The 221,262-nt window shown below is 40.9% G+C and overlaps 6 protein-coding genes across 12 annotated transcripts; 2 read left to right on the plus strand and 4 right to left on the minus strand.

Moving 5' to 3' along the window:
- Positions 1–8,453: 8,453 nt before the first annotated feature.
- On the minus strand, positions 8,454–36,291 carry LATS1 (large tumor suppressor kinase 1). The gene is made up of 7 exons (XM_079939687.1): positions 35,942–36,291; positions 31,502–31,649; positions 24,589–26,102; positions 21,290–21,872; positions 18,716–18,898; positions 18,404–18,510; positions 8,454–12,310 (listed from the first exon to the last, which is right to left on the minus strand). The coding sequence occupies exons 1-7, from the start codon at positions 36,281–36,283 to the stop codon at positions 11,801–11,803; spliced, it is 3,387 nt and encodes a 1,128-aa protein (XP_079795813.1). The 5' UTR covers positions 36,284–36,291; the 3' UTR covers positions 8,454–11,800.
- A 9,404-nt stretch (positions 36,292–45,695) lies between these two features.
- Positions 45,696–47,288, plus strand: LOC307195540 (uncharacterized protein). Its single transcript, XM_079939690.1, has 2 exons — positions 45,696–46,921; positions 47,181–47,288. Exons 1-2 carry the CDS (start codon positions 46,581–46,583, stop codon positions 47,182–47,184), a joined length of 345 nt encoding a protein of 114 aa, XP_079795816.1. The 5' UTR covers positions 45,696–46,580; the 3' UTR covers positions 47,185–47,288.
- A 6,281-nt stretch (positions 47,289–53,569) lies between these two features.
- On the minus strand, positions 53,570–64,359 carry NUP43 (nucleoporin 43). The gene is made up of 8 exons (XM_079939689.1): positions 64,192–64,359; positions 63,757–63,879; positions 63,028–63,105; positions 61,486–61,666; positions 60,058–60,193; positions 58,881–59,032; positions 56,743–56,865; positions 53,570–53,805 (listed from the first exon to the last, which is right to left on the minus strand). Exons 1-8 carry the CDS (start codon positions 64,309–64,311, stop codon positions 53,576–53,578), a joined length of 1,143 nt encoding a protein of 380 aa, XP_079795815.1. The 5' UTR covers positions 64,312–64,359; the 3' UTR covers positions 53,570–53,575.
- Positions 64,360–66,681: 2,322 nt separating this feature from the next.
- On the plus strand, positions 66,682–114,463 carry PCMT1 (protein-L-isoaspartate (D-aspartate) O-methyltransferase; the record flags this gene model as incomplete). Of its 4 annotated transcripts, XM_079939328.1 has the most annotated exons (9): positions 66,743–66,910; positions 82,712–82,764; positions 85,410–85,514; positions 86,734–86,765; positions 96,181–96,285; positions 98,359–98,479; positions 100,663–100,748; positions 104,357–104,526; positions 112,454–114,462. In XM_079939328.1, 7 exons carry the CDS (start codon positions 85,448–85,450, stop codon positions 112,464–112,466), a joined length of 594 nt encoding a protein of 197 aa, XP_079795454.1. In that variant the 3' UTR covers positions 112,467–114,462. The 4 variants fall into 4 exon arrangements, with proteins under 4 accessions (XP_079795452.1, XP_079795451.1, XP_079795454.1 ...); XM_079939326.1 differs by lacking the exon at positions 82,712–82,764 and having other exon boundaries at positions 66,682–66,910; positions 104,357–104,573; positions 112,454–114,461; XM_079939325.1 differs by lacking the exon at positions 82,712–82,764 and having other exon boundaries at positions 66,682–66,910; positions 112,454–114,459.
- Positions 106,520–162,116, minus strand: LRP11 (LDL receptor related protein 11). 4 transcript variants are annotated; one of them, XM_079939324.1, is made up of 8 exons: positions 161,342–162,116; positions 155,521–155,678; positions 141,369–141,510; positions 136,469–136,594; positions 135,409–135,615; positions 121,866–121,961; positions 108,324–108,418; positions 106,520–107,656 (listed from the first exon to the last, which is right to left on the minus strand). In XM_079939324.1, the coding sequence occupies exons 1-7, from the start codon at positions 161,970–161,972 to the stop codon at positions 108,360–108,362; spliced, it is 1,419 nt and encodes a 472-aa protein (XP_079795450.1). In that variant the 5' UTR covers positions 161,973–162,116; the 3' UTR covers positions 106,520–107,656; positions 108,324–108,359. The 4 variants fall into 4 exon arrangements, with proteins under 4 accessions (XP_079795450.1, XP_079795449.1, XP_079795448.1 ...); XM_079939323.1 differs by having other exon boundaries at positions 106,520–107,661; XM_079939322.1 differs by lacking the exon at positions 106,520–107,656 and having other exon boundaries at positions 107,678–108,418.
- Positions 162,117–168,235: 6,119 nt separating this feature from the next.
- Positions 168,236–173,745, minus strand: LOC307195423 (retinoic acid early transcript 1E-like). The gene is given in 6 exon segments (XM_079939499.1): positions 168,236–168,917; positions 171,578–171,708; positions 172,134–172,273; positions 172,933–173,211; positions 173,467–173,554; positions 173,558–173,745. Coding segments are annotated over 4 exon segments (594 nt in total). The 5' UTR covers positions 173,735–173,745; the 3' UTR covers positions 168,236–168,917; positions 171,578–171,708; positions 172,134–172,223.
- Positions 173,746–221,262: the final 47,517 nt, after the last annotated feature.

Raw genomic sequence — 221,262 nt, forward strand, 5'->3', positions numbered from 1 at the left:
AAAATTATGTTCCACGATGTACAGAAACATACCTACTCGACAGTACTAGTGGTCATGCTTCCTCCAGGATCTCCATCCTCTACTTCCACCTAAGGTGGCATAGAGGGACTTAAGACACGTTATCCTCTACGAATGCATGGTAATTAAAATTCTGATTTTAAAACATCCCATTAATTTAACACAGACTTATATAAAGGCAATTCAAGGGAAATACATCCATTCAGTCCACAGATGTTTACTGAGCAACTAATACATGCCAGACAGCATTGTAGGCATTGGGTAAACAGTGGTCAACAAAACAGAATGTTTCATGAAGCTTAAAGTCTTGTGAAATTCTCAACTAAGTAGAAAATAATAGTTTCGCTATGATGGATTTGAACTCTATTGTAATGTAAAGTATAATTCGTATAGGAAAGTATAATTAGTATAGCTTTTTGAAATGAAAAAACAATTCAGGGAGGTACAGGTTAATTACCCTAGTTAGACTGAATCAACCTTCATTTTTTATATGAGTGAAAAGGTATGTTGAATTATAAAGGCAATTTATAGTCTAAAAACTTCTCAAAGGGCATATAATGAATACATATTACATGACTCCATTTATATGAAACTCTAGAACAGGCAAAAATAGTCTGCAGTAACAGAAAGGTGGTCAGTGTTTGCCTGAGGCTGGATTGGGGGCTGGGAGAAGTGAGGTGAAGGACTAGACTGCAAGAAGGCATGAGGAAATGTTTTGAGGTGATGGAAATGTTCTATATCTCAATTAGAGTAGTGGTTAAGCAGATGTATATGTTTATTAAAACACTGAACAGTGCACATAAAATGGATGCATTTTATTGTACATAATTTATACCTCAATGAAGTTAATTTTTAAAATTAAAAAACAAAAAACCTCCGAACAGTGGCTTACATTTACTACTTCTGTTTCTTCACTAGTTGTACTAGTCTAGGAAGACTAGGGTACCCTGTAGTAACCTCTCTAAATTGAAGAGGTTTCAAACGCCAAGAATTTTTTTCTTCTTATTTACTCTATATGTTCATGATAGAGTGGATGCGCGCACTGGGACCCTGGAAACAGTGGAAACTGGGACAGTGGAAAAAAGAAAATGCGATAACTTGCATAACTTCTGCCTGGATATAAGACGTGCCACTTCTGTCCACATTTCATTGGCCAGAGCAAGTCATATGGCCAAGCCTGATTTCAAAGAGATGGGACACTGAGCTCTACAGTGTGCCCTGAAGGAAAAACAGAATATTTGTGTACCGCCCTCATGACTACTACACTAGTCATTTCTTCTTTTACAGTGTGGCTTCTACAACCACCATCCCTCTAAAATTATTGTGTCCAAACTGGGACTCAGAAAAATTGGAGATTATTTTTTCTGGTGAATGGTGACAGTAATTTGGCAGGATCATAGGACACATCCCGGGAAGTTAATGAAAAGTAGGTAAAAAGGTAGGTGCCAGGGCTTCCCTGGTGGCGCAATGGTTGAGAATCTGCCTGCCGATGCAGGGGACAAGGGTTCGAGCCCTGGCCTGGGAAGATCCCACAAGCCACGGAGCAACTGGGCCCGTGAGCCACAATTACTGAGCCTGCGCGTCCGGAGCCTGTGCTCCGTGACAAGAGAGGCCGCGATAGTGAATGGCCCCCGCTTGCCACAACTAGAGAAAGCCCTCACACAGAAACGAAGACCCAACACAGCCATAAATAAATAAATTAAATTAAAAAAAAAAAAAGGTAGGTGCCAGTAAAGAGTTTAAATTTTGTTCAATAGGCACAAAGGAGCCATTGAAGGTATTCAAATGAAGGCATAATTTAGATAGGAAATAGGAAGATTGATTTGGCAACTGTGAGTAGAAGGGTTTGGAGGGGAGAGAGAATAGATTGGGCGACTCTTGCAAGAAGTGTTGTGACTCCTGGAATTACACAGGAGGGAATGACATGCAGACCATTTCTCGACATTATGTATTTGCTGTCTCTCTTGCCCCAGTAGGTAAACTTTAATGAAGTTAGATACTTCCTCCATTTGACTAGGGCAATGTCTAGCATATTGCAGACATTAATTAGATATTTGTAGAATAAATACATTAAATCAGTAAAAAATAGAATTTGGAGACACTTTTTACATTTCATCAGAGAAATCTAAAAGGACTTTCAGGACTAGTTTCACTCACCTGGTTATTGCAACTGGCAGTCCTCCTCTACCTCCTTCAAAAATTTGAGCCATCTCTTGGGATACAGAGTATGTATAAGACTAGAAAATTCTAACCATGATTAAGAATCTGCTAAAAAAAAAAAAAAGAAGAGGGAGTTCTTTGGTGGCCTAGTGCTTAGGATTCCAGGCTTTCACTGCTGTGGCCCAGGTAAGTCCCCTGGTCGGGGAACTGAGATCCTGCAAGCCGCGGATCAGAATCTGCTGAATATTTAGATTATGTCACAGTTTTTGCAGCAACAAACTGAGACAGATCCTCAGTGCTGTTCATTAACCTTATGCACATTCTTCCTAAATAATAGCTTCCATCACAGACCTGCTACTCCCAGATTGCTGAATGCCATAGGGAAAAAAAAAATCACACCACCTTGAAGACTGATGCACCACAACTGCATGATGTCTAACCCACCTGAAACATATTTTTCTGCATGTTCCACTTCAGTTATCTCTCTTACTCTTCACATTAGTTATTTCAGACTTTCACCACTGTCCTCATGCCAGCCACATACCCCTTTCTGCCCTTTCAGCAAATCACTATGTCTCCACCTTCAGAGAAAATAGAAGCTGTCAGGTTGAAATTCCCTCAACTTGCTCAGTGAGGCAGAGACTGCCATCTGCCCACCAAATACACATTTTCCTTGGTAACAGAACCTAGCTTGATTAAATTGGGCTGCCTGGAATAAGGACTACATTTTCCAGACTCTCATGCAGCTAGGCGTGGCCGTGGATCTTCTGGCCAGTGGACGTGTTGTATAGAACTTTTAGGAAGGTACCTTACAGGGAGAGGCCCTGAAAATCCCCCTTCCAGTCACATCATCCCCTCTTTTCACCAGGTTAGAACAGGGAAAAAAATGGATAGAGTATAAGCAGCCCACTACTGACCATAAATGACCTTTAGGATATAAGCCATGTGATGAAGATAGCAGAACTGAACAAAGTCTGGAATGACCTTGTGGAGCTGTTATAGCAGGTGTGGACTGCCAACTCGATATTGTCTGTCTAAGCAGTCGTTGTTTTGGGTTTCACATGCAGCATAACCTAATCCCAATACTTTGACCCTCCAACTTAACAAATGTCTCTACCTCACTCTTGCCCTTTGGTTTTGCCTCCTGTCTCAAAGAAAGTGTATCTTCCTTTGTCTAAGCCCCATTCCTCCACTTGAACTTAAAGATTTTATTTTTTATTTCCATTTTATGAATTTATATTTGGATAGGCAATGCATTTACATGGTTCAAATTCAAATGATACAAAAGCTTATATAGTGGGAAGTCTTTCTACTATTCTTGCTACCTTAGAAATCCAGTTCCCATCCCCAGAGACAGTAACATCAAACTCGTTAACTACCTTCCAGAGATACTTTTATTATACATGCAATTAAATAATGCAATTTATTAGACCTCTCATGAGCTTTCTATAATTTGCTAGTTTATGTCTTCAATCAAGGAAAATTTCCTTTTGGTAATTTCTTATAGCTTCTATTTTCTTGTTGGGATTGCCTATTTGTACATTTATGAGAACGTTTTTCTTTACATTTTCATGCATAGTTATAAGAGCCATTGTAATATCTTTGCCAATTCCAGATGTTGGAAATAAGATCTTGGGGTCAGCCTCCAGTGATTGTGTTTTCTCTTGAGACTAGGTCATATTTTTATATTTCTTTGTATGCCAGGTAAGTTTGGATTGTATCATGGATGTTGGATATATTAAGTTACACTCTGGATTCTGGGATATGCCTCTGGAGGTGTTCTGCTTGGTTAAGCAATTAACTTGGTTTAATTTTCTTTCTGTTGGGCAGCATCTCAAATGTCAGTTTAGTTCTTTGATTCTTAGGATGCTTGGATTCCTCCCCACACGTATGTGGTTCGTGATTCAGCTAGAGATTTGGGCCATTCTCAGGCAAGATATCATAAAAATGAGACACTCATCTAATGCCATTCCTCTCTCCCAAGTGTTGACTTCCACCCAGAATCTGCCTGCTCTTGGTTCCACTTCTGTATCTTTAGTTCTTTTCCCCCTGAATTTATAGTTGTTACATATGATAAAGTCAATCCATCAGGAGCTTACTTGGTCATACTAGAAGCAGAATCTAGAATTATCTTTCAAGTATGTCATTTGGTTGACAGTTGGATAATAAACTTGAAGGACCAGAATGAAGTCAAAGACTCCAGTTAGGAAGTTATTACAATAATTCAGTCAAGGGTTGATGAAGACCTTCACCGGTCAGAATGGCCATCATCAAAAAATCTACAAACAATAAATGCTGGAGAGGGTGTGGAGAAAAGGGAACCCTCTTACACTGTTGGTGGGAATGTAAATTGATACAGTCACTATGGAGAACAGTATGGAGGTTCCTTAAAAAGCTAAAAATAGAACTACCATACCACCCAGCAATCCCACTACTGGGCATATACCCTGAGAAAACCATAATTCAAAAAGAGTCATGTACCACAATGTTCATTGCAGCTCTCTTTACAATAGCCAGGTCATGGAAGCAACCTAAGTGTCCACTGACAGATGAATGGATAAAGAAGATGTGGCACATATATACAATGGAATATTACTCAGCCATAAAAAGAAACGAAATTGAGTTATCTGCAGTGAGGTGGATGGACTTAGAGACTGTCATACAGAGTGAAGTAAGTCAGAAACAGAAAAATACCATATGCTAACACACATATATATGGAATCTAAAAAAAAAAATTGGCTCTGAAGAATCTAGGGGCAGGACAGGAATAAAGACGCAGACGTAGAGAATGGACTTGAGGACACGGGGAGGGGGAAGGGTAAGGTGGGACTAAGTGAGAGAGTGGCATGGACATATATACACTACCAAATGTAAAACAGATAGCTAGTGGGAAGCAGCTGCACAGCACAGGGAGATCAGCTTGGTGCTTTGTGTCCCCCTAGAGGGGTGGGATAGGGAGGGTGGGAGGGAGACACAAGAGGGAGGGGATATGGGGATATATGTATACATATAGCTGATTCACTCTGTTATACAGCAAAAACTAACACATCATTGTAAAGCAATTATACTCCAATAAAGATGTTTTTTTTTTTTAAAAAAAGTGTTGATGAGGGCCTTAACCAAATTAGTTTAACCAAACAATGGGGATGAAGATGATGAATTAGAGAAAAATGCACCAGGTAAATAACCGAATTTCATGAATCATTGCATGGGAGACAGACAAAGTATAAAATGACCTCAAATTGTTTTGCAAATCAGATTATACACGAACACAAAGTACACGTTAGTTGGGGTACAAGTTCAGCAACAGTAACAAATGGTATATATATATATATATATATATATATATATATGAATTTTTTTCCTTTTAATATTCTGCAGTTGGACAGACAGCCCTGCTTCATGCCATCTTTCAGGTAGCCAGGTTTTATTCATTTTGTTAATCCACCATCACTAGGGTATTTTCCTGGATTTTATGGGTCAATATAAAGTCATGATTCTATGTTCCATCCTGTGGGAAGAGGGAAGGAGCAAGTGAAGGGCAAACAATATCAACTTTAGGTGTATGAAGTAGTTTTTTGTTTTTTTTTTGTGGTACACGGGCCTCTCACTGTTGTGGTCTCTCCCGCTGTGGAGCACAAGCTCCGGACGCACAGGCCCAGCGGCCATGGCCCACGGGCCCAGCCGCTCTGTGGCATGTGGGATCCTCCCGGACCGAGGCACGAACCCGTGTCCCCTGCGTTGGCAGGCGGACTCCCCACCACTGCGCCACCAGGGAAGCCCTGAAGTAGAATTTGCATGTGTCACATCTGCTCATATCCCAGTGGCCAAAACCTAGTCATGTGGCCACAACTAATTACAAGGGAATATGAGAAACATGGGCTCTAGTGGGACAGTTGAAACATGAACAGGGATGGGGGCTCTATTAGTAAAAGGAAAACTGAGAGAATGGAAGCTGGAGAACAAGAGCAGCCTGTGTCATTAGTCAACCCCTCTGGGAGCTAGGAACTCTTGAGAATCCCCCTTTTCACTACAGAACAAATTTAACCCTCCTCCAGGGAAAACAAAGTCCCACCCAGACTGTGAATCCACCAAAATGTCCCGGATCTCTGTGTGACTTTATGTAAGGGAGAAGGAAAGACTGGATATTTGGGAGGACAACTGCCTATGTCTCAAACATAAATTTGATATCCTCCCTTTTGCCTTCACACAAAAGCAGATACATTTTCTGTGTATTTGCCTTTGGCATAACAAGGTATGGTCACAATTTTAAGCATGCCAAACATGGATCCAAAATGCAGTAAAATGAGAGAGCCTATGAGCTAGACGGAGGGTCCCACAATGGCACCCGTCAGCACCAGGGTCCACGCAGTAGAACAAGCTCCAAAGAATGGCTGCCACCAGTGTCTATGTTCCCAGGGTGAGCCGCAGCTGCCTCCCACCTCAACAGGAGACTCTCCAGGACCAGGAGTGTATGTCCACCATTCAGTCATCTGCTAGAAGATGGTGTGGAAGTCACGGAAAAGTAGCTTGGGCAAAGAAAGAAATTAAATTGTGATGCAGGTCTGCTGAAACCACAGCTAACCTGGCTGAGAGCTCCTGGACGACGATGATGACATATGAAGGCAAACACAATGTATTAGAGACATTTTCTCTGGAACATATCATCAGAATTAAAAAGGAAATTGGATTCCATGGAGTCCTTATCACTTCTCACCCACCAAAAATATGCTAACTAAAAGGACAAATAAATACATTAATTGGAAATCTTAAAAAAATGTAGTAAAATGAATCATAAGCATAATGCAGTTTGCATGAGCTATACAACAGCCTCATATAGACCAAATATAAATTTACAAGTGGGACTTCCCTATAGGTCCAGTGGTTAAGACTCTGCGCTCCCAACGCAGGGGGCCTGGGTTCGAGCCCCGGTCAGGGAACTAGATCCCGCATGCTGCAACTAAGAGCCAGCGCAGCCAAATAAATAAATATTAAAAAAATTTTTTTACAAGTGAGTGCAAACAAGAGGATAAAAGGAGACCTAAGAATGATGGTAGGGACTTCCCTGGGGGCACAGTGGTTAAGAATTTGCCTGCCAATGCAGGGGACATGGGTTTGAGCCCTGGTCCAGGAGGATCTCACATGCTCTGGAGCAACTAAGCCCGTGTGCCACAACTGCTGAGCCCACGCGCCACAACTACTGAAGTCCTTGCACCTAGAGCCTGTGCTCCGCAACAAGAGAAGCCACTACAATAAGAAGCATGTGCACTGCAATGAAGAGTAGCCCCCGCTCCCTGCAACTAGAGAAAGCCCAGGTGCAGCAATGAAGACCCAACGCAGCCAAAAATAAATAAATTAAAAAAAAAAATGATGGTAATGCTTGAAAAAGGGGGAGAAAAACCCTAAATATTTGTTCATCTTTGTAAAGTTGATTTAAGATGTAACATCAACATATATACTTTATTTGGTAGGCAGTTCATGTGATAAAGTAAAAAGATTATAAATAAAGGAAAAGAGATTAGCTAATAACTTCACATTTTAAAAATTACTAACTGGGCTCAAATGATACTAAATGCAGAGTTCAATAATTAAAAAAGGTTTAAATCTGTGATCTAAAGGGAGCCTTTAACATGAAATATTTATTGTACTTATACTGGGCAAAACGAAAACTTTACTGGGCTACACTAACTTTAGTTTGCCTTAATTTAAGTAGGGATTATCATTAGCTATATATGTTTTAATTTCAAAGCATCAAATTTTTTTTTTAAAGAACTTTAGTACTTTTTTTATTTTTTATCTTTGTCTGCGTTGGGTCTTCGTTGCTGTGCGCCGGCTTTCTTCTAGTTGTGGTGAGCGGGGGCTACTCTTCGTTGTGGTGCACAGGCCTCTCATTGCGGTGGCTTCTCTTGTTGCAGGGCACGGGCTCTAGGCACGCGGGCTTCAGTAGTTGCGGCACGCAGGCCCTAGTATGCGCAGGCTTCAGCAGTTGAGGCGCGCAGGCTCTAGGGCGTGTGGGCTTCAGTAGTTTTGGTGCATGGGCTTAGTTGCTCTGCAGCATGTGGGATCTTCCCGGACCAGGGATGGAACCTGTGTCCCATGCATTGGCAAGCAGATTCTTTACCAGTGTGCCACCAGGGAAGTCCTTAAATTTTTAATCATAAATTTTCTCTGAGAATAAAAAGATTAAATTTTTGAATTAAAAAATCAACTTACTTAACTAAGCAGCCTAAAAGTCAGCCTTCCACACATAATTTAAAGATTTGAATTTTGCTTTTTTTTTATTATGATCCCAGCAAATGTTACACTAGAGAAAATGATTGGGGAAATACAAATAGATTCATTAAGAACACAGGCTGATTATTCGTATCTACTACATTCAGAAGTATGCAAAACAATTTAGTTATATTGCAATGCTGTAACTCCTTTTCCTAACAAAGCATTATCTTATAAAACTGTAGTGTTGTATTGATTCAATTTTAATACAAAATACTTATATACATAATACAATATAAAAGTAAACTGTGGTATAGTGCCTTCACAAAGGGATCTATTAAGGCGCTTTACAAATACACCATTATGTTGATCCAAATTACTTTTTGTTTTAGATTAAAACAAACAGGCTAAATGTTTCACTTTAAATACCAAAGGGATTTTTGTTTATTAAAGAAAAATTTCTAAAGTACCTTAGGTAACAGCAGCAGCAATATCTAAAAATCCTCCCACTGTATTCTCTAATTTCAACATATTATTAAGTCAGAAGAAAACATTTCCACTCACAGTTTTGCACTTTGCAACAGCAGAAGGTAATAACTTTTTAAAAAAGTCAATCTCAAAGTGACTTCTCAGTCATACATTCTATAGTTTCTATTACAAATAAGGTAGAAAAGATACAGCAACAGGGCCTGCCTTAGGACGTCACTGGACAATACATAACTGTATCTACAATTACATAATTATAGAACACATTTCATAAATACCACTGATATGCATAAAAGGGGTGAGTATAAGAAAGACAGCAAGTTTTTTTTTTAATGAGTGGGAAAATTATTTTAAAAAGAAAACATGATCAATGTTTTCACTCCATTTCAATTGAGAGCATATAGATTTTTGACATCGTTCTCATCTTTTTGGTCAGGAAGCACCAGATTCTATACTGGAAGATCTGGATATAGTTTGGGAATAAGACAGCTAATAAGTATATCCAAACTGCTAAAAATGCAGATACGAAAGGCTTGTACACTGCTTCAGATAAACACAAAAAGCTTATACTGTCAGAGGAAATTTAAAAGAATACAAAATTTGTAGTGTCTGTTACATTTGAGGAATAAGGGCAACACAGATTTTGGGGGGAGGGAGGGGGAGAAGACAGCACCTTAGTTTTCCTACAATGTAAATGTAACAAAGTTGGTTTTATTCTGTATTGCACCATAGTCCAGAAATAAAACAACTAAATGGAAATTGCAATAAATCTGACTGAGAAAGCCTGAAGAACAAGGGGGATAACTTAAAAATTTGAGTACTGAGCTAGAAAGTTCTTGAACTAATTTGTTTTGCATAGAATTTTACAGGACTAATCAAACGTTCCATGAAGTGAAGACTGCCATCTTATATAGTGCATTTTCCTACAATCCTCTGAGTAGAAGTCCTTCAGAAATATTTATTAAGCTTGTAACAAGCCAAACATGTATTTCAGTGCCCTCAAAAGAGTGTGTTTAAAATGTCTTGGTGCTGTACCAGCAAGAGAGGCAGTCCTAAGGATATCTTATCACATGGTACAGACCTTTCACACCATAAATTATCAGTGTTTATACAAGATGTGCTAATCTGAGTACTAATTAGTAAACTTACAGCAAAGTTCCTAGTTTAATATATCAGTGTTCTTGCAGGACAGAGGTCCCTAACGAAGAGTTTGTGACAGGTTTCAACACATCCAAAATCGCTAAACTGCATGCAACATTTTGTGCGTATGTGTTGATGTGCATTTTTCTGGGAAGAGAAGCCACAGCTTTCATCAGATTCTTGGAAGGGCCAATGACTCCCAAAGACCTACCATTACATAGTGGCTAATGCACTGGTTTACAAGCTGAGAAGACCAACTATAGAAAGGCCACCTATAGAAAGGAGGGAAGTGTGAGCTAATAAATCTTTTTTGCTCTCCCCAATTCAACCAGAACAGCTTTGCCTTTAATTTTACTTGCATACATGATTCCATTAGCTTTTATTTGAAGAAAGCTGTAAGTTTGAAAAATCACTAAAATTATGCTTCTTCTCCACAAATATTGTTTTGATGAAACAATTCCCTATCAGTGGAGCTTCAGGAAATAAAATACAAATTTTACTAATGTGAGAACAGAGCCCTTTCCCCCTTCCTAAAAGTTAAGCTAAATGTATTTTGGTATGAAACCACAAGTTGTCCTTATACCTAAGTATTATATATAACAGTAATGCTGAAAAACATACTGTTTAACCTTAATAAGTTAGGAGGTTTTGAATTTTCTTAAGAACACTATGTATTTTTTCCTAATTACTAATGGCCACCTTAATTAGGAATTAAATAATGTTTTTTTCACCAATTAATCTCTGCCTACAGGTAAAATATTGCCAAATAGCCACATTTTCTTTTGCCAGTAACAATCTGTGTATGCATCTCTGTTCTGAAAGAGGAAAACTATATAACATTACTGATGACATAATCAAAACTGTCACTATATAGAAAAAGTACTTTTCTAGTAAGTACTCACAAATAATTTTTAATTAAAGTTTCATATGAAGCTGAAAATGATCTCTCTGCTTAGGATGTGGAACTTTTTTTTAATTTCAAAGTAAAAATATGAAAGATCTTATTAGCTTTTAGTATTGAAAATTTTAATTTATGGCAGCTTTGTTCCCTTTAAAAACTGAAAGCAGCATTAAAAATACCAATATGAAAAGAAAAATGGTAGTGCTTTGCTTCTTTCAAAGCCAGTAATTTGCTGAGATATGTTAGAAAATTAAGTATTCCGCAGATGGGATAAAAAGATAAACTGCACTAGTTTTCATCTGGATGAGCATACTGTTTCAACCTTGTATTTCTTAGTTACAAAATGTGAATTATACAGATTATCATTAGCCTAGGAACACTCACCACCATGATGGCTTCATTTCTATAGCTTATTTTTTTCCAAAAACAAATTATGGGGGAAGAAAAAAAAAACACCTCTGTAAATGTGGGGTATATTTCATATTTGGTTAAAGCAAGATAAAACTAAAACTGTCTTTCAAAAAATTTTCAAAAATTCTTGTTTTTTTAAAAATTATTTAGCATATGTACAAATAGATATCAGGCTTCTCCTTTTAAACAAAGCACTATTTTTTATTTTAAGTACTTTAAGTACCAAGAACTGACTATAATATTCAGCTCATAATTTACTTTATAACAATTTTTTTCTAAATTACTGATTAAAAAGGCTGGAATAAATTAACATTTCAAAAGGATTTCCCATAATTTAGGAACATAAAAAATTGTACACAGAGCACACATACATAGCTCTGTTACATTTGCATAATTTTACTCTCAGAGCTTCAAAAACCCCTGCGTTTCAGGCCTTATTGCAAAGCCTCATTACAATTATTTCCTAGTGTGTTAAACATACACTAGGTCACGACTTTTGATCTCTGAGCCTGTGTGCTGATCATCTTCATCTGACTGTTGCTCTGAGCCTTGTGAATTAATATATTCATATTCAATAGGCTTTGGATAATTATATGGGTAGCCATTGTCATCAAAAAACCTCCGAAAGGTAAATTCATAGAAAGCATGTTCAGGGTGCTTTCCATTTTTATACCATCCGTTCAGAGTGTCATTTACATTTTCTTCTTCATTATCATCACTCCGTAACTTATCAGGATCAACAGGATCAAAATTTGATGTATCTGTTGGGTGTGTGATTTTAGGAATGTATGAAGCAGACTGCTGTCTCAGGTCACTGGAAAAATCAATTGTTTTAAAAAACGGATGAGCTTTTATTTCATCAGCACCATTCTTGCCTAAGCGATCTTCTGGTCCTCTGCAGAGTTTAATAATAAGATCAGAGGCTTCAGGACTCAGTTTAGCTTGCGGTGGGATATGAAGAGATGTTTGCCAGTTGATAACCTTTAAAGAAGATTTTTAAAAATTAGAAGGAAAGAAATAAGAAAAACAAAAATTTCCTTCAAGTTTCAAATGAAAAAATCTTACTGGACTATCAGTGTTTTCTTAAAATAAATTGCATTGTAGTTCACCTTCCTTACCTTTTTATTTTACTTCATTTTTTTGGCCATGCCGCACAGTTCGTGGGATCTTAGATTCCCCCATCAGGGATCGAACCCAGGCCCTTGGCAGTGGAAGTGTGAGTCCTAACCACTGGACCGCCAGGGAATTCCCTCACTTTCCTCACCTTTAATAATGAATCGGTGGGAAATAACTTTTCTTTCCATTCCCTCCTCTCTAGACAACTTACACTCATATTACATGACTCACTGTTAGTTTTAGTTCCCCTGTTAAGACCTTCAACCTACGGTAGAAATGACTTTCTACTGTGCCTCCCCAGTTCTATATATTTCCTTGTAGCATAATATCTCTAATACTTTGTGGTATCTATTTATGTCTGTGTCCTACTACAGTATAAAATTTCATAAGGCTATAGACCATGTTTTGTCTTTGCATTTCCCAGTGTTTGGCAAATTGCCTGGCACATAATTAATAGATATTCAATAAACACTTATTGTTTTGAATAAACTGGAATGAGGGAGGGAGAAAGGAAGGGAGGGAGAGAAGGGGTAGGTCTCCATAAATATTTATTAAATAAATGAACTTCATTCTTCCTTATTCATATATGAGCTTATCAGTGCTGTGTAGGGAAGAAAATTAAACCCCCTCTTCAATAACCAAAGTAAAAACTCAACGGACCCTTTAGGCCTTGGCGCGTAACTCGGCTCAGTCCAGTTCAAGATGCTGATAAACAGGGCTAGTGCTTGAAAGCTTTATGAGGAGATAACATGTATTTGAACATGTTATGATTGATATATACAGAGTAGAGGTTTTTGCTTACTGTCCCTTTCATGGTGGTAGCAGGGGAGAACTTCTGAAAAGGTGCCAAATATCTGCAAGAACATGTATCTGCCCCATAGAGAATTTCTGTAGAATTCAATTCCATTTAAACTATTTAAAATCATTTTTCTGCCAACCAGCCCCAGCCTGAAGCCCAAAATAGTAACTAGACTAGCTATCCTAGCAATACAACTATCTTAAGACAACTTTGTCAGCTGCTTTAATTTACAAAGGTTAGTTCTAAATCCCATTCTTTTGACTATTCTAAACATTGTATATTTCAAAGTATCCTTTTAAAAACTTGGTTTTTTGTGCTTACATTTTTTTCTATAATAGATCATTTTGATGATTAAATTTGACCCCTTTGACAGAAAATGGATCAGTGGATTCCTAAGGATCAGGGAGGAGTTTGTGCATAGGGTTTCGGGGACGGGGGTGGTGGGGGGGGTGGGGGGCGGGTGTTGAAGAACTGTTCTACACTTTGATTATGGTGGTGATTGCATTTGTCAAATTTCAGAGTGAGTTTTACTGAATGTAAATTCAATGTGAATAAACATGACTTTAAAAACTTAAAAAAAACAAAAAACAAAAACTCAATGGATGGGCTCAACAGCAGAATGGAGATGTCAGAGGAAAGAATCAGTGAACTTAAAGAAAACTCGATAGAAATGATACAATCTGAACAACAGAGAGAAAAAAGTTTGAAAATATGAGAACCTCAGTAACCTGCGGGACTATACCAAAAGGTCTAATGTTGGCGTCAGAGTTCCAAAAGGAAAAAATATGTGGTACAGAAAAAATATTTGAAGAAATGATGGCTGAAAATTCTCCAAATCTGATAAAAGACAAACGTGTAAATTAAAGATGCTGTTTGGTGTCAAGAGACACCAAACAGGACAAGCCCTAAGAAATCCATGCCCAGACAAATCTTAATTACAACACTGAGAGCTAAAGAAAATTTCTTATAAGTATCCAGTGAAAAATGATGCATTACTTGAGGGAACAATGATTTGAATTACTGTAGATTTCTCATCAGAAAACTATGGAGGACAGAAGTGGATACGTTTTAAAGTGCTGCAAGAACTGAAACCCAGACTTCTATTACCAAGTGATAATATCCTAAGGAAGGTGAAATAAAGACATTCTTAGATGAAGGAAAACTAAAATGATCTGCTATAAGCAAACCTGCTCTAAAATATTTGCTAAAGGAAGTTCTTCAGACAGAAGGGATTGATAAAGAATCATAAAACATCAGGAATGCAGGAAAGCAAGGAAAATGCTAACTATCTGCGTAAATACAAATGACTATTCTCATCTTGAGTTCTTTAAAATAAGTTGATGGTTGAAAACAAAAACTGTAACATTGTTGGATGAGGCTTTTTTTTTTTTGATGTGGACCATTTTTAAAGTCTTTATTGAATTTGTTACAATATTGCTTCTGTTTCATGTTCTGGTTTTTTTTTTTTGGCCAGGAGGCATGTGGGATCTCAGCTGCCCATGCTTTGGAAGGTGACGTCTTAACCACTGGACCACCAGGGAACTCCTGGATGAGGTTTTAAATGTATGTAGACGTGATGTATAAAAAACTAAGACACGGGGCTTCCCTGGTGGCGCAGTGGTTGGGAGTCCACCTGTCAATGCAGGGGACTTGGGTTCGAGCCCTGGTCTGGGAGGATCCCATATGCCGTGGAGCAGCTAGGCCCATGCGCCACGGCTACTGGGCCTGTGCTCTGGAGCCCGTGAGCCACGACTACTGAAGCCCGCGTGCCTGGAGCCCATGCTCCGCAACAGGAGAGGCCACTGCAGTGAGAAGCCCACACACCGCAACAAAGAGTGGCCCCTGCTCTCTGCAACTGGAGAAAGCCCGCGCGCGACAGCGGGGTCCCAGTGCAGCCAAAAATAAATAAATAAAAAACAAACAAAAAAACCCTAAGACACAAAGGGTAGAGAATGAAGGGACCTATATGGTAGTAAGGTTCTACACTGAACTTTTAGTGGCAAGATACTGATTCTAAGTAGACAGTGAAAATTTAGTATGTATCTTGTAATCACTAGAGCAACCTCTAACAGAACTATATAAAGAGATAATAGTCAAAAACACAGTAGAAAAAAAAAAAAACACAGTAGAGTGAGATCTCATGGAAAATGGCAAATAGGAAGCCTCAGTGGTCAGTCCCTCCACAAAAACAATCATTAAACTGAGAAAAAAAAATTCAACTCTTATCATAATCAACCATTTTGGTACTGTGGAATCTGACTTGACCCTAAGAGCAACGAGGGGAGTGCTTCATGAAGGGAAAAGCTGCTAAAACTTGGTAAGATAGCAGTCTGCATGAACCAACTACCATTCACCATTGCTCAGCCCCACCGTGGTTATGGAGAGGGCAGCCCATTTTCCTGGTATGGTGCCAAGGTAGGCAGTAAGGACCCTGCCTTCCAAAAATTTGAGGCTGTGCATTTTGGTTGGTCTTGGTGATTCCCTGAGGGACCAGTCCAGAGGCCTGCCTTTCTTTTGACCCTCTCAGGAATACTTAAAGAGAGAGACATGCTTTCCTTTTCTGATACAGGCATTTAAGGAAACCTCTATCAAGTCACTGGATTAGGCTGTTTTTCTTTAACTTTTGATTCTTAAATAGTCTAGAGATAAGCCTGCTGTTGGGTATGTGACCTGCAAGTATTTTCTCCCAAACTGTAGCTTGTCTTTTCATTGTTTGACCATGTCTTTGGCAGACTGAAAGTTTTTAATTTTTGATGAAGTCCAAATTCTCAACCTTTTCTTTAATGAACCATGATTCTGATGTCATTTCTAAGAACTCTTCACCTAAGCCTAGGCCATAGAGATTTTCTCCTACATTTTCTTTTAAAAGTATAGCCTTTATGGGGCTTCCCTGGTGGCGCAGTGGTTGAGAGTCCACCTGCCAATGCAGGGGACACGGGTTCGTGCCCCGGTCTGGGAAGATCCCACATGCTGCGGAGCGGCTGGGCCCGTGAGCCATGGCCGCTGAGCCTGCGCGTCCGGAGCCTGTGCTCCGCAACGGGAGAGGGCACAACAGTGAGAGGCCCGCGTACCGCAAAAAAAAGAAGTATAGCCTTTATATTTTATCTAGATCTATGACTCATTTTGAGGTAATCTTTGTGTAAGGTGTGAGGTTTATGTTGAGTCAGTATTTTTTGTATATGGCTGACCAATCTTTCCATCACCATTTGTTGAAATACTATCCTTTCTCCATTTGTACCTTTGTCAAAGAACAAATGGCCATATTTGTGTGGTCCTATTTCCCTATTCACTATCCTGTTCCATTATCTGTGTGTGTATCCTCTTGCCAATATCACACTGTCTGGACTACTGTAACTTCATAGTAAGACTTAAAATCAAGTAGTTGATTCCTCAAACTTTGTCCTTCTTTTAAAAAACTGTTTTTGTGGGACTTCCCTGGTGGCGCAGTAGTTAAGAATCCGCCTGCCAACGCAGGGGACACGGGAAGATCCCAAATGCCGTGGAGCAACTAAGCCCTGTGCGCCACAACTACTGAGCCTGCGCTCTAGAACCCACGAGCCACAACTACTGAAGCCCACGCGCCTAGAGCCTGTGCTCCGCAACAAGAGAAGCCACCACAATGAGAAGCCCACGCACTGCAACAAAGACCCAACACGGCCAAAAATAAATAAATAAAAAATAAATTTAAAAAAAAACCCTGTTTTGTTATCAGTTTCTTTGTCTACCCATATCAATTTTAGAATTGGCGCACCTATACCTACAAAAATTCCTGCTGGGAATTTTTATTGGATTTGAGTGAAATCTGTAGATTAGTTTTGGGGGAACTGATAGCTTTACTATGTTGAGTCTTCCAATCCATCAACACAGTATGATTCTCCATTTATTAAGATCTTGTTTTTTTCCATCAGAGTCTGTAACTTTTAGCATTCAGATCTTGTTCATGTTCTATTAGATTTATACCTAATAGAATTATAGGTATAATATGACCCAATATTATACCTAAGTATTTCATTTTGGGGAAGCTACTGTAAATGGTATTGTTTTAAAATTTCATTTTCCATTTGTTCATTACTTGACTATAGAAATACAATTGATTTTTACGTAGTACCCTTATATTCTACAACCTGGCTAAACTCACTTATTAGTTTTTTGGAGTTTTGCACAGATTCCCTGGGATTTTCAGTATAGAAAATTATGTCATCTGTGAATAAAGCAAGTTTTTATTTTTTTCTAATCTTTATGCCTTTTATTTTTTTTGTTGCTGTATTACACTGGCTAAGACTCCCAGAACTTTGTTGAGTAAGACTCATTAGAATAGACATCCTTGCCTTGTTCTTGAAATTAGGGAGAAAGCATTCAATTTTTTACACGCACAGCACCCACACAAATATACATGTATTTATACATATGCATATACTTACATATATACATATATATTAAAATGAAGGGGAAATAAAGACACTTTCAAACAAACCTGACACAAACCTGAAAGAATGCATTACCAGTAGACCTGTAATAAAAGAAATTCTAAAAGAAGTTTTAAATATAATGTATTAAATGCAATGTCAGAAGTTGTAACTTGAGGAGAGCATCATAGAAAATATGATATCTTAAGACATTCTCAGAGAATGATTAAAATGACCAGGAGTGAACCAGAAAGGGGGAAGGTTGTGAAACATGGGAGAGAAAGAAGGACATTCCAGACAGAGGGAATGGTACGAACAAAGGAACTGAGGACAAATTTGGACTTTAACCCACAGACAAGGCCACTAAAGGGTTTTTTAATGGGACAATTTATGGTCAAAATTGTGAGCAACTTTTCATTTAAGTGCCAGGGAGATACAGACATTTGTTAGTAGTTTGAGGCTAGAATGTGCATGAAAGGAAACAAAGCCAGCAGCCAGTAGTAAGAGTAAACTGGAATACATCTTCAAAAGGTACTAAAAACTTCTATGAGAATGAAATATGAATGTAGTGTATGAATGAGGAACAGTGATATGATGGAGATAAGCGTTCACTCATGGAATTTTAGTGGGTTCCTGTATCCTTACAAGTTCTTTCTTTAATTCTAGATTAAGATGCTCAAAGTAAAGGACTGATAAAGGTGTATGGTATTGGGACTTCATAACAATTCTTTTGGTATAGATTCTACACCTTACCTTCACTTGTGTTTCAAATGGTGTTTGTGCCAAGAAAGGAGGTTGTCCCACCAACATTTCAAAAAGAATGACACCAACACTCCACCAGTCACATAACTGTGTATAGCCTAAAATAAGATACCAAAGTTATGGTTATTCATAAGCACTTTTTAAAAAGTGCTCAGAATTAATACAATCAAAATTAATATTAAATCAACAATTTATACTGTAAAATTAATACTTTTATTATAAGCCTGAAATGAGCCATATTCTAATGTAAGTTTCAGCTGGTCTAAAGGCATACTGAGATTATTTATGAAACAAACGTTTTACCTGTTCGTAACAACACTTCAGGCGCAATATAATTGGGAGTCCCAACCAAAGAATGTGCAAGACATCGCTGGTGCTGGCGTGCAGCTCTCCGCTCTAGTGGCTTCAGTCTATCTCCACATCGACAGTTAGAGGGGTCACCCCATTCATTACTGAAATCCATACTATCTTGCCGTGGATGGTCACCTGTATAGTAAAAAAATAAATAAAAGCAACAAGAGTAAACCTAGTCTGTTTAACCTTTTGACGTCATAGTTCAGAGTTAACAACGCTTCCCCTTGTTGACAAAGTGAGACACAACGTATGGCAAATCACTGATGGTGTTTATTAATAATTAGAGCCTGCACTCTTGAAATATCAATAGGATAAGTTTTACACTAAGAAAAATAAGCCTAAGATGCAGTAATTTACTCAATATTAAGTGATGACGGTAAAAATCATTTGAGTAGGTAGGATTGAGAATTTGGTACTCAGACTGCTCTGCAATACTACTCTGGACAAAGTTTCAAACAAATTAGATTTGTGTTTCATTCATTCAGCAAATGACAACGATAATAATAAAGACACTATTCTCTCAGGCAGCTTCTCGGTAGGGGAGAAATACAACAAACAAATACATATATAAGAAACATAGTGATGCATTGCATACAGAGAATCAACATGGGGTGGTGATATGGCAAATGTTCTAGGGTGTCTTGGGAAAAAATAAGAGGAACTCAACCATCTGAAAACCAGAGCAAGGCGCCCACACAATCCCAACAGCACCAGAGAGAAGAGCAGTGTGGTTCGTAAGGGGAGAACGGTAGGAAATAGAGCAGGAGCCAGTGCACAAGGGTGTGCGAGCGAAAGAAATGGTCTGCTTTTTCCTCGAAGTGCAGCAGGAAGATACTGGAGAGTGTGAAGCAAGAGAATGAAAAGGTCTGATAAATGTTTAAAAAAGAAAACTTTAACTGCTGTATAGAGAATAGATTATAGGGGGAACAAGGGTGAAAAAGAGATCAGGTAAGAGGCTATTACAGTGAAGTTTGGACTGTGATGGTAACAGTGAACATGGAGAAAAGTGAACAGATTGAAGATATATTTAGAGGTGGAGTAAGCAGGACTTACTGAGGGATCAGATGTGGAGGGTATGGAGAAAGAATCAAGGACGGGTGGTGGTAGTACAATTTACTAAAAGGGAGGGGGAACAAATATGGAGGGGGAGAAAGTAAGAGTTGTTGATTGGCAATGTTAAGTTTGAAAGATCTATTAGGAATCCTTGTGAAAGGGAGAGGCTGTTTCTGAAGAGAGATTTGGAAGTCATTGATGTAGAGCTAGTAATTAAAGCCATGACTGGATGAAACCATCTAGGAAAAAAAATATTTGAAATTAACCTAACTGTAATAATCATCTAGGATGTTTGATTAAAATACAATTTCTACCCTCAGTGGAGATTTTCAATCAGAAGACTGGAATAGAGCCTAAGAATCATATTTGTAAGATGAACCCCAAGTAATTCAGGTGAATCTGGGGAGACATTAAATTATGTTAAGCTGAATATTAAAGTAGGTTCAGGATCTACTCCTAGTAGTATCTCAGTTTTATCCATTTAATGTCAATCTACTTGTGTTCACAAGAAGCACTGGAGGCCACTTATACTTACCTCAGAGGATTGCTGTAAGCATTAAATCAGAAAATATGTAAAGCACCTAGTCATATTGAGTATCCAACAAATGTTAGGTTGACTTATACTTCCATTAGTGCTTGGAGGGATTTTGGTGAGGCAGTGTGGTATAGAAGAAATAACAGGGGCCCTGTAGGCAGACAAACCTCAGTTCAAAGCCTAGCCCTTACACTTATCTTCTGTCTGACCACGAGCAAGTTTCTTATTCTAACTTAGCCTCGGTTTCTTCACTCTGCCTCACAATGACGTTGTGAAGATTAAACAGAATCATGTACATAAAGTGTTTAAGGTTAAACAAGCTGTATAACAGTCATACAACAGAAGCCTAAACAGTCGTGAAAATAAATGTTATATGCAAGAACACAGATGAACCTCAAACAAATAAAGGAAGTCAACACCGAAGACTACATATAGAATGATTACATTTAAATAAAGGTTCAAGAGAAGGCAAAATGAAATAATAAATTATTTAGGGATATATACATATGTGGTAAGAGTGTAGAGAAAAGTAAAGAACTGATTATGGCGTTCTGAAATACTCCTATGGAAGAAAGAAAAGGAGGTGATTGTTTAGGGTCTTCAAAAGTACTAATAATCTAGTTCTTAAGCTGAATGGTGGGTATGGGGCTTCATTTAAAAATTATTTTCAAATTGTTATTTGTCTGACATATTTCAAATTAATAAAATGTAAAGAGATTAACTCAAAAATGTTAATGATATTTAGAAATAATTAATTCTAGCACACTCTTTCATTTTATAAATCTAAGTGTCTAAAGGATTCACCCACATTTATCCAGTGGAGTCAAGACCTGACCCAGGACTTCTGGCTCCCATCCAGGGATAATACCATCTTATATTTTATTGCATTATAAATCATATGCAAATGTCCAAACAAATTTTATGATTTTACTCACCACTCTGATAGTACTTAGAATCATGCGTCCATCTGAAGCCAGTGCAGAGGCCGAAGTCAGTCAATTTAATATGACCATCACGATCAATCAAAATGTTATCAGGTTTAATATCTCTATGAATAAAACCCATTTTATGAACACTTTCAACTGCACAGGTAAGTTCTGCTATGTAGAATCGTGCCAGATTTTCTGGAAAGATGCCCATTCTAATTAATAGGCTCATCATATCACCCCCAGGAATATAGTCCATTACAAAGTATAAATTGTCCTTGTCTTGGAATGAATAATAAAGACGAACTACCCATTCGTTGTCAGCTTCGGCCAGGATATCTCTCTCAGCTTTAACGTGAGCAACTTGATTTCGAAGTAGAACATCTTTCTTTCGAAGAGTTTTTGTTGCATATAAAGCCTTAGTATCTACTTTTCTTGCTAGACAGACTTCACCAAATGCTCCTATTCCTAATGTCTTTATCTTCACAAACATAGACTTGTCCATTTTAGCCCTCTTAAGACGGATGTAATTAGACTCTTTTTGGCAAAGCATCTTTCTCATTTGATCTTGGGCATCTTGAGATAATCCAACCTAGGCAAATAAACTAAATATTAAATGAGGAATTATCTTCTACACTGAATATTAAGAAATCGCTTGGAAAAAATTCAGGCATATATTTAAAGGTTAAATGCATAATAATTTTTAATAAAGCATGTTAGAAATCTAGAATATACTTCAGAGAAAATTAATTATCAAAAGTGCAGCATAAGAAATAGTTAACAGGATACACAAGGTGAGTGTATATGCAAAGTCTGCTGTAGAGAGCAAGGAGAAGATGATATCAATGTTCAGCTTTCTACTCTTCTCTAATGCACTCAAAAAACACGTTCCCAGTGTGCAATAGCCAAACATGTTAACATGCACCCTCATCTATCTCTCCATGCATATTCATCCCAAACTACGTAATTAGATTGCTTTCATTATATGCATCTCTTTGTGGAATGCCTATGCCTCTAATAGTCTTCTTTTCATTTTATCCTTCATGAAAAGAAATTCTTCCACTTCAGGTTCATTTATTCTAAAAAACTGATGTATTGAGAACAAAAGAATGTCTTTCCTAACCTAACCACTCATTAACAGTCAGTCTTTCCTTTTATCTTTCTCAGGACATTAGAGTAAGGGTAGGACTCACAGCCACCACTAATGCAAAATGCAAAGGGTATGTCCTACCTTATTTAAAAGGGACAACTTTTTTGATTACAAGGTATCTTTTAGATATTTTGGAATGTTTCAAAGAATAGTCAGTGTGACTTATGAAGATACCAAAAAAACAGATAAAACAAAAACCAACGTCTAAGTAGACATGGAATACCTGGATTCAGAAGGAATGAATAGCTCATTTTTGACTAGTTAATGAAGAATTAACTTAAGAATTTAAATAGAGGGCTTATCTGGTGGCGCAGTGGTTGAGAGTCCGCCTGCCAATGCAGGGGATCTGGGTTCGTGCCCTGGTCTGGGAGGGTCCCACGTGCCACAGGGTGGCTGGGCCCGTGAGCTATGGCCGCTGGGCCGGCGTGTCCGGACCCTGTGCTCCGCAACGGGAGAGGCCACAGCGGTGGGAGGCCCACGTACCGCAAAAAAAAAATAAAAAAGAATTTAAATAGAAAAGGAATTTGATTTGAAAAGTAGAGTATAATTCTAGAAATGCAAGACTAATTAAAATATAGCAACCTCATGCTTCTGTTAGGATGCGCGTTTGCATGCAAAATCTTTTAAGGGTGACATGCCAGACTTAGTACAGAACTATTTCTCTAAAAATCTTACTTGCCTACACAGTAATGGAGGCTACAGAAGTCAGCAAAGCTTCCAACACCATAAAAGTTTAAATCAGCTATTAGTGAAAGTGAAGAGGAAAAAGGAAAAATAAACTAAGAAAATACATACAGACAGACTTTAGTAAGAAATCCTAAGAGCTAAATATGGATAAGTCATACAGGTTATCATGGTATTTCTCACCTCACAAAATTCAATTTATAGCAGGAGTAACTATACTGTGAAATCAGATTTAGAAAAATCATTTTAAAAGAATGGCTCTCTCAAGTTTCATAAGGAAGTTTAACATAAATTTAAGCCTCTTGGCTTTTGAGCACTAGATGTAAGATTAGGAGCCAAACCTTTGAACTGTAAATACAGGATAAAAATAATAATGAGAGTACCACCGTAATATCTAGTGAAGAGATCTACATGGAATCAACAACAGATATTAATCTAAAGTGTTTAATTATTCTGATCTCCTTTTTAGTAGTCTGATTTAATGATTTCAACATATTTTTCTAGTACATTATAAAAATAAAATCAGAAGGGGAAATAACTGAAAGGAGATGTGTCTGACACTTTCTAATAAGACCAATCTGATGAATAAGCCCCCAAGCCCAAAAACTACTGTAAATAAAAATAAATGTTTCATAAGTTTATCAAGAGATGGGACCCAGATATTTCTAGTTTATTTTAAAATGTAAGATAATGTGTAAACTCTAGAAAAAAACCCTTGCTCCAATTTCCATTGAAGGGATTATGCATACCTAAACTACACACTGTAAACTATACTTTTCTTAATTTATTACAACTTTATTATAAAAAATTCTGAGTAAATCATGAAATGCTAAAATAAAATGGTATAATCAAAAATACTTAATGTTTACTGACTTTTAAATAATTGATAATATATTTAGGATAAAAAGAAAGAAAAATACTGGACCACAGTATTTTAAAATAAATAAGCAAATACATAATCAAGTATAAAAATGGACATTTTAAAAGGTTTTATACTCAGCCGTAAAAAAAGAATGAAATAATGCCATTTGCAGCAACATGGATGGACCTAGAGATTGTCACACTGAGTGAAGTCATAGAGAGAAAGACAAATATCATATGTTATCGCTTATATGTGGAATCTAAAAAAAAATGGTACAAATGGACTTATTTACAAAACAGAAATAGAGTCACAGATGTAGAAAACAAACTGATGGTTACCAGGGGGGTAAGGAGGGGGGAGGGATAAATTAGGAGATTGGGATTGACATATACACACTACTATATATTAAATAGATAACTAATAAGGACCTACTGTATAGCACAAAACTCTACTCAATATTCTGTAATGGCCTATATGGGAAAAGAATCTAAAAAAGAGTGGATATATGTATATGTATAACTGAATCACTTTGCTGTACACCTGAAACTAACACAACATTGTAAATCAACTATACTCCAATAAAAATAAAAAATTTTTAAAAAGAGGTTTTACCCGCATCATTTCGTTCTCTAATTGTTTTTTACGATGTAGACGCTGCTGATGAGATTTGAGTACATTTTCTACATGTTGCTCCATAAAGAATTTAAATGCCTGAGGAGAATAACTTTGGATACGAGATTCCCTTCGCTCTTCATCTTTCTTGTTTTTCCTAACGGTGATAGGTGAAGTGGTAATCTGTTTCTTTTCTTTATCTCCATTATCAACATTTTCATAACTTTTCTCACTCTCATCTTCCTTGGGCAAGCTCGGCTGTTCCTCTTTGCTAGATTTATTGACTGATTCATATGGAGGAACAGATGGGTTTTGGTGTAGCAGATGTTTGGGGTAAGGTGGTGGTGGACCTTGATAGTTTGGAGCTTCAGCAACAGGCGGCATAACGGTCATATTTGAAGTGGTACCCTCAGAAAAAGGACCAGGCTGAACAGTTTGAATTGGCTGTGGTATCCAAGAAGGGTGTGTAGGTGCTAAAGCAGTCTGCAGCTCTGGTTTCAATACACGTATACTTTTCACAGGCTGTTGAATGGGAGCTGGTGTAATAGCAGTGACTGTTGTAGCCGAAGGCTGAGAATTAGCAGAATGACTTGTTCTATTTCCTAATGGGTTATTAAAAGAATTTGACCTCACTGGTATGTTAGGTTGCCATGTAGGGATTTCATGTCCACTGCTCGGGGATGACTGGGCAGGAGCAGAAGATGACTGAGGCCAAGTTGTTTGCAGTCCAGGTACATTAATGTTATAAAGTTCCATGTTATGACTATTTCTGTTTGGCACCATCATAGACTGAGGAATATTCCCATTTGTGTATGATGAAGGAGCAGCAGATCCTCCTGTCTGTAAAGCAGAAGGGCTTTGTCCATTAGCTGGGGTCAGAGGGTATGGAGGCGGTGGCTGCCGATTCACAGCGCCAGCAGGGACAACATTTTGGTGTATCATAAAATCAGTCTGGCCACTACCATTCTGAATTCCAGGTCTCCCTGGTGGAAAGTTAAATTTGTTAGCACTCTGCATGATGATTGGTTGCCTGCCAACAGGAACAGAATTAATGCCTCTCTGTCCCTGATTAGGAGGATTCATTGGGGACGTGTTAAGAGGTGGTGGAGGATAGCCCTCCTGCCAGGCTCCAGGTGGAACAGGAGAGATGCGGGAGATTACATATTCCATGTTCCCAGAATAGCGCTTTGTTTGAGTGTTTGGTTCCCATGATGGGGGAGGTGGAGTTGTACCTCTTGGCGGGGGAGTCTGGCCTCTTGGAGGTGGTGGAGGAGTGACACTCCTGACTTGAGGAGGTGGGGGGGGGTTCACTCTCTGTCCGTTGCTAGGGTGAGCTTGAGTAAATGCTGTTATACCAGATCCTGACAAAGGTCTTCCTACATCTGTCTGTGAGTTGGGACTTTCAGAACGATAGGCCACACTTTCTCCTAGTGGTGGGCCATGTCTCTGAGGAACTAAGGATTCTTTAGAACCTTTCCAGCTTTGTTTGCGGTTAACTGATTGTTGCACACTCCCTATGGGAATAAAACAAAAACAAACAAAAAAAAAACATGTTTTTTTAACCTCTTACTTTCGAAAAATTTAGCTTGGAATTCTAACACTACTAAATGATAATTCTCTTTCAAGAATCACAAAAATCAAATTTGAGTATGTGCTTTTATTTTACCTTTTAAAATTTTATTTATTTTTGACTGGGTAACACATTCTCATAGCTCAAAATTCAAGCAGTACAAAAGGACACCCACCCCGTCCCTTGGGCAACCAATGTCACTGAAGGTAACTAATGTCATCAGTAAGATATTTTAGGAATACACAAGTAAACAGTACTAGAAAAGGGAAAGGGAACCCTCCTATGCTGTTGGTGGGAATGTAAATTGGTGCAGCCACTGTGGAGAACAGTATGGAGGTTCATCAAAAAAACTAAAAATAGAGTTGCCATATGATCCAGCAATCCCACTCCTGGGCATATATCTAGACAAAACTATAATTTGAAAAGATACATGCACCCCTATGTTCATAGCAGCACTATTTACAATAGCCAAGACATGGAAACAACCTAAATGTCCACTGATAGATGAATGGATAAAGAAGATGTGGTATATATATATTTTATATATATATATATATAAAAATATATAAAATACACACACACACACACACACACACACACACACAATGGAATATTACTCAGCCATAAAGAAGAATGAAATAATGCCATTTGTAGCTACATGGATGCAACCAGAGATTATCATACTAAGTGAAGTAAGTCAGAAAAAGAAAGATAAATACCATATGATATCACTTATATGTGGAACCTAAAATATGACACATATGAACTTACCTAAAAAACAGAAACAGACTCAGACATAAAGAACAGATTTGTGGTTGCCAAGGGTGGGTGGGTGGGTGGAGGCGGGGAAGGGTTGGATTGGGAGGTTGGGATGAGCAGATGCAAACTATTATATACAGAATGGATAAAAAACAAGGTCCTACTGTAGAGCACAGGGAACTTATATTCAATATCCTGTAATAAACCATGGAAAAGAATATGTATATGCATAACTGTATCACTTTGTTGTACATCAGAAACTAACACTGTAGATCAACTACACTTAAATTAAAAAAAAGTATACCTCCTATATATACTATTGTGCCTGGGTCTTTTCATTAAAAAAACTGAAGATTCTGTAGTAGTACATAAAGTGTTTCTTTACCTTTAAAAAATGTTATTACAGTTTTTCACTATATGGATGTACCCAAATTTACTTAATCAGTTTCCCTACTGATGGCTGTTAAGGTTGTTTCCAGTCTTTTGTTTTACCCCTCCCCCACAAAAAGCAATGAAGAATTTTGTACAGATACCATTTCATATATATGTTAAGTAGACAAATTATTAGAAATGGCATTATTGAGCCAAAGGATGTGTCCATTTGTAATTTTCATAGATATAACACTAATTTTAAATACATTTCAGTATGGCTTTTAAAACAAAAAAAGGCAGTAGGGGATAATTAGCTGAACACTAAATAAGGTAGAGATTTACAAAGTCTCTATTTAATGGAATTTCCAAATAAATTAAACAGGCAAGAAAACATACCAAAAAAACCCGAAGTATTTAAAATAATCTGGTCACTAAGAAAAGTATAATACATTTAAAAAATATATATAATACATTCGTATAAGATATGATACATATAAATAATACATTCCAGAAGGATTAAACATTTAAATGTTAAAGATGAAACCATACAAGTACTAGGAGAAAACCAGTGAACATTCGATAATATTGGGGTACCTCTTTGTACCTCCTGGGAAGGTCTTCCCAAGTATGACAAAGGTAGAGAACATACAGTAACAGACTGATAGATTTAAATACATAAAACACTTAGCACCATTCAGAACAAAACAAGAAACACCCACAAATCTGAAGGGTCAACATCATCCTGGGAGAAAATACATTTAATAACACATGAAAAAAACCTGGTAAATATTCAGAATGTACAGTTTAACATTCTATTTCATCTAGGCTGGGCAGCATCTTGGGTCTATGACTTCAGGGAAAGTCATCACTCTGGGCAAGCTAGACAAGTCCTCTGACCACAGGCTCGGTGTCACCTTCCTCGGATAGTCAGCTGAGGCCAAATGCACCAAGTCACTCTCCCAGCTTTTACCAGGTAAGACGAAATCTCTGCAACCCTCAAGTACACTGCCATCCCTACTGCTCTGCACCTCCCATAAAGTTCTCTGTGTTCTTCCACTTCCTAAACCCTCCCACTGTTGCCCTCTAGACACACTCTGTTCTATAACTAGCAAATGCCCCTCGATCACTAACCTCTGCTCCAAGCTTTCCCCCCACGTCCTTAAAGCTGGTTATCGTCTGCTGACATTACTTTCCTTTCAGTCCTTTGCAATCAAGGTTTTCTTCAAAAATAAACTGGGCTAAAAGGTGGAACTCCACTTCTTTGCTCTCCATTTATGCTTCTAGATCATTGTTATTTCTGCAAACTCTTTTTAAAAAGCCAGTTCTTTGGAAGCTCATGCTATCTGTGGGAGGCCACATTCATTCCTCTACTGGTCACCCAATAAACACCTACTTGCTTGCCCTCATTCACCCATAACTCTGGCAGTCTACCCTAAGCCCTGACAACATTCTATAACTTCAACATCCACATGGACGAACCATCCATCACCCTGGTTCCGGGTTCAATCCCTGGTCAGGGAACTAGGATCCCACAAGCCGCGCGGCGTGGCAAAAAAAAAAAGAAGCGAAAACTGGGAAAGAATTTTGAAGTACCAAGTTAGAATCCTGAACAAGTTCTGCAAAATAATGGGACATCCTCGCTTGGATAACTCAATGAACCTAACTAAACCTTATGTCTAAAACCAGACTTATGATCTTTCTCCACCAAATCCTGTCCTCCCTTAGCGTTCCCTTTCATAATGTGAGTTATCACCATCCATTTTTATACACCAAAAGCCTAAGAGTCATCCCACTCCATTATCACCCACCATATGCAATCTATCGCCATGTCCTTGTCAATTTTACTCCTCCTATCTCTTTATTTCATTCAATTTTCTCCACCACCATCTCCCTAGTCCAAATTACCTTCATTTCCTGTGAATTGTATTTCTTATCAAGTCTATCCAGACACCCTCCTTTGCTCTCTCTAATCCGTTCTCATCCATTGCAGCTATCTTTCTGAAACACAAAGTTAATCATGTCATTACCCTGCTTGAAATGTTTCCATAACTTCCTGCTGCTCTTAGGATAAAATCAATAGACAGTCCTGCATAGTCAGGCCCCTATGCACTTCTCCATTCATATCTTATACTCTTGTTTTCAGCGTTCTAGCCACTTTCATTTCTTCGAATGTGACATCAAAACCTGCCAAACAAGCCATGCATAGGAACACTCCTCCTCATGAAACCCATCCCCATTAACCCTTGTCTTTCTTCAGATATCAGCTCTAGTATCAGTTTCACAGGAAGGTTTTCTCTCATCTCCTTGATCAGGTCAAAAATCCCTCTATTATATAAGTCCATAGTACCACATAACTGTCCCCTCTTCATTCATACTTACATAGTTGTAATTCTACATGTATTTGTGTATTTGAGCTCCCTTACTAGAATCTCAACTCCACGAAAGGGCAAGAACTTTATATCCAATGCCAAGCAAAGGGCCTGAAATAGTGGTTGATCAAGAAAAATTTGCTGAAAGAATGAAAAAATTAGGCCTCTTATAAATCAATTAAAAAAGACAAATACAAGATTAGGAAAGAATTAAAATGTCAATTTAAAAATAATAAACAAATGTTTAAGCTCACCAGTGATCAAAGAAATGTGAATGTAAAATGATAGTATTTTCACAATCATTAAATATACAAAAAGGATAATACCTAGGATTTACAAATATAGGCATTCTCATATTAAACTGACTGGGACAAAACAAGTTGGCAACACCTTTCTGGTCAGCAATACAGGCATACCTCGGACGGAGATGGTTGCGGGTTTGGTGCAGTTAGGTGAATATTGCAATAAAGTAAGTCATGTGAACTTTTTGGTTTCTCAGTGCATATAAAAGTTATGTTTACACTTTATATATATAATATATGTATATATGCACATATATATACTACAGTCTAATAAGTGGGCAATAGCATTATATCTAAAAAACAATGTACATATCTTATTAATAAATACTTTATTGCTAAAAAAATGCTAACCATCATCTGAGCCTTCAGCAAGTCATAATCTTTACTGGTGGAAGGTTTGAAATATTTTGATATTTATCAAAATATGACACAGAGACATGAAGTGAGCAAATGCTGTTTGAAAAATGGCACCGACAGGGCTTCCCTGGTGGCGCAGTGGTTGAGAGTCCGCCTGCCGATGCAGGGGACACGGGTTTGTGCCCCGGTCCGGGAAGATCCCACATGCCGCAGAGCGGCTGGGACCGTGAGCCATGGCCGCTGAGCCTGCGCGTCCGGAGCCTGTGCTCCACAATGGGAGAGGCCACAGCAGTGAGAAGCCCGCATACCGCAAAAAAAAGAAAAAGAAAAATGGCACCGACAGACTTGCTTGATGCAGGATTGCCACAAACCTTCAATTTGTAAGAACTGAAATGTCTGCGAAGTGCAATAAAGTGAAGCACAATAATATGAGGTATGCCTATGAGAAAAACTTTTTGCAAGTCTTTGAAAATTTACTTTTACCAAATCATCAGGAATGTACAAAGATTTAGGTACAAGGGAATTTACTGCAGTGCTGTCTATAATGGCAAAAAAAAAAAAAAAAAAGGAAACAAGGCAAATGTCAAAAAATGAGACTGGTTAAATAACATATGTGATAAGTCTACCTTACTGTAGCTAAGTATTCTGTAGGCCATTTAATAACAAGGAAAGTTACACATGGTATACTAAGTGAATAAAGTAGGTTTTAGTATGACCCCATTTTTTGCTTAAACAATAAGAATCAAAATACACACATATAAACCCACTCCAGTTTTTGACTGAGAAACAAAACATACCAAAATCTTGTGGGTATTAATAGCGTTTTTTTCGCTTACTTACTTTCCAAATATCTATGATGAACATGTTTTACAATAAGATTATATACATAAAAAAGGAATAGTCTGAATTATATTTATGGTTAAAAAGGAAAATATTTCAGTTGCATTATAAGCAATCAAGCAGTTCTCAACCTAGACTGCTAGACTGCAACCAGAGTTACCTATGGAACTTTAGGGCCCCATCTGCAAATTCATTTTGGTGTAACACTATAATGTTATTTTTCTAGCTTGAGGCTTTCACTTACCGTGATGCTTCTAACAATTTCTAAGACAAAACACTTTATATACTTAAATATTTTTAAGTATTATAAAATAAGAGACTAGGAAAAAAATTTGATTAATCACCTGGCTTTAAGTTGGCATTAATAGGTCTGGCAGCTGCTGCAGCCATCTGTTCCCGTCGAGGATCTTGGTAACTCATTTTACTAATGAATTCAATTGCAGCTTCTATACTTCTGTTATTAGTTTTCTGAAGAGCTTGTATAACCATATCCTGGTATGAAGTTTTAAAAACAGAAATAAAATTTAAATCTTATAATTAATAAGAAGGAAACAACACTATAACTTCCACTGGAGAAATTCATAATTTTGAAGAACAAGGCCCCAAGCCAAAATTTAATGTCCTGTTTGTAAAACTACTTTGCGGGGAGGGGCAAGATAAGGGTAGGGGATTAAGAGGTACAAACTACTATGTATAAAATAAATAAGCTACAAGGATATACTATACAGCACAGTAAAACTATAAAAATCCATACAATCTCAAATTACTAAAGAAAACAAACCCTCAAACTCTTCAAATGTTTCTTTAATATTTTCACCTTTATGTAATGTATTACTGTTTTCTTCTAGGGTTTTTTCCCAGATACAATCGTAACAACATGCTTCTGAATTTCTCATTCTTAATTTGATTCTTATATAAACAAACAGACTATCAGATTGTTAAAAAGGTATCAATCAACATACTGGAAACCACTCTTTCGTACTGTTAAAGTATTTTATTAAGCATCTTTATCATTGTGTTTACTAGTAAAAGAGCTATGTAGTTCTGGTTCCTACCTTCTTAGAGTTTACATTTTCACAGAATTTTATTTATGAGGACACAAATATAGGACAAATGGTAGAGGAAAAACACTAAGACTTTATATGATTTGATGAAGACTTTAGGAGGCTACATGGTATGAAAGAAAAAACAGGGAGTTTGGAATCAAATGGAACCAAAGAGGTTGAGTTCCAGTAGCCCTGCATTACTATGCTTTGTCTGTCATGCTTAGAAGCAAAAATACACTCCAGTGATTGGAGATTTATGTGCCCCACTTTAGAACTGTGTGAACCCTGGTAACTTATTGAACATTTCAGAGCTCAGTTTCTTCATCTGTAGTACACTCAGAGTTGACGTGAGGATTAAACAAGAAAACATGTAAAAGCACGGCGCCTGGAGCTCAGATATGGGTTGTCCTCCTGCTCTGTTCCGTGTCCCTTATTTTATATGTAAACATAAATTATACACTAACATGCAAAAAGTATACTGATACACATTTTTCAAGGGGGAGGCAGCTACTTACTTGTCCTAGAGGATTTAGTATTTCAAACAATATTTTTAAATGAGAAATGGCTTAATAAGACTAACGGGTGACCAGGCTATTGATAGATGATCCTCTTACTCAAAATGACTGGAGATGATTGAGGCCAAGCAAAAAAAGGCTGCGGCAGAGACTTGTTGCCTACTCAAGACCTAGTCTCCATTTTTTAGAAAAAGTTACTAGGATTTTTTGAAAGAAGTTTTCCTTATAGCTACAGTGGCCACATGAAAATTCTGACCAATGAGACAAAAACCAAGGATTTCTGGAAGAATATTGCTATCCCTGATTTACGTGCTGGTCCCTCCTGTACCCTGTTTCCTAGACAATAGATGACACCTGTGCTACAGCATGTTGCCACCAAGAAGGAAAATTCAAGAGATTCGTTAAGAGTTGCAGTTTGATATTTTTAAGAGACTGAACCGATACTAGCTGTATAAACTGAGTCACTATTTTGTTTAAAGCATTATTATTTGGATTTTTATTAAAAGCAACCAAACTCAATCCTTAACTGATAAAAAGGTACAGTGTGGTCACATTTTATGCCAATCAGACTTTGCAAATTTGTAGTGAGATACAAAGGATTAGTAAGTCTCACTTTATGTGCAAATTTAATATAATACAAATCATCCAAATTAAAATTCACCAGGGAGTGCTTAACTTTAAAAGTGGTTAAACCAAGTTAACTGTAACTGTATTTATGCTAATATCACATGGCAGCGCTATCTCAGTTGGTAAGAAAACTGACACCCACCATTCTTTTTCAACATTGTAGGAACCATATCGTTAAATGCACTAGAATTTCAGCCTGTGATTTTGGTGGTGATTATGCTGGCTTTGATTTTTTAATTTTATTGCTATATGTTAAAATATTTTTTACACTGGTAGCAATATCAACCAAGTGTTCCTTAAGTGGAGGTCTTAGTGCCAGTGTGAAAAAGAGCACCCTTAAATCAGTAACTTTGGAATAGAAGTCTTATGTGCTAAGAAAACATTATGTCCCCATTACTATGTTTTTGTTCTTCAGGCTTAGAAACAAAAATACACTGCAGTGATTATAGCTTTATGTGCCCCAAGAATGCATCAATCCTTAATTTTTAACATTTATTCCTACGAGAAAATTAATCTTGAAATATTTAAGGTTTTAATTTTATAGAGCACCAGAAACATTCTCAAAAAATTTCAACTGCCTTGAACTTGGCATACTTAAAGAACAGATTAGAGTTTATGAAATGATAAAAATAATGAAGTGAAAGGAATTCCCTGGTGGTCCAGTGGTTAGGACTGTGTGCTTCCACTGCCGAGGGCCCGGGTTCAATCCCTGGTCAGGGAACTAAGATCCCATAAGCTGCGTGGTGCGGCAAAAAAAAGCGAAAACTAGATAAGAATTTTGAAGTATCAAGTTAGGATCTTGAACAAATTCTGCAACATAATGGGAAGCTACCAGAATGAGTGATTCAGGAGGTAGAAGAAGTAAAATTGCCATATTCTTTATATCACTGTGAGTATATATAATACCATTCCTTCGTTATTTGGATAAATGTCTAAATGCTTTTAGTAAAGCAACCTTGCTTAAGGGGCTATTAATGTCAAAAGGTAAACAATTTTGAAATGTGTGATTGCAGTAAAGCTAACATATCTTTGTAATGCAAAGCAATTATTGTTATTATTGCCAACAAATAAAGAACAGGGCACTGACCAATGCCTTACACTTCTTAAAACTGTCTACATTAGAAAAAATTTTTAAGTTCCTTAAAGGTACAGACCATCTTTGGTATGATTCCCTATCCTGATTGACAGGTTCACACACAGTAAGGGCTCCATAAATACATATTTACTGATGTGATTTATCTGACATACACATTACCACTTAAGGGCCTTTACAGCCATGTGATTTTCTAAACTCCCTTTCCCTAGCAATATGTAAGAGGAAAGAATAAGACCAATGATTCAGCCTTCTCTTTATTCTTTGCCTTTTGGCTAAAGGATTAGGAAGAAAGTACTTTAAGAGACTCTCCATTCAAGCCATTTCCTTAATCCTCCAACTACTAACCAGGAAAACATCCCAGGATCTCCTCTCCTCCCCCACCCCCATATATTTTCTGGTGCAAATCCAATATATTTAGAACACTTAAATATAAAATTAATAGGAAATAATAATAATCAAGTGAAGAGAATGGGCCAGAAAGAATAATCTTTTTTTCTTCCTAGTTTAGTAGTAAATCTCCCTTTTCAAATCCTTTACTATAATGCATACTTACGTTCTCATTTTTAAAATTAAATACAGAGATATCTGAAAACGTGGTCACTAAAATATTAACAAGGTGAAAGAATTTTAAGGGTAGTTATTTTTGTGTAGTGGAGCTAATTTTTAGTTTCTTCCTTATATGGTTTAATTTTTAACAGGGAATAGATATTATTTTTATAATCAGGAAAAAAGTTACTATCATTTTGAAAGAAAATGTAATCAATGCTTGATTATTCACATTTAGTTACAATTTCCATGGCCAATTTTTACCTAAAATGATTTCTGCTATCTAAAATATTCATCTAAACTATGTAATCATGGAAAATAAATTTTATTAGTAACCTAAACAAAATGGGTATGATTAAATAATAGACTATGAAAACTTTAAAAATGAGTTTTAAAAGTAAATATTAAAGACTTAGCATAATTGACATAAACTGAAATTTCACCAAAAAAACTTGAAATTCTTGGAAACTGATCAACAAGTAAATTTTTAGTTTCTCTGAAGTTAAGCTTTGAGTCTGAGAGGTCTGTGAGCGTTAAGTGCTGAATGATGTCTCTGGCCGCTCTTCCTTCTCTGTAGTATAAGCTTAAACTTCATCCCCTTAGGGCCCTCATTTCTAAAACAGCCACTCGGCTCACCCTCACCAGGGAAACTACCGCACACAGACAGATGTCCTTGCCCTGCCCTCACTTGTGGCTTTCCTCACCTGCACTTCCACTCTGACTTCATGACTTGACCTTTTAATCTCAGAACCACAGAGAAAACTAAAGAAATAATAATTATTTTGTTTTAATAATTAATGAAATTGTAAACAACATTCTTTGTTGATAGAATATACAAATTTCTATACATAGTTAAATTCTCTCAAAGGAAACATCTGGGCAGGAGGTCACCTAAAAAGTGTTATGTAGTGTAAGGTAAGGAAAACCCTTTCTTTTGTTTTTAAAAATTCTTACCTCATCAAATCCAGCAGCTTGCAAGTCTTGAAGCATTTGTGGATTAACGTCTGAAGTACTCCGACTTGTTTCATTTGCAAATGGTTGTAGAGAGTTTCGAATTTCCAGCAAGGCTTTATGATGCATCCCAAACTTGGGTGGATTTCTGACTTGTCGCGGATCCTCAGCTGACATTTTACTCATGTTATGCTCAGCCTTAGCAGCATCTGATGGTTTGGATAAATTCCTAAGGGATTCCCGAATTTCTTGCAGCATTTGTCGGCTGCTGCCAGTGTAGTTACTGGCAGGAAAGGTCTTAGGCCTCATTTGTCTATATCCTTCTGGCTTTTCACTCCTCTTCATGAAAACATCTATATATATAACTCACACAAAAGACTTCTTTAAGAGCTACTTGATAGATTCAGAGCTTTCCTTTGAGCAAAACTGAAAAAGATCCTTTGTAGAAGTCCCCAGGAATGTTAAAATTTTTACGACCTAAATAAAAAAACAAACAAAGCTATAAAGTGACTGATAAAGCAGTACCATGTATAGTAGTCAGGCACCCCCTTAATTCCGGGGTATACCTTCTGAGACCACCAGTGGATGCCTGAAACCTCGGATAGTACCCATCCCTATATATACAGTAGACCCCTGAACAACATGGGTTTGAACTGCATGGGTCTATTTATATGTGGACTTTTTTCAACAAATAGTTGAAAAGACGGTACGACGCGACCTGGAGGTTGGTTGAACCTGAAGATGCAGAACGGAAGGCTGACTGTAAAGTTATCTCTGCCCGTTTTCAACTGCACAGAGGGCTGGCACTCCAACCCCCAAGTTGTTCTAGGGTCAAGTGTACTATGTTTTTTCCTTTACATACATATTTATGATAAAGTTTAATTTATTAATTAGGCACAGTAAAAGATTCGCAACTAACTAATAATAAAATAGAACAATTATGGGAATTCGCTGGCACTGTTACGTCTGTCTACAACATGACCCAATCTACTGATAATTATTTCATAAATGAAATTCGGACTGATACATCTTGTGCTTTTATGAAGAAAGCTGGTCTCTAATGATAAGCATTTTTTCCCCTCAGCCTTCCCAGAATATTAATGCTTACTAATGAATTTTTCTAGGTTTAACACTTAGCTCACCAGTCTAAAGTTGCAGAATCAACTCTCTACCCTTTCTAAAAGGGAAGATATTTTCCACTTCCAGTATAGAACCTATCACTTCTCCATCATCAAGGATTAACAACAGTGGTTGTGCAATGTCACATGTCAGTTCTCTCAGTATCTGGTTTGCACTTAATTTATAGCATCTAGGCAATCCTTTAATATCTCACTTATTTTGGGTTTCAACTCCAAGTTAGCCATCATTTTTTTTTTTTTGGGCCGGGCGGTGTGGCATAAGGGATGTTAGTCCCCCGACCGAACCTGTGCCCCCTGCAGTGGAAGTGCGGAGTCTTAGCCACTGGACCACCAGGGAAGTCCCTAGCCATCATTTTATTTATTTTTTTTTAATTTTAAAATTTTTAAAAAATTTTATTTATTTATTTTTGGCTGCTCTGGGTCTTCGTTGCTGCGTGCGGGCTCTCTAGTTGCAGTGAACAGGGGCTACTCTTCGTTGTGGTACACGTGCTTCTCATTGTGGTGGCTTCTCTTGTTGCAGAGCACGGGCTCTAGGCACACGGGCTTCAGTAGTTGTGGCACGAGGGCTTCAGTAGTTGTGGCTCGCGGGCTCTAGAGTGCAGGCTCAGTAGTTGTGGTGCACAGGCTTAGTTGTTCTGTGGCACATGGGATCTTCCTGGACCAGGGCTTGAACCTGTGTCCCCTGCATTGGTAGGCAGATTCTTAACCACTGCGCCACCAGGGAAGCCCCCTAGCCATCATTTTATTATTATTTTACCACTTCCAAGATCATTCTCCTTGATAGAGAAGAAAAACCAAAATAAGCATAGTTTTGTTTCTCTCTGTCAAGATACTACATTTGCCTTCCATCCCCCTAAAACAGAAACTGGTAAACAGCAGGCAGTGCAAAAATATCTGTTAAACTAATAAACGCAGGTGATTTATTCCTTCTTTTTACTCTTAAGAAAATATAATCTTGGTTTTTTTCTAATTATAAAAAGATGGACCTTACTGAAAAATTCAAATATTATATAATTATGTAAAGTAGAAGTCCCTCATAAGTCCCTCCTTCAACAGAGAGACAATCACTGTAGTAGGCTGAATAATGCCATCCCAAAAGATAATCACTTCCAAATCCCTAGAATCTGAAAATGTTATCTTATTTGGAAAAAGGGACTTTGCAGATGTCATTAAGGAATTTGAAATGGGGAGATTATCAACAATTATCCAGTTGAGCAGTACATGCATGAGAGGCGGGGGAGATTTGATACACAGAATAGGAGGAGGCAATGTGACCATGGAGGCAGAGACTAGAGGGTGCAGCCAGAAGCCAAGGAATGCTGGCAGCCAAAAGAAAGATGGAAATGGCAAGGAACTGCTTTTCTCCTAGAACCTCCTAAGGGAGAGTGGCCTTGCTAACAACTTGATTTTGGGCCAGTGATACTGATTTTAGAATTCTAACCTCCAGAACTGTATGAGAAAACATTTATGTTGTTTTAAGCCTTCAATTTTGTAGTAATTTGTTACATAAGGCACAGAAAACTAATACAATCACTATTAATACTTCATACTCTAACATATATTACTCTTAATCAAAATGGGATCGTAACACACAAAATATGATGTCATTCTTTTACATTATCATGTGACTTTACAAGAAGAGAATGTCGTGTTGACCAAACTTTTCTGACCAAAGAACTTTTTCCCCCAGAGCATTTTATGGGATTCATGCTCTATGTAATATACTTTAGAGAACGCTGGACCAGTGAGTTTCACTCTAGTCCTATATTCTATAACTCTGTACTTTGACTAACATTCCTAACATCCAAGTGAGTGCACAGTGGTCACAGAAATGACTGAGTTCTGGGATACATGTGATAATGTGTTATAGGTTTAAATAAATGATTAGTTTACACTTAGCTCTTTCATATACATGTAGAAATACTTGTGAATAAGATATGATGCCTGGTATTTCAAAGTAATTTGGTTTTGTGATGAAGTGGATGGAGATTTGGATGAGACAAAAGTGATAAACTGATGATTGTTGTAGCCGGGTGATGGGTACATGAGAGTTCACTGTACTGTTCTCTTTACTTCTGTGTATACTTGAGTTTTCCAAAACCAAAAGCAAAAAAATAAAGAAAATGAAATGACTATAGCGCTCTGTATCTTGGAATGGTTCTGCTACAAATTATTTATTTATTTATTTTTACATCTTTACTGGAATATAATTGCTTTACAATGTTGTGTTAGTTTCTGCTGTATAACAAAGTGAATCAGCTGTATGTATACATATATCCCCATATCCCCTCCCTCTTGAGCCTCCCTCCCACCCTCCCTATCCCACCCCTCTAGGTGGTCACAAAGCACTGAGCTGATCTCCCTGTGCTATGCAGCTGCTTCCCAATAGCTGTCTATTTTACATTTGGTAGTGTATATATGTCAATGCTACTCTCTTACTTCATCCCAGTTTCCCCTCCCCGCCTTACAAATTATTCTTATTCAAATACAAAGTACACTAAAACACACAGGATTTCTTTAAAGAAACCATTAATTCTATGTAACAATATTGTTTCAACATTAGCTTTTCAAGGGAAATAACAGAAACATTATGTTTAAATGTTCATTTCAATTGTAATATGATCTGCATCACCTGATGTCAGAAATGGTGAAATGGAGGAAATGTGGCATGTCTTCATCCAATTGCTTTTGATTAATACCTGTGGCAGAGACTACACTAACATACTGCCCTCTATTTCCCAGTGTTCTTCTAAAGAACACTTCTTGCCAAAGCCCCGCTAGTAGGTATCTGTAATGTGTGTCCATTCTGGGCCAAGGCAGTTAAAAGCCACTGTGCTTCTCCATCTGTTGCTTTCCTGCTTCAATGACAATCCAGGTCACATTTTGAGATGGTAGCTTCACATGATAGGGGACTGTGGGTCCCTAAGCCACTGGATGGCTTACTAACGACCCCCATTGGACTGTGTGTGAGCAAGATAGGAAATCTCTGTTGTGTTAAGTCATTGATATTTTGGGATTTGTTACCACAAAACAGCCTAATATTATTGTGGCAATAAAGACCGTCAAAACAAGCAGAGTCTATTTATTCAGAGCTTGCTATTGGAAGGGAGTTGGCCACTGTCACTCGTGTTTAGCAGAGACTCAAAGGCAGGCAGGGAAGCGGAAAAAGACTTCAGGTATGCTCTAGTTGTAGGCTGCTGTCATGAGGAAGCTGGAGGCCAGCTAACTAAAAGTGGGACATCCTATGTGATTGTTTTGGGAAGTATATTTGGTTTTCTCTTGTTGGTCCTGAGAGAAGCTGGCATCTACTGACCAAGACTTGACTGTTTGGGACTATTGCTACTAAGACTGTGGGTCAGAGTTCTACTTTCATATATGATCTAGCCATTGTCTATCTGTATACGTAGTCTCTCATTACCCTAATACAGAAATTGGTACCTAGAAGTGAGGTGCCGCTATAATGTAGGCCAGTACGGCCAAGTGGTCAGGTTGAGGGCTTCAAGGGAACTGATACTGGAGGCTGGAAAAATGGAGAACCATGTTTCACAGTGGCAAAATACTTGATAAAGTGGTTTGCCTGTTATAACTCACAAGGTAACAAACAGCCTACTGAACTTGTAGTTCTATGACAAGAGTTTAGAAAAGAGAATCTTAGAAGCGTATGCTGGCTGCTACTGGCTATTTGGCAAAGCAATACAAATAAATGACAAGGTCATGAAAAAAAGCAGCTTATTTGCAAACAAAAATAGAAAGGGACAGAAAGGGTTCATTAATTTAAAGTCTTGCAGAACTGGAAAAGCAGCTCGCTTTTAGACCCCAACATGAAGAGGTAGGATGAAAAGATTCTGAGCGCAGGTGCCCACTGAAACTTCTTGGCTGATTAAAGTACCTCAGTGGTTTAAAACAACAACAAAAACCAACGTTAAGGGTATGGCCTTCCCTCAAATAACCAAGTGAGAAGTGAAATGGGAGTTCTCAAATCTTTGGATGAGGTTACTAACACATGTGAACTTTGGTTATGGTTACTGACACATGCAACTGACTGGAATTAAACACATCAGAAGCTTTCTAAATTGAGGAAACTGTTTTGTTAAAAAAATTTTTTTTTGAAAAACCACTCAAGCTCAAACTAAAAAACCCTTCAACTATTCAAAATTTAAAACCCTTGGGCTCTCAACTCCTACGAGCAGTAACTTAGTCAAGAAAGATTTGCACCTTCCAAAGACGGACTATTCCCCCAAAGCTCACACTTCATAGGTGACCAAGGATGATTAAGGAAAAAGGATTCCCAGGAGGTTCTTGGAGAGCAATGTTCAACAGTTACAAAAAACAATGGATGAGGGAGTTCCTCCCAGACAACTGAATCAAGGTCCAGTAAAGGAATCTCCCCTTCCTCCAGCGCTGGTTGCTTTCACAAGATCTGCCTATGGTGGTTTTAAAACTATTTTATCAGCAATTGCTATTTCTCATTCTTCTCCTTTTCTAACAGTAGTGCTTATTATGCCCTCCTGTCCCTGTTTTACTATTGTGTAATGTGGTGAGTGAATGGGAGACAGAGAGCGAAGATAACTTCAAAGGTCTCTGAGCCAAGAGGAGCTATATCCGGACCTGATGAAGAGAGTACTGGACATATGGACCATAGGACCTGTGAATCTAGCTACTGCTGATTAGGGCCCAACATGCTAGCAAAAGAATAACATAATACTATGAATGTCTTCCTAGGACATAAAGTATAGTGTTTTCTTGATTCTCAGATACATGCTTTTCCACATTTTAACATTTCTGAAACTGAGTATATCTTAAAATCAGTATTAAAAGGAATTTGCCAGCTCCAAAGTGGAGTTCTGGAATAGCAGACAACACACATAGCTAACCTGACCATAAATAAAAGGCCAAATTTCCTTGTCACTTCAATTGTATTATTTTCACTGGCAGCACCACATGGTTGAATCTAGACCCTTGATTAATGCTCAAATGTCTTCAAAAAGATTCCACTATAATGCAGCATTATGTACTCAGAAATTGTCATATAATAGACAATGCAGGACTTCCCTGGTGGCACAGTGGTTAGGAATCCACCTCCCAGCGCAGGGGACGCGGGTTTGATCCCTGGTCCAGGATCTCACATGCCACGGAGCAACTAAGCCCGCAAGCCACAACTCCTGAGGCCGCATGCCTAGAGCCTATGCTCCACAACAAGAGAAGCCACCGCAATGAGAAGCCTGCACACCACAACAAAGAGTAACTCTCACTCACCACAACTAGAGAAAGCTTGGGCTCAGCAACAAAGACCCAATGCAGCCAAAAAAAAAAAAAAAAAAGACAATGCAATTAAAGGCATAAACAACTGCCAAATTCAGGTGAGATCACTGAATTTTCAAAGGTAAATGTCTTTTATGAAGTACAAGCACTCAAATACCTGGCAAACCTTTTGAGTTACCTTCAGAAGAAGCTGTTTAATTTCTAACAATAACTCACTCAACTCAGGAGAAAAAACAAAACTAAGAGTTTAAGCAAAAGAAAAGGAAGACAAAACTCCAGTATTCTTCGACATGCCTCAAAATCATATACTCAATCATAAAGTCAATAAAGAGGTTCACGATAATTAACTGGGGTTATGAAAAGCAGCACGCCACCATGATGCTATCTGTTAACTAACCAAAGCCCAAAGTAAATCAGAAGAATTCTAGATTCTGAATGTGAATAAAGCTAAGACTCAAAAAAACTGAATGGTATACAATTGAATGGATAAATGTATTCTATTGAAGGTTAGTTAAAAACCATGCTTATTTTCTTTCCCCTGAAAAATTGTTACTAAACAGATTGCTTGTTTTAGACTTAATGGTGTCTTGGAACTGAGGAAATATGACAATTCAACCTCATCTTTTTAAAATAACTATACATTGAATTACATCATGTAGACGTATCATAACTTATCTATCCCCTACTGATGGTCCTTTAGGTTATTTCCAATTTTTGCTATTATAAATAATGTTTTAAACAGTGATAACTTCAATTGTATTGGTAATATTCTAGTTCTGAGGATGGGTGGTAAGTTCATGGATGTTCATTTTACTATGCTTCATAGCTTACATGTATACACATATTCCTTCTACATATAAAAATTAGTTAATAAAAACTGTGGCAATAAAAATTCTTGTGCTGGGATTTCCACTACAGGCGGCACGGGTTCAATCCCTGGTGAGGGAACTAAGATCCCGCATACTGCACGGTGGTATAGCCAAAAATAACTAACTGACTAAATAATAAAGTGTATAATTCAATGGTTTTTGGTATATTTACAGAGTTGTAACCATTTAAACAATCCATTAAAAAAAAATTCTTGTGCACCCATTATTGAGCATTTCCCTTAAGATAAATTCCGAGAAGTGGAATTGCTGGGTCAAAGAGAATGCATATTTAAAATTCTGATACTTATTGTCAGGTTGTCTTCCAGAAAGGTATACTAATTTACAATCCCTCCAACAAGGTATGGTTGACACTGGCATTAACAAACGTGAAACTGATATGTGAAAACTCTAATAAGTAAAGAGAATTTTTAGAAGAACACTTCAACACTAAACAGCTTACCTCTTTAACCCATGCTACACTGGTGCCAGATGAGTCTTCCTAATACATAGTTTTGATCATGCTACCTCCCTACTCCAGAACCCTCAATGATTCCTTTAACTTAGTTAATGTCAGAGATCTGGGTCAAAGAGCAGGGTACAAATCCCAGTTCTACCAGTAACTACAATAGCTTTGTGATCTCAGCTGTGCCTCAGTTCCTTCATCTTCAAATGTGCGCAATAATAGTCCTATTTAAATAGGGTTATTTTAAGCATTAAATAAGTTTAATGCATGTCAAATGTTTAGAATAAGTGCCCGACTCAATAAATGTTAGTTATTATCTTCTTACTCTTTCCACTATCTTACCCAGATTCTAACCAAGCCAAATTACTTGCTCTCAGCTAATGTACTTTGTGCTTCTCTACTTTCATGTTCTTACTCTTCCTGTTCACTACTCTTGGAAGAGCCCCTCTGCCATATTTCTTCTTGTAGAAATTATACCCAGCCTTGAAGGTCCCATTCAAATGCTTCCTTCCTGAAGTTTTCATTGAACTGGTAGCTGTCAACCTCCTCTGAACTCCAAATGCACTTTGCACAGTCAAATAAAACTTATTTTTCCTACTAGATCACAGATTGACAGAGCATAGGTGTCTTGGGGATATATAGATATAGACAGATAGATTGATAGGTATATCTCTCTCTATATATGTATATCTACCTATATATCTACATATATATATTTATAATTTCAGATGAGCAAATGGATCCAGAGAGGTAATGTGTCCTGCCTAAGACCATTTAGGCATCTCAACATCATGCTAGGAATGGACTTGACACATCCTGAACCAGCCCAGGGCTCTTTTTACCATACCTACATCTTGAGTTTTCCTAAGGGATTATAACTACTCACATTCTTTGAAGAGATACTTAAACTGGTTAGACTGAAAAGACAAAACCTCCATTTCTTAGAAAGTTCAGACCTTCATCAAATGTGAAAATGTGAGTCCAAACAAATATCACTGTCCAGCTTAGAAGAAGAATAGATCCCATTACAATAGAAGATTTCACAGTGTTACCTTAGGTTGAATTACGTTTTTTTTTTTTTTGGGGGCAGTACGCGGGCCTCTCACTGCTGTGGCCTCTCCCGTTGCGGAGCACAGGCTCTGGGCGCCCAGGCTTATCGGCCATGGCTCACGGGCCCAGCCACTCCACGGCATGTGGGATCTTCCCGGACCGGGGCACAAACCTGTGTCCCCTGCATCGGCAGGCGGACTCTCAACCACTACGCCACCAGGGAAGCCCTGAATTAGGTTTTTAAGAAAGATGGCCTGTCTCAAAATTTGACTAAATCAGTCATAAGAATAGCAACAGTAATATGTACTGTCTTAGCACCATAGTCTTAGTTGTTCATACAGCAATATTCAAGAATCTCTGCATACTGATGACATCTTCTCCAATTCAGTTTCTAAGAATTAACTTACCAAAAGTGAAAACAATCACCATATTTTATCTTCATGCTGAAAAATGACTGCCATTTCTACTTGATAAAAATGTTGATCAATGACTAAATAACTTTTGCGGTCTACAAAAATCCCCCACTAATGTAAATATAACATCTAGAACAAAAACTAAATAACCAGAACTGAAACTGTTCCTAGACTACATTTACGTAGAGTAACGAGGAGAAGCATTAAAAACAAAAACAAAAACTCAACCTACAGAAGGATATCCACACATGATACCAAAAATATGTAGCAGAAGTATTTTATTATTTGCTTTTGAAGAGTGGCAAGTCATATTCAATAAATATTCAGGCATAGAAAAAAATGCGCCTTCCCTGGCATGTACCATGATCTAGTTTCTTGCAGGAGCAGCCGATCAGAGGAACACAATGCTACTTCTTTTACTGTTAAATCAGTCAAATTCCTCCACTGCCTTAGGGAATCAACTAGCTCATTTTACCTGTCTGTCAACTTATCACAGAAATAACCTGAGTTAAATCACAAACGTAGACACCTTAGCAGAGAACATTCATTCCAACTATAATGTCCTACCGTTTCTTCCACATGGAGGAAATTTGATAAAAAATTCTTAATCCTCAATATATAATCCATAAAGGCCGGAAAAGCTTCACATGATTCAAATTCAAGCTTCACATGATTCAAATTCATTTCCCTAACCGGAATGAAACAATATTATTTGTGCGAGATTATACTTATTTCTCACTAGATTTATGAATAACTTCTACATGACGATATATTTTGAGTAATATTAACACATGGGTCAACAGACATTACATTTTCTTCCCTTAGAAAAGAACTTTCAATTGGAGAATGGGGTTAAATCAAGTCACCTGAGAGTCATTCTTTGTGATACAAATTCTTTTTGAAGTTATAATAAACAATGTTCCCTTAATTTCCTTTCCTTCCTTTTCTGTATTTACACACACACGCCTACTCCAGAGAGATCCCTCCATCTCTCCTACTCCTTCCAGCTATGAACAGTACCCTATTTACAGTGGACTGTAAGTAGAAATTCCGAGAATTTCTTCAAGGTATATCCAGCATCGGGTCCCTCTGGGATGAAAGAACTGCGTCTCTGTTACTGCGAATTTCCTTCAGAACTACCTTTCGCTTTTCCCACCCTTCGCTTTTCCCTCCTTCCTGAACACCGCTGACCCGTGCGTGTTGCGGATAAGGGTGGAGGTGCGAGGGAGTCCGCGCACGGCCTCCGGCGACACCGGCTCTTCCTAGCCCAACCTGAACCTCCAAGGCCGCAAAGCCCGGGGCTCTTCCTCCAGCCCCGGACGCGGCCAACCCTCGCTTCCCCAGGGCAGGGCTCCGCTCAGGTCCGTGCAACCAGCCAAGTCGGGCCCGCACCGGGCCGGCCCGGCCCGCCAGTCCGTAGCAGCCCCTGGACCCCCGCCAGCGGGGATGGGCGTGGGCCCCGGCGGCCACCGCCCCGCCAACTCCGGCGCGGGAGAAGAGAGTGCGCCCCACCCGCTACGCCAGCCTCGGACCTACCTGCAGGGGAGAGAGGGGCTCCTGGACAGCGGCCACGGGCCCGAGGGCGGGCGGCGAGGCGGCCGGAGGCCGTCCCGGGGACTCCGAGTATCCCCGGTGGGGCAGGGCGGGCAGAGACGCCGGGGGACTGCCGCGGGCCAGCGCGGCCCGTCGCGGGGGTCGCGGGGACCTGGCTCTCCCTTTAGCACCAGGCCGCCGCCGCCGCCATTTTGCCTTCCACTCGGTGTCGCCGCCGCCGCACTCCGCTGCAGGTTTCCCGGATGTGGGCATTTCCCGGCGTCGCTTGCGCGGGGGCCGAGGACTGGGGGCTTCGGCCCGCCCGGCGACGGGGAGTGAGCGCGTCGCCTGCGGCCTCCCGCTTTCCGTAGTCGCTCGTTTCTCTGCGTGTCTGCGAGCGTCGCTCCGCGTCGCCCCTGCCTTGCGCTGCTCAGGTGACTCGCCCCGGCTGGTGGCGTCAGGTTCCCCCCATCCCAAGCCCACTCATTTATTTCATTGTCTATCTCTTTTCAGTTGAACTCTTTCTATGGACGAATATAGGATAAAAGATGCGCATTTGGAGGAGTTTAATTCTCAGAACCTCGCTGTGGACATCGGGATTCGGGATTTCTAGACGCTTTGAAATAAATTGATTTTTGCTTAGCACTCTTTCCCCGAGTAAATCCGTAAGTAGTTTCTGAATCAGCCAGATTAGTATATTCTCGAACCAGGACAGATTAGGGAGTTTAGAGATTTTTAATGTCAGCCGACTCGGTAGAAGAGGAAGTCGTTATTGCCGTAATTGGGATAATGGTGACTGCGAGAAGAGGTTTTATTTCTTGTTAGATTGAATTAGAAGTTTGGGATGGGATCAATGGTTTTATGATGTTTAAAGGTACCGCCCACCCATTGTAAAGAGCGCCTTTGCCAATTCTGCCTCTAGAAAATATATACTTAGTATTTTCAAATATCTCATCCTTTTTTACTAGAGACCATTTTTTTAAGACTTTTTTCTGATGTTGAATTAGTTGCTGGCTACTGTATCCAGAAGTTCAAATGTGAAAACCTGTTAAAAGATTACATTCCACGAGCCCTTGGTTGAAAATTTGTATTCCACAATGACAGAGTCTGTAGAAGACATGGCCCAAAGTGGCTGACTTAATAGCTCTAGGTCTTACTTTCTTCAGCTGGAGAACTAAGTAACCTGCAGGGTATCTTTCAGCCTCAAAATTAATATGAATTATATGAATCTAATATGTTCACGGGCTTGCTTGTCCTTTGTACATGGATTATGTATCTGGAAGAGCAGACTGCCGCCTAAACCTTGTCACCTCTGTCACCAACCCTCAGAACTTCTTTATTTAAGCTCTTCATCTCTCTAAACCTAAAGATGGGCATCTCCAAAAACTACTGTCTTTGGGAGAATTCCTAGATAATTCAAGGACCTCAGTGAATTGCTCTATATATTAAGAGATTTACTCCTGTGAAGTAGGGGGAGAAAAGAGCAGGGAAAGGAGAGAAGGAATGTTCAGGATAGAAGAACCAACCAACAGGATGAAACGTGGCTGAGACTGGGAGTGGGTGGAGGTGAAAGACCAGGAAAATGCCTACTAAGGGTGCTGATGTCTGAGAATGGCAATACCTGCCATTGTGTTTGGAGGTCTTTGTGTTGCTGTGATGGAAAACCGTTGGTCCAGCTTCAGCCTGTTCAACTCTTCAGTGCTTCATGGAAGAGGGATATTTTGATTTTGTTGTACTTGTGTGGTTTTTGTTTTGTTAGTTGAGTTACAATACTGTGTTAGCTTCAGGTATACAGCAAAGTGAATCAGTTCTAAATATATGTATTTTTCATATTATTTTCCATTATAGGTTATTACAAGAGACTGAATGTAGTTCCATGTGCTGTACTGCAAATCCTTGTTGCTTATCTATTTTATGTATAGTAGGTTGTCTCTTTTTGTTTTTATCAACAGATGTAAGGGGCAAGTCTCATGCTTGGATGACTGTAGGAACAGAGGCAGCACACATGGAAAAAGTTTGGAGAGCACTGTGGTCCTGAGAACACAGGCTCTCCCAGGAATTCACACTGTCTTAGGGGAAGGCTCTCAACTATGAGCAGCCCACACTTAGGAGTGAATTGTGTTCCACCTCCTTGGGAGTGGAGAATCTACACAAATTATTTGGAATTCTGAGCAGATTTGTCTCTCATCCATTTTTTTCAAACACTTATTCTTATCAATGTGGACTCATGGATATTTATTTAATAGTTTGGGTATTGTTTTTGATCAGGTTGTTCCAGCTTTGGCTATTGGAGCTCTTCCAGTTAGCTTCTGTGTCCCTATAACATACTCCCATCATTGTGGTTTTTTTTTTTTTTTTCCTTAACTTTCTTCCTTTCTGGGACTACAAAATGTTCCAAACTATCTGGTTTATTTCCTGCCCCTCCAAGGAGCCTTGGTTCCTTTTACTGGAGAATGGTATTAGAAACCAAATCTGGGTTCTTGGTGTGCTCATTGCTACTGGGGAATCCTTGCTTGTAGGATCTCTCTGGCTAATAAGTTGATTCCATACTATGCAGGAGTAAGATCTGTGTTTTGATTTGTTGCAGCTAGTATTTTACAGTCTAGTATTAATTACAATTTAGCTTCTTATAACCATGGTCTGTACAAAAATTGTTTTGACAGTTGATGCATGTCTGATGGCTATGTTAGGCTGGTCTGTCAGCTACTGTTCCCCCAAAGTCCAGTAGTCATGACAGTTTGGAAATGACCATTAGTTTATTTTTAATTAATTAAAGTTTATTACCTGATCAGCTAGATTCTAGTCATTCTACTTCTCTCCTCTCACCCCCACCCCCTTTGTGGTTTTCTCCCTCTACTAATATAGTGAAATGTTGTAATTGTTTTGATGCTAAGATGTCTGTAGTCTAGGCTGTTATTTAATTATTCTGTGTTGCCACTTAACATTAATTGTGGTTCAGAATGATACCAATGAAATAGTTTAAATAGTTGCGTATCATAGTTTGGCTCCCCCCAGGTTACATTATCTGTAAAACAAGAGCACTGCTACTGCTTCAGACCATCTAATTAGTCTGAGCTAGATATCATATTGATACCATAAGTTTAAATGAAGGCTTGATATAAACTATACACTCATGAACTTAGTATGCTTCTTAGACAAGATTCTAAAATGGATTATTAAAAGGATGTTTCCACAGTACTGTGAAATAAAAGTGTTATTCACAAAGGACAAGGAATTTTTCAATTATGCCAAAATTTTGATAGGATGATAGCTGTAGCACAGGTGTTTTCTCACATAGCCTTATGAACAAGATAAATGTGGCAGAATGTCAATGAGTTAGGTTGGTTTATAAATATTTCAACAACTGTAGCCAAATACCAATGATTCATATGTCACTGATAATTGGGAGGTGGACCTAAGTCCATTTAACCTATCTCCTTACCAATGGGATGAGAGCACGCTGGGCAATTCTGAAAACGATCAGCTTCTGCAGAAAAGATTCAAAGGTGATTGTTAGCTCTTTCCTAAAGTGAAAGAAAATTTGTCTTCTTAAACAGGAAGGACCTATAGTAAGAATCACAATCATCGGCATTAACTCAAGAATAGGGAGGTATGGTTTAGGGAGTATCAGGTGTGAAAATTAAGGGTTTAAGTTAAACTAGTCAGCAGTCAATTGAACAAATATCAGAATAGGTAAAATAAGCTGAGACAGCATTACAAAGGAATATTGTACCCAGAACCAGGATGGCAGATTTCTGTCATACTCTCAGCAAGGCAGACACCACTGGAAAAGTATTCATTTTGGAAGTCACCCTTTAATGATGGCCTTTATTTTTTAAAGGGAAAACAAAATTGTGAGTTTAGTTCAATTCAGGCTAATTCAGGGCTTACTATGTATCAGATACTGTGTTAAACATTGTTCACACAACACTAAGACATGCCCTGTTCTTGAACTTGTGGTCCAGTAGAGGGAGACAGGCTGCTTAGCAAATGGCTGTAAGCACAATATAAGCTCTGCACAATGGGCTTTTGATGCCGAGTACAATTTAGCCCAGATTGTCAGAGGCCAGGGAGAACTTTCTTGAGAAAATGACACCTAAGAGGAGTCCGGAAAGGTATGCAGGATTTAGCCAAGAAGGGCAAGAAAGGTGGGGAAGGGAACCTTGCCCACAAGAAACCATTGAAGGGATTTTAAAAGTTTACCCCAAAGAAGCTACAATACGTAGTTCTGAACATTTGAATATATGATGAAAAGAATTAAATTTGTTTTTTGTGGCTCCTGAGAAAAGAAGACAAATGGAAGCAAATTTCAGTTCAGTATGTGAAAATTCATTTATTTAGTTGAACCTTATAGTAAAGTGCCCCAACAGAATGCAAATTCGATAAAATGGTGTTTGGTTCCATCTCATAGGTTCACATGATCATTTCATTAACCCAGAATAATGATTCTTTTTTTATACGATTGTTTTGGATCCCACTCACACACTAAAACCCTGCTATAATGCAATATCAATTACAGCTATCCAAACAAGGAGGCTACATTGGGAAATGGGAAACTTTATCATGGTATATTTTCAAGTAGAGGTTGGATGATAATTTGTTGGGGGTGCTGTGGAAGTGTTGATTAAATTTAGTATGGAGATGCCCTCCAAGATATCTTTCACCTCTGAGATCCTACAGCCCTCAAAAGAAATTTTATTTGATAGTTTCATGAATAAAAGCAGTGAGAATTAACAAATTCATAAATTAGGGTTTTATTTATCAATAAGGATAGAGAAGTTTCTTATGTTTCTTATTAAGCCTGGCAGAACTCTTCAATTGATAGAAAATGTAACACTATTCAAATGTACTTCCTTCTACTTATGGTTACAAATACCCTTAAATCAAATCAAAGCTTCAAACTTCAAACTTGTTTCCATTCCAAGCTAGTATGCTAAGCCTGTATGTCTGGTTCCCCCCCTCTACCAATTACTTACTGTAGTGATCAAGGGAAATTGTATACATTGCTGCTGGAAACTGAGAAGGGTGCTAACAACGTACATGTAACCTTCAAACTTTTCAGCAGCAGATAATGCGGATCGAAGCAGAGGCACAACAAGTTTGCCATTCACTGTACACGGAAAATGTGCCACCTGGGAGCTAGGGTCTTCCAGTGATGAGATCAACTCTGGGCCATTCAAAGCAAAGATGTTAGCCTGCCGAGTAGAATGGGAGGATGCCTGTACCGGATGAAGAGAGGGACACTGTAGCTTAGGCTGCAGCAAGACATTCATACAATGGGAAATATAAAGTCAGAGGAAAATTCTTAGCTATATTTTTATTATTGAATTCACGTGTTGACTGCTAGAGAATGTGCATCTACAAATATAACATGTATATTTCTTTTTTTTTTTTACAGAAAAACTATATACATTGATGGATAGAAGACAGTATGAAAAGAATTGTCCCTCTTTGAGATTAAGTACTTACAATTTTCTTTTGACTGTCTTTTCTACAATGAATGACTTCTGTAATAACAGAAAGTTTTAAAAATTAGCCCCAGCAATAAAACTATAAACAGATTAAGAATTCCTATCAGCAACGTTTTCTTTCCTTCTCTGATTCTTTGGAATTCAAAGTTACTAATTATCTTCAGTCGATTTTTTTTTTTAGGCTGTGCTGTGCAGCATGTGGGATCTTAGTTCCCCGACCAGGGATCGAACCTGTGCCCCCTGCATTAACCACTGGACCGTGAGGCAAGTCCATTCAGTCAAATATTTTTGAGCCAAATATATATAAAACAGCAGATGCATATATGTATTCCATTTTAAAATGTTAACAAAAAACAAAATCCAAAAAACCCTGAGGTAAGGTGGCATAAAAAACTGCAAATATTTATTGGGACGGAAAGACAAAACTTCATAGTAATTATTGTTGGAATTGTAAAGTAAATAAACATACACTTCAATTGTGTAATAGGAGTGATTTGTCATTAAGGTCTTAACAGTTCAATAATGCATTTAATCTAACAAACTTTAGAAAGACAATATCATAAAATTGTCTTAAAACACTGCATGTTAGGTCATCATTAACATTAAAGATAAAGATGGCAAAACTCTGTACTCCTACCACATCATCATACTAGTCTCTGCATGTTACCTATCAAATTCGTTTGTAAGTCAGCTCATTTATCAATGTCAAATCCTATCTTATTGCACAGTGTCCAATTCAGCAATTTTCAACTACGTTGTAAAACTAAATAAAAGCAAAAATCCTTAGGAAAAATGTACTTGTCTTTTTTTCTTTTCAAGAGAAATAAAGTTGGGTCTAAGGAGCTGACGGAGTTCTGTTCAAACCCATTCCAGTAAAGGAAACTGTCAAAACATTTTTACCTTTAAAAAAATTTGAATACTACAAAAATTTTGCCATTTTTGTTCTCAATTCTTTCTGAAAAAAGTTTACAAAAATTATTAAGTAAATAAAATGTGGAAGAACTGAAGAAAATACTTGTGGTAAAAAAGAATAAATACTAGCTAAGGCCACCAGGGAGGGGTATACCCCACACACCGTTGATAAAAAGGATAGGAACCCATTGGTGGTTTGACATTTTTGAGGCCTGCAACATCAACAATGAAGAGTTGGTTCCATGAGCTGTCCAGAATTGTGCTGAAGGCAGTGCATTTATCAGCACAAGGATCCCTCTGATGTTCTTCCACACGGTCCAATTCTTTTGCCATCAGTCATTAATCAGACTCTAGCTACTAACTATTAGAAGAATATTCAACTAACAAAGGCTGAAACTGGGCATCAAAATTAACAATAGTTTATGGATGCTTCCCCTGCAAATTTCCAATAATAAAAATTTGCATAGAGAAGCTGGAATTTGAAAGGCTATAACTGTATGTTTTACATGAACTCTTTTAGTATCTTCATGAAAAAAGTTGTCTAGTAACATAAATTGCTTCTGCATCGGTTCCACAAACAAGACAAGGACCTAAAACATCCAAACTGTTCACAGACAAAGTCCTGTTGGGAAGCAAGCTTGTGATTTCAATACGGTCTTTGGCAGGGTCAGTGATGAGCCAGGAGCTTATAAGAGATTGATGAACATTAGCTTGGTTACTAATGCTATGAGACAAAAAAGTACTATTTCTTCCTCCTGGGAAAAGAAAAGAAAAGGTGAAAACTTCTTTCAAGACTAATTTTATACTAGTAAACATCTGAAATTCTAATACTTAAAAAAGGCGATGAATATATATTGGTTTTAATTCTCAAGAATAACTGGCTGATAATTCCATTATAACACATCACCATTTTTGACTAAAGGCTTAGTCAGTGATATTAAATACTCAAATTTCCATGGGATAATATGGCTATGAAACTTGAAATCTTCAGCAAAGCACAAGATTCATTTTGACCCTGTCTTCCTGTTTATTCTTTAACGGAAAGTCTCAGAAATGTACCAAAATGCCTAGAAGACAAGTAGAATAAATGTAGATAATATATGGAAATCAAAGTTCTTAGATAATCAAAAAATGAAAATTTCTGGATGTATTTCTACATGAATATTTCTAAAAATATATTTACTTCTATATGTCTAAAAATATAATCAACTTGCTTTAGATCTCCTTTTATTCTTCGCCTTTATTTCAGGTAAATGTTCTTAAAAGTAGAATTTAAGAACACTACCAGATTATACACTTTTATGTCTGACAGTGCTCTTCATTTAATGCAGGATTAAGTGGGGGCAGAAGCAGTATATTTCAGTTTTAGCCTTCATTTGAAATTTTCTTTCCTTTCAACTTTCTGCCAGATCAAATAAAGACAGATTTCATTTACTCAATAAATGGCTGAGTACCTACTCTATGCCAGGCGGTGTGCTAAGTGCTGGGAATACAAGGCAAAGTCCCTCATATCTTGAAGCTTAAAGATTAGTGAGTTTAAATCTTGCTGATTCTTAAAGCCCAACTCAACTTCCTTCTCTAAGAAGCCTTTGAAGATGACTCTAGTTCATGCTTCTCTTCCTTCTGGAACCCTCAGCACTTATACGCACCACTAATAACTTACTACTTTATAACATTTCTTGTATGATTTAACTTTGCATGCCCCCTTCTCCATAACTAAATTAAGTATTTTTTAAGGGCAGGTTGTATAGATTATATTTATTTTACCTTTTCACAGTGTCTAATATTGTTCTTGCGATACTAGGCACAGAATATAGTAAATGGCTCTTTCCAGTCTAACCAAGGTTCTTCAAACAGTAAAATCTCAAAGGCAAGATAGTGGGGGTAGGGGAAGAAGAAATAAAAAACCAAGTGCTTAGCTAATCCTTATTATTTATTAGAAACTAATAATATTCTTAGTTTCTCCATACATGCAGTTATTAGCATAGACGTGCTGCATGCTCTACACATGCGACACTTCTCCAGAATTTTTCTAGAGATGTTTCAGATTTTTCCTTCTTAGTTTTTGTTTACCTTTTACTGCTCCTATATTTTATATTACTCTTGAATACTGTGAAAATTAACATTAGACCACTGTGCTAAGTCTCCTCCCTGGTCTCCCTGCTTCTGCTTTTTCCATCCCTCTCCCCAGTCTATTTTCTACACAGTCGCCTAAGTGATTCTTTGGAAACTTAAGACAGATCACCCCACTCCCCTGCTCAAAATTCTCCAGTGGCTTTCTGTCACATTCAGAACAGAACCTGAAGCCCTCATCCCTGTCTGCAGAGTCCTCCGCAGCTCCTGCCACCTCTGCACACTCCCGGCCTGCTGAACTGCAGCCACACTGGCCTCCTTGCTGTTCTGTCTCAGGCCCTTGGAATTGGCTGTTTCCTCCACCTGGCACGCATTCCTGTGACTCGTGCCTCCACTTCCTCAGGTCTCTGCTCAAATGTTCTCCCTGCCAAGCGGCCCCTCCTCCACTAATTCTTCATCCTCCTGTTCTCTTCACTCTTCTTCATAGGCATCAGGGTATTTGGTCCAGATCTTTTCCTTCTTGCTGTCTCCTTTCCTACTTTGCTGTGCTCTACTATGTCTTGCAGGGACAAACTCCTTTTTCCAGGCTCCCTTGCCATCTGCCTTCCAGGCAGACCCTGCCCATGGGAGGCACTACTGTGGGTGACTGGAAGGCAGACGGGGTCGGGTGGGGGAAGGAAAAGGCTCCAGGTTCCTGGCAACGACAACACAGCCTGTAATTCCAGCCCCGGCTGAGGTGGCACCTTTTCTGCTGATCCAGAACCAACTTGGACAGCACTTCCAACAGTACAGCAGAGGTATTAACAACTGTTGATTTCTGGCATTCCTCTTTTTTTGCTATTTGCTCTTCCAGCATCCCTCCCATTCCCTTTTGTTCTGCTAGCCCTTCTAACACACGTGAAACCAATTCCTTCTAAATCCAGGGTAGTTTCTGTTTTTCTGCTGGGACTTTTACTGAGACATTATCTATCTTACTTACTGTCTACTGGAATATTTGCTCTATGAGCCTCGAGGCTTTTCTGCTCACTGTCATGGGCTCTAACACCTAGAAGAGTGCCTAGCACGTGGTAGGGACTTGATAAACATTTGCTGAATGAATGAACAAATAAACTTTGGAACCACAGACAAACTCAAAAACAAGAAGGTTAGAAAATGCAAAAAAACAGAAACAAAAATACCTCTTGATTTTAAGTGTATAGTTTCTGGCTGACCTTTACTTACCTCTGTCTTTAATCAGGAGACAGGGCCTTTTAGTCTGAGGAGAAACCAGTACCTTAATACATAAAAGATCAACTTTGGTCTTGCCATACACCCTTGACAATGTAGTATAAGAGAGCTGTCAATGCCTATCCTATGGCATGAGGGCCCACAACAATGTACTCACAAACAAGACCCCTGGCTGTCCGAAGTTAGCCAGCTAACAGCATTTCTAGTCATCAGCAGTACAGTGGTCAGTAGCTGACAGTCAGATTTCAAGCCCTGTGATACTAGAATTTACCTTGAAGCCAGAGAATGGAAACATTTTGTCATTCCTTAATGTTAAAAATACGAGAATTTCTAATTTGGTATTTAAAAATATAATAAAATTACACACAAGAATCTTCATTAAAATTTTTTACCTTGGTGAAAGAGTGATGATTTCTCAGGTACATCTGTGGAGGCATCCCAATGCCAGAGAGATCCATCTTCAGAACAAGTAAATAGATGATCTGGGTTGGATGGGTGAAAGTGAACTTCCCACACTAAAAGATAAGAACCAAGAAGCTTATTCTTGTGTAGATTAGTTGAACAAACATCAAAACCCTGTCTCTAGGCATCACCTTCCATTAACCTCCATCACACACCTTCAAACTCCAAGCCTGTGATAAAAATCAAAGGCTTCAGGATCAAAGAAAAGACGTAACTCTCCAAATGGCTAAAACATGTAGATAAGATAAAGAAGTCAAGTAAATCTACTTGTGTATTGGGCCAGCAAATGAATGAAAATAAATGCTAGTCATTTGACCTATTACAATTTTTCTATGGAAAAGTATGACAATGGAATAATTCTGAAAAGATATTTTGAAAATTGTTAAGTTCTCTTATTTTCAATTCCTGTGTCATTAACACATGAAGGTTATATTATTGGAAAGAGAGAGAAGACCATAAAAGTAGAATACAAATGAATTTCTAAGAGACATAGTCCAATTTTGGCTCATGCCAAGACTCTGGATTCTTCTGGCCTGTATCACAGAAATAGCAACTAGCTCCCAGCAAACCAAAACCTGGAAATGCTCCAAAAATCTGGATCCGGTTTCAAATGAAAGACTTAAGAAGCCAGCTTGGGACTGGGGACTCCTCAAGCTCTAAACTTTAAGGGAACTTTGTGTGCCAAGAGGTATCTGGGAGCCAAGGACTGCCCAGGACGTCTTAGGAAGACAGCTGCAGCATGAAGGTGAAACAGTAGTCTGTGAACAAGGGTTTTCGTGATTCTGGGTTAGGTAACCTTAGAGAGGCAGCATAGAAAGTGCTCAGAGTGTAGCATAAAAAGTGCAAGGCACATGTTTGCAAGCTGGCATTTTCATTCTGACAGTTACCACAATTAAACACGCCAGAAAACAAAAAGGTCACCTTCCTCCGGAAAGGAATGTGTGCTGGTGAGTCCCTGTGTAAAGTACATTCATACTGTTTCATTAAAACAAAGTAAAATAAAACAGCCTATACAGCCATTAGCAGACTGCCCAAATCTGGATTCTTATGTATTTATATACTTTCAAATTAGAAAACAAACCTCTATAAAACATCTTATTTCTAGCCAAGAGTCAAGATGAATTCAAAATACACTACAAGCCACTATACTGTGTGTTTTGTTGAACAATACAGGCTGGCGTTTAAAAATGGGCTGGTGAGAAGAGATCTGAAAGTTTGTAATTCTAACTACCACTAGGTTAGCAACAACAGGCTCTAAGGGCACACCTATTTCTTTTTATTCTTTTTACCTGGACATAGCCATACCTGGAAGAGGGAAAAAGTTTCTATTTGCTTCTTAAATATAATCTTAAAAATCATTTATCTTTCCAAAGTATTAATAATGTGAAACAAACTTAGAAGTTGCAATACTGGTATAATGTTTGCTCTTCTATAGTTTTACTGAAGCATTAATACCAACTTCTCTTAAGTCAGAATTTAAAACTATAATCCACCCTGACGTGGTGATAAAATGAAAAATTTCCGTTCAGCCAAAAACTCTCCACCAAAATCAAATGACAAACATGAAAAACAAGGCAAGAGCCTATATCTTTTGTTCTTGTTAAAAGAAAAAAAGAAAAAAGTACAATAATAAATCGAAGAACACACAGATTAGCAAATATAAAAAATAACAGCCTGCATTTGCATGGGAAAAGTGCATTCTCACATACTGGTGTGGCAATATAAACTCGTATTATTTTTATGTAGAACAATTTGACAACATGAATCACAGCTTTAAAATTATGCAAACTTTTGGACTCATCAATTCTATTTCTAAAAAACTATCCTAAGAAAAGAAGCACATAAAGATGAATATGTAAGGATAATCACTACGGTCTTGTGTATAATAATCAAACATGTTAAAGAATGTAAATTTCAAATAAAAAGGGATTAGTTAATTATTATAAATTTATACAATTCAGTAAAAAACTCTGCTGTAGAATGATCCGTAGGTATCATTATGGAAAGCTGCTTATAATACATTGTATAGCTCACACACCAAAAACTTATGTATCACCACAATACTTACTTTCAGCTTCATGAGCCTTCAGTAGAGACACGGGCATTGTACCTTGTCTAACATCCCAAATACTTAACATTCCATCCTGACCACCGGTAGCTACAACATGCTGCTGGTTGGGATGTCTATCAACACAGTGGAGTGGCACTCGGTCACCAGTCCTTTAATGGGAGATACAATGACTTCACACAGTTGTAAAGTATAATTTATCTTTGAATAACCTATGAAACCTGTTTCTTTCCAGTAACGAAACGATAATTTTGTGGCTGGAGCTACTGGCTAAACTTAAATCATGTCAAAAAACTGACTACGTTAAATATATCTCTAAATATTAAAATTTTGAGGGGGAATTAAAAGCCAGAGTTATTCATTCTCTCTTCAATTTGGACACATAAGGAACAAGATAATTTGATGGTAAGATATGCAAAACATTTCCATTTCTTGGCTTTTGAAAGACATTATATATCAACTAAACAGCATATTCCTTACTTCTACTCTACCTTATTTAATGCTTAGTTTATATAACTTTTTTTCCAGCTTGACACATGCTATTTTCTAATTAGAGAAGAGAAGATTGCACACATAGAAAGGGGATTTCTGCTCAAAAAAATATCTTGGATTGTATTTTTCTCCCAATCACATCTAGAGTGTATTATTAGTAGAATAGAATATTCTATTAATATATTAATAGAATATTCCCACTATTAATAGAATCATTTGATGAGCAAAAAGAAGTTCCCCATTAAATAACATAAACTTCAAAGAGATTAATATAAACTTCTGAATCAATACAACAAATATGTACCAAACGCAGCATGGTACTATCAAGCCCATCCAACTATACAGCTGACCCTTGAACAACATGGATCCACTTACATATGAATACTTTTCCACAGCGCTACATGAGCTGAGGCTGGTTGAATCTGCGGATGTGGAACCTCTGATACAGAGGATTCCACGTATATTGAGGGCTGACTATAAGTTATACAGGGATTTTCGAGTGTATAGAGGGTCAGTGACTCTAACCCCCTACATTGTTCAAGGGTCAACTGTATTTGCTTTATCAAATTTAGTCAGAGATTATTCTCTTAGCATGCAATTAAAATACAATATGGTTTAAAGTCAGTTGCTATAAACAGTCAAACAAATTTGCGTCACACTACTGAAATTACAAATCAAAACTTACAGTGATAATATCTGAGAGGGCTCATTTCCTTGTTGTCTAAAATCCCATATTTTTAACTGTCCAATTGAATTTACTGTAAGAATCTCAGGAGTTCGAAGGAAGGTTACAGCATGGAGTGTACTGCTATCTGCATTGTCTACAAATGAAGAAAACAGCATTGTGTGTTAACAGGTCCCCCTTTTCCATGAAAATTTTAAACTGCATTCCCTCCACTGATTGAAATATTACAAATGAAATTTTAAATAAGTCACAGTTTAATTTCTATAGAAAAATGCAATAATATACATGTTAAAATGGACTCTCCTTTAATAGAAAAATTGTATCACTCACAGGACATCTGAACTGTTTTCCAAATGGAGGGCTAAGTTTTCACTTATTTCTCTATTTCCACTTTAGGTTGTTACCCTCCATTTCTGAGACAGCTGTTCAGGTTCCTTTATATCCAACTTTACTTCCCTCTACTGCTTAACACAGAACCTCCATTCTATTGAGCCAAACACCATTGCTTCCTACAGAGCTCATTCTGACCTATATTATTCTGCTGACTTATCTCAAATCTATACATCTTTATCCTCATCAGCTCTCTTCTCCTCCATGAAGTCCTTCCTGATTGCTTTAACTGTCCTTTTCCTTTTCATAGTGTGTTTAAACTTATACCACTTAATTTACTATACACTTAAATTGTTTTGTGACCCTCGTCCAAACTGCCACCAGGCAGTGGTCCCTAAAAGCTAAACAAATAGTGTTCCTCAGAACTAAAAATCATAACAACACAACACACTGATTCATGGGCTCAATCCAGACGTTCTGATTTAGGAAGTCTACAGTGATGGCCTGTTAAAAATCTCCTCAGGCAAGCCTGTGCAAAGTATGGTTGAGAACTACTACACTAGAATAATCCTTCTAAAGCATGACACGGGGTACATCACCCTTTGCTCAAAAACTTTCAATGGCTCCGCAGTTGCCCACCTAACAAAACGTAACCTCTACAGCTGTGCATTAGATTCTTCACAACCTGACCACAATTTACCTTTCTTGTTTCATTTCTTACTTCTCCTATACAAATATCTAAAGTCAGGTCAAACTACACTTTCTGTCATTCTCTGAATGGTCTTACCCTGCCTCCATGCTGTTCCCTTTATCTGGTGTGCCACCTTTTAGTATTATTTATGGTTTGGAACCTAGATTAAATGGATTGCCACCTGCCCCTCAATTCTTTATCTGTTAATCCCCTCTGGCTCTCCTCTCCACAAATTTCTTTTTCTTCTAGTCACTCCTTCATACAGGCCTTATCAACATACTGTCTTGATAAAGGGATCCTGCTTTGTATATATTTAAATCCCTCAAACACCTAGCATTGCATTTACTTAGCACATGGTAGCTGCTCAATTACTATGCAATAGACTAAAGAAATAGGATTTTTCTTACCTATAGTTCTTATAGCTTCCTTGTGATCAGCTCTGAAGAGATTTATTCGACCATCTTCTCCAACTGTGACAATTTCTGGGTTGCTGCACACAACACCTGTGCATGGTGCACTGCTACAGGAAGGACTGCCTGGACCCGTGTGGTAATGAGCTGTTGTCCACTGCTGGCTGACTGACAGAGTCTACAGGTCACAAATGAGGCTATGATTAATCAAAGCAAAGCTCCAAAAAACTAGAGCTTTCCCCAACTAAAACTGTCTCACACCTTTCTAGAAACATAGTAACTCTTTTCCCTTTGTATTTCCAAGCATTAAGGTCTAGAAACTACTTCCATTAAAGCTCTGTATATACCGGATTGGATTCAAAAGAAACGCTTTTTAATAACATCCCAAACTTATCTCAAACTAAAGAAATGGTTTTTAGGTATCAGGTAATTATGTGTTCAAAGGCAACTCTAAATTCTTAAGGGGGCTGGCCTACATTTAAGAGAAAATCTTGTAGTGCTTTCCAAATGACTCCATTAAGAAAAATAGTTAAGACTTCCCTGGTGGCACAGTGGTTAAGAATCCACCTGCCAATGCAGAGGACACGGGTTCGAGCCCTGGTCCGGGAAGATCCCACATGCCGTGGAGCTACTAAGCCCGTGCGCCACAACTACTGAGCCTGCACTCTAGAGCCCGAGAGCCACAACTACTGAACCCGTGTGCTGCAACTACTGAAGCCCATGCACCTAGAGCCCGTGCTCTGCAACAAGAGAAGCCACCGCAATGAGAAGCCTGCGCAACACAACGAAAGAGTAGCCCCCGCTCGCTGCAACTAGAGAAAGCACGCGCGCAGCAACAAAAGACCCAACGCAGCCAAAAAAAGAAATAAATAAAAAATAAAAGCATTGCTGAAATAAACAGTAAAAAAAAAAAGAAAAATATTTAACTAGACCTGGCTCTTGTATTTACTAGGCATGCCTATTAGTAAGATGACCTTGATTAATCCCCAAATCTAAGTAAGCATTCTCTTCTCGCAACTTAAAACTTTTACTTCAAGGGGGCCTATTTTAAAGGACTGCCCTTACCACTGTGCTCTGAAGATCAGCAGTCAGGCTTTGGCACACACAAGAAAGGCATTGTAAAAAATGTCAAGCCTTCATATAGTATATCCTCTCTTTCAATTGAAACCTAGGTTCTATCTGAAGCAAAGGAGCTGTTCCTGTTCTCTCTCATGATGCTTGAGCTAGAAAATGTTCTTTCTTTCTTCAAAAGACCAGACTAGGATCTTAAAAGAGAATTACAGGAAAAGTACTTGCCAGAATACCATATTGTTAAATCTAACCTAAGAGGATATAAGAGATCCCCAATTTGAATGAAGGATCACACAAACATGGTTCTAGAATTAATCTACTAAAAGATGGGTAATACAATGATTTTTCCCCTCCATGTTTTAAGACTATAAAACTTTATTATTTGTGTCATTATTAAGTACAGTCTTCTTTAAACCTTCCTAAAAAAAATTAAAATGCAAATTGAGATTTCAAACAAAAGTTCTTTACCTGGTTATTCGGATGGTGAAGGAAAACTGTTACACATCCTGTTGATGAAGCAGCTACAATTCTTTCCTGGTCAAAAAACTAAGAAAATTCTTGCTTGTTATAGATTCATAAATATTAGCAGGGAGGAAGCCATTTGTTTGACTCAATTAGTAGTACAACAATTTTAAAATGCAAAGAGCCTATAAATGCTAAGCAAATAAAATGTGAGAGTCAAAATTCCATTCCCACCACTTACTACCAGCTTTGAGACCCTGGCCAAGTTAAGTTCTCTAAGCCTTGGTAAACTTGCAAAACAGAGAACTAATCCCTGCTAGGCTGTTATGAGAACTCAAAAAGCAAAAACATATAAAGTGCCTTACACAGTATTTGTCACATAGTACATGCTCCAAAGATCTTAGTCTCAGTGTTCTCATTAAGACAGAGATAACAGTATTTGATTCAACAAGCATGCGATGAGAATGAAATTAACTTATGTAAACGGTGCTTGGCAGATAGTAGATGGTCAATTAGGCAAACAAACAAGCTAGGATTAATTCCACATCCCCTTCCCCAGTCCTGATTCTGCCATTAAGCAGCTATATGATGTTGGCAAATCATGACCTATAGGGAACTCAGTTTCTTGTAAACCTGGGGTGAGACTAGACAAACTTTAAGGTCCTTTACATCTCTAAGTGTAAAGATCACTCTCAGTTTTTTAAAAGTTAGCTCTTGGATATTACACAGACTTACTTGTAAATCCATTACATCACCATGGTGTCTGATATCACACAATAACTGATGGTCTCCTTCAAATCCTCCATCAGAGTCCAAGTTCCCAAAATCTCCAATAGACCACAGTGAAACATAATTTTCCTGTAAAGCAGAAAATTTTATCTTGAGATGAAATATATGTCAAACTGTCCGAAATTAAAATTTGCCCTGCCTTCAATCAACCTTGCTTTAAAAGCATCCCAGGCAAATGGAATGATAATCATTAAAAAAGAGGAGATACGGGGCCATCGATGGCTCTGAGGTACAAGGCAACCGAGCCTGAAACGTGCATTTGGGGGACAGAGAAGGGCGAGAGGAGCCAGAAGACGAGAGAGTTCGCGCGCCGGCGGCCGGGGGCTCGGTTCCAGGAGGGAAGGAGGAGGAAGGGGCTTCCCGGGCCGGGAGCGGGGGTACCTCATTGTCCCAAGAGCCCGTGGCGAAAGTCTCCACGGTCTGCAGGCTCCCCGGAGGTACCGGTCGCCAGCGGGTCTTGCTGATTTTCTGTGACACAAACTTAGCATAAATTTCCTCCATGCCGAAAGCAACCAGGCCAGGGACAGCAAGAGGCACAGAGCGCGCCACTCAATCCCGCCCCTTCCCGCTGAGCCCTGATTGGAACGGACCGTTCGAGGGACGGTGGCTGCAGAGAGCCAATTCTCCTCTGTAGGCAGTGCGGGAACGAACCACCAACCCTTAAGTGGGAGGTAGCTGGGACGCCCTGCCCCACCCAGGAGGCTCTGAACCCAGGCAAGGGCGTTTCCCGTTCTTGTGCTGTAGGACCTGCTCCTAATCTGCAAACGATATAGAAACACCGAGACAATACATTTGTGCAATAACTTTGCAATGTAAGACAAATTTAAGAGCAAAACCAAAACAAAATCAATGCAAGAGAAACGACCTAGTAGCCACACCTAAACATTGTCTTGCATTTCACCGCGCATAGAAAATATTCAAAATTCATAAATTCTCCTGGAAGTACGTCCGTCAACGTACCAATTTGTTATTCAAAACCTCTCCCTCCCCGTCCCCCAAACAAATCCTTTTCTTCAACGTTGTTAATACACACTGTCAGAAACTGGGGTTGCAATTCTGAGGACCCCAGTTCTAATTTGGACTCCCATTGCCTCTGTGACCATCCTCAATTCATTTATGTATATAATTAAGAATGATTTTTAATTGTGACGTCGACAGCTCAGGAATCAGAGCCTTAGGTTCCTTCGTGCTTTTGATTAGACCTATGATACACTCTCCCCTGCTTTTAAAAAAATTCCTCTTAGAATCCTGCCCATCTTTCAAGCACCCGTTCTTTCCTCTATCTTTTCCTGTTACTCCAGCCCATGATGATCTAAATAAACATGTCCCTTAATATCTAGACCACTAATAGCACTTATATTTTGCCCCCTGTTGCTAATTTTCTTTTGATGCAAATCTCCCCAATTTGAATGTAAATCTTATTACATACAAGAGGTATGACTTATTCATCTTAAAAAAAAACTCCTTTATACTATATTCATAACTGTGTTGCTTGTTTCTTTAAAAGGGGCCATGATTTCTTTTCTAACTGATACTGGCAGTCCTATTTCCTAGCCACAGCTTATGGAGGTACCTCATGGAAATGCAGTCCATCTAGGTCAGCTTTAGAGAGTTTTCAGGTTCTTATTAAAGCTGACTGGTGTCGTTTTGTTTTGTTTTTAACTGGAAGACTATTAGGGAACAGCAGAGAGATGAAATAGAAAATTATTAGTCCCAAACTGACAATTTTATTCCCAATATTGAAGTAAAGAATACTGTTTCATTTATTATCGCAGAACACAGGGAAATAATATATAAGTATATTTAGGATTGGAAGTAGACTAGATACCACATTTGCTAAGGTCTGGTTAGAATACGAAAATTGTTGCTGACGCATAGCATCGATGTCTTGACATAGCTTTGTTTCCTTCCTTAAAAGTGTATTGGACTAAATGTGACTGGATTCTTCCAGTCTCAGTTCTGATCAGGAGTCAGCAAGTTGGATGCTACAGGCAATGTTCCTTGTCAGCTTCTCACTCAATGTCTTGCACAGCTGATAGCAATAAACCTGGTGTCCAGTCTAACGGTGGAATTTGTGAGGCTTAAATAGCTGAAAACGCACACTTGTGTTGGGCGAATAACACATTCGCCATAGGATACTGTAGTATTTTTAACCAAGTGCGCTGTCCTAAGGAGCAAAGGATTCCCCACGCTCCACCCCCCCACCCCAGGTCTCGGTATTCTTCCACTCTCTGAATTTGTGCTTTAGAGTTGAGAGCAAATCAGGGTCCCAAAGTCTCTGCTAACGAAACACTAACGTACTTGTCACAAGCCAGAGGCTGGAGTACTCGGGTTAGAGAAGACCTTTGCCCTCCAGTTCTATTAAGATTATCGAGGTTCCACCATAGGGAGCTCTGTCTCCAACCAACCTAAATATTAAGTCATTCATTGGGTTGGGTGAGGCAGGACGAAGAAAGCCCACCGTCTAACAATCTGGACAGATATAGGAGCAGACCCGCCGCTCTCAACAGCTGATCTAGCTGCGACTGCGAAGCCACCGGCAGCAGCGGAATGAGGTCCGCCCTGCCATCCCGCCACCGCGCTCGGTGACCAGAGCCGCAGTGAGGCTCACCACCGACCGCGCCAGGGCCCACCCCGCCTGACCACAGGACAAACTCAGCAAGGAGGCGTTGCGCAGCCCGAGGCCTCAGAAAGGCCACTCAGAGGTGGCGGTGTTGGTGGCGCTGACTCAGCGGGACCAACCCGCCACTCCCGGGCGGCCGCAGCGGCCCCTCACGCGGGCGGCAGCGCGTGAGGCCACCCCCGCCTCCTGCCCCACCCGGCCGCACCCGAGTCCGCGCGGCGTCACAAAGCGCATGCGTGCCGCGGGGGATGCCGGGAGCGCGCAGTGGCGGCAGCGGCGGCGACGACAGTAGCAGCGGCGGCTACAGCGGGGACGCAAGCGGGGCGGTGACCGTGTGGGAGGTGGTCTCACTCTTGGGGAAGCTGCTGGGCACTGTCGCCGCGCTGAAGGTGGTTCTGTACCTGCTCCGGGTGTGCTTAGCGATGGCCTGGAAATCCGGCGGCGCCAGCCACTCGGAGCTAATCCACAACCTCCGCAGTAAGTGCCACCCCCGCCCGGTGTGGGGCAACTGGGGAAGGCCAGGCCTGAATCGGATCCCCTGGGCCGTCCGGAACGTTCCGTATACCCCTGTGCCTGCTGGAGGGCTTCGGCGCGCGGTTGCACCAGCGGTCCCGAACGGCAAGCGCTGGCGATTGCCTCCCCCGGGACCTGTCACTCATCGGCGACGTGCACGGGAACTAGAGAGAAAGAGCCAGGGGCCGCTGCTAGTGGGGCAGGGGCAGGCGTCTCCCCGCGGGCCTGGGGAAGGGGGCGCGGCACAGGTGATGGGGCTGTCACTCGAGTCCGCCACCTCCCTGTCCGGGTCCGGCGGGCGAGGGGCGTGCCTTGGGGAGTGGGCTGTTGGCCAGGGCTCGTAGAGACTGGGCTGGAACTAAGGGGACCCCGCCCTCGACCCCCGCGTCTTCTCACTTCCTCCTCTGTCATATCAGTCGACCTAGCTGCAAGCTTTCTCCCCGGTTCTGCCTCCCCCGCCCTTCGTTTTTTCCTCTGGCGGGAGATGCCACCGTCTGATACTGGCGAGGGGAGGGAGAGGGAGATGAAAGTAATGTCATTGCGGATGCTGGGAGAAATTTCTGGGGCGGCTGTCCAGTGGAAAGCTTCGTGGGGGGCGGAGGAAGAGATAACTAGGAGATGCTCTTCCTGAGGGACAGCGTATTTCAGGAGCCTTTAGAGGTCCTGGGATCCAGCAAACGATTGTGTATGTGGAATGTTCAAACTTTTTTCAGGGCTACCATATGCTTTAAAAGCCTTGTATGGAAGTTTCTTTACACCATTATCTTTAGTAATTGTATTCCTTCCTCTGATGATGATTTTAGGGTGGGACCAGTGCTGTGTCACTTTCTTATTTTAATCGAAATGTAGTGTCGCCGTCTGGTCGGGATACCAGAAGGACGGCAGTCCATCATACTCTCACTCTGGTCAGAATTTATAGCACTCTTCTTTGCACTGACTTTGCAAATAATCACAATCCTGCCACGTGGTATTTTTAATTGTTATGGATTATTTAGCTTTTCATGTGTTTGTCATGTTTCTTAATTCGATTTGTAACCTCCTTGATGGCTGGGGCTTTTTTTTTTTGTATCTTTGAATCCTCAAACAATTTAATTTAATAATCATTCCTTTTTTCATAAATGCCAATTAAATATATATTATATGCTTGGATCTATACTAGGAATACCAAGATTAGTGAGAGAAATAAGTAGTATTGGCTGGCACATGGTTAGTATTAATACTTAATATTAGTCATTTGACTTTTTTTTTAACCAGTATTTAAAACTTGTTTCCTTAGCGTTTAGTAATGAATGTTTAGATTTAAAAAATCCTGTCAAGCATTGCCAGTATTCACTTTATGGAAGGATATTTGATTGGAAGTGGAAATTTATGTGCTGAGACAATATTAAGTGTGATTTAGGTTCCCATGGATCGAACAGCAGCTCAATATGTTGTAAATATTTTAATAAAATTTCTTCAAATGATCTAGTGCCTGCTAGTACAGCATACACACCTGAAACATTCTGTACTTGAATTGTGATTAAGTAATTTTCCACCGGTAGGTTATCGCAGTAGACACTTGGCTGTGGCAGAAATTGTAATCAATCAGGCTCTTAAAGTCTCTCCTTTCTGGGCCAAATTTGTAGTCAGCCAAAACTAGATCTTTTCCCAGTGGTTTTGTAGTTACTTTAATGTATTGCATTACTATTCTTAGCTGAAATTTCTAAGGATGTTTTCCTATCAGAAAATTTAATGAGAAATATTTAACATACATGGATGTTGATATTGTGGATGTTTCATTTTATACTAGAGCTATGATTGGTAAGAGGAAATAAGAGTGCTCAAATTGTTTAGCTTCTTTTGTAACACTTGTGCAACTTTAGTTTCAACTTCTTGCTGAATTGGTTCTAGCCAATAGATTCCTTTTTTTTTTGGTACGCGGGCCTCTCACTGTTGTGGCCTCTCCCGTTGCTGAGCACAGGCTCCGGACGCGGAGGCTCAGCGGCCATAGCTCACGGGCCCAGCCGCTCCGCGGGCATGTGGGATCTTCCCAGACCAGGGCACGAACCGTGTCCCCTGCATCGGCAGGCGGACTCTCAACCACTGCGCCACCAGGGAAGCCCCAGATTTCATTTTTATTTATTAGTTTGTTACAACAGTAATATTTGTTCAAGGGAGAATTTCAGTTGGCACAAATTGAAAATTTCTCACTCTTTACAGGTTATTCCACCCTTGTGTATTCTTCCTAAGACTTCTAACTAAATCTTTAGAAAAAGATTAAAATGTGATTATGCTGATATTGAAGTGAAAAAGGGTCTGCAAATTGGAAGAGGAAGCAAATTAGTTTTAATTTTTTTAACGAAATAAAGTTCACGATTGGTTTCATTTTAATATTATTATAATTATTTTATTGAAAATACCTACTGAGGCTTTTCTTTTATAAAGCATAATAGAAATGATTGTTTATGATTTCATACTTGATATATCATTTACAGAGTACTTTAGACTCTAATGGTACATCTCATAATGTCTCATAGCTTATGTTGTGATGATAAATGCTCTTAAGTGACTGAGAACAGTGGTCTAAAACTTGAGCATGCTTCAAAATCTCCAGGATCATCTGGAGAGCTTGTTAAAACAAATTAAGACAGATTGCTGGGGCTCTTGGTAATTTGTATTTCTAACAAGTTCCTAAGTAATATGCTCCTGCTGGTCTGGGGACCACACTTGAGAATCACTGACATAGAGAACTGAAAATTACAAGATTAAACCCTGCCAGTGTTGTAGTTGAATCAGTTTTATGCTTTAAAATAAAATTTTAGGAAAAAAGTCTGTAGCAGTCCTGCCCAACAGAGCTGCTTGTAATGTCTGTATCTGTGCTGTTCAGTACCATAGCCGCCAGCTACATGAGGCATTGAGCATTTGAAATGTGGTTAGCACAACTGAGGAACTGGATTTTTGTATTATTTAAATTAAATTTAACTACTAGCCACATGTTGGACATTACAGGTCTTTAGAAATGAAAAGTTTTATAATTATAGGCTGATAAGGTACTCATGAAACAAATTAACTTAATTCAAAACAACTGTGAGCCTACTTATTCCAGGGAATGGGACAATTCAAGTAATGTTTATATTAGAGTTTATTTTCTACTTTTGTTGGGATAATTTCACGCCATGGTAAAAGGAAAAGAAGGGGGCAGGAGCGGATGAGCTTGACAGAGGTGGTCTCCTAGAGCAGGGATGTCCAAGCCAGAGTGTTTGTGGAAGGTGAACTCTTAACAGACTTCAAATGCTGTACTGGCCACTTAAAACAAAGCTAACAATTGTTCTTTTACCTATTTTATTTTTGTAAAAAAAATTCAGTCCACTACCCTAATCCATCAGTTATTTCTACTTATATTTCCTTTGCATCCTTGATTGTGTCATTTTGCATGTATAATGTATATAGAATTTGTCAAATCAGTCAACTGATATTTGACTATCTTCTATATGCAAGACGCTGGGGATACAGCAATGAGAAACAAACATCTATTCTCTCTTGTAGCTTACTTCTTGTGGGAGCAGACAAATAAAATATATGTTCACATGATAAGTGGCAAAGTAAGGAAGGAGGATAGGGCATATGGCGTAGTAGGTTTGCAGTTGTAGGCAAGAAGGCCTCACTAAGGTGTCATTTGAGTAAAGATTTGGTGACGGGGAAGAAATTCAAGCCGTGCAGGTAGAGCTGGGGAACAGGCATTCTAGACAGAGAAAATAGAACGTGCTAGATTTGGATTTGCGGTGTAGGAGAAAGACTGCAGTCGAGGATATGACACTAAGGTTTTAGACCTGGGCAATGGGAATGATTTGCCATTTTCTGAGTTGGAAACGAGTGAGCAGCAGGGATTTTGGGGGGGTGGGGGGATGCAAGGAAGTGTGGGAGAGCAGGGGTTTATTTGGGGAGATGTTTGGTTTGAGTTCCTTATAAGACATTAAAGTGGAGACCTTCTTCAGTAGGCACTTAAATTTGTAAGCATTATGATAATTTATAGTTTTTGTATCCTTATTTATCTCTGCAAATAAATTGAAATTATTCTTATTCTATTTAGAGTGTCAGTTCTTATCAACTAGTAGCATAAATACTGGAAAAGAGAATATTCTATTAGTTTTATCATGTGCATTCATGGGCCAAAGATAGCCAGGTAATAAGATCCTAAGTGACTTTTTTTCAGAAATTTGGGCTTCATTTAGAATGCAGAAAATACTTCCTCATTTTAACTTACATCAAGTCAGTCTTATGGGTGTATACTAGTAAGTAAACTTACAGTGCATTGAATAAGATTTAATAGGTAAGATTTTGAGGGAGAATTTTAATATCAATGTGTCTACTTAAATTTAACTAAAATTAAAAATTCAGTTCCTCAGTCATACCAACCACATTTCAAGAGCTCAGTAGGCACACGAGGCTAGTGGCTGACCTGCTGGACAGTGCAGATGTAGAACATTTCCATTATCATAAGAAGTTCTATTGGGCAGCACTAAATCCACATAATAGGTTGTATTACATTCTATTCAATGTGATCTTAGTTCCATTGTGCTGTTCCGCATATTTTTATTAGTGTTGCACTTAGTTCTGGCCAACATGCTTTAAGCATAACAGTGAAAAACCGAAGATTATCAGACAAGAGTGGTCAAGATGACAAGAGCATCAGCATTTTATATGATGATTTGATGAGATGGAGGTGGTTTGATTTAGCAATGAGAAAGTTACAGAGAGCAGTAGTGTTTAAATATTTGAGGGAAATCATGTAGTAGAGGGTAAAACCAGGACAAATGGGAGGCACATTTTGGCTCATTATAAGGAAGTATTCACAAAGCTATCCTAACAGTCAAAGATTTGGCTTTGAAAAGTAGTGTTTTCTGTCACTGGATATGTTGAAGCAAAGAATGGTTGACCATTTCACTGTAAGGGATATTGTGGAAGAGATTTGTCATCTGCTTTCACTGTATACTAGACCTCTCAGGACCCTTCCAAATCCAAGATTCTGTCAATTTAATCACATCATGGTTTGCATGAAATCACCTGTGGGATATGTATGTTGGGGGTGGGTGGGTGGGTGTGTTTTAGGAGAGAGCCACAGAAGTTAACTTTTGGTTACCTATATTTTAGAGTTTTGCATAACGTTTTAGTTTGTCAGAGATGTGAGGAGTGCAGGGAACATCCTCCTTTGAGAAATAGTGTCAAGATAGTTAATTACATGTATTTATTAAGAATGATAATGGTTTAGAGAAAGATGTATTTTTTTAATTAATTCTTATTGGTGTATAGTTGCTTTACCAATGTTGTGTTAGTTTCTACTGTACAGCAGAGTGAATTGGCTATACGTATACATGTATCCCCTCTTTTTTAGATTTCCTTCCTATTTAGGTCACCACAGAGCATTGAGTAGAGTTCCCTGATCTATACAGTAGGTTCTCATTAGTTACGTACTTTATTTTATTTATATATTAGTTTTGGCTGTGTTGGGTCTTCATTGCTGTGCGTGGGCTTTCTCTAGATGCGGCGAGCGGGGACTACTCTTCGTTGCGGTGCGCAGGCTTCTCATTGCAGTGGCTCCTCTTGTTGTGGAGCACGGGCTCTAGGTGTGCGGGCTTCAGTAGTTGTGGCTCACGGGCTTCAGTAGTTGTGGCTCGCAGGCTCTAGAGCACAGGCTCAGTAGTTGTGGCGCACAGGCTTAGTTGCTCTGCAACATGTGCTATCTTCCTGGACCAGGGCTCAAACCCGTGTCCCCTGCATTGGCAGGAGGATTCTTAACCACTGAGCCACCAGGGAAGCCCATAGTTATCTATTTTATACATAGTATCAATAGTGTATGTATGTCAATCCCAATCTCCCAATTCATCACCCTCCCCCCCCGAGAAAGATGTATTTTTGAATAATCTCTGGTCTTAGATGATATGCTTTATCATAACTTGACATCACTTAAAATTCTTCTTTGATTATAGTGTGAATTTAAAACTAATCCCTTTCAGATTTTCTGTATGGAGAGTGTCTCAGGCTCCACTTAACCTCTTATCACACCTAATCATTCTAGATGGGAAATAAAAGGGGACCATTTTGTTCATTTCTTATTGTTTCCCCTGGCATTTTGTTAGTGGAGAAGAAATAGAGAGTAGATGATTAACAATCACTCAAGTCATAAAACTAATATAATTATGTAATATTTCTTTTATTGAGATGTAACTTTGTAACAAGTTACTTACAGAAATTTAGAGAACGTTTTTACATGACTTGAAATCCATCTGCGGCTTATTTTCTTACCTGTGTTTTCAGTGCTTCATACCAGCACAGGATCTCTTCTTTCTCCATCTCTGCCAGGATTGCTTCTAGTCTTCTATTCTCCCAGATCAAAAGTCTTGGAATAGTTATTGATTCTTTCAGACTGTCCCCAAATTAACTCAACAGTCATTACAAATACCTTTCATAGTCATCCCTTTCACTGTATTTTCACTGATACTATCCTAGCCTGGGTTCTTAGTTGTCACTTGGAGTGATATGCCTTCAAGTGTCTGATTGGTCATCACACTTTCAATTTCTCTCCTCTCAGGTTCATTCTACACATTATACTGATTGTCCTAGTGTACTGCTCTCTGTTATGTCTCTTTTCTGCCTAGACTTCTATTGCTTACTGTATCAATTGTAAACACCTCTTGCTTAGCTTTCAGGCCTTTTAAGGGTCTTCTACAACCTGTTGCCACGCTCCAACCCAATCCTGTTCTTCAGACTGATCTCATTTTACAGATACCTTGTGTTTTAGGGTACCTGTTCGTCTGCTGTAATAAAGACCAAAATAACAATGGCTTAAACAAAATGAAAGTTTCTGTTTCCTGTAACAATCCAAGTATAAGCAGTTCAGAACTAATATGGTGGTTCCATGGTCTTGAGGACCTGGGCTCCTTCTTTCTTGTTGTGCTTCCTAAAGTCTTTCCCTCATCTACAAAGTTGAAGATAGTTTACCTCCATCCTTTCCATATTCCAGCTGGTGGGGAGAAAAATGGGGAAAGGAGAAAACGCACATTCTTTTTAAGGGCATTATCTGAAGTTGCATACATAATTTCTGCCTGTGTTCTCATTGACAAGAACTTAACCATAAGGCTACACGTAACTACAGAGAGGCTAGATAAGGCACCCAGTTCTACCACTGTGAAAGAAAAGGAGTACCTGGGGCTTCCCTGGTGGTGCAGTGGTTAAGAATCCGCCTGCGGATGCAGGGGACATGGGTTCGTGCCCCGGTCTGGGAAGATCCCACATGCCGCGGAGTGGCTGGGCCCGTGAGCCATGGCCGCTGAGCCTGCGCGTCCGGAGTCTGCGCTCCGCAACGGGAGAGGCCACAGCAGTGAGAGGCCCGCGTACCGCAAAAAAAAAAAAAAAAAAAAAAAAAAAAAGAATCCGCCTGCCAATGCAGGGGACACGGGTTCGAGCCCTAGTCTGGGAAGATGCCACACAGCAACTAAGCCTGTGCGCCACAACTACTGAGCCTACACTCTAGGGCCTGCAAGCCACTACTTCTGAAGTCCACGCGTCTAGAGCCCGTGCTCCGCAACAAGAGAAGCCACTGCAATGAGAAGCCGGTGCACCGCAACGAAGAGTAGTCCCTGCTCCCCGCAACTAGAGAAATCCTGCACGCAGCAACGAAGACCCAATGCAGCCAAAAATAAGTAAATGAAATAAATTAAAAGAAAAGAAAAGGAGTCCCTGCCACATCTTACATCTTGCTCACTAGAGCAAATACACATTGTGTATACATCTCTATAGGTACTATCCATCTGTGATAACAAGGTTAGGACAATTAAGATTAATTTTCAGTCGAGTGACCATGTGTACATGTTTAAAGATAAAATAATACAGAAGGGTTTATAATGAAAAATAACAATTGCTTGCCCTGCTCCTCCCCGCTCCCAGACTGCCGCGAGTGAACACTTTTAACTACATATTTGGGTCTTCTGGTGATTGTCTTCAGTCTCTAAAGCATATGCTTAAACTGCTATTTCTTTATCAACTTTAGACATCATCTACTGACTTCTTGCCAAGATGGAGGAGTATTTACACCCTCTAAACTTACTCCCTTCCCCACATACAATTATACCGTAATTTTTGCTTCCTCTATTGTGGTTACCTTTGTAACTTTGAGTAATATACTTTAACCTCAATTTTTTGTTCCATAATTTATAAACTGACACTATCCCTTAACCCTTCCACTTCGTAAGAAAGGGTACTCATTTTCCAACTTATTAGGGGCTTTTTTTTTTTGCGGTACACGGGCCGCTCACTGCTGTGGCCTCTCCCGTTGCAGAGCACAGGCTCTGGACGCGCAGGCTCAGTGGCCATGGCTCATGGGCCCAGCCGCTCCATAGCACATGAACCCGCGTCCCCTACATCGGCAGGCGGACTCTGAACCACTGCGCCACCAGGGAAGCCCCTAGGGGCTCTTTTATATTGTCAGAGTTGATAGCATTTCATTTTGTTCTGAGCAATAAATAAATCTTCATTTTGTTGATTTTTGTGTTGAAAATTAATAACCATCATCACAAACATTAATGACTGGGTCAATACTTTGCTGAGCTATGTAGCATGCAAGAGTTTATTCCCTGCTCTTTGTTTCTAATATCACAGACTCCTCTAGTATTGAGGAGGAATAGTCAAATGTTTTTCCTTTTTGTTTTTTGGCTGCATGGCTTGTGAATCTTGATTCCCTGACCAGGGATTGAAAGCAGTGAAAGCATCAAGTCCTAACTACTGGACCACCAGGGAATTCCTTGTTTTTCCTTTTTTTACACTTCATCAGTTGCTTGAAATCATGTCACAGTTTCTTCTTACCTAAATCATGACTCTTGTGTAGTATTTTTGTCTTTTTCCTGGAATTTATCTCCCTCTTCACCCTTCCCACTTCTCAGGTTGAGAAGAGGAACAGATACCTTCTTAACGTGGCTCTAATTTTTTCAAGTTTTTTTAATTATTTGGTTTATAGCTTGGATTCTATTGCATTCTCCTTTTTGAATTCTGCTAACTTCTCATTTGGATCCATTGCATATTTGGATCAACATTAGCCATTATTATAATTATTTAATTAGGATCTTTGGTCCTTAGGGTGCAGGAAAATTGGGCATGGGTAGTTTTAAAACTGTTCACTAATTTAGAAAGCCTAATGGTAATTGCATGTTTACTCATAATTAGGCTATACATGCAAAGTGAAATGTTAAATTACTTTGCTGTTTGCTAGAAATATTTCAGGGCACTGGCAATTGTATATGTCAGATTGTCAAAAACAGGAAAATGATTTAATAACTTAGTAAATATAGCTTGCTTTAGGCATCTTTCAAAATATGGAATCCTGGGAAAAAGCAAATAATAAGAACCTTGTAGTGAAAATTTTGGAAACCACCCAATAATGGTCTAAGGAAGCTTTATCCTGAGCCTTATGTGTTCAGCTTCTTAATAAATGACTGGTGACATGCTTTTAAAACTATTTAGGGTTTTTTAGTAAATTCTGTGTCCCTCTGTAGAGTAAGAAATCAGTTTGGTAGATGTATATTATCTAGCTTAAGGGAAGTAATCTCTTTAATTTACTTGATTTTTAGAATGTGCCTATAGCAATGTGTTTGATTTTAGATGTCACAAATATTCATCTAGAGAAGAATGAGTAAGTGAATATGATGGTAATTGGATGTATTGAGTGAGGCTGCTTAACCTGAAAAAGATAAGGCTTGAAATGGTCATGATATGTTCAGGTGTGTAAAAAGTGTTGGTTGGATAGAAAATTCAGCATATTCTTTGTGACTGCAGAGCGTAGCACTAAAGGTTTATATAAGTGAGTTATAAAGAGGGAGATTTCCTCTTAATACACGGAAGTGTTCTGATAATTAGTGTGATCTGAATGTGCAAAGAACTGTTCCACATCAGTGCAGCTCTTCAAGTAGAGATCGTGGTACCAATTTATGAAGAAGTTAGACTTGATGACCCTTCTGACCTTGAGAGTCTATGAATCACCCCTCTGGAATTTGAATTGAATTCAGGGCAAATGACCCACTCAAGAAGTATTTTGAGAAATGAATTAGTAGAAGTCACTAAGCTATTTGAATATGGTAGTAGCAGTACAGTGAACTGGTCAACAGGAATCTAACATCTCAATTTGAATGGCCCTACCCCTTATTTGCTCTGTGATCTGGAACAACTTAGTCTTTCTGAACTCAATTTTATCTGTAAGATGGAGTAATAATAGTGCTTACTTTATAGGATTGTTAGAGACAGCATAAGATTGTTTCATAATTTCTAAGTTCTTGCCTCAAAAGATAGTGTATGTAATGTGCTTAGGATTTTGTCTGGCACATGACAAATATTTAGTAAATGATATCTTTTTTTTTAAAATTTACTTCTTTATTTATTTATTTTTTGGCTGTGTTGGGTCTTCGTTGCTGCACACGGGCTTTCTCTAGTTGCAGCGAGTGGGGGCTGCTCTTCGTTGTGGGGCGCAGGCTTCTCATTGCGGTGGCTTCTCTTGTTGTGGAGCACGGGCTCTAGGCGGGCTTCAGTAGTTGTGGCACGCGGGCTCAGTAGTTGTGGCTCACCGGCTCTAGAGCACAAGCTCAGTAGTTGTGGTGCACGGGCTTAGTTGCTCCGTGGCATGTGGGATCCTCCTGGACCAGGGATCGAACCCGTGTCCCCTGCATTGGCAGGCAGATTCTTAACCACTGCGCCACCAGGGAAGTCCAATATCTCTCTTATTACGCTGCTTTTAAAACTTTTAAAAAAATGCTTTCACTGTTTTATTTTAATGACCTTTACAGGTAGCTTGCCTAAGCTTATTTGTGTAGAAACAGTACTTTCTATTTGGGTTAATTAATCCAAAGTTTATAATATTTTCAAATGGACGGATGATTTATTAATATAACCTAGTCTGTGAGTATTTAAGTGTTTCTCTAGTTGGTGTGCCTTGTTTGCTGATTTCTTAAAATATTCTTTTGTTATTTGGAGAGTCTGTATTTATACCTTTTATAGTGTCCTTAAACCACCTTTTCTTAACTATTTACTGTCTGGTCAGTCAGTATTAAGTGGTATCCTTTGATTCCTCCTGTCACCTATATGACTCAATGATCTAATTCTACTTTCCCCTTTTTTTCCTCTTCCCATTGTTTTTAGTTGCCTTCTTTCTATTTTGTCAGAACAAATAACGTTTAAGTATTATTATTCCATCACTGTCTTTACCCTTTTAGTTTTTTTAAAAAAATAGTTTAAAAAACTATTACCTATTTAAAAAATAGTATAAAATAATTTAAAAAGAGTTAAAAACATGTTATTCAGAAACTATTGCAATAGGGGAAAAGAGACCTCAGTATAAAACTGGGCTCAGTTCCCAATACAGCATGAGCAAGTGGGGATTTATAGCCTAGGAGCAGGGTGGGCATCAATGGGTGGAAAATTACTAAGAGGAAACATCAGAGGTAATGGGGGATTCTGGCTAAAATAACTTGACAGGATTCTTGCTGAAGGCAGACCAATCCACCCTTTTAATTTTAGTCTTTGCTCTAAAATTGGATATGTGTCCTTTTCTGATGTATCCCTAGTAATCCCTTGTTTAGATGAAGCACATCTTCTACAAGATTCCTTAGGAAGGGCTTGTGTGTACAGCATTCCCTGAGTTCTTGCACATTCAAGACTTTTTTTCCTATAACCTTGATATTTGAAGAACAGTTTTGGCTGCATATAAAATCCTTGGCTTATACTTTTAAAAAATCAGCTTTATTGAGATATAATTTATGTAAAAACGCACCAATTTTAAGAGTATGATTTGAAACTTTTGACAAATACAGGTGTGTAACCACCACCCTAATGAGGTAAAACAGGGGTGAGCAAACTACATCCCACAGGCCAAATCTGGCCTGCTGCCTGTTTTTAGAAATAAAGATTTATTTGAACATAGCCACACCCATTCATTTATGTCTTGTGTGTGGCTGTTCTTGGACTTCAATGGCAGAGTCGCATAGTTGCAACAGAGACTATACGGCCTGCAAAGCCTAAAATACTTACTGTTTGGATCTTAAGAGAAGTTTGCTGATCTCTGATATAGAACATTCCTTTCACCCACAAAGTTTTCTCGTGCCCTTTGCAATTAATCTCCTCCTTTAACCCCTGACTCCTAGCAACTGCAGATTGGCCCTCTGACACTATGGTTTTGACTTTTCGGGAATTTAATATTAGATGGACTCATATAGTGTAAAATCTCCTGGCTTCTTTCACTGAGATTAGTGCTCTTGAGATTTGTTCATGTTGTTGGGAATATCAATAGTTTGCTCCTTTTTTTTTTTTTTTTTTTTTTTTTTTTTTGCAGTACGCGGGCCTCTCACTGCTGTGGCCTCTCCCGTTGCGGAACACAGGCTCCGGACACGCAGGCTCAGCGGCCATGGCTCACGGGCCCAGCCGCTCCGCGGCATGTGGGATCTTCCCGGACCGGGGCACGAACCCGTGTCCCTTGCCTCAGCAGGCGGACTCTCAACCACTGCGCCACCAGGGAAGCCCAGTTTGCTCCTTTTTAATTGTTAGCTTGCCCTTTCTTTCTTTGAATTTCTTGAAAACGCTGCTGCTTCATTCTTGCTTTGCTTTGAACGTTACTCTTAAGAAAGCTAATGGTTGCCTTTTTTTTAAACTCTTATTAGATAATTTGATTTTTTTGGCCTTGAGACTTAGTCTGATAGTTTTCTATTTTTTTATTTTTGGCCATGCCTCACGGCTTGTGGGATCTTAGTTCCCCGATCAGGGATCGAACCCAGGCCCCCTGCAGTGAAAGCGCCAAGTCCTAACCACTGGACCCCCCCAGCTGAAATGTTTTGATTTGCATATTGGTTTCTTTTTTTTTTTTTTTAAGTTTATTCCCTTTCTCACAGTGTTTTTTTTTTGAATTAATTAACTAATTTATTTGTTTATTTTTGGTGGCGTTGGGTCTTCGTTGCTGTGCGCGGGCTCTCTCTAGTTGCAGGGAGCAGGGGCTACTCTTCGTTGTGGTGCGCGGGCTTCTCACTGTGGTGGCTTCTCGTTGCGGAGCACAGGCTCTAGGATGTGCGGACTTTGGTAGTTGTGGTGCGCGTAGGCTTCAGTAGCTGTGGCTTGTGGGCTTCAGTAGTTGTGGCTCGCAGGCTCTAAAGCGCAGGCTCAGTAGTTGTGGCGCACAGGTTTAGTTGCTCTGCGGCATGTGGGATCTTCCCAGACCAGGGCTGGAACCTGTGTCTCCTGCGTTGGCAGGTGGATTCTCTTTTTTTTTTTTTTTAAACGGTCATTTTGCTTTAATCTCTAGCCTCCAAAGGTAGTTCACTTTTTTTTTTTTTTCCGTTAACATCTTTATTGGAGTATAATTGGTTTACAATGTTCTGTTTGTTTCTGCTGTATAACGAAGTGAATCAGCTGTATGCATACGTATATCCCAATATTCCCTCCCTTTTGCGTCTCCCTCCCACCCTCTTTATCCCACCCCTCTAGGTGGTCTCAAAGCACCGAGCTGATCTCCCTGTGCTATGCAGCTGCTTCCCACTAGCTATCTATTTTACATTTGGTAGTGTATACCTGTCAGTGTTACTCTCTCACTTCGTCCCAGTTTACCCTTCCCACCCCTGATGTGTCCTGAAGTCCATTCTCTACATCTGTGTCTTTATTCCTGTCGGCAGGTGGATTTCTAACCACTGTGCCACCAGGAAGCCCTGCGTATTGTTTTCTTTTTACACTTTTTATAGTAGCTTTGACTGGAGTTTTTGTTTGTTTGTTTTTCCTATTTTTAGGCATTTTGTGGACACAGTTCAAGAGCACTTCTGTCAGTATAGTGACTTGCAGTTTCTTTAATGGATAATGATATTGATAATAGTGGTGAGAAAAGGGGGGGGAGTTGGCATATCTTGTTGCTCTTCTGATTCTGTAGGATCCTTAATTTTCTTCCTTCTTTCCCTACATTGCCATATCAAGAGGCACCATCCTTTCCCTGCCTGTATGATTCTCCCCCAGAAGCATTGCTTCTTGTGTTTGCCATCCCTGGTCCCACTAAATTTTTTTTTTAAATTTAAAGTACAGTTCCATACTATATAATTCACTAATTTAGATTGTAAAATTCGGTGGTTTTGGATATATTTACAGATATGTGCAACCGCTACCATGGTCATCTAATTTTTTCATCACCTCAGAAAGATACCCTGTTTTGCCCTCCTATTCCCCCAACCATAAGCAACCAATAATCTATTTTCTTTCTCTATAGATTTGCCTATTCTGGAAATTTCATTAAATAGAATCATACAATATGCGAGCTTTTGTGACTGAGTTTTTCAATTAGCATAACGTTTTCAAGGTTCATCTACATAATAGGATGAATGAATCAGTACTTCATTCTTTTTTATGACATAATAATATTCCATTGTATGGATATATACCACATTTTGTTTATCTGTTCATCAGTTGATGGACATTTGGGTTGTTTCCACTTTTTGGGTATTAATGAATAATGCTGCTGTGAACATTTGTGTACAAGTTTTCGTATAGACATACGTTTTCACTTCTCTTGGGTATACACATATGAGTAGAATTGCTAGGTCCTATGGTAATTCTCTGTTTAACCATTTGAGGAACTGCCAGGCTGTTTTTCAAAGTGGCTGCACCATTTCACATTCCTACTTGCAGTGCATAAGGGTCTGATTTCTTCACATTTTTGCAATACTTGTTATTATCTGACAGTTTGATTATAGCCATCCTAGTGGGTATGAAATGGTATCTCACTGTGGTTTTAATTTGCATTTCCCTGATGACTAATGATGTCCAGCATCTTTTTATGTGCTTATTGGCTATTTGTATATCTTCTTTGGAGAAATGTCTGTTCAGATCGTTTGCACATTTTAAAATTGAGTTATTTGTCCTTTTACATTGAAATATAAGAATTCTTTATATATTCTAGATAAAAGTTCTTTTTCAGTTGTATGATTTACAAATTATTTTTCTCTCGTTCTGTGAGTTACATTTTTCTTTTTTTTTTTTTTTTTTTTTTTTGCGGTACGCGGGCCTCTCACTGTTGTGGCCTCTCCCGTTGCGGAACACAGGCTCCGGACGCGCAGGCTCAGCGGCCATGGCTCACGGGCCCAGCCGCTCCGCGGCATGTGGAATCTTCCCAGATCGGGGCACGAACCCGTGTCCCATGCATTGGCAGGTGGACTCTCAACCACTGCGCCACCAGGGAAGCCCTACCTTTTTCTTGATAATGTCCTTTGAAGCACAAAAGTGTTTAATTTTGATGAAATCCAGTTTATCCATTTTTTTCCTCTTATTGCTCATGCTTTTGGTGTCATATCTAAGAATCCACTGCCAAATCCAAGGTCATGAAGACTCACCCCAGTATTTTCTTCTAAGATTTTTATTATTTTAGTTCTTTGTTTAGATCTTTGATCCATTTTGAGTTAATTTTTGTATTTGATATGAGGTAAAGATTGAACTTTATTCTTTTCATGTGGCTATCCAGTTGTCCCAGCACCATTTGTTGAAAAAGACTGTTTTTTCGCCATTGAATGGTATTGGGACCTTTGTTAGCCTACTGATGTTTAAGTTCCTTCCTTGTAGCCAGTACAGTGAACTTCTAAGTCCCAGACCTGTGTTCACTATTTTAGTACTTAGTGTTGTAGTTTCTCTTTCTGGGAATAGTTTTGTCTGTGCTTCATCTGCATTCCCTACTTCCTTCTACTTAGTCTTTTAAACTTCAGTCCCTACCTTTGCTTTCTATACCCACAGGCTTGCAGCAATAGCAGAAGCTTTGTTGGAATGTGTTGTTTATTTTTCTACTGGTAAGTAATATGAAGTCTGGATATTCTCTATGTCCTAGTAATGTGAAGGCATGGGTCATGTGTGGTTTTGTTTATGCCCCTTCTTGATCTTAGGTTTAGGTGGTTTTTGAATGGCTATGTGGAGAAATTCAGATTCTGGTGGGCACCATTACCCTCTAGAACCTGGAGGCTCCACAGTTGATGAATACATTAAATTCATTTGCATAAATATTTTAAACTTCTCATGATGCTTAAGTCTCATTTTAAAATAGCTGTGGCAACCTACTGAATGGGAGAAGATATTTGCAAATCATATATTTGATAAAGGGTTAATATCCCAAGTATATACAACTCAATAGCAAAAAAAATCAAACAATCCCCATTAAATAAATGGGAAGAGGATCTAAACAGACATTTTTCCAAAGAAGACATACAGAATGCCAACAGGTACATGAAAAGATGCTCGACATCATTAATCATCAGGGAAATGCAAATCATAAACCACAGTGAGGTACTGTCAGCTCATACCTGTTAAAATGGCTGTTCTCAAAAAGACAAGAAATAACAAGTGTTTACAAGATTATGAAGAAAAGGGAACCCTGGTGCACTACTGGTGGGAGTATAAATTGTTGCAGCCACTACAGAAAACTGTGTATGGAGGTTCCTCAAAAAATTAAAAATACAGCTACCATATGATCCAGCAATTCCATTTCTGCATATTTATCCAAAGAAAACAAAAACACTGATTTGAAAAGATATATGCACCCCCATGTTCATTGCAGTATCATTTACCATAGCTAAGATATGGAAACAACCTAAATGTCCATCCATGGATGAATAGATATGGATGCTGTGATGTATATATACAATGGAGTATTATTCATCCATAAGAAAGAATGACATCTTGTCATTTGTAACATGGATGGACCTTGAGGCTATTATGTGAAAGGAAATAAGTTAGAGAAAGACAAATCCTGTATGATCTGACTTATATGTGGAATCTAAAAAAATAAACAAAAAACCAAGCTCATAGATACAGAGAACAGATTAGTGGCTGCTAGAGGCAGGTGGGGTGCAAAATGGGTGAAGGTGGTCAAAAGATACAAACTTCTAGTTGTAAAATAAATGTCATGGGGATGTACAGTATGGTGACTGTAGTTAATGATACTCTGTTGCATATGTGAAGGTTACTGAGAGAGTACATCTTAAAAATTCTCAGCACAAGAAAAAATATTCTGTAACTGTATGGTAATAGATGTTAACTTATTGTGGAGATCATTTTCTAACATATACAAATATTGAATCATTATGTTGTATATCTGAAACTAATATAATGTTGTGTGTCAATTATACCTCAATTAAAAAAAAAGAAATCTGAAAAAAAAAGTTGTTCATAGTGTAGCCAAATAAAGCAAAGCATGTTTTGATTAAAAAATTTATTTCTGGATTGTTAAAGTCAAGTTGATACATTTAATCTTACAGATTTTAGAGCTGTAAGGACAAGAACTATGCTATTTTGTTTATTATCACCCTAAGTATGTAGCACTGTGTCTGGTATGTATTAGACAGTAAACTTACTGAGTGAGTTAATAACGCCTTTATTGAATAATTACTGTGTGCATGGTTAATAAGGGTTATTGAAGTTTAACATTATATTTAATCTTAAAGAATTGATAGTTGGGGGAGCAAATATATACAGTCAGCCTTCTATACCCATGGATTCTATCTCCATGGATTCAACCCACTGTGTATTGAAAATATTTGAAGAAGAAAAAAGTTCCATAACATTTCAAAAAGCAAAATTTGAATTTGCCACATGTTTGGCAACTATTTACATAGCATTTACCTTGTATTAGGTGTTACAAGTAGTCTAACCATGATTTAAAGTATATGGGAGGAGATGCGTAGGTTATATGCAAAAACTATGCAATTTTATATAAGATGCTTGAGCATCCACAAATTTTGGTATCTGCTGGGGTTCTGGAACCAGCTCCCTATGGACACTGAGGGAAGAGCATATTGACCTTGCTTTCCTTCTTGAAAAATTTGTTTCTCTTGGGCTCTGTAACAGTATATCTGCTTGATTTTCATCTACCTCTGTGTCTGCTCCTTGTCATAATCTTTGAAGGCTCTACTTCCTTTGCATTTCTCCTAAATGTACACTTTTGTGTATTCTTACCTGGCCACTTTAGTTCACTGCCATTGGTTTAGTTGCCATCTATACAACTAGTAATTTATATCTCTGTTGTAGGTTTTTCTCCTGCGCCCCAGATCCATTTATCCAACTGACCGCTATATATCTCTATGCGTATGGTCAGTAGCTCCTAACTGAATAAATAACTTGTCCTTTTTTTCCTTAGCTCTGATCCTTGTCTAGGATTTTGCAAATCAGTATATGACATCAACATTTCAACCATTACCCCCCTCCCACCTCCAAATCTAGTCAGTCAGGTATACATTACTTACTAAATATAACTCAAATCCTTCTACTTTTCTTCATCCTTACTTTCATTATTAAAGACCAGGTTGTGATTACCTGAGCCATTGCAACAACTTTCAATTTTGCTCTCTTCCAATCTAGTCTCTACAGTGTAGCCAGAATAATTATTCTAAAATATCTCTGATTATGCCACTTCCAGCTTAAAATATTGCTTCATTCATTTCAGAAAATGGAATCATCAAGACAGATAAAGTATTTGAAGTAATGCTGGCCACAGACCGCTCTCACTATGCAAAGTGTAACCCTTATATGGATTCTCCACAATCAATAGGTAAGCTTTGGATTTCTGAAAACGTCACAAATTTTACTCATTTACTCTGTAATCTATGTAAGTAAAAATAGGCTGGGACCCAGATGTGTAGCTAGTACCTTGCTAATTTGAGTTTTATGCCTTAGTAAGTTTCATAATCCCAAACTTACCCAGTTTAATAAAATGATGTAATATATGAAGTGTCTTTTCTATTTTTTAAACAATACATATAAGAATTCTATAAAAATATTCTTAAAACATACTTTAAATGAAAACTTACAGTTTAAGCTATGTGCTGAGTTTTCTTTAGGGTCTTCAGTGTTGACTAAGGTTGGTTTTGCATTAGCATCAATCTTAAAAATCAGTATTAAAGGGAATGGGTAACTAAGTTACTGCTGACTTCTCTGCTTCACTTGCCCTGAATTTTTTGGTTTGTGCTTGTTTTTAGAAAGTTCCATATTTAACTCCTTCTCCTGAAGCAGGTTTTGCTGAACTGCTGAGCCTTGGCAGTGGGCGCCTTTGAGGCTTAGAAGTGCCTCAGGATTTTGTGGGCCAGCTGCCGTGCTGCCTTCTTTTGAAGCACTCTAACAGTCAGCAGAGAAGATCCTGGGGAGCTTCTGAACCCCGAAGGCACCTGCTACCACCGCTCAGTGAAAATTGCTTCAGACGCAGAAGCAGGTAAATAAGTTTTGAGAAAGCAACACTGGAAGAAAAAACTAAAAGCTAAAAATGGAGAAAAGATTGTTTTAATTAACATTAGTTGATAGTGTAAAGAGTAAATTGAAGTAGCTTATTAGTCTCTTAAGCTACTCTGATTGCCAGTTCTAGTTTTTTTTAAGGTGCCAAAAATATGAAGCAATTTAATTTTGCAAGGGTGTTGCATACTCTGTGATATATGGAAGCTTATTTTCTTTTTATAAATCTAAAGAAAAAACATCATAAATTTATCAACTCAACTTAATGAAATTCTTCCTTAACTAACTATATGGGAGAAGAAATTTTTGGAAATAGTGGGACTGTTGCACTGAGCATGCTAGCCTTTGGCATGATTATATTTTCTAATTTTAACAGTGCATGACAGTACTGTAAAGTACAAAATAAAAGTTTTATTTCTTGAGACCATAAAAGTGAAAATAATTATTATGAAAAACAACTTACGGATGTTAGAAAAGGAATTACATGGAGTATTTCATGTGTTTTTACAGTTGAATGTATCAGTAGTTCTCTTCTTCTTTTGCAGGGTTCCAAGCAACAATCAGTGCTCCACACATGGTAAGTTAACTTTGGTCATTTGGGTACCAATGGATCACATTTTTCCTCTAAGAGTGCTTTCTTCAGTAAAAATGGTTTAAAGAACATTTTTAACTTTTAATTATATCAGTTTTGTCATCTATGAGTTATGTAAATTCGTAATTAATTAATAAGAATAATCTTATTCTTAATACAAGATGTGTAGAAGGAACTCTTTTTGGTAGAAACTCATTAAAGTTTTTGGTGGTTGTCATTAGTATCTAATCATGTAAAAATTGTATATAAAAGGTTATTTACTTAGAGGTGTGTTAATTAAGGGAGAGAATATTTTTAAAATATAATAGACATATTAAAGAAATCTCAAGTTGAATAATGTTTCATATGTTATTTGGATAATTCATTAGGGACTGGTCACGTATAGCAGTTATGAAGCTGTATAACTCTGAGAAGGACCTGTTTTAAGTTACTTAGCACTTTTAATCTGTTGCGAATTTTCTTGGGTTTTAAATGTCAGTTATTTGAATCAGTACTCTGTTGATTTTTGGTGAAAAGAACAATAGCTTTTCTGATTCTCTGCAAGTATTTGGGGTTGGAGAAACTCTTATTTAAACTTAAAGCCTTCTTTATACCAAAATAAATTCTACACGTATATTCATAGTGAACTAATAATTTTACTAGAAGAAAAAAATAGGCAATGTATTTATAAATATTTAATAAAAATGACTTTTTAAATATAACAGAAGACCTAGAAGCCATTAAAAATCCTGATATATTCAATATTTTGAAACATTAAAATCTTGGATTTCTGTAGATGGAAAATATAAACAAAATCAAAAGAGGAAAAACTGAGAGAAATATTTGAAATACATATGACAGTATAGGGCAAGTATCCATATATTTACATATATGGAATACATATATACACATGTGTATGTGTGTATCCTATATATTAAGAAGTAAAATACTACTAAGCCCAAAAGGAAGTGGGTAAAGTACAAGAACGTAGTTCATAGAAAAAGAAATACAAATGACATTGGCATTTAACCAAATGAAACGATGTCATCTTCACTTATATTTAATGAATTGCAAATTAGCACTACAATAAAGTACCAGTTTTCTCCTATCATCAGAAATCAAAAGTTTATTACTTTGTATTAGAAAAGGAAAACTGACAAATTTTTTTTTGGTTGGGAAAGTAAATTGGTAGTGTTTTTGGAAGGCAGTTTGGCAATAGCTAAAACATGTGAGATGAATATACCTTAGACTCTCCAGTTTTATTTCAAGATATTCCATAAAATATTTGCACAAGTACAAAATAACTGAGGATATTTATTAACACATTATTTATAATAACAAAAAAATAACAGTAATCACTAATAGTCCACTAATAGTGGATGGTTAATAAATTATAGTAGATCCATACAGTGAAATACTGTGAAGTGAAATGAATAAAGTTATGTAAATACGAATGTGGCAAGATCTTCAAGAAACATCACAAAAGTAGAGTGCAGAAGAGTATTTAGAGTTTTTCTTTTAGTTATGGAGTAGGAATGGTTTTTGTACGCATTACCTATTCAAAGAAATTAATGATTAACAAAAAAATTGTAGTCTTAAGATCCCTGAATACGCTTTGAAGTGCTACTTAAAAAGAAAAATTTATATAGAAGTATTCGTTTAATAATAAAAGTTATTTTAGAGAATTGGTACTCAACATGTTTGGGAAATTGCCTGGAGGGGTATTTTTCAGATAAATGGGAAATACTGCATGAAATTTTTCTTTTCTCTGAAGTGTGGTGCTGAGTGTCCAGTTCACTACCAAATGAGACGTGGCACTAACTCCACGGCAAATGGTGCATTTTTAAAGAAAAATAATAGCTTTATTAAGATATAATTTATCCCTTTTTAGTATACAGTTCTGTGGTTTTTAGTCTGTTTAGAGTTGTACAAACATTACTACTATCTCAATTCAGAACATTTTCATCACCTCAGAAAGGACCCCTATACCTGTTTAGCAGTCAGTTCCCATCCCTGATTCTTCAGGTCCTGGCAACTACTAACCTGCTTTTTGTTTCTATGTCATTCTGGACATTTCACATAAATGGAATAATACAATATGTGGCCTTTTATCACTGCTTTTTATATTCTGCACAATATTTTCAAGGTTTATCTATGTTGTAGCATGCTTCAGTATGTCATTTCTTTTTATTGCCAAATAATATTACCTTGTATGGATATACCACATTTTGTTTACTCATTCATCAGTTGATGGACATCTGGGTTCCTTCCACTTTCTAGCTACTGTGAATAATGCTACTATGAACATTAGTTTACAGGTTTTTGTGTGCAAATGTTTGCAGTTCTCTTGGGTATATACTTGGGAGTGGAATCTGCTGGGTCATATGGTAATTCTGTGTTTAACATTCTGAGGAACCGCCAAACTATTTTCCAAAGTGGCTGCACCATTGTACAACCCTGCCAGCAATGTATGAGGTTTCCAATTTCTCCACTTCCTTCTCAACACTTGTTATTGTATGTTTTATTTATTTTATCCATCCTGGTAGCTATGAAGGGATATCTCATTGTGGTTTTGATTTGCATTTCCCCAGTGATAATGATGTTGAGCATCTTTTCACGTGCTTATTGACCATTTCTGTATCTGCATTTAATGAACCTCAAAGTCACAGGTTTGGAAGCAACTACAACCCTGGAATATTTTCCGAAGTCTTACTTACAGAAAAACATGAAATGGCATCCTGGTAGCAGTGAACATATTTAGCATCCAGATATTGAACCCCAAATTCTATTTCTTGCTAAAAGAGACTAGAGCTTCATGGAAAAGTGACTAAATTCCAGAAAGTGAAGAAGTACTCAGAGGCTAATGGGGTAATGTCAGGAGGACATAGGAGTAGGTTTAAAGAGACTCCCAGAAGCCAAATTGGAGACAATTTGAGAATCAAAAAATGGTAGATAGTGAAGACAATGGATTATAGCACAGTGAATTCAGAAACAAAAATCTCTGAGTCCATAGGGATTTAAAAATAAAATAGCAAGATGGGGAAAAAAATGAAAAACAGAAGAATACCACTTATGTGTGGAAAGAATAATAGAATTTTAAAAATCAGTTCTTTGTAATTATCAGTGTAATAATTGAATTAGGCAAAGATCATCAGTTAATCTAAAACCATTAAGAGGAAAGTTGTTGGGGAACAGAAATATCCATATAGTCTCAGATTATTATTCAACGTATTACTTGTTAATTACAAAGAGAAAAATATGCCTTGAAAATAGAGTGATCTAGTGGTTACCACATTTACTGAGTGGTTGAGCTTGGCAAGTCCAGTAGTGAGATGGTCCAATGTTATGTGCATCCTGATGTGATGCAGTAGGAGGTACCCTGCAAGCCCTGTGTGCTGTTCTTGCTCGAGTTCTTTGATCTAAATCTAACCGTGAGGAAATTGACACATCTAGAATGTTTGTGGTATTATGTAGGACAACTGGACAGGTCTTTTAAAAGGAGTCAGTGTTCTGATAGACAAAGGAAAGTGGTGGATGGAACAGAGTTGGGGGAGAATATTCTAGATTGGCACATGCAGTGCATGAACTTTGAATGGATTGGTGGGGGGAACAGCTGTAAAGGAGATTTGGGAGACAACTGAGGAAATTTGAGCGTGGTGTTTATGTTGGATGATACTAAATTAATGAGTTTCTTGAGTGTGGTAATGGTGATGTGGTTGCAAAGGAAGATGTCCTAGTTTGGTTTTTTTGGCAGATACATGCTGAAGTATTTAGGAGTGTAGTATTATGTCCACAGCATATTTTCAGGTGGTTTGGTAAAATAGTATGGCACAATATAAATAGTTGGTGACTATATGAGGAGAAAAGGATGTTCATTGTATTTTCTGTGGGTTTGAAATTTTTCATAATTATAAAAATGAACTTTAAAAAAATTAATTTTTAGATTTAGAAATGAGCCTGGATTATCCAGAAGAATATTAGCTATAGTGATAAAAGCATGTAAAAAGCTAATAATTGTGATTGAAGGCCTTGACATTTTAAATCTGAATGGGACTTTAATAATAACTTAGCATACCCCTCTTTAAAAAAACAAATCTTATGCAAATGTAGTACTGAAAAAAAATTCCTGAGTTTCTTTTGGAATTAAGTTGGGACAGTACTGCCTATAGATTAGGGATTGGCACCTTAAAGAAGTCCCTTCTAGTCCTTTCAGTTTTGGACTCAGGAAAGCCCAGGTGTTAAAGGAGTTATTTTGTTTCTTTGATTACTTCATACAAATATGATACTTGTTATTGTATTAATGGAAATTATTAAACTTTCAGGGGATACTGATCATTTTGAAAAATCCGATAAAAGCTTCTTCCTGAAAAAAGTTCACGAACTCTCTCTTAGAGACTCCATTCTTCGGGCTAAGCCTCTTGTCTAAGAACAATAGCTTTGACTAAATAAAATGTCCCCAGTAGTTTCCTCAGTAAAAGTTAATCCAATGTGTCTCATAGAAACCTCATTAACTAACACTTTCTTGTTCCACTGGTTGATGGTCATAATGATGATTCAGAGATAGTATTCCATTGTATCATTTTGAAGCATCAAAGAAAGATAAGGTTAGTCAGATATTTTTTAAATTTTTGAAACAATCTCAAACTTATGGGAAAGTTGCGAGTACACTGTCAAGAACCTTTCTTTACTCCTTTTGAGAGTAAGTTGCTGAAATGATGCCCCATCACTCTTGAATACTTCAGGGTGTAGTTTATTTCCTACAAAGGACATTCTGCTATGCAACCACAACATAACCATCAAAACCAGGACATGAACATTGACACATTACTACCATCTAATCTTCAAACTCGTTTTCAGTTTTTCCAGTTGTCCCTATGATGTCCTTGATAGCAGAAGGATCCAGTGCTGAATCACTGCTCTTTTAGTCTCCTTCGATCTGAACCAGATCCTCAGCCTTTCTTTGACTTTCATGGCCTTGACTCTTTTGAAGAAGTCAGGCCAGTTATTTTGTTGATGTCCTTCAGTTTGGGCTGTCTAGCGTTTCCTCATGATTCCATTCAGGTTATGCCTCTTTGGTGGGAAGATCACAGAAGTGATGCTGGGTTTTCATTACATGGTATCACAATACAATTTTGATTTGTCCCATTACTGATGTTGTTCACTTGATTAAGGTGGTGTCTGCCAGCCTTCTCCGCTGTAGAGTTACTGTTTTTGGCTCTTGTAATTAATAATTATTTTGTGAGGGGGTCCTTTGAGATTATGTGTCTTTTCCCTATTTATTTATTTATTTATATCAGTATGCATGGTTTCCTGTCTTTTCCCTTTCCATATTTAACTTCTAACAGTGAAAAACATGGTTCCTTTTTCCCTGATATATTTATTTATTTGATCAATCCGACTGTATATAGCCCATTTCCCGCTGCTGTCACTTTCTCCCCCCACCCTTCTTATACCACCCCATCCTCCATCATTTATGTCTGACACCTGGCACTGGTCCACTGTGTTGTGCAGAAATCCTCCTTGTCTAGCTTGGATTCTGACTCCTGTTTGGATCTGCTTCCCTATGTGAACACAGATGCCCTCCTCATCCTGCTTGGGCTCTGACACTTCTAACTGGACACTGCAGCTACTCTCTCTGCCACCTGGGTATGGGCAACTACCTTACTCAGCCCAACTTCATGGCTTTAGGATCGACTTGTTCAGAAAGGGAATGGATGGGACAGGATACCAGGAGAAAAGGGAAAGGAGGGTAGTAACCAGATTTTTTTGATTAACCAAGTCATTTTGTTCTCTAACCAAGCAAAAGAGGGAAGCCACTGATTATTTGACAGTTATATACAAGATTCCTAAGAGAGAGTTTTTCCAAAAATACACTAAATGGAAGTAAAAGATCAATTAACTGTTAATTTTACCTTTACAAATGACTTCGAAGTACCTTAAAGAATAGCAGCATCAGGTCACTGAGCTGTAATGGTTGAATTTTCATTAATGTGAACATTATACCTTTTATTCGTAAATCCTTTAGAATTTATAAAGTACTTACATACTTCATCACTTTTGCTCACAGTGGTACTGCTATGGAGAAGGCAGAATAGGAACAACCTTTTTCTCTCCATTTTAATGATGTGGAAACTGAGGAACAATGAGCTAAAAATAAGTTCCAGAGTCAAGGGGTAATAAATGCAGAACCAGTAGAATCCAGTACTTTGAACACTTAATCCAGGATTCTTTTTCATAGTACTAGTGGTTTCCATTCATCAGGCAAGAAGCTCTTTGCAAAAGAATCTATATGAAAAATTGAAAATTTTAGTTATTTCTCTGTTACCCTTTTACCAAACACACCAACCACCGGTCTACATTTGTGTGTTACTCCTAAAGGGTTCTGTGGAACCTTTATGACTTTCTGGAACATGGTTTGAAAATCCTTGGATTATATGAGGCTACATCTATTAATGGCCGTCTCCCCTTTTTATGTTAATTGTGAGAAAAGATAGCCTTAACATCTTTTCTTTTTAACTTTTTAATATGGAAAATTTTCAGCAACACACGTGCAAATAGAATAATATAATGAACCCTCAAGTAGCCATCACCCAACTTCAGTAATTACCAAAAATTTGCTAATCTTGTCTTATATAATTTTCTCTTTTGCTGAAATATTTTAAAGCAATCCCAAACCTAATATTATTTTACCCCCAGATAGTATATATCTGAAAGACTTAAAAGCACAACTACAATACCATATCATGACTAACAATGTTCCTTAGTATTATCTTATATTTAGTCCATGTTCAAACTTGGCCAGGTGTTTCAAAAAATTCTTTTACAGTTGATTTGTTTAAATCAGGATCCAAACAAGAGCCTTACATTGTACCTTTTTAGTCTTTTTTAGTCTTTTTAGTCTCTTTTAATTTTAACAGTCCCCCTTTTTAAAATGCCATTTATTAATTGACAAAATTTGTTCATTTATCCTATAGAATTTCCCATATTCTGAACTTGGTTAAATGTTTCCTAGCAGTGTTTAACTTGTTCCTTTTTTTTTCTTTTCAAGAAAACTCCTTAATGGTTCTTCTGTTCATCACATCAGGAGGTACATAAATGTCTGATTCTCCACTTTTAGTGATTGGAATAAACAGTATTTTCAAAAAATTTTTATTAAATTATAATATACACACAATAAAGTGCACACATCTTAAGTGTACAGCTTGATGAACGTTTACGTGTGTACATATATGTAACCACTACCCAGATCAAGATACAGAATATTTCCTGCACCCTAAAAGGCTCCCTCTGTCAGAAAGGCCTCTTTTCCTAGTCAACCTCTATCCTCAAGGTAACCAGTATTCTAGCTTTTATCACCTAAGTTAGTTTTCCACAATAGGGAGTTTCCATTCTATCCTCCATTTTGAATGTTACCTGTTTCTGATGATTAAAAAATTTTTTTTTTTTAATTTTGGCATAATTTCAGACTTACAGAAATGTTCTAAGAATAGTACAAATGATTCCCATATACTTTTTACCCATACTTACCAAATGTTATCATTTTACTTCATTTGTTTTATCATTTGTTCTTTCTCTCTCCCCCCCTTTCCCTATATATATATATATATATATATATATATATATATATATATATATATATATAGAGTTCCTTTTTTATGAACTCTTTAGGAGTAATTTGTAGGCAGAATACTTTTTACCTTTAAAAATAGGACATTCACTTAAATAACCATAGTGCAGTTGTCCAAATCAGGAAATTAACATTGATTAAACACTTAGCCAATTTACAGACCTTATTTAGATTTCATCAGTTGTTCTAGTAATGTCCTTTATAGGAAAAGAAAGTTGCAGGTCAGGAGTTTCATTCAATTGCCTTGTCTTTTTAATCTGGAACAATCCCTCAGTCTTTTCTTTTATGGTCTTGAAAATGTTTATGAACGTTATAGGCCAGTTATTTTATAGAATGCCTCTCAATTTAGGTTTGTCTGATGTTTCTTCTTGATTAGATATGAGTCATGCATATTTGCCTGGAAAATCCCAGAAGTGATGTATTTTAGCAGATGTCATGTGATGTCAGAGTGTCCCATTATTGGTGATGTTAACTCTAATCATCTGACTGAGGTCGTGTCAATCAGGTTTCTCCACCAAGAAACTTCTGAACTCCATTGTAAAGTTACTACTTTAACGTTTTGTAATTAATAAGTGTCTGGGGCAAACACTTTGAGAGTATGTAAATATCTTGTTACTCATCAAATGATAATACACTAGTTTTAGCATCCATTTGTGATTTTTGCCTCAATCAGTTATTACTGAAATGGTTGCCAAATGGCAGTTTTCTAAGTTCATCTTTTCATCTATATTTAAAAACAGTTGAGAACATTTTCTCCTTGTTCTCCATTTATGTATGTATAGAAGGATGTATTTACTTACTGTCACTATGGATTCATGGATATGTATTTTTGTCAACCAAGATCTGAGAGTGAATGTGCTTATTGCTACTGGATCTGATGATTTTTAATAATGAATATACCAGGCATTTAAGGGCAGCTGTTGAGATAACATTTATTAATTCTAACCTCATATTTTGGAAGAGCACTAAAATGTAAGTTTATAAAGAGGATGGAGTAGAGAAGCCTTTATTTCTTGGTTTGGTCCAAAGCATAACCAACATGATTTTATTTGATTTGTCATTTATATATACTGTAAACATAAAAATATATATCGTTTGGCCCCCTTAATTCCACTTGTAGGAATTTGTCCTGTAGATATACTTTATAAGATTATTAAAAAGGTTACTACATTATCTTACAGGTACACATTTTAAGATTATTTTATCTCGTTATAGAAGATTGAAGCTAACTTAAATATCTCTCATCAGGTATATTTATTACTAAAATACATTCATACAAAAATATACTCTTCAGCCTTAAGAAAGAGTGAACACACTGTTTAAATAGTGATAAGGAACCTCCTTCAAGATATAATAAATTTATAAATGCATATGTATTTGCTTATATATGCATAAAGTGAATATGTTTGGAAGAAATCACTAGAAACTGGTAACACTGGTTGCTTTTAGGGAGTGAGACTGTTTGGGGACAGGGGTGAGATGCAGACTTTTCACTGTAAATCTTTTTGTAGCTTTTGACTTTGAATTAATTAAATTTAAAAAATTTGCACACTGGAGATCTAAAATTACTGAACACTTTATCTAAAACACAAGAATTTTAATCAAACAAGAATTTTCTTATACGTAATTCCTGTGTAGATATAAGTATATAATATGTTATGTTTTCATTGTTTTGGTAGATGACAATAGTAGAAAACTTGGTGACAAGTTAGCAACTTTATTTGTATGCCATGGTGTATATACTTTATAGAGTCTTGAAAAAAAATGAATACTTGCTTTGTTTTCTTTTGGCAGCATGCATATGCACTAGAACTTCTATTTGATCAATTGCATGAAGGAGCTAAAGCTCTTGATGTAGGATCGGGAAGTGGAATCCTTACTGCATGTTTTGCACGTATGGTAAGAGCTTTATTTACCATTCTGGCCCCAACAGAAGCATATTATATGATTTGGCTGTGTATTTTTTTCTCTAGCAGTTTTTGAAGGTTTTCTATATATGCATAAAGTGAATATGTTTGGAAGAAATGTTCCTTTTTAAATTCTATTAAGATAGCAGTTAGAATATGTATCACCTAGGATTTCTTTTTGTTGTTGTTGAAGTGACAGAACATTCAGTCAAAGTGGCAGAACTTGAAGGGAATTTAATGGAAGAGTCTAGAGGTATATCTGACTTCTTGTATGGCTGGATTCAGAAGAAGATCAAATGTTGTTATGGACAATGGGTTTCTCTCTGGTTCTTGGTTTGACTTTGCTTTCCTCCACATGTTGACTTCGTTTTCCGATATGCTCTTCTCTGTGATCACAAAGCAACCAGTAGCTCCCAAACTTCAATCTTCCAAGTACTCTCCTGGCAGAACAGAATACAGCCTGATTTCCAAACACTCCTACAGGTTTATTGGAATTGAAGGAGAGCTTTTTTTACATTAAGAAAAATGCTCTTATAAAAATGCGTTGTGGGCTTCCCTGGTGGCGCAGTGGTTGAGAGTCCGCCTGCCGATGCAGGGGACACGGGTTCGTGCCCCGGTCCGGGAAGATCCCACGTGCCGCGGAGCGGCTGGGCCCGTGAGCCATGGCCGCTGAGCCTGCGCGTCCGGAGCCTGTGCTCCGCAATGGGAGAGGCCACAACAGTGAGAGGCCCGTGTGCCGCAAAAAAAAAAAAAAAAAAAAAAGCGTTGTTTGTTATACTTCAGATTTTTATCATCAGAGGCTTATCTGGTAAATGACTATCCACAGTATAAGTCTGGAGGCCCACTCAGGCACCTTGAAGTAAAGGTTTATCTGTGTTCAGATAATCAAATCAGGTTGATTATGAAAAATCTTGTACCTGTAGGCCAGCTTGGAAGGGTATGGTTTAGTTAAGTTAGGATTTATGGATCCTTTAGGACTAGAATCCGTTTAATTTGCTGTGCATATATAATTGGCAGACTACTGGAATGTAAGCTCCAGAGAGGTGGGAATTTTGTCTGATTTTTTTTCATTGATGTATCCTAGGCATCCAGAGCAGTGCCAGGCACACAATAAGGATTCAGATACTTGTTTTCAGTTGTTTGACTTGTTTTGTACAAGTTAAACCCTCACTAATGGGATGTAACTAAATACTAGAAATGGTATTTAATTAATGACTTCTTCTCTATACTTGACATGTTTATGGTTTCAGAGGCATAATCATTTTTTAAAATATCATTAGATTTCTGAGTTATCTTTTTGGAACTGATACTAATCAGTGTTTTTCACACATTTACCATGTGTTAGTCTGTGTTCTCAGTGCTTTTCCTGTATTCTCTTATTTACTCCTCACATGATTTATGAGGTGTGTACCCCCTTCCTCCTCATTTTTCAGTTGAGGAACCTGATTGATGGAATAACTTTTCAAGGTTATAGAGTTGTAAGTAAGTGGTGAAACCTAGATGTGAACACAGGCGGTCTGACTTCAGAGTCTTTATTGTGTTAAATTTATTTTACAATTAATATTTATCCTTGGGGCCTTATGTATTTTTATATTTCCCACATGTGGCAGTAGAATCAGGTATAGAAATCCCTATACAAAAATTTTTTTATGTAACATTTTAATATTTAAAGTCACACTTTTAAATAGAATTTAAATAAAAAATGGTTGCACTAATAAGTACAATTTAATATTGGCAGCTGAGTCCCACTTCAAGATCCTGGATTTAAAAACTAGAAATTGAAGAAAGCTATCATTTTTCTGAGTATTACAAGTTTTTGTAATTTATTCTAGCTTCTTAATTACTGAAGTATCATTATTCATTTAAGGGTTATAGTTGAGAAAGTTGTATTTGCCAAATAATTTATAATAAACTGAGTGTTTAACAATCTAATTGGAGGCTTAAGCTGTTTATTTGTCCTGATTTCTCATTGCAGAATATGACTTTGGATAAAGAAATACTTTAATGACGCTTTAGAAAAATAAACTTAGACCAGTGAACTATTGAATTATTCTTTCACTTCCAGGTTGGACCTAGTGGAAAAGTCATAGGAATTGACCACATTAAAGAGCTAGTAGACGACTCAGTAAATAATGTCAGAAAGGATGATCCAATGCTTTTGTCTTCAGGGAGAGTGCAACTGGTTGGTAAGTATCAGAAAACTTCAAAAATTTCCTCTCTGGAGAATTTTTATTTTCAGAAAAATCCCATGCAAGCTAAATAATACTCAGAGCTAGTTATTGCATTTTTTTAAATTCACTTTTTTTTTTTTTTTTTTTTTGCGGTACGCGGGCCTCTCACCGTTGTGGCCTCTCCCATTGCGGAGCACAGGCTCCGGACACGCAGGCCCAGCGGCCACGGCCCACAGGCCCAGCCGCTCCGCGGCACGTGGGATCCTCGCGGACCGGGGCACAAACCCGTGTCCCCTGCATCGGCAGGCGGACTCTCAACCACTGCGCCACCAGGGAAGCCCCTTTACATTCACTTTTAAGTACTAAGCAAGAAAAAGCAATTACTCTAAAATGTTACACTGGTTCTACCTTGACCATGGGTGATATGACTTAACTATTTCAGAAAATGCCATGTTGAGTTCTTTCTTCATTGCTTTTTAAGAAGTAGTATCAAAGTAACAGTTGTCGAATATAAAAAATTTAAACAGTGCAGAGATGTGTAAGATAAAAAAGAAAGCCCCTCTTTTTCCTCCTGAAGTTTTTTAGACATATAAATGTACATATGAATAAACTGCACACACACATGGTTTTTAAATTGACTCATCCTCTACATATTGTCCTTTAGGTTGCTTTTTTCCATTCAGCAGTATGCATGGACACATTTCCATGTGAGTACATTTTATATTGTGAAAAATAACAGACATCAAAATATGCATAAAACATAAATGTGAAGCTTAACAAACACCTGTTTAATCACCAAGAAATGGAACATTGTTGGGGCTTCCCTGGTGGCGCAGTGGTTGGGAGTCCGCCTGCCGATGCGGGGGATGTGGGTTCGTGCCCCGGTCCGGGAAGATCCCACATGCCGCGGAGCGGCTGGGCCCGTGAGCCGTGGCCGCTGGGCCTGCGCATACGGAGCCTGTGCTCCGCAGCGGGAGGGGCTGCAGCGGTGGGAGGCCCGCGTACCGCAAACAAAACAAAACAAAACAAAGAAATGGAACATTATTAGTACCTGGAAAGTTCTCTGCTTGCTTTTTCCTCATCATGACTACCTCCCTTTTCCCTAGTGGTATTATTACCTTTATGCATTTACTACCTAATTGCATTTCCATAAATGATGTTTAATTTAATCTTGAACTTCAGCTAAATGGAACCATACAGTATATATTCTATGATGAATGACTTCTTTTATTCATTATTGTGTCTGTAAGATTCATCCTTCTTTTTGCATACAGTTCATTTTTATTGCTGTATAGCATTCTATTGTAGGAACATTACCAGAATTTGTTTATTAATGCTACTGTAGATGGATATTTTGGGCTGTTTCTGATTTGGAGATATATTCACAATGTACGTAAGTCCAGGTGCTTATATACACTCATCATACAAGCACTCATTTCTTTAGGCGTGTTGTTACAGTTCATAGGGTGACCAAAGATACTGCAAAAACTGTTTTTTGAAGTGACTGAAACAACTTACATTCCCAACAGTAATGTATCAGGGTTCCTATTGCTTCACATCTCTACCAGTACTTGGTATTATTAGATTTTTCTTTTTGCCCACTTAATGTATGGCAGTATCTCTGTGATTTTAATTTTGTATTTTCCTATTAATCAGTGAGGTTGAACACTATTCCATATGTTTGGCCATTTGGATTTCCTCTTTTGTGAAATGCCTATTCAGATATTGAGTTACTTATATTTTTCTTTGATTTGTAGGACTTCTATAGACTAGCCCTGTGTCTAGTTGTACATATTATCAATCTCTTCTCCCACTCTGTGAATTGCCTTTTCACTCTCATACTGTACTTTTTTGATAAATAGAAATTCTTAATTTTAATGTAGTCAGACTTACCAATTTTTTTCTAGTGCTTTTTGTATCCTGTTTAAGGCACTCTGAAATCATGAAGATATGTCCTTATATTACTCAGAAGCACTATCATTTTAACTTTTCACATTTAGACCTTTGATCTTTGTGACGTTCATTTTTGTGTATGTGTGAGGTAGGGGTCCAAGTATCTAATTTTTCTTTGAATATCCAGTTGTCACAGCATCTTTTATCTAAAAATCTATCCTTTCCCTGCTTTAAATCTCCTATAATTCTTCACACTGGGTAGTTCTATCTGAACAGATTTTTAAAGCTTTTTTTTTTTCTTTCAGTGGGGGATGGAAGAATGGGATATGCCGAAGAAGCCCCTTATGATGCTATTCATGTAGGAGCTGCAGCCCCAGTTGTGCCCCAGGCAGTGAGTTGGTTTTCTTCTGTGTTTGTTGCTTTATTCAAATAAAGCTCTTAAAAATTTATAGGAAATGACTTCTATTGATGTTCAAAATATCATCTATGTTACGTTGTACTTTTTCTTTTTGGTTGATAATTATGCTCAACTTTTTAAAAATAGAAACGCTGTGCATTTTAGTTGCAGTTAGTAGGCAGTTTTTTCATATGCAGACAGTTGTATAAATAACATGAAAATTGCTAAGCCCCAGCTCATGGCTGTCTTATTTAAAGCACTATTTGATTCGGCTAAGAACTAGTACACCAATAGAACTGGGACAGTCCCTCTGGAGTTGATGATCTGATAATCACTTGGTGTATTGTTAACTACCAGAATGTGCAAGACTGTGTTAGGTGCATGGGTAAGACCAGGAAGTATTTGTCATACATTTATCCTCACAAACCTTATGTTCTAGAAGAGCTGTGTCATACATGTATCAGCATATGATAGATACTGAAGGGAAAACAAAATATGTACTGTAGGAGTTCAAGGGAGGGAGAGTATGATGCATAGAATAGTCAAGGAGACTTCTTATAGGAATAGAATTTGAACTGAATCTTAAAGAATAGTAGGATTTGCATAGTTGCAGTGAGAGGGAAGGATATTCCAGTAGTATATGTTACATAGTCAAGGAAATATTTAAGTACAAAATTGAGTTTTCGTTTTAGTAAGCCTCTGATAAACTTACGTCAGCCCGAATACTCCTTGGCTTAGGTTTCTATTACCTGTGATTTTTTCATGGTTCTTGATTAGATGGCAAGGGGCTAAAAGTGACACTGTCTCTTCTGCCCAGTCTCATCTACTCCCCAACCTGCAAGTGGTTTTTTTTGTGTGTTTAGACAGTTATGAGAAGCTGAAAGTTAGGGGATTTGTTCTGGTCACTGACTTTTTATTCACTGGCTGAATGACCTTAGGAAAATCAGCTATTTTCTCTGGCCCTGTTATCTGTTTGAAAAAAAGACCAAACCAGTGGTTTTAACATATTTTAATTGAAGTATTAGCATGATGTAGAAAGGTGTACAAGTCATAAATGAATAACGGGGCTGCTACTTGGAAGTCTTTATGAGGAACAGTTAGCCCTAAGCCCTAAGAAAATTTCTGAGAACTGAAAGACATAATTCTATAGTTTGAAAAGATCTTTTGAGTGCCTAGTACCATGAATTTAAAAAAAAAAAAAGAGCCACAATATCACCATGAAATTTCAGAATGTTACAGATAAAGAGAATATTCCAGAAGTTTCCAGAAAAGCAAAATAGATAATCCGTTGAAGGGTCAGTAATCAGAAAGGCATCAGACTATAGAAAACCAACATCAGAATGAACAAGTCAGAGGCAAACCATCACAATTCTGAATTGAAAATGATTTCCAATCTTGAATTCTATACCCACACACGTCACTAAATACATAGAATAAAGATAATTTTAGATTTGCCGATCTCAATCTCTGTCTTTAAAAATATTCCACATACTGTTTCACAGAATACTTCTGGAGGAATTGCTTTAATTATATCATCAAAAAATGAGGGAGTAGAGAGAGAGTAGGAAAAACTGAAAAGAAGCAGCCATGGTATCTAGGAAGGTAGGAAATTTTGTTCAAGAGCGAGGTGGTAAGAGTTCCCAGGATTCCAGGATTATTGCAAAGGAAGTCCCAGTATGAACGCTATGCAGCAGGCCTGGAGAATAACCAGTCCAGATTTAGAGCAGAGGAGGAAGGTACTAGAAGCGAGCCTACCAAAAAAGAAAAAAGAGCAGTTAAAAAAAAATTTAAAAAAAGGAAGGCACTAATTAGATAGATTTGACTGCGTGAAAATTTCATTAAGAAGCTGGGAGGGTACCAAGATTTAGAAACAGTTACAAAGAAAATTAAGGGAATGAAAAAAGAAAAACCTTCAGTTTTTAACTGTAGGGAAAACAGCTATTACATAAGAAAGGAAACAATCATTGGGTACCTCTTGGCTCAGCTGCAAATTACATTTACACAGTCATAACTGAAAATGGTTTTAATAAAAAATTATGATATTGGTTGGATTGGGGGAAAGGAGAAGAATACAGTTGGCCCTCTGTATCTGAGGGTTCCACATTCAAGGATTCAACCAATCATGGATCGAAAATACTCAGAAAAAAAAATTCCACAAAGTTCCAAAAAGCAAAACTTGAATTTGTCACACCTGGTAACTATGTACATGGTATTCACATTGTATTAGGTATAATAAGTAATCTAGAGATGATTTAAAGTATATGGGATATATAGGTTATATGCAAATATACCATTTTATATAAGGAACTTGAGTATCTGCGGATTTGGGTATCAGAGGTAAGGTCCTGGAACCAATCCCCCTTGGATACCGAGGGACAGCTGTTTATGTATGAGAGCTTAGTCCTCATCTAGCACATAATTTGAAATAAAAGAGGAAATATTATACAGCATGGTAACTATAGTCACTAGTACTATACCATATAATTGAAAGTTGCTAAGAGAGTAGACCTTAAAAGTTCTCATCACAAGAAAAAAGAACTGTAACTATGTGTGGTAATGGATGTTAATTAAACTTACTGTGGTGATCATTTCACATTATATACATATATCAAATCTTTATATTGTACACCTAAAACTAATACACTATTTATATGCCAATTATATTTCAGTTAAAAAAAAAAGACATGCTTTAGAAGTAAGCACTACAAAAGAAGACAGCTGAAAGGATTTAAAATGAGTGGATTTAGGGAGCAAGACTGGAGTAGTGGGAAGAAGCCTGCTATTTTTTCATTAAAAACCTTGACATTTAGAAAATTAAAAGCGAAAAAATAAGGTAGACTTGCTGACAACAAAAATTTTATTTAAGGACACCCTTCCTTGGGATAATACTATCCAAAGTAAGGTTTCTTCCTTACTGTTTTTGATCAGTGGTCATCTGTCAGGCTACATTCAAATTGTGACATACGACTTAAAAATTTTCTGACCAGAGGGGCTTTCACTGAGTAGTTTTGGTTCTTCATTGACAGGGCGTCCTCGTTCTAATGCTGCAGAGACTCCAGCCCTACCTTCCTTCGTCATGTCATGGTGCCAGTAATCCTAAATTCAGTCATAAAACCAAGGTTCCCTTATTTTTGGTTCAGTGATGCCTTAAATTCTTAGATAGGATAGGGATTCCTTGCTGATTTTCTACACTTCCCCTCCTCCCCTGCAAACTATGAAGATTCAAAATAGGCATACAGGAATTGAAATTTCCTGTTCTGCCTTTGGCCTTCCCAAGAGGATAGTCCTACATTATGTGGTTCAACTCAAACATTTTGAGCATTGCAGTTGTACCAGGTACTGTGTTAGATGCTAAGGGCACAAAGATGAATAAGACACAGTCCCTGTCGTCAGAACATTTGTACTGTAGTAGGGAAGGTCGGTAGGTAAATGAGTGAGTGGGTAATTGAGTAACAAGTTTAACAGTGGAAGTATGTATGTACTAAATAAAGTACATTTCTGCTTTCTGCCCATGGACACTGAAAGTTGTGTATAGTGATGTAAAATGACTATTAACATAAAATCTATAGCTTGGTGTACATGTGCTCTTCTTTTTCTTTTAGCTAATAGACCAGTTAAAGCCTGGTGGAAGATTGATATTGCCAGTTGGTCCTGCAGGTGGAAACCAGATGCTGGAGCAGTATGACAAGCTCCAGGATGGCAGTGTCAAAATGAAGCCTCTGATGGGAGTGATATACGTGCCTTTAACAGATAAAGAAAAGCAGTGGTCCAGGTGGAAGTGATTTTATCTTCTGCTCTTTCTTCTTCCACACATGCAAGGTGAAAGGGTGTGGATTTTAAGAGATTAGACTACAAGAGCTGCTTTTTCGGTTGTCACCTTTGTGCTGCTCCATTTTAACATCAGAAATTCACTACATTAAAAATGTAGAAAAGTTTTGCATGGTCTGTCCTTTTGATTTAACTCATCTTTGGGAAAGGGGGGTGAGACTTGGTTGGCACAAAGGTGTTTTTCTTTTTAAAGAGGCTTTCAACCACACTTTCTAAGATTATTTTAGTATCAGCCACTCTGTTTCTATATTTGCAACTCATTTTTATAGCTGTTGTACGGTCATGGAAACAAAGGCTGTCATCTGAAGAGAAGGGGTCATCATTTCCTGCCCCAGTTCATCTCTATTATACCATTGTTGTAAAGAGAAAGAAGGGAAAAGATACTCTTGTCCCAGTTTTCGAAGGTGTCAGAATCCCAGAGAGGACATTCTCCCTCTCAGCTTGATTTCTCTCTTTCAATCAGGTTCATAGACGTCTGACAACCTGTGCCTGTTTTACATTCCACTCTTATTTCAGAACCACTATAAGGAAGAAACCCACCATTTTATAGAACAGGCTGGCCAATTTTTAAGCTACTCTAAGTTCCCGGGGAGGGGAGGGGATTCTGTAAGTGAGTGCCCAGGTCTCACACACCTTCCCAAAGGGCCAACAGCATGTAGCATAATCTTCAGTACAGCATGGCTCATCTTAACACCCACTTTTGTTTCTGTGTCTCAGCATAATCTGGATATTTCGTTTGAAGCCAAGATTTCTCTTTTTCCTCTCTTCCTTCTTTCCCTTCCCACTCTCTCCAGTGGGAGGGAGTGAGATCAGTAAGTAAGAGTGACATTAGCCAAGTCTACTTGAAATTAAATGCCAGAATAAGAAAGGCCTTACTGCTTCCTTGTTTTAGAATCTACTTTTATTTGACAGAGGTGCTTATTTTAAGATGATTTCTTAATAAGTAAACTGGTGATTATAGGTTTAATAGACCTCTCAGTTTTGTTTTCTGGAAAGAGGAAAGGCACCTTTTGAATGAATGGTAATGGCAAAAATGGTAATGAATCTAACTCAGTTTGTTCAAAAATGAGTTTTACTTTTGACTAATTTTGATTGGCCATTGCTGGGATACCTTACTAGGAATTGCATTTTAATTCTTCACCTAATGTAGTTATAGCTATTTTCTTTGAATTCTAACTGGAGCACAGCCACTTCTTTAAAAAAAGTTTTAAAAAGCTATCAGTCTTGTCAGTTAGAATCAGATATAGTTACGAAGTTCCTTTTGCTTCTAGTCTGGTTACATAACTACATAATTGTATGATTGCTGTATAAAAGGGGCAGACATATCATTGAAATTACTGAAATTTGGTATCAAGTAAGAGTTCAGATTTTCATTAATAAGTTTAAAATTTCTCCTTTTATACACATTATTAGTACCATAATTTAATGATGAAGGAATTATAAAAAGGATTTTAGTTTTTATAACCAGAGGCGGACTCAGCTTGAAGCTAATGAAACTTAAGCTTCAGGGCCCTCACTTGCTTTGGGTCCTTCATGGCCTTATACCAAATTTTATATGCACAGTCTTATTTTTAGCCTACCTTTTTGTTTTCCTTCATAAAGAGGTTCCCCCCTTACCCAATTATATAAGCTTCAGGCTTCCACACACCTGTATTTTACCCTTGATAAGACTAAACTATTTGTATTAAATTTAGAATAATTTTTAAATCTATGGACAATTGTTCAATCATTTACCAAATATTTAAATATATATATACACTTGGTTTTCTTTTGGGCCTTCAACTTTTTAAAACATTGAGCAATTTTACATGTATGCATCATTGGAAACTTTTCTTTAGTTGTACTAGGATGACTTTCTAATTTTTTCTATTGCAAATTTTCTGTTCAAACACATTTTCCTATATCCAAAGATGTAGTTCTAATTACAGAGATAATCAGTTACTTAGTTGTAAATCATGAAGTTTAAAGAACATAAAGGTAAAACAAAATCTGGAAATGAAATCGGAAAAAAACAACTGCCACATTAAAAAAAAATTTGTACTGAAAGAAATTACTAGAAAATAGGATGTTTGAAAGGGTAAAACATCAACGGTCAACTTAAAATATTAAGAGACCCTAAGTTGCTATTTCTGTTTGTGTTCATAAACTATCAGTCAAGGTCACAGGCAGGAAACAGTGTGCTCAGCTAGGATTTTGAAGTGACTTTAATGAAGGGACTATTCAAAGAAATATGGGAAAGGTTATGGGAACCAGTAAAGAATGTGACATACCCAGGGACCAGGGGTTCCCAGGGTGATAGTAGGAAGCTGTTACCACTCTAGACCTAAAGGTAAGGAAACAATTTTACTAGAACCCACTGAGAGCAGGGACAGCAGAAGCGGGGGTGGGGTGTGGTCCCTGACAGGAGCTGTAGTGATAGAGGGAAGCAGCTACTCCCACATCTATGAATCACCTCAGTTTTCTCTCCTCCCGCCCTCTTCTCTCTGCCAGGGCATCGTATGGGGCAGAATTAACTGGAAGTCAGAGAGGAAGAGGCCCTGTGCCAGATGTAGTCTGAAGTCAGCTCTCACCACCTCTTTCCTTCCCCTTTCCTCCCATACAGCAAATACCTCTGCTGCTTTTTATTTTAAAATAATTAATTAATTAATTTTTGGCTGCGTTGGGTCTTCGTTGCTGCATGCGGGCTTTCTCCAGTTGCGGTGAGCGGGGGCTACTCTTCATTGCGGTGCGTGAGCTTCTCATTGCGGCGGCTTCTCTTGTTGCAGTGCACTGGCTCTAGGCACAAGGGCTTCAGTAGTTGGGGCACGTGGGCTCAGTAGTTGTGGCTCGTGGGCTCTAGAGCGCAGGCTCAGTAGTTGTGGTGCACGGGCTTAGTTGTTCTGCGGCATGTGGGATCTTCCCGGACCAGGAATCAAACCTGTGTCCCCTGCATTGGCAGGCGGATTCTTAACCACTGCACCACCATGGAAGGCCCCGTCTGCTGCTTTTTAAATTTAGGTGTGGAATAGATTTGAGAGGACATCTAGTTTTTGTGTGCCCTATTTCTATCCCCGTCAGGCTAATCTATGCGTAAACTGTCCTAGACAGGAAAAAAAAGAAAAAAGCCTTTATTTTAAATTGCCTTTGGAAAAGCAACATCTAATACTTTTCTTTGGCAATTTGTTCTGTTGTTAAATTTGTTAAATATTTTTCAGTGTGAGGACCTTCTTAATACATCATTAATTCAACAAGTGTTTGCGTGCCCACTATGTAGGCACTGCTTTAGGGCCAGGAATACACAGCTGTGAATTTGAAACTGACCATTTTCGTGGAACTCATAGTCAAGTAGAGACAAGACAAACAGGCAATTAGAGTGTGGTGTGTTGGCTCTGCCTTGAGGGCGGTAGGGAGGGATTGTTTAAGCCAGGCAGTGAAGCAATCAGAATTCCATTTCAGAAAGATAATTCTGGCAGTGGGGTAGAGAGTAGATTGGAAAGGGACAAAACTAGGGTCAGAAATAGGAGGTACCTGTAGCAAGTCAGGGGTACAGTGATGGTGGCCTGAATTAAGGCAGTGGTGGTAAGGATAGAATGTGGTTAAAAAGGGTTGCCTACATTTTCTCATCTCACATGAGAATTATGTAAAAAGCTCCCTAGTCAGTTTCTTGCCAGGCTAGATGATTTCTGTTCTTTCAGAATTTCTTCAGGATTAATTCAAGAACTCATCCTAGTGCTTTCTTACGAACATTCTCTTGTTTCTCACCAGCTTTCCATCCTTCTCTGACTGAGGCATCCAGAGCTAGTTGGAGTGCTCTGTGAGAGTGAGATCCAGTCTTATCTCGGAAGGTGTGATAGAAACTAGATGGAAAAAAAGAGAGAGAACTTAGTGGGCCTGCTGAATTCTAGTGCCAAATAAAGCCCCAAACTTGAATGTAGACTTTTGTCCCCTTATACTTGGAAAAATGTTCCTTGCAATTTTGGTGGATTAATAAAAGGGGAGAGAATGTCAGAGAGATAGGCTATAGACTTAGAATCTGTGGTATGATGTTCAAGACTATAGATATTTAATAGTTGTATTAGTTGCTTGTAAACTTAATGATTTCTAAATTTGTATTTTATTTTATACAAGTATGTTTATTTTATATATCTAGAAATCAACATTTTGTTAATCTTCTGGTAAGTTTTATTTTATTTTTGTTTTTAATAGCCACAAGAGTCAAAGGAGTAAGTCCATTTCTGGTTTGTGAAACTGAGGAATGTTTCAGGGTTCTCATTCCATAAGTACTTCGTCTATCGATGTCTTCTTAAAAGTGCCATGTACACATGAAAAAAATGTTATGAATTGACTGGCATTTCTAGGATTGACAGTTTAGGTCCTAGGATATCCAGCTGATCCTGTGTTCCATATTGTTCTATACTGTCCTTTTTAAATTTCTTTACATATGTTACAGCATTATGACATATTTTACATCCTTAAAGGCAAGAATGTATTCTGTTGCTTTTGGAATTCTTTTTATGTCTCTCATAATGCTTTGTACAAAGTTAATTGTACAAAGCTTTTATTACCTCAGAAAGCCCATTGATTAGAAAATGTTCATGGATTTTGATTGTTATTTCCTGGTAGTACATATTTTCAGTTGTTCTTGATAAAGAATACATAATACTAAATGTCAGTAACTTAGAGTTATTAACCTAATAAATTATGTATAATTACTTATTATACAATAAAGTAACAAATATTTAGTTATTAATCTAATGAAATATTAACACATATATTTTAAAGAGCCTTTTTAGAAATTTAGGATGTACTCTTTTATTGTAAATGATCTATGCATGTAAGTCAGATAAAGAAAAATATGGTTATGTAGAATTTTAAATATTAGGAAAAATTAATAAGGTTAATGGATTTTGGAGTCTTAGGATGTGACAAGGTTATACTTGCCATGGCAGCAAATTTTTGGTTTTCTTTGGCACCCTAAATGTTACAAACTCAGGTCTGTAAACTTAATTTCTTTTCCTTTTTTTTTGGAGGGGGTGCTATAAATTGCCTTCTATTTGTTTTCAACAATACTGTTCCTGACTACCAAAGTAATGTATATGCATTGTAAAAATAGGAAAAAAATACAAAGAATAAAAGTCACCCATAATCCCAGAATCTAGAGGTAACCTCTTATTAACATTTTGTAGATTTTTTCTTCTTTTATCCATAGATCTATATAAATCTCTTTTGTAATCCTGAGATCATATGGTAGCATTATTTTGTAATCTCTTTTTATTTAATAAAATGTCATCAACATTGTCCCGTATCATTAAACACTTTTTAACAATATGATCTTTTCCAGTTTTATTGAGATATAATTGACATATAGCATTGCATTAGTTTTAGGTGTACAACATAGTGATTTGATAGATGTATATATTGCAAAATGATCACCACAATAAGTTTAGATCTTACATCCAAGTCTTTAATCCATTTTGACTTAATTTTTGTGTGTGTGGTGTAAGATAGGGGTCCAGTTTCATTCTTTTTCACGTGGCTCTCCAGTTTTCCCAACACCATTTATTGAAGAGACTGTTTCTCCGTTGTATATTCTTGGCTCCTTAATTAATGGACCATATATGCATGGGTTTATTTCTTTGTTCCATTGGTCTCTGTGTCTGTTTTATGCCAAATACCATACTGTTTTGATTACTATAGCTTTGTAATATAGTTGGAAATCAGGAAGTGTGATGCCTCCAGTCTTGTTGTCCTTTCTAAAGTTTGCTTTGGCTATTTGGAGTCTTTTGTGGTTCTATACATGTTTTAGGATTGTTCTATTTCTGTGAAAAATGACATTGGAATTTTGATAGGAATTATATTGAATCAGTAGATTGCTTTGGGTAGAATGGATATTTCAACAACATTAATTCTTCCAATCCATGAGTACGGAATATATTTACATTTATTTGTATCATCTTCAGTGTCTTTCATTAACTTTCTATAGTTTTCAGTGTACAACCCTTTCACCTCTTTGGTTAAATTTATTTCTAGATATTTTATTCTTTTTGATATAATTGTAAATAAGATGGTTTTCTTAATTTTTCTTTTGATAGTTTATTATTAGTATATAGAAACAACTAATTTTAGTTGTCGTCTGCAAAAAGAGACAGTTTTACCTCTTTCTTTCTGATTTTGATGCCTTTTATTTCTTTTTCTTGCCTAATTGCTCTGGCTAGGATTTCCAGTACTATGTTGAATAAAAGTGGCGAGAGTGGGCATCCTTGTCTTGTTCCTGATTTTAGAGGAAAAGCTTTCAGCTTTTCACCGTTGAATATGATGTTAGCTGTGAGCTTGTCATATGTGGCCTTTATTATGTTGAGGTACGTTCCCTCTATACCCAGTTTGTTGAGAGTTTTTATCCTTTTCCCTTTTCAAAAAAATTTTTAAATGGAGAGGATATATACTGTATTGCTGGGCAATAAGGATATTTATTGACAGAATCCTTAATGCTTTGCAACAGGTAAATAAAATGTAAAATTATTTAAAAAAACAACAATAGTATCTTTAATCTATATTTTAAAAAGCACAAGTGAATTTAATTTATGAATAGAGCACTCTGCAAGTGAACTCTTTGAAGATTAAGTACTTTAATGCTTGCATGAATTTAAGTAAAAGCTGTTTTATGAGAATTACAGTACTTAAATTATTTGGAAGAATATATTAAGAGGAACAAGAACTGATAACTTATCATTTAACAGATAATCCAGTGCTGTATGACAAAGACAGCTGATGGGAGAAGTCATTTTAAAAATATTTTCTTGCACAATTTATAAAATTCATATTTTGTAAAAAATACTGTACTGGCCAATAATCCCTTAATTCACCACTTACCTGGGAAATTTTAGCTCTTTATTTACCTTCCCTTCAAATTTATTTTAACAGCTTTTAAAAAAACTTTAAAATTTTTATTATAGACAAGTTGCAAGAATAGTACAAAGAGCTCCTGAATCTCTTCATCCAGAGTTATCGATTATTAACGTTTTTCCACATTCCTTTTCACTCCCTCTTTCTCTCTATATATACATATATGTAACATTTTTTCCTGAGTCATTTGAGATTTAGTTGCAAACATCATACTTATTTACTCCTAAAGTACTTGAGTCTTTAACAATGTTTTTTGTTACTCAGATTACCCTCAAATAAGAAGCTTTTAGGCTTTTCTGGTAGCTTTATTTTTTCACTTTTAAGAGCTTTATTGAGGTATAATTTATATACCATACAATTTATTTTAGACTGCATTTTTCTTCCTTCCTTCCTCTCACTGGCAGTTGCTGGTACAGTGCTGCACCTGGCTGAGCGAATGGTTTCTTTTGGAGCTGATAAAGCTGTCTTATGAAATCAGCTGACAGGTATATTATACCTACAGATGATGCGTTTTCTCACAAAGAGTTTGGGTTGAGATTGACGCACTCGACAATTGCTAACAGATACCCTAAACAAAAGACTAAATTTTTGTCCAATTTTGTGAATGTAGCTGTAAAGAATTATCTGAACTCTAACTACTCGTTATTATTTTACAATAAATAGTATTAGCAAGATCCTGGATCTAAAAGTTACCATTTCTCTGAATATTTGGTCTTGAAGGAAGAAAGTTACTTTTGAATTAAAAAATAAAGAATTCAGGTCCTTTAGTTTTCATTCTTCATTCTGGAGTAGCACAAAGGATGTCTGAAATGGCTGATTTCCATTTTTGCTTTGACTTGGATCATTTGCTCAGTTTTGTTTTTGTTTTTAATAATGCTTGGGGATCAGTGTATTTTTACTGATTTATTAGTTGTATCTAAACTATTAGAAAGCCAAGTTTTGTAATATGTAACTCCTACTTATATATTTCTCTCCTTTTCCCCCACCAGGGACGAACTGTAAAAGCAACATCAGCTTGACCAGTATATAATATTACAGTGGATTGCTCATCTCAGTCCTCAAAGCTTTTGAAAATCAACAGCATCACAGCTTGTGTTGGACTTTCTTACACTATTTTCAGCATGAAAATGTGTGGTTTTGTGGGGTTTCTAATTCTTCAAAGAGGCACAGAAGCCAAATTGGTAGAAGGATGCAAATATAAATTTGTGTATTATTACTTTAACATGCCCACGTTTTACTTTAAATGTTAAAAGGAAGGGTTCTGCAAAATGGAAAACATAGTTTGTGAATTGATTTTGAGGAGTGGCTTTTCTTTTCTTAGACACTTAATTCTGTTCAGATGTTAATTTATCAGATTGCTTTTGTGCATCAGGTAACACCACCATTCATAAGTTAAGATTCTTGGTTTTTGGGTGTATGTTAGATGCTACTAAGAAAATAGAGATGAGCTTCCTTTTTAAAGCTTTTGATGTGGTGTCATAGAATAGCATGTTGTAGATACAATCGGCTGCTTTGTTACCTTAAAGCTAAGCATTTGTAAATATTAAAACTTAAGAAGATGACAGGTGATGTCCCTTAAAACACTCAGCTGTTCAGATTGGACATAACTGACATAGTTCTTCCTTTCTCTCTTTAAAAATTCTAGGAGCTCAGTATTGTTTTTGTTTCTGATTTGCTGCTCATAATGTATATGGATTTAACATGCTGTGTAAGCTGCGTCCTAGTCACTGAACAGTTGATGCAGTGCTGCTTTGCCAAATAAAGTTAAAAGTGAAAGGCATTGGCGGTGTTTGAACATAGAAGAATCGCGTGTCCACCAGGTACACAATGCCAAGATCACAGAGAAAAAGGTGGTTTCTCTGATGCTCCATTTTGTGAAATCTGAGCAGGTTAAGAGCATTAATCTAACTGTACATTTGTGGAATGTGACTACGTTTCTCAAGGACAAGAACTACACCTCATTTACTGTTTTTCTTTGCTTAACACGGGGCCTCTTGTAGATGTACAATAAATGCTGAATGAATGAAAGGGTGAATGAATGCACTGACTTAATGTCAAGAAAGAACAGGGTTGAGGATAAATTTACCAAAACCCATCCATTACCTATAAATAGATTTATTAATATAACGACTGTAAAATGAGTTTCTAAGAAGGCAGTAACACGTTGGGATCTTGCTTAAATGTTGTAATTTTATACCTTTATATTAGGATCTTAGTTTTTCTAAGGGTTCTAGAACTTGAAGAGATATAAGCTCTAGAGCTAGCAGAACTAGCACTCCCAGCAAAGCCCTTCCCTCTGCTGTGTGCAAGTGTGTATGATTCTGGCAAATAGATCCTTCGTGAGGGGATGAGGCACCTCCCCCCACATCTTAAGTTAAAGTCTTAAACATTACTTCTTTGAAAATGGCTTTAAAAAAATTACGCATGCATGTTTTTACCAGTGTCTCTTCTTGGGCAGGGTCTTAGGCACAGGAAACTTGCATTAGTTGGTGGCCAAAACTTGTGAATTCATTGCTGGCTTCAGTTTGCTGTTGTTAGTGTTGCTTCTGGACTCAGGCCATGAACGCTTTTGATCCAGGACTCTGTCATTTGCGGGCGGTAGTTTCAAACATCAAGTATTCTTTAGGACTTTAATTCTTCAACTTATTCACTAGTCTGTATCCTTCCTAGCTATTATCAACATTTTACTCTATGTAAGTCCCTTTGTTAGGTCTTGGGGATAGAAAAAGGCCCTTACTCTCAAGAAGTTTGCAGTCTGGTTGAGGGGACAGTTTATAAATCTGGTAAGACAAACCAAGTGGGATCTGATTGGTACAGACAAATGCTATGCCAAGCATTGCTCTTGGACTTTAAACTTTTGAGTTAAAATTTTTAGGGACTTCCCTGGCGGTCTAGTGGTTGAGACTCCATGCTTCCACTGCAGGGGGCACGGGTTTGACCCCTGGTCAGGGAACTAAGATCCTGCATGCTGTGTGGCATGGCAAAAAAAAAAAAAAATTTAAATGTTGAATAAAGAGGAATGGATTTTAGGGGAGCATCAATAAATGTGTAAAGATGGAAATAATGAATCTTAATTCTATCTATGAACTTTTCTCTTGAAAAGAATTGAATTAATATATGTTTTGGTCAGAGAAGAAACGTCTCTTTAATCTTTAGTATTCATAATTTCTAAAATATTTTAGCATTTCATTTTTCCTTATTAGAAGGACTTCTTTACATAATATGAAGGACAACAATAAAAACATTTTTAAAAGTTCCAGTCTAGCGAGGTCCTGTTGAAACAAGGTGATTTTTACAGATTTGATTTTATTAAAGCCAAATCTAGCTCTCAATTAAGAATTAAATTAAGAATTCTATTTTCTAACGAGGGTTTCAACCCTTTCCCAAGTAGTATTTAAAAATGACATTTGGGTTAAAAGTATACATTAACATTGTACAAATACTTTAGATCCCATTGCCCTAATTTTTGAAATCTGCGTTGTTCAAAAAAAAAAGTTGATTACACTTTTTTTTTTTTGCGGTACGCGGGCCTCTCACCGTGTCCCCTACACCGGCAGGCGAATTCTCAGCCACTGTGCCACCACGGAAGCCCGAGGCTTTATCTTTTTAACTGACTTTGTGTTGCTGGGGCCAGGACTCTGAGAAGTGCTCCCTCACCTTAGTGCCTCCAGAGTGCTGTGCTGGGCCGGTGAAACCCTCCCCTCTTCCTCATTCTCTCTTTCCCCCTCTTCCTGTTCTTCTCTTCCTTTTCCCTTCTTGCCTTTCCTTTTTCTTTCCTAACGTTAGATGAAGTTCTATGGCTGCTGGGTCTCAAGAACTCTTTCTCACTTGGGTGGAGTGTCCCAGTAGGATGGGCATCACAGAATAACACTTTTGGTCAAAGGGCAGGTGATGGCAATACTGAGGGCACCTTAAGCATAAGAGGCAGCAGTCCAACGGCCTAGGGCAGCTGAGGACATTTGTATTTGAATTCCATGCCCTGAACACTTTTTACTGTGTGCCCTTTAAAGGACTGCCTCACACTGAGTAATCTGTTTTGCCAGCATTATTTGTTTATTTTAATTTTTAGGTGATTATCCTGTCAGGATTTTGCCTAGAAATTACCTTATGGATCAAAGAGCCTGCAGAATTTCCCTGTTAACACTACTGTATCAGTTTTAAATCAATAGTAAAAAGGATTATTTTCTAGGGAAAAAGACCTATGCTGCCACCGTTCAGCATCACGAGAGAGGATGTACAGTAAGTGTATCAGTTGCCCAGGAAGAAATCCAAATTCAAAATTCCAAGTGTGGTTTCTACTAAATGTGTCACTTTTGCACCATCATAAAGTAAAAAAAAAATGTAAGTCGAAGCAACGTAAGTCAGGGACCATCTGTACTAGCAGCTATGATTATATTAAAAGGTGTAAAAAAAGGCTTAGGAATATAATAAAATTTATTAAAGAATACTGTACATATAGATATGGGACATCTTTTATCAAGTGTTTCAACACCATGGCAGTACTAAATTGTGTTCAGTTTCTTCATGTATAAAAGATGTGCTGAAAGATGCATGCCTCATCAGTTTTTATTTTATTGGATGTGGCTATAGGTGACATCCTTCTATAGAAAAACAAACTGCACAGCATCACATACAGAGTACAGACACCTTAGGTTCATTCACACAGTCATTTCTCTAAACTCCTTAAGGAGAAATTTAAATCTTTGCTCAATTCTAAAATTCATGCTTGAGTTTCTTACGAAATAAAAATAACCAATTTCTTTGTTTTCCTGGAACTAAGTAACTATCCATTTGTTAATGTATATCTCTGACCCAAATTAAGTCTTTGCTAAAGGAATAACTTACATCAGGTTCAGTCTAAAAATAGTTTTCTAGAGGGTTTTCAAGTATCTTAAAAGATTTGCCACTTATGGTAAAAAAAAAAAAAACATGTGACTAGGAACATCACATTATACATTCCTCTCAGTAGAATAATTTCTAGAATGTGCATAGTCCCAGCATTAAGCAATGGTGGAAATAATATGCCTTTAAAATCCTACAGATTAAAAGGTAAAAGATGCTAAGCTAGATGCTGGTTTTCTGTAAAGATGAATTTGTGCAAAACTCCCTTATGCTCTGGGAGTACATAAGCCTGGCACTAGCTGTGTGCACATTGTAACATTTTAGAGCATTAAATAAATAACGGAAAAACGGCATCACTCCACTGAATGGAAGAACCGCTGATACTTAAACACGTGACATTTTTACAAAAGCTGTACCCAGAAATCCATTCAGTGTTCTGTTTTTCAATTTGAATGCAGTTTTTTTCTTCCATCAACACATACTAATGCTGAAAACCAGCGACTATATAAATGAGCAGTGTTGAGCAGATACAAGAACTAATCATCCTCCTTGCTCATTTTTCCCTCAGCTAGGTTTCTGTTAAAATTTTTGACCTGCCAGGTTCTCTGCTTCCATGACCATGTTAGAGCTATTTGTAATTCAAAGTCTGAGTCATTCTCCTTTGGGAGAATGAAGCAGCCACATACATGACACGATGTCAGGCATTGGGAAGAACTCATATTCACCTTCCCTAGGCCTTACTGACCTGTTCATTAGGTTTATAACTTAGATATTCCTGCCGTGGATAACATCTCATTGAAGGTGTACACTCACTTGAGCTCCATCCTCAGAAATAGGTTTTGAAGAGAAGAGAAAGGAGAACACTGGAAGCTTAAAGTGAGAAATGGGAGGGCCACAGGGCGAGGGAAGTGGGGTGGTATGAAGTGCCAATGGCTGGCTTCTAGAAAGAGTTAACACTGCCTTTCCCAGGAACCTCTAGAGACTCGGAATTTTCTGCCTTGGCTAACTGCAAATTTCTGTTTTTAGGGGCAGCTTATGTAAATCAGAGTTAGATTTGTAAAAGTCTGTAGTCATATGGACTCCTCTCTAAATTTCAAAATATTTCACATACTTCCCAAGGAAAATCAATAACTAAAAACAAAGGTTTAGTATTTGCAGAATCTTCAGGGTTTTCAGTAGTTTTCTTAGTTAAACAGAAGAGGTTAAAAACAAATCAAAACAAAAAAAAGAAGAGGTTATAAATATCAGAACCCAAAATATATACAAATTATAAGTGAAACATGTTCTTGCCCTCAGCTATTTAAATTACACTTATTATAGATACATCCCATTTATGAGGTAGTCAGACTCCTCAGATGTAATGGGACGAGCTTTTTTAAGTTTCTGTTTCACCAGCCGTAGTCGACAAGCAACCATGAGAAGCAGCAAAGCAGTGATAGCCAAACCCAGGGCCAGGGGTAGCACTGCACCTGTGCAAAGGTCGGAAATGAACAGGGTAGGTCAGTGGTTAATACCAATAACAGCCACAATCCATTATATGATAAGCACTGTGCATGCACTGTTGTATTTAATCTGAACAACTCAAGTAGGTACTTATAGTACCTCCATCTTGCAGATTAACTGAGGTGCAGAAAGATTGAGTAATTGGCCCAAGAGCACATAGCTTGTAAGCTGCAGGTCTAGGTCTCAAACCAAGAGTTCCTTAAAACCAAACTGTGTACCAGGTTCCTATAAAATTTATAGGCCATCAGTGGGTACAAACGTTGCAGTCAGATTACCCTTATATCCAACTGTAAAGACATTGTGACCACAGGAAATATCTTCATTGCAGTCATAGCTTACATCTATGGATTCATACATGATCATTCACCATTAAAATAAGTATGGACTAACTCCTGATTTCTTGCTCTGGTTAGGGCTTTAAGAAATTTTTGTTTCCTAAATCCAGAGAACCTACTCTCAGCCAGTAGAGCCATTATTGAAAACTTGAGGAAAAAAAATCTCTAGTTCTCCTTCATAGGTTTTCTTCCCTGTGGGATTGATCCTAGACACTGAGACTAGAAGCAGCTTTTAGAGCCTTTCAGGAGTCTGGAAGGAACAGTGTGTACCCCAGATCAGTCTTTCTTATCAAGCTCAGCAGGGTCTATTCTTAGTCTGATCTGCTCTGGAGTCAGGCCAGGCTTGGAGATGATATGGTGGAACTATTTTTAGCTACAAGGGTCTTGCCAACTGGTGGAACGAGAGGAGCAAAAACCTCCATTGCATAAGCTGATTTCATAACATTTTCTTTCATTTATTTATTCATTTTGCATAAATTAACAGTCATGTGCCTGACACTGGTAATCAAAGATAATAAAGAGCGCTTTATAGATTAAGTAATTTAATTCTCACAACCACCATATGAGTTCGTACTTTCATTATCCCCATTTCACAAATGAGGGAACTAAGGCATTGAGAATTAAGTGACTTGACTTCTCTCAGTATGGGAGAGTCAGGATATGGCCCCAGACAGTACTGTTCCAGAACTACTGTGGTATACCACTTCTCCAAAAGTTCAATGAGATTGTTTTTTAATGACTTCAATTCTGGGTAGATAGACATTTACATGCAGAGATACAATAAAGTATTACAGTTGCTATGACAGAATATACATGAAGTACAGCTATAAAGAGGAGTGGGCCGTGTACCTGGTCCCCAGGGTCTTTGCTCGAGTGACTTAGATGCGTGATGGAGCTTCCTTGGGGTGAGTGAGGGAGATGATTAGTTTTCCACAGTTTCAAATTGAGATGCCAACAGCCAACCCAGGTGGAATTTTCTCTAGGCTCTTCGATGATTTGGGCCTGAACATGTGGGGACCTTCAGCGTTAAGGTGATGGTTGCAGGGACGAAAGTGGGTGAGACCTCCAGAGAGGAAGGGAGAAGGGGGCCAGGGACAAGGCCCCAGGGAGCAGCAACATTTCGGAGGGCGGACAAAGAGGAGGACCAAGGAGCACAGGAAGAGACAGGTCAGAGAAATGGTCGGCGACCAACGGAGAAGGGAGTCCTGGAAGCAGAGGGACGAGGCTATTTCAAGACGCAAGTGGTCAGCGGAATCAAATCCTAAGGAGAGGTCAAGTGAGGTGAAGCCTGGAGAGGCCGCTGCACTTAGCAACTGGGAATTCATTTACAGGGAGATTGAAGGCTGAGGGATGCTGTTTTGTTTTTTATGTTTTTAGAGATCTGAATGCATCTAGGGGGATGAACCAGTAGAGATTATAAACACTGGGAGTTAATAAATGATGGAGAAACAGACTTGAGGAGATAAGGAGCTGCATCAAGGTCAGGGGGAGAGACTGACCTTGGAAAGAGGGGACACCTTTTCCTTCAGTGCTGGAGGAAAAGAAGAGAGGGTGGGTACCGACACGTGTTTACATTTGGGGGTAAGTAACTGAGGAAGTTCACTCCTGATAGCTTTGATTTTCTGAGCTTAAAACCAGTCCCAGGTATAGCTGGCCTCCTCTCCAAGACAAGAGGGCCTGGAGCTGAGTACATACTAATGGCATTTCAACCTCTGGTTTCTTTGTGGAATCCTAGGTGAAACTCCTGAAGAAGATTCTCAGGAACAGTCTGAGAGTTCAGTCTGGGTTCAGGAGGGTGGGATGAGGAAGTTGCATTAGCGACTCTTGCTACAAGACAGTCTTTTGGGCGAGGCCAGTATTCCCGTAGAGAATTATGAAAGATAAAAATCTGCGATAAACCAACAGTCTATAATTTGATTCTAGAGCTGGCACATACATTCCAGTTTCCTAATGGCGACTTTGAGGAAAGAAGTTTTGAAAGGGCTAAGTTTGGACCTGAGGGTGCCAGTTCCCCCTGCATCTTCCTGCACTAGCCACAGAAGAGGGATATGTTACAAAGGAATTGGACAAAAAAAGAGACTTTGGTCAACCCCCAAAGAAACCCTGGGAACCCCAAACCATTTCTTACCAACTGGAACCCAATACCCAGACCCAGTTCTGCTTGTTCAGGGTAGGAGAATGATTAGAGGCTGCCCTTCTAAGTGAGTTCAACTTGTTGAAAACACCAGCGTTTAGGCTGCAGGGGAAGGGAGCTGTTGTGGCTGAAGACCCCAATCCCAAGTCTGGGGCTCAGAGGCAGCTATGGCAACAATAAAACCGCATACAATCTAGGGGAATTTTCTGTTTGCCAAAGTCAGATATGAGGTTGCTGAACTGTCAAATCTGATTCCTGATTAATGCTTTGATGACAAAGAACATGAAGTCTCCCAAAAAATGCTTGCTAGGATACTGAAAATTATTCTTGACTTTTAAATACTCAGTTGGCATAGTTTCTTCAGTGTTCTTTAGTTTAGGTAATTTGAGATTTAAAATTTCCCAACCCCTTCTAAAACACATCACCATAGTTTTCTTAGAAACCAGCTAAGGGGATGAATTGGGTATTCTGTTCCTAAGACTGGGAGTGACACTCAAATATGTAATAATTAGGACAGGCACCGGGCAATCAGAACTGAGGCTCTCTGGATACATCTGGGCATGGGGGTAAGGGGCAGGCCCGGTTCTCTCTGTATGTCGAAAGGCGATGGGTGTTTTTATTCAAACATCCTGGGACAGGCTAAGTCCAGCAGGCCAGCAGCCTGGACAGCACCTAGGTACTTGATACCTGGGTTATTTTACCCATCTATTATTTAAAAATGATACTTGACTATTGTTCAGATATTACAAAGACTACTTCTAGTGTAAAAAGAAAGTTTTCTCAATGTTTAGGTCCATAGCTTAATAATCATATTTTGTTCTCCTAAATTTTCTTTTACTAATTAGTTTATGAGATTTAGGATTAAAACTTACCTTTCTACAGGACTATCTTGAAAGTATTTTCTTTCTAGTTAAAAATAACCCAAATTATGAAATTACAGTATTCTTCTTCCACTTACTAAATATCCCCTGTACCACCTACACCCTTTCACCATTCCTGTTGTCTTCCGTCTTTGTCACTGGAGCACTTGGAGAGAGAACTGGGTACTCTAAGACCTCTGCCCTTGTTGATCACAAATAACAATCACAATAGCCATCATTTATATGGCTTATTGCATGAGCCAAGCGATATGCTACATGCTCTATAATGACCGTTCCGTTTATTCTCCCTAACAGCTCTGTGAGGCAGGTATAGTTACTATGTTCATCGACCAATGAGGAAATTGAGATCCAGAGAGAGAAGATAACTTGCCCAAGGTCATCAAGTTAGTGATGGACGAAGGATTTGAACCTTAGCATCTGGTTCTTAACCACTATGTCCTGAGCATCACTCGTTCCACACAATGTTACACCTGGACGGGACTGTAGTGATTATCCAGGAAGCTGAGGTCCAAAGATGTGAAGATACTAGTTCAAGAGTCCCAAGATGAAGTATGATATAGGAGATGAGAATATACTAGTTCTTCTGACCCACAGATCCCTGTTCTTATCATGGACTCTTGCAGATTCATCTAATAACCTCAGCTACAGGATATGTGGCTCCGTAAATGTTTCTGCTCTGCAATGAATTTCCAAGGTAAATGTTTACCTGCTTCTGGGGCTGGGTGTTCCCCTCCTCGTCGATTGCTCTTTGACTCAAAAATATAATTTTCCTCTTTTCTGTGCTTCCCTGAGGAACCACTATCTGTGGAAAATAAATAAAACATATTGAAGGTACATCAGAAACTTCAGGGAACAGACATGAAAACAGATCCTTATTTATTTTTTAAGGATGGACTTAAAGAAAGGACTTACGGGCTTTATTTCTCCAATAAACACAGGCCTATGTTTGATACTAAAACTCGAGATAAGTAATATGACCAACTTAATAAAGCAGAGTGTGAGGCTAGTGAAAAACCACTGGACAGAGATGGGGGAAAAAGCACACTGTCCCAGCACTTCCTCCCCGACCCGGAGAAGGAGGGAAAGACTTCAGCTAGAGAAGTCAACGGTACTTGGACTTTATACCATGCAGTCCAGACATGTCTTCCTTTAGAAAATGAACAGTGAGCATACATAAGGCACTCAGACATGCTACTTCACTTTCTTACCTCAATGCTGCTTGGCAGGGATTAACAGCTGCATTTTTTTCTGGTCAGACTCAGAGAGGTTCAGCGCTTACCTGGGTTCATTCAAGTAGTCAGTGGGTCATAGGGCTGAGATTTAAACTCAGGTGTGTCTAACTGCTTGTTGGTGGAAACCAGCACTTCTGATTTAATGACAGGTTGTTAACTGTTTACCTGTTTTATTCAGTTATACTACTGAGAGCAAATATACAGAAAGATCAAATCTCAGGATTTTTATCTCAGGTTCTGATGAGCCATGGCTGTGTCATTCTACTATTTGCCATCTAGGAATTCATAGCATTTGTGGGCTTATTATATTGACAGTATGGTAATGAAGGAGTTACCCTCGGGCTGTAGTGTAATTTCAGGTGAGATTTTTGCAAAATATAGTGCTTAATGAAAGGAACTGGAAATGATCTGCTGACATGAGGAATTTTATGAAGAAACGAACAAAAAAAATTAAAGTTTCTTTACTCATATGGCATCAACAGAAATGTTCCTAACACCTGCAACTAAAATAAGACTATTCAAAAGTAGCACCTAGGGCTTCCCTGGTGGCGCAGTGGTTGACAGTCTGCCTGCCGATGCAGGGGACGCGAGTTCGTGCCCCGGTCCGGGAAGATCCCACATGCCGCGGAGCGGCTGGGCCCGTGAGCCATGGCCGCTGCACCTGAGCGTCCGGAGCCTGTGCCCCACAACGGGAGAGGCCACAACAGTGAGAGGTCTGCGTACCGCAAAAAACAAACAAAAAAAAACCCCACCAAAAGTAGCACCTAAAATGCCTTGGTAATTTGTAATAAGAAGTATACATGAATTCACTAAGGATCACAAAATCAACTGCAAAATGGAAAACTGCAGAGTTATTCCAGATACCTACTAGAGCCAGAAAAAGCAATGGTTTAAAATGACCATTGTAGTCACGTGTTAGTGCTGTTAATCAGAAGGGGCTGTCGATACAGTTATTTCCTTATGGCATCCTTAATGCTCCTTTTCACCCAGCCCTTCATCCCATCGGTCACCACGTCAGGCAGACCTCTTTTCTGCCTCTCGGCCACACGCAGCCTTAGGTCTCCATCACCTATGCCTCGGGAACTGCAAGAACGTCGTCCCTGGCCTTTCTGCTTTCAGACATTCCTACTGGAGTGTGTCTGCAGAGGCCGCTCATCCCACTCCCTCAGCATCAGTGCAGTTAGATCAGCCCATGTTCGCTTCTCGCGGCCAAGGCCACGGCAGGTTCACTGCATTCTACTGTGCCTCTACAAGACCACGCGTGCCAGCCTAAATACAGCCAATAATTTGGGCTTCCTTCGTAAACTCGAGCCCAACGAGGGGAGGGATGCGTAAGGCATAAGCAATTTCCTGCAGGCTAGAGAACCAGATGTATCTTTCAAATTGATTTCTACCCTTGTCTACTTTACTGTAGTGGTGGAAACCCCACTCCCTCCCAAATAGGGAGGGGAGGAAAAAGAAGAGGAACATCCGGGGTGAGACTGTAAAAGAAGACAGTGACCATGGAGGAGCCGAAGGGGAAAGAGCCAGCCAGGGAACTGCTATTACTGTGGCTGAGCTCCTCAGTCCATGGACGAAAGTGACTGTCCCCTGAGGCTGTGGACACCTGTGTCCCAGTAAGATGGGGACAGGGAATATTGAATCTAGATGATAGGGCTGGCGTAGCACTGGGGCCATAGTAAAGTTAGGCTCCTGTCCACATGGCGAGGTGATTTCAACACCTTCGGATTTTGTGGACCAATGAAAATTCAAAATAATTTTAGGGGCCAATTTAGGGTTGTCAATTTTTAATTTTGCCAAGTAAAGATATTAAAAGAAATGACCATTTACTAAGGCTATCACCTTCACTTCATTGTAAAGTAAGGATATGTCTAAAAGCCCAAATCATGAAGGATTTAATACATAAAAAGGATAGTTCTTTAAACCGAATAAATTTAGCCTTATAAAAAACTCACTACACTGTGCTTACTTTCCTCATTTTGTCACGGGTGGATGAAAGCTTTAGCATGGACGGTACTGTTCCTTCTCAACTAGCTTTGGGTATGGAAGTCGCTAAATTCTGTTATTATCCTTTTTGACTCAGCCCGTGCAAGATCCCTTGGTCAAATCTTCAAGGCTCTCCATGTTGCCTTCTCTCCCGGACAAGCACTCACCAGTGTGGGCAGCTGGGGTGCCCTGCTTAAGCCATTTTCATTCCCAGTTCCATTTGCTCACGCCATTAATTGAAATCTTGGCTTTCCATTTATTCAGATTCTTTCTACCCATACCTTGGAGCATGACTGAACGCCTACAGCCATCGCAAAGCCAGGGCTGACCTGTCCCCTAGGCACGACGGGCACAGAGCTCAGGGCCCACGGCACTTTTACTTTTAGGGGCCCACAAAAAGGTTTTAATTTCTTTTCCTTTTTTTTTTTTTTTTTTTTTTGGCCACAAGGAGAGGCTTGCAGGATCTTAGTTCCCTGACCAGGTATTGACCCCAGGCTACGGCAGTGAAAGCACTGAGTCCTAACCATTGGATCGCCAGGGAATTCCCTTTAATTTCTTTTAAAATCACAGAAACCAGGAAAGTTCCCTGGTAGTCCAGTGGTTAGGACTCTGCACTTTCACTGCCAAGGGCAGTGTGGCCAAAAAAAAAAAGAAAATCACAAAAAACAGGAATATAATAATAATAAATATATAATAGTGAATCCAGCCCATGTCATATTCATCTCCATACCAACACAGTAATTTTACACACACACACACACATATATGTGTGTGTGTATATATATATTTATTATTATTATTATTTTTTTAATGGAGGAAGGGGCCCATGAAGTGCCTAGGGCCCAGAAAGTCATAGTACAGCCCTACAAGTAGCCAATCCAACTACTCCAGTGCTCATGGATCTCCTCCTTCTTTGTTTCTAATGCCCTAACAGAAAGTACATACAAGCAGGGCTCAATGGAGCTGTAGCTGCTTCCTGGCTCTGTAGCTAAGACAGAAGGTCCTCGAGCACACAGCAAGGCTTGCTGCACAAGCTGTCCTCCCGCTGGGGCTGGTATAAGACTGTTAAGTTAAATCCTGGCTTCATCATTTACTAGCTGTGTGACCTTGTCTGAAGTCTTAAACCCTCTGTGCCTCATTGTCTGCATCTAAAACTGTGGGTAATGATCTGAACACATCATTAGGTTGCTGTAATGACCACAGGAGTGCACAATGACGGGCACTCAGTGAGTACTGTCACCAGTAATAAATTTGAAAGTGGAAAGATCACATGGCTGAGAACTCATGTCTAATTTTTTAAAAATAATGAGCCAGAAATAACAACACCAAAATTTACCAGTCTCCAATTCTTTTCAGAAGATTAACTGGCTTGTCTTTCATCCAGTGGAAAAATATAAAATACAATCATACCCCAAATATATTATGGGTTCAGTTCCAGACTACTGCAATAAACTGAGTCACATGAATTTTTTGGTTTCCTAGTGCATATAAAAGTTGTTTTTACACTATACTGTAGTCTATTAAGTGTACGCAAGCACATGTCTAAAAAAATCAATGTACCTACCTTAATAAAAAATAGTTTATTGCTAAAAAATGCTAATCATCACCTGAGCCTTCAGTGAGTCGAAATCTTTTTGCGATAGTAACATCAAGATCACTGGCCATACATACAGATGGCCGAGAGGCACATGAAAAGATGCTCAACATCGTTAATTATTAGAGAAATGCAAATCAAAACCACAATGAGGTACCAACTCACACCAGTCAGAATAGCCAACAAATAACAAATGCTGGAGAGAGTATGGAGAAAAGGGAACCCTCCTACACTGTTGGTGGGAATGTAAGTTGGTGCAGCCACTATGGAAAACACTATGGAGGATCCTCAGAAAACAAAAAATAGAATTATCATATGATCCAGCAATCCCCCTCCTGGGCATATATCCAGACAAAACTACAATTCAAAAAGATACACACACCCCTATGTTCAAAGCAGCACTATTCACAGTAGCCAAGACATGGAAGCAACCTATATGTCCATCGACAGATGAATGGATAAAGAAGATGTAGTACATATATACAATGGAATACTACTCAGCCATAAAAAAGAACAAAATAATGCCATTTGCAGCAACATGGATGCAACTAGAGATTATCACACTAAATGAAGTAATCAGAAAGAGAAAGACAAATACCACATGATATTAGTTATATATGGAATCTAAAATATGACACAAATGAACCTGTCTATGAAACAGAAACAGAATCACGGACATAGAGAACAGACTGGTGGTTGACGAGGGGGAGGGGTTGGGGGAGGGATAGAGTGGGAGGTTGGGGTGAGCACATGTAAGCTTTTATATATATTGATAGAATGGATAAACAACAAGGTCCTACTGTATAGCACAGAGAACAATATTCAATATCCTATGATAAACCATAATGGAAAAAAATATTAAAAAAAGAATGTATATATATATATATACATAACTGAGTCACTTTGCTATACAGCAGAAGTTAACACAACATTGTAAATCAATTGTACTTCAACTAAAAAAAAGGATCGGACTTCCCTGGTGGCGCAGTGGTGAAGAATCCGCCTGCCAATGCAGGGGACAAGGGTTCAAGCCCTGGTCCGGGAAGATCCCACATGCTGCAGAGCAACTAACCCCGTGCGCCACAACTACTGAGCCCATGTGCCACAGCTACTGAAGCCCGTGCGCCTACAGCACGTGCTCCACAACGAGAAGCCACTGCAATGAGAAGCCTGCCCACCACAATGAAGAGCAGCCCCCGCTCGCAGCAACTAGAAGAAAGCCCATGCTCGGCAGCAAAGACCCACTGCAGCCAAAAATAAATAAATTTATATTTTTAAAAAAAAACCCAATAAACTAAAAAAAAAAAAAAGGATCACTGGTTACAGATCACCATAAATATAATAATAATGACAAAAAAAGTTTGAAATATTGCAAGAGTTACCAGAACGTGACACAGAGACACGAAGTAAGCAAATGCTGTTGGAAAAATGGTACCAATAGACTTACTCAACGCAAAGTTGCCATGAACCATCAATCTGTACAAAATGCTGTATCTGCAAAGTCCAACAAAACGAGGTATGCCTATAACTGCATTCACAATTTCCCCCCTCTGTCTCTTTCCAATGAAGATGAGAGATTGTTCATCTTAATTCTGGAGAGGAACTCAGGACTGGGACCACCCCTACACTGTTTCCATTTTTGATTTGAATTAACGATCTTATAGGCTTGTAGCTCTCTTGCCACTGGACTTGAATGTTCTAGCAAAAATTCATATAGTGCTAGCAGTTACTGAGAGACATGAATTATATTTACACATAATATCTCATTGTAGTGACACTGTGAGAAGATATTATCCTCTTACAGGTAAGGAAATGAAGTTCAGTGATGTTTATTACCTGGTTGCTAGTAATCAGTGGTACTGGAATTAGAACCCAGGACTGATCCAAAGCAGGAGCTTTTCCACTGAACCATACTGCTCTCAAAGTCACAGCTCTGAGAACTTATAGTTGATACCATATTTATTTACTCATATTTTAGCAAATTAATACTCAAATCTAGGCAAAATCACAAATTTACATTTCCTTAGGAAGGTCTGGGACAAGGCTCTACTAGGGATGCAGTAGAGAAACAGGTTAATTTTTCTTGGAAAGGAGACCTTGCCTTGGAGATGGGTTCATTTAAAAAACTATACAATTCATTTTGAATCTTCAGTTGTCACATTTGAAAAGTATTTTCTTAAATGCCTTCATATCCTGGGGAGAGAAAGCCAGTGATACAGGATCTGGGAGAGATCAGGTATTAGGGAGAGGGCAGTGTACACAGGAGACTTCAGAAGACACAACTGTCATGGACTCTAGAATTTCCTAGGGGACTTGCCCTGCCATCTTGGTATTTGAAATGTGAATTTCTGTTTTCCATATTTTTGAAGGAACTGACCATAATTTTCCAGACTGCCTGATTCACTCTTCCTAGACATCAGCATATGGAATGGCACAGAAAAATGCCTCACCTCCATACATCCTATCATAGGCTCTAACCAACACAGCAGTCAGAACAAAACAAGAAAATGCCATCATTTACTTATGCAAATAATTCATTTTGGTAATGATCCTTTTAGAAGGGTTAGGAAATTATTTTTCCCCTCTTCTGAATGATCTATTGTGTTATGTTTATCACGCATAGCTATGCATTCACAGAGAGAGTTGGAAGCCGGATGGAAGCTATTTTAATTTCATTTTCAGTCACCATAGAACAGGCAGGCATGTTCCAAAGGGAAGTTGGAAAACCAGCAGGGAAAGTGGCTACTATATGGGTCTCCCTTCCAGAATGTTCTATAGCTTCCTGTGACCCCTGCCAACTAACACAGACCACAGAATTGTCCTTTCTCACTATTCACTGGTAGACCACACTGCATGTCTGCAAAACAGGTAAGAGGAAGCTCTCTTCAGGAAATGCTCTGCATTGTCCTAGGACGAGAGCACAGCTAACCAGTGACAGTTGGTCTGCTCATGCTGGAAATGTTATTTAGGCCTCATTACAGTCATAAAACTCATTGGCATTCTCTTTGCTTGTTTTCATATTGTTTGTACTAGGCAGCCTTGAAAAAGCCTCTACAGCTTGTCAAAAATTAGTTAAAAGGAGCTCCAAGTTCATTCTTGGAGGCAGGCTAAGAAAACTATCAGTGTTTACGAACATCTTTGTATTTGGCTGGAGGTTAATATTTTAATCCTAGCAGAATGCTGGAGGTATTCAACTAACTTCTAGATAAAATAAACCATGTCATTTTGTTTAAAACCAAGTGGTTCCTTGGGACTGACCCAAGTGGGTCAGATGTCACAAAACAGAATTTACTATATAAACCATCTATAGATTTCAAATAATAAAATTATGTAGTCCTCACTACAGTGACCAAAGCTTTTAGACTGATACCTCATAGAAGGTAGGAGGTGCCTCTTCCAAGACCAACGTTTCTCTCAGTGCCCCAGAATACTTGCGTATGCTTAAAGGCATCTGCTGATTATAGCTCATTAGATGACATTGTCCAAACAAGTGAGTAGGTCAACAAAAGAGGACGACTCCCTTCAAAATAAGTTTGTGGAAATAACCATCTGATTATCTTCATTTGTGATAAGTACATTTCCTTTAGCTGGATTTCCATTCATTTGAGAATCCAGTTGATTCCTGCCACCATGTTGGAACATAATAGACTATTCAGCTTAATAGACTTCAACACATTCAAACCACCTTCCCAGAGGTGTTGCTATATAGTTTCAAAATGGTTTCTCAGTTAGAATAAAGATAGTTCAACGGAATGAAAATATGAAATACGGGGCATGTGAAAAAATCCCTTTAAATATCCTTTGTGAGAATGTCCTCTCTGAATAAAATACTTTCCATAGTAAGGCAAAGGTAGGAGTTGCTTGCTCATTACCTCCAGAGATAAGGCGAACAGCGAGGCTTTGGCGTATTTGGCATGGGAATCCGGGAACGTGCAGGCAGAAACCCTCACCTCCACACAGAAGGTTGTGCGTTCTACTAACTCCATGCCTTAATCCGGATCCTTACAGAATCTGGCTAACCTGCTGGGCTGAACGTGAATTCTCATTTCGAAAACAAAACCAAACAAACAAAAAAGCAGATTCAGTGTGAAGGTGGATACACCGCCACTTTTCTAGCACTCTGCAGAGCTGGAAACCAGATTCTTTCCTTCGGCTGGGTCATACACAAGGGGACAGACAGCCTTGGGAATGGATGACTTGGGCCACGCACGCAACAGGCCCTGCAACTGCAACCATCTTCAACAGCGCAGCCACTGTGCTATTGCATCCCAAGGAAGCGCAAGCCCCGCTGCGACGCTGTGATCTGCTCCAACGGTTCTAAGAGGACGCAGTGTGGGTTCACTGGTGGAACTGCATATTCGCACACACCCTTAACTTCATCCTTAGTGACATGCTTGGCATAAATTCCCAAGGGCAGGATAACTGGGTCAAGGCATACACACAAAGCTTCAGAAACTGCCCTCTGGAAGACTGTACTAATTTGAATCCCACCAAAAGTATGTGAGACTTGTTTCTCTGTACTCTTTCTTTTAAAGATTTGTTTTTAAAGGTCAAGTCTTATTTATTTATTTATGGCCGCGTTGGGTCTTTGTTGCTGTGCGCGGGCCTTCTCTAGTTGCAGTGAGTGGGGTCCACTCTTCGCTGCAGTGGGTGGGCCTCTCATTGCGGTGGCTTCTCTTGTTGCACAGCATGGGATCTAGGCGTGCGGGCCTCAGCAGCTGTGGCGCACGGGCTCAGCAGTTGTGGCGCACGGGCCCAGTTGCTCTACAGTGTGTGGGATCCTCCCAGACCAGGGCTCGAACCCGTGTCCCCTGCATTGGCAGGAAGATTCTTAACCACTGCGCCACCAGGGAAGTCCCATACTCTCTCTCTTTTTTTTTCTTTTAATATTTATTGGCTGCATCCGGTCTTAGTTGCACACGTGGGATCTTTTATTGCAGCGCATGGGCTCTTCATTGCAGCACATGGGCTCTTCATTGCAGTGCACGGGCTTCTCTCTAGTTGTGGCTCACGGGCTCAGCAGCCCCGCGGCATGTGGGACCTTAGTTCTCTGACCAGGGATCGAACCGGCATCCCCTGCATTGCAAGATGGATTCTTAACCACTGGCCCACCAGTATCTCCCTCTCTGTACTCTTATAAGCATTATTATTATGTTTTCACCTTTGCCAATGTGATACATGAAAAACTGCATCTCATTACTTTCTGTACACATTATTAGTATTAATCTTAGTATCTCTTTAGCGTCTCTTCAATGAGTTAAGTGTTATTTATCCTCACAAGTCTGCGGGGGAAGGAAGCAGCAGAAAAATTAACTTGTTCATATTTACTGTACTAGCTGATAATCCTTGTAAAACTCAGGCACAGGTCACAAACAATAATGCATTTTTAAGTCTACTATGTTATGCTGAATACAACATAATTTCAAATCACATGAAATTGGAGGCTGGGGATTCCAGTCTGGTGGTCTCAGGGATAACAGAAGAGGAGGGAGAAGGGGGATGTTGTCCAAACAGAAACCATGTGTTGTGGGAGCCCTTTCTAACACTTTCAAGGTTCTATTCTTTCTTTCCCACTTTCTTTACCCTGGACTTTTTTTTTTTTGTAATATTTTAGCTGTGCCGCGCAGCATGCGGGATCTTAGTTCCCCAACCAGGGATCAAACCTGTGCCCCCTGCAGTGGAAGCACAGAGGCCTAATCACTGGACCGGCAGGGAATTCCCACCCTGGACTTTCAAAATTTGTGTTTTTGATGGACATTTCATAACGTATGAAAATACTCATAAGTGAGAAAAATAAAAGTTTTGTAAAAATATCCTAATTTTGTTAAAAGTGAATAAATGTGTGTGTGTATGTATATAAGTAAAAGTAACTGGAAGAAAATGCAACAAAATGTTAATGGTGAGTTTTGCTGGATGATTTAAATTTTCTTCCTTATAGTTTTCTATATTTTCCAAATTTTCTACAGTAAATACATATTACTTTAGTGATTAGGAAAAATAATACATAGAATAAATAATAACTGGATATTAATCTCTCTGCATCTGTGAAACTCCATTCTTTACATCTTCATAGCCCAAGTCAAAGGCTTATTATCAAAAAGAACAAAAATAGAGATGCAGGGACTTCCCTGGCGGTCCAGTGGTTAGGACTTTGCACTTCCACTGCAGGGGGCATGGGTTTGATCCCTGGTCGGGGAACTAAGATCCCACATGCTGCTGCACCATGCAGCAAGGCCAAAAATGAAAAAAAAAAATAGAGATGCAAAAATATTTCAGATTGGGTGTCAACTATCATTAACCGGTGGTGGCAGCCTGGAGCATTATTTGCAAAAGGGTTCTGAGGCTGAGTCCTCAACCCCCAGGAGATAAAGCTGGGATCACAGAGCAATATCTAGCACGGACAAGGGCTGATGGAATCCTGCGCGAGCGTCAGGCGTTTCATATTCCCCCAAACAGATACCAGGCTAGAAGGGCCTTAGGGGTCATCTGGTTGAAGCTCTTATTAACTGATGAGGAAACTGAGGTCCAGAGACATGAAGCGATTACTCAGGGTTCAAAAGGCAGAGCCATGACTAGAACCTAACGAAGGAGATTGGCCTTTGGTCTTCACTCTGCCTTCAGCTAATTCATTCAAGTTCATGTGTGCCTCTCGTCCACGGTGACGGAGCAAGAGTTCACCCGTTGTGGCCTCCGAGAACTCTGTTCTCTCTGTCAACTTCATCCCTGCTGCCCAAAACACCTGGTCTCCCCTTACTCTGTTTCTTAGGTGACTGTCTTCTCCATACAAACCTTCCATATGGAGAAAATGGAGTCAAACAAATCCCAAGGTTTGGAAGGAGTGGCAAAATTCTCCCATTAGGTGGCAGTATGAGCAAGGAATAAACAAAAGCAGGCATCCGTAGGGCGCTTAACCTAAACTGTCTGAAAGAAAAGCCTTTTGTAGGATATTTTGTAGACATATTTGTATTGAAGCACTTTAAAATCTACAAAGTCCGGGGTGGTGGTTGTGGTGGTGTGCTGAATTGGGCGATTGGGATTGACATGTATACACTGATGTGTATAAAATGGATGACTAATAAGAACCTGCTGTATAAAAAAAAAAAAAAAATTATTCAAGTCATCCAATGATGGAATGACCCAGTTGACTGTATGACTGATTTGACCAATAACAGAGTGATGTGAGTAACAAAGAGATCTGTAAGTCATTTTATTTATAGGAAATTTTAAATTCTAAGAACTATTCTGAAGACTGATCATGAAGTTATCTTGCATACTTGGTGAATTTAGATCTATTTTTAACAAATCACAAACCTGTATAGTGATAGTACACATTCTGAGGGCTTTAAAAAGATCTTTCTTATGTGATTATTTAGGTGATTTTTCCCTTTACTTATTGAATGTTTGTATGTGCATCTATATGTGAGCATGCACATGTGTTGGGAAATATAAGTAAGAATTTAATACATTTGTTTTACAGGAAGCTTTGAAGAGACAGAGCATCTCAAGTTTTCGATTTCTAACATAAATACATTTTATAGACAATATATTGTTTCAGGGGGTAGAACAGATATTCTTCTTTGGTGATTACTTATTGATTTTCTTTTGACTATAACAATTTAAAGTACTTTATTGCTTACATTTAAATAAATGCTAAATCAATAGTAAGTTATACAACCATACAGTGGATATATGTATAGAGACATTATCCAGAATACGTGCCCTGGTCAGAATGGAGACTTGTAGAAATACTCACTTTAGATGACTCTTATAAGAGCAGAAATGTGAAGAAATAAAATTATCTTACATTTCATCCTCAATGCTCAATTTTTACAAGTCATTTTTGTGATCTAACTTTTAAATAGGACAACCTAAGGCAATTGTATTTTTTTCAAATTTTATAATGGATAACATTCATGGTCAAATTTTGAGACAGAGAATTAATAAAATGTTAATTATGAGCCCTGACTCTGGTATTGACCTGTTTCTTTTTGAAAATTATTTGACCTTTCTAACTTTCAAAATTCAAAATAGAAATATGTCTGTTTTTGACCACATCATGATATTAATTTAAATCAAACAAGACAAAATGCCTTGAGAACATAATATATATAGGAACGAAAATGTCTACTACTTAAGTATTTTTATTTTATTTATTTATTTATTTTTTGCGGTACGCGGGCCTCTCACTGTTGTGGTCTCTCCCGTTGCGGAGCACAGGCTCCGGACGCGCAGGCTCAGCGGCCATGGCTCACGGGCGCAGCCGCTCCGCGGCATGTGGGATCTTCCCAGACCGGGGCACGAACCCGTGTCCCCTGCATGGGCAGGCAGACTCTCAACCGCTGCGCCACCAGGGAAGCCCTACTTAAGTGTTTTTAGAGTAGCTTTCCTGATTTGGACAGAAACAGAATAGTTCTTAAAGAACAGAAATATTAGACCATATTTGATGGCTTTTCTTCCTTTTTATGTTTATGTGCATTTCATCTCTTTGAAAATCCCAGTGACTCTGATCCTTATTTTTCTCAGTGACTTTTATGCACAATAAAGGATGCTTTTTGTAAAGTGTGAAAATAAAATAAAATAAAATCTACAAAGTAGATAAAAGATTGGAAGGAAATATACCAAAATATTAAAAGTTGTTATCAATAAAGGGGTGGTATTTTAAGTCATTTTGTTTTTTTATTATTTGCAACTTCTGTATCTTCTATAATGAACAAAAAAGTTTCATAAAGTAGTTATTGAAATAGTGACAGATTATTTCAGTAAAATGTATGCAGAGTTTGAGTACTGAAAGACACGCACAAAAGCATACAGAAATGTGATAACCTATATTCTGTCTCCTATGTCATACAATCATGCAAATATAAAAGTGTAAACAGTTGTCAAACAGCAGAATCCTGTAATGCTCTAGGAGTATGCATGAATTCTAAAATATTATTAACCATATTTTTAGAAAAGCAAAAGATGACAGATTTAGTTAAACCGGAGGCATAATGCTGAGATATTAGCACATGCAACCATTTCAACATAATACAATATTTTCTTCACATTCACTTGTTTGGTGTGAACAGGATTTACATAAATAGGTAGGGGTTATGCTGCTTCGCCTCAAAATAACCTAAAATTTAACACTTAGGGCATTAGTTTCCTTAACATAGGTGTTGAAACTTTTAAACTCTAACTTATTTACAGATAAATGTATTGATACCTCTGGAGTATGTATATACATACGTATGCATGAACGTATTTGGTAGGTGTTCCTTACTATAAATAATCAGAGAAAATGTCAAGTTTTTTTTCTTTTTGGCCCAATTCTTCATTTTAACTCCATCCTTTCTTTTAAGATATTTCCTTAACATTCTTCAAATAGAACCTTATTTTGAGCCAAGTGTCATTATAGAAAATGAGACTCTTTGTGAAAATCTGCCTCAAGCCCTTACCTGGCATCCCAGGATCAATGAGACTCTCTGGTCCCCAAAAGGCAGAATGATTCCTCTTTTCCATGGCTGATGACGCAGGTGGCTGTTTTGGGGCAGTGGCTTTCTGGGACTTTTCCCGCAAGGAGCCCCTGCCTGCATCTTTGCTTGGTCCGGTGGGTCTAGGCTGTGCCACAGCCGTGTGGGTCACCATCTTGCGGTCAAGGCTCACTGAGGGTGAAAGAGCTACTATCAGTTGTTGGGTTTCTTTTCTGAACTTCAGCTAAAACCACTAAATTTGCAGTAGATTTAAAGTCATGGACATTTGGGAATGATAACTTATTCATCTAAGATATATCAGAGCCCCATAAAAAACTATTTGTTCTTGTTTTCAAATGAGTAATCAGTTCTCTTCTAATAATTCGCTTTCTGAAAGTTCACATAAAGAAAGAGACAAAGACACAACTTAAACCTAAGGTTTTGAGATTCGTCATCCTTGCTCAAACCAGTACTTCATTAAACTTTCCACAGCTCTTCTTCCTTTATTGCGGTGAGCGTTTATACACGTGGCATTATAAGACTGATTTACAGCTTGGACTAACCACACCCTCATGTCATAAATTTTCTAAAAAATCTATCAACAGAAAACGTTAGCTCATTTCAGTTTTTTTTTTTTTTGGTTTTGTTTTGTTTTGTTTTGGCTGTGCAGCATGTGGGATCTTAGTTCCCTAACCAGGGTTTGAACCCACACCCCCTGCATGGGAAGCACGGCATCCTAACCACTGGACCACCAGGGGAGTCCCTCATTTCAGTTTTTAAAAAAGCATATGCTAAACAGCATTTTTAGGATGAGGAAGAATCTTGTAGAAAATTGAAAACAATCTCTTAAAAACGTAAGTGATATCAAAATTTGACATTTGTAACTCGCATTAAAGACATAGTAAATACTCATTTAATTTAAGGCATAGCTCATTCACATGAAGTTATACCTGAAACAAGGCAGAAAAAGAGCACTACTGAGTTTGCATTTATTGTGACAATACAGACATCCCTTCTACCCCAAAATGTGATGCAGTCAACTCACGATTTTGACAGAAACCTTCATCAGACCCATCAGGACACTGCTCCACTCCATCGCAAGCCAGCGTGATGTCAATGCAACAGCCATCATCACAAAAGAAGTGGTAGCGTGAGCAAACATTCGAGCATCCTGTTCATAAACAAGTCTCAAGTCACAGGAGTGCAGGAAAAAAAGACTTCTACTGTGTCAAGATTAACAGAGACTATACATATAGTGAAATGCATTTGGATAAAGAGATGCAGATAATGAGGGAACACCTAACAGTCTGTGCTCGAGCAATAGATTCTGGGAAGGTTAGGGGGTTTCTTCTTGACCTTCCTGACTTAATTCTTAGGAATCACCATGGGCTCTTCGTCTTTTTTTTCTTTTTCCAGCTTATTTATTATTATTTTTTTTAAACATCTTTATTGGAGTATAATTGCTTTACAATGGTGTGTTAGTTGCTGCTGTATCACAAAGTGAATCAGCTATACATATACATACACCCCCATATCTCTTCCCTCTTGCGTCTCCCTCTCACCCTCCCTATCCCACCCCTCTAGGTGGTCACAAAGCACCGAGCTGATGTCCCTGTGCTATGTGGCTGCTTCCCACTAGCTATCTGTTTTACATTTGGTAGTGTCTATATGTCCATGCCTCTCTCTCACTTTGTCCCAGCTCACCCTTCACCCTCCCCGGCTCTTCGTCTTAGGGCCCTTCTCTAAGGCAATGATACTTTAGAGGTGAGAACAAAGAAGCAGCAGCTCTGGTCTTCCCCATCCTGCCCTGGGTTTCCTCCCTCAGGTGACCCACTCTGCATTCATCCGTTCGTCCATCAGCTCCCCAGCAGGCCACTTCACACCGGTTCACCCCTTGCACAGTACTTGGCTGGCTGTGTTTTAGCAGAGACACCACTTGCTTTTTTTTTTTTTTTTTTTGTATCAGCTGGCCATTTATTTTTCTCATGGTGATTTAGGCTGAGCTCAGCTGGGCTCCTTCCTTCATGTGTCTGTGATCAGCTGTATAGACACCACTTTCTATGTGCTATTCTTGCATTCACATTTCCTAAGTAATAATTTTTACTGAGATCAACTTTCTACTATTGAACCCTGTTTGCTGGCCACCATAGATCCATGGTGCTGTAAAGAATAAACAGAATCTTTAGCTACTAGCTGGTGAGAATTTATTTTCTACAAATAATGAAATTCCCTTCATTTTGGAGCTCTTAAGAGTTTTTAACCCTCAGAGCTACATGTATTTTCTTGAAAGGCATTCCCTGCACCCCCCAACTCCAGATTAAGCCAACTTTACTTTATAGTTGTTAGTTACATAACAACTGCTGACACTAGTGATGCGGACTAAAGGTACCAGGCTAAAAGTAGGTCTTAAGGATTCTGTAATTCTCCAGGGACAGATGGACTAGACTATTATCTCAGTTCATGGGAGAGTGGTACATGATGGTATTTCTGAGACAAATGGCTGAGCACAGTATACACGCCCAGGAGAGTCTTGGAAACGTTCTACTGGAAAGAAGTTCAATTAAAATGCTGGGAGAGGAGTCCATCTGGGTGGAAGGCAATTCGAAGATACCTTGATTATGGAGGAAAAAGAGGTAAAGGAAAGAAATGGTGGCAGAAAGAAGAGGACGCAGGAAACCAGCAGTTATGGCTGAGAACTTGGGCCTAGAAAGGAGAATCTGCTTCGGACACAGGGAAGGGGTTGGGAGGAAAAGTAAAGGAAAACTCTGTGGACACCAAGCAGGATGCAGCGTCTGCTTACATTTCTTAAACTCATGACATGAAAATCCTATCTTGAGGCTTTCCTGACTCCTTGGTAGTTTGGGAGCTAGATCCATATTAGTAATTTACCCATCTATTTCTAGATTAGTGGTCTCCAAACCTGTTTGACTATACCTATCTCCAACCTACCCATCTATTTCTAGATTAGTGGTCTCCAAACCTGTTTGACTATACCTATCTCCAACCTACCCATCTATTTCTAGATTAGTGGTCTCCAAACCTGTTTGACTATACCTATCTCCAACCTACCCATCTATTTCTAGATTAGTGGTCCCCAAACCTGTTTGACTATACCTATCTCCAACCTATAAATCCTAAGCATGTGCCACCATATTACACATCGTACAAAATAAAAATTAATAAAAATGTAAGTTCTGGGGCTTCCCTGGTGGCGCAGCAGTTGAGAGTCCACCTGCCGATGCAGGGGACGCGGGTTCGTGCCCCGGTCCAGGAGGATCCCACATGCCGCAGAGCGGCTGGGCCCGTGAGCCATGGCCGCTGAGCCTGCGTGCCCGGAGCCTGTGCTCCGCAACGGGAGAGGCCACAACAGTGAGAGGCCCGCGTACCGCAAAAAAAATTATAAATTAAAAAAAAAAAGTTCTGGGGCTTCCCTGGTGGCGCAGTGGTTAAGAATCTGCCTGCCAATGCAGGGGACACAGGTTCGAGCCCTGGTCCGGGAAGATCGCACATGCCGCAGAGCAACTAGGCCTGTGAGCCACAACTATTGAGCCCACGTGCCGCAACTACTGAAGCCTGTGCACCTAGAGCCCGTGCTCCACAACAAGAGAAGCCACCTCAATGAGAAGCCTGCGCACCACAACGAGGAGTAGCCCCTGCTCGCCGCAACTAGAGAAAGCCCGCACACAGCAACAGAGACCCAATGTAGCCATAATTAATTAAATAATTAAAATAGATAAGTTCTGGTATTTTCTTTTCCGTCTTAAAAATGTCTTGACTGTCTGTTGGGGATTCTCTATGGAGACCACATATCTGGATCATCTTAGAGGTGTTTGTTGGCTTGCTCTGTGAATAGATTATTTTTTGCAGAGCTGGAAAACATGCAGCCTCTATATCCAAAACTGAACCAACTTATCACAGAAGCAGGGGTATGTGCTTGTCTGTTTACCCCAGAAAGTGTCACCCTTGGTTATCATGAAAGCTAGTCATTAACCATAAGATGCGTATATATAAAAGAGGGAACAGAAACTCTCTCAATCCCCACCTCTTGTTTTCAATGTGTCGATGTAGGATCTTATTAACTTTAATTCATAGTTTGTTATTTCAGTCTAACCAGTGAGTGATTCCAGACAGCAGTTAATACAATAGCATTCTTTTTATTTTCTGTATAAAGTTACATATGTAAGACCTATACCCAACTGGCCTTTCAGTAACCAAAGGTGAATCACATCACTCGCTCTCTGCAGCTTCAAATACACTTTATCGTCATCTTGAGAAAGGCCGGAAATGTACAACTGGCAACTGGCCTTGGGAGCCCCAGAAAACTGGCCTGAGTAAGTAAACCAGAGCAACAGGCAGCTGGTGAGGTGTCAGCCCTTTGCCTCCATGAGCTCAAGCCGTTTCTCCCTCCCATGCACCTCAGTTGTATAAAAACAACCCTTTTCTAATTTCTGCAGGGGATGACAGGAGCACTTTTCTCCCAGAACCAGCAGTTGACTTGGCTCCTTGCCCAGGGAGCCCTGTTCCCGGGAGAACAGCCCTCAGGGCCCAGGAGTTTTCCACTGCTGATGATTTCAGCTGTTTGCAGCGGCCCTGGCACATGGCCAGCTTTCCAAGGTGTGTTCTAGGTAACTGGCTCTTTGGTGCAGCTGCAATAAATCAACAAGGACTGCTTGAATGTGGGCCGGGCTGCAGGCCTGGCTCACTCCCCGTGGCTGACTCACGGTGCTGCGGTGAGTGCACTGGAGTTTGGGGTGTGGCCTGTCCATTGGCGGTCACCCCTCCTTCCTCATGGTCAGCTTAAACCTTGGCTGGACAGGAGTCAGCCAACCTAATTGTGAATGTTCCTAACACGCTGTATCCTTGTGGAAGGCAAATTATCAAGGTGGCGGAGTTCTTAGGATTCTAAAGTCTCCTTTCTCATGTCCAATATGCACACTGACCCATGTCTTTGATGGAAGATCAGTCAAAGTACAAGTAAATCCAGTCTTTTTATTCTTATTCTCCCAACTGCTGGCTCGATTACCATCTAAATACTGAGGAATCAAGGATGTAGGAGACAGGCTACAAGTTTGCTAGAGCCATGGCTAGTGAAGGGTCACCACACATGGGCAGAGATCAGGTCTGTGGAGCGCAGTAGCCACGCCCACTGCCTTGCACACAGTTCCCGTTCACCGCAGATGCTGGGAAGGCATCCGCTGACCGAGTGACAGGACCCTCACACATACACTATCTCAGCACTTCTCCAGAGTGAATTGGGGGGAGGGCTTCCCTCTGCCATACCCCCATATCTTTAGTGCTGCTGAGTTCCATATAAATTTTTTTTTTTAACTTGATGAGCTAATCTTAGAAATGTAGATGTTTGGGAAAGTAAGAAACAGGTAATGAGAGAAATGAGTTTACATTGGGCAACAGAACGTGAGAAGCATTATATATATGTCGAGCTATGTTATTAACGTATCTGTGCATCTGTGTAAAGTGTCCATGACAGTTTTTAAATAGTCCTTTTAAACTGACACATGCATGCATATATTTTAATTTGTTTTCAATGTACTCCTTGGCTGCATACTTTGAACATACATATCAAATAGACCACCCTCCTTTAAATCCTCTCCTGGAAAAGCCAGATGTCTTTCACGAAACTGAGTCACGGAAAGATGGAGCATCTTTCGGGTCCCGTGGCTCACACAGCCTACCTTCATCCCCTGGAGTGTGGAACGCTCCCCCGCCCCAATTCAGCAGTGTCACTTAGCCCAAAATACAATGCAGCCTATTTTTGCAATCATATTTTTAGTAAAGATTTTCCCATTCAACAACAGCAAAAATAAAATGAAAGGGCCCCTGTAATGCACAGTCAGAATATAAAATGCCAATTTAATACCATCCTTCCATTGATAACCTGGTTTCTGTTGGCCACTGTGAATGTGAGGGAAGGGCTTTCTTCTCACCTCCTGTGGAGAAGGCCACGGGAAGCACGGTCACCGAGACGCTGTCAGAGCTCCTCTGCCCAGCAGTGTCCATCACCGTCAGCTGAAAGGTGTATGTCCCTTCCTGTAGGTGGGACAGCTTCAGGGTTCCGGACTGAGGCACCTGATACCCAAACAGGAAACATCATATTTAGTTAAGAACCTGAGGCACAGAGTCCAGCATCATCCTGAGCTGGAAATCAATGTCATCCTTGAAGCAGTCCCATGACCCACTTCTCTACACTCCTGGTCCAAGGTTGCAGAATACTAATCACACACAATTCTGGCAGATTGGTCAGAAGACTTGAGCTCCGGTGGGACTGGGGCCTGACACCCCCTTTCTCCTGGAAACTTCCTCTCCCATGCCCATCCACATGGTTGCATTGGAAGGGTCAGTTATGACCTCTCCTATGGCCACAGGGGTGCCAGGCTGAGGGGAGCCTCTGGCTCAGAGTCAGGCAGGCTGTGCGAGGTGGCAGCTATGCGACAGGTGACACCACTGTTTATCGTTTCTTGGGACTTAGACAGGAATGCCTGGAAACATGGGAGCAGATGATGACCACACTGGAGCATGCTGACGTGAAGCCCTGCAGCCTTGAGCAGGGTGGTGTGAGAGAGAAGCTCTGTCTTCTGTCCCAGCTGGTCTGCCAGAACGTAGACCTAAGACTGCCGAAGGCCAGCAGCCTTGGGGTGTGCTGACCTGGGTGTATGAGAGGAGAGGGTAGATAGTAGGACTGAGTCAGAGTAGGGATTTAAGGTGGGTGCGACAGGGGGATGCTGAGTGTGGCCACAGGAGTGAGGCTGAGATGAAGTTAATGGAGATTTTAAGAGACCAGGGAAGCCTTGAGGCTGGAGGCTGTGGGGGCCATCCACGCAAGACATCGTCACCCAGGCCCCGGTCATATCTCTGGGAAGGCTCCTGGGTGTCAACACTCAGCATGCCCGTGTCAAACTAAACCTCTGCGGGCCGTGCCTTCCCTGGGAAGCCTCTTTCCAACGCTGGGGCTGGAAGGACAGAGCATCCCTCGTCTAAGGGGCCAGTCCCTCCACCTGGGCTGTGGAGGCCTCCCTCTAGCCTTCCTAGGTACCTCTTCTCTGATGCAGGAAACACCGTATCCAGATCCAGACCATGGTAATCACCTTCAACATCTTGGGTGCACTCAAATTTAGGTCTTTTCAAATTAAATATCCCCTCCCTGGCGCCTTTTTTTTTTGAAAAATCTGCTTATAGAGGAAGGACAGCTCTGTCAGGTTTTGCGGCTCGGCTATCCATGGGTGTAATGACGATCAACTGTCTCTGTGGGAAAGCTCTGAGAGCTGCTGGATTTGGACACCAACAGAAAAGGGAGATGCTGACAACTGCTGACAGAGAATGGATCTTGCCCGAAGGGCCTCCGAAGAGGGCTTTGCGTTCGGCACCAGTCCACATCTGCAGGCCTTGCCTCTATGAGCAGAAACTAAGTACGGTAACTTAATACCAAGGTCTTTGTTTGAGGCTTATTTTGATAACTGAGAAAGTCAATAAGGTCCTATTAATCTCCTGTGAAATTTCTTCTACAAAAGGCTCCCCTCCCCTTCTTCTGCAGTAATTTGTTTAAAGCTTTTGCTGTTTCACCTTAAGTCTCCCAGAGCCAGTGAGAAACGGAAGTAAACACTTTGATTTTTGGATTTCATCATTTCAAGATTTTTTTCCCTGTGTTTTTATTTCCTGGATGCAGAAAACTTTCAGGTTTTGAAGCCATAAGAGATAAAACATTAATCTGATTTGATTTTTTAATCCCTTTCATAACACAGCTTGGCATGTCTTTTTTTTTTTAAATTGAGGTATAGTTGATTTACAATTTCAGGTTAAGTTTCAGGTGTACAACACAGTGACTCAAACAATTTTTAAAGGTTATACTCCATTTATAGTTATTATAAAATGTTGGGTATATTCCCTGTGCTGTACCATATATCCTTGTAGCTTATTTATTTCAAACATAGTAATTTGTACTTTTAATTCCCTGACCCTTTTCAGTTTAGTTAGTTGGCTAACAAATGCTATCTTTCCTCAAAATCAGATATTAGAATATATAGAACTGTAAGATGGACGTTTTCCCTTCAAGCACCCAGGTCATCTTCTTGGACATCTCCTCACATTTATATGACACTGGAAAGGATTTAAAGTATTTTACAAACATTTCCCAAGTGTCAGGATAAAAAATACACACACACACACACACACACACATAAATGTATATGCAACATACCCAATTTGTAACTTGGAGAGAGATATTACCTTTAATAAAACAAAGAGCTTCTAATCTCTGCCCAAGATCTCCTGTTCAGCAGTAACAGAGCCTTTGATGGCTGGCCTCTGGCTAAATCAATGTATAACTCACTCTGCTATTCTGGCTCAACTGCACCTCCCTAAAATAGTAATTTAGTGGCGAGGAATACACGTTTGGGTTTATTTATATACCACACACACACATACATACATGATTATTATATATACTGAGTTACAAAATGAGTACTACCTGTCTATTCCCCTTATATAATTGCTTCTATATAAGGCATTGGGCATATGTCAGTTACAAAGCAGTGACAAGATAACATGGTACAAAATATTTCAGTAAGAAACTCCATTGAGCCAATGAACCCAAACGCATTCTAGCCTTCTGCCTTGTGTCAACTAATCCAACTTGCAAAACCGGATGAGAGCTCTATAGCGGTTTGAAGGCCTTTACGATCCTTGTTATAATCCAACGCCATTTCCCTGCACACATACAGAGAGTGAAGGAGACACACAGGGCAGCTGTCCTGATCAGGAGAGGCCAGAACATAAACTGGCACCACAGCTGTCGAGATACTTCAGGTGAACATGCTTAAGTTCTGTTCTTCAGTTACATGTTCCTTTTTCTATTTACTTTTCATCATGCATATGACACAAAGTTCTGTAAAAAAGAAGCAAAATGAATTCAACTGTCTGTACTTTCCTAGTTATATATGCTCAAATGAATGGAGTTAGATCATAGTCACAGAAAACTCTGATGTACCCATCTTTCCCAATTGTGCAGGAAGGTGATTTTAAGAGCGTTTCCTCAGGAGTTGGGGATTTCTCTTAACCTCACCAGAGGAGGATCATTCTCAAAAGAACAGAACCAAAAAGGCAGTAATTAAGACAGAATTACATTGCTTATCTTGAGGTTTCAGGAATCAAAGGGAGAAATATTTTTGGACTGGGGCTTTTCTCCTACTTTTCAAATTCTCTCAAAATGTGTTATGTAAATAGCGCTCCACTTATAAAACTAGCCATGATTAGAAGCCTCTAGAAGTACAGAGAGGAAAAAGGAACCTATTCTTCCTGTTACAACCCAACCATGTTTTACTTCTGTGTTATTCTTTTTTTTCTTATTATGCATTTCTTTTTTAAATAAATTTATTTTTTTATTATTTTTGGCTGAGTTGAGTCTTTGTTGCTGCGTACGGGCTTTCTCTAGTTGCAGCGAGCGGGGGCTATTCTTTGTTGCGGTGCATGGGCTTCTCATTGTGGTGGCTTCTCTTGTTGCGGAGCACGGGGTCTAGGCACGCGGGCTTCAGTAGTTGTGGCTCACGGTCTTCAGTAGTTGTGGCGCACGGGCTTCGTTGCTCCGCGGCATGTGGGATCTTCCCGGACCAGGGCTTGAACCCGTGTCCCCTGCACTGGCAGGTGGATTCTTAACCACTGCACCACCAGGGAAGCCCTATTCCTCTTCTTACCTCCAGCAGTCTTCGAACCTAAGTTCTAAGACTAGAAACTTAACGAATATTTGATGAATAAATGAACAAAAGAGTGAACAGAATGGCAAATGACATAAAAGAAGATGAGAGAGAGCTAGAACAAGAGCAGAGAAAGAGAGTAACACTAACGCTCCCATCCTTCCCACCAAGAGCAGGACATTCCCTGAGGGCGTGAGCCAATTTTCTTGCACCTGTGGCCATATGCAGTTTCTACAGACAGAAGATCAGCACTGCTGCCCTCTTGCTTCTTCTCCGACTGCCCTTCCCTTCTTTCCAAACCAAGGAAGTTTGTAAAAGTATGTTATTGCACAGACCACTGGGCAAATGGGCAACTGTCCTCCAGGGAAAGCCAAACCTGATTCTCATTTTAAAAGGATACTGATTTCCATGGTCCTAGGTTACTGTAATCAGAGGATATACATTGAACTTGAAAGCCCTCACACATGTTCAAAATTTTTGCACTACAGAATGTGGATCTTTTCAATCCGAAATTTTCACATCGATATGAGTCCTACTGTCAAAATATTAAGAGTACAGAGACATGTACCACAGGGCTCGCACCTGCAAAGTCTTCTCTGATGTCCCTCAGCTAGATTATAATCTCTCCCACCCCCTGAGTTCCAGGGGCACGTTATCTACATTCTCTTTTGGCCTTGCCGCCTTCTATTTGGTATTATCGTTATTTAGGGGCACATCTAATCTCCTCAATGGGAGGCAGCTCCCTGAGGGCAAAATACCCTACAAATTCTTCATAGGGCCTTACTCCCTTGCTCCTTGCCAGTAGAAGGCGCTCATAATTTTTGTTTGTTTGTGTATATACAAGTGAGCAAATTTATTCTTACTGTAGTTCAGTTAAACTATTGGTCAAAGAGACCCCACAAATAGTTTACATCCCAAGATGTTTAGAATTAGCTATAATAGTTACCTCTCCACGAGTGCTCTTTCTGTGCTGTGCAATGTGCTAAGCACTTTATTTGCATTTTCCCATTTTAACCCCCAGTGGAACACTCTCAGGTAGTATTATTTTCTTCACAATTGAGGAAGCTAAGGCTTAAAGAATGAAGTAATTTTCCCAAGTTCACCCCACAAGGGAATTAGCAAAACTGGGTCTGAACCCAGGCCATATGATTCCAAATTCCATGCTTGTAGCCACTGTAGAATTCTACCTCCAAGTTAGCAGAGCTCTAGGCCTTTCAGGTCCTTATTCCAAGAATCATTTCCTAGAAAGCACTGAGTCACAGCTTATACACAAACCAGCTAGCTGTTGTGGTCTGAAAAAGCAAGATACTTCCTCATACACGCAAAGTCCTTTAAAACCTCTAAAAGTGCTTCTCCCGCCCACATCCCCACCCTACTACCCACCGCCAAATAGAAGTGCCAGGACCTTTGAAGGGACAGTGACAGGAAGTCAGGTTTAAACCCAAGGGGACCTGAAAGCCCAGACTGACTGCAGATTCCTGTGATGCTGGAAGCCTATTGTGCTATAAATTTATTGTCTGGGAAGCTGAGTGTTTCTGAACAGGAAAAAGACTTCAAAGCTTCTGTTGCTATTGGAATAGAGCTTTCACAAATTCTCAATTTACCCAGATTTATTTTTCATGAGGTATGTACTTTTTTTCCCAGGGAGATTATTTTTCATCATTTCCTTATAAGTAGTTTTCTTAAAGAAAAAAATGCAGTTAAACATTCAAGGCCCTGAGCTATTGTGTGAAAGGAATTCATGCTTAAAGGGCAGTCTACATCAAGGCTCACGGTTAATTCTGAAACAACTGGTATGAATTATTCATCTATTATGCTCTCATGTGTCTTCTTGCTTAATTGGTGCAGTAAGTCCTAGGATTTGCTGGGGGTTTTTTTCCTGACGAATAACACCCTTCATTCTTTCTTCTTTACACTTATTTTAAAAAATTATTTTTATTTATTTATTTGGCTGCGTTGGGTCTTCGTTGTGGTGCGCGGGCTTCTCATTGTGGTGGCTTCTCTTGTTGAGGAGCACGTGCTCTAGGCGCGTGGGCTTCAGTAGTTGTGGCTCGCGGGCTCTAGAGCGCAGGCTCAGTAGTTGTGGCGCACGGGCTTAGCTGCTCTGCAGCATGTGGGATCTTACCAGACCACAGCTTGAACCCACGTCCCCTGCACTGGTAGGCGGATTCTTAACCACTGCACCACCAGGGAAGTCCACACCCTTAATTCTTGAAGCAAGACACAAAGAAATACTTAAGGCCACAACGGAATATTCAATCGTATGCAACAACTTTTTTTTTTTTCCCCAAAGTAAATTTATTTATTTTTGGCTGCACTGGGTCTTCGTTGCGGCGTGCGGGCTTCTCATTGTGGTGGCTTCTCTTGTTTCGGAGCATGGTCTCTAGGCGTGCTGGCTTCAGTAGTTGTGGTGCACGGGCTTAGTTGCTCCGTGGCATGTGGTATCTTCCCGGACCAGGGCTCGAACCCACATCCCCTGCATTGGCAGGCAGATTCTTAACCACTGCGCCACCAAGGAAGCCCCATATGCACCAACTTACCCCCAGATATTATTCAGGAAATTTGCAGCCTTGATAATCTTCTGTGTCTCAAAAATGTTCTGTGGGCTGCCATAACTTTTTGTCCTTTATTCAAAGCTTCAGGTGAATAAAATAACTGACGGGCAGTGACGTAGGTGAAAGTTTGCAGAGGTTCCGATCCGTTTTGGTGCCCTGGGGTGTGGTGCTGTTTTGCTTCTCCCTCTCTCCTTCTGCTCTCACCTCCAGCAAACAACTAGACCCTCTGGTTTTTCAGTGTCAAAAAAATACATTTTTTTAAAAAGTCCTTTTTTGACTCAGACCAGACTCTGAAGGGTTTCCTCTGTAGGCACTGGAGGAGTGAGGTTTTGTTCCCTAGTAAAGGCCTTCTGGGCACTGGTGAGCACATGGAATAAGTATTTGGAGTTTGGGGTTCCCTGGGAGAATCTTTAAGAGAACATTACCCAGGCACCAACACAGCCCGCCTGGGTGCAAGACAAGGCTACCAGGGACGTCATGGACACCATCAAAGGAAAGATGATCTCAGAATAAATTGAATGATAACGTACTTTTTTTACTGTTTACTATGTGCTGCTCACTGTTCCAGGGGTCTTATTTGCATTACCTCCTTTTATCCCAGTAATAACACCTTGAGAGGAGGGCTTTGGTTATTCCCATCTTGCACAGAGGAAGTGGTGAAGCGAGGATTCAAAAACCAAAGCAGGGCTTCCCTGGTGGCGCAGTGGTTCAGAATCTGCCTGCCAATGCAGGGGACGCGGGTTCAAGCCCTGGTCCGGGAAGATCCCACATGCCGCGGAGCAACTAAGCCCATGCACCACAACTACTGAGCCTGCGCTCTAGAGCCTGCAAGCCACAACTACCGAAGCCCGCGCGCCTAGAGCCTGTAGTCCACAACAAGAGAAGCCATCACAATGAGAAGCCCATGCACCGCAATGAAGAGTAGCTTCCACTAGCCACAACCAGGGAAAAGCCTGTGTGCAGCAACAAAGACCCAATGCAGCCAGAAACAATAACTAAATTAAATAAAATAATAAAATAAATAAATTAAAAAAAAAGCAAAGTAGAAGCTGTGCTAGAAGTATTACCTATTTGATCTCTTTCATTCACTGTTAAACTGACTCACTGAGGGAGGAAGGAAATAGTTGAAATGTGATACGAAGCTTTCTCAGTTACTTACTTATCATTTTTCTTTCTTTTTAAAATTTACAAACAGTCTACACACTCTCTCCTCCACCCCACCCCATGGCCTCAAATCTAGGATAAATTTTATTGAAGGGATTTACATTTTGTTTTCATGAAGACTAGATACTGTCCAATAGCCAAGAAAAAATAATAGGTGATATGTGTCTAGGATCTCCCTTGATGAGATGCAAAGTAATTGTTAGACAACACTTAGCAGCTCTTCCTAACATCAGTATGAGGCCAGAGTGCGGAAAGATGTTGTCCTGCCCACCTTGCTAGGAAGGATGATAAAAATTTGAGGCTTAAAAGGGCACTTTTTGAAAGGTTAGCAAAATAGTCAATCACTTTTAAAAAAGGAACCAATCAACTTAGCAAGTACTATTAGAAACCTAGTGAGTACAAAGTATAGTTCTAGACTTTAGGAGACAAAGGGAAAAAATATCAAGAAAGGAAGAAAGAAAGAAGAGAGGGAGGAGGAAGGAAAGAAGGAAGAGAGGAATGAGAGGAGGGAAAGAGGCGGGGGGAGAAATCCTGACAGCATACCAGACAATTGAAATCCCTTTTCCACCCATCACTCAGTCCCCTGCTGAAAATAATTCTAAAGAAATCCTTCATAATCCTTATAAATTCTGCTGTGACATTATAGATTTTACATATATCTTTGACCTGTTATCAACAATCATAGGTGAAAAACAGGAGACAGATACAGTTAGCCTTTAATCTTCAAAGATCACCGTAGGTTCTCTGGTACTTTGTGTATTGGTTAAACAACCAGGCTGCCTTGAAAATCCTGCTTACTAAATTTTTATAAAGTCTTTCAATACGTTTTTTAATCATCTCCTTAACGTATATGATTCTTTCATTTTGTGAGCATTTTCAGTATTGACCCAAATTATATCCAGGGAAACTGACTGAGGAGGAGTAAATGACAAAACATCTCCTACGTGAGACAGAAGGCAGTGTGAAATTCAACATTTATTTTGCGTTCTCTTTCCCTATGACGAAAAGCCAGTATTCTTCTATTTATATTCCGTGCCCAGAAAACCTTTTCTCTAAGGCTCAGTTTTAAAATACTACGTTAATGTGTTGAGGGTGGTCTAAAAAGGAGACTAATTGGGAGATGAAATATAGACCATCCAGTCTCATGGAACTTGGGTTTTATCAAGAAGGACCCACGTTTCTGTTTGCTCAAGACAGTCTCAGTTTATCTCTGTGGTCCTGGTGTAATTATTAACACCACCTCCTTTCATTCCCAAACATGTTTCAGTGTGGATGATAATACACCTATCTGTTTTTAAAAATTAAGTGTGTTCAGCACGCACACCGACGGGCAACTGGTTTTCAGTTAATAATGAAGTTACTGGTGTAAACAGTACCCATCCTTTAGTAAGCTCCCATGACACATGGTATTCTAAGACAGTTTAATTTTCCACATCTGGTGAATGGAAATCAATCTACAGGTTTATGAATTTCAAATCTCCCTGAACGTCCTCATACTCTGTTATCATGTTCCTAAATGTCATATTTTACATTCTGACTTCAGATCTACATGTATTATGTTATGAAACTCAGTGACATCTAATGGACTACCTGAAAAATGTGTCTTCTTACACTTAAGAATGTATTATAGATTAATAATACCCAGTTAAATAGATGTAGAATATCCTGTTAGAGGGCAGAAAAGATATGACTTTAAAATCAGAACCTCTTGGGAATTCCCTGGTGGTCCAGTAGTTAGGACTTGGCGCTTTCGCTGCAGAGGCCCGGGTTCAATCTCTGGTTGGGGAGCTAAAATAGAGCAAGCTGCTGGGTGTGGCCAAAAAGAAAAAAAAAAAATCAGAACCTCTTGGTTCTGACCAATCATCTCTCTTATTCATTTTCTTCATAAATGAGGAAACCAAGTCAGAACATGAGCTTTCCCATATGTTTAGTCGATTTAAAGTGCTTGGTACTGGGACTTCCCTGGCGGTCCAGTGGTTAAGGCTCTGCGCTGCCAATGCAGGGGGTGCAGGTTAGATCCCTGCTCTGGGAACTAAGATCCCACATGCCACGTGGCCAAAAAAATTTTTTTTAAAAAGTGCTTAGGGGCTTCCCTGGTGGCGCAGTGGTTGGGAGTCCGCCTGCCGATGCAGGGGACGCGGGTTCGTGCCCCGGTCCGGGAAGATCCCACATACCGCGGAGCGGCTGGGCCTGTGAGCTATGGTCGCTGAGCCTGCGCGTCCGGAGCCTGTGCTCCGCAATGGGAGAGACCGCAACAGTGAAAGGCCCGCATACCGCAAAAAAAAAAAAAAAAAAAAAAAAAGTGCTTAGTACAGTACTGGACACACACTAGATGCTAGAAAAGGTTAGCAATTAATTTGATCATCATTAAGCTGGCAGCATAATTCCTCTTAGGGTGAGAACCTCATTGATTTTTGTTTTCTGAATACCTGAATGGGTCATTTGGATGTGAAAGGATAGTCCTACAACCTGGTCTTAAAGTATCCCAAAACAAAGGGAGGGCTGACTGTTCTACCACCAAAGATGAGAGAAGGGGGTGAGGACCCTGCAGACAGTGGAGAAAAGGGGAGAGGAGAGGGGACGGCTCAAGAAAGGGTTGGGAGAGGCACTCCGCGGAAAGCCTGACCAATGAGAGTTGAGTTAACTTTGGGGGCATTCATGAATGTACACCATTATAAGACAGTTGCAGTTTGATAGCAAATGACTCCTCTATTGCAGACTTTGTCACTTAGATGTTGGCTTTATAGCTTTAGGTCTATCTGCCATCGCCGTTATACACTTGGCTGGGGAATTAGTCTACACTTTCCTCTATTTTTCTTTTTTTTCCCTCGGCCCTGCCGGTCGGCATGCAGGATCTTAGTTCCTCCGACCAAGGATCGAACTCGTGTCCCCTGAAGTGGAAGTGCAGAGTCTTAACCACTGGACCACCAGGGAAGTCCCACACATTTTCCTCTTGATGGCATCACAGTCAGCCCTAAAAGTCTATAAGAAATGCCTAATCTTGTTACTTCTTTATAAATATCTTCAATAAATTAAATACTGAATCATCAGCATTTTTATTCAGCATTTATATATATAATTCATTGTTTACAGAGTAGAGCCTTTACTAGCAACTATGAAAAGCTAGATGATAATAGAGAGATTTGCAGCTGCTTGAACAAATATATCCCACGAGTGCCAATTAATTAATTGTCGGCGTCCATCTCAAGAGAACTCTCATTGCAGGCTGATCCATGGCTTGCCCGGGCACCTTTCCTGATCAATCTTAGTTCTCAGAGATTTCAGTAAAGATACATTCATTTTGCAGCTGACACATGCACAGAAGAATAATAAATATGATGGATGACCCTCAAAGTTCAAAATTATTTCTGTTGTAGCTGAAAACCCAAACACTGAGATATAAAAAGGGTAACCATAAAGTCTTGCACTCAGGTTCAGTAAATCAATTATACAAACACAGGATGGGGGAGGCCATCAGGACAGCAGTTCATGTAGAAAGATGAAGCAGGTTTTAGGTGATCCTGCTAATGGAAAACTCAACATGAACCTATGGTGTGAAGCAGCTACTAAGGTAGTTTATGTAAATGAATCTTCATTAATAGAAGTGAGACAATGTCTGGATCACAGGATGTAATAGTCTGTGTCAGGAAGAACCACGGTTTATGTATGGGTTTCAATTAGGGGTGTCCGATTTTAAGAAGGGCACGGATGAATCTGAGATAATCCAAAAAAGGCTGGATGGTGGACAGTCTAAAACTCAATTCATGTGAGGAACATCTGAAAGAATTGAGAGTGTTTAGTTCTGAGAAGACCATCCCAAGTGGTGACACTCATTAAAAAAAAAAAAAACTTTAACAGCTGATACACAGAAAAAAAGATGTGTTCAGCGCTTTTCCAAAAAGAAGATTCAACACCAGTGCATAGAAGTAACACCCCACTGGCCCAACAAGTAGAGCTGATTGAAGATGTCATGCGACGTGATGTGAAACAATGAGCTTTCATCTCTGGAAATACCAGGCAGAGACTGGATGACCACTGGAAGGGATGTGAAGGCAGGTGCTCTTGTATGGATAGGAGGCTGGGTAAGATGCTGGTCGAGGGTCTGGTCCAGTTCTAAGACTGCCTAATCATTGGGTAAGGCAGTGTGTTTAAATTAGTCTTGAGGGACTAGCTGACTATTGTTCTTGTCTTTGTCCCAAGAAAACAGAAGTCAGTGCTTCCGCACAGAGGGAAGAGCCTGTGAAGACACAGGCAGGAGAAGACAGACAACTACAAGCCAAGGAGGGAGGCCTTAGAAGAAACCAACCCTGCAGCCACCTTGATCTTGGACTTCTAGCCTCCTGAACTGTGAGAAATTTCTGTTGTTTAAGCCACCCAGTCTGTGGTGCTTTGTTATGGCAGCCCTGGCAAACCAACACAGATTTTCCCCACCTCCTCTGACTGCAGTGATTTGGATGAAGTTTATCTGCCTAAGCCAGGAAATACTACAAAGGGTCCTGGCAGGGTTAATAAAAAGCCACTGTCCTCATGACTCAAGACTCCCTGTGTTGATACAGCAATTCCACTTCCGGGTATTTATCCAAAGGAAACAAAAACACTAATTCGAAAAGATATATGCACTCCCATGTTCAGTGCAGCCTTATTTACAATAGCCAAGATATGGCAACAACCTAAATGTCTATCAACGGATAAATGGATAAAGAAGATATGGTGTGTAAAGAAAGAGAAGGAAATCTTGCCATTTGCAACAGCATGGATGGACCATGACAGCATCAGGCTAAGTGAGATAAGCCAGACGGAGAAAGACAAATACTGTATGACCTTATGCTTATTACGGAATCTAAGAAAACAAAAATACCCCAAAAAACAAGCTCACAGGTACAGAGAACAGATTGGTGGTTGTCAGAGGCATGGGGTAAGGGACAGGTGAAAGAGGTCAAAAGTTACAAATTTCCAGTTATAAAATAAATAAGTCATGGGATATGATGTACAGCAAGCATGGTGATTACAGTTAATAACACTTTTGTATATTTAAAAGTTGCTAAGACAGTAGATCTTAACAGCTCTCATCACAAGAAAAAAAACTGTAACTATGTGTGGTGACAGATGTTGACTAGACTTACTGTGGTGATCATTTCACCAGATATACATATATCAAGTCACTGTGCTATGCACCTGAAACTCATACAATGTTACATGTCAACTGTATCTTAATGTGTACAGGCAGCCACTGGGTAAGTGGCACATTCCCATCGGCAGCAATTCCAGCCCAGATATGCCTGATGAAAATCAGTGAGGAGAGCTTGAATAGGAGCCCTTGACTCCAAACCCCACCTCACTTAATTAACTCAACTATCTCAGGCAGGCCTAACGCAAGGTAAGATGGTTGCTTTCTGGATCATGTGAAGAATAAGTTCATTCTACTGTTATTTTCCTCTTTATGCTCCTTTGTATTTTTCAAATTTTCTACTTGGATTTGAACTGAAAAAAGAAGACATAAAATTTTTTTAAAGTAATCTGAGTCAACAAAACAAAGCATGAGTCTTTTTCCTTGAAGCATTTTTGTGTTCTGGAGAAGTCAACAAAAAAGCAGCAAGAACTGTATTCCTACCCCCTCTTCTTTCCCCCTTCGTGCCCTCCCCAAAAATAGTCCATACACCTATACGTTTAATTTGTGGGGTGTCTGTGATTAAATGATTTGTGCAAAAATCCTGAAGAAGCTAAGAGCTCACCATCCCTTGTTCTCAATCTCCTGAGTCATGACCATTCCTTGATTTGATTCATGCCAAAAAACTGCTGTCTTTGGATGGATTAAAACCTACTTTAATCTCTAATCCTAGGGTAGAGAGGAGCAATGAGGGGGTCTTCCATGTAGAAAGTGGGGTTGGGAGACCACGAAAGGAAAGATGAATGTATAGCCAAGTCACTCAGGAACTTTTATGCAGGTGCAAGAAACTTATGTCAAAGTGGCCACAAAATTGTTTAACAGGAGACGAACGTAACTCCATGTTTACTGCTAGAAACCAAAGCTTTGTGTGAAATCTTGAATTTATGGGGAGGGAGGGAGGGTAGAAAAGCATGTACCTGTTCTTCATCCCTTCCCTTCATTACTGAACTGCAGGAGACTGAGCCCCCTTGGGCTTTGGCGACCCCATCTGGGCAGTGTTTATTCGTTGGTTGATTTTGCTGTGCCAGGTACTTCCTTTCCCATTTGCTATCATTTTGTAACACACATGCTGACCCTTTTCCCTTCCCCTTCTTTTCCTTGGGAAAATACAATGAATAAAGACTTATTGGTACCGGAAAAAAAAAAAAAAGCAGTAAGAACGAGGGGAAGCTTCAAACCACATGGTCAGGGAATTCCCTGGTGGTCCAGTGGTTAGGAATCCATGCACTCACTGCTGAGAGCCCAGGTTCGATCCCTGGTTGGGGAACTAAGACCCCACAAGCCACGAGGCTCAGCCAAAATATAAATAAATAAATAAAAACAAAACACATGGTCAGAATCACTGTTAACTCAGTAGAAAAGTAAATTCATATAACATTTTTTCAACAATCATTTTTATGCTTTCTCCATTTTGCACTTCTGCCAACTTACAGACATTTGGGGAACGTAAGTAGAAAGACCACTGCACTGAAACATTAGTTTTCATTACAATTACGACATGAATTACCTTCATGTCCACTGACGGGTCACCCTGCAGCAGTGTCCACTCATACTGGACGATGGCGTGGTCGTCTGTGCTCTCACGGCCATCCAGAATCACTCCATCTGTGGGCAGATGCAAAACAACATCTTGCCCGGCCTTGCTAAGTGGAGGCTCGTCCTTTTCTGTGAAAGAAAATAAATAATTCACAAGACATATGTTCCCTATTTTTTTCTAATTTATTGAGAGGTAACTTGTTTGCTAGAATAGATGTAGTCCAGCAAAGAACTGCCAAGAGGATGTATAGTAACTGAAAGTTATTTTCATTGTAATGTAATACATTAAATTTGGAAAGTTAAGGCAAGTTCTTGGATTCACATAAAACTCACATAGAAATTTTCTGGAATCCAATTTTTCATCTAGGAAACCACAAGAGGTTCACAGTTTCTAACTAGTTTTTATAAGAGAAGCCGACACAGAGTTTGAGATATCCTGAAATAGCGAACGAGTATGTATTTACCTTTTGTTCTTCATGGTACTAAATTTAAGGCTCACGGTGTTCACTAAATATTAATACGTGACTGACAGCTGCTCCAGTGGTGACTGATAGAAGCCACTAGATATAGAAAATATTTCTAAGAGCAGAATTGTGAATATTTTAACAGATTTAAGCATCTTATTAGTAAGCTTACGCAAATGCACATATATTTTAAAGAAACTTAGTAATTTAGCTGGGGAAAAAAACCCTACAGGTTTTTGTAATACATCTTTTTTGGCATCCGCTATTTCCTCCCTCCTCCAGCTCCAAAACTTGGTCCGAATTCTGGCCTGGACTTCCTTAGCTTATTCTGAATGATGTTGCTAAGACATTGGTCTCTTTCTGCGCAGCCGAAGTTGCCTGCCAAGTAAACTTCTAAGGGCCAATCTAGACGTCCAGTGCCTGAGGTTTGGGGCTAGCAGCAATCGTATTAGCTTCTTATTAGGCAACAAAGGGTGGTTACTGCAGCTGGAAGGACTCTTCCGGAATGCTAACCTGATTGGGTCATTTCCTTGCTTCAGGGGATGTTCAGAGACCTACCTGACCTACCTGTGCAGCTCTATCTTCTCATCTATCGCTCCTCTCAACGCCCAGCAACAGAGGACATGAGGGGCTTGCAGGTCTTAGAGCTGTGGCTCTTCTGAATGAGAATGCTGCTGTGAGCCTCCAAGAGAGATGACTTTCTTTTTTTCATGAGCTAGTTTACAAGGAATAAGCACACTTGCTATTGCCAAAGGGTACATGTGTCCACTGAGAAGGTGAGTCCCATTTTTACAGTCATTTAAAAGAATGAGGACTAGTAACTGAATTAAATCAGCCACATAAGCGACCCCTGCCTTAGAAGACATTTGATCTGCTTTTTTCCACCTGAGCAAAGATCCAGTGTCTGTTGACTTTATTCTGCTCCTCCCAGGTAAGGAGAGAGAGATGACAACTGCATTACTAATAGGCCCTTTTATAGTTTTATAGAGAATTTCCTTTGCTTCTGGAAGCTTCATCACTTTCCACATAATGTTTTACCACTTTATAATTCCGGAACCTTTTTTTTTTTGGCTGCGCTGTGTGGCTTGTAGATCTTAGTTCCCTGACCAGGGATTGAACCCATGGCCTCTGCAGCAAAAGCACAGAGTCTTAACCACTGGAGAGCCAGAGGAGTCCCATAATTCTCGAATCCTATAATTCAGCAGTAATACATTATAATTAGCAGCTATTTGCTTTAAAATTTATGTTAAAATACCTTTTTAAGTAAACAAAAATACACCTATATGATATAAACAGCAGTGATACTAATAATATATTTTTAGGCCCTCAAAGATTTTTTTTTAAATGTTGCTTTTAATTTTTCTTTTTTTTCTTGACCTTCCACTAAGGTTTCACACTCTCTTCTCTTTTCTTAATTTTTTAATCAAAAAAATTTTTTTGGCTGCGCCGCGCAGCATGCAGGATCTTAGTTCCCCGACCAGGGACTGAACCTGCACCCCTGCAGTGGGAGTGCGGAATCCTGACCACTGGACCGCCAGTGAAGTCCTAGGCCCTTAAAGATTTAACCAAGAAAGATTTAAGATGGAAAAATCAGGTAAGCCCTGAAATATCCCACATATTATAAAACTAATCCTGGCCCTCCTGGAAGAAAAAAATAATCGCGTTAGCCATTTATTGATACTTTTCTTTAGGTAAGCTTAAAGATATGATTTATGAACACAGTTGAAATCCTCATACCCTCTAAATTGGTCATTGTATTTGAAATAATAGAGCTATATTTCCTCCTCAGTTCAAGTCCAGGCAAAGCTGGCTTAAGCCAGAAACAGGTCTTAAAAATAAACAAATGAGGAGAGGAGGAAAGGAGTGTGCTATCATTCAAAAAATTTGACTTGCCGATGAAGAACAAGATTAAATGTAACTTGGAATTTTTGTTAGAAAAATGGAACAAGCCAATGTTAAGTACTATGGAAACACTGATTTCTTTTGAAGACTAAGCACACTTGGTAAGATCCACAGAGGCGAAATAAAACTCATACCAATTTTGATGGAGCATATCAAGGCGGCATTTTATACAGAGAAGCATACCGTTAGCTACGCTGATTTACAACACGCTGCTCTGACCAACGCCTTAACGGCAAGGAAGAGGTCTGGCATCTGGGTCTTGTTGCGTGGGTACAAATGATACAGGCGAGGCTGAGGATATGGAAGAAGGGCCAGACTAAGGGAAGACGCTTAGATACTACAGGTTAAAATCCATCTTGAGTTTTCTGTTGGCTTTTGTGGTCTTTTTACTTCCATTGTGTGTTTTTCTTAATTGCAACACGTTAGGAAAAAATGATTCACAACCCCAACATGATTATCATTTCTGGTGTGTACTCTTTGTCTTCTCCATCTGAGCTGCTGATAATAATAATTAATAGTTACCATTTGTTGGGTGATTTCTTTGTACCAGGCACCATGCTTAGTGTTTTGAGCCGTGAAGTCACTGAACTTTCACAAGTCTCTGAGGTAGTGTTGTCATCTGCATCACACTCATGAGGAAACTAGGGTCAGACTGGCCAACTTAGTTGCCTAAGACCACACAAGTGATAAATTTGTCAGTTCAGATGTCAGCCCAGATCTGTCAAACTGAAAGGCTCTGTCATTCCCACTACACTTCGGGGGCACTGGATGTGTATTCTGGTTACAGTAAATATAAAGTTACATCCTGAATTTAACCTACTAATTTATTTTCTATTTTTGATATTTATTCATATATCCTACCATTGCCTGTGTCACTACATAAACTTCACAGTTGTCATTTTGATTCCCTAACCTCTACTACTGGATATTTTGTTACCAATTTTTTTCACCATCATAAATAATGCTATAATAAACTTTTTTGCTCATACTTTTTCTTTAGCATGGATCATTTTCCTAAAAAAATGCCACCTTTATAATTCACAAAGCATGTCCAGCCTTGATCATCATGACAGCCCGGCTGGAAGGCAAGGCAAGCACTCAAGTCCTAAGAGGATGAACAGGGACCCTCATGTAGAAGAGCTGCCTCTCAAACCCAGGTTTCAGGACCTCAAGTCCCCAGCCCTGACCTTGGCATGCAACCGCAGGCAGATTCTGTCATTTCAACACACCTCTCTAAGCATCCTCCACTCCTTCGCACATTCTTCCATCATCCCCTGCAGCCACCTCGTCAGTGCCACCCTCGAAACCCAACCAAGGGCATCTCTGCTTCCAGGTGGCCCGATGCTGCTGGAGAAAAACATTCCAGCTGGCCCAGAACACAGCTCACAACGCACAGCTCCACAACTTAGGTGCCATGAGACCCTCGGGCAGGTTACTTTCTCTCACCAAGCCTTCCAGTATACTGAGGATTATGGAAGAGCCTAGATTTGGGGTGCTGTGAGGACAGAGTGAGTTCACTTGTCTAAGGAGCTTGTTAATAGTGCTTCCCATCAAACAATGAACATCAGCAACAAACAGGGCTGATGGGGTCCACTATAAATGTGTGCTGTCCCATCCCACCTGGCCCGCCACCATTTTCTCACGATCTTATTCACCTCAAATGCACCCCTAACAAATTCTCTGCAAGAGCTTCCCTAAACCATTTTCATGCTCCTTTGGCCTTAAACTACACATGCTCACAAGATTCAGAAAAATAAAAAACACTCAAGAAGGAAAAACTTCGTCTCAGAAGCACAGAGAACTTCAGGAGGTTAAAGAATCTGGGCGGGGAAAACACAGGACATTTGGGTAGGGTAACGTTTGCCCTACCTGCAGACCGTTTCTTGGCGCACTGGGCTAAGAAGCACCCTTCCATGTGTCCATACTACTGGAGATCCAAAGAACTGTGAGCAAGGCAGTTCTCTTCCAGAATAAGGACCAAGCCCAGTGGTCATCTGTGTGTACCTCTGAACATCTACAAAACTGAATTCCTAGATAAACTTGCCCCAGGGAAGGGAAGGCCAAAAAAACAATGTAGAACAAAAAATGATTCAGAAACTTCTATAGTAAACTAAAGTTTCTTTCTCCCATGGGCATATTCTTTCCTTGTTTAATTTCCTTTTGGTTTCCCCGGGCTTATAAGAAAGCTCTCCTTGGCAATGTTGGTCTCTTCCAGATGTGCAGTGAGAAAAAGGGAAAGGGATTTTGTTTCTTTGGTGCTGGGATCTTTGAGTCCCTGCTTGGGCAGAGGACGGATGTGCGTGTAACACCCATGGGCGGGCTGAGATGCTGGTGAGGGTCCAGGTGAAAGTACCTCCTGCCTCCACTTCAGGGAGAAAGCTTTGGGGTCCTTCCCAGCGTCTGCCTCAAGGCTGAGCAGTTGCAGGGTGACCTTTGATGTTTATTCCCCTGGAGGTGGGAAGGGAGGTGGGCCACTGTGGACACAGATTTCCAGACCCTTCTCTTTGGACCTAAAGGTCATGAAGACTCCAGAGGCTACGCCCCTCTAATCTTGCTATGGTTTCAGTCTTGTGTTATCATAAAGCAAACAGCAACAGAGTGCAGTCAAACACTCGGAGCCGACCACAGGTGGGCCCAGTCAAGGTTTTATTCCCTCAGGGACCTTAATCTCCAACTGCTACTTTTTTTTTTTCCCCCGTTTTGGTCTTCTCATTCTGAGCATCCCCATAAAGTAAAACCATCCAATGAAAAGCATCATTTTTAGCTCCTTTTCAAAAGAGAGGTGCCTTAAACTTTGTTTTCAACAAATCAAGTCCCTTCTTTTACCTCTTTAAAAAAGAGAACCATATAGTTCATGGGAATCAGCTGGACCCACTTCAAAATAACCTGACACATTTCTCTTCCTATTTTTATCTGATGAAAGCAACGTTAGCTGGAATCATGAATCCTGAGAGCCAAGCCAGGAAATAAGGGTGCGCTATGAGCAATCCGGCAGCTAATTAGATTTTGCTCTTGTAATTACCTGACACAAACCATGCCTTCCTCATAAGAACCTCTGAGATTCAAATAGACTTTTCCCCCCTGAACTTTTCTCCTCCATTAAATCGAATTTCTGCGAATCCTTTCAGATAAGCATACCTCCCTAAGCTTAGAAAAATTCCACAAGCAGCCCATCGTGCCCGCTTCTGCTCAATCTACTGGGCTTTCTCAGAAACCATCCCTAGGATGGGAAATCAAAGCCACTCTTCTGGATGCCCGCAACTAAGTTACGTTAACTTGGATCTAGGGTGTTTCATTTCTGACTTGACTGAGAAGGGCCCAGCGGCCCTGCCTGGGCGAGTCTCCCAGATGCAGCCACCAACAGGTGCAAGGGCAGCGACAGCAGGACCCAAGCGGCCCGGCCCCGGCCTCCAGGGGGGTGCTTACCCGGCCGCGGCGAGGCCCGGGCGGTGGCCGGGGCGCCAGCTTCCAGGCCTTCCTGCTCGCCCTCCGGGGCGCGGCTGAGGCTGTAGCTGCTGTAGCCGCGGTGCAGTGCGAACTTGCAGACGCTGCGGCCGCGCGCCGTGCAGTTGAAGAGGTAGCAGCCGAGCGCGGCGGCCCGGGGCGCGGGCCGGCGGGGCAGCTCCACCACGGCCACGGAGCAGCGCGGCTCGAGGCAGCAGGCCTCCAGGCACTGCCGCCAGTCCCGCACGGCAGCCGGCGCGCTCAGGAAGCTGGCGCCGGCCGCGATGGAGTCCTTGGTGCGGATGATGGCGTCCGGCATGGCACTGTAGCCGCCGCCGCCGCCTGGGCAGCCTTCCTGGGGGCCGCCGCCCGCGCGCAGTTCCAGCTCCAGCGCCTCCTGCGGCCGTTCCTGCTGCAGCTGCCGGCGGAACTCCTCCAGCAGCTGCTCCACTCCCGAGAGCTGCGCGTGCAGGTCGGACAGCGGCGCGGAGGGCGACCCCACCGCGCGGCCGCTGGGCAGCCACAAGCACAGCAGCAGCAGCCCGCGCAGCGCCGGGAGCCGTGGCGACCGCCTGAGCCCGGAGCCCGCGCTCTCCCGGGCGGCGGAGGCCATAGCGGTCGGCGGCGGAGGAAGCGAGCCGAGGCGGGGCCGCAGAGAGCGAGGGAAGCGGGGGAGCGCGGGCCCTGTGGCCCTTCTGAGCCGCCGCAGCGGGCACTAGGCCCCAGCGCCTCAAAGCCTGGCCTCCCCGGGGTCCAGCTGCGCCCCCGAGGCCGCGGGCGCTCGGTCACCGGCGGGCACCGCAGCAGCTGGAGGCATTGCCGGCCCGGCCCGGCCCCGCTCCTCGTCCTTTCCCGGGGCTTCTGGGCGCCCCGGCGACTCTCTGCCCCGAGCCGTCGCGAGCTCCGCGAGGATGAGGCAGCCTAGACAAGGATCACCAGCCGGTGATGAAAAGCGGCCGCGGGGGGCGGGGCGCGTCAAGCCCCGCCCAGGCCCCCCCGCCCGGCCCTCCCTTCGCTCGCAGGGACCCCGCCCACACCCGCCTGTTTTGCAGACCCGGAAAGTAGCCTGGTAGGCGGGTAGTGGCCCCTGAGCTGGGCTCTGCGCCCGGGGCCCTCCGCATCTGCGCGGGGCTCGTGTCTAAGCGCGCCAGGCTTTATTAACCAGCCAGACCGGCTCAGTTGTCAGCTCAAAGGGGTACGGACACCTGGGGAGAAGGGGAGGAGAGGTCTCCACAAATCCGTGTGACCTCAGGGCCGGCTCTAGCGAAGGGACATGCTCACCTGGGGAACTACCAGGCACCACGTGCAGTCCTTCACCTCCGGCGCCCCTGATCGTTTCCATCTTAGGTCCCCAAAATGCACTTGGGTAACAGAAGGCGGGCAGTGCTGTGGGAAAAGACACAACTAGGAGTCCCATTCACTCAGTTTTCCACAAACTTAACTAGAAATCTGAACACAGTCGCTTATGGGGACCTGATGAGTTCACTCTACAGCGTGAGCAGAGGCCTTCAGCTGAGGTCGTGTAAGATCTAGAGGACTCGTGTTTTACGTGACTTAATAAGGTATACGAAAACGTCCAATCCAGGGAAGGCTGCACCTGAGAGTTCTAGCTACCCGTGAGCTAGTTTCTGAGTCCGTTTCTATTGACTTATTTTTGTTTCTGAGTCCGTTTCTATTGACTTATTTTTCTCACGATTATGAATCACATTTCCTTCTTTTTAGCACATCCAGAATTTTTTTTTTAGAAACTTGAACATTGTGAATTTTACATTTAAAAATGTCTGTAATTTGTAGGACATTGTGTCTCTAAATGCTAATTCTTTCTCCTTTCAGTTTTTTGGAAATAGAATATCTTTGATTTGAAAGCCTAAACGTCAAAACCTTATGAATGGACAGAAGACTTTTTATGTGAGGATACAAATGTCAGGACTGTGATCTGAATAGGTGGAGATGTGTCTCTGTTTCATAAGATCATTAAGGGTACAAGTTCAGCAAATTGAGATTTGCACATTATATGTCAATTTACTGAAGGTTGGAACGAGATCATCATCCTAGTGACTGTCTTAAATGCTTTACAGGCAGTAAGTTAAACTAGTGCGTGTAAAATCCTTACAAGGTCATCTGACACGTGGAGATGCTCAATAAATGATAATTATTATTTCTCGTTCCACCTTTTAAATTTACAGAAAAAAACCAGGCCCCACAGAAATAAGGGAGTTTCCACAAGATTAGAAGATGTGCAACCAGCTGAAGCCTAAGTCTCCTACAACCTGCGAGTCCAGCAGTCATTACACTAAGATTCCTTCCCGTCCTCACCCCCTTCACGGCATCTGCTCTGCCCGCATCCCTGGAGGGGCAGCCCCAGCTTCCAGGTGACCCAGCCTGTCCACCGCTGATGGAACTGTAATAACACCTGGCCCAAGCCCAGCCATCGACCCTGTCTCCCAGGAACACAGAACATAGAATCGAGGAACAGTGGAATCAGTGAGGGAAGTGGAGCTGGGAAGCCAGGTGGGAGCCACACAGTCCTGTGAGGGGCAATGGAGCAGAGAAGCTGCTCAGCAGAGGGGGCACGGGGAGCAGGCAGGAGGGGCCCGTAGAGCACGGGTTACACGCGGTGCCAAGAGAGCGAGCAAGTGAAGGCAGGGGCTGCCTGACCTTCTAGGCCCAGCGGCTCCCCTGGGCGCCTCCCTGGCCTCTTCCTTGGATGCTCTGCACGGGCTTGAATTTTTTGCAGCTGAGTGATGGAGGGTTGTCCTGGTAAAATCTCTGTGCATTGCAAACAACAGAAACCCATTTCACTGTGGCATGAGGAATAAGGGCCACAGTGCTTTGGCATGTGAGACGTGTCACTCACGGGCAGGGCAGGAAGAGCAGCTGGGCCAGAAGGAGGGCCTGGACCCAAGGCTGGAGGCCCTCAGCCCAGAGCAGCTGGTCCCCAGGTGCTACTTCTTCCTTCAGAGCCAGGTGGTCTTGCATCTCCACCCCTCTGGTCACAGGATTCTCTCAGGGTCTGGCGTTTTCTGCCCTCCATGTGCAAAGCCTGAGATTACCTCACCTCAATTTCCGGCAACGCACAGAAACTGAGCCCATGGACTGTCAGGCTCGGGAGAGGTTCTGATGAGTCCAGCTGGGTCCTGTGTCCCCCAGGTGCTGTTACTAAGGTGCAGAGGTCATGAGATACAAGCATGGCTGTGAGCGCGGCCTCCCTTCCCTCCCCCATGGAGGGCAGAATGAGAGAAACGCAGTGATGGGGAGCTGGGGGGAGGCCCCAGAAGTTATCTTCTACTTGACTAAGGCAATGCCTAGCATTTGCCTAAACACTTCTATTCACTTTTATTGCAAATTTAAGAGACACTTTAAAAAGGGCTGTGCTTGGATGCCAGTAAATGTTCTGAGTTCTACACAAACACTGATCATTGAGTTACCACACCCTCACACACTGTGTACCAGTACAGTCCCCGTGTTATCCTGGCTGGGAATCCAAGACTTCACACATCCAAGCGATTCCATCTTTGGGCAACTCTTAACTCTTGACTAGAACTCTGTTCCTTACATTCAGTTACAATCTGTTTTGTAGCTTCCAAGCATTTTTTGTAGTTCATTTTCTTGAGGTCTCTTTGAGCATTCTATACTTTCTCTCAAGTGATGGTCCTTCATATATTTAAAAACTGCCTGCGAAATTCAACAGTGTTAAAAGCACTGTGACCCTGGGGCAAGCCACCTACTCTCTTCAAGCCCCAGATTACTCATCTATAATACAGAAACAATTGCATAACCTTACTTCCCATGGTTGTCATGAGGATTAAGTGAAAGCACCTGCCACAATGGCAAGCACGAGGTAGAGGGTCCACAACTGCTGGCTATTTGCCCTGCTCTCCGTCCACGGATCCATCCATCCTATCGTGAAGCCTTTAGATCTTGATCCTGAAACCTAACACTTTCTATTCCATCTGGCTTTGTATCATCTGTTAAGTGACGATCCTGTCTTACGTCTTTGTCCAAGAAACTGATTTAAATTATGGACTCTGGGAAGGCCAAGGAGGGAGTGTTGAAGCACCCCATTTTAAAGACTTACCCCAAGGTTAACATGGATTCATTAACTTGAACACTTTGACTATGATTATTAGGTTATCAATCCACCCAGGTGCTCTTTCTCAGCTGGATTTCTCCATCTTTTCTGCAAACATATCATGAGAGCTTGTCAAGTAGCTTGGAGCTGCTGTACATCGTATTCTCATACTTCCCAGTTTACAACACCAAGTTAAACAGATGGGTACTACTGCTTGGAAAATGTAGTAAGTGACTTACCTTACCATCCTGATGAGCACGGTTTTCCTGTCAGAGTTCTCCAAATAGGCCCTTAAAAGCTATTTGTAGAATCTTGTCCAGGATTGTTCTTAGGTACAAGTTTTGCAAAATCTACCTTTTGAAAGTTAGATTGGCTTTTGTCCATTTCTGTTGTCTGAGCACCTTTGATAATGTCTGCCTAGTTTTCTATTGCTGTTGTAACAAATTACCACAAATGTAGTGGCTCAAAATAACAGAAATTTATTAACTTACAGTCTGTAGGTTAGGGTTGGACATTTTTAAGGTTTTTCACATGCCTTGCCAAAATATCCTCCAGGACCAGTTTTTACTCCTGCTGACTAAAGCTCCTCCATACTCTGCCAAACTAAGGATTCACATTTTATAATATTTGGTCAATTTTGAAATTGTTAAAATTAAAAACACACTCATTTTCCCAGTAATTCTATCTCCAGGAATTTATTCTGCAAATATACTCACACAAATTTGGAAAGATGTATGTATAGATGGTTATTGCAGGATTTTTTTTGCAAAAGCAATAGCTGGAAGCACCCTGAATCTACACAAGTGAGAGCTGGTTAAATACATTTTGGTATAATCATGCTGTGGAATACTTTGCATTGCGTATCTCCCAGATACATCATTAAGTGACACACGGAAGAGGCAGCAATGTGTGCACAGTGGAATCCCATTTGTTAAAAATATACATACTCTCCTTCCTTTTTTAAAGGGAAAATTGCATTTCTATAACCTATATTAAGTTTGTTTCTCTGTTTATGGTGGGAAATAGATATGTTTGAAAACCGCAATGGAAGGAAAGACTGTTTTGCAGGTACCCCTATTTTTAGAAACTATTATACATATGCAAACAGGGATTGCTAAGGAAACAGTGAGAAGAGTTCTGGCAAAGATGGACAGTGTAGTAAGGTAATGGAGAATGTAAAATACAACCAATTGTGTTTAACAACTAAAGAAATTTTAAGTGTTATTTACTTGCTAATTTTTTTTTTTTTTTGCTGTACGTGGGCCTCTCACTGTTGTGGCCTCTCCCGTTGTGGAGCACAGGCTCCGGACGCACAGGCTCAGCGGCCATGGCTCACGGGCCCAGCCGCTCCGCGGCATGTGGGATCTTCCCGGCCTGGGGCACAAACCCGCGTCCCCTGCATTGGCAGGCGGACTCCCAACCACTGCGCCACCAGGGAAGCCCTACTTGCTAATTTTTAAAAGATATTAAAAATTTTTTCCTATCTAGCTTAGGGATGAGAGAAAAGGTGACCAGAAAAAACATTTCCAGGGGAGGGGTAAATTAGAAGTATGGGATTAACAGATATAAACTACTATATATAAAATAAATAAGCAACAGGAATTTACTCTGTAGCACAGGAACTATATTCAATATCTTGTAATAACCTATAACAGAAAGTAATCTGAAAAACCATATATATAAAAAACTAAATATAAATGCATTATATATTAACTATATATACATTATATATATCTATAATGTATATATAGCTTTTCAGATTTTCCATTATGTTATTGTATGTTATATAAATATATATATTTAACTGAATTACTTTGCTGTACATCTGAAACTAACACAATATTATAAATCAACTCTACTTCAATTTAAAAAAAAATTTCCTGAGTTCCCTGGTGGCCTAGTGGTTAGGATCCCGTGCTTTCACTGCCGTGGCCCGTGTCCAAACCCTGGTCATTAACTGAGATCCCACAAGCCATGTGGCACAACAAATAAAAAAAAAATTCCTATGTCTCTTTTATGTTGAGCTCAGAGTTTCCATTTAAAATGTAAGCTACTACATATACATGCTACTATATATAAAATAGATAAAACAAGGACCTACTGTACAGTACAGGGAACTCTACTCAATATTTTGTAATAATCTATATGGTATATAGATTGGTATATGGTATATATACATATAATCTATATGGTATATAGATCGGTATATGGTATATATACATATATATACAATACATAACTGAATCACTTACTCAGTGATTCACCTGAAACTAACAAAACATTGTAAATCAACTATACTTCAATAAAACTTTTTAATTAAAAAAATAAAAGCTACTATTAGCACAAAGAAACAGTGCATTGTGTTACCATGTGCATATTTAGTATTTTAAAATATGATATTTACAATAATGTATTTCAAGTCCAAGAAGAAAAAGCACCAAGGTGAATAAAGAAAAAATAGTGAAGGAAAGGAAATCAGAATTTCTGTAAAGGGAGCGCTTTGGGGTTCTCTAGTCAGAAGAGGAGTAGAGGGCTTCTCTCTGGGCGTTCATGGAGATTTTAAAAGTAACTGAAGCCTTCCCCAATCAATGAAGAGAACTGATATTTGTTGAGCATCTTCTGGGTACCAAGTGCTTTGCTAATGTGATCATTTTCCTCACTGCTTAGTGAGAGTGTCCTGCTTCTCTCCCTGAGCGACTGACGAGGAAACTGAGGTTAAGTGAGGCTGGCAACCTACCCAGGTCACAGTCAGAAAGGAGTGGTGAGGGGAGGGATGGGCACCTCTGACTTTGGCTCGATTTTTTTTTTTTTTAACATCTTTATTGGGGTATAATTGCTTTACAATGGTGTGTTAGTTTCTGCTTTATAACAAAGTGAATCAGTTATACATATACGTATGTTCCCATCTCTCTTCCCTCTTGCATCTCCCTCCCTCCCACCCTCCCTATCCCACCCCTCCAGGCGGTCACAAAGCACCGGTGGCTCGATTTTTATTTCAGTAAAATGGTTATTCACTTTGCAGCTCTGGAAGACAGTATGACATGTAATGTCGGTAGGAAGTGAAGCACCGCTGCGGATGAGTGTGGATGAGAATCAGCAGAGAGGGTGAAGTTGGGGATAATTCAGGGGGAAATCTCTCTGGACACCCTGGAAGCTCCGGATGGGCCCAGTGGAGCAGCTGTGACAGGTCAAGCCGCAGCCTGGCCGATGGCGCCCTCTGACGTTGGCTTGGGGTGCGCAGCTCCTCTTAGTCTTAGGGGAGAGAGCAATGGCTAGAAGCCAAGGCCCTCAGCTATTAGGGACACAAGTGACCCATACCAGTTGTGTGTTGCTTCCTGTTGGTGTCTCCAAGCTGAGGCAACCTGGGTCAGATCATGACATGGTTGGCCTGTTCCAAGTCTCTCCAGATCTCAGACCACACCCCACAGCTCCTTGTAAGGAGCTCAGCTCTGCTGGGAGACGTTCCAGCTGATTAAAGCGACAAGCCTAAAATGATAGAGTTAAGTCTTTGATCATTTACTGTGAGAGCACAGCCAGAGTCTGAACCCAGAGGCTGTGCCAACTCCCCTATTCCATTTTCCCCAATGGAATGGCCTGTGTAGGGTGGCCTCACTGTTCAGAGACCGGAGTGAAAGGCTCCAGCAGCTTTATCAACCCTGAGGTGGAGGCAGGGGAAGGACTCGGAGGGGAGAGACCTGGGTCTGAGTCAGAGTGGGGACAAGGGTCTTCCAGGTTTCTCCGTCCTCTTCATTTAAGGAGGCCTCGGCAGAAGCACCAGAAGAGAACCTTGGCCGAGGGTCTGAGAAAATAAGACCTAGGAAGGAGGGCTCTGGGGCTGGGAGTATGAATATTTGAAGAGAGAGACTGCAGTGCCTTGCAGTCATCAGTCTGGGGTGGGGAGGGCAGCTCTCCACGTGAGGCTGTGAGGCCGGCCAGAGAGATCACAGAGGTTTTCAGCCCAGAGCCGGCCTCCTCACCTCTTCAGGGAGAGAGTCACTTCTTTTGTTTTCCCATCACCTCTCTGTTCACTGACTAGTACCATCTTTCTCTTCCATTCCACCAAGAGTTAATTCCAGTCCTTGCCAAAAGTTCTTTTTTTAAAATATTATTTATTTATTTATTTGGCTGCGCTGGGTCTTAGTTGCGGCCCATGGGATCTTTGTTGCTGCATGCGGGCTCTTAGTTGCAGCATGCGGGATCTAGTTCCCTGACCACGGATCGAACCTGGGCCCCCTGAATTGGCAGCGCGCAGTCTTAACCACCGGACCACCATGGAAGTCCTGGCTGCCAAAAGTTTTGGGAGTTCAGGCAAAGTATCAGTCACACAATCTCCTCCCCTTTCTCAGGCTCTGAAGACCAGGGAGACGTATCGGGGAACCCACACCAGGAACAGGGATCTTCCAGCTTCAGGTAAGGTCCCAGGCTCACATTTTCAGTTCCCTGTTGTAGGTACTCTTGAGCTGTCTCCACCCTCCCCTACCCTAGCAACCCAGCTCAGCCGTGGACACCCACTTCATCATCATCTTAGCGTCACCTCTCTACGGAGCCAGTCCTGCTGTAAACTGGTTCACTCAGAGCCCTGTAGGAGGGGTCAGGAAAGAGGCTCGCTGCCAGGAATGCAGCACCAGGGATGAGCCAGGAACTGTGGACACCCTTAACATTTTTCTATGTGTGATAAAATATGCGTAACATATTGGTACATTTGTTACGTACCAAATGTTTGTAACATTTACCATCTTAGCTATTTTTAAGTATACAGTTCAGTGATATTAAACACGTTCACACTGCTGTGCAATCATTACCCCCATCCTTCTCCATAGATCTTATCACTGTAAAATTGTAACTCTGTACCCATTAAACATTAACTCCCATTTCCCCCTCCCCTTAACCCCTGGCAACAACCTTTCTATTTTCATAAAATCTATCTTATGATTTTGTCTACTCTAAGTATCTCAGGTAAGTGGAATCACACAGTATTTGTCTTTTTGTGACTTATTTCACTTAGCAGAATATCCTCAAGGTTCATCCCTGTTGTAGCATGTCAGAATTTTCTTCTTCTTTTCTTTTTTTTTTAGAATCTTCTTCTTTTTAGGGCTGAAAAATATTCCATTGTGTCTACATAACACATTATTCTTATTCATTCATCCATCAGTGGACACTTGGGTTGCTGCCACATTTTACCTATTGTGAATAATGCTGCTATGAACATAGGTGTACAGGTATCTCTTTGAGACCCTGCTTTCAATTCTTTTGGGTACATACCCAGAAGTGGAATCGCTGGATCATATGGCGATTCTAGTTTTAATTTTTTGAAGAATGGCCATATTGTTTTCCACAGCAGCTGTATCATTTTACATCCTCATCAAAAAATGCACAAAGTTTCCAATTTCTCCACAACCTCGTTATGTTCTTTGCTATTTTCTCTTTTTTTAATGGAAGCCATCCTAATGGGTGTGAGGGGAAATCTCACTGTAGTTTTGATTTCTATTTCCCTAATGATTAGTGATATTGAGCAATTTTCATGTGCCTATGGTATATTTTCTTTGGAGAAATATCTGTTCAAGTCTTTTGCCCATTTTTCAATCAGGTTGTTTGTGTTTTTGTTGTTGAGTTTTAGGAGTCTTCTATATATTCTGGATATTAATCCCTTATCAGACATATGATTCGCAAACACTTCCTCCCTTTCAGTGGGCTGCCTTTTAACTCTTTTGATACTGTCTTTCCATGTGCAAAATGTTTAAATTTCATGAAGTTCAATTTGTTTATTTTCTTCTTTTGTTGCCTGTGTCTTCGGTGTCACGTCCAAGAAATCATAGTGAGATCGAATGTCGTGAAACTTTTGTCCTGTGTTTTCTTCTAAGATTTTACAGTTTTAGGTCTTATATTTAAGTCTTTTGTCCATTCTGAGTGCATTTTTGTGCACTGTGTTAGGTAACGGCCCGGTACAACTGGGCACACAGAGCTCTCTTTTATTTCAGGTGCTGACCCTCCCTTTGACGGAAAGGCCTATGAGACACAGTGGAGAGGCTCCTCCCAAAGGTACAGGAAGGTGGTTGGACACGTTTCCTTTCTGCTTAACTGCGGCCGTAAGAGCTCATCAACAGCCGTGGGAAGCAAGGGGCTCTTTACCATCTCGGTAAACCCACCTCTGAGTAGAAGATAATATTATTAGATCAGCAGCCAGACTGTCATCAAGGGTCAGTTTTTTCCACCAAAGGTTGGTCTAACATTTCCACCTCCTCCTGGTCCAGGGAAGAAACATCAGATGATGGAACGGCTGTTAGAACATCAGGTAAATTGTTGAACTAAATCACTCTATCATCAGAGAACAAAAAATGTTTTCATCAGAGGATGGGGGAACCCTGGGTACCATCTCAGTGAGACAACACCCCCCCCCGCCCCCGCCGCAGCCTTTTGAGATCTTAGACCCGGCCCGCCCCCTCCCCCCCACAGGAGTGGATGCCTGGTTTCCCCTCCCCTCACTGCACTGTCCTGCTGCCCATACCAGCCTCTTCTACCCCAACAGCAGAGTAATCCCCAGCCCTACTGGGAAGTGTGGGGGCCCAAGACTGAGAAAGTGCAGCATTTCTAGGTAGAGATGGATCAGTGGACAGGTGCTCGGGTGAGACCCGTGGCTCACCTCTCCCAAGTCCTTACCAGAACATGATAGGCCCAGGAGCCAGAGGCCAGCCTGATTCTCACCTGCTGTGGTTCCTGATTTCTTCATAAGTTTCACGACGATGAAGCCAATTAGGACGAAGCAGGTGAAAATCAATGGGATGATCCATTCAATTAATGGATAGATGCAGACTGGTCATTATTTGGGGCGTTTAATGGTGGTTCTAAAACGAACAATAAAGCAAAAGCCATGTGAAACCTAAGAATACACCTTCCTCAGCAGCTAGTGTCCCCAGACAGCACATGTCCCCCCGCACAAAGCTACTGACCCATTACGTGAAACCACTGGGGTAGAAAGATGAACAGGGGTTGTGCCCTGTCCTCATGGAGCTCATATTACTGCTGAGGGAGACAGCAAGTGTCCATGTGATTATCATGCAGGTGGCCCTGTTTACTGTGGGGAGTCCTTTTGAGGAGGACACATCTGGGGGTGCTGAATTCTGTCTGGGGAGGGGTGAGGGCTTCATTAAGTGACATCTGAGCTGGTTAAAGGATCACTACAACAGGAAGGAGAGAAGGCCTGGAAGCACAATACGTATATAGATCTGGGGACCACCTAGCAGTGTCGGGGGACTGGGTCATTGGTTAATGGGGAAGGGGGCTCCTTCCTCTGCTGAGGGAGGTGGGCTAGGAAAGGAGGATGCTGGGAAATCCTATGCTATGCCCGTCACTGATTCTCCAGACAGGAAGTCCACCAAGAGATCAATCACTCCATCCATCCACCATATTTTCAATCGCACACACATATGTGCTCACATCCACACAGGGAAGGCACTAGACCTTTGAAGAGAGCTACCATCTCCTCCACACCCTGCTCAGTTACCCGTGGGCTCTGGTTCCAGCATGTTCTCCCAGTGTTCTAGGAATTCTCTAAACCAGTGACTGCAGTCTCCCGCTGAGATCTTCCTAAAACACTCTGCCAGTTCCTGGCTGTTCTCCCACTCCTCTTTGACCCCTGTGGCTCCGGGAGTGATGACTGTCCGGTTCACGTTCATCGCGTCAAGGAGGGCTGTGTGTCTGTTGATGCTGAAGCGCAAGGATGCACCAGTGCATCGCTCTGCTTCGTGCTGACAACACAGCGTGACCTGCAGCGTGGGCGGATCTGTGCCCCTACACGAAGAAGCATCCTGGACTGTCCACAGTCCGTCCTCCCCCGTAGCTCAAGTGTGTCTCTGCACATCTAGAGGCCTGTGCTCTTCTGTCCATGACTTGCCCTCTCCTGCCCATCAGGTCCACCAGGTCTCTCAGGTTGGACCGTGTTCCGTTCTTTCACACGAAGCTCCTTCCCTGCACGTGCTCTGCTCCCTCCCCTCTCCTGCTGACTGTCTCCAGCTACCCACCCCCTTCGCATACCTACCCCTGGTCTCCCTTTTGGCCGGTGTGATGACAGGCAGGACCATCCTGAGCTCTCGCCCCACTTCTCCCAGCATTTGGCTCAATTCTGTCTATGCTTTGGTGGCATTTACCTCCCCCGCCAGGAGACCCAAAGGTTTGACCTTGTTTCTGTCACTGTCATACTGGAGGAAAGGCTTTGTGTCCACTGAGCCCTGGACTTCACACCAGGGCTGTCCAGGTCTGGACTGAGATCTGACAGTGAGGTCGAGGCAGAGAGAGTGAGCATCCATGAGAGAAAAACACAGGTGTGTCCCCGGAGATTCCCCACGAGGGGCCTGGCTGCAGAGGGAGGGGTCTCCATCCCAGACCCCCTCCATCTGCCGCGTCCTTAGTCCTGCCTCACCTTTAACTGTCTGAGGTTTAATGAAACACTTTGAGGCCACCATGGACCCCTTGGGTGCACACAGGAGGATCTACCTGACGAATCTTTTTAGCGTCATGTACCAACTGTTGAGGTACCAGAAATACAAGACAGTGTCTGTACTCGAGGGACTTAAAATCTATCTGAACAGACAGGACTTTCAAAAAACGGGAAAAAAGACACCATAGGACAACACATGCCACATTCATGATGGGTCCCGGGTCATCAGGAAAGGCTTCCTGGAGGTGGGACTTGGCAGGAGAGGGAGAGCTGTCACACGAGCACAGGTCAGGCACCCTGCCTTAGGCTGGGGTCCCCACACCTCCAGGGCAGCCAGTCCAGCTAAACCACACCCTCACCATCCTAAGAGCACTGTGGACAGGTGCCTACCACTGTGGAGCCCTTTCCATTACTGCCCGCCTTCCATCCTCCCCCTCCCCAGCCAGGTCCCCAGATCCCAGGACGCTCACTGCCCAGAGTCTTCCTGGGTTCTATCAGCAGCAGTATCAGCAAAAGAAGGCCTGTAGGGCTTCCCTGGTGGCACAGTGGTTGAGAGTCTGCCTGCCGATGCAGGGGACACGTGTTCATGCCCCGGTCCGGGAGGATCCCACATGCCGCGGAGCGGCTGGGCCCGTGAGCCATGGCCACTGAGCCTGCGCGTCCGGAGCCTGTGCTCCGCAATAGGAGAGGCCACAACAGTGAGAGGCCCGCGTACTGTAGGAAAAAAAAAAAAAGAAGAAGACCTGTAGTGTGAGCCAGCGACACTCCTCCCAGCAGTTTTAGGGGAGTAACCCGCAAAAGGTAGCCTGGCGTGTATCTGTACCTCCACCTCTGAGCACTGCCCAAAGTCTTCAGTCCAAGACTGAGGAAGCCCTATTGAAAAACAATGCAAAGAACAACTACACCAAGGGAGCATTTTGCAAGTATTCGAAATCGAATTCTTCATTTTTCTTTTTCAAAAAGGGATGATATTAAAGAAAAAAAAATTCACTTTAGGACTTCCCTGGTGGCGCAGTGGTTAAGAATCCGGCTGTCAATGCAGGGGACACGGGTTTGAGCCCTGGTCCGGGAAGATCCCACATGCCGCGGAGCAACTAAGCCCATGTGCCACAACTACTGAAGCCCGCGCGCCTAGAGCCCGTACTCCGCAACAAGAGAAGTCACCCGCAATGAGAAGCCTGCGCACCGCAACGAGGAGTAGCCCCCGCTCGCCGTAACTGGAGAAAGCCCGCGTGCAGCAAAGAAGACCCAACGCAGCCAAAAGTAAATAAAATAAATAAATAAAAATTCACTTTAAATAACTTCACCACCCCAAAAACCCCCTTTTGTGGCGTGAGCAAAACTGCTGGAGGTTATGATCTCCTCTTCCCTCATTCCACCAACCACATTCTCCTCTAACCTTCCAACGAACTTCCTCTCCCCCTTCTCCCCGCTGCCTCTTTTGCCTCCCTTTCCCATCTCTCCCTCCCTCTTCCCATATTTTCTCCCACCTCCAGTCTGCATCCTAACCTCTCCAACTTTCTCTTTAATGATTAAGATTCACTCTCACCAAGTGCACCCCAGTGTTAATCAAGCTAGCTGCAGGCAGAGCGCACCTGGTCTATCACCGAAGGCGGATGCGCAATAGAGTCCAACCGTCCTGCTGGAGCCGAGACTCAAGAAAAGCTGGGACGCTATCACTAGCTTCTGTTCTTTGCACCTTCCAAACTCCTCCAAGGCCACTGGAGAAGCAAGCTCAGAGCAAGGGTGTAGGAATTTCATTCCTTTCTTATCGACCAGCAGTCCCCAGCCTCTCCTGCCTGGCAGTTCCCCTCGTCCTCCGCATCTCTCCCCTCACCCCAACCTCTTCGCCCCGGCCATCCCCCGCGCAGTTGGCTAAACACAGCGGTCTCAGGGGTGGTGGCTTGGGGATGGCGGGATAGGACTGAACCCTTGGTGGACCCGCCGTGGGGTCTACTCGCCGCGCACTCCTTCCCTTCTCACCCGTCTCCCAGGCCGAGTGCCTGCGATCGGTGGGGCGCGGTCCTCGCCTGCCCGGTCTACCCAACGTTGCTTTCCCAGCTTGAGACTGTCGCTGTTTGCAAGCACAAGAGAAGACTCCGAAAACACTCTCCTCGGGGTTTTCAGTTTGAATCCCTCAGTCTTCTCTCGAATGTCTGTCTCCCCGACGTCCCGCCGCCCCGGCTCGGCCAGAGCACGGCCGGTTGCGTCCCGAGCGGCGTCGCGGGGAGCGGGACCCGCCGCGGCTACAAAGAGGAGCCCGGGCCGAGCTCCCGCGCTCCGGGGAGGCTCGCGGGGCCGGGAACAAATAGCCTCTGGGAGACGTGGGAGGACCCGGGCCGCGGAGCCGGGTGAGTGAGGGCTCTGCGCCGAGAAGGGACGGGGACGCGGGGCGACCACGAGCTTCCTTCCTCTTGCCAACCTGGGCGGGTTGTGGGGACCCGGGACTGGAGACCGACAGCTACTTCTTGCCAATTACTCTCCACGAGCCGCTCAGGGAGGACAGGTTACAACTGCACTCCGCCTTTCCCACGGAAGCCGGCTGACTTCCGGGTCGGCTCCGCCCTATTTCCTAGGACTCTGGCCCCGCCCCCCACGCCTACTCTGCTACTCCCCGCCCCTCCTCCCAAGCTTCCTAATCAGACATTCCTCCCCACCTACCTAGCAGCGGCCACAGGGCAGTAGTTCTTGGGTGGCGTTCATTGCAAGTCCAGGTAAATAAATAGATGCAATAAATAAATAGAAGTGCATGGCACCGGACATCTAACTTATTCTTCCGACTGCCCCTCCCCGCTTTCGGTTCCATGAATCTTACCGCCCTTCTAGGTCGTCTGTGATCAAGGCCAGGACAAGTCAGAGGGGGCAGGGCACCACCCACTCTCTCTAGCAACATTCCCTCCCTGCTTGTCATCCACAGTGGTCCCCACATTCATCTTGAACCTCCAGGGTCCCAGGCGCACGGGTCTTCCCCAGCACACACGCACCCCTCACTTCACACTGCCGCTGTGTATTGGTTTGATGCAAGAATGAAGTAAGATGTGTCAGAGTGTCGTCTCACCGGCTGTGGTTCATCAGCACATTTTAGCTCATCTGCCGTGGGGCTCCGCTGGTGGCTTGTCATAAGAACATGTGGAGAAGCCACCACAGCAAAGGGACAGTTAGACTATAAATACCGAGAATTTGCGAGGAGTATCCCAGAGTTCCAGTCTGGGCAAAAGCTACCCTTTGGTGACCTAGCTTTCCCTTAAATTGTCTGTTTCCATGAGAAATCTAGCAGAGTCAGTGGTTCTGCTTTCACTCTTCCTCCATGTTATGTAATGTTTTGATATTTGTATATACTGTGAAATGAAAACCATAACCGTTTAGGTAACAACCATCACCACACGTAGTTAAAAATTTTTTTCCTTTTGGTGAAAACTTCTGAGATCTACCCTCTTAGCACTTTTCAAATATATTGATACAATCCAGTTGTCCCTCGGTATCCACTGGGGATTGGTTCCAGGACCCACCCGGGATACCAAAATTCTCTGGTGCTCAGGTCCCATAGGCAGCCCTCCGTATGCGCGATTCCTCATTGGAGGATTCAACCAACCCCGGCCCCAACCAACGGCAGATCGAGTAGTACTGTATTTATTGAAAACAATCCGAGTCAGAGTGAAGTAAGTCAGAAGGAGAAAAACAAATACCGTATGCTAATACATATATATGGAATCTAAGAAAAAAAATGTCATGAAGAACCTAGGGGTAAGACGGGAATAAAGACATAGACCTACTAGAGCATGGACTTGAGGATATGGGGAGGGGGAAGGGTAAGCTGGGACAAAGTGAGAGAGTGGCATGGACATATATACACTACCAAACGTAAACTAGATAGCTAGCGGGAAGCAGCCGCATAGCACAGGGAGATCAGCTCGGTGGTTTGTGACCATCTAGAGAGGTGGGATAGGGAGGGTGGGAGGGAGGGAGACTCAAGAGGGAAGAGATATGGGAACATATGTATATGTATAACTGATCCACTTTGTTATAAAGCAGAAACTAACACACCGTTGTAAAGCAATTATACTCCAATAAAGATGTTAAAAAGTAATTTAAAAAAATAATAAATAAAAAATAAAGTGGTCCCACAAAGTTCAAACCTGTGTTGTTCAGGGGTCAACTGTACAGTCTGATTAACTATACTCACCATGCTGTACATTACATCCACAGGTCTTATTTATTTTATAGCTGGAAGTCTGTACTTTTTACTGTCTTCAGCCCTTTCTCCCATCCTCCCCAATCCCCACCTCTGACAATCACCACCACTATGTTCTATCTATGAGTTTTATTTATTTATTTTGCAGTACGTGGGCCTCTCACTGTTGTGGCCTCTCCCACTGTGGGGCACAGGCTCCGGACACGCAGGCCCAGCGGCCATGGCTCACGGGCCCAGCCGCTCCGCGACATGTAGGATCCTCCCGGACCGGGGTACGAACCTGTGTCCCTGGCATCGGCAGGCGGACTCTCAACCACTGCGCCACCAGGGAAGCCCTCTGAGTTTTTAAAAAAAAATTTTTTTGGTTCCATAATCACGATAATACGATATGTGTCTTTCTCTTTCTGGTTTCTTTCACTTGGCCTAATGCCCTCAAGTTCCTTCCATGTTGTCACAAATGACAAGGTTTCCTTCTCTTTTATGGAGGAATAATATTCTGTTATGTGAATATAGATATCACTTCCGTTCACCATTCATCTGTCAGTGGACATTAGGCTGCTCCATGTCTAGGCTGCTGCAAGCAGTGCAGCTCTCACCCAAATGTGCCTGTTGCTCATGACTTGTGTTCCGCTGTCCCCACACCACCCCAACATGGGTGCCTCCCGAAGGGAGAAGCTGGCTTGCCTCAGGCCTGATTTTGCAAAATCCTTTTAAGTATCAACAGGCCATAAACCTTGTTATGGTTTACTACTGAGCCCGTGTGCCACAACTACTGAAGCCCACGTGCCTAGAGCCTGTGCTCCACAACAAGAGAAGCCACCGCAGTGAGAAGACCGTGCACCTCAACAAAGAGTAGCCCCTGCTCACCGCAACTAGAGAAAGCCTGCACGCGGCAACGAAGATCCAATGCAGCCAAAAATAAAATACATAAATAAATAAATTTTAAAAAATGTGACTCACATTTGTGGCTTCCATTATAGTTCTTCTAGAGCACTGGTCTAGACCTTCTCTGTGCTTTTCTGCTTCTACTATATATTTCTCATTCTTGCTGTCTAATGCTTGCTTTGTTTGTCTGTGTGCTGGGTATTACATTTTTAAAATTGCTGTTGAAAGAATTAGAAGTCTAAGATGATAATTCTTTCCTCCAGAAATAACTTCCATTTGCTTGTGTCAGGCACTTGGTAACTATCAATCAAGAATCGCTTCCGTTACACTGCAGGAGTTAGATACTTTGGGCCGTGCAGAAGCTTTGAAGGGGGACTGCAGTCTGTTTGAGGACCAGTTACCTGTAGCTGACCTTTGCCTCTAGGGTGCAGTCCCTCAGGACCTCTACCCAAAGAGCAGGGAGCTTACCAAGCCCCCCACCCTTCATAGGCCCTGGACTTCAGTATGTGTTTGCTTCACCCCATGAAGCTGTCCAAAGCCTGTATAAGGCACCAAGACAGAAAGGTCGCTTCTAGCATCAAAAAGCCGCTGATTCCATTATAATATCACTACAGCCACAATTTGAAAGCCACCGAGAACAGGAAGCTACCATGCTCAGGAAGTCACCACAATCAGAAGCTACAGCTGGTACTGTGGGCTCTTAGAACCAGACTGTGCAGGCTGTGGTCCACGCAAATGGATGCCACATGCCACAGGCCCTGCTCTCAACACTTCAAGGCCAGTGAACAGAGCCCAGAACCTCTGCTAATGCTGCTGCAGGAAAACCAACTGTCTTCGCAACTGGGCTTGCCAGCGAGAGCAGCAGAAGCCTGGCATTGTGCTCCAATCCTGCCGGATTGGATTGACAGAAGCTAAATCACATCCAGGACTCTGGCTGGGAAGGAGTCTGAGAAATATAGTTTTTAGTTGCTATGTCTCCTTAGTACAGAAAGGTACGCTTGAAAGAGGATGGCGTGAATGTTAGATGCCTCTTTCCTCTATACACCCCAGGTAGATAAATCTATGATGCTTTTTTTGGGGGGGGGTATTGCTTAATGAGTTCAATGAGCGGTTATAAGGCAAAGACCCATGTACCCACCATCCAGGTTACGAAGCAGAATTTTGTAGCCACCTCAACAGGTCCATCAGTGTCCCCTCCCACAGTAACCACCACCTTGTTGGCGCCCAAGTGCAAACGTTCTTAGACATTATAGTTTAGAGTCACTCCTTAAAAAAAAACCATGTCTTCCAAATCCATTTCAATCCATAGGTTTCCCCTTCACTTGTTTCTCTCCCTTCTTTTTTTCATTCTAAAATATGATGCTATTTATTTAAAATTTTAAGATATTCAAAATAATTCTGTATTTTGCTTACTGATATATCATATATCTGTAAGTACACACATATCCATCTATATACCTCTGTATCTGCATCTATGTATACAATTTCTATAAAGGCACTAAGATCAGTTGTGACTTCAAGCACGGTTTCTGGAATCATGCTGCCTGGTTTAAAAACCTGTATTTGTGTGACATGGAATACACCCATTTCCACACTCTCTCTCTCAAACTTCTATTTCTCTGTCTGTAAAATAGGTATACCGATAGTATCTACTTCAAAACAATGCTGCGGGGCTCATAAGATAAAGCCTGCAATAGACCTCATGATAAGAACTTAGAAAATTTTAACTCTTTTCATCATATGGTGGTGAAAGATCTAGGAGCTAAGCCTCATTATGTCACCTTGGCAAGTCTCTTAATTTCTCTGAGTCTTGATTTCTTTGTCTTTCAGATGAGGACGTTGTCTTTCATGCTCTGTAAAGTGAGTTTCTGAGCTAACAGTCTCTAAGTCCATGACTGGAGAAAGTGAGGCACTGAAAAAAGTTATTACTTGGCATACTAATCAAGTAGGTTGCAGAATTTGGCACCTAGACATTCTAATTTTTAATTTCTTTTTTTTCCCCACAAAGTCTTATAGTTACACCTTAGTGCTAGGTGCTACTTAAGAGAAACATGATGATAAAACTACCACCATGAAGCACATTTAAACAGGACTCGGAGGCCAATGATTTTAGTTGCTAAAATCAAGAATAACACCAGAGGGCGCTTGAGTTAAAGAGTGAGGTGGAAGAAAGCAAAGCTAAATGTTGACAGTCTTTTCAGGGGGTGAGAAAAAAGTGAGAGCAAGAGGCCTGCGGTGAAAGTAGTAGGATGTTAGTCTTTCATGAAAACCAAGTGAAAAATGATACCTAATTTCATCTTTAGCTCTGGATGTGCATGACGTGGGAGAGTGGTTGTATAGTTTTTTTACCCTCATCTGGATTGTTGATATAAAGCTTAAAGGGTCACAATAATAAAACAAAAACAGTGGGAGGGAGGGAGACGCAAGAGGGAAGAGATATGGGAACATATGTATATGTATAACTGATTCACTTTGTTATAAAGCAGAAACTAACACACCATTGTAAAGTAATTATACCCCAATAAAGATGTTAAAAAAAAAAACAAACAAATAACAAAGACAAAACACTTCATAGATAGCCTCATCCACCAGAGAGCAGACAGCAGAAGCAGGAAGAACTACGATCCTGCAGCCTGTGGAATGAAAAACGATATTCGCAGAAAGACCGACAAAATGAAAAGGCAGAGGACTATGTAACAGATGAATGAACAAGATAAAACCCCAGAAAAGCAACTAAATGAAGTGGAGATAGGCAACCTTCCAGAAAAAGAATCCAGAATAATGATAGTGAAGATGATCCAGGACCTTGGAAAAAGAATCTCCAAAGATCGAGAAGTTGCAAGAAATGTTTAACAAAGACCTAGAAGAATGAAAGAACAAAGAGAGATGAACAATACAATAACTGAAATGAAAAATACACTAGAAGGAATCAATAGCAGAATAACTCCTGAGGCAGAAGAATAGATAAGTGACCTGAAAGAATGGTGGAATTCACTGCCATGGAACAGAATAAACAAAAAAGAATGAAATGAAATGAAGACAGCCTAAGACACCTCTGGGACAACATTAAGCACAACAACATTCGCATTATGGGGGTGCCAGAAGGAGAAGAGAGAGAAAAAGGACCCAAGAAAATATTTGAAGAGATTATAGTCAAAAACTTCCCTAACATGGGAAAGGAAATAGCCACCCAAGTCCAGGAAGCACAGAGAGTCCCAGGCAGGATAAACCCCAGGAGAAACATGCCGAGACACATAGTAATCAAACTGACAAAAATTAAAGACAAATTATTAAAAGCAACAAGGGAAAAATGACAAAAAACATACAAGAGAACTCTCATAAGGTCAACAGCTGATTTCTCAGCAGAAACTCTACAAGCCAGAAGGGAGTGGGACGATATATTTAAAATGATGAAAGGGAAAAACCTCCAACCAAGATTACTCTATCCAGCAAGGATCTCATTCAAATTCGATGGAGAAATCAAAAGCCTTACAGACAAGCAAAAGCTAAGAGAATTCAGCACCACCAAACCAGCTCTACGACAGACAAACGCTAAAGGAACTTCTCTAAGTGGGAAACACAAGAGAAGAAAAGAACCTACAAAAACAAACCCAAAACAATTAAGAAAATAGTAATAGGAACATACATATTGATAATTACCTTAAATGTGAGTGGATTAAATGCTCCAACCAAAAGACACAGGCTCGCTGAATGGATACAAAAACAAGACCCATACATATGCTGTCTACAAGAGAACCACTTCAGACCTAGGGACACATACAGACTGAAAGTGGGGATGGAAAAAGATATTCCATGCAAATGGAAATCAAAAGAAGGCTGGAGTAACAATACTCGTATCAGATAAAATAGACTTTAAAATAAAGAATGTTACAAGAGGCAAGGAAGGACACTACATAATGATCAAGGGATCAATCCAAGAAGAAGATATAACAATTATAAATATATATGCACCCAACATAGGAACACCTCAATACATAAGGCAAATGCTAACAGCTGTAAAAGAGGAAATTCACAGTAACATGTAAAAAGAATTAGAATACTCCCTAACACCATACACAAAAATAAACTCAAAATGGATTCGAGACCTAAATGTAAGACCAGACACTATAAAACTGTTAGAGGAAAACATAGGAAGAACACTGTTTGACATAAATCTCAGCAAGATCTTTTTTGATCCACCTCCTAGAGTAATGGAAATAAAAACAAAATAAACCAATGGGACCTAATGAAACTTCAAAGCTTTTGCACAGCAAAGGAAACCATAAACAAGACAAAAAGACAACCCTCAGAATGGGAGAAAATATTTGCAAACGAATCAACGGACAAAGGATTAATCTCCAAATTATATAAACAGCTCATGCAGCTCAATATTAAAGAAACAAACAACCCAATCCAAAAATGGGCAGAAGACCTAAATAGACATTTCTCCAAAGAAGACATACAGATGGCCAAGAAACACATGAAAAGCTGCTCAACATCACTAATTATTAGAGAAATGCAAATCAAAGTTACAATGAGGTATCACCTCACTCCAGTTAGAATGGGCATCATCAGAAAATCTAAAAACAACAAATGCTGGAGAGGGTGTGGAGAAAAGGGAGCCCTCTCGCACTGTTGGTGGGAATGTAAATTGATACAGCCACTATGGAGAACAGTATGGAGGTTCCTTAAAAAACTAAACATAGAATTACCATACGACCCAGCAATCCCAATACTGGGCATATACCCAGAGAAAACCATAATTCAAAAAGACACATGCACCCCAGTGATCACTGCAGTACTATTTACAATAGCCAGGTCATGGAAGCAACCTAAATGCCCATCGACAAACAAATGGATAAAGAAATTGTGGTACATATATACAATAGAATATTACTCAGCCATAAAAGGGAACGAAATTGAGTCATTTGTTGAGACGTGGATGGATCTAGAGACTGTCATACAGAGTGAAGTAAGTCAGAAAGAGAAAAAGAAATATTGTATATTAAAGCATATATGTGGAACCTAGAAAAATGGTACAGGTGAACTGGTTTGCAGGGCAGAAATAGAGACACAGATGTAGAGAACAAACGTATGGACACCAAGGGGGGAAAGCAGCTGGGGGTGGGGGGGGTGGGGATGGTGGTGGGATGAATTGGACGATTGGGAATGACATGTATACACTGATGTGTATAAAATGGATGACTAATAAGAACCTGCTGTATAAGAAAATAAATAAAATTAAATTTAAAAAAAAGGGTTGAAAGTGGGCTTACCATGAGTCATTCTAATTTCAGGCAAGTGTACTTGAATGCTGTTTTGTCTGCAAGGTCTGTGGTTCGTGACTCATCAATTTGCCTCCACTGCTAAGTTTTGTTTTGTTCCTTGGGTACAGACTTTCTCCTAATTCTGGTCCATAGAAGCTAGAAATTCACACCCAGGGCCCTAGGAACAGTAAGAGCAAGACGGAGTCTCCATCAGTCCTTCCCCCGACGGCTGGGAACCCAGATCTGCTGGCGTGTAAGCCCTGGGAGTGTGGGATGCTGTCAGGCCCCGTGCTCCGCCTTGCTCTTAATGCTCTCAGAAACTTCATTAGGTTCGGCTGTGCCTTCTCTCATTTTATAGATAAAGACATTGAGGAGTACAGAAGTTAAGTGTCTTATTCGTGTGTCCTTCAATCTGCAATGCCTCCCCCACTTCTGGCTAGTGAACTCCTGCCCCTCCCTTACCGCCCAGCTCTGTGTCACCTTCTCCAGGAGCCCTGCAGTTTGGGTACCCTCCTGGCGCTCCTGTCATGTGGTACATGTGGTTTTCTCTCTTTCCTCTCCAGTATTTGTGCCTCTGCCTCCTGAGATGGATTGAGAGACTAAGAGCTGTGCCTATGTGACGCGTGAAATTTGTGAATAAATGAGTGAATCAGTGCATGAATGAATAAATAATATTTTAAGATACTGAGTCCCCAGATGAGAAATTCATTCTGGCTTATGTGTCCCTGGAATTTCTTATCCAGTCTCCCTCTTCACAGCTATTAACAGCCTTGGCCCCGTCCCAGCTGGCAGGGGTTCAACAACTATCACCGAGACAATATTTAGAAACTTGTTTTGACCCTGCTGGCTTCAACCCAATCAACCCTTTTGAAGTTGTTGCTCAGCCTTGTAGCTCCATGATGGAGCAGGGTCTTGTGAAGAAACACACGGTTTGTGTAGGAACAGGCCAGTTTAAAGCAGCTCATCTGTTGGCAATTGTCTTTCCTTTTCCCATAATTAATTTCATACTAGTTAACTCTCTGCGCTCTTTAGAGAGACAACGAATACTCTGCAGGTCGTGCTGGTCTCAGAGAAGATTTTGATGGCCCCCAAGAGTTCTCTCCTTGTGCGGGATAAAATAACTGTGACTGGAACGGGACCTCTTCTAGAAAGGCTGATAAACATCCTTACACACAGGACTTGGTTTGCAAGGTCTGTTAGGGCAGTAAAGTGACCCCTCACTGGCTGCAGTCAGGCCAGGGAGAGAAGAGCACAGCCTCTGAGACCTTACCTGTTAGCAGTGACCAGGAGGGAACATGCTGTGGAAGAGACTGGGACATGCTTTTTTTAATATATATATAAATTTATTTATTTTATTTATTTATTTTTGGCTGCATTGGGTCTCTGTTGCTGTGCGCGGGCTTTCTCTAGTTGCTGCGAGCAGGGGGCTACTCTTCGTTGCGATGCCCGGGATTCTCACTGCAGGGGCTTCTCTTGCTGTGGAGCAAGGGTTCTAGGTGCACGGGCTTCAGTAGTTGTGGCACACAGGCTCAGTAGTTGTGGCTCACAGGCTCTAGAGCGCAGGCTCAGTAGTTGTGGTGCACACACGGGCTTAGCTGCTCCATGGCATGTGAGATCTTCCCGGACCAGGGCTCGAACCCGTGTCCCCTGCATTGGCAGGTGGATTCTTAACCACTCTGCCACCAGGGAAGCCCTAAAGCTAAGTTTTATAGTAGAGCTTCTCTGAAGATGATTTATAAAATTATTGTTCAATGAGTGATTTTTTTCATCTCTATATTGTCATTATCAGAAATAGGTCATAGTTGATCTTTAAAGTCTGGGTTTTGAAAAGATTTATATTGTTAAAAATTGTTTTTAAAAAGTCACTTGAGTGGCAATGGATATTCAATAACCATTGGGATTTTTTTGTTTTCTTTGCATTTCCTTTCTGATATGCACCTGGCCCGTTATTTGATTTCCAATAGAAAACTTAGGAGAGAATGTAAGCATGAACATGGCATCTTGGAATTAAGAAATGTTGATGAGTATACAAATTATTATCTTTTTAAATTTAAAAGTTAGGACTTCTGAGAAAAAAGTGGTCTGGACTATCTTAAGAAGGGAAGAAATATTTTACCCCACTACAATATGTGTTTAGGAATAACTATGCTGTTTCTCCAATTCAAATTTGAGCTGCCATTCATTTTTATTTTTATTTTTATTTTATTTTTGGTGGTACGCGGCTTCTCACTGCTGGGCCTCTCCCGTTGTGGAGCACAGGCTCCGGACGCGCAGGTCCAGCGGCCATGGCTCACGGGCCCAGCCGCTCTGCGGCATGTGGGATCCTCCCGGACTGGGGCACGAACCCGCGTCCCCTGCACTGGCAGGCAGACTCTCAACCACTGTGCCACCAGGGAAGCCCATGCCATTCATTTTTATCAAACTACTTTCCATCTTCAGAAAGAAACAAACCTTGACGCTGTGAGTTTTTAAAAAGTTTATTCTTGTGCCTTTTTTTTTTTTTTTTACTGTGAACGTGTTTACATCACTCCAGGTTGGTGGGGAGCGGGGCACAAATTCACTCTTCTTACAGGATGACCCCTCTTTTCATGTGCGAATGGATGAGAATGTACACGTGGTCATCTGGGATTAAGCGAAATTTCTCTTGTAATGTGTTAGCTGCACTAACCGTCCTCAGTGAGACCCTGTATGATATATCCAGAGCAAAAGGAAAAGAAATACCGAAAGGATACACTTTTATAGAGCTTATGTATCAGAACAAGCCATTGAAAGCTCCGTGGAGAGAGTGAGTCTAGTTTAAGGAGACAAGATTCTGCCCTGGCTCCACTGTTTGTAGGGAGGGCACATGGCCGGGGAAATCTATACAGGATCTGCCTTCGAACTGAGCCGAGAAGAGAGAGAGTGAGGTGGAAGCTTCAGTGCCTTTCTCCTTTCCATCCTTCCCTCCCACAACCATGTCTCTTATTCACAAAGCCAAACTCCTGTTTGGGCAGCTCTTCTCATGGTCCCCAGTTGGTTCTTGTGTTGCAGGTTGGTCAGGAAACATTGTTTACTCCATTTCTTAGGTGAGGACACAGACGTGGAAAGGTGGAGTGGTGGGCCCAGGGACATATTTGTTAGTAAGGGACCTTGGATTTGAACCCAAATCACTTGATGTCCAATGAAATGCTCTCTCTGCATTCCTTGTTACTTCTGAAGCAAATTCTCAGACTACAACCTGCACTGATTTGCTGCCTTTCCATTATTAAACTTCCAGCAGAGTGTTAACATCTTTTGTGACCTGGTGGTTTAGAACCGTTCAGAGACTATGAAAATCTTACATTTTGTGGCCGTAGGAAAGCACTCACTCTAGCAAAGAGCAGGTGAAGCGTCACGATGTGTCAACCAGCTTATGCTTCTCAGAGGCAGGTCAGTGTCTGGGCTGTTTGCAAGACTCTGGTAGACTTAGTGAGCCTGAGTCATCAGCGGTGGTGGGGCCGGAAGGGGAGGAGAGAGAAGGGAGTTAAAGTTATGGGACACAAACACCGTGCTCCCTTAAGCATCGTAGTGAGAGGAGTGGACCAATAAGGGCAGAGTCTCTCTTCCAGCTCCCTGGCTTGTGGCCTGAGCCTGCTGCCTGGATGCTTCCGCCCGGGATTCTGACTCGGATGGCGTGGCCACACACAGGGAGAGTCGGGGATTACTCAACAGCAGCTGCGTGGAGCAAGGCCCAGTGGGCCTCCTTAACGGCTTCCTAAGCAGAAGACTCCTGGCGTGATCCTGGCTGCATCTCGTTTGGCCTGGTTCCTGCAGTTTGTAAGCCCGGATCTCCAGCCCTGCCCTCTCTCCTGAGAGACTTTCTTTCAACAGACTCTTTCTGCTAAAGATGGTTTCTGTTGTTTGCAATTGAAAACCCAACTGTTGCAGCCAATAAGAGGTAGAATCAGGATTAGAACTGGGTCTGTGAGATACCCATTATTTATTCTTCTATACCCAAAATAGGGCTTGGAATCTGAGTGACTGCCAAATCTTGTCGTTTAAGCCTTCCTGGGAAATAGGTTTAGAAGTAGAGCAGTGATCAACTAGATCAATAAGTGGTCACACACACACACATATTCACGCACACACGTATATATTCACACACATGTTTAAATTGATTGGCAAGTTTTCATGAAAAATTGCTGAAGCTTTACGATGCTGGCATTTCCAAAGGAGGGGAGCAGAGGTAACATCCACTGGGTGGTGGTGAGCGTAAGAGGTAATCAGTGGGCTACAGAAGTGATGTAATGGTTACGAACAGGTTTGGGAGTCGGACAGATTTGATTTCAGTCCTAGGTCTACTATTTAATATACCTTGTGTCCTTGGAAAAATTATTTATCTTCTTTGGACCTCAGTTTCCTTATCTGTAAAACAGGGATAATAATATTCATTTCACAGAGATCCAAAGCAGCCCAAATAAGGCACCTCACACAGTGCTTGACACATGGCGAGTGCTTAGTAGATGGGAGTTATTATTATTATTATTATTATTATTTTTGCGGTACACAGACCTCTTACTGTTGTGGCCTCTCCCATTGCGGAGCACAGGCTCCAGACGCGCAGGCTCAGCAGCCATGGCTCACGGGCCCAGCCGCTCCGCGGCATGTAGGATCCTCCCGGACCGGGGCACGAACCCGTGTCCCCTGCATCGGCAGGTGGACTCTCCACCACTGCGCCATGAGGGAAGCCCCCACACAGCTCTTTATAAAAGTTCTGTCTGAGCCTAAGATGTCACGTGGGGTGTCTGTTTTCAGGTTCATAACTGAACTGTTAGTCAACAGTTAACTTGACCTATTCATCTGATCTGCCATAATACGCAAGACAAATTTGGACTTAAAAGAGGCTGTTATAAACCAGGGACCCTCAGCATCTTAGGATAAACCATGATGAAATTCCCTTGGATTGGGTGAGCCATGTCATTCCTGGGCTCCTGGCATTCAGGGGCACGAAACACTCAGGCAAGGCCCGCAGCTCTGAGCATCCCCCGAGCTCCTGATCCTGGGGATGTTCCTTGTCCTGGGGTTGCTGCTCACCTTGTGCAGTGGGAACCACAGGAAGGTTTTGAGTGACATCAGTCCAGAGCAACCCACTTCACCAGCAAAGTGATGATGGCAACCACATCCACTTAGAAAATGTCAATCAGATCATATTCATTAATGAAGACCTAGTAGTAATCCACATTGTATTCTATTACAGGAGGTCACATGTATGAAAACATCTTTCTCCATCTGCTTCGCAAATAACATGTACTAAGGGAATGTTCAGTTCTCTTCTCCCTTTCTTAGAGAAACTCTTTTGGTGGCTTGTAACAAATTGTCATGTGAATTAGCTTATATAATTCTCACAATGATTTTAAGAGAGGTGTGTTGTTTTTAATCTCTGCTTTCCAGAGATGGAAATCTGGAATTTGGAAAGAATTCTTCCAGGATTGTGCTGTCTGGGAACAGTAAAGCAGGGGTTCAAACCCAAATCTTTTGCCATCAGCCTTATATTCATTCATTCCGCATTTGTGGACCATCTACCGTGTGCCTGGAGCGGTGCTGGGCACCGGGGATCCGTGTCTTGGCCATAGTCCTTGCCTGCAAGGAACTCATGCTGGTCAGGAAGCGTCTTTCCTTTTGGCTGTCCTGTCTGAAACCGCACCATTTTTTTTCTGGCTCTAATTAATGATCCATTCATATCCCAAGGCCAGAGGATGAATGGCTATATTCAGGTTTCCAGTTTATGGTAATTTTCTTTGGAAACCAACTAGTTTCGGGTCTCCATTTCAATCTGCCCACACACTTCACAGTTAAACTTTCAAAAATGATGTGGAATGTGGAAATATTTCTCACAAGGTCCCGAAGGGAGCCAGTGACACCCTAACTCTTTTCAGTCTGGGAAGTAGGGAGGAAGATGCCCCAAAGTCTACACATGGCCAACTGTTGTGTTGTTTTTTTGTTTGAGTTTGTTTTATTATTTAAAAAAAAATTTTTTTTTACTGAAGTATAGTTGATCTACAATGTCCTGTTAGTCTCAGGTGTACAGCAAAGTGATTCAGTTTTATATATATGTCTTTTTTTCAGATTCTCTTCCATAATAGGTTATTACAAAACACTGAATACAGTCCCTTGTGCTAAAGAGGAGGTCCCTGTTTCTTCCATCGTATATACATAGCAGTGTGTATCTGTTAATTCCAAACTCCTAATTTATCCCTTCCTCACCCCTCTCCCCTTTAATAACCATAAGTTTGTTTTCTATGTCTGTTTTGTAAATAAGTTCATTTGTATCATTTTTGTTAAGATTGCACATATAAGTGATATATGGTATTTGTCTTTCTCTGACTTACTTCACTTAGTATGATAATTTCTAAGTCCATCTGCGTTGCTGCAAATGGCATTATTGCATTCTTTTTTATGGCTAAGTAATATTTAATTTTATATATAAAATAAAATTTTATATATATATATATATATATATATATCATATCTGCTTTATCCATTCATCTGTCGATGAACATTTAGATTGCTTCCATGTCTTGGCTATTGTAAAATAACGCTGCTATGAACATTGGGGTGCGTGTGTCTTTTCAAATTAGAATTTTCATCTTTTCCAGATATATGCCCAGGAGTAGGCTTGCTGGATCATATAGCAACTCTATTTTTAGATTTTAAGGACCCTCCATACTGTTTACCATAGTGGCTGCACCAATTTACACTCCCACCAGCAGTGGAGGAGGGTTTCCTTCTCTTCACACCCTCTCCAGCATTTATTGTTTGTAGACTTTTTGATCATGGCCATTCTGACTGGTGTGAGTTGGTACCTCACTGTAGTTTTGATTTACATTTCTCTAATAATTAGTGATGTTGAACATTTTCATGTGCCTATTGGCCACCTGTATGTCTTCTTTGGAGAAATGTCTATTTAGGTCTTCTGCCCATTTTTTGATTGGGTTTTTTTTTTTTTATATTGAACTGTATGAGCTATTTGTATATTTTGGAAATAATCCCTTGTCAGTCACATTGTTTGCAAATATTTTCTCCCATTCCATAGGTTGTCTTTTCATGTTGTTTATGGTTTCCTTTGCTGTGGAAAAGCTTTTAAGTTTAATTAGGTCCCATTTGTTTATTTTTGCTTTTATTTCCATTATTCCAGGAGATGGACCCAAAAATATATTGCTGTAATTTATGTCAAAGAGTATTGTGCCTATGTTTTCCTCTAGGAGTTTTATAGTATCTGGTCTCACATTTAGGTCTTTAATCCATTTTGAGTTCATTTTTCTATATAGTGTTAGAGAATGTTCTTATTTTTCTATTAAGACAGAGCTGGGTTTGGTGCTTACCCTGGAGAGAGAGACCTACTTCATCCGAGGCTTGCTAGCATCTCAAAGGGGTAGGGCAAAGCTGGATTGTTTATTGAGACTTTGAAGTCTAGTTTAATGCATGTCTTTCAATGCTGTGCTCCATTAGGACTGTGTTATTGTTTTAAAACTCGAGAATTAGTGCCTCGAGAGGAAAAGGCTTAGAAAGCCCTTGTGAGGTTTGGGGCTATTGTCTAGGCCTTCCTATGGCCACATGACAACACCACGAATCCTGAGAAGTCTATGGAATATATGGACTGAGACACCGGTGACCTGTACATGAGCGCACGTGGCCACTTCGATTTTTCTTAGTTCACTACCACTTCCCAGTTTAGTCCAGGGACAAATCCTTCTTTTCTCCCCACCCTCCACAAGGCAGAACTTCCTGGGAGCATCATATATATGACACAGTAATAATCGTAACAGTCATACTAATCCCAGTAGTCCACATTTACTTGAGCACCACATACATGACAAAATCGTAATCATACCAATCACGGTAATAATAATAGCCAACATTTCTTTACCCCTGACTATGTGCAGGCAGCTGTGCTAAGCACTTTATATGGACTCCTGTCACTAAGGCCCATAACAATGCTGTGAGCTGGGTACTGTTTCATTCTTGGATAAGGAAACTTACCGAGGTTAGCTCACTGGGATAAGGTGCACAGTGGAGTTGGAGCCAGAATTCGGGCCAAGGCTATTGGAGCCCAAAGCCCCCTTGCCCTTAGGTATTATGCTATTGAAGCTCTCTTTCTTTTAAAAATGTCTTGTTCCTACGACGAATTTTTCTAAAACAACGTCCAAATGTTTGCTTACAGGGGAGAAGACTGACTCTCACCATACAGAACCCCTCTCCTTTCAACCTGGCAGGAAGTATAGCCCTTAATCCACATTTCACGGGTGAGGTGAGCCTCCCATTCTCAGGGGTGGAGGCTGCCCCCCTTTTGTGCTGTTCTGCCTGGTTTCCTGGTTTCCCTGGAAGGCTTCCAGGTAAAGAACGGTTTCCCCAGTAACTGAAAGCCCACCCACTGGCCCCTCTGCCAGAGTGAACTGATTGCTTTGTGACTCTTGGTTTCTTAAAGGTGTTTCTTTGGAATCGTCCCAACTGCTTTCACACATGTTCTGACAAATTAGTGGTTGAAGAGGACACTTCCTTGGGCTAGAAGGAATGAATATTCAAATAAATAAGAGAAAACCGTCAGCATAGACGGTGGCTGCTGTGGGGTGCGAGGACTTTAAGCAACTGGTTCCTTTGTTTCCCGGGCTTTGGAAAGATACAGCTAATTGTTCCTGACAGATGGAATTCTAGTAGTTTGAAAAGCTTCCTGGAGAAGGAGATTCCACTGTTCTCTGTAACTGGTATGTAACAGTTGGGTAAATGTTTCTAATAGTGAATTGCATTTGCCCCACCTGGCAATCTGGAATTCATTTCTAATTATGTTTCCTCAGGTAGAAATGGACAAAGCCTTGCCCACTTGATGGAGGGGGGTTGCACCTGTGCTGCTTTATTGTCTTAGGAACACGGGCTGCAGTGGAGGAAAGGACTGGCTGGCTTTCATGGAAGGGTGAAGGGTGAAGGGCATAAGGCTTACTTCTCCCTCCACCCTTATGCTCAAGCTCAGAAGTGGAGCTTAAGTCCTAGAGATCAGGGACCACGACTGTACAACTTCCAGAATCTCTGTAAATGTGCTGTGTTTGTTTAGCTAGTGCCTGTTTTCCCATCTCAAGAACACTTTTAAAGAAAGGCTTCCTGGGCAGCAAAAAGAGGAGGAGGGAGGTAGCAGGGGGATAGCTGAATTGACTTAGGAAACTGGGGGAGAACAGCCCTGGGGCAGGGTGGGAGGGGCTGCTCTGTCAGGAGAGGATGCAGCCTGAGTCTTGGCCACCTCAACTGGCAAAGAGATTTAAGCGTGGGGAGCGATCTGGGGCCTCAGAAAGGATCGTGACATTGAGCAGTAGAAAGACCCCATTAGAGAAAATATTTGCAAACGAATCAACGGACAAAGGATTGTCCTCCAAAATGTATAAACAGCTCATGCAGCTGTTTAAATATTAAAAAAACAAACAACCCAATCCAAAAATGGGCAGAAGACCTAAATAGACATTTCTCCAAAGAAGACATACAGATGGCCAAGAAGCACATGAAAAGCTGACAACGACCTGCTGTATAAAAAAAATAAATTAAATTAAATTAAAAAAAAGAGACCCCATTAGAACTGATGTGGATCTTACCAGGGTCTTTAACACATTTGTAAACTATTAGTAAAGTTCATGGCATCCTGGCATAGCCCTGGTAAAATCACACCTCCTCCCTAGTGGTGGCTTTTTCATTCCTCGTATTTTTGTCTGTTCTAGTCAAAGGTTGTTATTTTATATGGAGGGAGCAAACTGCAGGAAGAAGAAACAGATCTCTTGGAACAAGTGGACTTTACAGGAGGAGTTTTGGGGACAGAAGCTTTCAATTTAGAAGGCAGGCAACAACAAATAAATAAGCAAAACAAACTAAGAAAGAAGGAAAAAGAAGTAGTAAAGAGAGAACACAGATACATTACTCCAATATCATGACTTATCACATGCAATGACTTTACAGTCTCCCATTTATTCAATAAATATTTATTAAATACTCTACGATGATGAGGAACCACAGCGTTTGCTCTGGATGAAACATACACAAACTAGACTTGGAGAACCCAGGGTCTGTTAGGGGAACTGAATTATGTAATATAGGTAGATGGTAATAAGTGAAAAATGGAAATCCAGAGCTGGGGTCATGGGGCTCAGAGAAGGTGAGATCTAGCTCAGCAGCGACAGTACAGGAAAAGCCTGGGGAGAAGGAAGCCTGAGAGCTAGGACTTGAAGAATGGCAGACGGGATTTGGTCTTGGACCAGGGCACAGAATGAGGCAGTGCAGGGCTCAATAAGAGGAGAATTTGTGAGCTAAAGGAGGCCTGACGTGGACTGGGAGAAAATTGTGTTTGGAGGAAGTTCAGAGCCAAGACGTGGAGGTTCTTGAATTCCTTTATGGTCAGTTGGGAGTCATTGGCAGCCCTGGGCTTGTCAGTAGTTGGCTGGAAGAAGTGGTGGGCAGACCGTGGGTGATGATCTGGTCTAAGGTAGCTGCAAAGCCCCTCTCCTGCTTACGGAAAATGATGACATTGTCTGGAACCAGGCACCGTTAACCTGCTTCAGGCTGCAGTGGCTGCTGCTGTGGGAAAAGAACTACGAGTGAAGGCCTTCCCTGGTGGCGCAGTGGTTGAGAGTCCGCCTGCCGATGCAGGGGACGCGGGTTTGTGCCCCGGTCCGGGAAGACCCCACATGCCGCGGAGCGGCTGGGCCCGTGAGCCATGGCCGCTGAGCCTGTGCGTCCGGAGCCTGTGCTCTGCAACGGGAGAGGCCACAACAGTGAGAGGCCCGCGTACCGCAAAAAAAAAAAAAAAAAAAAAAAAAAAAAAGAACGACGAGTGAGAAAGAAGTTATAATAGTCAAGGATGTTGCAAGGTAGTTCTGTGTGATGGTAAATGAAGAATTCTTCTGCTCCCATCAACAGTTTCTCAGTTGTGATTTACTCTGAATCCTGCTAGCCCCAGCTCATGCTTCACTCTCTTTTCCTTTGGAAGGGGAACACCCCCATTTGTGGAGAGCTTGCACATGAAGCTTAGGGAATTGCCCGGCAGCACGTACACTTTAAACATACACAAATAGTTCCTGATATTGGGATGGCAGCTTTGCCACCCCAGTCACCCGGACTTTCCACACTGAGGATGTCTAAAGAACTAAGTGAAGATTTTCAGTAAATATGTGGAAAAAATACAACCCCAGATCATCGTGATCAAATCATCCGAGTACTGAAGTGTTATTCCCTCCCACCTCCCGCCGACCTCACCCCCGCCATCCCCGGTGAGCCAGCCTGTAGCTACAATAAATTCTATCCAACAGCTGAATATGTGTGTACCTTATGGCGGTTCAGCATGCTATCATCTTATACTCATTCTGAGGAGGGGTGGACAACACGTGTATTAGGACTGTGGTCAACCAGCCAGGGTCCCTGGCTGACGGCATCAGCTGAGCTCCCAGCGGGTAGCCAGCTCAAACTAGCCATGTGACAAGCCACAGTTTTACAAAGCATTGCTGATTCTTCATAGAAATTCCCAGACATTTGGTGGCATCTGGCCAGTATCTATGCATCATAGGGAAAAGATTCCGCTCATCATTTTTTGATAACACTACAGCTATTTACTTCTGACCTTTTATGAGCCTACCCCATGGAAAGGAGCCTCTCTCTCACTATTCCTTAATCTAATTTCCCTTTCCTTACCTGAAATTATCCTGTTTATTTGTTTTTGTTTTGTTTTGGGTTTTTTTGGCTGCATTAGGTCTTCGTTGCTGCGTGCAGGCTTTCTCTAGTTGTGGCGAGCAGGGGCAACTCTTCGTTGCAGTGCACAGGCTTCTCATTGTGGTGGCTTCTCTTGTTGTGGAGCACGGGTTCTAGGTGTGTGGGCTTCAGTAGTTGCGGCACGTGGGCTCAGTAGTTGTGGCTCGTGGGCTCTAGAGCTCAGGCTCAGTAGTTGTGGCACACGGGCTTAGTTGCTCCACAGCATGTGGAATCTTCCCGGACCAGGGCTCGAAACCATGTCCCCTGCATTGGCGGGCAGATTCTTAACCACTGCACCACCGGGGAAGTCTCTGTTTATTTGTTTGCTTCTTGGTTATCTGTCTCTCCTTGTGAGAATCCACTGGTCCATCTGCTCCTGCTGTGTTAATATCTGGAACAGTGGGGAACCTACATTTTCCTTCCATTTGTTGGGTCAGGCCCTCTGCATGCCCCTCCTTGGCCCTGACCTCCAAGTGTGAACACTCTTCATCAGCCCCCTTGCCCGTCATCTTATGTTAAACATTAAATAATGTAGAAGCCAGAGGTAGGGCCTACTTAAATAGGTGCTCATTAAAATGTGTGTTCATAGGTGAAAGCACTTGCCTTTTCACTAACACCCTTTGACACTGATTTATAATTTAGTTACATAGAAGTCTCAGTCTTTAAAGAAGGATTAATTGACTTATGAATTGTGAATTCTGAAGTATGTTTCATCTTGTTTTCTAAATTTATGCTACTTCTTGGGGCTTTCCTGATGGTGCAGTGGTTAAGAATCTGTCTGCCAGTGCAGGGGACATAGGTTCGAGCCCTGGTTCGGGAAGATCCCACATGCTGTACAGCAACTAAGCCCGTGCGCCACAACTACTGAACCCGCACTCTAGAGCTTGCGAGCCACGACTACTGAGCCCACGTGCTGTAACTACTGAAGCCTGTGTGCCTAGAGCCCGTGCTCCACAACAAGAGAAGCCACCACAATGAGAAGCACGTGCACCGCAACGAAGAGTAGCCCCTGCTCGCCGCAACTAGAGAAAACCCGCGCGCAGCAACGAAGACCCGACGCAGCCAAAAAAAATAAAGTAATTCATATTTTTAAAAATAAATAAATTTATGCTACTTCTCAATGACACAGGAAGGCAAGTAGACAAACACGTCCCTTTTTAGCCAAAGACCATCAGAAACTCATCTATAGTTGAGTGGCTTGCATTTTTTACTCATTGCAGTGGGGAAGGACGCACACCATGGAGAATCAAGGGCATGTCATTAAGAGGGTATGAGAAAGGAATGACAGGATTTGGGCTTGTGTTCAGCGCTATCAGGGAGAGTTTGAGGGAGGATAGTTTTTCATCACATTGGACGCTGTCAGGAAATGGGGAAATTCTATGGTTGGGTATCTTAATAATTCTTATCTAGAAGGTAGAAAGAACAGAGGAGGCTAGAGCTGTGACTGGTAAAGAAACAGCCTCCACTCATTAGCCAGGACAGGGAGATGTTGGTCATTTTTGTCTAAGCAACGTGGTGGGTACACAGAAGTATCTGTCAAATGAAAGACTGTGACCTTTCTGTCACCAAGGGGTCCTGACATGTCTCCCCCTGCCCAGAAGTCCTCTCTGTGCATCCTCAGACAGGTCAGGGCCCAGCCCAGGGCTGGTTGGTGGTCAGTCCCCCTGTTTCTGGGTTCCTACCTTACCTGCTTCTTTCCCAAAGGGCCAGTGGCTGGAGCCTCACAGGTGGGCCCCCAGAGTATGTGATTACCTGGATCTCATTTCCAGAGACTTTGTGGCAGCTGCTGACTCTTAGTATGACCAGTGAGAGGAAAGAAGAAATTGACAGAGAAAGACAAATAAAGCTTAGAGGATTATTGTGAACAAGACAAAGTGAAGGAAAAGGGGAGTCTATTTACTGGATCAGTGAATAGTGATTGGAACATTAGATGCACGAACTCCTGAAAATGACTGGAGATACCTTAACATTCTATAAAGCGGGTCATTAGGCAGTATGTATTGAATTGGTTTCCTGATAAATACATTCTGAAATCATGAGTGTTAGAATATAAAATTGAAAACAAACCATGTTGTTGACTCTGCTGGAAGGAATTTGACCTAGGTTATAAAAACCGTCAGAATGGGCTGGTACTACATACTCCCCAAAGTATGTCATTTTCTTTGCTTTTCCCGCTTAGGTGAATATTTAAAATCAGGTTGATTGTTTTATTTCTTTACTTGCTCATTTCCTTTGTGTCTTAGCTTGGGTTCTGCAGAAAGAAGAGGCTGAATAAAAGTCTTATTTATGTATGAGGATCTTATTGGGGAGTGTGATCCCAGGGAAAGGAGGAAGGTTGTATTATTGAGTTGCTGGCAGCAGTGGTCATTGACTCCTTGATCATGTGGGACCACCTGAGGAGCCATATGAAATGCATCTCAGAACTGTTCATCAGGGGAAGAAAGGGGAAAGGACTGTCCATTAACTTCTGTTCCCTGTAGATCATAGGTTTGTCCTGTAAGTTGTTAACTCTCCCATCTTCCAGATTGGAGATGTGCAGGCACCATGGGTTCCTGAGGCATCCCACTCTGTAGTGTCAACAAAGAGGTTCTGGCTTGGGTGGTGAGAGCCTTGAGGTGTAGGTGAAACAAACTAAGCTGTCCCAGAGCTGGTGCCACTGTGCAGGCTGAAATAAGAGATAAGTGAGGTGGAGGGGATCCAAAATGGTAAATAAGAGATGATGAAGCAGTGACACCACACCCGGTTATTTTTGGGGTCAATAGAGTGATAGAGAATGAAAATGTTTAGACATTGGCCTCAGCCTTGGTTTGGGATTTTTCCTAGCAGAGATCTTAGTAGAGGATGGTCTTCTCAATATAACTGTTCAAAGCTAGGAAAGAGAATGCAAAGTTTCAGTGGCATGAAGATTTAGCAGCAGGCCTCACTTTTGAATACCATCCAGTAGTGCTTTGCAAGGCATGTATTCTCCCCAAGAGATCCTATCTATACTCTGGATATCTGTATGATTCCCAACTCTATATTTCCATCTCAGCCTCTCTTCTGAGATGAGGGTCCATTTATTTTATTCCCTTTAAGAATTCTTCCAATAAGAATTTCCAATATAACCTATCCAAGACAGAAATCAACACTGAAATCTTTCCCTCTTGCCTTCTCAGTCTTACAAATGTAACCCACAGGGTCAGAAAACTGGGCGGGAGTCACCTCTCACCTTCCCTTTCTTCTTCACGGTCCACCAGCTGTGAAATCCTGTCAACTCTACCTCCTTCTAATCTTCCAGTCTGTCCTCTCTTTCCTGTTCACTGGGGTGGCTTAGTTCAGGCCTTCATCTCCTCTTGCCTGGGTTGCAGCCACAAGAGACCTCTTAACTTGTTTCTCTGCCTCTGGTCTTCTCTTCTGCCAATCCTCGGAGAAGACTTCACTGACTGCCCAGAGACTAGGGGATGACGTGAGAAGTCAACGGTCTGGTGATTCTCAACCTACAGAATAAAGAAGTTGTCTAGGTGGGACCTGAGGCTTTTCTATCAATTAACAAAATTGCTCTTCCCATTTTGGACTCCAAGTCCATCCGCAAGTGGCTCCTCTTCCCTGCCATGGTTTACCCACCTGTAATCTTCCGGGAGCTGGGCTCTTAGACGCTCAGTACTGTTCTTAACCTCCCACAAGCAAGTGTTTATGACATGCTGCAGCTGTGGCTGCATTTATATATTCAGTGGTTGGAGGTCTGGGGGTGACTTTGGACCTACAACACAGAATCGTCACACAAATACCACAGGAACGTGCATGTCAAGAAGACAGTCGCTTTCCAGCAGCGCCTTCCTGACTCATAACCCAGCCTTGGTTTCCTGTCTCACTTGCTGGTTAGGGAGAAAAAAAAGATGATTTTTGTCAGACTCCCTGGGAGAAGAGGGAAAATTTAATTGAGTGCCTATTGGAAAGCATTGTTTGAAAGTTTGAAAACTGCTGACCTAGAATAGCCCTGTACTTTATAACACATAAACTATCCCCTAATGTTGTAGTAATAAAGATTTCCCATGGGCCAGCTGTGTTCAGTCTCATGAGAGGCATTGTAACAGACTTAAAACATGTAAGATATATCCCTCTCAAAATGTAGGAGGCAACTTATATGCATGGACCATTAGTACAAGGTTAGAGAACCAAGTGCTGAATTGTATGGGACAGAGATGGAGGCTGTTAGAGAAGATTTTACAACATCCTGAAGAGTCAAGAATGGAAAAAAATCTATGATGGAACCACCTGGGCCTTATATTGTGTTTTAGAACTGCAGCGCACAACATATCCGGTGTATTTGTTTGGTTTTCATAAAATAGTATGGTGAGAACATATTTGACTTGACTGGGGTTTCACTGAAAGTTTGTAAGGCACCTTTTCTTTTAATTCTAGTTACTGGTTATTTTTCTGTGATGATGAAACATGAGTACAAAGAGAGAAAAATTCAATCATCTGTTTTTTGCTTACTTTGTAGGATTGAATTTTAAACTGTTCTTTTAAATGTTGGCAGCATGTAGACTGAAACATGGCAAATGATAAGAGATTCTAATCACGGTTAATGAAAGCTGTAAGGAAATAATCATGGACGTGTTGCCTTCTGTCAGTGTTTACTGTATGACATGGAGATTAATTTTATTTTAATTAGGATCATCACTGTGGCCGCCATTTCTTTAATGAATGCCAGGTTAAATCTATTACTTACTTCACAGCTGTGAATGGGTTCCATTCTTTGTTAATATTTGCATATTCCAGAGGTCAGATTTTTTCTTTCTTTATGGAAGAGGAATTTTTCCTTTTGTTTCATGTTTAGGATATTTAACTTGTTTGTTCTGAACTGAACAGAAATAACAGTTACGATTGCTGCTTCTCAAGCTGAATGGACTCATTTGACTCAGGGTAAAACTTTCCAACAACTAACAAAAGTAATTTATTCTTAAGACACACCTTAGATGATTCCTTCAGTTGGGACAAACTCAACACATCTGTTATGGGCTGAATTGTGTCCCCACGAATTCAAATGTTGAAGCCCTAATCCTCAGTAGTTCAAAATGTGATAATCTAGAGATAGACTTTAAAGAGGTGATTAAGTTAAAATGAGGCCATTAGGCTTAGCTTTTATCCAACCTGACTGGTGTCCTTGATGGAAGAGGAAATTTGGGTACACAAAGAGACACCAGGGATGGGCACAGAGGAAAGACCATGTGAGGACCAGTGAGAAGGCAGCCATCTGTAAGCCAAGGAGAAAAGCCTCAGGAAAAATCAAACCTACTGACACCTTGATCTTGGACTTCTACCCTCTATAACTGTGAGAAAATGAATCCCTATTGTGTAAGCCACCCAATCTTTGGTATGGCAGCCCTAGCAAACTCATACAAGCTAATGCAACACCCAAAGCCAAATTTATCATTTCCCTGTTCAAAGCCATTCATTCTGCGGCAGAGACATTTACTGCTCACTGAATATCCATGTCATCCCACCTCAAAGACCTGCCCACCCACAGTCAGGAGGGGCCGTTCACTAGCTCTGGTCTGTGGGCGTCTACAATCTTATCCCCTGTCCCAGTGACCAAGGAGGCTATTGTTCCAGATGCTGGGGTTTCCATCAGATCCCTGGGAGACTGAGCGGAGCAAAACCTCCCCCCATCCAATGGAGGGTATGTCTCCTAGGTGAGAAATAATTCATTACTGTATTAAGCCTGGGATTTGGAGGGTTTAGTTTGCTTCTTCAGCTTAACTTTGTTTATCGTGAGCAGTACCATCCCCAATCTCTTAGTTCACCTGGAAGTGTAAACTTAGCCACATATTTGCACTCATAATTTCATAGTTTCACATCTGACTGATTATTAGTCCTTTCCATTCTACCCTTGCAATATTCCACAGACCTGCCCCTCCTTTCCATTCACAGAGCTGCCATAGTTATCTCCCTAAACAAACGATAACAATGATGACAGTGATGATTATGATGATGATGGAGGAACACTGCTCCAGGCACTGTCCTGGTGCTTTACACACATGAAGTCCTTTATTCTCATAACCTATGAAGTAGGTACTATTGTCATCCCCTTTTTCCAAGGAAGAAATTGAGATACAAGGAGTTTAAGTAACTTGTTCAAGTTCACACAGCTAGTAAGCATTGGCAGAGCTGGGATTTGAGCTTGGTAATATGGTTTCCATTGCTTTCAAGTAGTGTCATGGCATTAACAACCCTTCCAGTTCTAGTCCCAGCGTACCCTCTTCATCTCTTCTCCCATCAAGGACAACCCTCTACTCCTGACCACTTCCAACCCTTCACTCCAGTTACAGTCTAGATTATTTCTGTTCTCTAAACAAATCCTGCATTTGCCAACCTCTGTTTCATTGCTCAAGCTCTTCTATCCGAATTGCTCTACTGTCCATTCTCTTTCCGCCTTTGTCCTGCCTATCAACATCTTGTGTATCCTGCAATGCCCCATTTGTTTGCCACCTCTTCTGGGGAGCCTTCCTTAAGTCATCTTCATTCAGCACTCCCATAATCCCTTGCCTCTACTTCCCTGCAGGCACTCATGTTTCACTTATTTATGTGTGTCTATTTCTCTCTCTAAAGTATAAGCTCCCTGAGCACTGGGACTGTGTTTTCTTCATCTTTAGATCTCCTCTGCAAGCAATGAGCACAGTACACACACACACACACACACACACACACACACACACACAATCTTTGGGTTATAAACCTTTTTTTAAAAATTAATTTATTTTATTTATTTATGTTTGGCTGTGTTGGGTCTTCATTGCTGCGTGTGGACTTTCTCTAGTTGCGGCGAGCGGGGGCTACTCTTTGTTGCGGTGTGTGGGCTTCTCATTGCGGTGGCTTCTCTTGATGCAGAGCATGGGCTCTAGGCGCATGGGCTTCAGTAGTTGTGGCACGTGGGCTCAGTAGTCGTGGCTCGTGGGCTCTAGAGCACAGGCTCAGTAGCTGTGGCTCACAGGCTTAGTTACTCTGTGGCATGTGGGATCTTCTCAGACCAGGGCTCAAACCCATGTCCCCTGCATTGGCAGGAGGATTCTTAACCACTGGGAAGCCCTGGGTTATAAATCTTGAATGCAATTAAGAGAAAGGAAAGTCTCCTTGAATGCTTTGCTACCTAACAAAAGATAATAATGTTACCCTTTGTCACTTTGTCCACCATGGCTTAGGATTCCCGATCACACTGTGTGGAAGTGACTTTGTTAACATCAAAACGTTTTGCTTCATCCTGTCTGTGCTCCTTTCTCTGAGTTCGATGCTGTCACTTCTCATCTGTGTCATGTTAGCAAATTGTCCCTTTGGTCTTTATATTAGAAGTGAATTTCACTGGGTTTCAATTATTTCTTAGCTTTGATTTATTGATTAAGAGCGGTCTTTTATCCTGGTGGTACTTTTCAAGCATGTGGTAATATACGTTCCAGTGAGCTGCAAGGAAAGAGAAGAATAGTACTCCTGCCGCTTCTCTTCCCCGCAGGTTTCACCTCTGAGCGTTTCATGAAGCCCTTAGTCCTCTTCTCTCAGGGGTGGGCAGAAAGTTGAAAGGAAAGTGGAGTTCAGTCACGTCTGCCACAAGTATTTCTGGTTCAAATGCAGGACAGATTGGGAACTTGAACACAATTGGATTTTCTGAGGATTTCAGTTCTCATTTTCCCCAAGAATGTATTTGTGTCTGTCGTCTTCTTACATAGATGCATGAATCTTCCCTGGTATGGTGGCTATTCCCCAAGATGGCCTCCAGCGATCCTTACCTCCTGCTAGCCATGCTTTTGTCTTGTCCCCTCCCACACTAAATAGGGGAGCAATCCTATGTAAACAGTGGGCTATTGCAGAAGGGATGGGGTGTGTCTTCCAACACTAAATTATAAAAACATTGTGGCTTCCGCCGTGAGGCTATGGAGAGGTCTGTGTGGCAGTGAATGGGGCCTCGTGCCAACAGCCGGCGCCAACGACAGCCGTGTGAGTGAATCATCTTGAAGGAGATGCTCTACCCTCAGCCAAGCCTTGCAATGTTTGCAGCCCCAGCTTTAACCCATGAGGGACTGGAGCTGGGTCAGCCCAGCCGAGCTGCTCCCCAGGTCCTGACCTACAGAATCTACATGAGATGATAAAGGTTTATGTTTGCTTTAAGCCGCCTAGCTTGGAGGTAATTGGTCGTGCGGCAATAAACAACATACGTGGCACATGGAATTTCATTTTCCTGGTTCTCTGAGAGTCCACTATCTCATGTTTTCGGTTCTAATAATATTTTTGGCGATATATAGAGTATGACTCTGCGGTTGAAGTGAAGGTCAATGGTATAAAGAAAACCCACCATGGTTTGGTCAAATGCTCAGCATAGGGAGATTGCCCGTCTCCTGCTTCAGTTGCGCCTGGACCCCTGGATTGGCTCCGAGACATGCTCCCCTTACTTGTTTCACCCCCCAAGCTCCTCTGCTCCCCGCTCCTTTCCCCTTGACCCTTCTCACAAGTGCACTATCACTGCCATCAGGGCTCAGAGGCATCCGCCGACACCCAGGGCAACCTGGACCTCCACGCTGCTTCCATCTGCCAGCATCCCCACTGCTCTGATGGGGATGCCGTGACTTTGAACTTTGTGAAATATTTTCTCCGTCAACCCCAGAAGGAGAGACGGCATGCTGAGATGAGGATGCAAGCGCGTAATCACAGAAGAGGCCAGATCTTCTTTTGGCAACTGGAAGAAAGAGCTGAAGGCGGCGAAGTCTGCATTTCACTGGGGGAGAGAACGTGAGACATTCAGTACTTCAACAGAACAAACCAGCCCCAGACACAGGTGACCCCTTTACCTTTATGAGCAAGTAAAACCACCGAAGGTAACTTGCACAAGACGGAGCCTCAGCTACCCACATGACAGCGTACCTCTTTGCCAAAGACACCTGGAGACAGCCACAACTGGAGTCCAGTCATGGGCTTGAAAAAGGTGGCCTTGCCCACTCCCGTCTGTTTCAGAAGGGGCCTCCGGCTGTCTGGGGCTATCTACACTGCCTGCCTGAGACACTGAACACTTCCCGCTCCTCCCCGTATTCCTCCCTCTACCCTCCTCCTTCTCTATCCTCTTCCACACAGGCACAATGATAAAGTCCATCTTTGCCGTTCTAAACAGTGCATTTAAGGAACTTCATTATTTAATGGAGATTCTGCATTGCTTTACGGGCCAGGAGTATGGAAGACATTTGTAAAATTCTGTAAGGATGAATCCTCAAAACTGAAGCACATATATATTAAGTGTATACATGTTTCCTGTAAAATGTTTAAGAACACAAGTCATCTCTAACAAATATTTGCCGCGGATCCATACAATTTAGAGAGAAGTGAAAGTTAAAATCTACATGGTTAATGTATTCAGTGTTCAAAACCATACCGGATAATTCAGGCAAGAAAATATACTTCATCTACTTTGATTACATCTGCAAGACACTGTAGCTGCAAATTTTCAATTGGCTCCATAGCTCACGGATAGATTTTTTGGAAAGATATTCTCAGAAATTCCTGCTTTAGGGACACACACAACACCTGCCACTGCCCACCTCAAATCACTTAGGGTTTTAATCTACTGACACTCATGTTCTGAACAGGTCAAACCTGGCTAAGTGCTCATGGACAGTGTGCTTGGTGGTCCGAGGCAATCCTGACAATTTAGCGGAGCCCCCGGGGCCTAAGGGACGACAGATGTTTCTGGTCCTTTCAGGCCTCTTTGGAAGCTCAGGCCTTTCCTGAGCATCACGGTCAACTCCGGGCCTGCCTACGAGGGCAGGGTCAGCTGTTTGCCCCTCCAGCTCCTGCCCTCTCGTGCCCCCTTGCCCAGGGCTGGCCCACTCAGACCGGCTCCAGGTAACACAGCACATTCTGGGATGCAGTAGTGTCCGATTGCCTTTTCCTAGTCACAATGTCAATCAAGTGCTTTACACGGTTCTCCCCCCACCCACCCATAGCCAACAAGAGCTGTTGCGTTACCGAAACTTCCTGGGAACGTGGAATTCATCAAACAGAAACCCACAAAGAGAAGTATGAGCAAATTCTACAAGTGTTTGCTCCCTTCGGGGCTGCCAGGGCAGGAAAGCACTTTGTGCTTCTTGCCCTCGGAGAGACGCTGGGGGCCGCCCAGCCAGCTGCCCCTAAATCACAATTGTGAGTCTCGTGTGGAAATGTCCGGAAGGGAATGCTGTTCTCCAGGACAATCCATCAACCAGGGCAGAAGGCCATTATCGTGAGCAGTGCTTCGATGAGGCTGGGCACCAGCCTGGCCAGCTCTGCGGTGCTGGGCTTGTGTCGTGGTCTCCCTCCTACGGGCCTCTCTCCTCTGCCACATCCCCTCCAGTTTCCTCGTCCTCTCCTCTCATTGCCCCTGTTCCGCTGGCCACACCCTTCTCACCACTGGCCCCCAACTACCAGGCCAGCTGGCTTCATCTCAGGCCAGCCTCCCCTGCCCTGTAAGACACCCCAGGCTTCACCTCCTCACCTTCTCCTCCAGGCTTGTAACCTGATAAGGTCCTGCCCTCTCATGCCCCGGTCAGAGACCACGGCACCTTCCAAAGCCTTCTCTGCTTTTGAGGGAGCACACATACCTCCTACGGTGCCCTGTGCGCACGAGTGTAACACTCACACCTCTGTAGCGCGGTGGTGACTGTCCAGGGAGAAAGCGCAGCCTTAAGGAGGGGACATGGTCATGGGCAGGTTGCTTGCACAGTTTTCTTAGATTTTTATTTAGTTGTCAACATTTTAGAATTAGGAGAATTCACATTTAAAAAATTGTATGTCTAGATTCTTTTGAAAAATTGAAGACGTGGCCATATGGGTCCTGAGTAGATCTTGGGGGACTGAAGAATGTACATGAATTTAATATGCAAATGGAGCTGCTGTACTCCCTTCCCAGGGCCCTGAGGGCTGCGGGTCCGGGAAGGTCTTGCTGGTGGGGACGAGGTCCTGGGTAATTAGTGCCTGGTGAGAATTTGCAGCAATTCAGAGTCAGGATTCTCTGCTCAGAACCTGTGTGTCTGGAATCAAAAGAAGGTAAGTGACAAACTTGCACCTGAATAAACATGGTTTCGCAATGATGCTGATGTCAACACTTCTAACCAACTCAGAGGCTGTATTCCTCAGGAAGATGCTCAGAGGTCAGGGAAAATCAGCTCTGGGGAGGTGGAGGGTGGGTATGGGTGGTGGGCTGGAGCTCAGAACTGGCCTCAGGGACTGTGACCTGTGCAGTCACGCAGGGCCCATGCTGGGAAGGGCTGCACGGTTGGTTTAATACTCTGCGGATGTTGTCTTGGAATTAATGGTAATATTTGAACCAGGGTCCCACAGTTTCACTTTCACTAAGCAATCTCCCCAAATTACATAGCCAGTCCCTGCAGAGCTTACTGGAACAGGAACCCCACTTCACCAAGGAGATAGTTTTCAGATGAGATGTTTTAAAGAGACTTGAAATGTTGATGGATGCCCGTAGCTCTGGTGTTCTGAGCAGAGAGTGATTTCGTGTAATACTGGGCTAATCAGTGAAAATAGAGAATCTACTCAATAGATGATAGGGCTTCCCGGAGAACGTGGGAACGACTTAACACACTGTTAAACGAGCAGAAGACTACTGCTGTTCCAAGGAGGGTGAAGTTAACATCTTCTCTGCTTTAAGAAATTTTGCAGACTGTTGGATGGGTGGACCCAAGACAGCTAGGACCACATGTGGAGTAATGGTGGTGTGAAGCTGCAATGCCTCACAGCCTTCACGTGCAAGTAAATGCTTTGGAAACCTCTGGAGAGTAATCTACTTGGTGTCGTGGTACGAACGCGGGTTGGAAAAGAATTTCCAGACATAAGGCAGAATGTAAAGGAGACAGAATTTATTAGAGGGGAGGGTTGCTGCCGGAACAGAGGGCCGACTTCCTAGTAGTCTGGGAGAGTCGAGCCCAAACGTGTGCTATTGATCAGTTTTTATAACCAGAAAACAAAGGAATGGTCCGAGGTGAAAATTTCGTTTACTGATTGGTTGAAGCACATACACCTTCCTTCTATAGGGTGGGAGTGGGACAGGGCAGACGCCTTTCCTTATTTGGGACAGGTCCCGTCGCCCAGGAGGGCGTCGCCCAGGTGGGCTCAGGAATTTCATAACCCTCGCAACTTGGTGGGGAGGGCAAGTAAGAGTCCGGTAGGGGGTGTAACGCTGACCCTTCTTCAGGCAGGGTTGTCGTTTGTCCTTGAAGCAGCACACTCGGGCTTGCTACTTTCCTTCCTACAAGGTGCACATAAAACCAGGGTACCGCAGCATTAACTCAACCCAACTATTTCAGAATCTAAACCTCCCAAATGGAATATTCTGCAAGTGTATTATATTAGAGTCTTTTGCTAAATATGCTAGTTCATACATGGTCCTTATAGCAATTAAAAAGTGAATTGAGGGAATTCCCTGGAGGTCCAGTGGTTGGGACTCTGTGCTTCCACAGCCCGGGTTTGATCCCTGGTTGGGGAACTAAGATCCTGCAAGCCATGTGGTGAGGCCAAAAAAAAAAAAAGTGAATTGTTAAGTTGTTATGGGTCGAATTGTATCCTCTCCAAGGCATTTGTTGAAGTCCTAACCCCCAGTACCTCCGAATGTGATCTTATTTAGAAATAGGGTCATTTTGGATGTCATTAGTTAAGGTGAGGTCACACTGGAGTTGCTGGACCCTTAATCTAATGTGACTGGTGTCCTTATAAGAAGAGGAGAGGACACAGACACCCAGATGAGGCAGCCGTGTGATAACGAGGAAGGCAGAGGTGAAGTGCTACAGCTGCTGGACGGCGAATGTCAAGGCCTGGCGGCCATCCCAGCACTGGGGAGAGGCCTGGAACGCCGCTTCCCTGCAGATGGCACGGGGCCTGTGGCTCTCGATTTTGGACTTCTCCTCTGGAACTGTGAGAGAATACATTTCTGTTGTTTCAAGCCACCCAGTTTGTGGTATTTTTTTTACAGCAGCCCTAGGAAACTAACCTAGAATATATAGGTATTCTTCAATTATATATTTTTTCTTTTTGGGTAAATCTAGTTCTTCCTAGATATCTAGATTTAGAATTTTAAAAAAAGAGGCACTCCATGTTTTTTGATATCTGGATCTCATTTTTTTAAAAGGAATTTTGCCTTTTTAAAATTTATTTATGTCTGTGTTGGCTCTTCTTTTCTGTGCCAGGGCTTTCTCTAGTTGCGGCAAGCAGGGTCCACTCTTCATCACAGTGCGCGGGCCTCTCACTATCGCGGCCTCTATTGTTGCAGAGCACAGGCTCCAGACGCGTAGGCTCAGTAATTGTGGCTCACGGGCCTAGCTGCTCCGTGGCATGTGGGATCTTCCCAGACCGGGGCACGAACCCGTGTCCGCTGCATTGGCAGGCAGACTCTCAACCACTGCGCCACCAGGGAAGCCCTGGATCTCATTTTAAGCTCCACAAATGTTGGCCTCACAAGTAAACTTTGGTATTTTTAGTGTGTGCTGTACTGCTTAGTACTATAATACTAAGAGGTGATTCTAGTCTATGAGTATTACATTAAAATAAGTAGCTGTCATGAATGAGTGTGTAACTATTACAGTGAATCTGCAGGAATCCTCGAATGTAATCACAGGTAGCGGCATTTTTGTCTCTCCTTGTCCTTAAGTTTCCCTGTGGGCCTGGTCCTGTCTCTGTTCAAGGTGAAAGAACTAGAAGCTTTTCTGTTTATCTGCAGTTTTTCTGGTCACTTTCAGTTAACCAGTCCCAACCTGGTAATTAATATGCTCAGGTTGGTATAATATAAAAGCTTGAACTTTCTCTAAAGCTTCCTTCCTTCCTGTTCATCCATCCAGGATTAATATGTGAGCACAGAATGAACTTCTGTAGTGGTGGAGCCGATACACATTCTGGGCCTTTGCCATAGCAGTGAGCTACTCTAATGAACACACTCTGCGTTACTGGTACAGAAGCAGGTGCACAAGCGGAGCGTGCAGCTCACAGGCCAGATGGAAGTAAGTGCCACACAAAATCCATGCATGGTATTTATTTCCCAGGAAAGTGATGCACTGATTAAAGTTTTTCTGAATCGCTTCAAGATATCATTTAGTGCTAGTAAAGACAGGCTAACCAGCTACAGTCTGGGACGTGTCCTGGGGGTGGTCTAAGGAGTCTATAAATAAACATGATCCCTGTATCACCTTGGCCACATCAGGTAAATGATCCTCACCAGCAAAACTCCCTCATTCCCATTCTAATTTCTCACGTGCACTCAGAAAATTTACTAAAGCCTCCAGGAGTTTGGCAAAAGGAAGTCATCAGTCTTGACCTTGCAGACGGAATCATCGCTGCTGTCCTCTTGCTCGTCTGTTGAAAATTTAATTTCAATTCTGGCTTTTCTAACCATGTCCAGGGGGAATTGTGACATCGGGAGAAAGAGCTATTTAAGCAAACAAATAGTTCAACTTTTAAAATAAGCTAAAGGAATTTATTTACAAACACTAGCGTTCCTCCTTCGGAAGACAAGCCAGAACTCTAGGTCCTACCCAATGAACACACCGTGATTCACACCTTGGTCATAGGGTGTTATATCTGAAAGGATTCTCTATACCTGCCTGACTCGGGGGAGAGAGAGTTGAGTAAGCGAGAGCTTCCGGAGCCTGAACAGCGCTTTATGGAGGAGGCTGTGCAGTGTCCGAATCTCAGGTTTGGAAGAACGTGAGTGGGCCGTGACCCGGAAGAGCTTTCCCGGTAGCGGCTCAGTGGTACTTCTTCGTCTCAGTGTGATGGCCAGATGTGGCACTCGCATGCAGTGGCTACTTCATAAACGTTTGCTGGAGGAATAACTCCTAATGAGAGGCTGCACTGTGTAGGGGGCTACACTGGCTGGCTCTGCCCCTTACTCGCTGTGTTACTTCGGCAAGTGACTTAGCCTCTCTGTTTCCGTTGCCTCATCTGCCAAATGATGAGTCGTGAGGATTAAACAGTTAGTAGATGTAAAAGAAGTGATTGTGATAGTAGCTGGCACATAGTAGGGTTATATAAGTGTTGCTGTTGTTATTACAGAAGAAGTATGAATATTCTCCTTGAACATTGACTTTCAGAATGTTGAAGTGGTTCTCAGCATTTCTCTCTTAATAAGCTCAGTAGAAGAGTATAGAAGCGTTACAGTGTATCAAGATGATGTTTTCATGTCCAAATAGCATTTGGTATGTAAATATCTTTATTTTTTTTAAAAAAATGAACATATGTAGTCATGTCCTTATTCATTCAACTTACTGTTTGCTAATCCCCTGCCAGGTACTGGGGAAGCCAAGCTAGCATGGTAAGCCAGATCATTCTTTGTTTTTCTTCTGAGATTTTATGATCTAAATCCTTTTGGTTAAAAACCATTTCTTCCCAGTCTCACAAAATTTCCGAAACTACTTTGACTTTATATCTTAGATATTTACACTTACATAAGCTGGTCCTGTCCTGCAGGACCCTTTTTCAGCTTTCTTTGGCTTACTAACAAAGCTTCCATTAATGAAGAAATCAACTGACATTCAGTGTATTTGTATAAAAATGAATAATTCCATTTTTGGAAAAAGATCAGATTTATTTGAAACAGACATTTGAAAAAAGTTCTAAATGTGTTATTTTGTATTCATGTCCCTTTTTTCCCCCATGAAGTGAAAAACAGATAACGTTTCAACATGGTAGGAGAGTGGGGGATTGTGGGAGCTGATAACTAGAATGTGGGTGCTGAGGCTCTGAGCCCTGGGTGGTCCCTCCAGCGAGGCTGGCAGTAGGCTGACATGAGGTGTCACTCCCTCTTCTGGGTATGGACAACACTAGTGCCTGGTGGTGTTCTCCCTTGTACAGCCTGGACACCGCCTCACAGCCCAAATCCAAGCAGAGCACTAAGTGGCCCCCCAGAAGCAATATGAACTGCCATTTGAGATGAAACTTATTTTCACTCCGAGTCTGCAGGAGACTGTGTTTAGCAGCCAGGTACACACTTAAGGCACTGTGTTAGTACCTAGCATTGGGGTAACCCAGTACTACAAACTGGGTGGCTTAAACAACAGAAATGTATTCTCTCCCAGCTCTGGAGGCTCCAAGTCCAACCGTCAAGGTGTGGCAGGGTCATGCTCTCTCTGAAGGCTCTGGGTGAGGATGCTTCCTTGCCTCTTCTAGCTTCTGGTGGTTCCTGGCATTCCTTGGTTTTATAGGTGCAATCCTGAGATCTTTGCCTGTGTCCTCACATGACGTTCTCTGGCTCTCTTCACACTGTCTTCCTCTGTGTATGTCTGTGCCGCTGTGTCTCTTTTCCTCGTAGAAGGACACCAATCATGTTGGACTAGGGGCCCACACTACTTCAGTACAATTTCATCCATTACCTCTGCAATGATCTTATTTCCAAATTAAGTCACATTTGAGGTTTTAAGAAGGATGAGAATTTGGGGGGTGGGGACACTATTCAACCTAGTACAGGCTCTTTGCCTTCTGTCATTATCACACAGCCAGTTTATCCCCATCAGTAGTTGCTGCCTTGGTCCTGGAGGATAAGAAACTGGGCTGGCTGTGGGAGAGAGGAGTGGGACACGTGACAGAAGAAAGGCCGTGAGAGTCTCTGTCTGCCAGCAAAGGGTAGCGATGGCGGACAGGGCACTTGGCATGTGCACCTGGGGAAGGTGGGGACCTGAAAACTAGGAAAAGGGACACATTTCCTCCACTCACAGCTTGCTTCACAGCTGGAACCGAACCACAACAGCATATCCCAGGATTAGCAACTGCAGACGGCCCAGCTAACCCCCCATGGGTGGGGTCCGGCTTGTTCCTTGCCCAGCCTGACTGATTTTACAGGACAAAATAGGGGATACAGCACAGTTGGTAAGTTAGATTCGACCCTGTTTCCCAGAAAGTCTCCACATTTCTTGGTTCACTAGAATCATGAATTTACTAGAAGTTTTATTTTCAGAAATGATGGCCGCCGTCACAATCACAGTACTGCAAATCTACGGTGACAGATTTGGAAGTACCTTGAGGCTTATCTTCATTTATTATGCTCTGCAGCAGTTCTGGGCTTTTCTGTACAGAACCTCTTTCTAAGGGTTCAGACAGCCAAAGGGCATCTGTGGAATTTTTAATAATTTTCTCTTTCTGTGGGTTGGGCAGTGGGGACAGCGGAGGGTAATGCCACTTATTACTTATTCTATAGCTTATTGCCTTGCAGTCTGTACAAGGACATTAAGCACACTTACTGCTTGCACAGTTTTCTGGGCTGTAACATTTTGCTGTACCAGGACATACAATGTTATAATTTGGTCTGTTTTTCAAACATGATGTATGCAACACAGTGCAATAGATTTTTCTGTTATCTTAAATATGAAAGCTGGAAAGAAAGACCATTCTCTACTTTTTCAACATATTATGTTTCCTAGGATCAACATAATTCTCTACCTAGGGTTCTGGCAGACCATACTCCTTCAGTTTAAAATTTTTTTTCCAGTTAGGTAATTAGATTTCTTGGTGATATGATCCATTTACTTATTTATACAATTATACAACTATATCTGATCCTTTTATTATTCTATAATTGAGATGATTTTGTCTGTCCATAAAGATCCACTCTTTTTATATTTCAAAACACTTGCCAAGTTGCTTCACCGGTTTTGAATTGCACAGTTTTGAATTGCACAGTGAAGTTCACACTGTGACTGAACAGCCATCTCTATAGAACGTGACATCTTTGGTTAAGCACTTATGGAGGATTGGTGATGATGATTCTGAGGTTTTTGTGAAGCAAAGCCAGAGAGAATAGTTAAGAGTGGGAAAGAATGGAGGAAGGCTGAGAACAGAAGGCAGTGTTTGGAGAGTCCCATTGTTATACTTAAGATTGTCCCCAAATGGTCCTGGGTGGTGGCCCTCCTCCCCAGCTGCACAGTGGATTCACCTGAGAACTTTTAGCACAATGTCCCAGGCTGACCCCCAGAGACTTTGACTTAATTGGTGTGGGGTGGACCAGAATCAGATTTGCATCCCACGTGGCAGGGAGCAGGGGAGACGCCGTGTAGAACTGCCAATTGATTTCAGAATATCTCAGTTCTCGGAGTAGAGAAGGGGAAAGGAAAAACTGCCTTCTTGGCTACTCCAAATTTGGAACCGGACTAGAGATCTCTGTGTGGAGTGGGCTTATGGTCCTATGAGGCTTCTTGTCCCCTGAGGCTCTCTCACAATGACCTTGGGCTCCACCAAGCCAAGCTCCAATGGAAGAAAAAGGGATGCTGCATGTCTATAACTCCATGGCTCTGCCCTAAGCTCACAACCCTGCCGTAAAGATCCTTCACAGGATTGAGAGGAGGCTGGAACTTTCGGGTAGGATCTTACTAATGACCAGTGCAGCAGATAAAAAATAAGATCCTAGCTCCACTACCTACAAAACCTCAGGGTGGAGGGAGGGGTCACTTCAACTCTCACAGCTTGGTTTCTTTATCTTTCAAATGAGTGGAATCATCATCCTTGAAGGTAGGTTGTCTGCAGGGTTGGGGGCGGGAACTCGATGAGACAGCATTTATAATAAAGTGTCTGACACGTAATAGGTGTCAGTGATGGGGAGCTTCTGGTATTATAAGACCCAAACTATCGTAAACCTGCATCATCTGCTCCAGATAAGACTTGCTCAGGACCTGCCAACCTGGTTGTGGGCCCACTTCCCTGTGGAGGACACCTACAGGCATAGTTAAGTTTAGACATCTCCACACGGTCTCATCACAAAGCCAGTGAAAAATCACTTCTCCCACCTTCCTCTGCAGCACCTAAGAAGTTCGCCTTCTTAGAAGGACCTTCTAGCTTTCCACTGGAAATTGACACTGGGAATGTCAGGCCCTTCATGGACACCCAGCCCCCTTTTCCCTGGGATGGAGCCCATTGTAACACAACACAACACAACATACAATACAACACAACACAACGCAGTGATCCCTACAGTCCTGAGAGACGTATAGGAACAGGGATATGGGTTTTTAAAGGAAGGATTCTCACGCCATCCTCCGCAGCACATGGCGGGCAGAGTGCAGAGGCCAGGCAGCCTCCTCAGAAGGTGAACATCTTTCTGGGTCACTAGGATCAACTCTATTTTTAACAAGATTTGCAGAGGAGGAAATTAAAACCAGCACCTCATTCTCTCAAGCTGGAGGGCAATGCCCCGTTATTATTGCTGTTATTACAGCTGTTAGAGTTGATAAGTTATTCATAATGACAACACAGGACCTTTAGCACAGAGTCTTTTGGAGGGCAGTCCCTGAGCGGGTGCCTGTTGGTGAACTGCTCTGTTTCTGGGCCGTGGCGAGACAAGTGCAGAATGTGAGAGTGGATGTTTAGAAAGCTTTAGAGACGTGTGACATCGTCATGGGACGAGTACAGACTGGTGTCAGAGGACAGGGTTTGGAGCAGTCTGAGTGCTGTCAGACTTGCTTGGTGAGTCGAAGGTGACACAGCTCCAGATTACTTGTGTCCTGCAGGACCACGCCTCGGTCCACGATGACCTGGTCCGTCACCACAGATGGCCTGGGGTGGTGGCCTTTAGAATCATTCCTACTTTTGCAGATGGGAAAACAACTGCTCAGCTGAAGGCAGAGTCAGGTAAGAGGAGAGTTGGAATCACAATTTGATTTCACACCTGATTCTTAAGCCACTCTCTCCTAACAGCCTCAAACCAACAAGGTGTTCAAAAGCTGAAACTAAATACTGGCGAAAAAAGGTGTGTGGGACCTTGGGAGAGCAGAGTGACAGTTATCTCCTTTGTTTACTATGGAAACTAAGTAAAAACCCAGGAGCTTCTCTGTAGAGGGGAGAAGCGTGATTTCCTTTGATTTAAAAGAACAACCACCTCCAGATTGAGCCTATACTGAGGAGAGATGAGAGAGATCTGTATTTCTGTGTATTTATATTGGAGAATCAAGAAAAAAACGGTGTACAGCCAGAGCGGAGATTAGTTTTACTCATTCCCTATTTCAGGGCACCTACCATGTCGTAAGCACTGTTCTTGGTGCTGAGAATATAAACTCCATTAGCCACGCCATGTCCACGTCTTCGGGAGTTTACAATCTAGTGGAAGGGACAGATGACTTAACAGACTCCTTCTGTCGACAATGAGACGCCTAGTGCTAGGATGGTTTTAGGAAGTGGAGAAATTGAACAATGGAGTCCCTGCCCTCGTGAAATTTACATTCCGGCGGGAGAGTGAGTCTGTTAACAAATACATATATGCTCTTCAAGTTGTCTTAAGAATGAGAAGAAGGAAGAAAGAGATCGAGGGGAGAGAGGGTGCAGAGAGAAGGCCTGCTGAGGAGGTGACACTGGAGCAGAGACTTGATCACAAAAAGGCTTGATGGGTGATGTGACAGATGGTGGTCAACGGGCAAACATGAGAGCAACATCTAGCTGAGACCAAGGAGATCTCGGAGAGTTTAGTCCAGGAGGTGACACCCGGAGATGATCCCGGAGGGGTTGAGGGGTCAGCCTGGCACCATGGGGAACTGGGAAGGGGGTTGTAGGCACAGGCAAAAGTAGCGGGAGGGTTCTGTGTTTGGGAACTCCACGTTCAGTGAGGTATTGGGCAGAGTGAGGTGTGTATGGGTGTTCGGGTGGGATGGGGAGTGTCTGAACAGATGCTGGAGCAGAAAGCAAGGGCCAGAGCAAGAAAAGCCTGTGTGCAATGCTAAGTTGTTTGGACTTCAGCCTGAAGGGAATGGGGAATAGGGAGGGAATTTTAAGCATAGGATATTGATCACATTTGCTTTCAGAAATCTCCCTGTGGGAGTAGTATAGAAAATGCATGGGAGGCAGGGCATGAAGACAAAGTAGAGAGCATGGGAGAAGTCCACAGGACAGTGTGGGGACCCGAGGAGGAAGCAGGTTTGAGGTCCAGACAAACATGGGACCATTAGGGTTTGCTTATTAATTGGACACGGTGGATAAGAGACTGAGGTAGATGGTTCTCAAGTTTCTAGATTGAGCAGAGAAGTGAGTGAATGGTGCTAAACAGTCCTGGCAAAGGGAAGCTAGGAAGTGAAGCAGGTCCGGCCTGGGAAGATGGTGATTTCATTTTGAATTTGTTAATTTGAGGTGACTTCAAGGCATCCACGTGGAGGTGTCAACCTCCACGTGGATGCAGTGGGTATAGGTGTTTACCTAAGTAAGCAGTGGGTATAGGTGTTTACCTCCATTTATTGGAACTGGTCAATGGGAACGCTAACTGAATCGTGCTGGGTAATGATTGGAGCAGGTTCCCTACGGAGATATTTTCCCACTGTTCTCTTCACATCCCTGGACATAGGATGTGCCTGTGGCAATAATTTCTCTGCGACACTGTTGGACCTATAGTGAGTTCTCTCTGCTATGTCTATGATCCCTTCACACAAAGCAGCAGGCACTGTTCTAGGTGCTTTTTCCCTAGTAACTCATTTTCCCTCAGAACAACCTGTGAGACAAGTGCTACTGATCATTTTATAGATGGAGAAATGGAGGCACAGAGAGGTTAAGTAACTTGCCAAGGTCACACAGTGCCTAAGTGGCAGAGTCCTGATTCAATCCAGGCACTTGGGATCTGAGGCTTGTGTTGGTAACCATTGCCATATACTTGTCTTGAGGCTGGAGGCTCTACCATTCCCTGATGATCTTCGATCTTTACCATCCAGGCCCTCCACCATTTCCTGAGGGAGTGCGGAGGTCCAGCAAAGGTCCATCTTCATGTCCAGAATATTTTTCTCTAGTTCTTCTGTGGCATTGCCTGGAGGATCACACGTATGTTCTGTATCAGCCATTTGGGGTCAAAATTGTTGACCAGAACACTTAAGTTAAGAATGACAGAAAAAGAGTGCCAGGGGAATAAATAACCAGCCATGAAGAGTCCTGGCACTCGTAGGCATGGTTCTGGCCAACAGCAGCACTTTTCCAGTTCTGGGTTGCAACCCTTTAGTGGGTTTAGTAGATTGTGAACAGCATTCTTTAAAAATAATAAAACAGAACAGAATAGAATAGGACATGTCAGAGTGTATTACATGTAATATGGGTAAGTTATGTGTGTGGATATCTATTTAGGTCATGCCAGAAATGTATTTCTTATTGTGATTTGTAGTAAAAAAATCTTACCGTGCTGGCCATCCATGACCAGAACAATATTCACGGAACTGTTTTGCTTTCTAATGAATTGAGATGGGTGTATATTTGTGTACTTTAACTATAAACGTATTTGCATGCGTGGGCACTAAAGGTGATACACCTGTAGATCTGAAGCTCGGACCAGGAATCCGCTGGAGGTCATGATTTGAGGAATCTGTGGCAGGTAGATGGTAGGTTGTCAAACTGGAATCTTCATCAGGAGACAAAGTCACCTGGAGTGAGCATGTGAATGAACAAGGAGGAGCTGACGGTAGAATCTTAAGGCAGAGATGTAGGAAAAGGAGTTCACTGGAATGACTGTGATGGAATACACAGAGGTGGGAGCAAAACCAGGAGGGTGTTGGCAAAAAGAGGTTCAAGATTGTCAGATGTGGCGGGAGGTCAAGGCAGATAAGAGCTGAAAAAGCACAGACCAAAGTGAGCAACATGGAGTTCGGGGGGAGACCTCGGTTGGCAGTGGTGGCAGCGGCACTGCAGAGGGCGGGGCGTGAGAGGGGAAGACAGAGACCTGGGGGAATGGACCACTCTTCCAGAACATTGGACGGTGAAAGGGGGAGGGCAGGAGGTCTTTGGCTGGACAGGGGATAACTGGCTCCTCTCGAAACAAATTTGACCTTAGTTTTACAGAAAGAGACAAACTATTCCACAGGCTAGGCTTACAAGAAGGCGCAGGGATACTTAATCTTTGTTAGAAGGGAAGAGCTGAAGCTATGGATTTCCCCCCTGCTTTTCATCATCTCTGAACAGTCAGGTAAGAACTTCTGTTAATTGCCTAGACAAAATTTTAGAATCGTGACAGTGACTGTTACTGGCTCTGGTTATATAGGCAAGTAGTGGCTAAGTTTATTTTGGAATTATGATTCCAAATTGTAGTACGTGATACAATCAAAGGTCCAGAATTAGGAAGGAAAAAAAAAAGGGGTGGCGGCAGGGTGGGGAGAAGAGACAGTAGCCAGAGGAAAACTACACTGATATACTGTTAACAACATCGCTGCTCTCACTCCATAAAGAGTAACGAAATAATGGACTGTACTCTGCAAAGTGAAAATACTGTGAGCAACTGATAGACTCCTCAGATGATGGAAGCTCATCTCTTGTGTTCTAGAAAACTCTCAGACCATTTAATTCACTAAAAACTATTCATTGTTTTTGATTAACTACCATTTAAAAAAACTTGTTTGCAGTAGAAATGAAGGGGTTTGCCCCGGACAAATTTACATTTTAATCTTAGAGATGAGAAATATCTTTGGTTTTGCTAAATTTAGATATTCATCTGTGTAAACGGTTTCTGGCCCCAGAATAATTCCCTTGTTCCCAAATATTTTGTCTTCAGTATTTGAAATCTGCAAAAACGGTAATTCTATTCTCCGTCAAGATTTGAACACTGAGTTTTGATTATTCAAACACTGAGGGGGGTGTGTGTGTGTGTGTGTGTGTGTGTATTTGTGGCAAGAATGGGGCTGTGGAGTTCACTTCAAATGTAAATTATATCCTGGGTGAAGCTATTGGATTTATAGGAAGAGGAACTCTTGTTTACTTCAACTCATAATTCCAAGTCAAGGTGACTCATTTGGGCATCTGAAGGTCAGTGTACCCTTGGAAAGAGCCTGACTCTTCCCTGGCTATTTTTCTACAAGTTAGGATGCCTAAAACTCTAAATTTCTTCTTATATGTACTTAGTACTTGTCATTTTTGAAGTCATATAAGTGAAAGCTGAATTTTAAGCATAAAGGAAGAAGTCTTATGCAGTGAGAAAAAAACTGACACAAGAAATTCTCAGAAAGAACTTTGTGAATTTCTATAAATCCTTTGAAGTTATTATTGAATGACTGAATTCATTGTCCAAAGACTCAAAGTAAGGAGTTGGAATTTTCCACTCTTTGCCACACTCCTGGAAACCAGGCACAGTTTTCAAAATAATTGGTATGGCCAGTCCCCAACACCAGAATGAGGCCAAGATTTTATATAGTTTCTCCTTCATTAACTACAATTTTAGCTGTTTTTTGGTTTTGAATGAAATTCTCCTGGTTAGTCCAGCTGGTTAAAGCAGGTGCTAGGCAACTTGGATAAGCGCTGGATGTCTAGAGGGGGTGATGTGGAGAACTGTCATCCGTCTCTAGGAGTGGGCTTCCCTGGTGGCACAGTGGTTAAGGATCCGCCTGCCAATGCAGGGGACACGGGTTCGAGCCCTGGTCCGGGAAGATCCCACATGCCACGGAGCAACTAAGCCCGTGCGCCACAACTACTGAGCCCACACACCACAACTACTGAAGCCCGAACGCCTAGAGCCTGTGCTCTGCAACAAGAGAGGCCACCGCAATGAGAAGCCCGCGCACCACAACGAAGAGTAGCCCCTGCTCACCGCAACTAGAGAAAGTCTGTGCACAGCAGCAAAGACCCAATGCAGTCAAAAATAAGTAAATAAATAAATTTATTAAACAAAAAAAATCTCTAGGAGCCAATCAGGGTAGTTTTGTCTCCCTTCTCCATGAAAGGTTGGGTGGGAAACCTACCACCTTAAGGACTGCTGGCCTCTTCTAGGGGGCAGGGATTTTTAGCCTTGACCCCGTCTAATTACAAGAAGAGTCCAAGACGCACACCAGCCACCTATTTCACACAATCCCCACTAGATCTTTCCTTTCACTCTTCAAGGCCAGACCTGTCCCGATGATGCACATTAGGCATGGAACACTTGGGAAAATCCCTTCGCAGTCATGTTCTGGCTGGAAAACCCCAAGTGAAGGAATAAAGCGGACACAAATCTGGATAGAGCAGACCAGGGCACCAGCCAGAAGAGTCAGGACAAAGCTGCTGGCTACTTTTATTTTCAGTGTCTTTATAGCTGTGAGTCTAGGAGCCCACCCAGAATCCTCTCCATCATAGAAAGTGTTCAGAGGAAATTGACTTGATTCTTTCTCTCTGAGAAACTTACTTGAGTAGCTGCCAGTAACCTTTACCAGGTTTTTAAAAAGTTCATAAAAGCTACTTACTTGTGTTTGAACATCTTTTGTGGTTTCGTCCAGTTGCCTGAACAGAAATTTATTGTTAGGTACAACAGAAACATATTAGTGTCTCCCTATAATTTTACACACATACACATGCAGTTTTCTGTTTAGAACTTTCCTCCCCATCTCCTTGCCCTAAACCGCATAGTAAGCTCATTCATTTGTA

This window comes from Stenella coeruleoalba, assembly GCF_951394435.1.
Source record: "Stenella coeruleoalba genome assembly, chromosome: 12".
NCBI lineage: Eukaryota > Metazoa > Chordata > Mammalia > Artiodactyla > Delphinidae > Stenella > Stenella coeruleoalba.

Bases quoted from the DNA above. Each gene is read 5' to 3' on its own strand.
- LATS1 (XM_079939687.1), bottom strand. From the start codon at position 36,283: ATGAAGAGGAGTGAAAAGCCAGAAGGATATAGACAAATGAGGCCTAAG. The intron at 31,650-35,941 runs GTAAGAATTTTT...ACTTCATACCAG, and splicing joins AAGCTGCTGGATTTGATGAG to GATATGGTTATACAAGCTCT. The intron at 26,103-31,501 runs GTGATTAATCAA...TTATTCCCATAG, and splicing joins TAATGCCAACTTAAAGCCAG to GGAGTGTGCAACAATCAGTT.
- LOC307195540 (XM_079939690.1), top strand. From the start codon at position 46,581: ATGGGCGTGGGCCCCGGCGGCCACCGCCCCGCCAACTCCGGCGCGGGA.
- NUP43 (XM_079939689.1), bottom strand. From the start codon at position 64,311: ATGGAGGAAATTTATGCTAAGTTTGTGTCACAGAAAATCAGCAAGACC. The intron at 63,880-64,191 runs GTACCCCCGCTC...TCTGCTTTACAG, and splicing joins CGGGCTCTTGGGACAATGAG to GAAAATTATGTTTCACTGTG. The intron at 56,866-58,880 runs GTAAGTATTGTG...CTTATCTTTTAG, and splicing joins GAAGGCTCATGAAGCTGAAA to TGTGGGAAGTTCACTTTCAC.
- LRP11 (XM_079939321.1), bottom strand. From the start codon at position 161,972: ATGGCCTCCGCCGCCCGGGAGAGCGCGGGCTCCGGGCTCAGGCGGTCG. The intron at 121,962-135,408 runs GTAAGGGCTTGA...TATTTTCCACAG, and splicing joins CATTGATCCTGGGATGCCAG to ATAGTGGTTCCTCAGGGAAG. The intron at 117,776-121,865 runs GTAAACATTTAC...ACCTTTGCACAG, and splicing joins ACACCCAGCCCCAGAAGCAG to GTGCAGTGCTACCCCTGGCC.